Raw genomic sequence first — 288,358 nt, forward strand, 5'->3', positions numbered from 1 at the left:
ATGGCATACATAAGAAGCACAGCCTTCTGCACTTTAGTACAGTAACTCTCATCCAAACTCTTGTCATTTACCAGTTTACAGCAGGTAATACTAACTGAGTGCACTGTTATATTGACAACATGACTAAGCATTTTGACTATCTTGTTTGTGAACAATGACACAAGGACTTTTCATTCTGATGGCACTGATATGTTCATTGACATAAATACTTACTTTTGAGAGATGAACTAAAGATTTTGAGTAATTTACAGGCTTTTGCAGGAAATCCATTGTGTGGTGCTGTTTGTACAAATTGTTTTGAGAAATGCACATACTTCTTTGCAAATAATAAGTACGATTCGAGAAATGCACCAAAGCGACTGAGAAAAACTGTAAATCAATAGGTCAAAAGTAATGTAAAAGTCATCAAAATGTAGTTTGATTATGTTACTTAAAATATGTAATGTCATGGATTACATTACTAACTTCAATTTTTGTCATGTAATTTGGAATCAGTAACAAACTACCATTTTGTAAGTAATCTACCCAACACTGCCCATAGTAACACCCTGGCAACCATCCAGAACACTAACAACCACTCAGAATACCTTAGCAACAGCAAAGAAATGCCATGACAACACTTTAGCAAACTGATTTCATGATGACTATAAACTAATGTGATGCTCTTTTCATCTTTTGTCGACTATTCACAAATCCTGAAAGAGATACACATGTCCAGTAGCGGAGTCTCTGCTTGCAACCCATTGTAACTAATGATTGCTTTGTGGTAAACCAATCTCTTTGGAAGCAGCAAGGATCAAATGCCCTCATGTGACTATCTGTGTTCCACAACAGTGTCCCACTTTCTCAAGGGATTCAGTGGCCTCTGAGGGACATTGGCATACATTCATCTGCGAACTGTTGTCCTTAAAAAGACCTTAACCTTTCCATTCTATGAGAACGAATCAGATGGATCTCAGATTAGCAAAGAACAGCACTAACACAGAGATTGATGAGCTCAGCGTTGAAGTCTGGATCAAACTTAACGTAATGACGTACAGTACTATTTGCGTGACAAATAGGAATGTTAACTCAAACATTCTGCTTTGCTGAAAAGAGGCGTGTTATTTGTTTTCAAAAACATCAGAACACCATAGCAACAGCCTAGCAACCACCAGAACACTTTAGCAACCATAGCAATTCCTTAAGAACCACCTAGAACAGCAAAGCATATACATTGCAACACCCAAGCAACCACCTAGAACCCCACAGCAACTATTTACATTAGCAAAGCCCTGGTACCTCAACAGAATCCAACAGACCCACAGTTGCAACAGCCTAGCAACCACCCAGAACACCATAGTAACCAAATAGAACACTATAGCAACCGCAGAGCAAAGCCCTGGACCCACAATAACAATCACAGAAACAAATTGTAGAACTACAATAGCAACACCCTAGCAACCATGCAGGACACCATAACAACCACATAGCAAAGCCCTTTAACTATGATAGTAACCACCCACAACAACATAGCAACCCTAGCAACACCCTACCAAGTTATCAACCAACCAGAAGACCATAACAACCACACAGCAACACTATAGCAAGTTAACGACCACCCTAAAACCCCATAGCAACCACATAGCAACACCCCACCAAATCAGCAAACAACCAGAACACAACAGCAACCACGTTGAAACACCCTACCAAGTTAGCAACCAATCAGAACACCATAGCAACCACACAGCAACACCCTACCAAGTAAGCAACCAATCAGAACACCATAGCAACCACACAAAAACACCTTTACTAGTTAGCAATCCATCAGAACACCATAGCAACCACACAGAGACACCCTACCAAGTTAGCAACCAGTCAGAACACCATAGCAACCACATAGCAAAACCCTACTAAGTTAGTAACCAACCAGAACACCATAACAACCACACAGAAACACCCTAACTAGTTATCAACCAATCAGAACAACATAGCAACCACATTGCAACACCCTACCAAGTTAGCAACAAAGCAACACACTAACATCTCAGAACACATTTTAATTATTTGATGAGTTTTACATGTCATGATTTAAAAGTTGTAACAATTTTGATTAATATATTTTCATATTTGAATTAAATACTGATTTAATGTTTGATAATAGTTTGTGTAAAAGTAAAAAGTTTGTTTGACCCATATTCCACCACCTGTTTTGTTTATTGCTGGTTTATATTTTATTATTTTCTTCCTCCTGAAAACTCAGGCAGCAAAAAGATCTCAACCCCATAACATGGATTATGAACCAGCCTGGCCTAAATGGAACAGCACATTTAAGAAACAGGGATAAATAGGACCAAAACTCACAATCATTGCCAATAAGAGAGGTAAGCAGGACCAAGCAAAAAGAGGTTATCTACAGTTGCCCTGTGATGATTTAACGGGTTATGACAGACACGTCTTCCTGTTATATCAAAGATGTCATCATTTGCCCAGTGCAGTTCTAGCACAGAGAGAATTATGACACTTCAGCACAGAAAGAGACCTCAATGGATTAGACAATCAGTATGTCACAGAATAAACAGCGTGCTATGAAAAAAAATCATGTGTTCCTGCATTTATCACGTCAAAGGTACAGCTTAAAAACATTTTATTGACTATGTTTTTCTCACACAGACATAAATGTTTTATCCATTCATTATAAATACACTGAGAATAGGCAGCTGCTGTAAAGCCACAAAAACCACAATCAATAACTCTGGATAATGGCTTCAGGTCTCTGTTAGAGTTGTATGTCAGCCACCTGAATATCTTTGGATTTGTCACAGCATTATGTTCTGATTTTATGAATATACAGGACATTCTCTCTGTCAGACTTTCAGACTATTGCTGCAGACTGAGCAAAAGAACATGGAACGCCACAGGCACTATACGACTCTGCTATAATCTATAAAATATTAGCTGACCCCATGCTGTTTCAAGACGAGGGAGAATTAAATACAGGTCATGGGGAGCACTGATTCTCTGAGTTATTTGTTTCAAGTTCATTTTTAATAAATTCCTCAACAGCCCTAAGCAAAAAACCACTACTACTGAAACTATATTGAGAATTGAACAAATGGATAACTGGGTTGGGTTAAAGATGAAGAAAATTGAAACGCTTCTGAGCCCAGACTAATCTGATGGCAAGACCCAGGCAATTTCATTTTTCTTGTAAAGGCTGAGGAAAAGGAGACCTGATAATTATATTTATAATTGTGGTAAAAGTTCATTGGGAGAGAGAATAAAAATAAAGGTCACCAACCTCATTTTCACACTTGGTTATTTACCATGTTGAAGTATTGAAATATTTAAGCACACTCTTAAAATAAATATTTTTTTTACTGGCATTGATGGTTCCATGAAGGATATTTAAGATCCACAGAACCTTTCCAGTCGACAAAAGTTTCTTTATAGTGGAAGAACATTTAAAAGTTGGTTTAAATAAAGTGGACCTTTTAAGAGCTGGTCACTAGAAGATTCTTTTGAAGAAACAAAACTGGTTGTTCTATTGCTATTTTTAGGTGTGTAGTGAATTTTAATGCATTTCTCCAAACAAGCGTACAACACGTATAATATTTGTCCATGCAAAAGCAGGAATCTTTTTTCTCTTGTGACAAAACAATTGCCCATCCGCAATGGCCTGGTTTACTCTGGTTTACACTGGTTGGATAACAAACACTGTGGACAGATCATGAAGAATGGAACAGAGCATGCATGAGGCAATGTCTGGGGATTGAAGCTGTATGAAGAAAGGCAAAGTGTGAGACTGCCAGGCAGCCACCCACCAATCTGTGAAAATCTGCCTTTCCTTTAATTGCTTGCTTTAGAATGAACATACAATTACATGATCTGAAAGGCTTTTTAAGAATTAACAGCTATACAGCCTCATCTACACATAGCAAATAACAAAAAGAAATAGCCTGACCAACGCTTCCAACACGAGTAAATACAACACAGACAGAAGCAATTACATAAGCATTCTGATAGGCAGTCAACGAGCAAGACCGCTCCAAGTAACAGACCGCCTACACAGCTTCAATAAATTCAAGAATGCCCTATTTATTTTACACACACAATATAGCTGTTTTGTAAATGAAAGCAAGGGATTCTAGCATTAGAAAGCTATAATTATCTGTCATATTCATCATATCCTAAAAGCGCCTTTCTTTAACCAGACATTTTCCAATTACAGCTAAGCCGACCACACAAGCTCAAAAAAAGTTTTAAAAGGAAAGCTCTCATGTCATTCCAAACCCATACATTTTTGTTTTATATTTTTTTTTAAAATGTGTTTTGAAATAATGTGTGTGTGTGTGTGTGTGTGTATATATATATATATATATATATATATATATATACTGTATATATATATTAGTGCTGGGCAACGAATAATCTTGATTAATCGCATCCAAAATAAAAGTTTTTGTGTACATAATATATGTTTGTGTACTGTGTATATTTATTATGTATATATAAATACACACACACACATGCATGTATATATTTAAGAAATATATGTTATGTTTATATATTAAATATATTATTTATATATAATATAAATTATATGAATATAAATATGTATAAATATTTTCAAAATATAAACTGTAAGTGTGTGTCTTTATGTCACGGTTGCCTTCTGTGACAAGACGAAGAACACAGAGACATGGGCTGAACTCAAAACGATAGACTTTAATAAACAATCCAACGGGGTAACACAAGGCAGGGGAGACTCACAAGAAACATATCAACGTTAATACTGGGCGCTAGACACAGGAAAACACAGAGCTTAAATACTCAAACTAAACGAGATAATTAATAGAACACAGGAGGAACAGAATTAACTAAATGGGGACAGGTACAGGAAAAGAAGCAAATATGGGCATACAAGAGGGAAAACTAGGTCAAGGGGAGCATGCAGAGACAGAAAACACACACAGACAATCCTTGGGCGTGACATTACCTCTCCCTCCTGGAAGGTGTGTCCATGCGCCACATAACATCCATTATGGCTGGGTTCTCTAGAGGCCCTTCAGGACAGGTTTACACGGGGATGGCTGGGCTCCAGAGCGGGACCCGTTCCAGGAGGCCTTGGCGGAGCATGCAGTCCAGGAAGCCAATGTGGAGCAGGGAGATCGAGGAGCCATGGCGGGATAGACAGTCTCGGCCTGTTGTGGCGGATCGGCCTCCGTGGCCTTGGCTAACGGCCTGGCCCTTACGGCTGGAGCTCTTATACCCCCTTTCCACCAGCAGGAACCAGGTGCTAGTTCAGAGCCAGTGCTATTGCCGGTTCTTAGTTGGTTCGACTGACGAGCCCTTTAAGAACCGGTTGCTTTTCCACAGGCTAGAGAGCCAATACAGAGCCAGGTCTTACGTCACTGAATACGTTTCATGTTTCGTTTCACAAGCACGGCAGTGGCAGTGCCAAACACAACAGACTTGTTCGAGGTGTATCGGCGCCACGCAGACTGATCGATCGATCGGCACACAACACACTAAAGCACCGCGAGAGTGATCCTAAAGCATAAAGAGCCGTCTGCTTTCCAGTGGCTCCTGCAGCACCCGATGCCACGCACCAAACGGTCCGCGCAGCGCCGATCCATCCCGAACTAGCCTAAACAAACTATCAACAATGGCGGACGTTGCGTTGCTATTGGTGTTCATGGCTTTGCGAACCTACATCGTCATCCAAACACGGCAAATCCAACATGTTCGGGTTTAGCTGCTATTTCAAATATGGTGGTCCAAAGTTTCTGTCGTCTTGTTGGTCACGGTAACCCCGCCCACAGCCCTGACGCAAGCGGTTCTTCCTTCTAGCCCAGTAATGCTTTTCCTGGTTCGGAGCTGGTGCTTTGGGTGTCGAAAGACAAAGAACCGGTTTGAAATTAGGCTCTGGCTCCGAACCAGCACTGGAACTGCTTTGGTGGAAAAGGGGTAATATAGCCCTTGCCCAAAAATTACTTGGGGAGAATCTCGGATCTAGAGGCCCTCCCTGGGCTGGATCCGGGGACTGGAGCTCTCTTTGGGCTGGATTCGGGGACAGGAGCCCTCACTGGGCTGGATACGGGGACTGGAGCCCTCTTTGGGCTGGATTCGGGGACTGGACTTCACTTGGGGGCAGGGGCCCTCTCTGAGCTAAACTCAGGAACAGGAGCCCTCCATGGGCTAGGCTCAGGAACAGGAGCCTTCTGTGAGCTAGGCTCAGGAACAGGAGCCCTCCATGGGCTAAACTCAAGAACAGGAGCCCTCCATGGGCTAGGCTCAGGAACAGGAGCCCTCCTTTGGCTAAACTCAGGAACAGGAGCCCTCCGTGGGCTTAACTCAGGAACAGGAGCCCTCTCTAGGCTATCCACAGGAATAGGAGCCCTCTCTGGACTAGGCTCGGAATCTGAGGCTCTCTCTGGGCCAGACATGAGACCAACTCCTTGGGCTGAACTCAGGAACCGCTTCCATCGAGGCAACAAGAGAAGCAAGCGGCTTGGGAATGGCCTCCGTGGCCATGACAGGAGAAGCAGCCTGCTTCTGAAGAACCCCAACAGACAAGACAAGACCGACAAGACCGACTAGAATTGTTCCTGTGGACAATACGTCAGGGGACATGACTTGATTCTGGTCAGGGGCTGAAGCCTGCACTGGACTCTTGGTCAGGGGCTGAGCCTGCACTGGACTCTTGGTCAGGGGCTGAGCCTGCACTGGACTCTTGGTCAGGGGCTGAGCCTGCACTGGACTCGCGGTGATCTCGCCGAATTCCCACGCTTACTCTCTGTGGGCTAGGGCGGAATAGCGAGAGGTGACTTCCATGCCACGGGGGAAAAAACGAGAAAACAAAAGACTTTCAAAACGACAAAACGAGGAGAATGGGCACCTCTTACATTGTTTAGGTCCGGTATTCTGTCACGGTTGCCTTCTGTGACAAGACGAAGAACACGGAGACATGGGCTGAACTCAAAACGACAGACTTTAATACACAATACAACGGGGTAACACAAGGCAGGGAGAGACTCACAAGAAACACAACATTGACGTTAACACCGGACGCTAGACACAGGAAAACACAGGGCTTAAATACTCAAACTAAACGAGATAATTAATAAAACACAGGAGGAACAGAATTAACTAAATGGGGACAGGAACAGGAAAAGAACCAAATATGGGCATACAAGAGGGAAAACTAGGTCAAGGGGAGCATGTAGAGGCAGAAAACACACACAGACAGTCCTTGGGCATGACACTTTATATATATATATATATATATATATATATATATATATACACACACTATAAAAATACACAGTACACACACATATATAAACAATTTTTTATTTTGGATCACAATTAAATTGTTGCCCCATACTAATGTGTATATATATGTATATATATATATATATATATATATATATATATATATATATATATATATATATATACACTGCTCAAAAGTTTGGGATCAGTAAGATTTTTAATGTTTTTAAAGAAGTTTCTTCTGCTCATCAAGGCAAATCTATTTGATCAAAAATACAGACCTGTGATATTTTTTTAGGATTCTCTTATTAATAAAAAAGTTAAAAAAAGAACAGCATTTATTTAAAAAAGACATTTTGTATTACAATATACAGTGCTATTCAAAAGTTTGGGGTCAGTACATTTTTCTTTTCTTTTTTTCTTTTTTACTTTTAATTAATTAATGAATACTTTTATTCAGGAGGGATGTGTTAAATGAATTAAAAAGTCACAGTAAAGACTTATATTGTTAAAAAAGATTTCTATTTTGAACAAATGCTGCTTTTTAACTTTGTATCCATCAAAGAATCAAAGAAAAAAGTATCACATGTTCCAAAAAACAATATGAAGCAGCACAACAGTTTCAACACTCATAATAAATCAGAATATATATATGCACATGCACATGTTGAAAATCTACAAATGATTTTAACAGATGTTATACAAGCTTTTGTAAATGTACAACACTTTTGCTGCTATTGGTGTGTGATACAGGTAAGGTTAGGGACAGGTTTGGTGGTATGGGTAGGTTTAAGGGTTAGTTAAGGGGTCAACAACACAAATTAATCTGTTTATATGTATTACATTCTTTTGATAAAAGATAAATGAAGTATTTTCTTGAAAAAATTTATTTTCTCCTGTTGATAAATTATTCAAGGAATATTCTGTTACACAATAGTATACTAATATAAGTGTTGAGACAATAAAAGCATTTTTGCAGCCAAATTACAATGTGTGTTAATGTCTTTAGCAATCATTTAGATGAACTTAGGCTAACTAACCACCCTTTACACAAACACTGTTACAACAGCTAAAAGTCCAATGCCCAAAAATATACTAAAAAGTTTATAATCATTTACAAATGATGAAGAGTCTCAACTTTAGATTGGGTACTACAAAAACATGAACAAATAAGTAATAAATGATTCGTTAAGATGTGAAAATAGTACAAGTCAAACGAAGACCAAACACGCAACCTTTACAGACTGTGATTATGAGTTAATCACTAATGTTAACATGAAGTGCTTAAAATGACTAATTATGCAAATGTTTTTCACAACATTGGTAAATGGAAAAAAGAAAAGAAAATGAGGTAATATGTGAACTGAAGTTTAATGACATTTGTTAGAATTCAAAAGTACAATAACAAATAAATTGTATAATTTCTGTTAAAATCATTTGTAGATTTGTAAAAAAAAAAAAAAAAAAAGTGCATGATCTTATGAACTGAAAGTTTACTGGCATTTGTAAACATTAACTAATGATCTGTTAAGCATTATATAATGGTTGTTAATTATTTATTAATGATGCTTCTAACCATTGTGATTCATCTTGTCAAAGTCATTTGAAGAATTTTAAAAAGTACATGATCATATGAATTGAAAGTTTAATAACCTTTGTAAGCATTTTAATTTACATTAAATAATGATCTATTAGATCATTAGATAGTGTTTAATAGGTAAGCATATTGTCTCATATTTCTAACTATGTGAATATATATTAAGTAATGATCTGTTAAGCATTATATAATGTTTCCTAATGATTTATTAATGAAAGTTATTATAAAGTGGTACCTAAGAGGGCCTGTGAAGGTTATAGGTGTGACATTATTTCCTCCATCGTGCAGATTCAATTTAGCATCTCTCCATGCCAAAACCAGATGAGCTGATACAAGCTCTACACAAAAAAAGTGACTGAAAGGCAAGCACTTACAGTATACACAAACCCAAGGATCCACAAACTCCAAAAGTCATAGTAGGTGAAAGAGCCTGCAGGCAGCCAGCCAGAGGAAACAGCAAACAAGATGCAGAGGCAGGTGAGGTGTATGAAGTGGATGGAAAATGTTTCCATTTTGTCTTCTTTTTTTTTAGTTTTCTTACACTTTATTTTATTTATTCATTTAAATTTTTTATAAATGCGGTTTAAATAAATGTGGTTTATTAACATAACCACAGAAAGCTAATGTTTCTCTACCACCACTGAAGAATCACTGTCATAGACTAAGCTGCTGAACAGTTATAAACAATATATACTGCCACCTAGTGGTACATTAATAGTGAAATATATTTTATCTAGTTTAACAAAGAACAAAACTGTATAAAAATAAATAAATAACTATATTTTTGAAAGTTGCAAGTAAAACAAAGATTATTGTAATACGTTTATTTTAGTCTTTCTACTTCAAAATTTCACATTTAGGCCTAATTGTGTTAAATGTGCTACTTGCCGATTTATTGTAATTATTTGTGAAATTTACTAGCAAGTTCTCAGCGAAAATTGTTTCTACACCAATTTTTAACAGTTTTAATCCCCCCACAGACTTTTTCAGTTTTTAAAAAAATCAAGTATAAAACCTCACAACAATGCAGCATCGCATATCAATAAAAAATATTAGGCCCAGTTTGTGTTTCTCAGTATGTGTCTTCTGTAATGAGGTGTGTGGGTAAAAAGCTGTCAGCAGAAGAGCACAGGGCTCTAGTTCACCTCAGGTGCCTCGGTTAATTAGTAAAACACAGCCTGCATGCTGTTTCCTGACAAGCTGTCAGTGAAGTCTGAGGGCATGACAGTAAAATAGCTGCAACTGTTCAGTCTCCTGAGACTGAGATTCCCAGTACACAAGCCTGATTTAAAAGAATTAGACAGGAATAAAAGTGGCAGAGGACTGCTATGGTTGAAACTACTACAAATCATTTTGATATTCTTGACGAATACATTTAGTTGTTTCTTAAACTTTTCAGGGCCAAATAAACAGCCTTTTCAGACTCTTGCTAGATATCTGCGCTAACAATGTCCAGAACATACATGAACATACATGAAATGTTCTTTTCTTTTTTGTTCCTCAGATTGCATAAATCTTAAATGCGCACAGTGTTACAAAATATTCCTATTTCCAAAAAAGTGTAATTTTTTTTTTTTTTTAAATGCAATCAATTTCATAAAGTAAACATTGGAAGCTTTAATTCCCTCTTTGCCTGGATTATCATTATCATTATCGTTTTATAAATGAAATAATTGTTTGTAGATGCATTTCCATAGTTTTTAAAAGACTGAAGTCTGTGTCTTGGAAAAGGATAAAACATTATAATCTGTACATATAAATTTGAACGTACACATTTGGAAAGTTGCTCGATCAAGAGAAGCGTTATTTTCCTTTACTTTTATTTTGAATGCCGTGATGACTTTTATTTTTGATGGAGTGTTGGGAACATAACTCAAATAATACATGTTTTGGATGGAATGTACAAAAAGCCTGAGGATATTGGATTGACAAGAATAGATGTAAGTCCAACAGTGGAAATTTCAGTAATACCTCCTTGGTTACTTCCAATACCTATAGTAGACATTCTGATTTTGGAAGAAATTAATAAAAAAAAAAAAAGGTTATGTTTCCAAGAATGAGATTGCACAAATATACATTGATCAAAATTATAGTCAGGAAATTCAAATATTTACAGATGGATCAAAATATCTTGTTTCAGGAAATACAGCAGTTTCTATATACATTCCTCATGTCAAAATTAGAATTGCAAAAAGGACAAATAATCATTTATCAGTTTACTCAGCAGATATTATAGCTATTCTGATGGCTCTTAATTGGGTCGAGGAAATACAGCCATTAAGAAGTTATTTGCTCAGACTCTTATTCTGTCTTAATAAGTTTATTAAGTGGCAAATCTACATCTAGACAAGACTTATTATGATATCCTTCAAAGCATGTTCAAAATTCACCAGTATAGATTAAGTATATCATTTTTATGGGTACCGGCACATGTTGGGATAGAGGGGAAATGAGGAAGCTGATAAAATGGCCAAGAAGGCTCTAAAACAAACCGATATATATATAAACATATCACTAAGTAAAGCAGAAATGAAAGGAATAATTAAAGGGGCTATGATTAGGAAATGGCAAAAGATGTGGGATGGGGAGGTAAAAGGTCGTCATCTATACTACATTCAAAAACAAGTTGGAAATGGAAGGAATATCTTTGAGAGTAGGAAGCAGGACACAATAATATCTAGACTCCATACTGGTCACACAGCTCTTAATCAATCATTATTTATTATTGGTAAACATGAATCAGGTAATTGCAATAAATGTGGTATACCAGAGACTGTGGAACATATCCTATTACATTGTGAAGCGAAATCAAACCACATGTTGTCAATCATGGTATACTCACTAAATTAAGTAGTTTAAACCATTTGTATTATAGTTTTTTTTTTTTTTTTTACAATTCCCTAACAATAAACAGGTCATACCAGTGACGTCAACTAAAATCTTCATATGAAATCATGAGATAAATGAGAAAATTTCTGATAACTGAAAAGAAACAGTGGACTAAACATGGACCTTTTTTCATAGATGTTTAGAAAATAGGAAGGAAATAGTCGAGTGATGTCATCAGTGTGATTTTCTATTCCAAAATAAAAGACTTTTGTTAAGCGTTAACACCAGTGACACAACTCCAGGGGACCACTGTTTTCATTATATATTTTAGAATATTTATTTGGCATTTAGTTTTTTTTTTATGCCATTTACATCATATATTTGATAGTTATGAATAGACTTTTGTATTTCAAATGGTAGAAAATCCTGTTTTTGACCTCAAAATAAAGCACTTTCCCTCTGTACATTGCTGTGGGGACGAGCAGTTTTGTGGTGCTTGGAATTCTATATAATTAATTTAAAAAAAAATGCCACATTGATGGCTCAGGAAGGTGTAATTGTTCAAATAACATATTGTTTCATTTGAAAATATAAAAAAAATTGTAACCCTAATGTGTATTTCAAAAGTGGACGGTATGTTGTCACTAATATCCGTCAAGCTCCACATTCCAGTCCAGTAGGTGGCGGAAATGCACGTTTTAAGTGGGATTGCCAACCGCCATTAAAAAGCAAAGAAGAAGAAGAAGAAGAAGAAGAAGAAGACTTTTATTTTGATACAGGCCGGCAGTGACATCACTTGGTCACTGTCGCTGCCTCCATGCTGGAGTTGATGTAACAGGCGTGTGGATCGATCATTGTGCCGGTGTTTGAGATTCATTGATCGGATAAACGGCGATCAGACGGATCTGTCAGCAGACATGTCGTACTGCAAGCAGGAAGGTATGCCTGAACTAACTCGGACCGTTTAAACCCATTTTATGCTCATCATTCACTGTTGTTTAGCGGTACAGCTAATGCTCATGCCCTTAAAAGTCACTCTCACCAGCCATGGTTGGTAATATCAATGAGTTATTTAAAATATTTATGAGCTGCAAATAGTCTTGTCAAATGCGTCGTGTTATATTATCTTATACTGTATGTGTCTAGTGAGTTTGGTGATGAATTACTGATTTATTGGTTAAACTACAGTTGACAATTCTAATTAATCAAAGTCAGCAATCACTCAATAAAATATCGTTACGTTACTGTAATTCAATACGTTTTCCATGAGTCCTATATCTGATTTGTTTTGATGTAGTTATTCAGCCATCATAGCCATGTTGTGTCACCCTACATGAAGCAGGTGCCTGCAAGGTCATAACCCGGGCAGTTCATAACCTAAAGTCCACCAAATGGTTAATTTATTAATTTTGAACACATTGTGAATTATGTAAACATTATAATATAACATGAACCTAAACACACAACATTACAAATGTTATTTTTATTTAAATATTATTATTATTATTATTATTATAACTTTTCATTCCCTTAGTTCTGTGTAAGTGGTTCATTTATTTCTTGTGTACAGACCAGAGTGTTTTGGATTTGTGGATAGTTTTATAAAGTGTAAAGGTGTTTCATTACACAGAAAATGCAGTCCAGCATCTGTAATATTTCATCTGGTCTGTAAGACATTGAAGGGGCTGTTTGCCCACCAAATTTAGCATAGTACAGTGTTATTATTTTAGTACAATTTTTTTTCACTTGTATTTATTAATATGTTTTATATATATATATATATATATATATATATATATATATATATATATATATATTTATTGATATTCAGTCTTCATTTTAATTTTATTTTAATAATTTTGTGATTTTGTAATTTCTAGTAGTTTTGTTTTTAATATTTCCATTAAGATTTAATAGTTTAATACATTATTATTATTATTATTATTGCTGTTGTGCTTAAACATATTTCAGTTAATTGCCAAAGGCAACATTATTTATATTTAACATATATTTATTCATACTTGAGCCTTAATGCGGTTACCATAAATGTTTTTTTTACTTTATTTGTTTTTTTAACAATAATAACACTGGTCTAGTGGTCAGTTAATATATGATTTTTAGTGGCTGAATGTTTGATACCCCTTAAAACTATTTGATAACATTGTATATAACTTCCTCCTTGTCTCTCACTAGGTAAAGATCGCATCATATTTGTCACAAAGGAGGATCATGAAGCACCCAGTAATGCTGAGCTTATCGAAGATGATCCAAATGATCCATATGAGGATCACGGTAAGTTTTTGAACTAATATACTAATCCTAAATATTAATCCTTGAAAAAAGAATTATCATTTGGCGTAGTTCAGCCAGAAATATGGCTTATCTTGTGTCTTGGATACTCATTTTTACACTCATTTCATTTGATCCTACAGGTCTTATTCTCCCTAATGGTGATATAAACTGGAACTGCCCGTGTTTGGGTGGTATGGCCAGTGGCCCTTGTGGACAGCAGTTCAAGGAAGCCTTTTCTTGTTTCCACTATAGTAAAGAAGAGGTAAAGGGTTCAGATTGTGTGGAAAACTTCCGGAGTATGCAGGAGTGTATGCAGAAGTACCCTGAGCTCTACCCTCAGGAAGATGACAATGACAGCGCCCCCTCTGGTGGGGCGGATACTGCGCCCACAGACTCTGTCCCTACATCCTCTCCTGATTCCACACCAGCAACCACAGAGAACCCAGCAGCTAGCTAATATTATTTTGGCTTCATTCCCTTCACACCTCACAGCAAAGACAGCTTCACTTTTGATTATGAAGAGATGATATCTAACTACGCCACTGGATCGATGCTCTCTACCTGACTGCATGGTGTACAGAGATACAGGAAGCCCTTAAATGTCAGGTTTTGTGAATCACATATTTGAATTACGTTCACATGCACTTAAGGGACCTATAAAAAAATTTAAAAAGAGGATCTGTATGAGTGGCAGGTCAATTTACACTTGGCCTGTGAAACATTAGCTGTCATTTGAACCATCCGGCTTTGTATTTTCTGGTTATTATTTGCTCCACAACCTAAGCTTAGCTTGTTTGACTTGTGTGCTACAACGGATCAAAGGCCAATTGGCATTGGAGATTGAATAAACAAAACAAATAAACATTTCATGTGCTGTTTTGTTGTAGAACACGGTTAAACAATTTTATAATGAAGTAATGTTCTGTTGCTGATGTGTTCGAAAGCATGTAGCCCAAGGTTGCACACAAAGTACAAACATTTGGGGGTGTGAGCAAGTAAACCAGTAGCCTTACCCGTCATCTGATGATAAAAATATATAATTTGTTGGCGTTAAACAATTCTAATGGCAAAACAACACCTTATAAATGAGTAGATCCTCTGTTTAGTAAGAACATGCAAGTATCTGTTGTTCCAAAGACTAATAGGTTTTGTTCAGTTGAAGTATCTTAACACTGAGGTCTGTTTCTAGATCCATTTTCAACATGCTAATAATAAACAGTGTTAAAAAATGTGCTAATATCAGATCCTTTTTATAACTCTTAAATATGTTTAAGCTTATTGATATATTGAATCAATGACATTTCTTCATCCAAGAATGACTGGTTGGGTTTGATTTGCCATTCAAAGCCTTAATGTGATTTTCCTTGTTTTGATTAAATGATCTTTTCAACTGTGATATACCTGTTTCTGAAAAATCCTTTAATAAAATAAAAGATACTGAGTCCAAATCATGCATGAGCACTAGGAGAATTTGAATCAGACCGTACCTTTTTGTTTTTCATTTTTCAATTGTGTGATGTTCAAATGCATTTTTAAAAACACTTGACTGAAATGTAGTAAGAGAAGCAAATAAAATAAGTGTGAATGAATCCCAAAAATGGCCTGTGGATTCACTGGAAGAAACTAATTTTTGAAGATGATAATCTAGAAACTACAGAGAAATGAGTACAGAAACAGTTCATTCAATCTTATGAATGCAATATCCATGTTCTTCCACGTCCTCAATGCAACAGCCACCAAGATGACAAGTTATTTTTTTTAAGAGTCTTGCTCAAGTTGTGCTGTATGACAATTACGGTTATTTAAAGTGGCTATTCAGTGCACGTTGCCATGCGACTTCTCTATGAATCTTGTTTCTGGTAATTACCCACATTCCATTTCAGTTGCATCCGGCGGTCATGGTCCATTTAGGATCCGGCTGCCTGCTTTGGTACAATGGCATCGTTTCAAGTGAGGGCTTTCAAGTTTGGGCAGTGTGCTAGTGTACATTTGGGTGAAGTCTTGCTCATAAGCAGCCCTGATGCAGTGCTTCTGTGACCTGAAAGCCCAGGATGGGGGTCCAGGGCACTACTAGACTCTGCAAGGTGACCAGTAGCCGTCCTGAGTCAACATCCTCGGGACCTGCCAGTAGATAGTTCCCACCTAAAGATGGAGACATAAAAGTCACTGCTCTAATGGCAAACTTGACTGAATCAAAGCTGTGACCCAAATAGTTGTTGGGTGCTGTACCTGGGTTAAGGATGGGACAGGTGCAACCACGGCTGGTCCAGGAGAGCGGATAGAGACTGTGTGTACCCTGGGAGAGAGGCAGTTTTCCAGAACGAAACACCTTCCTCACCTTCACCAGGACAACTGCGTGTGTGCCTTTATCATGAGCTGACAGCACGCTGGCTTTGATCACTATGAATGCCACAAACAGTAAATTCTAACATTAGATTTAAATGTTCAGACAGCAAGTGTCAACCGAATCGATTCATAGCATGAAATTAAATTAAATGATTCAATACATTAAAATGCCTCACCATATGCATGTTTCATCTTGCAAAGATCTGACACACTTTTCAGTTTCTTTTCCTTACAGCTGCACTTCCCTGTAAAGAATTAACAAGAAACATTTCACAAATTTATATATTTAATCTCACAAGACACATCCTGGTCACAAAAATTAAGCATTTTCCACAAATAAAAGGACGGCTAATTTTAGGACCATTACGATCAAATGCAGTCACTTTTTTTTTTTAATGATAATTAGATGTTTTTACCCCAAGTTCTCATTATCGCATGGAGTATGAACATTTGATTTTTAAGTTAAGATCATTTAAATAATAAAATATATAGACAACTATTTACAAAAGAAATGAATACTTTTATTTAGCAAGGTTGTAAATTGATCAAAAGTGACAGTAAAGACATTTATAATGTTACAAAATATTTATTTTTAATAAATGGCATTCTTTTGAACTTCCTATTCAAAGCTGAACTTTCAATGTTTTAACTCTGTTACTTTAAAACCACAACAGTACTTTACAACGCTACTGTTTTTATTGGATTCTTTATCAAATAAATGCAGCCTTGGTGAGCGGTGAGAGTTAGAAATCTATTAAAAAAATAGTGTTCAATCATATACTAATTTTTGCAGTACTGTAATGAGAATATTGCCATGAAAACAATGTCACAATACACAATGGTCCTAGAAGTATTTATATTTTTGTCTTATTTCAAGTTTGGAAGGTTTGTGAAATTTGCCCATTTACACAGCAATACATAATTATCTCAGCCTTACATGTGAAGGAACCACATAAAAAGACACATTTTTGAAAAGCCACAACCTGAAGTCACATTTCGTGCTGTGGTTTCCCACGTTTCACAATAGCTGCTGTTAGTGTGGAATGTTTTGTTCCTGTAGTCAGCTCACCTGTATAGTACAGCGCAGAGACGGCCAGTTCTTTAGGCCACACCCTCTCGTCCTCTTGAGGTTTAAAGTGGGACAGTTCAGGAATTTTCCCACCAATTGGTACATTGTAAAGCTTGATACCGCCTTTGCTGTTAAAGGAAATTGATACGACGACAAAAATCAATTTAAAAATCCCCAACAGGTATGCAATTATAATCGACCTAATTAAGTCCCTAAAACCAGATATTGACATTTGAAATTCTCAGTGTTTTAGTTTCAAATCACAAACAGCAAATTTAGAAAGAAACGAAAATGTAGTCTGACCTGTCTAGGCAATGACCTGTGACGGGATCACAGGTCAAAGGGCACACACAAGATTTGCAGCCCTCCTCTCCAAAGCCCCAGAACCCTGGTAGACAGTGGCTGCAGGTGGTGCTGCCCACACCAGGTTTACAGTGGCACTGTCCACTTCTAGGATGGCACCATGGGTTCCCGCTGCCGGAATGTACTGGCACCGACCCAACTGGGTCACACCAGCATCCTGCCATGAAAAAAAATCTTTGGTCTTTGGTCATCGGTTCATTAGCTCTTCCCACTGCTTTCGTGTCATACTGCCACCAGTAGGAGGCAATAAAAGACTGTAAATGATTGCGAGGTTAACCATTTTGATACAAAAAAAGTGAAGAGGCTGCTAGGCTGCTAAGACATTGATGGGTGGCTTATTTTATGTAAATTTTTCTCATTTTTCATACTGTATCATACTGACCGTCAATATGCTTTAATAAAATAAGTACATTTTGGGATCAGTTGGGAATAATTATTTGAGGGCAGAACCCTTTGAGATCTCACTGTCCTTTTCTATTTGTGCCTTCCTTTCTTTTTAGCTGTCTTACGTGTGCAAGCATGCGGGGAGTTGAGAGGTCTGGCAGGGTGACGGTGGTATCCAGGACGACAGCGCTGGCACCGGCGGCCCACAGTGTTATGCTGGCAGTTGTCACAGATGCCCCCGCTACTGCCCCCTGTGGACAGCCACACTCGCTGGGAGAAGTGGCAGCTCTCTGCGTGGCTGTGACATTCACACTCTTCAGCGACAAAGAAAAAGTTGGGGACAGAAAGAGACATTATGGATCAAAGAATCATCCAAGAACCTGAAAAATAATCCTCGACATTTTTACTACCAAATAAAAGTCCTTGTAACAGCTTTTTGCATTGTAATTTAAGCTAATTACTTTTTATAATATATAAGGGCGTTTCCCTGCAAGGGAGGCAGTGTATCCTATTGGCCAATATTACAAAATATAAAATTAAAAAGTGTATAAATAACTTGTTTTTCTAAAGAAACAATGTTCAACCGCGACACCAGCAGGTAAAGTTACAGCGAGAGTATGCATCTCTCTCGCCTCCCCTGAGCCCACTGAGTTTTAACAGACCCCCGGCCTAAAGCATGCCGCGAGTTTGGTGGGGGGTAATTGAGAATGAACGGGGGAAAGTCATGTGAAAGGAGGCAATAGCTCCAATGCAATATGATTGGATATAACTGGTTATGATTGGCTGTAAATCTCCATGTTTGGAGATTTCCAGAGCTTTGATGACCGATGACCCAAAAAATGTAAAAATATTTACATTAAAAAGAATAGCAGGAATAGCTGAACATAAGTGCATGAATAAAATATATTGTTATTGCTACTGCCTTGAGTTATTATTTTGAATTAAATGTATAATTCTTAAAAACTAACTTGATAAGATTCATACTTTGTTATATAGGAATCATGATATATATATTTTGGTTTTAGATATACATGGGATCCCTCCTGCATTAGAAAGCACCACTAATTATGGCATGATAAAAAGATAGAAAGACCTTTCGTAGTGCAATTTCCATTTTGAAGGAATAAAGGAATTTAAGGCTGAATCAACCCGTACAGTAAATGCACTCACTCTGGCATGGGTTGCTCTCCCCGCTGCTTCCGTTGGCTGCTCTCCAGGGCTGGTCGTTGTAGAGAGGGGCACACCTCTCGCAGTGCTCGCCCACTGTGTGGTGGGTACACACACACTTGCCAGACACCTGCGCTCCAGAGGAATGATTCACTTTCAGTTGCTACCCATTCAAGCCTCACAAAGCCTTATAAAAATACATATAACAGCCCACTTCCTATTCTCCTAAATACTGGGTGAGTTCACATACACCTTCAAATATGCAGAAGAGGAAACAAGTTGCTTCACACATTCACTCTGTCATTTACAGGTAGCTGCGCTGCTGTTCATCCCAAAAATCACTTACGAAATGGACACACTTACCACATTACTAGGTTGCAGGCTGTCTTGTCCTTCATTTTCAGGAAGGCAATGTTCAGCATGGCCATGACACAAACACGTCCCTTTAGCCAGAAGAGAGTACACAGCAAATGGGGTTAAATCCAGAGGATCAGAACTTGGTGTCGGAGCAGTCAGCGGCCTGCTGTGAATTGTGGGTAAAAAGGGTGGGTTTGACTGTTCTGGGACACTTCGCTGGCCCTTTGAGATGGGACACTGTTGAGATTTTAAGAGCTGGATTCGTAAGTTAGTCACTGTCAGACGGGACAGCGCCTCAGGACTGTAGGGATCAACAATCCCACTTCCCAATCCTATGGACCGGAATATGATCTAGAAAACAAATAATTATGAATGACCATATTCACACAGATAATACACCCAAAAATGAAAATCCTGTCATAATTTTCTCCCCCTCGTGACTCTCTTTCTTCCATGGAACACAAAAGAATATATTTTGAAAAATGTTGCAGTCCCATCTACTGTATATTTTGGATAAAACACACCATGGACGTCAACGGGACTCTGTTGAAACTGTTATGTTTTTATGTTACACAGGGGAAAATTCATAAAGGCTTGGAATGACATGTGGGGGAGCAAATGATGACATAATTTTCATCTTTGGGTGAACTGTCCCTTTTAAAAGCATTAGAGAGACATAAAGAATTTAGATTGAAATGTATGTACTCAAATGCGGGAATATTTGGTTTAAACGTTGTTTAAAATGGATCATTATAAGCCATTTTGTATGTTGATCACCACAAAAATGACAGAAATTGCATGCTTCTAGGGGTGGGCAATATGACCAAAACCTTATTTCACGGTATGAGAAATGTTATTTCATTATCTCGATATAGCTATTTTTTATTTTATTTTATTATTATTATTATTATTAAAAATAGGAAATAGAAGCATATTACAAACACAATAGGACAAATAAATATGAAACAAACAAGTTTTTCAGCTACAGTAAGCTATATTTATTTAAGATGCAGTAAGAAATATTAGAAACTGAATAAAGTGTATAAATAAAAAACTGCATAGTCTTCACTGTATAAATCAAACATGAACTGATTCTTATTAAAGATCCAAAAGTGATTCAGTCAAGTGCAGTGAGTGATTAATATTAATAATGACAGACAGCAGCAGGTAAATATACTGCTGTCCCTTTAATACCAATTTCACGGATCCAACATACTGATACACATTCTGTTTTCACCCAACTGTTTATGTTTACGACATAACCGACAGTGTTTACGTGAATACTCCACACAATGGGCATTTTGACATAATTGTGTGCACATTTGACCATTCAAGCACAATAAAATTCTAAAGAGATCTGTTTTCGCGATCGCATGCGATGTCAGTCGACACAAGCACTGCATTGAGTTTTGTTTCACTGCTTATTGCACTTAATAACTCTTATCAAATGTGTCCCATTAACTCTTTATTTTCTCATTCATACATGTTTCTCTATCACCTGAAGGTGTATTTAATGTTTAATTAGTACTATGTTGTGCATATATATTATTTGCATACTGCGGAATACACAATATAGACACTTTATTCCACGGTAACAATATATACTGTCATACCGCCCAGCCCTACATGCTTCACATTTACACTTACTACAATGCTGCAGAATTGGAATTTACAAAAAAAAGATGTTTTGTGGTGCTTATTTCCATCCTTACCTCTCCTCGGCTGCACGGGACTGCATTAGAATATCTGGAAGTGCAGAGAGATCCTGGTTGACTTACATCATCAGGAAGCCCGAACATCTCAGTGCAGTTCCCGGCAAACAGCTTTAGTGTCTCCCAGGTCTGGCCAAAGTCCTGCGAGCGCTCCAACCTCATAGCAGCAGGACGTGGGGAACGGAATAACATCACAACGTGACTCATGCAGAACTGTGTCTCCAAGTCAAGACGGATTTCTTCCTGTTCTCCAGTGGCCGCCGCTGAGCCCCACCAGGTATCTGGATGAATAAACGGGTCATCGGCCATGAGGGCAGGAGGATGGAGCTCTGCTAGACAGCGTGGCTGGGTTGGCAGGCAGGAAGAGCTATTAGTGCAGCAGCTAGTCAGCGTGAAAAGGGTCCTGCCACTGGCCAAGTTACCCATAGGAGGGCTGCAAGCACGGCCAACACATCTGGACTCTGTGGAAAAGAGGAAACATGCACATGCATTCACAAACAAATCCAGAGAAACTTTCATGCTGATGATTTGAAATGCACCATTTTTGTACACTGAACTTCTGTAAACACTACAGTCAGGTTCTGGCATGTCATAGCACAATGTTTGACAACCTGAGCCTTTAATGAACCTCACAGTAGAGCTTTCACAGAACCAAAAAGTGTGTGATTTCTTCTGCAAATGTTGCAGAACTGCAACAGTTGAAAGATATGACAACATAAGTGAAAGGTTTTTCAATAGAAAATGAATTTTTTTTTTTTAAATGCATCAATTGTGCACTAACTTGTTATCCAAATGTGAAATGAATTACACAGCTTAAACTTTAAATAAACATAAAATGAAATAAATAAACGAAAAATACAAACCAGATCTCACGGTTTATGCATTTGATCATTTGATTATTATTACAAGTAGCAGTCTGGGTATTTTAATGACTCTTCCCACAAATGGCAAAAGCAGTATTTGGTAACTGTTTAATATAATTTCTTTAGGCATCTGTTAGAAATCATTTAACAATTAAATGAAATTAGTTTAAAATAATCATATAATGCTTAAAACATAAGTAGTTTGTCTATACATGTGTGAAAATATATGGAAATATATGAATAAAAGTAGACAGATAGACAGATAGATAGACAGATAGATAGATAGATAGATAGATAGATAGATAGATAGATAGATAGATAGATAGATAGATAGATAGATAGATAGATAGATAGATAGATAGATAGATAGATAGTTTTCTATCACTTACCTGTGAAGCCCTGCAGGAATCCAGGAAATAAGATCACTGCGCACTTCAGAATCACAAACTGAGGACTCCAAAGAGGTTTCATGTTTAGCAGTCTGGATGTAAAGGCAGGTTAGTTATCCATAGTTAGAACAGATAAACCATCATGTCCCAGTGCATGTTCAGTTAAGTTTGGAGAGATCTCCTTCACTGTCTGTTTGGAAACAGAGTTTTCTTCACAAGTTGCATGAACTCCAGCTGCTGGTAATCCATTTTCAGAGCGAGTCAGTGAGAAAACTTTTCTGCTGGTGGTGGTGATCTGGGATGCACCTGTCCAAACGGCACGCGGTTCATTCCCTTAACATTGTTGTTTTTGCGCATTCAGATGAAGAGGAAACTATTGTCCTTTATGTATTTAGACATGACAGCCCTTTCTAACTGAAGGTAAAAGAGGGATAAAAACGCGCAGGTTACTTTGGTAATAGAACTGTGTCGCTTCTATAGGTAACGCGCAGCGTTGTTCCTGCTTCCCAAGAGCGCAGATGCGTGACTGTGATCCACTGGCCTGAATCTAAAGCATTGAACAGATCGAAAACGAGCTCTCTTCTGCCCCACAGTGGAATTATACATTAGCACAGTTCCCTGCCGATATTAAACAAGTGATCTTGATTACATTTTTTTCACGGTACCACGGAAGCATCCTGTGAAACCAAAAGATAATAGAAACGGGACACATACATATTAATTCATTATTTTGTCTTTAATATTTTATTTATTTCAGACAAGTTTTAGTTAGTTAATAGTTTAACATAGTCCTCATGACATTCCAAAGACATTTACTCATCTTTCATCCGTGGAAAGCAAAATGAAATATTCATCTTAAGGTCTACACTGCTCTTTTCCATACAGTGAAACAGGAAATAAAAAAAAAATAAAAAATAAAAATATGATTTGACCACATTAATATGTAGTATAATAATACAAGAGTGTATTATTATTTTTATTACTTATTATATACTTTTTGAAAATGAACTTTTACATTAATTTACTGAAACATTATACACTGAAACAATATATGTCTCCTTCACAAAGCACTAATGGTTTTCTGCGTCTTTTATTCTGTGAGTTTGCAGGTGGGTGCATGTGTGAATTAGGTCAGATTCGCTGGGGCTGGAGAACAAAGTTAATGTGATCCAGCCACATGGAGAATTCCAGAAACTGTCTATACATGTATACCAGCACCAAAACCTGCTCTCCTTAATGGGGTGAGAGATGTGACTTGATGTGCCTTTTCCTCCTGGTTTTAAACAGCAGTAGTTCTGTATCATGGGTACTACTGTTCTGTATCTGTATCAAACTTCAAATACATACAAATATATATATATATATGTGTGTGTGGACTTCTAGATGTATATTGTGACATGAGGAAATACAGCACTATGTTACGTTGGAAGAATGTTTCTGGCTGGTGGTTATGGAAATCATAAATTCTCTACATAAAACTATTGCCATTTGCACATTTAAAGGAGGAGGTAGTGTATATTTTTAAAGGTATTAAATGTAGTTAGAGCTGAACTGTCCCAAGGTTTCTGCCTTGAGTAGCGATGCAAAAGCTTTGGAAATGAATTCGACTGAAATTCAGAAAAATCCTCAGCCTACTTTGACATAATCCAACCAAACAGCTGATAAAAATGTCACCATAATCCATACACTAAAAATAATTCACACAACTGTAGTCATTCAATTAACCGATTAATGTTATGTGAACCTTTGGGCTAATATACAAGTCCATAATCCATAATATCGCTTCCTAGTCCATCCACTTTTGTTTAGAACTGTTTTGGACTGTTTTTGCTTGTAAACAGTGTTTTAATTTGTCTTTGCCAACTTGTCTTTCCTGTTATGTGCCCAGTTCACATTCAAACATATGTTGCGCTCATTAACTACACATAAAAACTCTCAAGACAAAGATGAAAACTCATTGATCTTCAATTAACTGATGTGTGTGTTTCCATATCTGTGTTGTGAAATAAAACTGTTGTTCACAAATAAAGATAATGATTTTATTATGCTTTCCTCAACATGTAGGCTACATCAGAAGATAATGGGCATATTAATTCATAAGCTGATAAATAAATAAAGAGTCATGCCAGCAGAAAAGGAATGTATTGTGCTGATGGGAAAAAAAATGTATTTCAAAGCCATGTGTTACACAAAAGGCTTAAATGAAGTCTTTGGTTTTATGGTAAAGCATTATAAAGCAAAATTTTATTGCAGTCACGTAAAAGCTGGTTACAATATGTGCAAATTTCCAGTAACCCCCCTTTTGAACTAAACTAGGTTCTTATAGCTATACACTCAAAAAAATTATTTTACGATACTGTTCACTTTATTTAAACAATTCATTTTAATTTAACACCATTGTATTAGATTTCTCGTTCAAACACAGTTGCATTGTGGTAGACTTGAAACACTTTAGTTTAGATTTTATGCTGGATAAGGAGAGTAAATGTTCAAATAAAATGTTATTTTATGCATCTTTTCTCAAGATGATACAATGGGGATACATATTAATGTTTAATGCTCTTTTATGTTTGTATTTAAGAGGGTTTCTTTTATGTTAGTGTTTTTGGGGGTTACCATTGTGGTGAATAGAGCATGTGCCTGGGTTGAGGACTTGCTAACAAAAATTAATGTTGTTTTAATAAAAAATAAATACATTTTAAAAAAGACTAGTTTGGGCATGCCATGGATGTAACAGCCATCTTCATAACAATAAGAGCTATATTTAGCGTGTTTAGTATGTGTCATAAATAGCAGCTGCATCAAAAATTATTTTACCTCGAAATAAATCAATTCATTTGTGGACAGGTTCCACATAAGGGAAACATATTATCTTTACTCAGATACTTTAGTTAGGATGAACTTACTTCATTGAAGTTATTTGGACATGGTTGTTTAAGTTTACTCAATTCAGTTTAGTTCATCATACATTATGTATTTGAGTAGAGGTAACATGTTTCTGTTATGTGGAACCACTGTCCATAACTGAATTAAGTTAGTTTAAAGTATCTTTTTTTTGAGTGTACATTCATCTGTTGTACTTGAATGACTGTGTGAATGAAAGAACAATCCCACCTAATGCATATAAACACTAAATCTGTTAAAATGTAAATAAAATGCACTATGCATTATGTTCGGTCATTGCAGAAGGGATTAATTTGGAAGGCAAAAATTGTTGGTTCTGTGAAGGTTGGTTCTACGCATGGTGACAGCATTTAATTTAATTTAATTTAATTTAATTTAATTTAATTTAATTTAATTTAATTTAATTTAATTTAATTTAATTTAATTTAATTTAATTTAATTTAATTTAATTTAATTTAATTTAATTTAATTTAATTTAATTTGTAATTTGTAATTTGTAATTTGTAATTTGTAATTTGTAATTTTTAATTATTAATTATTAATTTTTAATTTAATTTAATTTAATTTAATTTAATTTAATTTAATAATTTAATATTTAATAATTTAATTTAATTTAATTTAATTTAATTTAATTTAATTTAATTTAATTTAATTTAATTTAATTTAATTTAATTTAATTTAATTTAATTTAATTTAATTTAATTTAATTTAATTTAATTTGTAATTTTTAATTTTTAATTATTAATTATTAATTTTTAATTTAATTTAATTTAATTTAATTTAATTTAATATTTAATAATTTAATATTTAATAATTTAATTTAATTTAATTTAATTTAATTTAATTTAATTTAATTTAATTTAATTTAATTTAATTTAATTTAATTTAATTTAATTTAATTTAATTTAATTTAATTTAATTTAATTTTTAATTTAATTTAATTTAATTTTAATTTTTAATTTAATTTAATTTAATTTAATTTAATTTAATTTAATTTAATTTAATTTAATTTAATTTAATTTAATTTAATTTAATTTAATTTAATTTAATTTAATTTAATTTAATTTAATTTAATTTAATTTAATTTAATTTAATTTAATTTAATAATTTCATTTAGTTTCATTTAATTTTTACAATTTGTATTTTTAATAATACAAAATAAGTTTGTATGTCTAGTTTATAGTCAAAGCAATGAACTACTAACTAAATACAAAAACAGATGCAAATATGGATTTACAATTTAATTATTTAATCTAATTTAATATTTAATTTAATTTTTAATGAGTTCACATTTTGTGTTTTTAATACATAATGAGTAGGTGTGTCTATAGAGTTTAGACATAGTGTCAGCCACTGTACATTACTTCATACTTTTTTGAGTCCTCTTATCTTTTGCTTGAGTTTAATTTCATGTCTTTGATTTCTATATATCTGCTCTTTATTAATTTTCCTCCCCCATTCTCATATCCTACATCTTCATGCTTTCAGTCTCCTCTCTGACACTCACTACAGCGGCTGGCTGCCCTCCAGGTCATAAAAAAGCTCAGAGAGCAGACCTTCATCTCCAAACCTCACATCATTCTGGCTGCGGGCCTTTCTGCCGCCCTGCAGACTGCATGAGCAATAACTATCTTTATTGGGGATCACGTTAATCCTATTGAAGGTGAATTAGCTGTGAGCTATTAATATTTATTACTTCCAGATGTGTAAAATGGATGAATCTGTCTTTTTAAAAAGGTTTGATTTAGACGCCGTCAACCTTTTTGACATTATATTGTATGTGTGTGCCATATGTGTGTGTTTTTGTTGAACATAGGACAAAATTACAGCCAAAAACATTAAGTTTTTGTCTCTCGTGTTTGTCAGCAGCATATTGATGCGCAATTTATGTTGTGCTGACAAAGAAACCTTATTCTAATATCCTTTTGCTGTTGTCACTGACTTCATACATGGTCAAATATAACCACATGCCATTGCATAATTCAAAAGTTTAACTGTGTGGGGTTCCTCTGGCTGTTCCCATGGTCTCCTCATGGCATTACAAATTAGGGATAATACCGCAACTTTAGTGTCTAGGTTGCATTTTGTGAGCGTGTCGGGGATGTCTGGTCTACTGGATGAGCCTTAGGCTATCAATGTAACACACCTTATATCCACTGACTGAGTGCATGCCAAAAACAGGAAGAGATGGTCTTGCCTGGAATTAGAAACAGCCATTTCCACCTAGAAATAAAACAGATGACACATAGTTGGCATTCCTGATCAGATGCTATGAAAGAAACACTGTCTTTTGTGAAATAGCTGAATAGTTTTTGTAGATAGAAAAAAAAAAGCAAAAAGATTATTAAATTCTATATTATTATATACATTAAAATAAAGAATATATATATATATATATATATATATATATATATATATATATATATATATATATTCTTTCTATCTTTTTTTCCACAGTTTCTGTGAGTGATGCCTGTTTAGTCTGATTTGTAGTTGTAAGTAAAAAAGGAGTTTTTTTCATACTTGGATGCTTGTTTCAGCTAAAAATGCAAAAGTTAATTGACTTGATTGTAACTGTGGTTCATTTAAAATGCTGGGAAAATAATTGGGTTTTAACCAGCCTGCACCCAATAAAGCTTTTCAGCCGCTCATTAAAATATTTGCACAAAACAGTGTGTTGCTGTATTGTTGAACAAGACTTTCTCAAAAGGGAAGGAATGTAAATGGCAAGCAACTCTTCGCACAGTATTCATTTATATCAGCTACATGTGGAAAGAATTGTGTGTTGGCCAGATTTTGCCCACTTTGTAGGCTTTTCACACTTTAAATTGTCAGCCACGTGTCTTTCTAAATCTTGCGCTATCTTTTTTCATGTTTCACACTCTTCAGTTTTTACAGAGTTGAGAATTTATCTGGGTTTCAATTTCAAGACGATCATTCTTATTTGCAAATATGTGAATATTATTGATTAAATGAACAAAGCATGTTTAAATAACAGCTTTTGTAGCTTATTTCAGACTGTAACTGTTTTTGGTCACTATTTGATATTTCATGTGGCAAGCACTGCTCAGTTTATGATTGGTTGTTGTTGCTATCAGTTGGCCATTACATTATAAAATTGAAACGTTTCACTCTGCATACCCATAAAATTCAATACAATAATAAGATTAAGTGAAAAATCTCCACCACGATAAATATCCCCTATACAGGACCGAATAAGTTAAACTTAATGTGTGGAATGTAAACATCAGTATAAAGGTCAAAGGTGAATCGTAGATTGCTGTTTCCCAGAGAGTGTTAATGTAACCATATCAACCCTGCCATCAATGACAGATGTTAACAAACAATCCATATTCATTACAGCTATTTAAATCATCCAACCATCCTTTTTTAAGAATGCTAAGAGGTTTTGGCATCAAAGTATGTTCAAGCACTTTATATGATTGTTTATCCAGCACTGGTACTGTATAATGGAAAACACACATTTCGTAATGAGGGATGTTTGAAATTAGGCACGTCAGAACATCTGTGTGTATCCCACATTTGTATTCATTGAGGTTGAATGAGAAACTTTAATAGACAGAGCTTTGTGTCATTTTGGCTTTTGTAGCCCTCATTTAATTGTGCAAATTACTTGAACGCATGACTTTGACATTGCTAGGCCAAAGTTTTGTTGTTATTTTATTTCACATTCTGTTGTGTTTTGTTTTTTCCTTTGAAAATTAAAAATCTAAAATTGAGAAATAAAAAGTAATTATTCTGACAAAAAAGGCAAAATTCTGACAATCATTTATGATGTAAAAATTTGAAATTGTGACAATTATGGCATTAAAACGTCATAAAAAAGTCAAAGGTAAAAAAATAATTATGACAAAAAAAATCAAAACGATCTCATAAAAACAATTACACTGAAATGATGACGATAATTATGACAAAAATTCCAAATAATCATATAAAAACAATTATGAGTTTAAAAAGTCATAATTATGACACGTCAATAACATTTGTGACAAACAATTATGACGAAAGTTGAAATTATGAAATAAAAAGTCATAATTATGACATAAAAATTCAAAATCATTACATAAAACAATCATGACATTAAAAAGTAGACACAAGTATCACAAGTAGAAATTATGACAAAAACAATTATGAGATGAAAGGTTGAAATTATGACAAACAATTATGAAATATAAAGTCTTGATCATGACATAAAAAGTCAAAATTATCATATAAACACAATTATGAGATTTAAAAAGTCATATGGCACAAGCGGAAACTGTAACAAACAATTCTGAGATAAAAAGTTGAAATTATGAAAAACAATTATAAAATAAAACATCTTGATTATGACATAAAAAGTCAAAATTATCATATAAACACAATTATGAGATTTAAAAAGTCATATGGCACAAGTGGAAATTGTAACAAACAATTCTGAGATAAAAAGTTGAAATTATGAAAAATAATTATAAAATAAAACATCTTGATTATGACATAAAAAGTCTAAATTATCACAAAAACAATTATGTGATTAAAAATCATAATTATGACAAAAACAATAAAAGGTTGAAATTATGAAAAACAATTGTGAGATAAAAATTATGATATAAAGAGTCACGATTATGACATTAAAAAGTCAAAATTTTAGGTTAAAAATTATAATAATGACAAAAAGTTTTAGAAAAAAAATTTAGCCTGTTTACAGCAAATGTGCATGAAGTAAAATTGGAGAAATAAAAATCTTTAAATACATGTATGTTTGTGCAAATGTGGGCTTGTGATGGTCTTTGCATGTCTGTTTGCAAACATTTGTGTGTGTGTTTGTGTGTTTGAGAGAGAGAGGGTCGCAACATGCGAATGTCTTTATACGTGGGTAATAGGTTTAAATTGCAGTGTGCTGCTTTGATCTGTGAGAATGAATGAGTGTGATTAAGTTGTCAGGCTGGGCACTGATAGAGGCCAGATGAATGGCTATGACAGTCCAGAGCCCCTGTGGAACATGTAGGAAGCTTTCCAAAGCAATTGTGTGACTACATGCATGCGTGCGTGTCTCCAGCGTGTTAATGTTTTTCTGTGTGGGTCTATTGTGTATAGATAACCATTCCATGCAGTAGCTCATGTCACTGTTTATACATGCGAATGGCCGATCACGCAACGGTATGTTTGTCTATGACGGGATTCGTTGCACATAAACACTCACACATGTGCCAGCGTTCCAAATCCATTTAATTTCAACATTATTAGTTCTTAAGAAGCAGGAATGAGAGGAATTTTTACGAGGGGTGGTTTTGATTGAAGAGGTTTGTGCCTGATTGGTAGTGCCCTGCTGCACTGACGCAGCTGAAACCACATTTTATTCGAGCGGAGTAAAACTTCCCACACATATGGAGGTCTGTATAAACACGCTCAGGCACACACCCCACATCCTTCATAGGGGTTCAGTAAGTAAATAAGGCAAGTGCTTACTGAGGGATTTAGCAATTTCCAAGTCTCATCGTTGAGGGCTACTACAGCAAGCTACTAGTTTTCTGAATTGCCTCTGCAAGATATTAATGTCAATGAAAGGGATTGTAAATAATGTGAGCTGTATAGCGAAAATGTGCAACAGTAGAGTATAAATTTCCCAGCACCCCATGGGGTGCTTTAAAAAGAAAGGAGGCATGGTGGACTGGAGTGGCATTGATAAATAATGTAAACCCTTTATGCTTTATACCTGTGCATTGCAGCCAGTTATTTTTTTATTACATTTTAACTTGTTAATTATGTAATATAATAAATATTTTACTATAATCTGTCAAAGAATCAGCAAGTTAATTTATATTTTTATGTGATTTATTACATTTTAATTTTTAGAATTTATATTTTCATTATAATTGTGCATTATAATACATATTAACATTAATATTTTATACATTTTTCATTATTATTATTATCTGTCAAAGAATCTGCAAGTTATTTTATATTTAAATGTATTTATTTTTAATTTAAACTATATAATATTAATTATATATTTGTATCATAATAAAATCTGCAGAGTTATTTTGTATTTTTATTTGGTTTATTATATTTTAAATCCTAAATGATTAAATATTTAATATTATAATATTATATTTTATTAATTTTGTTATTGTTGTCTGTCAAACATATATATAGCCTCTAAGTGCTGTCTGAAATTTTCTTCTAGAATGAGCATTTTTATCAGGCTCCTATATTTATATTCAGTTATTTCACTTTAATTGCATAGAAAAGGACCTATACATTGCTATTAGAGTACAGTTACTGAACCTAAACATAGGAGCCTGATAAAAATGCTAATTTTATAAGAAAATTTTAGATGGCACTTATTACTCTTCATATATATATTTTTTTATTATTATTTTTTTTTTTTATGAATTTTATTAAATGATTACATTAGAATTTATTAGTATTGTATTTGAAGTTTTTGTAAATACATTTTTATTGAATATTTCATTTTAATATTCATTGCAATTTATTTCTTTGGCCAGCAGTCAAAAATGGCAGCCTCAAAATCTCTATGATATTCTGGTTTTGGTTCCCCTCTATTTGTCTAGTTTTTTTTTTTTTTCCTTTGTTTAAGTAAGTCTTTGTTTTATAAGGTCAGTACTTTGTTATGGGTTTCTAATAGTAACTGTGATCCCAGAATTGTGACCAGGTGTCTATTAGTAACCAAAAACCTGCCTAATCTCATGACCAACAATTAAAACCTTTCTTTTTTTATGGCCACATGCAGGCCAGGTATCCACCCGTGGTCTCATCTGACCCCTAATGACCATTCAAAGGTCACGCAGGTCACCATTAAAGCCAATAAGTCTGTCTGGTCTGGCAAAAAGCATCATAATTTCAGGCCACAGCTCTTTTTTATTCTCTCATAAAACACACAGGCTTGGAGTACTACAGTGTGACACTCACTGACCTGATGGTGTATACATTTCACCCATTAAATAGAACAGACGACGGTCATGCACCTCTGCAGGGCTGGTGAACTGACTTTTTAAAACCATATTAGACACCATGTTTAACCAATTAGCTAATGGTAAAATGGAACATTAGCTAGATTTTGCGTTGTTATGATAGATGTGTATGTGTTTTACATTACATCAGCTGTTCCACATTCTACTGTGGAACAAATACCAGCTCAAACGCGTTTTGCAAACTTTGATGTGTTTGCTAACTGAGATAAAACAGACTCCAGCGGTTTAAAAACACAGATCAAATCCAAAGATGTATAGAAGCTTCATATTCTTCCATGGCCCTTTAGTGATGTGACATTGGGAAGCTGGGGGCCCACCTCTGCTGCTGTCCAAAACCAACATCTGGGTATCATGAGCAGCTAAAGTTAGAAGCACATGTTGCTTTCATTACTGCAAAATAGGAGTCACACTCAAGCAGGCGTGACACCCACAACCGCCTGTGTATGGAATAAAGGCAAGAAAGGCAGATGAGGGGTGTATAAGGAGAGAATGACTGGAAGAGGAGGACTTTTTGTGTGTGCAAGTTCCACGGATCAATTCAGTGGACGGTTTAAATGGACAGTACAATCAAAAAATCAGCAGATGAAAGTTAGCTCACCTCCTAAAATGTACACATTTGCCAGCTGTTTTTGTCCAGAGAAACTTGCAACATTGCATTTAAGAATCAGGAATTGACTTGGGAATCAAACTCATTGCTGGCTGTTGTTTGGTCTATTTTTTCATATCGTTTTGTGATTTGTTTTTTCTTGATTCACTTGATTCAAAACTATGGAAGACAATTTCTGCTACATAAGGGGGGAAATCATAATAATGAAAATATATGTAAAATATCTATTATAAAATAAAAAAAGTGGTGGAAAATTTCTGGAAACTTCCGGAAACTTTCAAAAAGTTTTTGAAAATTCCTTAAATTTTCCTAAAAATCCCAGACGTTTATGGAAAGTTTCCACCTTTTTGCAACCCTACTCATAATTATGAGATGAAAAGATGAGAGATAAGTGAGATAAGAAGTCATTATAAGCTATAATAGACACAATGTTTAACCAAAATAGAAAATTATGAGATTAAAAGTTGCAATTGTAACAAAATGTAGAAATTATGAGATAAAAAGTCATAATTAATAATTATAATTTACAATTATTTCATAATTGATGACATAAAAAGTCAAAATTTACCGAAGTATATCTTTTTATTATCTGGAGGAAATGGATTTTTTTCAAACAAAACTGACTGAAATAAAATAAATGGCATTCACTAATATATTGATAAATAGTGTCCCATATGGATTTAATACAGAACACATTTTTTCCTCCTTAAATATAGCACTGTTATGTGTCATAGCTAACAATCCTAGTAGGTGTGAATTGAAAGTCGAGCATTATTTCCTGGACCTATACTTTAAAAGTCTGAAGTTTTCTTCTTGATACTGGCGTAGTTTCTGCTATGTTGACATTTGAAAGTCCCAGTTGTGCATCATTTTATCAGAAATGTCTTTCATCTGAAGCTTAACAATGACCTCAGTCACTTGGGGGACCAATCTGCCCTGATTTTGGACCGCAAAATGAGAACTTTTCTGTTCTGAGGACCCAGCTCTAGAGATCTCATCTGAGATCTCATCTGTCTTGTTCAAACAGCCCTGTAATGCTGTAGGCCAAAGCTATTAGTCATTAATTGCTGGCAGGTGTTTGGATCTATTGACAAGATGTGTCTGCTGCATCTGCCTTTGGGATACAGCGAGGGTCGATGTGTTTCATGACGCATACAGTTGTAGAAGCTGGAGGGGAGGACACAGTTTTATAAGAGTAGTATGATTTACAAAAAGGAATTTGAGAGAAATGTGGTTAGAAGTCGTGCAAGCAAGAGACAAATGGAAATCTAACAAGATTTTGGTGACCTTGAAGTCGTGTCCATTCAATCAAAATTAAATAAATAATAAAAGCAAATAAATTAAAAAATACAATGAAAATAAAAGACTAATAAAATAATAATAATATATTTTTAAAATCTTAATATATTTATACATTTTGAAAATAAAATACTATAAAGATTAAATTAAAAGAAAAAATTAAATTATATATATATATATATATATATATATATATGGGCTGCACCCCATGAAGCTTTGCATGAATTATAAGAGTAACTTCTAATCATTGAAAGGTTTGCTCTATGAACACAATATTTCAGACGTGTTAAAAATCACTGTATCATATGTCTTTATTATGTAACATGTTGCCTTAATGGAAAATTTCCATTAAATGTAACACTGGATTATGTGCACCTGTATAGATCACTTAAATCTGTTATGGCATAGAGAGAGCGTCCTTTATTTTTTCCCTCTAATTGGCCACCTGTACATCAAGTGCCTCAGTTCGAGAGTAAACTGAGTGGACTGGTAGCTTGTGGCAAAGTATCACTCTTGTGTTTTTAATTGGCAAGTCTTTCCTCTGCTGCCATTAACTTTTTGACCTGTTGACTTAATGATCTGATGAATCTCCTTAATGATCTGTCAGTCTGTCATGTTCTTTTCAGTCCTTTTACAATGATGGCAGTTATATCCCATGCAAAGTCAGAAGGCATCTCTGGCTCCTCATTTTGAATTTCACACATGCACTTGACCTCTGACCTTGCCCAATCCTGCCTTTGGGTTTGCAAGACGCCTGACACATGATTTCAGGCACATGAAGTAATTCATGCATGCTACAATGAACCTACTCGGGATGATATGCAGGGCCAGCGGGGGCGAAGGTGTGTGTTGCTTATGATCTCCACTGGGAAATGGGGCAGGATTCTGTGATCTCTTGACCCAGGAGTGTGAGGATCCCTGTGGGTCATTCAGGACCATAAGAGTACAATTACACAGGATGAGATGAAAAGAGAACGGATGGGTTGAGATCACTCTGGGACGCCCATTCCAGTGTATTAGGTCATAATTACTGGCATTAACTATGGAAGTACAAAACTATAAATGCCTTGAAATGTTTGAGATTCAGTCTGTCATTGACTATAAAATCTTTGCAGTCATACTTTTTTTCATACTTACATGTATTTTCATAGTGCATCATGTCATATAAGGAAGTACAGAGGACTACATGATGAGCAGTGTCAGAAATTAAAACTAAAACTTTTTTTTTCAAGTAAGTGGCAACAATTGCCTACTAAAGCTGATTTTCAGGGGCATTTTTACCCGAAGATGTATGTTTTCTACAAATATAATTTTTCTGTCAAACCTGTAACTAGATAGAATAGAAATTGAATATAATGTTATGGAATATATACTGTAGGATAAAGGCAAATTAGTTCATGTTTTGTTTTGTTTTTTTCAAGCCCCAGTTATTTATTTTTAACTGTTAAATTTGAATTTACCTATTATTTCAACTACCTCATGTTTACACGTGTCTTTAGTTGATCACTGTCTCATTAAATCCGTTCTCAATAAATATTTCGCAAAACCTTATAACAATGAAACATAAAAATCAAGTGCAAGAATCAATACAGTGAGGAAATTATCCTAATATTGCTCAGATTGAAGAGCATAGCAACTGCTCTTACTATTTTACCACATCTTTTAATGACAGAAATAGTAGCTAAATCCAGATTGATCTGTGCACATTTGAACAGCCTTATATTGGATATTGGAAGCACTTTTCACTCTATCTGTATTTTTTAACACTGACAACTCGAATGACACCAAAAAAAAAGACAAACATACTTTGTAAATTATTTGCATAATCAAATACTTATTTGTTTGGCTTTTTTGTAAGACCTTATACTAAAGCTTAACCTCAAAAATATAACTGATCTCAAATACATATACATATATATTTTCTCTATAAACCTGCAGGCTAATGTTTGTTTTGCTTTCCACAGTAAAGGATTGTAAAGTCTAGTCTAGTGCACCGGAATCTACAACAAACCCCGAGTGCACGGCGTTGGCCTGGCAACCGTTGCAGCGTCTCTACATGACAGTTAAAATACTGCAAAGCAAGTTAAACACGAAATACTCCCGATACGCGTTTGTTTTACCGAGGACTTCGAGATCTTCAAAAAAAAGAAAATTTGCGTGTTTGTTGGTGAGGTAAGTGTTTACGTGTTTATTAGTGAGCCTGCTGTGATTTGAAGTGAGGTATGTAAAAGTGTGCTTTCTGGTTATGTTTAACTCGACCGTAATGTAACATAGTATCATGTTTCTCTCTATTGTATTATTTAATTAAAATACAGTGTTTTATCAGTGCTTGGTTGAAAGGAGACTGCGTGTTGAACAATGGATACTTGCGTTGTTCGTGAAATAAATTTGTTTCTTTTCTGACGGTTTCTGCATAAGCGATTATGGAGAAAAAACAGCCAGAAAAAAATCGTCCTGATTTCGGGATGTTTCGTCCCCACCGTCCAGTCATGCCAAGCGAGGGTCACAGAGACGAACTTCCCCCGTTAAATACCACCTCTTCTCTCACTAGTAGACCAGGCACAAATCGGCAACAGGTGAACCTCTTCTAAATCTCTTCTTCTACTGGCTTGAGAAAGAAAACCTAATGATATTCTATTTAAGCGTATTATTTTTAGCTACTAAAGTTAGGACATTTAATTAATTAATTTATTATTGTAGCATGTTGCACATGAAGTCCAGATCCTCATGCTGTTCAGAAAATTATTTTTTTTTATGTACAAAAAACAGGCAGAAAACCATTTATTTGGATCTGAGAGGATTCATCCTCTTCCTCAGAGTGTGTCAAGAGGACCTCACAGGGACGAACTGCCTGCTTTGAGTGCCATCTTGTCTGTTGGTAGTAGACCAGATATAAGTCAACAAGAACAGGTAAATCACTCTTTCTCTTCTTCTAATAATTGTATCATTTTATTTCCTCAATTAGGGCCTTATGAAATCTTTAAATTTTTCCCAGATTCCATTGTGTTTTTTCCCCCCAAGAAACTTTCTTTTCTGTGTATGTTTTTCTAAATTCTGTCTGATTTTTTAAATTAAATTTGTATCAGCAAATAAATAAATAAAAAGTCAAGTCTAATCAATTGAATTTATTTTATAAATAATTTTATAAAATATTATAGTAAAAGTTTAGAAAAATAGGGCCCTATGAAATTTATTATTATTATTTTTTTTTTCTGTTTTGTATTCTGTGTTTTGTGATACACATTTAACATCACAAATTTGATAAAACTTTAGAAAACAAAACATTAAATTTATTTATTTATGTCAAATAAAGTGTTGCACAAGAAGTTGATATACAGTAAATTCTATTTTTTATGGACAAAAAAAAAACAGAAAGAAAACCATCCATCTGTATCTAAGATGATTCATCCTAGAGGACATCACAGGGACAAACTGACCCCTTTGCCCTGCATATTCTCAAATCTCGTAAGTAAACCAGGCACAAGTCTGCAACAGGTAAACAAATCTTTCTCTTCTTTTACTGATTCTTTCTATCATTTTTATTTCCTCAATTTAGGGCCCTATGAAATCCATTTTATTTTTCTTCCCCAACTTTCGTTGAATTAGTTTGTTGTTGTTGTTTTGAAAATTCTGGGGTTTTTATTTCTGTATTTTTATTTTTATTTTTTTTCCTGTGTATTTTTTTTCTGGATTGCATTTGAATTTTATCATCAAGTGATGATACACATTGTTGCAAATGCAAATGTTACAACAAATTAATTTAATAATTAATTTAAAAGTTTTATTATACAGCAAAATTCCATTTTATGACTGAATTCTGCAATTCATTCAGCATTTTCTGCACTGTGGAAAAGATAGGACCTTACCCATTCGTACATGTAAATGAAAACATAAAAGTATACTCAACTTATTTTGTTAAATATGATCACCAAAACTAATGCTACTGTTTTTAGTCATATACGGAAGACCCAGTGAGCACAAGTTTACTGTTCCGGACAGGAAACGAGTCCAACTCCCGCAAAAGTAAGAAATCAATCTAATTCAGACAATCTAATTATACTAAATAGATACTAATTATACTAATTATTTTTTTCTTTGTTTTTTACTAGAATCTATGTTGAGAATGCTTCCTGTCCCGCCCAGTGCTATGGAGGAGCAATGGCATGAACTCCAGCACGAGACAGACTTCCACTCTGGAAGTTACTGTCCAAAAGTTCAGATGCCTTATGTTTGCCCTCCAGGACATGTGCCCCGTAAGATTGAGACTGAGAGGTGAGCGGTTCAGATAAACATCTTACACAAATGCTTCTCAACTGGTGGGTCACAAACCAAAATTGAGCCTCAGGTCTGTTTTATAAGCTATAAATCAGCCAAGATAAACTATAAATCAGCCAAGATAAATGGTGTATTCTTAACAAAATTAAGTACAAAATATCTGTTTTTATAACATTTGTGAGTGGAACCTCTTAATGCAAACGTAAATATTTTCAATATATAGAAAACACATCAAATCTTCTAACCACTTGAAAGTGGGGGGAGGTTTAGAAGACTTACAGTGCCTTAAAATTCATCAAGAACATTAACATACTTTTTTGAAAATTCATCCAAAACCTCTTGGACACCAAAAATAGCAATTGAAGGCATGGTTCGAGGAAAATATTAAGAATGTTAGAAAAGGATTTTAACAGTGATAATATTCAGAAATGTTTCTGGAGCAGCAAATCATCCTATTAGAATGATTTCTGAAGGATCATGTGACTCTGAAGACTGGAGTAATGATGCTGAAAATTCAGCTTTGCCATTACATTTTAAGTTATATATTCATATATATATTCTCTTTCAAATAAAACTCGATGCTGCATCATGACGTTTACAGTATGGAAACGCTTCTGTGTATGGAAACTGGTCACTGGACTCCTATGTAGGCCAATAGAATTGATGTGTTTGCACACGTGCTTCAGACACCTTTCATACAGAAGTGTTTCCATAGTGTCAGTGCCATGATGCAGTGTTGAGTTCCCTTTCTCAGGAAAACTGGTTACATACGTAACCTGAGATGTTATTTTATTGTATTTAAATTGTAATAATATTTCACAATATTACTGCTTTTACTCTATTTTTAATCAAATAAATGTAACCTTAGTTAGCATAAGAGACTTTTTTCTAAAAGATTAAAAATCCTCCTGACTCCACTTTTCAACAATAATGTATATTAAACTTTTTTAAATATAGTATTATTTTGATATTATAACGTTTAATTTACCACTGGTTGATACTAAACAGTTAGTGTAGATGCTCATCCAAAGTTTTGTGTGTTTAAGTTTTTGTTTTTTACGTAAAGGCATTTTTCTAGACTGAAAATGTAGTATGCATGGATATTGTCTGTTTTAATTTCCAGACGTAGGAGGGAGAATCAGAAGTTGGATATCAATAATCTTTTGGCTGAGCGAGGCATTGATTCCAACCAGCTGATGCTCAAAAACGAGACGAGTCCACCAGTTTCAAACTACCTGTCTCTGGAGGTCATGCGTGTTCTTGTTATATATACTGTTTTAATGAAATATTTATGTAATAATTATATTTTAATGTCCCTGTTTGCTTGTGGCTTTTTCCCTCATTTTGGTGTCCATGTAGATGCTTCAGTTTAAAATCTTGCATCTTTCTGTTTCATTGGTTGCGTAATTGTGTGTTTTGTACAAGTGGCTCATTTTGTGTCTATTAATGTGCTTTGTGTAACACCAGATATTCAACAATGAGGACTTTGACTGCCGTACTCCAGAGGAATGGCTGGCTTTAGGTTACGAGCAAGGCTCGGTCGACCGCAAACCTGTTCCTGCCAAAGCCCTGTTGCCGACAAAAAACAGCATCCCACCTGGTACAGTGCTGTCTCAACCCTCTGGAAATACCTGACATATTGTAGTCGAATGGATCCCATCATTTGTCTTGTAGTTCATTCTGAAAATAAATCCATCTTATAGCCCATCCAGTGGGAGCCATATGGGCACATGTGGGAAAAATTAAATGTCTGTTCTTCATGTGTTTGTCATGTAGTGGATCCAGAGAGCCCAGCTTTGGAGTATTCTTGGCAGTTGGTTGGGGTGCTACAGTACAGCCAGGAGAGGAAGGAGTACTTGGTGCATAAAGCAGACTGTAATGGATGGGTTCGAGATCCTGATGGAAAACCTATTTTGAATGGAGGACAGAAAGAAGGCATGTTCAGTAGCCATTGGTTAACCTTGGTTATTTTAAACACCACATGAAACAGTTTAAAGAGCACTTTTTTTGAATTTGGCGAATTTTCTGTTGAAATAAAAAGTAATGATATTGGCACATATCAAGCTTCTCCCAGAAGAGAAAGAAAGTTAATAAAAATGTTTAGATGTCTACTAAAACCTTTGTATCATATAAATAGCTTACTCCACCCCAAAATGAAAATTTAGTCATTAATCACTTACCCCATGTCGTTCCAAACCCGTAAAAGCTTTGTTCGTCTTCGGAACACAATTTAAGATATTTTGGATGAAAACCAGGAGGCTTGTGACTGTCCCATTGACTGCATAGTAAATACCACTGTCAAGGCCCAGAAAAGTATGAAAGACATCGTCAAAATAGTTCATCTGCCATCGTTGGTTCAACTGTAGCGTTATGAAGCTACAAGAATACTTTTTGTATGCAAAGAAAACAAAAATGACATTTAACTTTATTTAACAATTCAATATTAGCGCCATTTTGGAGAGTATCCACTGGACGCAAACTGCATATGCTCTTCTGTGTCAGCCGCTCCACATGGATACGCTGGTTTCATTCAAATCAAAGCATAAATAAACTAAGAAGACGTATCCGTGTGGCGCAGCTGACAGAGGAGACGAATTGTTGAATAAAGTCGTTATTTTTATTTTCTTTGCATACAAAAAGTATTCTCGTCGCTTCATAAAGTTACGGTTTAACCACTGATGGCAGATGGAGTATTCTGACGATGTCTTTCATACTTTTCTGGGCCTTGACAGTGGTATTTACTATGCAGTCAATGGGACAGTCACAAGCCTCCCGGTTTTCATCCAAAATATCTTAAATCGTGTTACGAAGATGAACAAAGCTTTTATGGGTTTGGAACGACATGAGGTAAGTGATTAATGACAAAATTTTCATTTCGAGGTGGAGTAACTCTTTAACAGACATCAGCTGCAAACGACAAAACATAGGTTTTGAGTGTTTAACTCAGTGATGTATGTAAACTTTCATAAACCATTATGTTTCTATTTCACTATCCACTGTATTCACTATATTTGACTTGTGTTTCTATTTCATTATGTTTCCTTTCTTTCCCAAGGGGTTTTGTCACTGCAAGAAGGGCAATACTGGGTTCCCAGGATCAGGCTGCTGTTTTGTGCAGAGGACCCACATGTCTTTGCCCAGAGAGTTCAGTTTGCCCAGGACTTAAGACAGTACACTGAGGCCATGATCTTATACCATCTTTCCATTGACTGTATGCTAGACTGGAGTGGCACCCCCACCCTTGACCCCACCAGTTTAGAACGTATCAGAAATTATGCAGTCTCCACACCAGGCCTCCATTTTAAACAGTGAGAAGAATTAAGTAATAATAGGATCAAATAATTTTACATTTTGATGTATGCAATTGTCAGAATAGAGAATGTTAAAATTAGATAAAAATTAAAATATGAGGGAAAAAACACCCTGTAATGATATGTTTTATACACTACCTTTAAAACAAATTGGGGTCAGTAAGATTTTATCTTCAACAATGACAGTAAAAACATTTATAACGTTACAAAATATTTCAAATTTCAAATAAATGCTGTTCATTTGAAACATTTATTCATCAGGTGACATTGAAGACTGATGTAATGACTTCAGCTTTGCCATCACAGGAATAAATTATATTTTTTGAAATATTTTAAAACAGAAAACTGTTATTTTAAATTGTAATAAAATTTCAGAATATTACTGTTTTACTGTACTTTTGATCAAATAAACGCATCCTTGGTGAGCATAAGAGAGTGTTTTAAAAACATTACAGAATCTTACCGACCCCAAACTATTGAACAGTAGTGTATTTGTATTGGTTTTTTTCCTGAATATCCAGGGGTTTCACATAAAATATGATTTTCGTGCATCTGCAGACAATGTATTGCCTCTTAAAAATAAGTTAATTTTAGGCACTGGTGTACTGTACTGTAAAAAAAAAAAAAATGGAAACAAATTCCATTGTACCCAAATATAATCATTAAGACATTAAATAAAACGTAAAGAGTTTCCTGTAAAAATCATCTGCACCTTCCATCAACACCAGATGTGCAATTCCAGAAAACACAGCATATAATTATGTAAACAATTACTGATGTCTGCTGCGCAGAATGATCACAGCTAGTATTTGTTTGTTTCTCAATAAACACGTGTGTATACAGTCTACAGGAGTTTGTGAAGGAGCTGGAGGAAGAGCTTCGTTTGGAGTACATTCACACTATGAACCGGATGTGCTTTGATAAGGTGGTACAGGAAAGTCCAGAAGAGTTCCCCCACATCAAAATTCCTCAAAAAGAACCCGAGAAAGTTCCTGAGAAAGGTAGAGAGATGGACATCAAAAGAAAGGAGACTTTCAGACTGTCTGGGGTTTCATGTTGTTGATTTATTTTATGGGCCCACCCACAGCATGCTGTCTCCTTTCCTCCTAGGCCTTGTGTCAGTCCCTGACTATCCTTTTGAGAAGAACCGTGCAGCTTTTGTCTTTAATACTCTGCTCACTAAGCCTGAGGTGATCACTGTGCTGTCCATAGTGAGAGAAGATTGTAGCAGGGTGGCAAAAATGAGCTTGTTCCATGTCAGCTTCACAAAGTCTCTTAGCTTGGAGGAGTTTGAGTCGGCAGAGTCTCAGAAACACGCACAGGTATACAAACTATCACCTATACACATACACAAACAAATGTGTCATCATACGCTCTCTGTCTTCCTTCAGGTTCAATTGTTTCTGCAAGAGTCGTGGCTGGACACTTTATGTTCTGGGATTTCGTCTAGTCTGCATGGAAGTCATGACTGGTACAATCTCTCTGTATCCAACTGGGATGTTTACCATATGTCTAAATTGTGTCGCTTGATGGCACTGATACGCAGCATTCAGCAGGACACACTCAGGTTCCTGGTGCAGGACTCCCTGGCCAGCTTAGCCAAATTATTGCTCGATGCTTGCCAAAATGTCCTACAATGCCCCAAAGATCTGACCTGGGGCCCTGATCTCATAAACAGCCCATACAAGTATGTGAATTCTCATTATCCTGGTTACTGCTTCTTAAATATGTTTATAGGATTATGTTTGATGTTGCTTTCTATTACATTTCTTTACATGATACAATCAAAATCAGTGGTTCTGTTGTTGTACAACATTAAATAGTTTTATTTTTTTACATTTTATTAAGAAGAACATATCAGCTTAGAGACTGTAGGAGGGCCTTCAGATAGATAAAGGGTAGCCTTGGAGTCAAAAGAAACAAGATCTAAATAAGATCAATTGAGTGACATTGTTTTATACTGTATGTAACATATCCATGATCCAACATTATTTTATGCAGGCCAAAAAAGAAACCCCTTTTCTCAGTGGATTTGGTACTTGATCAGACTGGTGTTGGTTACAGCACTCCTTTAGAGAGCTTTGAGACCTCCGTTATCAACCTGTTTGATAAAGGAATCCTGTCCACACACAACATACCTCAACTAGACAAGGTTCCCTTATTGCTTGTACATAAATAATTTTTATGAAGAAATTACTTTATTTTTAAATTACTATATTATTTTAAAAAAGCCAGAATTATTTGGTAAAAGTGCTTATTAAATTATTAAATTCTGAAGGCTTTATTCTGTTTTTGTTTTTTCCTGTTCTCTCAGTTTGTAATGAAGAACCTGCTCGTCGTTGGATGTGTGTTAGATACAGTGGCCTTGTGGGAACCTGATGTCAACAATCTGAGGGAGAGCATCAGTTTGGCCCTGAAACAGGCCATCATACCTCTTAGAGCCTACGCCCGTGAATATGAGTGCCACCTTGAGCTCCACAATTCAGATATCAACACTTTTCTAGAGTAAATCTCTATATTTTTTGCTAGTTTTTTTAAAAGTTTTTTTATGAACTGAGAGACCAGTATACTATGCACTGTAATACACTAAAAAGCAAGGATTGTCCTTCTGCTTATATTTTTGTGTCTCGAAGGTTGCACAGTCAGGAGAACCAGACCGTTCAGGAAGTGAAGCAGGAAGTTCTGGAGCACCTGAGGGAGATGGAGCTTTTAAATCAGTCCATCCCTTCTGCCATCATCATCGGTCCCTTCGAGGTCAGCGTGGAGGCCGTTCAGCAAAGCCTGGTGAAGAAACGCAGAGCCCTCGCCAGTGCAGTGCTGGACCGACTAGCTCTGAGGTTACGTCAGCAGATACAGGATGTGAGTCAGTGTTCATTAGGACTAGAAACATTTTTATCAAGTCTGAATGTATAGCTGTTATGTAATGTTGTGTGTGTGTTTCAGGCAAGTACAGAGTGTAAAGCCATCAGCAGAAAGCTGTCAGAGAAACCCAGCAGCATTGAGGAGCTCATAGAGCAGAGAGAATGGATGAAATTACTCCCTGAGCAACTCAAAGCACATGAAGTACAGTCACTGTTTTATTATTTATTATTAACGTTATCCATTGTGTTTTGCCTTTATTGGGAATGGATAGTGGAGTAGTGACTGAAAACAGTGCCACCATGTGGCATATCAGAGCACATGTACTACCCATTGGCCACATCTTCCTAATTTTGATAGTACTTCTCTTGCTTTTTAAATGACTTTTTTGTACTTTGTCGAATGGTTAAATGATCCGTCATGCCATCCTCTTCATTGTTGCTTAGTAGTTTTTGTGTCCTTTGGCTATGGAAGTTAACACTTGATTTCCTGTCACCATTGCCATTCCATCAGCATCTGTTGCTTAAAGTCCCTAGTATTTTAAAAATCCTCATTGCATTGTTGCATTTAATGCCGAATGACTTTTTTCTCTGTCTTCCTCTGCTAATGGCCTCCTGCAGGAGTGTTTGTCCAAAGCTATGTCTGATTATGATCTAATAGATGAATTCTTCTACAGTCTCTCCGATGAGGATGTCAGTGAGAAGTGAGTTCATCATTGCCTCGCCAATGAATTAAATAGTGTTTTAACACAGTTGCTTTTAACTAATCTAAAATCAGCCATTCTACACATCTATATCACATTTCTTCAGTAGCTGAGCTCCTAAATACTAAATGTTGTGTAGGTGGATAGCAGTGGCCTCGCCCTGGATGATCCTGAACCAGATGGAGAGAGTGAAAGCCCAACATGCTGAGGATGAAGAACGCTTCCTTAAGATCCAGCTTGTCGACCAAAACAGCTTCCTGGATCTCTTGAATGTCCTGCAGGTCAGAATCCTAAAGTCAAGAGTTCAATGTTTTGCCTTGAATAGATGGTCACTCTGGGCACTGCAATTAAGTCACCTCTGTCCATTTTCAGATGACGGTGGCTGGATTATCTGGTTACACAAACCTTGGGCGAGCGCATGAGGTGGCAAATGAGGTGCGGAGAGTGAGCAAGCAGCTGAAAGAGTGTCAGGAAATGGCACAGCTTTACAACAACCGTGAACGACTCTTTGGTACACCAGTCTCTAATGTAGGTTAACTTTACATGCAAATGTGTGTGTAGGGATTCATTGTTTTATCATTTTGTGTTGAAAATATATTTTTTAAGAACATTAAAATAAATAACATTTTTAACTGAAAAATCTCTGGGATATGTTTTATGGTTGTGGTGTAGTACACCGAGCTACAGAAGCTGAACAAAGAGTTTCAGCCATTTTATGACCTGTGGAAGACAACATCTGATTGGCTGCGTTGGCATGAAAGCTGGCTCAATGACCCGCTGTCAGCCATCAACCCTGAACAATTGGAGAATAATGTCAATGATGCTTACAAGACTATGCACCAGTGTGTCAAACAGTTTAAAGACATTCCTGGTGAGTAGGAAACAATGTTAGAGGACACAAACAAATAATGTATGTTTTTGTGTTATACCTAACATCAAGAATGAGATATGTTTTCCTGTTTACCAGTGAAGTTTAAACATTTGTTCATAACATGTTTTTATCATTGACTCTATTCAGCCTGTCAAGAAGTAGCATCTGAACTCCGGACTAAGATTGAAGAGTTCCGTCCATTCATTCCTCTGATCCGGGGACTGAGGAATCCTGGCATGCGGAACCGCCACTGGGAACTTCTTTCTGAACGTATTAACATGAATATAAAGTCTACAGCGAACCTCACATTTTCCCTTTGTCTGGAGCTGGGCCTACAAAATCATGCAGAGGAAATCACCCAAGTGGCTCAGGAGGCTGGAAAAGAATATGCTATTGAGCAAGTGAGTGCAATATTTGTCCCATGGAGTTGCTTTTCAGATGTATTTTTTATTTATGGGGCACATAAGAACACTTTGTGTTTGGTAGTATATGAAAATAAGCGGTGTATACTCTTTCTCCATGTTACCTGCACCCAGATATCTCCATTTATTTGTCAGTAAAAGGCCACCAGATGACTCAAAGCTGACATTTTGCATCGCCTAGTGGACTTTTGGCAGCTCCAGGGTTTTGTTAAAGCTACAGCTTGTACTTTTGGCCTTTTTATATTTATTTATGTATTTGTTTTTTGTTTTTTTTGCGTTTCTTCTTCATAGACAGCCAAGTTTTATCACAAGCTCATCTTGTCAGTGGTGAATTACTCCTTTAAATTTAATCAGCAAATATACAATTATTTTTTAATTAGAAATTACAATACATTGTGGGATCATTTGTTAAGGTTTATTGAGCCCTGAGGTAGTGCTACACCACAAGGACCGCTAAGGCCAGAAGTGGGGCAGCACTGCATGACCCACTAAGCCCAGTGGTGGAGCTGCACCATGGGGTTCACTGCATTTCGATGTTAAAGGGGCGTCTGTACAGTTGTGGCTGATATCAGATCGTAATTCAAAATTCAAGACATTGTCTCTAGAGGCGCTAAACTCATATTTTATGAGATATTTTCTAGCCCTTCGATAAATTATACAAATGAACAATATCACAGGAACATTTTTGCTTGTTGATATTTTTTCTGAATTGCATAACAGAACAATTCCACGGACATATTACATGTATGTCATATGGCAGTATTTTTGCTCTCATACTTAGGCTCTGATAAAGATGGAGGAGGAATGGTCAACAGTGATGTTTGAGGTGATGCCTTATAAGGAGACAGGGACTTACATCTTGAAGAGCCCAGACGAAGCTTCTCAGCTCCTGGATGACCACATTGTAATGACCCAGAGCATGACCTTCTCCCCATATAAAAAACCCTTTGAGGAGAGAATCAGCAAATGGGAAAGTAAATTGAAAATGACACAGGTAAGCCAATCATCCTGCAGGTATGATTCTGAAATCCACAAGGTGAGATAGGTACTTTTGGATTGTTTGTTTAGCTTGCATGTAGGCGTCTTTGCCAAAAACAATAACTAAAAGTCTTTGTGTTACTGTGGTATTCTGCTGGTAGGAAGTATTAGAAGAGTGGCTCATCTGTCAGCGGTCGTGGCTGTACATGGAACCTATTTTCAGCTCTGATGACATCAACCGCCAGCTGCCTGTGGAAGGGAAGAGGTATCTGACCATGGAGCGCACCTGGAGGAAGATCATGAAGGCTGCCCATGATAACAATAAGGTGAGCATGGTCAGACTACTTAATCATACTATATTTGATTTGTCAGTGGTTCACCAAAGAATTGAGATGTGATTGTCTTTATGAGTCCAGGTGATTGAGGTGTGTCCTGAACCACGTCTATTGGCCAGTCTCAAAGATTGTAACAATTTACTGGAGCTCGTTCAGAAAGGACTGAGTGAATACCTGGAGACCAAGCGAAGCGCCTTCCCCAGGTAAGAAATGATCAGTTTTTATGGTTTCCTTCAACAGTAGGGAAGGCCCAGGGCAATTCACTAAACAATAATTTTCCATTTAACCTTTCTTTTAATTTCTTAGCACTTTAAAGTTAAATCCAACTCTGCAGCGTCATTATCGTTGTTGAAGCAATTATTTAAGAACTCTCTTGTTGTCTGGTTGTAGATTTTACTTTTTATCAGATGATGAGTTGCTGGAGATTTTATCTCAGACTAAAGATCCAACAGCAGTGCAGCCACATCTCCGCAAATGCTTTGAGAACGTCGCCCGCGTGAGTCCTCTTTTGCATCCAACACATATGATTTGCTGTAGTATGTTTACTATATTATTAGCATGGCAGAAAATATCATTTTGGATATATAATACTATAGTGTTTCAATTAATGTCAGAAATTCTGAAATCTGTTGTACCACATGCAGCTCCAGTTCCAGTCAGATCTGCTGATCACACACATGTACTCTGCTGAGGGAGAGGAAGTCCAGTTGTCCGTCCCTGTGTCTCCTTCTGGGAATGTGGAGCATTGGTTGCGGGAAGTGGAGAACTCCATGAAGGCCAGTATAAGAGACAACATTAGTCGTTCACTGCAAGCCTATGTAGAGGTAAGTGTTGTTTCTTATTTTGTAGATGTCAAGTCAGTGATTTTTAAAAAAGTGCATGGCTAAAACAATGTTTTGTTTGTTTGTTTTATGTAAATGGCCCTTTAATCAGTTTGAATCACCATAAATTTCCAAAGTGCACTGGATTTTTTTGTAACAGCCTAAATACAATGTGTTTTATAATAACAAGTAGTTTATGTTGTCAGTGATGTTGTGATATAAAGTCTCAACCCTGCCTGCAGCATCCTCGTACAGAGTGGGTGTTGTCCTGGCCTGGGCAGGTGGTGATCGCTGGCTGTCAAACATTTTGGACTCAAGAGGTATCAGAGTCTCTGGATAAGGGAGACCTTGCAGATCGGCTTTATCCACAGCTACAAACACAGGTATGGATTGTTTCCAACAGTGCAAACAATTAAACATTTCTGGGGATGTTTTGTGTGTTACAATGTTGTATATTCTGATAAGGAACATAGGATGTAAGTTAAAGTATGTGTTTGTATATGCCCAAACAGTTGGGAGATTTGGTGCAGCTGGTGCGGGGTCGTCTGTCAAGGATGCAGCGGGCGGTACTCTCAGCACTCATTGTGATCGAAGTGCATGCTAAAGATGTGGCAGCAAAGCTGGTTGAGGAGAAAGTGTCCAGTGTCAATGACTTTGAGTGGATCAGCCAACTGAGGTTATACAATATAAAATCAATATATATATATAAATTGTTTGTAACATTATAATAGTAGTATTGTAAAAGTAGTATATGGGTAACACTTTACAACAGGGGTCACCACACTCGGTCCTGGAGGGCCGGTGTCCTGCAGAGTTTAGCTCCAACTTGCCTCAACACACCTGCCTTGAAGTTTCAAGTATACCAAGCAACACCTTGATTAGCTGCTTCAGGTGTGTTTGATTAGGGTTGGAGCTAAACTCTGCAGGACACCGGCCCTCCAGGAACAAGTTTGGTGACCCCTGCTTTACAAGAAGGTTCGTTAGTTAACATGAACTAGAATGAACAATACTTCTACAGCATTTAGTAATCTTAGTTAATGTTAATTCCAGCATTTACTAACGCATTATTAAAATCACAAGTTGTGCTTGTTAACATTAGTTAATGCACTGTGAACTAACATGAACAAACAATGAACAACTGTATTTTTTAGTAACTAACATCAACAGATTTATAAATACTGTGATAAATGTAGGGTTCATTTTTCATTCATGTTAATTAACACATTAACTAATGTTAATGAATGACACCTTATTGTAAAGTGTTACCGTGATGTGTGTGTGTGTGTGTGTGTATATATATATATAAAGAGAGAGAGAGAGAGAGAGAGAGAGAGAGACATCAGTTTACTGTACACGTGTTAGTGTTTGTGTTTTCATAGATATTACTGGCGTGATGACCTGTACATCAGAGCAGTGAATGCTGAGTTCTTGTATGGTTATGAGTACCTTGGTAACTCAGGACGACTTGTTATCACTCCATTGACAGACAGGTGACATTTAGAAAACTGAACTTCATTTATATGTATCTGTACATATGCTTTGCAAAGAAAAGTATTTTACAGGATACTTTCTTTGTGAGAAATTAAAATTAAATACAATGTTTGTCCATCACACAGGTGCTACCTCACCCTGACTGGTGCGCTTCACTTAAAGTTTGGAGGTGCCCCTGCAGGCCCTGCGGGTACAGGAAAGACAGAGACCACTAAAGACCTGGGCAAAGCTCTGGCCATCCAGACTGTAGTTTTTAACTGCTCTGATCAGCTGGACTTCATAGCCATGGGCAAGTTCCTCAAAGGCTTGGCTAGTTCAGGGGCCTGGGCCTGCTTTGATGAATTCAATCGAATTGATGTGGAGGTTTTATCAGTTGTGGCTCAACAGATCACAACCATTCAAAAAGCCCAACAGCAAAGAGTGAGTAAAATCACACACTTGAGGCCTACTATTTTTAAAGACTATAATATGTGCGTGTTAAGGACAGAAGGCATGTTTTTTTGGAACATAACTTGCATACATCATATCTAGTAAATTATTTTTAATTATTATCCTTATTTTTATAGACTAGAAAATCATGAAAATTCATTGGTAAAAATGTGTGGAAAACCCTGATGTCCTGTTTGTTGTGTTCAGGTGAAGAAATTTGTATTCGAAGGCATGGAAATCACTCTTGTTCCATCCTGTGCGGTCTTCATCACTATGAATCCTGGTTATGCTGGTCGCACTGAACTACCAGATAATTTAAAGGTGATTTAAATGTATGGAACTCGCCAATAGCAATGTAAAAGCTCAAAGTAAAAAAGACTGATTGAAAATGTACTGTACGTATTCCTTAGGCCCTCTTCCGTCCTGTGGCTATGATGATCCCTGATTATGCCATGATAGCGGAGATCTCTCTTTACTCATTCGGCTTCAGTGATGCCAAAGTCTTGTCCAAAAAAATTACCAGCACTTTCAAACTGTCCTCAGAACAGCTCAGCTCACAGGTTTGACTTTTATGGCATGAGTGCAGCCATGTTTTGGGGGAATTTCATAGAAACTGTCAGGAAAGAAAAATGAAAAAGAAGAAAAATAGGCTTCATCTGCTTGTTTCACATCTGTTTGTTTTACTTGTTTATTCAGACTTCTTCTATGTGTTTTGTGTGAAATTCACTTTGTTGCATGTTGTCAATTAGGACCACTATGATTTTGGCATGAGAGCTGTAAAAACTGTGATCTCAGCAGCTGGAAACTTGAAGAGGGAAAATCCTGATATGAATGAGGTTTGATGATACATGTTTGCTCTGCAGTATTCTATAAAATTTATTTAACTTTTTTTCTGCAGTTTAATCTCTTCTTTAAGCACCACAGATATAAAACCACCTGCTGCTGAACGAATTGTGTGATTTATGCAGGAGCTGATATGCCTGCGTGCCATCAGAGATGTCAATGTACCAAAGTTCCTTCAGGACGACCTCAAGCTCTTCAATGGCATTGTGTCCGACCTCTTCCCCAAGATCCGTGAAGAGCCAATAGACTATGGTACCCTAGAAGAGTCCATCAGGAATGTCTGTGCAATCAAATGCCTTAAAGATGTGGATGGTGAGTGTGATAACTAAAATATAATAAAATACCTAACTACATAATACTACTATTGTTAGAAATTGCAACAAAATTAAAATAGAAATATAAACTTTTGAACTGCGGGTTTTGTCTGGTCAGAGGAGAACTGGCCCCCCGACTGAGCCTGGTTTCTCCCAAGGTTTTTTTTTCTCCATTCTGTCACAGAGGGAGTTTTGGTTCCTTGCCGCTGTCGCCTCTGGCTTGCTCAGTTGGGGACACTTAATTTCTAGCGATTATCGCCGATTTGATTGCACAGATACTATTTAAACTAAACTGAGCTAGACAATGACATCTCTGAATTCAATAATGAAATGCCTTTAACTGAAAATTGAGTGTTTAATCTTATCATTATACATTACTATTACATTACATATACTGTTAAGTGCTTTGACACAATCTGTATTGTAAAAGCGCTATATAAATAAAGGTGACTTGACTTGACTTGTGCGGTAGAATTATGTGATTTATAAGAAAACTATAGCAAATCATATTTCTTACCAAAATGATTATGTGGAATTATCAACAGCTCTAAATATTTTTGGTTGTCTATTTACTCTAATGCTATAATTTGGAAAAAAAGTCATATGAAATGCTAAATTGGTTAGTCAGGAAATTCCTTTTTAGTGTTTTTCTTGTCTTGCAGGCTTTATAACCAAGTGTATTCAATTATATGAGACCACTGTAGTCAGACACGGTCTAATGTTGGTAGGACCTTCAGGCTCTGGGAAAACTAAGGTAAGATTCATTAATACACAAACCAGTGCACAAATAAAGAAGCTGTAACAAAAATGGCAAATTCTGATTTTGGAATTCGCTTATATGCACATACTTACAGTGTTATGAAGTGCTGGGAGCAGCAATGACAGCCCTGAAAGGCCAACCTTCAGTTAGTGGAGGAGTATATGAGTCTGTACAGACCTACGTGCTCAACCCAAAATCCATCACTATGGGGCAGCTTTATGGAGAATTTGATCAGCTTACTCATGAATGGTGAGTGCACTCTGGATTTATTGTAATAACAGTGCTGTACAGGTTGACGTAGCCTCCTGGGCAGCACTCTGGTTGCACTTTGTTGACCTGAGTTTATACTATCCAATCTTAGTATAATCGGATGCAAAATTCACTTTTACATGGTGTTTGCATATTAGCAGTGTGTGGACACAACCACTCTACAATGATAAAAATCCATTCACTCCTTTTTTTAATCCCCAAAAAACCTAAACAGTCTCAATTATCAAGCCGTTTTCAGTTTCCTCAGGCCCTGCCCACGACCACTGACGGACTGTCCCATATTAACATATATCAGCCCTCAGAGAGTTGTACGCTGTCTGCCATTTTCTCTGCGCTCGAGCAGCTGTAGCGACAACAGTATCTCGTAAGCAATTCAGGTGTTTTGAAGTTGGATATAAAAGTGAACATTTGAGTCTTCATTTTATCCCAACATCAGAGCCACTGAGGACACAGTGGATTAGTTTTATTTTTGTTTTGTTTCTGAATACACAAAAAACAGAAGAGAGGGGTGGGGTGAGCAGTAGCTCATTATCATTTAAAGAGACATGCGCCAAAATGGATCACTGTGAGCAGAGCTGCTTTTGACAAGGAACAAAGGTATTGTTTTAGACGACCATAGAGGAATTTTCACCAAAGTATGTTGCAGACATTTCATGAAGCCCCTGAAGAATCAAACCAACTTACGGAAAATTGGCATCCGATGCCCCCTTAAATAAAGGGAAAAAATTCTTAAAAAGATATCTTGCAAAAAAAAAAAAAAAAAGACTGTGCAGGTTGTTAAAAGTTAAACTGTTAAATTACAGGACAGATGGTATCCTGTCTTGTCTCATTCGGGATGGAGCTGCCTCCATGGACCAGGAGAAGAAGTGGTACATGTTTGATGGACCTGTGGATGCTGTGTGGATCGAGAATATGAACACGGTTCTGGATGACAACAAGAAACTGTGTCTAAGCTCTGGCGAGATCATCAAACTCTCCGAGGTATGTGAATTTCTGCTAATAGCTCTCAGTGTTGTACCGCCTTTGTTTAACTATAATAATAATTTTCTGTTTTTCGGACAAATTTTTGGCCCTCAGGTGATGACTATGATGTTTGAGGTGCAGGATTTGGCAGTGGCATCTCCTGCCACGGTTTCTCGCTGTGGTATGGTATATCTTGAGCCCAGTATTCTCGGTCTGACTCCATTCACAGAATGTTGGCTCCGCATAATCCCTGACCTGTTTCAGCCCTACACAGATCAACTCAACTCTCTCTTCACTAGGTTCTTACAGGTGATTGGTCCTGTAGTGTTTTTTATTTTTAAATTAAATTGAATTAAAAGCACCGTAGTTTACGTAGTCTACAGCCTGATCAAAATCTGTTGATCAAATAAAAGTGAACGTATTGTAAGGTATGCAGTTTATTGTCTATCAAGGTTTTGAGATGTTGTTATGTGCTGCCTCAGGACTCCATCCAATTTGTCAGAAAATCAGTGAAGGAGGTGATCACCTCCATGGACAGCAATCTTACCTGCTCTCTGCTCAAACTGATGGACTGTTTCTTTCAGCCCTTCATCCCACGAGAGGTCAGAGAACTGCTTAGTATTACATACAGTGGTGAAACTAATTTATTCATGGCTAAACCTAATTTTGTGTGTGTGGTCAGGGTAAGAAACCCCCTTCCCAGGAGAAACTGTCTCGGCTGCAGGAGCTGATTGAGCCCTGGTTTATCTTTTCACTCATATGGAGTGTTGGAGCTACAGGAGACGCTGCCGGCTGCCAACGTTTCAGTTCATGGCTCAGGGGCAAGATGGTTGAAGAAAAGGTCAAAAGTAGCATAAATTTATCATGAAGCTCAGAGCTATCAGCAATGATTTACATGCTGTAGATAATTAAACAGAAGTGCCACAGAGTATTCAAATAATTTTTATGACTTTTTTTGTAAGTTTATTCATTCATTTTATTATTCATTTTGAAAACCTAATTTCTTTGTTTTTCAGGTCCAACTGTGTTTCCCTGAGGAGGGACTAGTGTACGATTACCATTTAGATGATGCAGGGATAAGTTGTTTTGATGAGGAGGAGGAGGATGAAAAAGAGAGGAAGGTGAGAATGTTTTCTGGAATGTAGAAATTAATTTACAAAACATTTTTGAGAGATACGTTTGATTAAAAGAATGAAATCATTTTCAAATGATAGAATAAACATGCATTCATTTGATTATTCAAATGCTTCAGGTTCAATGGGTCAATTGGATGAAATATGCCCAGGAAGTGGTCATCACCCCAGAAACTAGCTACTCTGACATCATTGTGCCCACAGTTGACACTGTTCGCATGTCGTTCCTGATAGACATGCTGCTTTCCAATAAGAAGCCTGTGGGTAGTTTTGACTCTCAGTCTACATGCAGTCAACTTAATGTCATATGGTTGTGCTGCTAAGCTGGTTTCCTCCTTTGATTTGTCAGGTCTTGTGCATTGGGCCAACTGGCACAGGAAAGACCCTGACCATATCAGACAAGCTTCTCAAGAACATGCCTGCTGAATACATCACTCACTTCCTGATGTTCTCTGCTCGCACCTCCGCCAATCAGACTCAAGACTATATCGACAGCAAACTTGACAGAAGGTTCTTCCACTATCTCTTCCTCTCATCAGTCTGTTACTATACATTTTTTCTCTGTACATATTACTAGATTTTTAGTATTTACACATATCTTAATTGCAGACGTAAAGGTGTGTTTGGGCCTCCTTTGGGAAAATATTTTATTTTCTTCATTGATGATCTGAACATGCCCATGCTGGAAACATACGGAGCTCAGCCTCCCATTGAACTGCTGCGCCAGTGGATGGATCATGGAGGCTGGTATGACAGGAAACAGATAGGTGTGTTTAAAAAGTTGGGTCAGTCTGTTTTTTTTTTTAAGAAATTAATGCTTTATTCAACAAAGATCCATTAAAGTGACCAACAGAAAGATTTCTATTTCACATAAAGGCTGTTGTTTTGATCATTCTGTTCATCAAAGAATCTATGGTTTCCACAAAAAATATTAAGCAGCATTCCTGAATGATAGCATACAAAAAAACTTTTTACAAACTCTGATTCATCCTCTGTGTTTAACAGGCACATTTAAAAACCTTGTTGACATAAACTTTGCATGTGCCATGGGCCCTCCTGGTGGCGGCAGGAACCCCATCACTCAACGCTTCACACGCCACTTCAACTTCCTGTCCTCCACTGAAATGGAGGACGCCAGCAAGAAGAAGATCTTTTCCACCATCCTGGGGAGCTGGATGGGTGAGTGACAGTCATCATGTGGGCATCTAGATATGAATGTATTTCAATGTGGGTTCTCATCAGGAAACACCAGTCAGAAGCTTTGGTAGCATTTTAAACGATGTTTTTGATGTTCTGATTTGTTTATTTTTTTATTTTGTTTTTTACAGATGGAAATATGAGTAAAAAGGACCCAGGCAGTAAGCTTGATACAGAGAGAGAAACTGAAAGATAGACAGAGAGAACGAAGAGAAAGACTAAACCACTAAAAATTCTTATTGCTATTTACAAATATAAGTTACTAATATATTTCTGAAATGAGAAATATTGAGCTTATATTAACATACTGTATATGTCTTACTTGCAAAATGGATTTTCTCACACAAACTCATGATTGCATCTGTGATTTCTAGAGAAAGTTCCAGAAATTAAACCATTCAATGAGCCACTAGTGGATGCCACCATCAGGGTGTACTCCACTCTTACATCTGCTCTCCTACCCACACCTGCTAAATCCCACTATACGTTCAACCTGAGGGACCTCTCAAAAGTCTTCCAGGGCATCCTGATGGCAGAGGTTGGGAAAATAGAGGTACCACCATTAATAAGTCTCAGTTTTTAGGTAAGATATGTCATGTTTTATCTGTTCAAATCTTCATAAAATCTTTTGTATCATCTCTGTTTACTCAGAATAAAATACAGCTATTGCAGCTTTGGTATCATGAGAGCTGCAGGGTGTTCCAGGATCGACTGGTCAGCGATGAGGACAGGAAGTGGTTTGACCAACTCCTCCACACTCACATACAGGAGTTTGGGTGCAAAATTGAGGAGGTGGTCCCGTACCAGCCAGTCCTATATGGGGACTTCATGTTCCCTGGGGCTGTCAAGGTTTACCGGCTGATTGAAGATAGAGAGAAGGTGCAAGGCTTATATTGTCTTGTATTGATTCGGTTACATGTTAGTGGTGCTTGCTACACATATCAATAATGCCTCAAATTGTGTGGATATTACATTTCTGTGTTATTCAGTGTTATTTTTATTTTGAGTGAATTACTATTAGAGTTCAAGTGATTTTTTTTAACAATAATAACCCTGGATCAGACTTTTGTGTGGGCAGCCACTCGCTGTTAAAATGTAACGTTTTTATCTTTTGGCAGTTTGCTTGCTTTGGCAAGTATTTAGCATAAAATAGTTGTTTTTTGAATCGAAAGGTTTTTTTGAGTCTTGTTCTGTATCCACTAATACAGCTGGCCAGTGTGATGGAGGAGTACATGGATGATTATAACCAGACTAGCACCACTAAGATGAAGCTGGTGCTGTTCATGGACGCCATACAGCATGTGTGCCGTATCAGCCGTATCCTGCGCCAGCCCCTGGGGAACGCTTTGCTGTTAGGAGTTGGTGGCAGTGGACGCCAGTCGCTTACCAGGCTTGCGACACACATGTGAGAGCTAAAGAGTTGTTATGCTGAACCGTTAAAATATAATTAGCATCACTAATGAGTCAGTTGAATAAGGCTTCAGTTTATCAAAACCAGAAGTTACACTGACCCACAGAATTGAAACTGAGTTTAAACCTTAACAATTTTGACATGAATACTTTTGTTAAAATGATCCATGCCTGTAAACATTTTGCTCTGCCACTCATGTAGAACTGAAAATAATTATTATGTCATGCCTGGAACACATATGTGAGCAACGTTCAATATCAGTACCATCTATTTGAACACATCTAATAAACTGTGACATATATAATACAAATACATAATTTGACGATATACACAGTTTTTATACAAAAGGAAAACATTTTGCTAGAATGTGTTTAAGGAGCAACATTTGAAAGTAAACACTAGCCATATCTTAAACTTTAGTTAATAGTTTTGAAAATGTCTTTATACATGGCCACCCACAAAGAAATGATTACAGTGTAACTCCTGCTATTATATCCCAGCATCATTTTGAACATTCAGTCATTCATTCATATGTCAATTTGGAAACCGTCCAAAAGTGATAGACCAAATTAAAGACCTCATCTATGGCTTCACTGTTGAACACAGATTTTCTGATTGTGACTGTCCTTATATTGTCAGAGCTGAATATGAGTGCTTCCAGATTGAACTCTCCAAGAACTATGGCTTCCTAGAGTGGAGAGAGGACATCAAGAGCATCATGCTTAAGGCTGGTCTGCAGAATGTGCAAATCACCTTCCTGTTTGTAGATACACAGGTGAGTTCACAGATTATAAACATTTTCACATTATATACTAGATATACTGTTCGAAAGCTTGGAATCGGTAAGATTTTTTAATGTTTATTAAAGAAGAATCTTGTGCTCACTAAGGCTGTTTTTATTTGGTCAGAAATAGTAAACACAGTAATATATTTTAAAATGTAATTTATTCCTGTGATGGAAAGCTGAATTTACTATAGCCTTCAGTGTCAACATGATCCTTCAGAAATCTTCCTATGTTCCTAAAAGATTTATCTGCGAGAAAATCACCTTGACACTATTGGCAAACACACAACAACTTGCTGTCCAAGTCTTTAACACATTTTACCTACTGGTTTTCAGATTAAGAGTGAATCTTTCCTGGAGGATGTGAATAACATCCTGAACTCAGGCGATGTGCCCAACCTTTATACTTCAGAGGAGCAGGAACGGATCCTGACTGCCATGAAACCTGTGGTTCAGGACATGGGCCAGCAGCCCACAAAAGCTAACCTCATGGCAGCCTACATCAAGAGAGTCCGTAGCAACATCCACACTGTTCTCTGCATGAGGTTTATCTTTATATTAATACTTCTGTTGACACTTAAGTGCTACAAATACACTTTTCAGAACTGTTGCAGTGATCTAGTGTAAAACTATTTTTGTCCCATTTGTTAGAAAGATATCCCATCATATTTCAGCTTGAAACATACAGTAAACAATTGGAAACTGAGTCTCAAGACCTCTGTTCTCTGTCTCCATCTACAGCCCAGTAGGGGAAGTGTTCCGGGCTCGCCTCAGGCAGTTCCCCTCACTAGTCAACTGTTGCACCATTGACTGGTTCAGCGCATGGCCACAGGAGGCACTACAGTCTGTAGCAACATCTTTCCTCAATGAGCTTCCAGAACTGGAGGCCAGCCCTACAGCCATCCAAAGCCTGGTCAGTAAAAGTGTGTGATATGCATGTGTAAGTGTATACAATATCGTAAAACTTTCCTGTTGTCTCTCTTTACAGGCACTGATGTGTGTTGAGATCCATCAAATGGTGTCCAGGAAGTGTGAGCAGTACTTAGCTGAACTTTCCCGCTACAACTACGTCACTCCTAAGAGTTACCTGGAGCTCCTCAGCATCTTCTCATCTCTGATTGGCCAGAAGAAGCAGGAGCTACACAGTGCTCGACAGAGAATGAAAACCGGCCTGGATAAGGTGATTTGGGAAACATCTCATTCTTCCTACACATTCTACATTATCTACAAACAGGTTTTTTGATTGTATGTGTATGTGTGTAGTTGCTGAGTACAGCAGAGGATGTGAGCAAGATGCAGGAAGAGTTGGAGATGATGAGGCCTCAGCTGGAGGAAGCAGCCAAGGACACTGTGATCACCATGGAGCAAATAAAAGTGAATAAAACAGCAAAAATAAAACATTTAGGAATGCAAACATGAATGAATAAGATTCCACATTGATTTTTGTTGCCTGAGATATGTGTGTTTATGTGTGTGTGTGTGTGTGTGTGTGTGTAGGAAGATACAGTGGTAGCTGAGGAGACTCGTGTAGCGGTGCAGGCTGAGGAGACTAAAGCCACTGAAAAGGCTCGTGTGGCACAGGCCATCGCTGATGACGCTCAGAAAGATCTGAATGAAGCGCTTCCTGCTTTGGACGCTGCCCTCGCTAGCCTGAAGTCACTGAAAAAGAATGATGTTGTTGAGGTGCAAACATTATATTTCCTGTTGACATCTGTCCAAAATGCCACAATGTTTAGGTCATGCCAGCTCACAAGGAGGTGTGTGTGTGTGTGTGTTTGATATACTGTAGGTGCGGGCTCTGCAGAGGCCTCCTCAAGGAGTGAAGCTGGTTATAGAAGCTGTCTGTATCCTGAAAGGTATCAAACCCAAGAAAGTTGCAGGAGAGAAGCTCGGAGAGAAGGTTGATGACTACTGGGATGCAGGAAAGGGTCTTCTGCAGGATCCAGGAAAATTTCTGGATGGTCTCTTCAAGTATGACAAGGTGAGATGAGAATTTGTATGTGGGTAATGTAAGCGTGTCCCTTTTTGTTTACGTTGTTACGTTTTGTTTACGTTGTTTTGTTGAATCTTTGCAAATCGCATTTCCTAATAATGTGCTAGTTAGCCAGTTTCACAATGAATGCAACTAAAGTTTACCATCTCTCAGAGAGTGGCTCGGAAGAGAAGGGCGGGGTGAGCAGAGCTCATTTGCATTTAAAGCAACATACAATTAAACGGCTTGCTGTAGACAGAGCTGTTTTTGACAGGGTAAAAACGGTGTTGTTTTACACTACCATTGATAAATTTGAACCAAACTGTGTTACAGACTTTTCAGACCCTAAATCATATCAACTTGTGGAAAATGGGCATCCGATGACCCCTTTAAAGTCTGCTAAATTGAAACACTTGAAATGTACTTTAATTGTGCGAAAGTAGTGCTGAAGTCTAAATTATAAAGTATATTTGATTGTGCTAAATTGGAATTATTGCAAGTATACTTTTGCATTTGCATTTAAAGACCGATATTATTCAAATATATTAATATATACTACTAATATAATATATTAATAATATATTGAAGTAGAAAACAATTGTTTTAAATTGTAATAATATTTCACAATATTACTCCTTTAACTGTATTTTATGTCAAATAAATGCAGTTTTGGTGAGCATAAAAGTCTTTGGTTTATTTGAAAAACACTGAAAATTTTACAGAGCCCAAACATTGTAAGATTTTTATCACAAATTCAAAATGTTCATGGTATTAGAAATATTAATTGAAACATAAAAGCCAGAAGTGTATAATTTCCATTGCTCTGGTCTTTTATCCCACAGGACAACATCCCAGATTCAGTGATTAAACAAGTACAGCCTTATATTGACAACCCAGAGTTCCAGACTGACTCAATCGCAAAGGTGTCCAAAGCCTGTACTTCCATCTGTCAGTGGGTGCGAGCAATGCATGTGTACCATTTTGTGGCCAGAGCTGTAGAGCCCAAACGGGTAGGAGCTTGATTCCTTTCTGCTAAATCCACTGTTTAGCTTAAATCTCCTTGAATATTCATTCCTTTTTGTGTGTGTTTGTTTTTATATCTGTGTGTGTAACTACAACATTTTAAGCACTTTTCTGCCTAAAGCTGTTCAGCATGTTGAAGTTTTTGCAAAACTGAGGCTAATTTTAATAATTATGTTAATTGCTTTCTATGTGTGTGTGAGCAGCAAGCCTTGCAGGAGTCTCAGGAGGATCTGGCTGTAACACAACGTATTCTGGATGATGCTAAGGAGAAACTAGCAGCTGTAGAGGAGGGCATTGCCACACTGCAAGCCAAGTATCATGAATGCCTGACCAAGAGAGATGAGCTAGATGCCAAATGTCAGCTGTGTGAGAACAGACTGATCCGTGCAGATAAGGTAAGTAGAGAAATACCATCTGAACTTTTTCATTTTTTTCACTGACATTGGCTTGTCAAACTTACCACTTTATCATGCCAGCCTGATTTGCATCAGTATGAAATCTATGACTAGTGAATATGTTTAGTAGAAGTTTACTATACTTTGAGTTTATATTGAGCACATGGCGGTTCAGACACAGGATGTTGTTGTGTGTGGCAGCTGATTGGTGGACTGGCTGATGAGAAGGTCCGCTGGAGAGAGACAGTTCTGCAACTGGAGTACATGGTGAATAACGTGGCAGGAGATGTGCTGCTCGCTGCAGGATACGTAGCTTACCTCGGACCCTTCACTGTGAGTGTGTGGGAATACGGCAGAGAAAATGCATATTGGGTGGAATGATGTTTGAATATTTAATTGAGTTAATTATGAGGGTGGTTGTTTACAAAAACTGTTCGAAATCAGGTCATATTTCACCCTAAATTCTAAAGAAATAAATAGAAATATTATTTAAATTATTTTCTTGACAAATAAGCACTTTTTTTTCTCATTGCCATAATGCAGAAAAATCTCATCTTTAACATTTAATTGTGAGATTCACAGAGAGAGTATATGTTAATATGTATGATTTCTGCAGGGAGAATATCGTTCAGCGATGGCTGAGGAGTGGCTCAGGGGTTTTAAAGAACTGGCAGTCCCTCACACAGAACGGCCAAGCCTGATCAGCACACTGGGAGACAAAGTCAAGATCCGCTCCTGGCAGGTTAGAGACCGACACATAAGTACTTCAGTGCATAGACATGATACTGTTTGTTATGTAAATATGCTAGTTATTAACATTTTAAGTGTATTTATTTATTTGCGTGCGTGATTTTGTGTGTAGATTGCAGGCCTGCCCAAGGATAGTCTTTCTGTGGAGAACGGAGTAATTGCTCAATACTCTCAGCGCTGGCCTCTGTTTATCGATCCGCAGGGACAGGCCAACAAGTGGATTAAGAACATGGTAATAATTATACTAAAAAAAATTTTTTTACCTTATATAACGTTTTTTTTTACCTACGACAGGTATACATCATTGTTTTGTGTGAATAAAACATAAAATAATGCAAAAAAATATAACAAAACTAACTAGCTAAATCATGCACTAGTGTCCAAAAGTTTTGGGTCAATCATTTTTTTATGTTTTTGAAAAAAGTCTCTTATGATCACCAGGCTGCATATAATTGATCAATGACAGTAAATGCTGATGGAATGGGACTAAAATCTTAATGACCCTGAACTTTTGAACAGTATTGCGATGATAAGGTTATCTACTGCCCCCTAGTGGGGGAGTGGGAAGTTGAGACAAAAAAGTTGCATGTTATTACAATCGTCTCGCCTGGCTTGTTTTAACACGAAACTCGCACAAATAGCCATCCTAACACAACAAGTATTGTGTGTATTGTATTGAATAATTTACCCCAATGCAATTTCTGCCTTTTCTCATGGTCTTTGCTTTTGTTCTGTTTCCACAGGAGCGTGATAACACATTAGCTGTGATGAAGTTGAGTGACCGAGACTTCCTGCGTAGTTTAGAAAATGCTATCCGCTTTGGTAAGCCTTGCTTGCTGGAGAATGTCGGGGAGGAGTTAGACCCTGCATTAGACCCTGTGCTCCTACGACAGGTATACATCATTGTTTTGTGTGAATAAACCACATGAATACGAACAGTGTTTGACGATTTAAATGAACCTTTTGTTATAGTGTTTCTTAGCTGCCTGTTGTGTAAATCTGACTTTCTTGAGTGTATGCTCTTCAGACGTATACCCATGAAGGCAACGTAGTTCTAAAACTCGGAGACACTGTCATTCACTATCATGACGACTTCAAGATGTATATCACCACTAAGCTGCCCAACCCACATTACTCACCGGAGATCTCTACTAAAGTGACTCTCATTAACTTCACCCTCTCACCCAGGTGCTGCTCTTAAATTTCTTAAGACTAGAACATAATGAGGGCTTTTAGGTTGAGAGGTGGATTCTGGATTTCACGTGTGTTGGGTTTCTGTGCGTATTCATACAGTGGGCTAGAGGATCAGCTACTAGGCTGTCTCGTAGCTGAAGAGAGACCTGATCTGGAAAAGGTGAAGAACCAACTCATTGTGAGCAATGCACAAATGAAACAGGAATTAAAGGAGATAGAAGATCAGATCCTGTTCCGACTGAGCTCTTCAGAGGGAAACCCTGTTGATGACGAGGAATTGATAAGAGTACTTGCGGCCTCCAAAGTCAAAGCCGAAGAAATTCAGGTCTGAAAGAAATGATTGTGCAGAGCTAAATCTGCTTTCTATTTATGCTATAGAAATCTAATATCAAATCAGTGATTTTTGAACATTTTCAAACCATTAGGCTAAAGTGACTGCAGCTGAGGCGACTGAGAGGGACATTGACGCCACACGTCTGGAATACATCCCAGTGGCTGTCAGAGCCCAGATCCTCTTCTTCTGTGTGTCAGATCTGTCAAATGTGGACCCCATGTACCAGTACTCTCTGGAGTGGTTCCTGGGGATTTTTATGAGTGGCATTGCCAACTCAAAGAAAGCAGGTGAAAACGTGCCCTTCTATTATTGACCTTTGGCACTGAAGAACCTGCAAAGGTTTTTTTAGACCAGTGGCTATCAGTGGCCTTGTTGTCTCCAAGGTCATTTTCCACTACCCACAACAATATTCAAAGACCCCATAGCTTTTCCAGTTATTTGTGATTTACTGGATAAGGATAAAAGTTTTTTTTTTAAATACTTTTTTTTTTTTTTTACTTTTAAAAACTTTTTTTTATTATTTCTACCCAATAAAATATTTTAGAGCTTGGTATAACTAGAAAAATTTATATTCATTATAAAAATGCCCATGGAGTTATTTTTCATTGTATTCATTTACATGACTTTTTCAGTACTAGAAGTTTAAATTAATTTATTACTTTTGAAACATAGCTACAGTATAAGATTTATATCCAGGTTTGCCAAGATAGTGGGAACTACTATTATAGACATATTTACAGTAATAGGTAATACAATATAAATTCTTTTATAAATTAACAAACTGATTAACTAACTATCTTGGTTTATTTTCCCACAGATAACGTGAAGGAGCGTATTTTCAACATTAACGAGTTCTTCACCTTCAGCTTGTACAGTAACGTCTGTCGCAGTCTTTTTGAGAAACACAAGCTGATGTTTGCCTTCCTCCTTTGTTCCAGAATCCTGATGAATGACAGCAAGATTGATATGGTTAGCAAGACAAAAAACCAAAAACAAAAAAACAGGATTAAATGTCTCTTGTCTTCATCTCAATCTTTTTCTCTTTTTTTTTTAGCTCAGCCTCTTTCTTTCCAACCAGAAAATATTTACGGCAAATGTTTATCAGAGACCACACAAGGACATTTAAAACAAGTTAATTAAGTGAATTCTGTCTCCATTTTCTTTTGATCTTTATCGCTCAAGCTGCTTTTAATAATGCTAATATTTATTTCACTATAAATCTAGCTTTATTTGATTGTGCTGTGATAAAACAAATGAACAGCCAACACCGTGTTGCCATATCATTTTCTGTGTTTGTAGTGAGGAAGAAATAATAAAGTAAAGAATTATCTTGATTTGTATATGAATGTCTGTGTGTGTGTACAGGCTGAGTGGCAATACTTGTTATCAGGGGGCCGGCCCCAGCATCAGGCTCCAAATCCTGCTCCAAACTGGCTCTCCATGAGAGCCTGGCAGGACATACTGGCACTGAGCACCCTGCCCACCTTCAGTAACCTGCCAGAGAGCTTCTCCAAACATGAGTCTGCATTCAAGAGTATATTCGATAGCAGCCAGCCACACAGGTAGCCACAAACACACTTGTAGGTGGTATTGTTGTTGTGCATGTCTGGTTTAGATTCTCAGTTTATAAGCATATGTGAACAGGGAGCCTCTTCCAGGCGAGTGGGACAGTGGTTTAGACTCATTTCAGAAGCTTCTGTTTCTGCGCTGTCTGAGAGCTGACCGGCTCACTCACGGCCTGCAGGACTTTGTGGCTTCACAGCTGGGTCAGAACTTCATCGAGCCACAGGTACTCACACATATGCCCTATATACACCGTACTCATATCATCATATAATAGCATTAACAATCTAATAGCATTTTGATATTAACGGAACACTGTTTATGTAAGAACTTCTCATTAGAATGTTAAATAAACAGAGGTTACTTTGAATTCACCCTGTAGTAGGTATTTGCATATTTTTGAGTCATACTAATAATGTTTTTTTGTATGACTCACTGTTTTTGGTTTTGATTTGTCATGTCTCTCATTCCACCATGTTTCTCTTGTCTCTCAGACATCAGACCTGTCTGTGGTGTTTAAAGATTCGTCTCCTTCCACCGCTCTCATTTTTGTGCTTTCTCCTGGTACCGACCCCGCTGCTGACCTCTATAAGTTTGCAGAGGTCATGAAGTTTTCAAAGAAGATGACCGCCATCTCCCTTGGCCAAGGACAGGTCAGAACGCCAAAACATCCAGAGATAAACATATGCAGAAACTGATATCATAAATATACAGTCAGATTAAGCTAAAAAAAAAATGTGTTAAGCATATCCTACATGGCATTTTAGTTCAAAGTATCCACCCTCACACCTTTGAGACCCTGAGCTTAAGATACTCTCCATACATCTTATCTTTTCAGTAGACGAACTCTAATAAAAGATCGCTTCTCACCCTAGTGCTAATTATGTTCCTATTTAAAGTTTCTGAAAGCCTGCAATGTTCTGTGCCACCTATTAAAGAACTGTGAAATACCTGACCTACAGGCTCACACCAACATTTACATTAATATTCAACATATGACTAGTGTCATAACAATGTCAATTTGGATATCGTCTTTAGTGCAAGTACTTCCCTTTAGTGCATAGGCTTAATAGAATTTTATTATTTATTAATTTATTATTAATAGAACTATGTCTGTGTATATTTGAGTTTATTGACTATATTGGGATAACAGCATTGGTTGTATGTCAGGGCCCCAGTGCTGAGGCCATGATGCACAGCGCCATGGAGGTAGGACAGTGGGTCTTCTTCCAGAACTGCCACCTCGCTCCCAGCTGGATGCCTTCTCTGGAGAGACTCATTGAGAACATCGATCCTGACAAAGTTTGACACACCTGACTAGCTATTTTAGATTTTATTGACTGCTTGTTGAATATACCTATTAATCTTTGTTACATTCGTTGTTTTTTTCAAAGGAAGAGTTCATTTAAATATACTGAAACACTTGTTTGTATTGTAGGTTAACCAGGACTTCCGTCTTTGGCTCACTAGTCTGCCCAGCAACAAGTTCCCAGTGTCAATTCTGCAGAATGGCTCCAAGATGACCATAGAACCACCACGAGGCATTAAAGCCAATCTCCTGAGGACCTATGGCAGCCTCACTGATGATTTCATCACTTCCTGCACTAAGGTTCCTGTTGAAAAGAAGCATGTTTATGTTGAGAAGAAAATGTGTCATATTAATTAGGATTCTAGCAATATTTTTAATGTTTTTGAAAAAAAAGACTCTTGTAATCACCAAGACTGCATTTATTTGAACAAAATTAAAGAATAAGTTGTGAACTATTATTACAAATAATAATAAAAAAAAATATTTTTTCTTTTAAAATGTAATTTATTCCTGTGATGGCAAATCTGAATTTTCAGCAGTTAAAGAAACTATTATCAATGAAAACACTTTTGCTGCTAAATATTTTTGTAGAAACCATTTTTTTTTTCAATATTCTTTGTTAAATAGGAATTCAAAAGAACAGCATTTATTTGAAATAGAAAGTTTAATGCATCCTTGCTGAATAAAAAATATTTTTTCTAAATCTTATTCTGACCCCAAATTTATGAACGCTAGTGTATATTTAAATGTAAATATGTAATATGATATCTTTATTATTAAATACTGTTCTCTTTTGATCTTTTTCTATATGTCTTTTGGCAGACAGCAGAGCTTAAGGCTCTCCTCCTGTCTCTGTGCCTTTTCCATGGAAATGCTATTGAGCGCAGGAAATTCGGCCCACTAGGATTTAACATTCCGTATGAGTTTATGGATGGGGACCTGCACATCTGCATCAGCCAGCTGAAAATGTTCCTGGATGAATATCAGGACATCCCATATAAGGCAAATCCAGATGTTCTCTTGGCACACACAGTTTCATGTCTCTCTGCAGAGTATTTCCCTTCCTTTGCGCATATCCTTAACTGATTAAACATATTGGGTGACTATAAATATGCCATTTTAAGCACCTGCAGAACATCTAAACATCTATATTTGGTAGTGTTTATGTTTGTATAAAGGAAGCAACACTCACAAATCTTACTGATCTCTCTCTCCCTCACTGTTCAGGTTCTGAAGTATACTGCAGGAGAAATAAACTATGGGGGTCGTGTGACAGATAACTGGGATCGCCGTTGCATCCTAAACATCCTGGAAGATTTCTACTGCCCCGCTGTCCTGGGCCCTGAACACCTTTACTCTCCTTCTGGAGAATACAGACAAATCAGCACTGAGAACAATGTCAAGGTCCAGAACTGATATCTCTTAACCGCAGATATTATGAAAAAACAGTAAAGCTGATCTCAGATCAGTGCAAAAGGAACGTTTCCCTTCACAGGCTTACAATTTAGCTTGTGTTTGTGTTCTGTTATGTTTGGAGTACATCTATTTATTTTTTTTTTTTGCAGGGTTATTTGACATACTTTCGTGGCCTACCAATTAACGACTCGCCGGAGATCTTTGGCCTCCATGACAATGCCAACATAAGCTTTGCACAAAATGAGACATTTGCTCTGCTGGGAACTTTAGTGAAGCTCCAGCCCAGAGCAGCAGCCACCGGAGGCAAGTCCAGAGATGAGGTATGTGTCATATTGATTCTACATACATTTATTTGAATTTAATATACCAATTTAAAAATTGGTGAGAATTTTTTTTTTAAATAAATGATTTTTATAGATCAAGGTTGCATTAAATTGATATAAAAACCAGTGAAGACTTTTAAATTGTTAAAAAAAAATGCTGTTCTTTTGAACTTTCAAAGAATCCTTGAAAAGTTCAACTTTGCCATCAAAGGAATAAATCACATTTTAAAATATATTTAAATAATAAATAGTTACTTTACACAATATTTCTGTTTTTCTGTATTTTTAATCAAATAACTGCAGTCTTGGTGAACACAAGACTTCTTTCAAAAACATAAAAACCAAACTCCAATTTTTGAATGGTAGTGTATATGTATATTGTATGTGTATTCACACTGTTTTGCATGAGACTGTGCTCTTCAATGTGCTCTTAAATGTAGTGAAAAACAAGCCTAAACAGATAATCTACAGTTGTAGAAGACCACATGGTTGTGCAGCATTTTAAACGGCCATGCATGCGGCCAATTTTTGATTGTAGTTGTAACACTGCAATTATGGATTGTGCATAACACCAGTGAAGTAAAATGCATATGCTTTTTAGGTTTAATGCACACTCTCTTTTCTCCTCTACACATTAAGATCATAGAGGAAATAGTGGAGGGGATTGTGGAGAAGATTCCTAGTCTCATTAATGTGCAGGAGGTCATGAATAAATACCCAGTGATGTATGAAGAATCTATGAACACAGTCCTGCTTCAGGAGGTTATAAGGTAAGTTTTCAGTTTCACTTACTATACATCTAAGAATACTGAAACAAGCATCAGTTTTCAAAAATATTACGCAGCACAACTGGTTTTAACATTGATAATAATAATAATAAGTGTTTCTTGAAGACAAAATCAACATGTTAGAATGATGAGTAATGATGCTGAAAATTCAGCTTCACCATCACAGGAATAAATTACATTTTAAAATAAAATATAAAATGGTTATTTTGAATTGCAATGATATTTAACAGTGTTACTATTACTGTTCTTTCAAAAACATTTAAAAAATCTTACTGATAGTGTATATTTAAAAAACATACTCTAAAAATGCACCTCTCTATCACTCTCACAGATATAATAAGTTGCTATCAGTGATTTCCCAGAGTCTCAGTGATCTGGTGAAGGCTTTGAAGGGTTTGGTGGTTATGTCATCTGAACTGGAGCTGATGTCTAACAGTCTGTTCATCAACGCTGTTCCAGAACTATGGAAGGCCAAGGCAAGACTCTCCTAAATATTAACCATGCAAGACATGCACTGAATTTGTGGAATGAGTGTTTTTGTTATGTCTTGACTATGCAAGCGCTCTTGTGCATGTAACTGAAATCAGAATTAGCACTTTGACTACTGAGGGCTTAGACTTATTTGATATATTTGAATGGGTAGCATAATATTCTTCTTTTAATATTTTCCAAGGCATATCCATCTCTTAAGCCGTTGGCTTCCTGGGTGTCAGATCTGGTTCAGCGCATAAGCTTTTTGCAGAACTGGATCTCAGATGGCATTCCTGCTGTATTCTGGATCAGTGGGTTCTTCTTCCCCCAAGCCTTCCTCACAGGAACCCTGCAGAACTTTGCTCGAAGTGCTTCGGTCTCCATTGACACCATTGCTTTTGACTTTAAGGTGCATAATTTGCTTTCAACAGCAAGGCTTTCTTGCATTAAACTCTGTGAAATGCAATTTGAACCCTCAACTATGTTTCCATATTAAGCTCTCAAAGCAAGCTTGATATTTGATAGACCATTAAGAGAAGTATGGCATACCTGAGAAGGTCAAACATTGGAATAGGACGTTATGTTGCATATCTAAACAGCCATGATGTGTATATTTTTTAGGAACATTTCTTTTAACGGTTTTCTTTGATTTCCTCTGTTTGAACCCTCGTTTAGGTGATGAAGGAAGCAGTAGAAGAGCTGACTGTGAGGCCCGACATCGGCTGCTTCATCCACGGTCTGTATCTTGAAGGGGCACGCTGGGATTCAGAAACAGGCCAGCTTACCGAATCCCGTCCCAAAGAGCTCTACACAGAGATGGCTGTTATCTGGATGGTACCCGTTCCCAACCGCAAGCCCCCTCAGTCTGGAATCTACGTGTGTCCTATCTACAAAACTCTTACCCGTGCTGGTGAGCAATTTGAAGAACATTTCTTTGTGAAACTTGCCACACTCTTTTGTTAATGTTTCACTACTGTACATCCTGTGGAGTCATTGTGATTTATGTGACAATTCGGTTTGTGTTTTACCACAGAGATCTGAAAAGTTTTGTTTTTTTCCCACAGGAACTCTCTCAACCACCGGGCACTCAACTAACTATGTAATTGCAGTTGAGCTGCCCACAGATCGTACCCAAGGGCACTGGATCAAACAGGGTGTGGCCTTGATCTGCACGCTTGACTACTAGACTTATACACAAACCCTTATTCACACACAAAAGCTTGAAGCAACATTGGAAAAATACATATTGATGAAAAAAACACTGTTACACTGTAAACACTCTCAGTCAGTGTTTAGAGATGACTACTGAGTTTTTAAATGTAGTAATAAAACAGTTTTATGCAAGGATGCAGTGTTGTACTAAATCTTGGGGCCCTCACGCAAACCACAAAATGAACTCCAACCACAAGCAATGATATCATGCAATATATATGGCATATTTATTAATATTTTAGTATATCACTATGGTAGTATATTGTCTTTTATTTTTATATTTTATTTTAATTTTAACGTTTCAGCAATTTTGTTTTGTACTTGTCATTTTCATAAGGTTTTTTTTTTCCCAAATACAGTTTTAGTTAGTTGAATAGGCAACATTTCTAATTTTCGTTTAAATTTAAGTTTCATCTCATATGTATATTTTGTGTTATTTTAGCTTTTTTATAAAAATGATTTCATGGGATAGTTCACCCAAAAATGAAAATTCTGTCTTTAATTACTCACCTTCATGTCCTTCCAAACCCGTAAGACCTTCATTCATAGAACACAAATTAAGATATTTTGATATTTTCATTTTTGGGTGAACTATCCCTTTAATAGTTTCAGTGTTAGTTAAAACAATCATAACACTGCAGTAAATTAGACAGACATAAATGAAAGTTATTTTACACTATAATTTTTTTTGGTGTTTAGATGATTTAATATTCTGATTACTCCAGACATAGTCTCAGTGTCTCCGTCTAAATTCTAACGGGAACATTGCCTTACTCAAGTCATCGATGCGCGGCTCCTTTAAGAAACTGGCGGTTCAGCAGCTCGCGCTTCCGCAGCAGACACTGACCCCGTGTGAACGCGAGCGCGCGCGCACACACACACAGCGGCAATACAGTCAATGACGGGAACTTCACAGGACAAATCACACTTTCTTTTTCATTTCTGACTCTTTCAGCTGGAACCTTTTCTACTCAACGTGAATATGACTTTTATTATTTGGTAACACTGTTTTCGAATTCATTTTTATAACTTATGGACAAAACCTTAACCTTCAAATAAGGGAATTTTATTTATTTTTTGTTCAACTTTATTTATGATAATCTTCCTGGTGATGTTGAAACTGGCATTTTATTTATATGTATCTGAATATAAGTGGCCTAATGCTGGTAAATGTGCTGTAATTCTGTAACCGTCAGTCATCACAGGAATTCATCAGCAGTGTATTTTCGGAGCAGCGTCACTCAGTGACAGCGCGCGGATAGTTTATCCGTGGATTTTAAAGGACCCTCTTGAGCCACGTTGAGTGTCTAATAGCTTAATTTCACCTGCATTGAAAGATGCTTCAGAATGGAAAGTCTCAAACGGACAACGCGGACGCGTCCGAGCCGGAGCCGGAGCCGGAGCCAAAGCCTGAAACGCAAAGCGAGAAGGCAGAGGCGACCGAGAGCGCCGCGTCTCACCCAGAGAGCGAGTCCACAGACACCGACTCCACTCGGTTCCCCCTGCCCGTCTATCCCAAACTGGAAATCAAGCGTCATGCCTTGACCGAGGACTACAAAGTCTCCAGTCAAGTATTGGGTCTGGGTGTTAACGGCAAAGTGGTGGAGTGCTATAACAAGAAAACCGGACAAAAGTGCGCGCTGAAGGTAAAATTACACACACATGTTGTAATGGGGATATAATGGGAGAGTTGACTCCACTCGTCCAATACATATTTTTCGGCAAATGAAGCCTGTTATCCTAAGCAATATAGTGGGTTTGTATCAGAATCATTCATTACATCTCATAACGTTAATCACATTGTGTAGTTAACAAATATCATGGACATTAGCCTGTTAAAATGATGGAACTTTTCACCATATTTTTCACCATTTTTTAGTAACATTTTAGATTTGTTCAGTTCACTTAAAATGACATTTTTTAAAAGTACAAATATTTCATTCAGTGTCTTAATATAAAATCTAGAAAACTGGGAGTGTGAGAGTCATGGAAAATGCAGAAATATCGGAATTTTAAAATTGTGAATTGTAAAAATCAACTTGAGGGAAAGTCATGAAAAGACATTAAAAATGAGATTTTTAATAGCTCTAAATTTTATTGGCTAGAAAGTGTATTAGTCATGAATGACTGAAAAAATCAGGGAAAATAAAGATAACGCTGCAAATAAAAATTTTGTTAGATGACAAATATACTTTAAATATAATATGTCCATGTCAGTATGACAGCTTTGAAAAAACAGTTTCAAAGCAAGTAAAATTTTCTAATGAACTTGCTGCAGGTGTTGCTTGAGCTACAGGAGTTTTGTTTAATAATCAAGAGAGTAATTCATTATGCATTCACATCTTATGTCACAGAAAACTAATTTGCTTGTCTTCAGTGTCTCTGTGTTTGCATGTGTGTCATGGCACCGTACCTCATGTAAAGGGTGACAGCCAGAGTGACAAACAGTGTTGAGGTTCCTGGAAACTGAAGGGCCACCAGTTGAAGGGTTACCCAATCTAACTTAGCTCTTTAAGGAGATGAGGTGTGACACATAGCATTCAGGCAGTGCAATGGAAACATGTCACCCAAGCGCCATCGTGAACAGGGATTTACTGTTCAGTATAATCCAGCTGGATCAGAGGAATTCTAAACGCACATAAAGAGAAAATTATAATTTTAGTAGTAAAACACAAAAAAATATAATTATAAAATATTATGCTAATATTAAAGCTGAATATATATATATATATATATATATATAATTTTATATTATATTATATATATTATATTAATATATATATATATATATATATATATATATATATATTTATATATTAATTACAATTTAATAAATGAATGCTTATTTAAATATTTCTGGGGAAATTTGCCTTATAGTCTAATTGGACTTACAGGTCCCAATTATTAAAATATGGACCTGTCAGTGTAGGAAGAACTTTGATTGTCAAACTGTACCAAAATGTCAGGTAATGATTCGTCTGCTCATATTTTTGTGTTGTGAAGCAATAAGAATTTATAAACTTCCCTGTCCACTTGTAGTTTTGTCAGGCCATCTGATTTGGCAAGTCTAGATTGCACCTGTTCTCTCTGTTTTACAACTTAGTGGAAGATATATAACTAGGTTCAAACAACAGCTGGCCTGAGATACACATTCAGTGTCTCTTGTAATAGTTAAGGTCAGGATTTGAATATCACACCGAGCCAATGTGACAACAGATCACGGTGGCGAGAGACTCACTTACACTCAATTGACACACAGTAGTACCATCCCAAATGTCTCTTCAGAGTGATAGAGGCATTGCCTATTATTATGAAAATGGCATGGGCAAATGTACAGTATCTCACAGAAGTGAGTACACTCATTGCCAAAAATATTGTCACCCTTGGTAAATATGATCAAAGAAGGCTGTGAAAATTAATCTGTATTGTTGATCCTTTTGATCTTTTATTAAAAAAATTCACAAAAATCTAACCTTTCATTGGATAATAAGAATTTAAAATTGAGGGAAATATCATTATGAAATAAATGTTTTTCTCTGATACACATTGGCCACAATTAACGTCACCCTTTAATTTAATACTTTTTGAATCCTCCATTTGCCAGTTTAACAGCTCAGAATTTTCTCCTATAATGCCTGATGAGGTTAGAGAACACCTGACGAGATCAGAGACCATTCCTTCATCCAGAATCACTCCAGACCCTTTAGATTCACAGCTCCATGTTGGTGCTTCTTCTCTTCAGTTCACCACTCATTTTCTACAGGGTTCAGGTCAGAGGACTGGAATGGCCAGCAGAAGCTTGGTTTTGTGCTCAGTGACCCGTTTTTGTGTTGATCTTGAGGTTTGTGTTTGGATTATTGTACGGTTGGAAGATCCAAACATGGCCCATTATAAGATTTCTAACAGAGTCAGTCACTTATTGATTTTTTATCTGTTGGTATTTGATAGAATCCATGATGCCGTGTGTCTAAACAAGATGTCCAGGACCTCCAGCAGAAATATAGGCCCACAACATCAAAAATACAGCAGTATATTTCATTGTACACATGGGGTACTTTTTATCCCTGTGTTCACCAAACCCATCTTGAGTGTTTGCTGCTAAAAAGCTAATTTTTTAGTTTCATCTGACCATAGAAGCCAGTCCCATTTGAAGTTCCAGTCGTGTCTGATAACTGAATATGCTGGAGTTTGTTTTTGGATGAGCGAGGAGAATTTTTCTTGAAACCCTCCCAAACAACATGTGGTGATATAGGTGCTGTTTGACAATTTTTTAAAAAGGTTTTCTGACCCCGAAACTCAACTATTTTCTGTAATTCTCCAGCTGTTGTCCTTGGAGAGTCTTTAGCCACTCAAACTCTCCTCCTCACCGTGCATTAGGACGATATAGATACACGTCCTCTTCCAGGCAGTTTCATAACATTTTATTTTGATTGGAAATTCTTAATTATTGCCCTGATGGTGGAAATGGGAATTTTCACTGCTCTAGCTCTTTTCTTAAAGCCACTTCACTAATTTGTGAAGCTCAATTATCTTTTGCTGCACATCAGAAATATATTCTTTGTTTTTTCTCATTGTGATGGATGATTAAGCGAATTTTGGCTTTGTTTTCCCTCCTATTTATATTTCTGTGAAACAGGAAGCCATGGTTGGATAATTTCATGTTCATAATCACCCTGGAGTGCTCAAAATTGTGAATATGAATGGGAATATACTAATATATTTTACTCATAAGAATTTCTAGGGGTGACAATAATTGTGTCCAATGTGTATTTGAGAAAAACATTTATTTCATAATGATATTTCCCCCCATTTTAAATTCTTATTATCTAATGAAAGGTTAGATATTTGTGAATTTTTTAAATAAAAGATCAAAAGGATCAACAATACAGATTAATTTTCACAGCCTTCTTTGATCATATTTACCAAGGGTGACGATATTTTTGGCAATGAGTGTACGTACACCCCTCACATTTTTGTAAATATTTTTGTTATATCTTTTCATGTGACAGCACTGAAGAAATGACACTCCAAATTGGGCCCAATTAGCCATTTTCTCTCCCCGGTGTCATGTGACTCGTTAGTGTTATAAGGTCTCAAGTGTGAATGGGGCGCAGGTGTGTTAAATTTGGTGTTATCGCTCTCACTCTCTCATACTGGTCACTGGAAGTTCAACATGGCACCTCAAAGTACAAAGACAAGTGTGTCTTGCCTACAGTCAAGCATGGTGGTGGGAGTGTCATGGTCTGGGGCTGAATGAGTGCTACCGGCACTGGAGAGCTACAGTTCATTGAGGGAACCGTGAATGTCAACATGTACTGTGACATACTGAAGCAGAGCATGATCCCCTCCCTTCTATTCCAACATGATAGCGACCCCAAACACACCTCCAAGATGACCACTGCTTTGCTAAAGAAGCTGAGGGTAATGGTGATGGACTGGCCAAGCATGTCTTCAGACCTAAACCCTATTGAGCTTCTGTGGGGCATCCTCAAACGGAAGGTGGAGGAGCACAAGGTCTCTAACATCCACCAGCTCCGTGATGTCGTCATGGAGGAGTGGAAGAGGACTCCAGTGGCAACCTGTGAAGCTCTGGTGAACTCCATGCCCAAGAGGGTTAAGGCAGTGCTGGAAAATAATGGTGGCTACACAAAATATTGACACTTTGGGCCCAATTTGGACATTTTCACTTAGGGTGTACTCACTTTTGTGGCCAGCGGTTTAGACATTAATGGCTGTGTGTTGAGTTATTTTGAGGGGACAGCAAATTTACACTGTTATACAAGCTGTACACTCACTACGTTACATTGTATCAAAGTGTCATATCTTCAGTGTTGTCACATGAAAAGATATAATAAAATATTTACAAAAATGTGAGGGGTGTACTCACTTCTGTGAGATACTGTAAATAAGGCTTTTTTGATGCTTATTGTGCTATCCTAAATGAATTTCAGTGTGCTGGAGCACAGTGAAAATCCAATTGACCTGAGTCATTTAGGAGTAATTTATTGCTCAATATCCTCTCTGCTTTTTAATCACAGGGTAAACAGGAATAGGGCAGAGCTGTCCATCTTTGCTGCCTTTTAATTAGGTAGCATGCTGATGGCTAAGTGTAATGAATGTGAGTGTATAGGTGCTGTTTAATCCACTCAGTTTAGCTGGATAGAAGCCATCCCTTAAATCTATTTCATTTAATTCACTCTTGATCTGCCATATTGGACTTGAATGGCTGCCAACAAGAAAAAGATATCTTACTGCCTGGTCGAACCCCTGAGATACATTTATTACACTGCCATTGGGTCTCTATCTTACAAAGTCTATACCCTGCATATATAGTCAGTGCAGTGGTGGTTCTTGATCCCTTGATTGAGTTTAGTTGGTAGAGTGTTGGTCTACAACATCTGAAATCACCTGTTCTTGATGTAATTACATAACCTACAGTAAATAATAATTTGCATAACGTATAGACGTATAGTGAATAATAATTGACAACTGATGGATTAATATATATATATATATATATATAAATAATAAATATAATATATAACTATAAAATATGTATAATAAAAATATAAAATATGGTCCAATGTACCATGTTAATGTAAAGGAAATATTCGTATAGATTTTTTTTAAGGTGTTTTAGCTGTATTTTGAATTACGCATTGCACATATACAGTATATGTGACCCTGGACCACAAAACCAGTCATAAGGGTCATTTATTAAAATTTAGATTGATACATCTGAAAGCTGAATAAACAAGCTTTCTATTGATGTATGGTTTGTTATGATCGGACAATATTTGGCTGAGATACAACTATTTGAAAATCTGGAATCTGAGGGTGGAAAAAAATCAAAATATTGACAAAATCGCCTTTAAAATTGTCCAAATGAAGTTCTTAACAATGCATATTACTAAGCAAAAATTAAGTTTTGATATATTTACGGTAGGAAATTTACTAAATATCTTCATGGAACATGATCTTTACTTAATATCCTAATGATTTTTAATCATAAAAGAAAAATTTCTAATTTTGACCCATGCAGTGTATTATTGGCTATTGCTACAAATATACCCCAGCGACTCAAGACTGGTTTTGTGGTCCAGGGTCATGCCCCTGGACTGTTTTGTTGTTTTTGCTCCCCATGTGTTCTGTGACCCAGTTTCTGTCTCCAAGTCTGATTGTTAATTTGATGCCAGTTGTGTCTCCTTAGTTCCCTCGTTATCCTGTCTTTAAAGCCCCTGTCCTTTCAGTTCTTGTTTGTCGGGTCTACTGGTTACTGCGTCCGTCCGTCCGTCCGTCCGTCCGTCCGTCCGTCCGTCCGTCTGTCTGTCTGTCTCCCACCCATTGTGTATTATCTCCTGAGTTCCTTGATTAAAGACTGTTTAAACGTTTCCACGACACCTGCGTGCTTCCTCCACAGCGAACCGTGACGGAAGACCCGACCGACACAGTTACCTCCGTGTGTTCCCTCTGTTTTTGTTTCCGTGTTTTACCCAGTGTTTTTTGTTTCCATTGTGCCCCATGGATCCTCTCGTCCGGCCCGAATTCCTCCTCCTCCTGCTGGAGCAGGGGGATCGATCTCTCGAGGATCATACACGACTGTTCCTGATGTTAGCTAATGCCACCAGCTACCCGGACGATGTGCTCTGCTCATTCTATGATGCCAGCCTGAACACCGCGTGCTGTCGTCCGAAGATGGTCCTTGAGAGGATTTCGCCGCCTTCGTGGAGTGGACTCCACTACAGAGCCACTCCAGACCCAGAGCCCATCCCACCAACTCCCCGCGGTGCGGAGCATCAGCCCGAGCCCACCGATGACGGAGAGCCAATTCCCACCGCGATCTGTGAGCCAGCGCAATACCGAGCGACTGAGCAGAGGATTGCCCCGGAAGTAGAGCCCCATCCGTCAGACAAGGTGCAAGAGCCGGCGACAGTGCACACCACGAGGGAGCATGCCGTGGACGGTGTGAGCTCCGCCCCCTGCATCACGGCTGAGGGTGAGCTGATCGTGCATCTGGGGCTGCCAGACTTGGAGGGGGATCTAATTGATTGGGAGATGGATCTGGAGGCCGACATTCCCCCTCTCCTCTCTCCTTCGTCCTGGCTGGTCCTGTCCAGCCCTCCTTCGTCTCCGCTGGTCCCGTCCAGCTCCGCTCCTCCAGAGCGCCCTCCAGTGGCCGCTCCCGGAAAGCGTCCTCGAGAGCGCCCTCCAGAGCGTCATCCTCTTCCCATGTTCAGCCCAGAGGAGGCTCACAAATGGCAGCCCTCCCACCCGCTCCTGCCTCCTCCACCGCTGTCGCCTGGCAGCCCCTCCACTCGCCCTCAGCCCTCCATCTATGCGGTGCGAGCCCCATGGGACTGCCATCCTCCAGCTTTGCCGGGGCTGGAGTATCCCTCACCTCTGCCTCCAGTCTCATGAGGCCCGGACTCCGCCTTGGCCCGTTGACCCAGCGGCTCCACCTCAGCACCTAGCTCCTTCGCCTCCACCGTTACCCGTCTATCCATCAGCTCCACCGGTCTCCCTCGTCCCTCCGGCTCCGCCTTGGTCAGGCGTCGACGCGCCATCACCTCAGGACTCCGGCTCCTCCGGCTGCACCTCTTCGCTCCGTCCCACCGGCTCCGTTGGGCTCCTTCCTCCCGCCAGCTCCACCTTGGTCCTCAGTCGCTCTGGCTCCGCCGCGGATCTCCAGAGCTCCGCCTCGGTTGCAAGAGCACTCGGCTCCACCCGGGCCCCAAATGATATCTTTTTTAATACATATATAATTAAAATGCAGATTTTCTAGGGCAATTATGTTTTTGTAACATACTTCTGTCTATATAAATATTACATAAATTAATTTTAAAATATATATAATAATTATACTTTTTAGCACAATTATGTTTTCTGTAACAAATTCTGTGAATAAGACAAAATCAGAACCTTGTTTCATGTTTAACAGTATTTATAATTTAATAAAGCAACATGGTGGTAAAATGTCAAAGAAAAGATGTGTGAGCCCTGTTCAATGGCCTTTCACTGTTCCCATTGTGCTGTCAGCTACCGTATGCTCGACTGGTTCATATTACAGCCCTGGCACTGCCACTCTCACTGTTCAGTGTTTGAGTTCATCTTTCTGCAGTGATTCTACGTTCAGAATCCAGCCATTGTTCAGGTTTAAGCCTTTTTCAATCCTGGCATATTTGTGAGTGTGCCGCAAGGTTCATCTGGAAGTCGCTTGATGTTTCCTATGCAAGGGGGATGAAATTTATTTCCCCCTAAGGGAGAAACAGAGAAGGCAGAGTGTGACAAAGCTGTATGACGAATCTGCAAGAGCTGCCAACTTGTCTGTAGAAGTTCATTAGGAGGGTCAGTTTTATGCTGTAGCAGTTTGCAAAATCTAAACTCGAACTTTGTCCCATTAGTATTCATTTATTCTTTTACAACAGACCCAATAAAGAAGAGTATAAGATTACATGAGATAAAAGAATAGTTTTTATAAAGCAGACTGCTGTGTAATACTGTGGTGTCTTTTACAAGAGCCTTATTTTAGACAGATCAGAGTGTCATGTTTCACATGTTATCATAAGACGTTACTTGGACAAACACAGAAAGTAATATAAACACTCGTGTGTCTCTGTTTGACCAAGAACCAAATGTGAGATGGTTATGATTACACTGACCTCCAGTAAATCGAGTTGAGCCGCTTCAAATGACAAAACAGACCAGAATGCAAAACCCCCACATGTTTGTAAATGTTTCTGGGCTGAAACTGAAATATAGTGGTTTCTAGAAAATGTAATTCCCCACTCGGTTTTGTAATGTTTCTTAAGGAAACTGTGGTCACAGAAACCTTCATGGTTATACTCACTACTATTATAAATTATACACACTAACTAACAACAAAAGGCCCTTAACATCTAAATTAATTGATTTTATTTTACTAAAAATATTGAATGCATCGATCTGACTACATTAGGCTACACAAACAAAAGTCATTTCAAAGTATAAATAAGCTAATAAATATAAACATGTCATTAGATGGTATCTGTAAGCAACATCCATCCATCTCATTCAAATTAATGACTCACATAAAAGAATATAACTTGTTATTTACTAAATAGAATCCAGTCAGAAGTCTATAGACTCGTCTAGCAGTTAACTGAGACTGTTAAATTCTGTGGCTGTAGACTCAGGAAATTAAATGCAGTCATAAAGCTTAAACAGTCAATATAGCCATCATGCATTCTGCAATCTATCCCTGCAGATGTGCTAATGAACTGCCTGTTGCATATATTGTCTGTTTATGTTTCTGTGAATTTAGCAAACTGATTGCTTTCATGGCACATACAATTTTGCAACTGTGTACATGTTATTACTGGCCTTAATTGAGACCATTGTAGCTTGTTGTGGAGCTGAAAATCTGGCTCAAAAATAGATGTGACTCATTTGTAAGCACATGGTCACATCTGCTTTCTCTCATAATGCAAACTACTGTATATTTAGAATTTTTTTTTTTTTTTACGAAAACAAGAGTGGTGCTTGTCTGTGCAAAACCTTCTGCCACAATGCTAGGGTTTTCTTTTTATGTGAAAGAAATGAATACTGTTATTTAACATGGATGCATAAAATTGATCAAAAGTGACAGTAAATACTTTTATAATGTCACAAAGGATTTCTGTTTCCAATGAATGCTGCTCTTTTGAACTTTCAGTTTCAAGTTTCCACAAAAATGTTAAGCAGCACAACTGATGTTTTCAACATATTAATAATAAATGTTTCTTGAGAAGAAAATCAGCATATTAGAATGATTTCTGAAGGATCATGTGATGTGACACTGAAGTCTGGAGTAATGATGCTGAAAATTCAACTTTGCATCACATTTATCAAATAGAAAAGAGTAATTTTAATTTGTAATACTATTTTAAAGGTTTTTACTGCATTTTCTGGAGCCTTGGTGATCATAAGAGACTTCAAAAAAAAGATTACAATCTTTCTAATTTCTAGTTTACTCAGCCTTACTAAATACACTTAGCCTTAATAAGTATATGAACAGCAATAATAGTATTTTTCTTAGAAAACACTGCTAATAAGTGTTTTTGTAAGCGAACGTGTTTGTTAGCACCAGACAGCACTCACATTCATAATAGCAGATGCTGTCGCTCCTTAGAAATTAATCCTTTTACAAGATTACCCATAAAGCTTATGAAGCAAAACCAGTACACATGTGATTTATTGTGTGTGTGTGTTATCTGATACTCGCGTGGTTTTCTTTCAACCACAGCTTCTGTTCTGTTATTGTTGTAAAAGGAGTTTCCTGACGCCTGTTTCCCTGTGATTCTACAGTAGGTTTTTTTGTAGGTGGTTCCTGTATCTCTGAATCAGGACAGAACTATAAAGGTTACTCCAGTCAGTCATTTACAACACTGTCCTTGAAACTCCAGCCCACGGGCATCTCTGTTAAATGACTCAAACTGTCTTTTGGCTGCTGTTAGTCAGAAAGCTCACGCAACACGTCTCTTTTTCACCCCCCATATATATATATATATATATACACACATTGTGAACTTTTGGTTATCAGCTGCAGAGACAACGTGGGTGGGGGTCAAATCAAATTGCATGCAGTTCACGCCTCTGCAAGTGGTTCAAACAGCTTTTGGGCTTTAATTGATAGAAATTAAAACCAGAAACCCATTACTGTTTGCTTGCATGTAAACAATTGCAACATGTTTTAGTGTTTAGTGTGTAACTTTTTAGTGTGTAGATGGATATAGCACATTTCTTTGCTAGTAATTGTTTTATGTGGTGACATCTGCCTTAACTGCTTTTATCCGAGTCAAAAATAGTTTTATAATTACATCAATGAGAGTAATAAACTAAAAATGTAATTAATTCATCTAGATTAATTAAAAACATTTTTTTTTTTTTTTTTTTTTGTCCATACAGTGAAAGTCAATGACTGACTTTCATTTAATGGACAAACACTTTAGAATATTCTTCAGAATATCATCTTTCATGTCCCATAGAAGAAAATAAAGTCATACAGATTTGGAACAATGTGAGGGTGAGTAAATGATGACATAATTTTCATTTTTGTGTTCCCCCCAATACTTTTTAAGGAACAGTTCTCCCAAAAATGAAAATGTACTCACCCTCAAGTCATCCAAGATGTAGATGAGTTTGTTTCTTCATCAGAACAGATTTGGAGATTTGAAATGTAGCATTACATCACTTGCTCACCAGTGGATTCTCTGCAGTGAATGGGTGCCATCAGAATGAGAGTCCTAACAGCTGATAAAAGCATCACAATAATCCACAAATAATCCACACCACTCCAGTCCACCAGTTAACATCTTGTGAAGTGAAAAGCTGCATGTTTGTAAGAAATGTGTAAGCAAACCATTATATACCATAAAGCCATTTTTAAATTCTAAACTGTTTTTTCCGACTGCTAAATATAAGTTTTTTATCAATAATATTGCTTTCTCCAGTGAAAAAGTTGTGAAATAGTCCAGACAGTTAAAAAAAAAAAATTACGTGGGATTTTGATGTGGGAGAACAACAGGGCATGGACTTCTTCATTAGACTTAATATGGATTATGGACTCATGTTTTCGCCATGGCAACAGTTTAAAGTTAAAATGCCTTAATGATGAATTTCTTTATTACAAACACACAGTTTTTCACTTCACAAGATGTTTATTGATGGACTGGAGTCAGGTGGATTACTTGAGGATTATTGTGATGTTTTTATAAGATCTCATTCTGACGGCACCCATTCACTGCAGAGGATCCAATAGTGAGCAAGTGATGTCAAATTTCTACAAATCTGTTTTTTGTTTTTTTGTTTTTTTAACACATTGTGTGTGACTATAAGCTAGTCTTGTTTTTGTAAATACAACAGTAAACTATTTTTGAATCTACTACAGTCAGTATCAGTTGATCATAGACATCTTGTTGCCTGAAAAGGACACAAAACACTAAAAAGGCACCATAGAAGTTACACTGGGTGTCACTGCAGTGGCAGCTTTCAGGCCCCAAAAATACACTCTGATGGGATACATGTGCAATGTCAAGGTCTCACACCGTGCCAGTGCATGCCATGTGCTTGACGTCCCACTTACGTGGAGAGAAAGGACGAACACAGAAAGACCAGTTAAGGACTTTCTACTGACTCTGTGTGGTAAATTGCATAATATGAACAGAAATTTTATTTTCTTTTAGATGAAACAAGCTATTGCATAACTGTTCTTCTTTTAATGGGCAGCAAGCGGCTGGAAAGCAGTTGAATTTTATTAAAGGAATGTTCCAGGTTCAAAACAATTGAAGCTTCTTTGACAGCATCTGTGACATGCTGTCAATTGCCGCAGGTGAAAAGGACACAGAAAAATATATATATTTAATACATATTACATTATATTTATTGTAATTAAAATAAATAGAAAATTAAAAATAACAGCATTTATTTGAAAAATCTTTTGTAAAATTACAAATGTCTTTTGATCAGTTTAATGCACCCTTGCTGAAAAAAACTTGATTTCATAAAAAAATTAAATAAAATCTTACTGATCCAAATTTTTGAACAGTTTGAACATTTTTGACAGTCTGCATCTTTTTTCTGTTTTCTTTAGATTCTGTACGAGTGTCCCAAAGCCCAGAGAGAAGTGGAACTGCACTGGCGAGTATCCGGGGGGCCACATATAGTTCGGATCCTCAGCCTCTATGAAAACATGTATCGTGGGAAAAAGTGTCTTCTCATAATTATGGAATGGTGAGTCCTGTCAGTGGTAAAACATAATTTCCCATCATGCCCAGCTGCCAGAAATAGTACAGCTCTTTAGTCAACATCCTTGACTACTGACATTTCTTTTTTTATAAATACACAACAGGAAAAAGAGAACATGTCACTGTGGGGGTTTTTTCCTGTATTTTTGCACCCAGTGATACCATGTGATCTTATGTCACAGTCTTATTCTGAATGAAGGTTTCAGTTCTCTTTTTCACTAGTAGTATCTCAAGGATTTTATTATACTTACTTATACTTATTTTACTACATTGTTATGAGTAAAACAACCACAAGACTTTAAAAACATCATAAAAATGTGCTGTTTTAAAAGTGTGTTGATATTTTTCTTATAGGGTCATATTAAATGGTTTATGCCCTTTGCTAAACAGCCAGTAGACTCAGGGAACGGGACATTCTCATTCTAGAGAACATCTTATTAGACAGAAATTGGTGTAGTCCAACATGAGTCATTCATTTTCCAGAAAAGACTGCCAGCTTTCCTCAAAGCAACCTCAAAGTTAACAGACATGGACTAGAAGCTACAAAACTCTGATTTTGAGTCCATGCTGTTTAATCAAACGGTGGCTTTGAGCGCTGTATTAAGTGTGCTTTATCTGGGATGCTTGAGCAGTCTGAGAGCGTCTCATTCACTCTCACTGTGAGAGCAGCACTCAGAGGAGCAGAGAGGGACTGCCATAGTCAGAGATTCACAGAGACAAACGTTCCATCTCTTAATTAGAGCTCATTTCCTGTTTCCCTCGTGCTTTTGGGCATTTTGGCAATAATATGATTCACATCATTTCTAAAACCATAAAGCCATGTTAATGTCGTTGTTTTCACATACTCAACTGGGAAAGGAACTCAGCTTATTGGAATTGTGTATTTGTGCGTTAAGCTGTGTAATAAGAAAATGTGTGTTTGTGTGTGTGTGTGTGTGTGTTGTGTCAGTATGGAGGGGGGAGAGCTCTTTAGCAGAATTCAGGCCAGAGGAGACCAGGCCTTCACGGAGCGAGGTGGGTTATCTGTCTTTGCTATTTGTAGCACACACACACACACACACACACACACAGGAAATCTGTCATGCAAAAGTTGAAGTATATTGCCACAAACACACACACATACCCACATTTAGGCCAACCTAAGCTCTTCAACTGCCACCTTTTACATGGTGAAAATTAGGTTTAGTAGTTGGTTGAATATTCTGAGGAAGTTAATTTGCCATGCCATGCCATTTTTTTCAGTGGTTGGTTAGTTATTTATGAGTATGGAGAGGAAAATAATTCCCTATGCAATTTAACAACAAAAAAATATAACACAGAGGATAATTTCCAATATATTTCCATTGATTGGTTAGTTTGTTAATTTTCCATGCAATTTCCATTTAGTTGATTAGTTAACGGTTAATATAATGAGGAAGAACATTTACAATATATTTTCCATTGCTTGTTTAGTTAGTTGGTTAGTTAACTATGAGTATGGAGAGGAAGTTAATTTCCTGTGCAATTTCCATTTAGTTGTTTAATTTGTTAGTTAACAGCATAACACAGAGGATCATTTCCAATATATTTCCCATGGTAAGTTAGTTATTTAATTTCCCATGCAATATCTAATAGTTTATTAGTTAGCAATAAATATGATGAGGAGGATAATTCTCCATATACTTTCTGTAAGTTAGTAAGTTTATTAATCAACTATAAATATGGTTATAGTTATGATGAGGTTATATCATTTCCATTGGTTAGTTAGTTAGGTATGAATAGGATTATGGTTATGATTTTTATTATTAGTAAGTAGGTGGTGTAACGGTTCAAGTTTCTCACGGTTCGATATTGTGGTTTTGGACAGAAACAAAAGAAATAGAAACAAGCACATTTTTTACACCCCTAATTATTAGATTGCAGTTAGTTAGGTAGATAGCTAGGTAGGTGGTAACTCATTTTTTGAAGAAGTCACTGAATTGTACACTTGCCTATATTTTGAGGCAGGAACTGAATAGTGTTAAAAAAAGAAAGTTTGCTGTTGTCTTACACTTAAAATCATAAATGACATCAGAGACAGCAATCGCACTGTATTCCCTCTGTTCTGTACCTGCAGAGGCCTCTGGGATCATGAGAGACATCGGCTTAGCCATCCAGTATCTGCACACCATGAACATTGCACACAGAGACATCAAGGTAACAAGTGATCGTTACTAGTACTACCATAAGAATGAGAATAACATTATATTAAAGTCAGATATTCAGGAAACTGGGATACTGCATTTAGAGTCTTTTTTTGTATCATTGTTGACAATATTTTGAGCATCTCTATGCCTTCCTCAGCCGGAGAACCTGCTTTACAACAGTAAAGAAGACACTGGAGTTCTCAAATTAACAGACTTTGGCTTTGCTAAAGAGACTTCACTGCATAACCCATTACAGACGCCTTGCTACACACCGTATTATGTAGGTCAGTAAGATGAATGTCACTCTTATCATGAGAGGAACATTCTTTACCTCTCTTTAAACATAAACAGAGACAGAGACTGAGTTCTGTTTGTATATGTAGTGTAAATATAATAACACTCTGTATATTAATGCAAACTAATGTGCTCTTTTTTTACATGTGTCTCCAGCACCAGAGGTTTTAGGCCCTGAGAAATACGACAAATCATGTGATATGTGGTCTCTGGGTGTGATCATGTACATCCTGTGAGTATAACGATTGTGAGTATAACAGTAAATAAAAGCTGTGGTGTACATCATTTTAAACTAGCTGAAACGGCTTTGTTCCTCTTTATGTTGCATGAAGGTTGTGTGGATTCCCACCGTTCTACTCCAACACAGGACAGGCCATTTCACCGGGAATGAAGCGGCGTATTCGCATGGGCCAGTACGAGTTTCCCAAGCCGGAGTGGGCTGAAGTATCTGAGGAGGGTGAGATGCATTTTATGTTTATTCTGCACCCAGTCAAATGTCATGTTGCCTATTTACCACCAGAGGACAGTGTTGCTTTTGTTTTGATCGCTATATCGCCATGACTACGTGTAATCATTTGGACCTGTTTTATATATGCATGGTTATATATAATTCCAGTTTGCAATATTTCAGTGCAAAGTAAACTTTTGAATATTAATTCATGTGCAAGTATTCTCCTTTGAAAACATTTTGTTCAATCCCTTTTCATGGCCCTTTTTCAGTTATTTTATTGTATTTAATTCATTGAGCATTAGAAATATCATATATATTTAATAATGAGTAATATAACAATGATTATTATTATTGCAAGTAGAATGCAAATATGAAAACTTTAGTTTAGTTTAGCAGATTAATATGAAAATTAAGTTGAATATATGATTAGACATAATTATTAAACAATGCACAATAAAATAAAATTAAATTAAAATCAACACATATATATATATATATATATACAGTATATATATATTACTCTATATTTAATATATATTTCTAATTGCATGAGTGTATGATGTTTCTAATGCTTTTTCTTATTTAGGATTGTTCGCTCTTGCTTTAAGAAGTACACATAGACATAATTAATTAGACAATGTGTGTGTGTGTGTGTGTGTGTGTGTGTATAATGACTAATTAATTATATCTATTTGTACTTGTTACAGCAAGAGCGAACAATCCTAAATTCGATTTTATATGAACGTTTAATTTTTTATGGAACATACAGATTGGTACAGACTGTGTTTGCATGTTGCAAATATCAATAAATGGCTCAGATATTCTGGCTGTTCTGTTCTGTATTTCAGTTCTGTTCACACTGCTATCATGATTCACTATCTAGATCAGTATTTCTCAACATTTTTTGTACCCCACAGCCATGTCTGTAAATGCTCAAAACACTGGTCTCGATTATGGGGACCTAAAACAGTCACATTCCTCTTACAGATATATAATATTCTTCTCTTCCAGCTAAACAGTTGATTAACCAGCTATTGAAGACCGACCCCAATGAAAGAATGACCATTGAACAATTCATGAACCACCCCTGGATCAATGTGAGTATTTCAGCTGATTGAATGTGTTTCTTTAGATATATGTTTTCTGTATATTCAAGGATCCAACACTGAGATGTTTCTTTTAGCAATCCATGGTGGTTCCCCAAACGCCTCTCCACACCACACGAGTGCTGACAGAAGACAGCGAGATGTGGGACGAGGTCAAGGTGAGTACAGGCTGCTCTGCCCAATCAGAGAATTACACTACCTGTTTAGAATAATGGCCAAATACCATTTAGGTGGCTTTTTCGTTGTTTTGTGTTTTTTTTTTTTTTTTATGACAATGAAGAATGGTAACACTATTTTCTGTAATATCACCTCAATCCTCAAGGAGGAGCCACACAGCAGAATAAAAGCAACTTAACTTGGTATACTAATGCAAACTAATATGTTTTTTATTTATTTATGTAATATATATGAATAAAATAATAAAACAGTGTTATTTAGTAGTAATATCATTGATATAATATTACAGGTTTTGTCAATATTTTTAATTCCAAATTATTTTTAGATTTTCTGTTTTTAGTTTCAGTTAAAGTTTCAGTAATTTTGTTATGTTTTTGTCTTTTTTTCATGTCTATATCATTTTTATTTATTAGTTTCAGTTTATTTAGTTTTGGTTATAGTTCAAGTCAAACTACACGAAAGAGAAATGGCAACTAGCTGAAATAAAATAACAGCTTTTTTATAATATTTTATTTCAAGTAATTAAAATGTTTTTATGGTTTTAGTTTTCATTTTAATTATACTATCTATCGATGCAGTTTAAACAAATCATCATCATAATCGTCATTTATTATTATTCATATTGTTAATATTTTAATAATAATAATAATGATTATCATTTTGAAATTGCATACACACATTAATTATAAATAGCATTTGTTATACTATTTAAATATATAGAATATATCTATGCCATTTATATAAACAATCACCATTATTATTATTATTAACAGTAATTACTTTTTAAATTGCATATATAAAAATAATGGTTATATTTTATTATTTGTAATAATACTGATATTGATAATAAAAGTTAAAATATATATATATATATATATATATATATATATATATATATATATATATATATATATATATATATATATAACTTTATACTATTTATACTTTATACTATGTGTTATTCTATGTACATTGTTTTGTCTCTTGGTTTGTAGGAAGAGTTAACCAGTGCATTGGCCACCATGCGCGTAGATTACGAGCAGGTGAAGATTAAGGACTTGGATGCCTCCAGTAACCCCTTGCTGAACAAGAGACGCAAGAAAGCAGCGACAGGGGAGAAGAGTGGAGGAAGTGGATGCAGTAGCCAGTGAAGGAATGGAGATGAAGAACAGACAGATCAATGGCACAAAGGGAAGTGCAAGATCAGATAAAAGGAGTCATTAGCAAGAATGGAAGAATAGGGAAATAGATGGGCTCTCCATAGAAGAACAGAGGACGGATGGATCAAGGGAAAAGGCAAGAAAAGGAGACAATTTTGTTGATAAACAAGAAAAAAATAGCGGAATAATTGGACAGAATGCACATGTATACAGAAGAAGTCCTTGTTTCTATCACCAGCAGTGAAGAAGACTTTAAAAAGCTGCTTTAAATTCCTTCAGCTGTGTGCGTGTGTGCTGTATATGAGTGTTCATTCATGTCTTTTTTGTGTACTGATCTATTACTTGATACGCACTATGTATGTGTTATGTATGTGTATTTGTATACGATGTGTTTCTGTGTGTCTTAGTCTCATTAGTCCTATCATGCAGAGACTTATAAGTATTAGTTCACCCAAAAAATGACAATTTGCTGAAAATGTACTCACCCTCAGGCCATTTCTTCATCAGAACAGATTTGGAGAAATGTAGCATCACTTGCTCACCAAATGGATCCTCTGCGGTGAATGGGTGCCGTCAGAATCAGAGTCCAAACAGCTGATAAAAACATCACAATAATCCACACCACTCCAGTCCACCAGTTAACATTGTGTGAAGTGAAAAGCTGCATGTTTGTAAAAAACAAATCCATCATTTAAAAAACTGATCTACATCTTGGATGGTTTGGGGGTGAGTAAATTGTCAGCCAATTTAAATTTTTTTGATGAACTAATACTTTAATTTGTTGATGTTTGGGCTTTTGTTATTGGCCCTTTTTATTGCAAATAAAAATTGTAAATACATATTCAGAGGAATTGTGTGTCTGTGCTGGAAATATTTCACAATATTCCTTGTATTGCGAGATATGGTGCTTTTTGGTGCTGTGAGTCACTTCCTGAACCTGAACTCATCAACATCTGCATAAGTAACTAAAAAACTGACCTCAGATCATTTCCTACAGGCTTCATTCCTTAATGGACCAATCAGTTCTAGAGAAGTTGACATCTACATACTTGATCTCTCCTTCCACCATCTCAGATATTCAGGTGTTTAATATTTTAGTTGCCAGAATGTGCATTAACCAGAGATAATTACCCATTAGTCTCATTATTATGATGAAATACTAGGATTTCCCACAGGCGCTTACGCATTTTGCTTACTACAAAGCTGAGCAGATTCTGAGAAGGAATGTTTTCTCATTTTAACTTTTTAAAAATGTTTTATTGCGGAAAATGCATCACTTCAAAGCAGCCTATGCTAAATACTCTGCTTTCTTTGTGGCCAGGCACTGCGTGCGGTTTATAAATAGCAATTATCATACAGCGTTCTGGTGCAAAGCCAGCATTAGTCTGGCTGATAGCGGGCCACTTTCAAGTGAACATATTTAGAAGACCACTTAACAGTGACCTTTTCCCTAGTTTCTGCCACCTGATGTTTGAGGAACAAGTGTCTGCGCCGAGTCTGGTTGAAAACTATTAAGTCAAAACAGTTTTGAAATGGTATTTTGAAATTGTTTGGTTTTTTGAATAATCACCACATGCAACTTACCACAATCGCAATCATGAACAATTATTATGAGATGCTTTTTTCTGAAATTGCATACACACTCAAAATGTTAAATGGAAATTCCAAAAAGTTATATTTATTTAAAAAAAAACAACAACAACACAAAATTTAATGAAAACTGATAAATGATACAACAATGCATATGCTGCTCAAAATTAGACAAAATGGGTGGGATTTTCATAAACTGACTTTTCATAAATTGAAATTGATTTTATTTTCATTGATATACTGCTATAGTTTTTGTTATTTTTATATTTTCTTTTTTCACTTTAATTTTAGCTAGAGTTTTAGTAATTTTGTTTTTGTCATTTTTTTTTTTTAAATTGTTTTTATTCATTTTTATTTATTGGTTTTAGTTATTTTAGTACTTCAAGTTTAGCTATTAAAATATTGTTTCCAGTAACAAATAGATATATATACAGTGATATATATAAGAGTTCAGATGTAAAAGCTTTTTAAAATTTTCTCCTGAAATGAGCATATTTCTCAGGCTTCTCTGTTTGTTTGTTTTTTGCCTTAATGGCAATGAAAACAACCTATTTATTGCCATTTAAGTGAAATTACTGAACCTACACATAGGAGCCCGATAAAAATGCTCATTTTAGGAGAAACTTTCAAATGGCACTTAGACGCTTTCACATCTGAACTCTTCATATATATATATATATATATATATATATATATGTGTGTGTGTGTGTATATATATATATATATATATATATATATATATATATATATACACATAGTTGTGCTCATAATTATCCATATTGGTAAATATGATGAAAGAAGGCTGTGAAAATAACTGCATTGTTTATCCATTTGATCTTTCATTAAAAAAACAAAAAAAACTAACCTTTAATTTAAGCAAAACAAAAAAGTAAAAGTGGGGGAAAATCACATTATGAAATGAATATTTTTCTCTAGTAAACAATGGCCACAAATATTGGTACCCCTAAAAAATTCTTATGATTGAAATATCTCTGAAGTATATTTCCATTCATATTTGCATTTTTTTTTTTATCACACCAGGGTGACTAGGAACATGAAATTATCCAGCCATGGTTTCCTGTTTCACAGGAATATAAATAGGAGGGGAATCAAAGGCCAAATTCCATTAATCATCCATCACAAGGAGTAAAATCCTTGCTGTTGTGCAGCAAAAGATTAAGTTTCACAAATTAGAAATTGGCTGTAAGAAAAGAGATAAAGCATTAAAAAAATTCCCATTTCCACCATCAGAACAATAATTAAAAATTTCCAATCGACAGAAAATGTTGCAAATCTGCCTGGAAGAGGCTGTGAGTCTATTTTGTCTTAAAGCAAAGTGAAGAGGATAGTTTGAGTGGCCAAAGACTCTCCAATGATCACAGCTGAAGAATTGCAGAAAATAGTTGAGTCTCGGGGTCAGAAAACCTTTAAAAGAATTGTCAAACAGCCCCTACATCACCACATGTTGTTTGGTAGGGTTTCAAGAAAAATTCTCCTCGCTCATCCAAAAACAAACTCCAGCATATTCAGTTATCAGACACGACTGGAACTTCAAATGGGACTGGCTTCTATGGTCAGATGAAACTAAAAAATGAGCTTTTTAGCAGCAAACACTCAAGATGGGTTTGGTGAACACAGGGATAAAAAGTACCCCATGTGTACAATGAAATATACTGCTGTATTTTTAATGTTGTGGGCCTATATTTCTGCTGGAGGTCCTGGACATCTTGTTTAGACATGGATTCTATCAAATACCAACAGATAAAAATTTTAAACTGACTGTCCATGCAAGAAATCTTACAATGGGCTGTGGTTGGATCCTCCAACAGGACAATGATCCACAAACAAACATCAAAATCAAAACAAAAATGGGTCACGGAGCACAAAACCAAGCTTCTGCTGGCCATTCCAGTCCTCTGACCTGAACCCTGTAGAAAATGAGTGAACTGAAGAGAAGAAGCACCAACACGGAGCTGGGAATCTAAAGGGTCTGGAGTGATTCTGAAGGAATGGTCTCTGATCTCTTAATAGATGTTCTCCAAACTTATCAAGAATTTCAGGTGAAGACTCAGAGCTGTTATCTTGGAAAAAGGAGGTTGCAAAAAGTATTGAATAAAAGGGTGTGATTAATTGTGGTCAATGTGTATTAGAGAAAAACATTTATTTCATAATGAGATTTTTCTCCCATTTTAAATTCTTATTCTCCAATGAAAGGCTACATTTTTTTGTAAATTTTTCAAATAAAAGATCAAAAGGATTAATGATACAGATTTATTTTCACAGCCTTCTTTGATCATATTTACCAAGGGTATGAATAATTTTGAGCACAACTGTATATATGTATGTATACACACACACACACACACACACATATATCATTATATATATATATATACACACACAGTATATCAAGTCATTTAAAAAGCACTTCTTTTTCTCAGTTGCTTTAAGAACTTAAAATTTTGTAGCAACTTTAACAAATCTACAATGCCACAAGTAAAACTTAATCGAAGTGTTATTACACTAAAATTCCTGAATCTCTTTGCATAAAAACACAAATTATCAATGTGATATTCAGATCAGTGTACTGTATATATATACAAAGGACAGATGTTTTTTGACAGTATTTGTTTACAAATCAGTGAGGGTGTTTGACCCGAGCTCGTCTATGTCGTGAGAGCCAGGAATAGGGGTAAGACTTGTGAGGCAGGGTCACTAATCACTATGGCCTTTATGAAGAATGTTCCGAACAGACATGTAAAGGTCAGGACCTGTTGTCTCAAGTTGTGTATTTATTTTCAGCCTCGTCCAACCTGTTCATTTTCATCTATAAGACCTTTTTTTCTCTGTGACACTGTAAATATTTTGTCAGCCCAAATTTTTCGACAATTTGTGCTATGGTTATTGTAAATGTAAAAACAGTGCACTGTCTGATGGAGAGATCACAAGCTTGTGTTGACATGTGCGCGTGTTTGCGTGCATCAGATCACATTTACATCCTGTTCCTAGGGACCCTTCTTAATTTCATTCCCTCATCACAATTTCATGCCCTGCTTTGTACCAGTCTGAGTGTAACCGTGACTAGCGTCACACTTTTTCCTTGTTTACAGCTTACCAGAAAGTCTAGGTGTAGTGACTTAACAAGCAACAACAACACTGACTGACACTGACTGCAAGTCAAGCTCAAATCAGCTTTGTTTAATTATTGACATTTGCCGTATAGTTATTATGAGACCCGTGTGACCTGTGTCCCGATTTGGACTGTGTCCACAGCTCTGTCTGTCTTTACTGATGCTTTACCACGGTACGTGTGGCTACGTGAGCGACATGTTCCACTGAACAGGCTAAATATGTTTTGGAATGCGGAAGCACTGCAACATCCAGCAGGTCAAGATGTTCCTAATGGAGCTGAGAAGTCCTGAGAGACAGTGTGTAATTAAAACACCTCTCCTACGTTAGTCTGCAATGTAGGCCTTATTAAATTAGGTATTAAAAGATTCTCCACATTCAAAAGGTGAAACTGCTTTTAAAAGTATGTGAATTTTATTTTCTTAATGAAATCTTCAAATACCTATAGCTATAACACATGACACTTTGATATAAGGGTATAAGTTTTTTTTTTTTTTTTTTTTTAAAAGGCAAAACTTTCTTATAAAGGTTATACTTTCATATAAAGTACTTTCATATATGTCCTGGAATTAGGATGTATATAAGATATACATACATATATCCTTGTATATATGAAAAAATGAATAAATATAATAAATAATAAATAAAAGATCACCAATTATATACATTAATTATATAATCCATTTTATATATGTTTTAGTTTCAGCAAATATCAATATTAAATATAAAAGATTATTTTAGATTACCTATTTTCTATTAAAATCTTTTCTTTTCCCCAAAATACATTTTTACATACTTTAACATATCGTTTTGCTCCAAAACATACTATTGTAATTACAGATTATATTTTTTAGTTTCAACAAAAATACTACATAATACTTAATAAAATAAATTATTTTATATATTACAAAGTATTATTATATATAGTTTATTCCTAGTATATTATATATACTATGTATACTAGAAAAAGAATATATATATATTCATACAATACTGTCCCGTAAGATTAAATTGTTTTTGGGCGTTCAAAAATCCTATCCCTTTTCTTTAAACCTGCAAACAAAGACTCGCGCGCAATCATTAATTACACTGTAACACATTCCTGTGTAACATATAAAGCATTGCGTAACACTGCGCAACAGTATCAACACAAACTTTCCCCCGATTCCTTCTAATGATAGGTGGGTGTGTCCCCACGCCACTGCCTCGCCGCGATTGGCTGCGCCACCTGTCAATCAGTGGGCGTGTGCGCTCGTGTTTTCACATACTTCTCATTTATACCTCAAGGCTCGAGCATCAAAATAAAGCACTGACACACAAAACGAGGACAATGAGGGGCGCCAGCCGGTCCAAAAACACGCAGAATCTGGATGAGAGGGGTAAGAAGCATGAGGTTATGGCTGTTGTCTGGCGGAAGCAGCTGGTATTGTGAGCGCGAGGAGGAAGAAGTAAACAAGACTCTGTCACGTAGGCGCGTGTGCGTTGGACTCCAGAGTCCACGAGCCATTTATTTGAGCAGTAACATTATATAGGTGGCCTGTTAATAATATACTCGCATAACCTGTGCTTATACGTTGCTGTAAACCATGCGCGTGGTCTAAAAATAAACTAACGTTGAGTTCTGTGTAATGCACTGAATGAATGAAGATAAGCACATAGTGTTTGGGGTGAAGTGCTGCATGCATCGAAATGCATTAGGGTTTTATGTGGTCGATTTTAATTGGGTTGTGAAACGTTTTGTGTCATTTCTCATTAGTGTTTGTGTTGTGCATGTCATTCATGCTGTACAGGAGTGTAGTGGAGTTGAGGTCAAATCATGGCCATGTTTGTTGGATTACTGATATGGAGGTATAGCCTACTGCAGCTTGTCAGGTGCTAAAAATAGGATACTATGACCTAGAGAGAAGACAACAATCGGAGGGATTTTATAATTAAGGTTACCAGCAAATGAGATCTATTATAATGGTCACAGCTGCTGTTGTATTTCTTCAAGATTTGTTTAAATGCCTGGAAAATAAGGAGGTTGGTGTTTAGTAATGGCTAACAATCTGGGCTGGTAATTAAATGGTTGTAGTTTTGTACCCCATAAGTGTCCACTGTGATGAGAATGTCAATTTTATACTATTACTAAAACCAGTATAATTTTATATCAGAGATTTTGAACAATGACAATTTATCAACATGAGACACGATAAGCAGTATTTGTCAGATGTGATTATGATTTGTAGAATGATATCAGCATATTCCACACCCACTTTCCCAGTTTTCTTTGGCCACACCAGATCTGGTTTTCTCTGGATATCTGAATGCTGAGTAATGATTCTGAATTACTAACTGTGATTTGTAGTTTCATAGTAGGTTTGTCTAAATCTAGAATTGGAAGTGAATGTATGATGATTGAGATTTTGTGGTTTACTAGTTCCTCATGAAGAACTGCTCAATCTCACTTGCAAGATTTTATTTTTATTTTTTCATTTAATGAGATTAATCAGAAAGGTTTGGGATTTCAGGAGAAGAAAAAAGGTTGCATCAATGTGTTTTAAGTAGAATACATTTTGCAAATGTGTAATTGCCCTTAATTTAAGATGTGCTTGCTGTAAAAAAAGCAGTCTAACATTGTGTAGCCTCATAACCTAGATTATCTTTTAACCCTACATCAGTGCAGACTGCACACTGATATAAATATACTCTGTTTCTCACAAATCACTGTTATTATGAAGCTCTGCACACAGCTCAAGTCAAATCCTCTACCCACAATCCATAGGGTCCGTAGCCATGAAAATGTCTCTTTCTTGCCATCTAGTGGTTGATGTGTGATATGTGTGTCATGTCTTTGGCTTTATTTTCACTACCAAAATGTACAAAAGAAAAGATTCTGACATTTTTTTAAGCCTAAAAATGTGTATTATTATATCTGGCTGCAATAACATTGTTTTCTTTAAGTGTACTGTTGTAATGTTTAAGTTTAGGTCGGGTCTATGATCTGTTGCACTGCTAATTTTAAAGGTGAACTTTGACCTAATTTGCACTCTTTTGTATTTTGTTACTGTTTTTATTACAAGCATACTCTTTAAATCCAAATGTTATTGTTAAAACAGGTTTTACAAGATAGAACAGTGATTCACAGTAAAATCTGACTATCCAAGTTACAACTTGCCAGCAACCTGCAAATGCCATTGAAAATGTCCAGGATTAGTGTGGCCAGTACTGATTTGTTTGAACCGTTTAATTGTGCATGTAATTTAATTTATAATCTAAGTCTCAAACATGTGTTTAAAATGTATAAAGATTAGAACAGATTCAAAATGAATACTAAAGCGGTCAAATAATACAAAAAGAATAATATAAATGTCCAGTACTACACGGGGACGCTTTAACTCCACAAAACCTTTCTGAAAAACCTGTTGTACACAGGCTTCTACATGTCTTCAGTAGTTCATACTTTTTTAGGAAGTGAAATGCCTTTTATTATACTGTAATTATACAAATAGCCACCTTCACGTTTTGATACACATGTAAAATCTTTAATAGTTTGTATAACAGTATAAAAAGTATTCATACAACCCCTGCTCAGGACAATTTTTTTCGTCTTACTGGAGACATATGTACACTTATAATAGTTTAATAACTTTAATCAAAAACCCTTACAAACAAATGAAAATACACTGGAGATGCAGCAACCTTAAACGACTATGATTAGTTCATCCAGTGATAGCTCTGAGAAAAGTAACCGACACCGTGACAAACAATGACACACACACACACACACACATGCAAAAAAAAAAAAAAAAAAAAATTTTTTTTTTAAAGTTGTCCAAATTAAGTTCTTAGCAATGCATATTACTAATTATATTTACGGTAAGAAATTTACAAAATATTTTCATGGAACATGATCTTTACTTAATATCCTAATGACTTTTGGCATAAAATAAAAATGGATAATTTTGACCCATACAATGTACTTTTGGCTATTGCTACAAATATACCCCAGCGACTTAAAACTGGTTTTGTGGTCCAGGGTCACATATAAGCTTTAAAATTTAGACCAAGTCGCTAAAACACTTATTTTTGGATTATTTTATATGTCCTAATCACCGTATATTTATCTGTGTTGATCAATTACTATGTAAAAATACACCTGGCATTACGGTAAAGTGTAGTAGCTGCGCATTTTCGCCTGCCGTTACGGTAGTGTTGTTCTCTACAGTCTCACGATATTCTCAGCGCTGTCTTTAGTGCGCACTGATGGTTATGGACGCTCGTTCGTAGAGACGATGGAGATAATGAATGTAACAGAGGACAGAACGGAGAAATGCGGTAACAGTTTAACCCGAGAGCTCACACAGAATCCTTTAAAGAAAATATGGGTGCCATCCTCCACTAACGGCTTTCCAGACAGACACATTAGTGAAAGAAAGGGTGAGTATGGATGAAAGGATGAGGATCGGACACTGATGCTGGAGATGCGGGTTAAAGAGGCTTTCTGATGCAATACTTATATATGACCCTGGACCACAAAACAAGCCATAAGAAGCACGGGTATATTTGTAGCAATAGCCAACAATGCATTGTATGGGTCAAAATGATCAATTTTTCTTTTATGTCAAAAATCATTAGGTTATTAGGTAAAATTATGTTCCATGAAGATATTTTGTAAATTTCCTACCGTAAATATATCAACTTAATTTTTGATTAGTAATATGCATTGCTAAGAACTTCATTTGGACAACATTAAAGGCGATTTACTCAATATTTAGATTTTATTTGCACCCTCAGATTCCAGATTTTCAAATAGCTGTGTCTCAGCCAAATATTGTCCTATCCTAACAAACCATACATCAATGGAAAGCTTATTTATTCAATTAATATCAATTCAATTGTATCAATTAAATGCATATTATGACTGGTTTTGTGGTCCAGGGTAACATATGGTGAGACAATTTGACAATGGTTTGAGACTTAAACAATTTTAGAAGCATTTTGTTTGGTTGCATTTAATTGTTTTAATCAAACGTGTCAAACAGACTTTAAGAAAATTTAATAAATTAAATTAATGATTAAAAGTTTTATATATACAGTCATGGCCAAAAATATCGTCTCCCTTGGTAAATATGATCAAAGAAGGTTGTGAAACTTAATCTGCATTGTTAATCCTTTTGATCTTTTATTAAAAGAATTCACAACAATCTAACCTTTCATTGGATAATAAGAATTTAAGAATAAGAATGGGGGGAAATATCATTATGAAATAAATGTTTTTCTCGTTTCTATTAACGGCACCCTTTTATTCAGTACTTTTTGTCTCCATTTGCCAGTTTAACAGCTCTAAATTTTCTCCTATAATGCCTGATGAGGTTAGAGAACACCTGACAAGAGATCAGACACCATTCCTTCATCCAGAATCACTCCAGACCCTTTAGATTCACAGCTCTGTGTTGGTGCTTCTTCCCTTCAGTTCACCACTCATTTTCTATAGGGTTCAGGTCAGAGGACTGGAATGGCCAGCAGAAGCTTGGTTTTGTGCTCAGTGACCCATTTTTGTGTTGATCTTGAGGTTTGTGTTTGAATTATTGTCCGGTTGGAAGATCCAAACATGGCCCATTATAAGATTTCTAACAGAGTCAGTCACTTATTGATTTTTTTATCTGTTGGTATTTGATAGAATCCATGATGCCGTGTGTCTAAACAAGATGTCCAGGACCTCCAGCAGAAATATAGGCCCACAACATCAGAAATACAGCAGTATATTTCATTGTACACATGGGGTACTTTTTATCCCTGTGTTCACCAAACCCATCTTGAGTGTTTGCTGCTAAAAAGCTAATTTTTTAGTTTCATCTGACCATAGAAGCCAGTCCCATTTGAAGTTCCAGTCGTGTCTGATAACTGAATATGCTGGAGTTTGTTTTTGGATGAGCGAGGAGAATTTTTCTTGAAACCCTACCAAACAACATGTGGTGATGTAGGGGCTGTTTGACAATTCTTTTAAAGGTTTTCTGACCCCGAGACTCAACTATTTTCTGCAATTCTTCAGCTGTGATCATTGGAGAGTCTTTGGCCACTCAAACTATCCTCTTCACTTTGCTTTAAGACAAAATAGACTCACAGCCTCTTCCAGGCAGATTTGCAACATTTTCTGTCGATTGGAAATTTTTAATTATTGTTCTGATGGTGGAAATGGGAATTTTCACTGCTCTAGCTCTTTTCTTAAAGCCACTTCACTAATTTGTAAAGTTCAGTTATCTTTTGCTGCACATCAGAAATATATTATTTTTCTCATTGTGATGGATGAATAAGGAAATTTGGGCTTTGTTTTCCCTCCTATTTACAGTATCTCACAGAAGTGAGTACACCCCTCACATTTTTGTAAATATTTTATTATATCTTTTCATGTGACAACACTGAAGAAATGACACTTTGCTACAATGTAAAGTAGTGAGTGTACAGCTTGTATAACAGTGTAAATTTGCTGTCCCCTCAAAATAACTCAACACACAGCCATTAATGTCTAAACCGCTGGCCACAAAAGTGAGTACACCCCTAAGTGAACATGTCCAAATTGGGCCCAATTAGCCATTTTCTCTCCCCGGTGTCATGTGACTCGTTAGTGTTACAAGGTCTCGGGTGTGAATGGGGAGCAGGTGTGTTAAATTTGGTGTTATCGCTCTCACTCTCTCATACTGGTCACTGGAAGTTCAACATGGCACCTCATGGCAAAGAACTCTCTGAGGATCTGAAAAAAAGAATTGTTGCTCTACATAAAGATGGCGTAGGCTATAAGAAGATTGCCAAGACCCTGAAACTGAGCTTCAGCACGGTGGCCAAGACCATACAGCGTTTTCAGGTTCCACTCAGAACAGGCCTCGCCATGGTCGACCAAAGAAGTTGAGTGCACGTGCTCAGCGTCATATCCAGAGGTTGTGTTTGGGAAATAGACGTATGAGTGCTGCCAGCATTGCTGCAGAGGTTGAAGGGGTGGGGGGTCAGCCTGTCAGTGCTCAGACAATACGCCGCACACTGCATCAAATTGGTCTGCATGGCTGCCATCCCAGAAGGAAGCCTCTTCTAAAGACGATGCACAAGAAAGCCCGCAAACAGTTTGCTGAAGACAAGCAGACTAAGGACATGGATTACTGGAACCATGTCCTGTGGTCTGATGAGACCAAGATAAACTTATTTGGTTCAGATGGTGTCAAGCGTGTGTGGCGGCAACCAGGTGAGGAGTACAAAGACAAGTGTGTCTTGCCTACAGTCAAGCATGGTGGTGGGAGTGTCATGGTCTGGGGCTGCATGAGTGCTGCCGGCACTGGGAGCTACAGTTCATTGAGGGAACCATGAATGTCAACATGTACTGTGACATACTGAAGCAGAGCATGATCCCCTCCCTTCTATTCCAACATGATAGCGACCCCAAACACACCTCCAAGACGACCATTGCTTTGCTAAAGAAGCTGAGGATAAAGGTGATGGACTGGCCAAGCATGTCTCCAGACCAAAACCCTATTGAGCATCTGTGGGGCATCCTCAAACGGAAGGTGGAGGAGCACAAGGTCTCTAACATCCACCAGCTCCGTGATGTCGTCATGGAGGAGTGGAAGAGGACTCCAGTGGCAACCTGTGAAGCTCTGGTGAACTCCAAGCCCAAGAGGGTTAAGGCAGTGCTGGAAAATAATGGTGGCCACACAAACAATTGACACTCTGGATTTTTTTGAATTTTTAAAATAAAAGATCAAAAGGGTTAACAATGCACATTAATTTTCACAGTTACCAAGGGTGCCGATATTTTTGGCCATGATTATATATATTTGTATATAACATTCAGTAATAACAATTTAAATTGCGCACTAGTAAATACATATTCAAATAAACTATAAATATAGTATAATATCAATAATGATATTAATAATATAAAAATATATACATTTTTTACAGTGCTATCATTGCATATATATTAAGTGTTCCCACAGTTGTTGAAAACCTGTAAATGTAAAAGAATTTAAAAATTGTTTTCTAGGCCAGTGAAAGTTATGTAAATTAATAAGGTTCATCTCTACATGATCAGTTATGCTGTCATCTAAAATATTTCAACAACTAAATATTGCTTTCGTAAAATTGCTCTGTTCTTGATTTGTTAAAGAAAGGTTTCACCTCTAAAAAGCTAACTAATTTAAATATTTGTGTACTTTTGTAAAAATAGTAAAAATCACTTCCAAGTGTAAAGAGCAGAAACAACATATCATTTTCACCCATTTTAAATTGCAGGACTATGTGGACACTATGATAATATGCAGTTTGATGAGGAGATACCGAAATGACTTATGCTCTACAATGACAACTCCCAGATTTATTAAAGCAATAAAAAGGTCACCTTAACTGCACATAGATTAAAACATTTCCGTTCTTTACACCATATGGTATGACGATCGACAGTTCACCTGCAGTATATTATTGTTACACATCTCTGCTAAGTTTTTTATGAGCTGCTGTTTTATTTTTGTCTTTTAGTATGCATGACCAACTGCCCCACACTTATAGTAACCGTTGGTCTACCAGCCAGAGGAAAGACCTACATCTCCAAGAAACTGACACGCTACCTCAACTGGATTGATGTTCCAACAAAAGGTAAAATGCATATTTGTGACTTGAAATTCTGGCCATGACTTTGTTATTCCAGATGTTTCGCTCATCCAGAAATTGGTTTGTCTTGCTGTTTCACATCCACAGAGTTTAACGTTGGGCAGTACAGACGTGAATGTGTGAAGATCTACAAATCCTTTGAGTTCTTTCGGCCAGACAATGAAGAGGGACTTAAAATCAGGAAGTAAGACACTATTATCAGCAGCAACCATTCAAAATGTGAAATGAAACTGCTGTTTTAAAAAAAATAAAAATAAATGCTAAGAATGCTTAGAAGCTCATGTGATTCCTTGCCTCTTCTAGGCAGTGTGCATTGGCAGCTCTCAATGATGTACGCAGTTCCTCACAGACGAAGGCGGCCAGGTGGCGGTAAGGAAAACATCATTTAAACACAAATTGTATAGAATATAGAATGTCATATAGGTACAAATACTATGCTCAAGTACTTCAGTTGTAATGGAACAGTTCCTTTTTGTATGCATTTTCCCATTTTGCTTTACAATCTTTAGGTTTTTGATGCCACAAACACAACGAGAGAAAGGAGAGAGACGATCATTAGATTTGCAGAGCAGAATGGTTTCAAGGTGCTGGATTTTGGGATCTTTGATCTAAGCTGGTTTTCTCATGTGTTCAGTCTTTTAAAACAACTCTTTTCACACCCCTCAGGTTTTCTTTGTGGAATCTGTGTGTGAAGACCCGGATGTTATTGCCGAGAACATTGTGGTAAGTTTCAGAACTGCAGAACATCTTCAATGTCTTTCTCACTTTGTTTTTGGTCTAAATTTGTGGTCTTGGTGTTCAGCAAGTGAAGTTGGGCAGTCCAGACTACACACACTGTAACACAGAAGAGGCTGTCGCAGACTTTATGAAGAGGATAAAATGTTATGAGAACTCTTATCAGCCCCTGGATGAAGAACTGGACAGGTAAATGGTAAATTTCAGTGCTGCTGGATCCAATCTATGAATCTATGAATTTCACAGTGTTTTTTGTTGTGTTCAGGGACCTTTCGTTTATTAAGATCATTGATGTGGGGCGGCGGTACCTGGTGAACCGGGTCCAGGACCACATACAGAGCCGAATAGTTTACTACCTCATGAATATCCACATCACGCCCCGCTCCATCTACTTGTGCCGGCATGGAGAGAGTGATCTGAACATCAAAGGTCGTATCGGTGGAGATTCAGGGCTCTCGGCTAGGGGAAAGGAGGTAAGCTGTATAGGCATTGACTGATCATTTTTAGTGAAACTAACAAGCACAAAAATGGCTTGAAATATCAGGTAAATAATGAAATTAGGACAGAAAAATATTGTATCGTAATATTTACAACTGAGTCAGTGAGATTTAATTTTTTTTATTGCTTTTCAGCAAGGACTTATTAAATGAATCAAAAATGACAGTAAAAACATTGTTAGAAAAGATTTTTTGTTAAATAAATGCTGTTCTTTTAAACTTTGTCCATCAAAGGATTCTGGAAAAAATATCACAGAAATAAATTCTATTCCAATAGAAAACAGATATTTTAAAATGTAATAATATTTCACAATATTACTGTTTTTAGTATATCTTTATTAAATATATGCAGCATTGGTGAGCATAAGAGAAAAATATATTTTATATATTAGCCTTAATCCTTTTTATAGTAGTGTAGAAAAATGGGCATAATGTAGATATTATAATAATTTAATCTTCTCAAATACCCTTGGTCCAGAAATGAATAATGAATTCTAAATGAATGATTGATTTTAGTTTATATATATTTTTCCCAGTTATTGGCCATAATTGCAAACGATTATCTGCTTATTATTATCGGTACCACCTTAAATTTTAAGTTGTATCATTGAAAAGTGACTTGAGCAAAAAGTCCTGCTTCTCTGGTTTTTAATTAGATCAGGTGTCAAAGAATATATGTTTCTTTTGTGTTAGTTAATAATTTAAACCTCTGTTTTTTTCACTTTCCTTCTCAGTTTGCTAAAGCTTTGGGCCAGTTTATCCAGTCGCAGAATATCCATGATTTGAAGGTGTGGACGAGTCAGATGAAGAGGACCATACAGACGGCAGAAGCTGTGGGTGTGCCATACGAACAGTGGAAAGCTCTCAATGAGATCGATGCCGTAAGTGTCTTATTTCTGAACATTAAACAAGCTTCGTCTTTATTTAAGGGATGTTGTGTTACTTGACTCTTCAATCTGTGTGTGTTTAGGGCGTTTGTGAGGAGCTCATGTATGAGGAGATCCAGCAGAAATATCCACTGGAGTTTGCATTACGAGACCAGGACAAATATCGTTATCGCTATCCCAAAGGAGAGGTCAGTTCAATCAGTTGTATTTCATTTTAATTGCTATCAGAAGGGTTAATGGCCTTACACATGATAGCAAGATGTTTTTCAGCATATTTTTTTCATGTAGTGTTTGTATTGTTCTTTTATGTCCCTTTGGCAACAAACAGCTTTTACATACACTTTAGCACATTAAACAACCATCAAATAAACGTTGCTGGTTGCTAGGCTCTCTGTTAGCCAATATCCTCAGGATTACTCACCAGCTAAATACTCCAAAATGGAGTAAACAAGTCTGTTTTTTAGGCTGCATTGACATTGTTCCAAAAAGGCCTAATTGACGTTATTTCACTTGTTTTTGCGAGCTGTTATTACTCTGACCGAGCACATCACACACCATTACCCTCAGCCCGCACATACACACTTCCATTTGCTCTTCTCATCTGTCAGGTTGTGAGAGTGTCTGTTCTTTAGAGCAAGCAGTTCTCATTTAGATCAATATCTCAAACCTGTTTACTCGGAGAGCATTAAAGGACCATAATGTTCTCACTATATTAGATAAAGACTGAGTGCAAGGTCCTTGCGACCTGTTTGTATGCATGTTTTTTCAGTACTGTACATAAGGGTGTGTGTTTTAGGACTGGGCATCATTCTAATATCTGTTTTGATTCAGTATCAGTTCAGTTAGGAACATTTCAGCTGCTTGTCAGTTTTAGTTATGAGAAAGGTGGTTGCACTTTATTTTACAGCATGTGTACATTCAGTGTACTTGCCTAAGAAAGTACTGGGTAAGACATGGGTTAAGTTTAGGTTTGGGCGTAGGTTAAGGGTTAGTAATTAGTTATTAACCAGTTATTGTAATTACCATAAGTACATAGTATACACGTGGAACAGGACTGTAAAATTAAGTGCTACCAGAAATATGATTTGGACTATTGGGAAAATTTCAACTGTGCTTTATCAAAACAGTGATGTTTAATAGTAGGCCTCAAACCATTAAAAATATAAATAGCTTTTTTATATAATGTTCAATATTTAGTGAAAATCATCTCATGTCCGTTGAAAAAAATGCATAGATTAATAGAAAGATTGATATTTGGATTTTAAGAATCTTGTACCAGATTGTGTAAAATTGTAGGTAACAATATATCCTTATATAACAGATATATAGCAAACACACACACATATTTAATACTTTTATTTTTACATTTTTTCATCTTAATTTTAGTTCAAGATTTTCTATTTATCTTAATTTTAGTAATTTAGTACTTCAGCTTTATTTTGCATTTATTTTATTTCAGTTAGTTGCCAAGGCAACATTTTTTATTTCTGTTTCAATTTTATTCTCTGTGTTTCTATTTTATAATTATATATTATGTGTAATAATTGTATATTTTCACTATTTTAATCATGCATTTCACTTCAAGAGTTCTGTTGTGTGACAAATGAACTTTTAAAAGTACAAATATTCAGTGTAGTATCACCTGACGTTTCATGGCAGCTGCTGATTTTATCCAGCCCCTTTTGTGATCTGATCATTATATAGCAAATGGAACAGTGTTGTAATCCAGTACTCTCCTCACAGTCTTATGAAGACTTGGTCCAGCGGCTGGAACCGGTGATCATGGAGTTAGAGCGGCAGGAGAACGTTCTGGTCATCTGTCATCAAGCCGTCATGAGATGCCTGCTGGCCTACTTTCTGGACAAGACTGCAGGTAATAACCACCAAGACACCACCCATGAAGATCTCGCCTCTTTTTAAATCACAGTTTACTTGCACTGAGGTACACTGATGATTAATGTATTTGAAATCTAATCTAAAGTCTACTTGTTTGGTGTGTTTTTTTTAATTTCCTGCAGAGGAACTGCCTTACCTGAAATGCCCTCTACACGCAGTACTGAAGTTAACACCTGTGGCCTATGGTAAGACACCCTTTCTTAACTAACCTTGACATTATTCTTTAAATAACGCTATTCTGGTCTTGATTGTGAATCATTCTGGGTCTTCAGGTTGTAAGGTGGAGTCAGTCTGTTTGAACGTGGATGCTGTGAATACACACAGAGACAGACCATCGGTAAGACTCACAAACACACAGTCACTGAGCATGTCAGTCAGTTCGGTGGTTAAAAAGCCTCTCCGCCTGTTTTCGCTTAATGGAAAGTGTGCAGTCAGTCTGTAGTTATGCTTGAGAGCTCTTCTGTATAATAAAGTGATTAAGCTTTGTGGTCTCCTGAGCCTCAGCTGTCACATGAAAGATGTGGTGTTGGACTACCTACTAGCATTATTAGGATGTACTGTAGCGTGTCAGTTTACAATTCACGTTTTTGGGGGGGTTCACATCTTTTCGCTATACAGATGCTTTTTAATTTTTCTTACCCCTCTCCAGTGCTGGGTTATTTTATTATTACTGCGATACTATTTAGGTTTTATTAATAGTTTGAAATATATATATTTCAAATTGTTAATAAAACCTAAATAGTATCGCAGTAATAAAAATAAAGGGGAGAAATAAATAAATAAATAAATATACACAGTGGGGCAAAAAAGTATTTAGTCAGCCACCAATTGTGCAAGTTCTCCCACTTAAAAAGATGAGAGAGGCCTGTAATTTTCATCATAGGTATACCTCAACTATGAGAGACAAAATGAGAAAAAAAAATCCAGAAAATCACATTGTAGGATTTTTAAAGAATTAATTGGTAAATTCCTCGATAAAATAAGTATTTGGTCACCTACAAACAAGCAAGATTTCTGGCTCTCACAGACCTGTAACTTCTTCTTTAAGAGGCTCCTCTGTCCTCCACTCGTTACCTGTATTAATGGCATCTGTTTGAACTCGTTATCAGTATAAAAGACACCTGTCCACAACCTCAAACAGTCCAACTCCAAACTCCACCATGGCCAAGACCAAAGAGCTGTCAAAGGACACCAGAAACAAAATTGTAGACCTGCACCAGGCTGGGAAGACTGAATCTGCAATAGGTAAGCAGCTTGGTGTGAAGAAATCAACTGTGGGAGCAATTATTAGAAAATGGAAGACATACAAGACCACTGATAATCTCCCTCGATCTGGGGCTCCACGCAAGATCTCACCCCGTGGGGTCAAAATGATCACAAGACCTGTGAGCAAAAATCCCAGAACCACACGGGGGGACCTAGTGAATGACCTGCAGAGAGCTGGGACCAAAGTAACAAAGGCTACCATCAGTAACACACTGCCGCCAGGGACTCAAATCCTGCAGTGCCAGGCGTGTCCCCTGCTTAAGCCAGTACATGTCCGGCCCGTCTGAAGTTTGCTAGAGAGCATTTGGATGATCCAGAAGAGGATTGGGAGAATGTCATATGGTCAGATGAAACCAAAATAGAACTTTTTGGTAAAAACTCAACTTGTCGTGTTTGGACATACCTACTGTGAAGCATGGGGGTGGAAACATCATGCTTTGGGGCTGTTTTTCTGCAAAGGGAGCAGGACGACTGATCCGTGTAAACGAAAGAATGAATGGGGCCATGTATCGTGAGATTTTGAGTGAAAACCTCCTTCCATCAGCAAGGGCATTGAAGATGAAACGTGGCTGGGTCTTTCAGCATGACAATGATCCCAAACACACCGCCTGGCAACGAAGGAGTGGCTTCGTAAGAAGCATTTCAAGGTCCTGGAGTGGCCCAGCCAGTCTCCAGATCTCAACCCCATCGAAAATCTTTGGAGTCCGTGTTGCCCAGCGACAGCCCCAAAACATTACTGCTCTAGAGGAGATCTGCATGGAGGAATGGGCCAAAATACCAGCAACAGTGTGTGAAGACTTACAGAAAACGTTTGACCTCTGTCATTGCCAACAAAGGGTATATAACAAAGTATTGAGATGAAATGTTGTTATTGACCAAATACTTATTTTCCACCATAATTTGCAAATAAATTTTTAAAAATCCTACAATGTGATTTTCTGGATTTTTTTTCTCATTTTGTCTCTCATAGTTGAGGTATACCTATGATGAAAATTACAGGCCTCTCTCATCTTTTTAAGTGGGAGAACTTGCACAATTGGTGGCTGACTAAATACTTTTTTGCCCCACTGTAAATATATAAAAAGTCTGGATTACAAAATCAGATTAAAAAAATTTATTATAGATTATATTATGTTTCCGTATATGTGTGAATACGTTTCATTATTCACACAATAATAATTCATATTTTTTTATTTCCCCTAAATAATCTTTTTTTAATAAAATGTTTTCTTCTACATTTTTATGATTTAAGAATTATTAGCATTATTATGTTACAAACTCTGCAGTTTCTTCACAAACCACATTTTGGGAAAGCCTGATGTGTTGTATGTTTAAAATGCACTTCATGTTATTGGTAAGGAAAAATTGAATATATTTTCTTTCTTTTTGTATTATTATATCAATCTAGTACAAGATTATCCTATTCAAATTGACATCATAAACAAGTTAGGTCAAAAGTAATCTAAAAGTAGTCTGATTATATTCTGTAAAATGTGTAATGTAATAGTTGATTATGTTTCTAATTCCAATTTTCATCTTGTAATTTTATACTTATACAATCTATGAATAATCTACCCAGCACTGGTCCTGTTTATGATGTGAGTTATAAGCAAAAGCTCATTGGGCAACACTTTATTTTAAGGTGCCCTTGTTATACCTTACATGTACTGACTATTATAATAACAATAAATTCTGCATAATTACATGCAAGTAACCCTAAACCAAACCCTAATCCTAACCCTAACCATATAGTAGGTACTGTACATGTAAGTAATTAATATTACTCAATACTTAAATGTACAAGGACACCTTAAAATAAAGTGTAATTGTTTCGGTCTTGTTGTCATCTTGATACGTGTGTGAACCGATGCAAGTTTTTCACGGTTCTGTTACTTCGTCGTCACTTACTTGCCTCATCTATTAATGTGTGACGTCATTCCCTGTGTTTGCTTCAAACAGAACGTAGATGTGTCACGGCTGCCGGAAGAGGCTTTGTTAACAGTGCCAGATCATCACTGACAGTTCCCCGTTCCTCTCTTTCCCATTCCCCTTTCTTAGAAATGTAGACATTCTTACATTGATAAATGCATCTACTGTGTTTCCTAAAATCAGGGGAAATTTTTTACAGCCCAGTGAATGCATTTTAAATTACAACTCCGAAGTGAAGAACTCTGAATATGTATGGAATTAACTTTTTTTTATAATGAACTAATTCACTATGTGTTCCTGTGTTCATTGACGACGTGCCAATGCTAAATTGCACTTTATTATAAATGCACACTGATGTTTATCAGTTCCTGCTGCACATGAATGTAACTGCTCCTATGAAAACACCAGTCACTCCAGTAGCATGTGATATTTATTTATGGTGCACAAATTAATGCATATTAATTTGCATATATATATATATATGATAGGGTTTTGGCTGGTTAATTTGACATTATTTCTTAAATGTAGTGATTCATCACTTCATAGAATGTGTAGCATGTATATAACGGTGGTGAAATTTTGAAGCAGAACCTTATCTTGGAAAGAAATTTTAGGTAATTTTAGATTTTTTTTATGCACCAATTTATAGTAAACTTTTCAGTTTTTTTTTTTAACACTAAGGAATGTTATGATGTATAACTCTCTTCTTCCGGTAACTGAGGAGGAGGAGAAATCTCTACTGTAATGCCTATTTGCGATGCTAATAAAATGTATTTGAATAGTGAAATCCTGTCTCTCTTTACATTCACCCACAATGCTGTTTGAACAAAGACAGAACAGCTTGTAAAACATAACTGCAAAATTTGCAAACCATAAATGATGTTACATGAATATAACAGAAAAACAAGATGATATTACAGCGAGAAAGGGCAATAATGTGATTTATGTCAATGGACTTTGACCTGAAGTCAAAGGTCAGTATCAGGATAGAGATATTGAGCTAATCATATCAGATTTTTAAAATCATATCACCTCACCTTTGATGCCATGACCTTTGACCTCCATGCTTATTTATTGTTTTACACGTGTGTGTGTGTGTGTGTGTGTGTGTATGCTGTTTGAAACAAGTTTACCAGTACCAGTTCAAAAAATTTTTTTTAAAAAGGAAGCAGAAATTAGGTTATATTTTAAGATCACAGGTTGTTTTTGAAGAAAAACAAAACAAAACACAGCAATATAATAGTTTTCTGTTCATTTTCTGTTCTTTTCCTAGAATGTTAATGTACACCGCACTGCCGAGGACGCCCTACAGACTGTCCCGCCTCACCTCTGACCTACGATCTCTCTTCACTACACCAGTGTCTCTCATCCGAGCCTGGGTTTACCGTTACAAAAGTTCAACCCTGCCTTCAGACAGACCCTCGGTCAAGTTCTGGTCTGTCATGTTAACTGGTTAATTAGTTGCTGTGAGATTTCTACTGGTTGTATATAGTATATGGTTTCTCACTCCGTGTTTTGAAAGAGCCATAATGTGTTTACATGGCATGAGATACACGTAGCCTGGAAGATTTTGTTTGCACTTGCGGGGTTTGGGAAATATGTGTTTTGGATGGATGTTACTATGGCTCTTATATGTGTATGTAATAGATTTTTATCATTTATACCTATGGCATCTGCAGGTATGTTATTTTGCTGCTCCTCCAATAGTGCTCTCGTTTTGTCAATTCTTAAAGGTAATCTCTCTGTTATTTTGAGGGATGGATGACAAAATTTGTGTTTGTGTGAGTGTGTACATACAGATCAGAGAAAACACTCATTGTGTCAAAAACTGTATTTACTTCATCTCCCTCTAATGATAGGAGTGACTTTATTTATCTTTGTTTTTTAAGTTTAGATATAAATATCGACCTGACATTTAAATTCAAACACTGACCATTGATTCAAGTGCTAGTTATTTTAAATCAACACTGACAGATATTCAGGCAGGTATTTTTATATCATGTAAAGTTTAACTGTGCAGCATATTGTGACTTTCCAACAGTGATTTTAACTGCATGTTTCTGAGAAAATGAAGCGCCTGTGAGAGAAACATTAAGCTGTTTGTTACATTAACAAATTTGGGAACAAGATAAAAGTCTCGGTATTTGTATTATGATATCCTCTGCAATCAATTTCCATTTCCATGTAAAGGTTAGAATGGATTATAAGACTCTTCATAAGTTTATATGGGTCTGTCCAATGTTATCTGTGATGTTCAGTAAAACATGACTGAATTGTTGCCTCAAACCATGTCCAAAGAGTGTGTTGTGATATATACTGTGCATTTGAAACAGATCTTGACTATTTAAATGAAATTTTCTGGAGTATGACTAGTAGTATTGTTATGACCATTTTGGTGCCAGTATCACACTAAATAAATAAAGATATGTTTTGATGTAGTAGTGCATCCATAGTAAATAGTCACAGATTTTAATTCATTGAATAGACTGTCTGTGTAACCAAATCATTTTCATACACCATGTTGACATAAAGAGAGAAATATCCTACAGTTACAACTGCATCATTGGTAAATAATATATTTGATGTCAAATTACCTTGATTTTTTGGAACTGTTGAAAATACAATCCGTGTTTGAATTGTATCTCCTCCTTGAATAAACCTTTTGTGGAGATTTTAGCTGTATGTTGTAATATTTGGTGTGGCACTTATACAGTAACAGCACCGTGATTTTAATGAAGGTTTTGAATGATTCGGATTTATTTATTTATTTTTGCTATATATATTCCATCTCAAAAGATATTTTTAGCCTAATCCAATTCACAATTAATAAAAAACAACAACAACATTGCTTTCTTCGAAATTAGCCGAAAATAAACACTGAGCGTTTAATTGTGTATTAAAAGGAAAACCTGGAATGGATCTGAAGAGAAGTAATGGAGCGCTTTGACCGGGGAAGAGGAATCTCTGTCGCTCCGCTCCACTCATATTCAGGCTCGATGCTATGGCTTTTTTTGAAAATGAGAAAACCCATTTAGCCCGAAACAGTGCTGTGATACTGAATATAATAGAGCGTAAGGTCGCGTGTCCACCAAAGCGTTTTTCCCGAGGCTGGCGTATTTTTTTCAGTTTATCCAAATGGGAGCGCCGCGTTTTTTAAAACGTCTTTTTCACGCTGAGCGTTCGGGCGTTTTTTTCTCGAAGCCGAGATGTTCAACTTTGGATAAAACGCTGCGCTCATCACTGTCACTTTTCAGTCAGCTAACCAATCACTGTGGAGGAGGGGCGGGACTACCGACTCTGTACTACGGCTGAACAACAATTAAGTTTTTTTTTTTTTTTAACATTGCTTGTCTCCGAGTATTTATTCCTTTACTAGATCGAACTGCCGGACTACGATAATATTGTTATGAAATTTGGAGAACATTTCATTCGCGATGCGTCTGCCATTACTTCAGCGGATATTCCGTATCATAGCAACCACAGCGTCTCAACGGATAGAAACGCTGCGCTCTCAAGCGCTCACAGCTGAGCGTTTTCAGCTGGCAAAAAACACTTTGGTGGACACGCGGCCTAATGACAAAATCAAAGTTGATATTGCTTAATTGTTTCCATATAGGCTAGTTATAAATATTTAGGCACAATTTTTCCAACAATGTGTTATCCTTTATACTTCTAGTAATTATGGGGAAAATCCTCTCATTCCTCACATACTCACAAAGTCACATTAAAACACCACGGCACCTGAAAGAGGCAAAATGCAGTTCTATTAAATATTTGGGCAGCGTTACTGATAAAGTACCACAAGATGGCGCTGTTGCCTGGGAAAGTCGGTGTGTGTGTGTCTAAAGTGAAAATAGTTATTGTTTTACAAAATGTCTGATTGTTATTTTGCTGTTTTTAAGAAATGCCGTTTCACATTTAAGTCTAAAAATTCATAAATCTACAATATATTTATTCAGAAGAGGTGCTGAAATGGTTTGAAAAACTCAAAACAATCATTTGCATAGATTCTTATTTGACTAAACCAGCAAACTAATGAATTGCTTTGAGAGGATTTACACCCAAGATAAATATATGGGTGTCTTTCTGGTCGAGTTGTTGACTGCTAGCAGGACAAAAACAAGTCATCCTCTTCATGAAGTGCCAAATGGTTTTGGCTCTGTGTTGAGCGGAAATATCCGTCCTCTCGCGGAGTGATGCATTCCTGTCATTTCTCAGTGACTCAGATGCTGGGCTGCACTGCACTTCCTGTAAGCTGCTGTATGACCGCATGTTTTCTTATTAAAACTGGTGTCATAAGACATGTGTCCGCAGTAAATGACTCTTTTGGCCTCATGGTGTGTGTTTGTTTTGGTGTGTTTGAGATTTAGGAAGAGGGCCACAGTGCTAGAGAAAAACAGGGTAAAATTTTTTAAAAGCAAACAAATAATTAAAAAGATTCAAATAAATGAATGGATAAAATGAATAAATAATAAAAATGTATTCAAATAAATAATAAAAAAAAGAAAGAAAGAACAAGGGAGTGCTACGTGATCACTGGAAATATTTAAAATGTACAAATAAATGATAACAATCTGATTAAAATAAATGAACAATAAAAATACTGAATAAAAAAAATACACGAAACTAAAATTGAGGGTGAGTGAAAATGTTTAAAGAGAAAACAGTATAAAATAAATAAATAAGATTCAAGGAAATACATAATAAAAATACAAATAAATAAATGATACATTTAACACTACTATAGTAAGTGTAAAAAAATCCAAAGATTAATATTACAATTACTTTTCAGAGTATAAAAATATGTTAAAATATTATATTTGCGGGTCTGCAGTATCTAAAAAGTGAATAACCCCTGGCTTATGTATTATTATTATTATTATTATCATCATCTTTTAAACATTAATACAGTCTTAATCTTTTAGGCACGGTTAATGAATTTGATCTACTTTGTATTTTTGTCATATAAAGTAGAAATGACATATGCTTTGTTATTAGGATACATTTCAAAGCAGTACCTTTTTCATAATTGTTGTGATATTTCTGTTCGTTGTGTTCTGATGGTGAAACACAGGAAGGAGATGGGCGTTCTTCTTCCTGAAATCAATAAGCATCTCCGCAATTGTTTGTGTTTTTAGCTCCAAGTCGTCGACTGCACACACAAACCTATTTCCTCTCCATGTGGACTGTTAACAGAACGAGAGAGAATGCACATTTCCCATTGGTTAGGAAATCATGTATCTCATAGATGAGGGCTGATGCAAGGATTCAGAACTAAAAGCAACAAATACACTACCATTCAAAAGGTCCCTATAATAAAAGACCAAGACACATAGTTGTCTCTTTATATTAAGTTTGAATAGAAATTATTTTAACAATAAAAATTGATGCACTCCAGCTTTAACTGTTGTGAAAGAAATGACACAACAGTGATCAGGAAGAAAAGCACTTTTATTATAATCAGAGCATCTGTTCATCTCAGCTGATGCCACTGGAATTCCCAGCTTTACTGTACCCTGTTCCAGCTGTCACTTATCCCCGCAGGGCCTCGGCCATGAAAACACAGGACACAAGTTTGTCAGTTGACTTCGCCCTGTACAAGGCATCCCACTCATTTCAGCGTGGCTGCAGTCCCACAAACTTATGGGTGGGGTGAGCAAACAGCAGAGCACTTAAGAATGTCATTATTTGAAGTGAGAAACCATGCTGTGTTCTCCTAAAACAAATCACTGGAGTGAAGGATGGCTTGTAAGAGCTCATTTGAGTCATGACTAGATTTGCATATTAAATGCTAAACTGTACGTATAGTTGTAAAATAAAATAGTAGTTGCCTATAAAAGATTGGATTTGGGTTCTGCATTTCTGCATAAATGAAATGCCACACATCATAGCGCTGTCTTTAAAGTTTTAAAATCTATATGGTTAAAAGGATACAAAAGAAAAATTACATTATGAAATGAATATCTTATGATTGAAATATCTCTGAAGTATATTCCCATTCATATTTGCATTTTTATCACTCCAGGGTATTATTATTATTATATGGAATAAAAAAAAAAAGGAAAAAAATAAATTAAAATAAAATAAATAAATAAATATATATATTAACATAATTCCATATAATAATAATAATAATTATTATTATTATTATTATTATACTATTGGCAAGTTTTTCAATCAAAATAATTCCAAAAAGAATTTTTTATTATTATTACTATATATATAATATAATATAATAAAATTATATATATATATATATATATATATATATATATATTTGTAATATATGATTTAGGTAAGCAACATTAAACGACCAAGATGTTTCCCCGAATATCATCAGGATTGCAATGTGACACTGATTTTATACAATAGTAGATCAATAAACAATTAGTTACAATTAAGTGATTTACATTTTAGACACAATATCGACTGTTTCTGCTCAATTTCGCTGATGAAAATTGTTCCAATCAAAGCCACAGCAGAACTGTTGTGTCTCCGAGCAACACAGCGGTGTTTCAGTGTTTTAGTGAATGAATCCACGTTTTTGAACGAAACAAGTCAATGATTCCCATTCGCAATGTAACCCATTCATATAGAGTCACTTGCCTCATTTCTGAATGAATCAGCCGTTTAAATTAATCAGTTGAATGACTGACTAAATGACTCACTCATTAAAATAGTCTTTTGCCGCCACCTACTGGTGGTTTGGTTTCATTGGCTGTTTAAAAGTATCGTTGCATTTTTGCAACATTTCTTATTTGTATGTTCAAAAATAGTTTAAAACATTATTCTTATAAATGCTTCTGTTTCCACTGTAGTGGAAAGGTGGATTTTGAATTCATTTGAATGGTAACAACTCTACAGTTTCTTATTATTTTAACTGAATTAAATGAAACAATGTAAGAATTTGATGTGAAAGATCACACATTTAAGGTTAGGGAATAAAAATTATAAACATAATGGGAAATGAGAACTGTTCTGTAATATACAGCAATATACAGCAACTCAGTTAATTGTTATTTCCACATCTTTCCAGTCACAGAGCACTTTATTTTGAGAGTTTTTGTCTTTATTTGCTGTCAGTTATAGTTCTTAAAAAGAAAATCAGAATCAGCAAAAATCGTTATCAGCAGGATACACTTACAAGCCAAATTCCGGAAATGTTGGGGCATTTTTTTTTAATAAAATGAAAACTAAAAGACTTTCAAACCACATGAGCTGATATTTTATTCACAACAGAACATAGAGAACATAAATGTTTAAACGGAGAAATTTTACACTTTTATCCACTAAATGAGCTCATTTCAAATTTGATGCCTGCTACAGGTCTCAAAAAAGTTGGCACGGGGGCAACAAAGGGCTGAAAAAGCAAGAAAATTTGAAAATATTCAGCTGGGAGAACATCTAGCAACTAATTAAGTTAATTGACATCAGGTCTGTAACATGATTAGGTATAAAAGGGATGCCTTAGAGAGGTAGAGTCTCTCAGAAGTAAAGATGGGCAGAGGCTCTCCAATCTGTGAAACATCTCTGATGGTATGGGGGTGCATAAGTGCATGCGGTATGGGCAGCTTGCATGTTTTGGAAGGCACTATGAATGCTGAAAGGTATATAAAGGTTTTAGAGCAACATATGCTCCCCTCCAGAAGACGTGTATTTCAGCAGGACAATAAAAAACCACATACTGCAGCTATTAAAACAGCATGGCTTCGTAGTAGAAGAGTCCGGGTGCTGAATTGGCCTGCAGTCCAGATCTTTCACCTATAGAGAACATTTGGCGCATCATTAAACGAAAAATATGTCAAAGACGACCCTGAACTCTTCAGCAGCTGGAAACCTATATCAGGCAAGAATGGGAACAAATTCCAACACCAAAGCTCCAGAAACTCATAACCTCAATGCCCAGACGTCTTCAAACTGTTTTGAAAAGAAGAGGAGATGCTACACCATGGTAAACATGCCCCCGTCCCAACTGTTTTGAGACCTGTAGCAGGCATCAAATTTGAAATGAGCTCATTTTGTGCATGAAATTGTAAAATTTCTCAGTTTAAACATTTGTTATGTTATCAATGTTCTATTGTGATTCAAATACTGGCTCGTGTGATTTGAAATTCTTTTAGTTTTAAAAAACGTCCCAACATTTACGGAATTCGGGTTGTACAAAAAAATTGGAATTATGCCAGGAAAACTCTCAACTCTCGCACATCGAGCAATGAACTACAATTTCCATGAGAAAGAGACGGAATAATTGAAGTACTACTTCTTGTTCCTAGGAGGATATATTACAAACACACACCAAGTATGCTGACAAAGTACTGAAAGTTTTTAAATTAAATTTATTAATACATTATATTGCATTCAAAATTCGAGTTCCAGGACTCTTTACAATAAAGTTAAAATGTTCTTTCATCTGTACTGTACATTCAAGACACTGAACCACTGTTTAATGGGGAAAAAGAAGAGGTCAGATAAATATCACATCATCTGTATTGCACTCAGACCTTTAATGGACATGAAAAGGCAACCATTATATAAGAACATGTCTTCAAAAGGCACTACAGCCAGATTTTATTTTGACGCACCTCAAAATAAAATGCTTCTGCTAATCCTTTAGAAAACATTTGTGAAATACGACTCTCGGTGTAAATTAAAACAGAGGTATTTATTGATGGGAAAAAATCGTGATTGGCTTGAAGGGAACAGACTATTGGGATTCTCCCTTGGGGGAGACCCTAGTGTCCCTGCTGGCATCCTTTGGGAAGGTCTGTTTCCAGATAGGGTCACAACTTCCTGACCGCACAAAACACAAAACAGGATATGGCTTGCCTCTGGTGAATCACTGGGAGCAAATACAATGGCTACCAGTAGAAAACACCACCACAGTTTGTTTTATTTTTTATAGCTGTATAGTGCTCATGTGGGATAATGCAGGTTCTAGTCCGGCCTGCAACATGTTCTGATCCCATTCCCTCTCTCTAACCATTCCTCTTGCCCTTCTGCTGTATTTGTCCACTGCAAGTGGCAAAACCACAAATTATTTCCACCATCAAATCATCAAACTGATGATCAGTAGTGCATTTTATGGAATAATCTGCACTATGAACATGTTAGATTAACATTTAACATGTTTAAAATGCAAAGTCTTCTTTTTAAATTTCTATCAATATATACATAAGAAACATCTCACCACATTTATATAAAAAGAGCTTGACATAAATGGTCAGTATTTGAATACGCAAAACATTACTCGTTACGCCACTTGTAAGTCCCTCCTACTGGAAACATATGCAAAGCAGAACAACATGAAATGTTCAACATCACAGTTGAGTAGGCTTTATACTCAGAGGCACATTTAAGATGACTTCACCGCTCCACTGAGTCCATTAGTCCGTCAAGCACTCCCATAAGTCCCTTGTGATGATTCCCACTGTAAACATTTGATTTAAATGAACACAGATGCCTGTGTAATAATATATAGCATGACTTGACTTATTACAATACTGTCTTTTCCATTTCTTAAGTGCAATTCAGCTCTGCAATGGTCCTTTTCTTGCAGTGCAATCATCCTCTTAATATGTACAAGCAGCAATAATTTCATGCACAAATAATATTAAATCAGAAAGGAATTACAATTTCATACATTTAGTGACAATGGACTGCAACTCTGAAAAGTGGTTTTATAGCTTAAGGAGTTATTGAGAGCAACAAAACAAACAACCAGAGTAAAACTGGGTCACTTCTTCTGTTCATAATATTGTAAATGTCTTTTATAAAATATTTATAGCATTTTAAGTGATAAAATAGGGGAAGGTGATGTTTATGCATAAAATCATGCAGCCATGAACAAACAAATTAAAGCGTCTAAAATTTGAACAGCTCCTATTTGTCCCAATGTAACTGCATAAAGAAACAGTTCACCTAAAAATGAAAATTTGCTGAAAATTTACTCACTCTCAGGACATGTAAGATATAGATGAGTTTGTTTCTTCTTCTGAATAAATTTGGAGAAATGTAGCATTTCATCACTTGCTCCCCAATGGATCCTTTGCAGTGAATGGGTGCCGTCAGAATGAGAGTCCAAACAGCTGATAAAAGCATCACAATAATTCACAAGTAATCCATACGACTCCAGTCCATCAATTAACATTTTGTGAGGTGAAAAGCTGTGCGTTTGTAATAAACAAATCCATTATTAAGATATTTTAAACTTAATTTACAGCTAAAATATGAGGCTCTATCCATAATATTGCATTCTCAAATGAAAAAAGTTGTCTTGTCTGAGAAATATGCACAGATCAAGCACCGTTTACAAGCAAAAACGGAACACATTTCAGATGTAAAATTAGATTTTGATGTGAGAGGGCAACAGGGGATGGATTTTTTTCACTTTAGGAAAAGTTATTTTGGATTATGGACTCATATTTTGGCCAGAGGCGATGGTTTTAAGCTAAAATTCCTTAAACATTCCTTAATTCCTTTATTTCTTACAAGCATGCAGCTTTCACTTTACAAGACCATTAACTGATTTCTTGTGATGTTTTTATCAGCTGTTTGGACTCTCATTCTGACGGCACCCATTCACTACAGAGGATCTGTTAGTGAGCATGTGATGTAATGCTAAATTTCTCCAAATCTCTTCTGATGAAGACACAAATTTATCTACATTTGAGTTAAATTTTAGAAAATTTTCATCTTGGATGAACTATTCCTTCAAAGGTCATGGTTTCCTCAGTAAATATTGAATACAAAACATTAAAATAGGTAAGCGTTTCCCAGATAAGCTTTGGTAGGCCAACGTGTCAGAGGGTTGTGACTGAGGTAGGGGGCATGGGCGGCACGGACCTTAATAAAAATAGCCATGTTTTCCATTTCTCCCTTTAGTGTGGGGAGAGATTCCCTGGGGATAATCCAAGATGAAAATAAACAACAATAACCCAAATAATTTCGCACTGAAGCATGCTGGTTAACAATATCAGATGTACACCCCCAAAATAGACCAAATCTCCCACTACATCTAGTAAACATGTGCAAAGCCAGACGGACGTAGATCTATTGTCATCGCTTTCATAGTACATTCAGCAGGCAAGCCGGAGACCCACGCTGTGGATTCTCCTGGGAATGCAGTCTCTAATCTGATCGGCAGAACGGCGGAGTGCGTTCTGTAGCTCCTGAAGAAACACAGTGAATCTACGGCTCAGAGTGAGTAGGATTGCCACTTCTGCTTGTTTAGGAAACTGATTGCTGCTAGATTTGTCCCTTTTTGAGGCATCAACTTCACGCAAAAACAGCTGAGAAAAAACACTTACACTTATTACCTCTCCAAAGCACGTTAGAGGTCAGGTTAGACATTAGAATTACATCAATTATTAAAAAATGCTAGACATATACATAAATACTGAAGGTATTGTTTTGTATTATACTAAAAGTATAATCCAGAGCAGTATATTCTAATATTTGTGTACTTGCTCATAAGATGATTTAGGAGAAGAATTTAGTACTTCCATGTTAATCATGAATCATAATTATTTGCCAGTTGATCCTAAATCTGTGCTTATGAGCGTTTGAAACTTTCTGTTAAATAATGTCCATGCCACCAATTAATGGTCTGTCTGGCACAAAAAAAAAGTTTTCAGTGTGTGCGAATTTTAGCTCGTAAATTACTTCTAGAATAACAAAATTACAAACGTCATTTTCCATTTTAAAACAAAAGTGGCTACTTCAAGAATTGCAAGATTATTTCATCAGGATCTGGATCTGGGAATCACTCTTTGGCTGCTTCTTAAGTGTATCCCAGATTCTCCATCTCGCTACGGTAGCGTTGCTCGGACACTCTGCTTTTATGCTGCTTGCTCTCCAGGTGCAGGCGAAACTCTGCTTCCTCACTGGCACCCGAATTACACATCGAGCAATAGAACTGCCCGCTGGGTGTGACGCACATCGCAAGGTCACGTGGGATACGCTGCCTCGGCCGTGGGTTATAGTAAGGGCCTGAAACAGCACAGGAAACATGTCAGGTCGTGTGAATGAATGAAACTTCAAATAAATGGCTACATGACTAAGCAGATATTACAAGGTGATGAAATACACGCTGAAATGCAAAGTCACGCTGACTGGGGTTTATGTGCTAATTCTCACAAAAAAATTCATTATTTTTTTTAGAAGAAGTTAATACTTTTATTCAGCAAATATGCATTTATACCAGATTAACACTGCATGATTTTAACCCCGATTTTCATATTCTTCTTTTTTATCTTTTATTTTTTATTGCAAATCGGTGTACAGACATTTTGGATTGCAAGCTTTTTGCAAGAATAAAAAAAACAAAAAACAAAACAAGCATTGTTTCAGTCATACAAAACATGTTTCAATCATACATGCATAATTCAGTACTGAACTGAAAATGCTTTTTAATTTCCAGTTCACTTCCTGAATTTGAATCGAACTGAAGTAAGCAAGATGCAAATTAGAATTTAAATTTAAGTACATTTTAAGAAGTTTATGTAACTCCAAGTACCACCTATAGAAATGTATATTATTTAATTTATATATTTAAGCTCATTTATTTTTTCAACTCTGGCTCACACACTTTGTGGCTCATCATGTGTATATTCTGTTGCGCATTATAAGAGCAGATGACTCTCACCCGAGGGAAACATCAGCCCTCTGCCAGTGCATCTCAGTGTAGAGCGATACACTTGTTTAGCAAATGCACATTTAAGAGTCTAAAAAGCATTTTTACCTAATAGACATATTATTTTGAAAAAGCATTTATTTAGTTATTTTTCCAGTTGATAAAATAATATCACACGCAATGCTAACGGCTTCACTTATAGAATGCAATAGCGTGTGTTTTTGTGCGTATGTGAGGACAGGAGCGCGGGGCAATGGGGGCATGTGTGTGACTGAGATCTGCCATCGTGTGGGTGACGTTCGTGAGCCGGGGCTGACGTGGGGTGGAGTATCGGCTTACATAGACCAAAGCCTTGGCGTCTGGCCTGCATTTAGCGAGACTAGCACATTGAGCTACATTAGCACAGGCTGGCAAACTAACACGCGCAGCTGCCAAGCGCTCTGCTGCCAAAGCACTGATCGCAAATGGAGGTTTTGCACCACTGGGCAGAAAACAGAACCCGAGGGATAGTCTCAGGGCAAGATCGACATGATGACAAAAATCTGTCCCTCCTCAACTATCGGTTGAGAACAATCTGTGTAGACAGAGTACCTGGCATGGCAGTATTGATATGAGCCCTACGGTTCTTCATTAATCGATACTCGTATCCTTCTTTCCGTGGTCGTCTCTGAGTGTTGGACAAGTCTCTGGAAAATACATAAGACAACATGATTTACCACTTAGGATGGCTGAGCATTATTTTTATGAGCATATTTTTCAGTCTTTTGATGATATTATATGCCTTTATATTTATGTAATTGCTATTATGTAATTTCTTATATAAACCATTGTTTCTGAGATGAATCAAAATATTTAAGTGAAATAATCTAAGCCAGAATAATCAAGTATTCACAGTATTATATTAAAATAAAAAGAGTTATTTTAATTTGTAATAATATTTCAGGATATTACAGAATATTATATTAAAGGAACACAAAGAAGAATTAGGAATCATTTTCATGCATATTCATTCAAAACCTACAAAAAATATTTACTAAAATATTTGAATATATGGACAAATTACATGTATATCCACAAATAAATGCCTCATTCATTCAAATATAGCAATGCAATATAACAATATTGCTGCAAACTTTTGTGAACATTTAAATGATGATGCAAATGAACTGTTGAATCATAGTTTTCAGTTGTTTTACAGTTTGAACTGATTTATGGAAATGAATCAAACTTGCTAAGTCTAGGGGAATGTTTGCTACTGAAATTTAAATTCAATATTAAAACACTCTCATGCTGGCAAGTAACAAAGCAAGAACAGATCACAAAAATATTAAATATTGTGACAAATATAAATAATAAATAATAATAAATATATCTAAATTAATGTATATTTTAATTTAATGACACACTGACATAAAAATATTTTTAAACATTTTTAGTGGTCAAATAAAAAGCAAGCTATCTACATCTCTAAGATATTCAAGAATAAATACATCTCCAGCAAAATCACTGTGAATGCCAGAAATGTTCATCCAGCCCTACTGCTTATAGTCTGCAGTACCTAGATCAATGATACTGGTACTTTTTTTTTTATCAATAATTAAGCTTATTTGTTTTGTTTTGAATTACTTAAAGGGAGGGATTCAAACCTAGCTTAACTAGCCATAGTCATGTTTGCTCAGATACAATCAGGCGTTTGGAGTGCAACAGGATGTCTCTTCCTGTGTTTGTTATCAGGACAGCCGAGTCAGTGGCATTAAAATGAGTACCCCACTTATCAATTCAAAAACAGCCTGAAGATAAAGCTAATAGGAAAAACTTCTTCCTCTATGCAAAACTTCCTACTAGTTGATGCAGAATGTGTACGTGGATTTCCTTTTTGTCAAGATTTGAGGCTGAAATTAATATGAGTGTATGAGTTATGCAAACTGCATAACTGATGTCTCATTAAAAATCCTAAAAAAGACACCGCCCACAAACACGGAAGGATTTTCCACGTTTAACGGCTGTTTTATCTGTGAGCGCGTGGGTGTGATAGACTCACAAGGACGTGGCGTTCTGCTGCGCCTCGGCCAGTCGCAGTCTTTTGGCGTGGTTCTTGCCCTGATAGTGTGCCTGGGCCACAGCGGGGGAGCTGAAGGAAGCATCACACAGCTTGCAGTAGTCATTTTCTGTGGCCAGTATGACTCTGCTAGCGCCCTTAGAGAGTGGCTGCAGACGGAACAATGACAGAACAGCTTTTAGAAAGAGTAGAGCGATGAAAGGTGTGCGTCTACAGGGACGTCTCTGATTACTATCACACTATCTCACTATCTCAGTGAATGGATGCTTGCAGAGTGACACCGCATGATCAAACTGCACTTAAAGATATTCTCAGATAGGGCTGGACGATAAAGAAACCAATATCTAAAATATCTTGATCATTTTAAGCTTTTTGATGATATGCAATATAGTATATGTACAGTGTATATAAACAACCATTCAAAAGTTTGGGCTCAGTAAAATTTTTTTTTAAAGAAATTACCAATTTGAACATTGATATTAATAAATGTTTCTTGAGCACCAAATCGGCATTTTAGAATGATTTCTGAAGGATGAGAGTAGTGAAGAGTAATGATGCTGAAAACTCAGCTTTGCATCACAGGAATAAATTACATTTTAAAATATAATTATATTAAATTGTAATAATATTTCAGTTTTAATCAAATACATGCACCCTTGGCTAGTATTAGAGACTTCTTTCTAAAACATTTAAAGGGGTCATATGATGCGATTTCAAGTTTTCCTTTGTCTTTGGAGTGTTACAAGCTGTTTGTGCACAGATAAGATCCCTGAAGTTGCAAAGACTAAAGTCTCAAAACCAAAGAGCTATTCTTTATAAAAGTTACAACTCGACCACGCCCCCCTAAAATGGCAAATTCAAACACGCCCCCACATGTCTACGTCACGGTGTGGGGAGATTCGCAAAACACCGCCAAAACGTATACGAAATGAAAGAGGGAGGGACTTTTATTCTCGCTGTAGTATAGTTGCTGCCGCCGGCGCCTTGTCCTGGAGACGTTGTGTTTCGTTGTGAAAGCGAAACTACATTGTTTGGGCTTCCAAAAGAGGACACAGCTAGAAATCAGTGGTTAAGTTGTATTTACAACACCGTTCCAGAACAGTTCAACCCAAATATTAGAGTGTGTGCAACGGATTTTACGGAGGACTATTTCCTGAACCTGGGAGTAGCCTGCCAGCTGTGCTCAAAGACTGTTTCTATAAAGTGGGGCAAATCCAACAGTCTGGTGCTTCTGACTCACAGCCTGTAAGTATGTTTTCCTATTTAAAGAATTTGCCACTGACTATTCAAACGCGAGCTTTGAGCAGTGTAGAGTAGAGCTTGTTTGTCGTTTCTACGATCACAAATGCAGACATGGTAATGTTTACGCGACGCAATGCAACGCGACGCGTAAAAAGACATTATAAGTCATTATAATCAGTAATTATGTCCCCACTGGATGCAACAAATGCCTCGTTTGTAATGGGTTTTATTGTTTTAGTCTCATCGCACCGGGACACGGTATCACAATATGGTAAGGGGCGTAACATTTCCGTCTCACGCTTGAGGTATTCAGTCAATCACAACGCACTAGATAGCTGGCCAATCAGAGCACGCCTTGCTTCTCAGAACGATGAGCTTTGTAAAAATCGCCGCGTTTCAGAAAGGCAGGGCTTAGAGGAGCAACAATAATGTACAGTATGTGGAAAATAATGTGTTTTTTGAACCTTAAACCGCATAAACACATTGCATTACACCAAATACACAAAATAATGTTCTTTTTAGCAACGTCTAATTATACAGACCTTACATTTTTCTTAGTGATGATGCAAATTAATTGCTGAATTAATTGTTTATTTTAGAGGTGTCACTACAACAAAACAACAAAAACAATGGTTGACTCGGATATACATCATTGCTTACGTTGCACAAGTGCCCACTACTGGTGAAACCCTAGCAATGGGCTGAATGGGAAAAGACCTTAGCCCTTGATCTCTTGGAATCCGCTGTGGAGCTGATTTTGTATTTACATTTTTTCCCTTATTCTATATGTACAGTATATAGGTGTGTTTGGGTTGCTTCAAATATTTAAAAATATATAATATAATAAATATATATCATAGAGTTGTTTGGGGTGGGGGTAAATTAAACGCGATATGCGATGATGTCACAATCGCGTTGCATTGTGGTCTATGGAGCAGCCTGAGGTGTACATATGAAGTAGACTCGCTCCCTTGGTCAAAATCGAGGAGTCAAGTGTCTGTCCATATAAACTTCACTAGTCCACTTCACAAAGCAGAACGCACTTGGCGACTGGGATGCCCCTGAGGGGAAGTACTTAGGGAAGTTTAGGCTAGTTCGATACTCCAATAGTTTGCGATCACAAGTGGAACATAAATAATGCAAGACAAAGAAATATTGCTAAACTAGTCTATTGACATGCATTCAAAATGTTGCTTAATTTTATAGCTAGAAAAATCACTGCAAATAAATTTTAAAGGGGTGGTTTACTGTGATTTCACTTTTGTCATTTTAAATAGTGTGTAATGTTGCTGTTGGTGCATGAACAGTATCTGCAAAGTTGCTGCGCTGAAAGTTCAACGTAAGCGGAGATATCGTCTTTTAAAAATCAGGAAGTTTAATGCCTACAAAAACGACTCATATGGGACTACAATGAGATACTTCCCGGGTTGCATACGTAAAAAAACCATAAATTTGCATCAACCCCTCCCTCCGGAACATGCCAAAGAGGGGGCAAGGCCATGTTCTGCGGCTTTGTCGAAGAGGAAGAGTTATAGTGGAGAGTTGTAGCAATGCCGTCGAAACGGTGTTATTTTCACCCAGCTGTCAGGTCTTCTGTGTTCGGGCTTCCTACGGATGCTGTAGTTCGTCAACAATGGTTAAAATTTATGTTTGATTATGTTCCTGACAATTACAATCCTAATTTAGCTCTCTGTGCTGCGCATTTTACGGAAGACAGCTTCCAGAATCAAGAGAGTTCAGAGTTCAATGCCTGATTCACACAGAAACTATTACTAAAACATGGAGCAGTTACAACTTTAAAACCAGAGGCAGCAGTTGTTGGACCACAACCTGTAAGTAAGATTTCATCATTTTAAATGTATTTGCATGTATCATTTCAGACGTAATGTTTTAGTTTTATCAAGGACGTAAACACAAGCCAACGCTGGCTTTAGTAGCCAGTTAGTTCGATGCTATTTTGTGTGTATAAGACAAACGTGTACAAACTTCAAAAAATGATATGTAATCACAACAGCAAACTTCCATTCAGAAACGTTTTGTAAGAGCCGTGCTTGCGGAAGTTCTGCTTGACTCTCTTCACCGCTTTCTGGGTCTGATTCTGGCTCAAACTGATACGGCAATATTGACACCATTATTTACATTTGACCGCAGCACATGCAACTGTCGCCTGTGAAGGTGATGGGCGTGAAGTTTCCGGACAATGTGCAGTACGCGGTTTAGCCAATCACAACACACCGGCCTAACTAACCAATCTGAGCCCATTGCCTGTTTCTGAGGGAGTGGTGTCAACCGGTCGTTCAAATGACAGAGGAGAAAGCGGCTTACAATAAAGGTGAAATATATGAAAAATAAGGCGTTTTTTAACAATGAAACAGGAAGACATATTATATTACACCCCATAAACACAATCAAGCAAAGAAAAAAAGCAGTAAACCACCCCTTTAAATAATTAAATGTATGTCGTCCAGCCCTATTTGCAGACAGCCTGTAAAAAAACAAACACACACTTGCTCAGACAGAAATGCACCAGATAAGAGTCATAAGTACCTGGTTGGCAGTCACATTTGCAGAATCTGTGGGTGTAGTGGCTGAGGGTTGCTGGGAAACAGGCTCTACTACCTCTGGTATTCTAATTGGAGGTGGCTGCTGGCTACCAGCATAAAAATTGCGCAGCTTCTTACTGTGGTTTTTCCCCTATAGACAAAACAAAGGACTGATTACATGCTTTCTTCTTCATTGCAACAAATATTTAAACCAGTACTCGGGCTCTCAAGAAAAACAACTAACTGAAAGAAACCAAAACTGAAAGTAAAATCTCCTAAACATACAGTATCAATCAAGGCAAACTATTATTTTGGTGTCATCAGGCATTGTGCAGACCAAAACCACTTTATTGACATAAACACAGAATGTGAAATCATTCACTAATCTCTTATCATATTTACATACCTCACGGACCATAACATGAGTTTTAGATTACCTGATAATGTGCTTGAGCCTGCTGTGCAGAGTTGAGAGTGACGTTACAAAGCTTACAGTACAGAGGCTTGCAAAGCTCTTCCAGAGTGGCTTCCTGGTCAGCACCCACTGCCTGACCGTCTTCTTCTGGGGGCTTGGGACTGAGGACCGGGGGCGCTGGGATGGGTGGGTTGGGCGGCAACTGCAGGTGAGGGGTGGCTTTATAGCTAGAGGAGTGCAGTGTGGGAACCGCAAGGGGTCCGGTGACATCATCACCGGCGGAGGACTGAGGTTCTGGGTCGGGGTCATGGCTTGGAAGGGCTGAGGTGGCTGCTGACATATCAAACTAAGAGGTGGTTTTAGAACGGGGTCTGGACCTGGAAAGCCAAATAACAGAATTTAGGTGTCAGAGTGAGTAAATACACTTTTAAGGGCCTTACACACAAAATGTGTTGTAGCATTTTTTGTTCCAAAGCCCTGCGTCTTATGTTTTTAAATACCAAAACACATATTATAGGTGACATATCGTCTGACTTTTTCCGTGTTTAAGTGCTATAATTGGGTCCCTGGTGCATCTACCAACCCAGAAAACATGAAAAAGAACAACCCAGTAATTTTTTTGATAAACCTTTCTCTGCAAGCATGTGAAAAAAGGAGCCCATCAGATTTCGCTCCCACTGTGATGTAGAAAGGGATCTTATTATAATATTAGCGCCTAAAGTTTTCACCCATGGTGCCGCCATTGTGTTTTCGCAAGCGACAACGGAGTACCAGTTTTAACGCCATGGTGAAAGTTCGAGCAAAACATGCTAACTGTTCTGTCTTTGGCTGCTATGATTAGCACAGAACACTATTTAGAGTCCCAGCCTCAGAGGAGACAAGAGAGCAGTGATTTATTGATTTATTTACTGTATATTACGCTGCTGCCACTCAGATCTGATATAAACATGCAATTTCTTTCCCAGCTGTTTAACTTCACAGACATAACCAACTGTTTTTGTACCTCATGTGTGTTTTTAACATAAACTTGTGTGCATTTGACAGTTTAAGCGCAATAAGACATGAAAGAGAACTTAGTTTAGTACTCACAGAGATAGATGCATGAAAACAGTGTGTTTCTGCTACCACTCAAAATAGCCATGTTCAAAATGTTATAATAAATTATCTGTGGGTTATTTAGAGCTGAAATGTTAGACACATTCTGGGGACACCTGAGACTTATTTTACATATTGTAAAAAAGGGCATAAAAGGTCTCCTTTAAAAATATAGGTTGCAAAAGGGAACTGTGCCATAGAAGAACAATTTTTGATTCTTTCTGTGCAGTGAAAAGTTTCCATGGATGTAAAAGTTTCTTTATGGAGCCATAGAGGCCAATAGAGAAACGTTTTTGTGAAGAATGAAGGATGAGATCTAGCTAATATCTCAATTTGTTCTCAAAGCAGTCAGATTAAATGTAGAGAAAACAAAAGGCTTTTGTCTCCTGCTTCTTAGGTGATTCGTCCGAGAAAAAGACTCCAGTACTCTCACATGTCTCTTCTAGTGTTTCAGATGAGATCTCAATGTTTTCAAGATACCAAAGTCTGAAATCAAAAGTCAGAAATATCAATGAACTCAAACAATTTCCAACACATTCCTTCAAAACCAAATGTTCAGAGCAGTCCACATTGTTTTTTTTCCCATCTATATTCCTAAATATTTAAGTGAAACATAACAGACCTCCTTTGCTACATAAACAAAGATGTAAAAGCCACATATTAGTACTGCAAATGATCCATTTTAATAATAGAGCATATACAGTGCCTTGCGAAAGTATTCACACCCCTTCATTTTTTTTTTTCCACATTTTGTTATGTTGCTGCCTTATGTTAAACTGTTTTAAATTACTTTTTTCCCCACATCAATCAACACTCCATACACCATACTGACAAAGCAAAAACAGAATTGTCACAACTACCTAACACATTTAAATGAAATAAGTACATGAACTAAACATTTAGCTGAAGCACCTTTACAGTCTCAAGTCTTTTTTGTTTGATGCGACAAGCTTTGCACATCATCATTTGGCAATTACCTGCCATTCTTCACCTCACTTCACCTCTCAAGCTCTGTCAGGTTGGATGGGGGCAGACGCACATTTTCAGGTTTATCCAGAAATATTTGATTGGGGTCAAGCCCAGGCTGTGGCCGGGCCACTCAAGGACATTCACAGAGTTGTCTATAAGCCACTCTTTCTGTGCTTAGGGTCATTGTCCTGTTGGAAGGTGAACCTTCTGCCCAGTCTGAGGTTCTGAATGCTCTGGACTGGGTTTTCATTAAGGCTATCTCAATATTTTGGTGCACTGAGCTTTTCTTCCACTCTGATGAGTCCCTCAGTCCCTGCCGCTGAAAAACAACCCCACAGCATGAGGCTGCTGCCAGCACACTTTACTTTTGGGATGGTACTCTGCAGGTTATGAGCAGAGCTGGTTTCCTTCAAACATGATGCTTAGAATTGAGGTTCATCAGACCAGATAATCTTGTTTCTCAGAGTCTGAGGGTCCTTTAGTTCTCACATCTGCATATATGATCATGGAGCTCAACTAGAGTGACCATCAGGTTCTTGGTCACCACTCTAACCAAAGCCCTTCTCCATCAGTTACTCAGTTTGGCCAGGAGTCCAGCTCTAGGAAGAGTCCTGGTTGTTTCAAACTTCTTCCATTAAGGGTAACAGAGACTGCATGCTTCTGTGAAACTTCAATGGAGCAGAATTTTTTCTGAACTTTTCCTCAGATCTGTGGCTTGACGCAAACCTGTTTCTGAGTTCTACAGGCAGTTCTTTGGACTTCAGGGCTTGTTTTTGCTCTGATATGCATTATCAGCTGTTAGACATTTTATTAAGACGTGTGTGCCTTTCCAAATCATACCCATTCAATTCAATTTGCCACAGGTTAACTTCACTTGAAGTGTAGTAACATATACAACTGTCCCAGATAAGGGTATGAATACTTATGCAATGGAATCATTTTAGTTTTTAATTGTTAATAAATTTGCAAAGATGTTAAAAACCTGTTTTTTTTTTTGCTTTACTATTATAGTGTATGGAGTGTAGATTGATGTGGAAAAAAAGTAATTTAAAGCAGTTTAACATAAGGCAGAAAGATAACAAAATGTGAAAAAAATGGAGGGGTATGAATACTTTTGCAAGGCACTGTATATGAGTGAAAGAGTGAATCTTTGCCGTATAGCCTCCTGCAGATGTGATTAGGGCTGACTCCTGCCTCCTGAATTCAGCGCATGTTTGGTGCTTCGGCACATCCGAGGCTGAGCGAGTGGGGGGTTGGAGAGTCAGCTGTTTTGTGGCTGTGTGATATTTCCAGTGTATCAGTTCTGACGGGATCATGACAACAACGATTCAGCCGACTAAATTAGACATATGAATGCGCCAAATGGTTCTGTTTCCGGTTGCTTGGATGGTGTCAGCATTGGAAGGCCCTTCTTGGAATTCTTAAATACCCCAATGTCTATATCCATAAATGGAGCTGTTAATTTATTTCCATTTTAAATTTTTATTTTCAATGAAAATAGGTTCTATCAGGTCTCAAATGCTCTCCTTATCCCCAGTTGTTTGGTCAAGGTCAAGCTAGTCCTATCCCCAAATTGTCAACAATTGTTGGTTTAGTCAAAGTCTGAACGTTTAAACAAACAGAAGAACTGTGCATTTATTTGAATTATTGTTTTCAGGTGTTCTAAAGTGCTATGAGGTATTTTACTCACTCTCTGGCCATGGCCACTCAAGATGTAGATGATGCATATTTGTTTCTTCAAGGTAACAGTTTTGGAAAAATTTTACATTACATCACTTGCTCACCAAATTATCCTCTGCAGTGAATGGGTGCCATCAGAATCAGAGTCCAAACAGCTGATAAATGCATCACAATAATTCACACCACTCCAGTACATCAATAAAAGTCTTGTGAAGTGAAAAGCTGCATGTTTGTAAAAAACAAATTCATCAGTAAAATGTTTTAACCTTAAAAATTTCAAGCTTCTGGCCAAAATTCCAGTCCTAATCCATAATGATGCTCCAATGAAAAAGTCCCTTTCACATGATAATCCAGCCACATATTTGTTTAGAACTGTTTTGGGTTATAAACAGTGCTTGATCTGTGCATATTTCTCTTCTGATTTATACAATATGACTCCCTATTCGCTGCAGCGGATCCATTGGTGAGCAAGTGATATAATACTAAATTTCTCCAAACGTGTTCTGATGAAAAAACAAACTCATCTTTATCTTTGATGGTCTGAAAGTAAGTTAATTTAGAGAACATTTTCATTTTTGGGTGAACTATTCCATTAGAAAACTGGACTGTGGTTGCTTTTCATTGGTCAGCATTGGTCTGGCTATGAAAAAATAACCTATGAACTTGTAGCCTTGCTTGTAGTTGTCTCTGCACATTCACTTACACTATTAAAAAAGATTCAGTGGCCTACCATTTTATATTCCTCTTATTTTGACCTGAAAACAAACCTGATATCTCTTGGTCATCAGAGAATTCAGGCCCAGAAATAGGTCTAAGTAAAACCTACAGTCCCAACTCAAGGTCAGGGACACATACCTGCTTTATCCATTCGGATTAAATCCACTGTTTTTTGGAAGCAATGCAAAGTTTAGTTGGAGCATGACAACAGATATCTGCTCTTTCATCAGGACTAAGAACAAAGATTTTTAGATTTAGGCAGGTTGTTCTCGTTGGGCATCTATAATGCAAGGTATGCAGGGCACATGAGAAGGTAAAGCAGTACTATCACTTGATGCTCCAGGTTGTTTTACACCACTCACTGCTGCAAAACACTTCTAAGCTGTTCGTGCATTGTACAGTTCTTCTTTGACAGCATCAATTATTGAGAGCAGAATAAATGCATTACATGCACGGTTGCTCTCTGTGTTTAAGAAACATTTGCAATGTTTATAACGATTATCATCCATTTCATCCTCCTGTTTTGGCCGATGCATTTCAGTACTTTTATCAGAGCTGTACAGTGTCTCACTGTCTACTTCATCCATGATTTGCATAAACAGTGCTATCATGTAAAATAAATAAAAATTGAGCATTTTTATGTCCCGTATGGCCTTTTTAATTTGATGTCACATGAATCAACTGCCAAGGAGTCCTCTTAAATAAAACCCACAGTAGTAACCTTGTGTTTTCTGAAAACATGGAAAGCAAATTACGACGTTATGGACTCTTACTGGGACGTTTAGCCAAAAATCATCAATTATATTAAATGTCACTTTATATATTTATTGGTTTCATATGCAATCTAGACTAAAGTGTGACAATGAACATGGGCAGAACCTACCAGATACCTCACTCAACTTGCCTCATACTCTATTCTGCATAATTGTCCATTTAATAATAATAAAAAACAACTTATTATTAGTTCACTCTCTGTGAAAAAGCATATAGTGAAAAAGCTTGTATGCATTATATTTTACTTGATCTAATGCAAACACACAGCATCCATGCAGTGCTTGAGCAACATATAATCATATAATAGAAACAGAGTGGCATAAATATGTACCTGAAGAATTTCAGTGAGATTTGAAATATGTTAGTCATGTACATAGTGTTCCATTAACATTTGATGTGCCATGGTCCTTTGGCAATGCAGATAGGGATTTTCATTCTCAATCTGTCAGTTCTTAGTCTGACATCAAGGCCCTTCTTCTCATAAATCTTTCCATTATTTAAAAATAAAGATCGGTCCCTAATAAACCCCTACTTCAAACCATTGCAGTGCAAAGCAAATGTGATGCAGAGCATCAGTTATAACGCAATGCACTGAAAATCATTTCGAAAACATTGTCTTATCTTACCTGTGATCCGAGGGAAATAATGGCTGCAGCCTCCATAGTTTACAGGCTGAGAGGTGTAGATATCGCAATAGTCAGCACTTGGATAAAAAGCATCCCTGTTCTTTACATTCATCGCCATCTTCCCTGCATCCTTCCAAGCTCTCTCTCTCTGCTCAACTTCTTCCACCTAGACGTGCGCCGCATGCTTCAAACGTCCAGCAGGGGGGTGTTTTCAATCGCATATGGTTTCAAAAACACTCGAAATACGAGGGAAATGTTGTATAATTGAGACAGAGGGAGATTTGAATTATTATAATGCATGCATTGGAAAACCGTATTCGTAAACATAATTCCAGTGGTCGGAAATATAGTGCAATTTGCATTTAGGTCTCCCTCAGCCTAGTTGGTACAGTCCATCTCCTATCGAAGTGAGAATCTGATTGACGATTCAGCAGCACGCGCAAAGAGAGGATGCGCGAGCCTGTGACTTGACAAACGGTGTGTGAAGTAGTCTACATGAGGTAGTGTACTTCATTACTAATATCTGTATAGTTTAAATACATTTGTACTTTCCGCGAGTAGTACTACTACTGAATATGAATACTTGTGTTTTACTCAGCTTAAATTCCAAGGCTACTTTATGCTCCTTAAAATCCATTTAGACGTTCAAACTACGAAGTAAATATTTATTGAAATAATCAACAATAAATTGAGATGACATATTTTACATTTAATTGGGAAAACTTATTCAAGTATGTGACAATTTTATTCAAGTATGTTTTAGCAAGGTCCTTGACCATGACTTTTAACTGAGTAAAAGTTTGTCAGTCATTCATAATAATAATTAAAAAAAATAATAAAAAAATAAAAAAATACAGAGTAGCCTATAATTTCTCTGTATTTTTACACTTATGGAAAGAAATAAAAGTATAGTACTGTCAATAAACAAACTATCCATTGTAATTATAAATCTATTATTAAATATGCAACTATCCATTCCAGATCTAAATTAGTACGGATTAAATAAAAACAAACAAACAAACAGTATGTCTGTAAATTTGCTTATGCAGTCTAATTTATTAATAATTTAATATTTTAAACATTTTTTTAAATATTCACTCCCATTCTTAATTCTTTTATGCAATTGCGATTCTTGTGTGCCTGTAGCATCAAGCAGTCTGTTTAAAGGCACATTTTCGTGTATATATGCAGCTTCACAAGCATGTTTGCAGTCTGAAGATGGCATAAAAGATCGGATTTACGATTTCTATGGGTTCCTGACAAGATTCACACTTTATTTCGCTTGTTTAGCACGTGTTTGTTGAATATATGGCTATCCTATACCACAGTGAGATGATCGATTGGAAAAAAAGGAGTTCACTGGGTTTGTCATCCTCGCTCTCTGTCCCTCTCCCTCTTTAGAAGCCAGTCACCCTCCCTCTTACCTATCCGGCCACTTTGGTGCTTATTTATTCACAGGATCCTCCCTTATTCCATCGTGACAGCGTTCCTGACGATTTTTATCCAATCCATCGGATGTTGGACAGCATGTATTTCGTCTTTCACCCTCAGTGATGAATGATTTGTGTGAAAACACTGCTCGCGATCCGCCGCCGCTGCTGCTGTGATGATGGAGAGGCGGTGTGTGTCAGAGCGGGGCGGCTAGAGGCCCAGCAAAGCCCCGCCCTGGATTTACAGTCCTGACCGAGCGACTGAACACCAACAGCGGATTACCTCACAACAACTCTTCGGTACATACCCATATTAGCTATACACATAAACGTGAGATATGTGTTTATTCATTTATTGCTTGAATAACAACGCTGGCGGTCTTTTAAAATTGTATTTGTCGTTTCAGGGTAAAATCTAATGAAGCGTCATTGGCGGGATATTACAGCATATTTTATTTGAAAGTTATCGGGTTAGCTGTAGCGGATTAGCCTAGCGGCTAGGTGGCTAAAGGAATCAATATCTTGTTGTTTAAAGAAATAATCCGTCTTTAATGATTTAGTTACACGCCAACTGAGATTTCTTTTTATTTTGGAGTTTTTAAAAACTCTGACAAATATAAATGGCAGTGTTCTTTTCATTAGTATGTTTTGTCTGGGATTGCTAGCTGGCTAATTAGATCATGTATATGAGCTTTCCAAATGTGTTTCTGCTTTAATAAGATATATTACGTTTATAACATGTTTTAATGGTTTAAAATACTTCAATACATTCTTATAATAAATATCAGTTTGTTTGTTTATGAAAACAAACGGTGTAACTTAGTATTAAGCCGGTGTGTAATAGTCCTATTATATTAGTGCATGTTTCTGCTCGGTCATGATTCAGGTTTCTTTGTTTTGACTAGTGGTTTAAACTAATAAACTTGAACATAACATTAAGTTATTGTAATAAACTTGACTTATGTATCTATAAATAGTTAATTTTAGCAAGTGGTTCTCTGTCATTGTGGCTTATTCTATTCATATGCAAGAATGATAAACCTCTTAATCTTATTATCTTCCCATCTCTGTCACTCTAAACACTGCTGTGGAGGTTTGTTGTGGTTGGTAGTGTTGGCATGGGTATCCAATGGGTGGATACCCATTGGCATGGGTTGAGTTGTTTTAGCTAAACTGAGCGAGCTGGTACACTTTCCACTAGACACTGAATGTCTGTCCTTCTTGCTGTTGTCACAGTATAATTCAGTGGATCTGAAGAGAAGTTATAAAGCAAGCAGATCAGATGAGATCTGAACTATGATGGACATTTACTTTTACAAGTGGCCCTAACATCACACCAAGGTAAGCAAAAATACCAAATCTTATGAAACTATTGATTCTTCTGTTTTTTTTTTTTCTCCTTTTTTTTTTTTTTTTTTTTTTTTTTTTTAGTTTTTATTACTGTGAAGAGATAAAAAATAAGCAATAAAAAGTGTGAAAACAAGAAGTGGTTACAACCGTGGCTGTACCAAGATTCACAAAGCTCTGTAATAAACATTTGCATGGTGTTTTACATGAATAAACTGGAAGAACTGCATGGGAGCATAGTCAGAACAAAAGATCTGACGTGTTCATCTCACATGGCCTAGTTTTAAAATCCAATAATTTCAGATCACACATTAACATGGTGAAAGATGCTGTTTGTCAGACGAGTGAATCGCTTTCAGCAGCATTACACCCAGGAGATGCATAAGGGTGTCTTTTTGTTGGCACATGTTTGCAAGGAAAAACAAGTCATCCACTTCAGAATGAAGTGCCAAATGTTTTTGGCTCTATGTTGTGTGGAAATATCGCTCCTCTCTCACAGAGTGATACATTTCTGTCATTGCTCAGTGATGTTGGGTTCTACTGAACTTCCTGTAAGCATGTTTTTCTATTAAGACTGATGTAAGTGATGTGACTCATTAAATGACTCGCTTGTCTTCATGGTTTAGTACTAGTGTGTGTGTGTATTTTAGGTACCATTCAAAAGTTTGGGGTTGGTAAGATATTTTAAAATGTTTTTTGAAAGAAGCCTCGTATGCTCACCAAAGCTGCTTTTACATAAAAATACATACTGTTTTAAACAACTGTTTTGTTTTTTGAAATATATTTTGAAATGTAATTTATTTGTGTGATACAAAGCTGATTTTTCAGCATCACTACTTCAGTCTTCAGTTTCATATGATCCTTCAGAAATCATTCTAATATGCCGATTTACTGCTTAATTTTATTTTCAATGTTGAAAACAGTTGTGCTGCTTAATATGTTTGTGGAAACCTCTTACAGACCCCAAACTGGTAGAGTATATATAACACAGGTTAATGAGTAGCATCACCATTTTTACATCCAAGTTTATTATGCTTGTTTGCGATCTATGTTCCTGTTTGTTACTGACTTTGTTTCTCAAGACCTAATTTGTTTGTTGGACATGCTGACTTGTTTATCTGAGGTGTAGTTTGCAGTGCTGAACATTTTGTCTTATCTGTTGAGTTTATTAAAAACAGTGCATGATGTCAGACGTGTTGCCAAAACATGCTTTATTTGTCCTGTTCCCCTTCAGGAGAAACGGAGGTTGGAGATTTTTTCTTTTTTCTTTTGAAGATTGTGAGGACTTCACATCATGCCTCCAAGACCCTCCTCGGGAGAACTATGGGGCATCCATTTGATGCCCCCCAGGATTCTGGTGGACTGTCTGCTGCCCAATGGCATGATCCTGACACTAGAATGCCTCAGGGAGGCCACTCTCATCACAATCAAACATGAACTGTTTAAAGAGGCTAGGAAGTACCCCCTCCACCACCTGCTGCAGGAGGAGACCTCCTATATTTTCGTCAGTGTAACGCAAGAGGCAGAACGTGAGGAGTTCTACGATGAGACGAGAAGACTTTGTGACCTTCGGCTATTCCAGCCCTTCCTAAAGGTCATAGAACCTGTAGGGAACAGAGAGGAAAAAATCCTCAACAGAGAAATCGGTAAGACCACACACGGGCTGTTTTTTCTTTTATTTACTATATGCATATATGCAGCACTTGAAACAACTTCAAAGCATTTCACATGAATTTAAAATCAGTTATGACAAATTTGACAAATTTCCCCAAATCCCTATTTCTGAAAAATGTGTGCTACCATTCGAAAGCTTAGAATCAGCAAAATTTGTATTACATTGATAAAATTGACAGTAAAGACAATTATAATATTGCACATTTAAAATGAATGCTGTTCTTTTGAACTGCCCTTTCATTAAACAATACAAAAAATATCATGGTTTCCGCAAAAATATTAAGCAGCACAGCTGTTTGCAAAATTGACAGTAAGAAGAAATGTTTTTTGAGCAGCAAATCAGCATATTAGAATGATTTCTGAAGGATCATGTGACACTGAAGACTGGCGTAATGATGCGGAATATTCAGCTCTGCCATCAAAGTAATAAATTACTTGTTCAAATTTTTTTAAATGTATAGAAAACAGTTATTTGTTTTAAATTGTAATGTTATTCACAATATTACTGTTTTACTGATTTTTGTTATACTGTATTTTTACTGACCCTAAACTTTGAATAATATCGTATTTGATTTGGAAGCTTTTTCTGTCTTCTCTTCTGACCATGTTCTAAGATGGTGTTTTTTGTGTGTGTGTTTCAGGTTTTGCCATCGGCATGCCGGTGTGCGAGTTTGATCTAGTGAAGGATCCTGAGGTGCAGGATTTTAGGAGAAATATTCTTAATGTCTGCAAAGACTCAGTAGAGCTACGAGATGCCAGTGGGCCACACAGTCGAGCACTATACGTTTATCCTCCTAACGTGGAGTCTTCACCAGAGCTTCCAAAGCATATATATGGCAAATTAGACAAAGGTAGGCTTGTACATCTATAAGAATGTTTTGGGATATTTCAAGTTGTGGCATGTTGTCAGTTCCAGAATATTGAATGAGGCTTGACCATGTAAATTCACATTTTCTTCAAGAGATAAAAAAAGTCTTTCTTGAGCTATGACGTTCTTAGTTCTTTCGAAGTGAGACAACTTTTTTAGGCACTTCTGCTTATGCATTACCAGTGTGGTTTCTTTGGGCAGAGATTGCAGAACTCAACTGCAGAACAGTGCATTATGATTCTAGGTCCCATTCCTGTTATTATATTCATATACAATACGAAGTGTATACATCAGTCAGCGTTTTGCTATTTTTTATTTTTTTTTAGTGCCTAGTTTGTTTGTTTTTAGACCGGTATTGTGTCGTGTTTGTGTCATGACTTGTGAGCATCAAAAATCTGAGATATTTTAATATATTGCCTAATGTAAACTTCACTTATTTTGAACCAATATATATATATATAAAAAATAAATATATCGATTTAACAATTTGCTTTGCATCATTCCTCAGAAATATTCCTAATTCCCATGCTTTAAAATGTCTGAGTAAATAATTTTTATCTTTATTTTACAGTGAATTAAAATGTATTAATATAAAATAATTAAATATCATTTTTAAAAATAAAGGAAATTTTTAGGAAAATATAGATTAATTAAAATATTTCAAATATAATCAATGATTTTATGATTTACCATGCTAGTCTTATGCTAGCACATTATTGAAGAGGTACTTTCAAAACAGTTTTTGCATGTTGCATGTACATTCTTTTAATTGTGCTGCCTAACTGCCTGCTGGCTTTGATTGTGTTTTTGTTAATACACACTGACGGACCAGTCGACACTATTGGCTGTGGTAAAAGACAGCATGCCACAAATGCAGCACATTGATTCTGAGGTTGAAAACGACATGGAATGCTTCTTTATGGGTTGTAACCAGTAGTAATCTTTAAAGCGTCGAGTCTTTGCTGGAAGTTTTATATTGCAGCAATTCTGCTTTCTTTCTTATGTGAATGGGACTGTGTTGTAGTAGTAGTAGTAGTCATGAAGCATGTGATGCTTGTTTTTGCTTTTGCACTCAATTTCCTCTTAGCCTGGAGGAATGTATGCACAACAACTCCATTACATTAATTCCCTGACAACTTCATTGGGAAGTATTCGACATTCAGACTTTCTTTTTAATGCACTCAGTTGCCATGTGGGATTAATTGTTTGTTCTCACATGCTCGATGCCTGAAGGAATCAATTCAATAATGCTGTTCCTGTTAACGCTCCAATCTTCTTATTTGTGCACTAGGTCAAATCATTGTGGTTATCTGGGTGATCGTCTCACCCAACAACGACAAGCAAAAGTACACACTTAAGATCAATCACGACTGCGTACCTGAGCAGGTGATCGCCGAAGCCATCAGGAAGAAGACAAGGAGCATGCTGCTGTCGGCCGAGCAGCTAAAGATGTGCGTGCAAGAATATCAGGGCAAATACATCCTGAAAGTCTGCGGCTGTGACGAGTATCTGTTGGAAAAGTACCCCATCAGTCAGTACAAGGTATTTAGGTGATTTTTAGCCTCACTAAAGTACCTCAAACGCGCACAATTGCATATATGTTCTTGAATAACCATCTGTTATTCAGTGTTCCTTTTTTTTTTAGTTCTCACGCTGCTTTTATCCAGTACATATTTATGGTTTGGGCACTGATTAATTAGCCATCTGAAATGTCTAGTCGTCTCAGATTTTTCAGGGTTCTGGCACGGGTCATGTGTTTGTTTCAGGCTTTCATTATCTCAAAATCTGCCAGTACACAGAATGCAAATGAGGAGTCTCAGTATCCGGCTCCATTTGAAGTTTTGTATCGTCCCAACAAAAAGTACTGCCAGAATTAGTGTTTAGAACAGTAAAAATAGCTCTGGACATTTTGGATGACTTTACGGTCCATGAGATGTGCTGATTATGTGGCTTTATGTAAGAAATATCTCTCTGTTTGTCTCTTTCTCATTGTGTCAGTATGTACGGAGTTGCATTATGCTGGGTCGGTTGCCAAACCTCATGCTTATGTCCAAGGACAGCCTTTACTCTCAGCTGCCTATGGACAACTTCACCATGCCCTCCTACGCCCGCCGGATCTCCACCGCCACGCCTTACATGAACGGAGAGGCCTCCACCAAATCCCTCTGGACCATTAACAGTACTCTAAGGATACGGGTCCTCTGTGCCACATACGTTAATGTGAATATTCGGGACATTGACAAGGTGCGTAACTTATGTATTTTTGTATTCTGAAAGTCTTTTATTATACAAAGCTCATGGGAAGTGTTTGGTGAGATAGCAGAAGTTTCACATTGTGAAAGAACAGGAAGCTGTTGGTGTGTTTCTTTTAATTATTGCGTGAGCTTTCTGCATTAGCGTTTTCTTGAGGCTGTTTGCTCATAGGTTTTTACCTTTTGTTTCAGATTTATGTGCGGACAGGGATCTACCATGGTGGAGAACAGTTGTGTGATAATGTCAACACACAGCGTGTGCCGTGTTCAAACCCAAGGTACCATGTGATCACTTGTCATATCTGATACTACAGTTGATTCATAGAGAGAAAGTGTCTGTTTGCACCATGGAATTTTTAAAAAACCTTTTATCACACAATTCTTTCTCACAATTATGAATGAGTTTTTTTTTTTTTTTCTTCTTCTTTTTTTTAAACAGAATTCTGATTTGATATCTTTTTTAACAGGAGCCTAAATACATGGATGAAAGGGTCTGTCTGTATTACAAAATGCATATTTTGTTCAAAAATGTTTTTTGGTACACTCCATTTCGTATTTATGCTAATGCACAGAATCACATATTAAGTTCATGAAGTGCAGTTATGAGATATAAACTCCTAATTCTGTGGAAAAAGTCTAAAGTGCAAGATGTTATCTCATAATTGCGAGATGAAATGTAAAATAAGAAAATTGCAATTATCTTAATTTTTTTTATTCTATAGCAGAAACAGACTTCCATATTTCTTTGTAATGTAGTAAAAACCCAAAGTGAACCGAAGTATGCAAATGTGCTATGCTGGTTTTAAATGTCAAACGAGTGTATGAGTCTGCAGTCTTTCTGAGATGAAGTGTCATTTTTCTTGGTAATCACTGTGACACAAACACCCCACCTCATCTCATTTCAACATATCCCCCTCATTTATGCTAAATTCACTGCAGAGTGTGTGAGTGGCATTGTACCACTCATTGAAACCAATAGGTCCATGCTGTCAGTGGGTAAATAGATTTACTTCGGTCTAGTAGGCACTGGCCATATGATAATTAGTCATTAATTTCTCCCGTATGCCAGTAATTAGAGGTCGACTGATAGTGGATTTTACCGATACTGATAGCTAGGTTGGACCACACTAGTTTTCAAAATGGATACTGAAAGAAAGCTAGTGATTTACTATTTAAAAAAAAAAAAAAAAAAAGCAGTAACAGTACTGACCCATACTTTGTAAATGAATAAAAATATTAATATTATTTACTATATTGATCATTAAAGTTATTTCGTAGTTTGCTAATGTTAAAAGAAGAAACTTAAAAATTTTAAAATGTAGCCTATTAGTAGCTAATTGTGAATGTTGAAATGAACACACTCTAACAAGGAACAATACTTCTACAGTTTTCATTAATGCTGCGGATGGACTTTTATTGTTAAGTGTTACCATTTAATTTCAACAGTCATACTTAAAGATGGCCATGTTTAAATATCTACACAAGGCCATAGCATTAAAATTACATACATATGAATATTGTATGTGTACTCACACACATTATTTGCTTCTATTTTTTAACACTTGATAATTATCTAATCAAAAAAAAAAAAAAAGTTAGTCACACACCGGGCAAAAGCGCAGCACTGCATCTAGGAGAACTCAGAGGTATCACACACACACACACCAGACGCTTTGCGTTCAAATCAAGTGGTGGTCTAAAACAATTTATTTAATCAACCAAACAAACATAAGTTTGCTTCAAAAATGAACAATGTGGCATAAATGAGTTTGAAGTTCGGTGTTTAAAAAAACAGAGCAAGTGGAAAGAGAAATTGCGATCTATTACAGCTCTCTATATGAAGCATACAGACTTAAAGGGGTGGTTTATTGCAATTTCACTTTTTTAATGTTAGTTAGTGTGTAATGTTGCTGTTTGAGCATAAACAACATCTACAAAGTTGCAGCGCTGAAAGTTCAATGCAAACAGAGATGTCTTAAAATTCTGGAAGTTTAATGCCTACAAAAACGGCTGGTAAGGGACTACAACGAACTACTTACCGGGTCTGATACGTCACTGACCCAGATAAACCCCGCCCTCGGGAACATGTAAGAAGGGGGCGAGGCCATGCTGTGCTGCTTTAGAGAAGAGGAAGAGTAAACTAGGGGTGCACGTAAAAATCTATTCATATATGAATCGCGATTCTGTCTTCTATCGATTCTAATGGATTCACAAGTTTCAAAATCAATGTTCTAAAACAGCCGTTCTTAATACTGTTCCTCGCGTCGCCCTGCTCTGCATCTCTCTCTCTCTCTCTCTCTCTCTCATTCAGATCGTCAGATCAGCTCCAACAAACTGTTCCAATTATACATTTTCACATAGCAATGAGAAGCGTTATACATGGACGCGTGTGCGGTTGCGGTACTGTATTAAAACTTTAATCAGAATAAAAACATATATTAAAAGCTAACATAAGCAGTAGCATAATAACAGCGTATCTAAACGTATGAGACAACAAACAAACAAACATACCATTAAGAGCCCTGCTTGCACAGGTTCTGCGCGATCCTCTTCACTAATATCCTCTGCGTCTCAATCGGGCTCAAATTGATAAGCAATATAGACGTTTCTATATTGTTATAACTCATTGTTTATAATACAACCGGAGAACATGCTGCTGAGCTGAGGGCACACTGAGCCAGCTAACCAATCAGAGCCCATCATGTATTTCTGAGGGAGGGGCTTCATAAAAACAAAGTAATTGAGGCTTTTGTCAGAGAAGGGACAGAACGGTGTGGAATAAAGGTAAATTATATGAAAAATAATGCGTTTGTAAAAAAATGAAGCATGAACACGTTAGACTGCACCCCATAAACACAATCAAGCCTAGAAAAAAAACAGTAAACCACCCCTTTAATTAGAGCCACAGAAAGACGCATGTTTTGCTGAAAAATGTACAATACATAATTTATAGCCTAGGGTGAAGTCATTATGTACATTCACAACGATTTGGGACAAATATAATGTAATTTAATAGAAAACTATGTGAATGGCGCTCTGTTCCGCAGCAGGCTTTTCTGTCGGCTGTATTTAAATGCGAGTCTGGAGTTTCCTGCTCTGTGCAGCGCACAGTGTCACGTGTCAAAATAAACAACACGTGCTGTCAGTGATTTCCGCCTCTAGAGGCCGCTCTCGTACTGTATAATGCCAGCGGACCCTTCTCAGCCACTCGGATTTTTGCCGATAACCGATAGTTGCGGCAATCAACTATCGGTGCCGATTAATCGGCAAAACCGATGAATCGGTCAACCTCTACCAGTAATGTGCCCTCTGTGTGCCAGTGGTGGCTGGAGGTTGCCACACCCCTGATGTCATGCACTATATTATGACTTCTAAAAGTGTTAGACATTTGACATGCAAAATGATACATTTTAAAAACTGATAGAATGCTGACATTATCTCTCTCTGTTTCCAGGTGGAACGAGTGGCTGACCTATGACATGTACATTCCCGACATCCCCCGGGCGGCTCGCCTCTGTCTCTCCATCTGCTCTGTGAAAGGAAGGAAGGGGGCAAAAGAGGTAATGACTTGCTTTTCTGTAGTGTTGTTATTGTAGAGTAAAACTATTTAAAAAAGTTTTTTTTATTTAAATAAAGCTTAAAATATAAATATTCAATGAAAACATTTAAACGAAAAACTACCTAATGTTGACTTGAATTGAAATAAGTTTAAAGGGATAGTTCACTCAAATTAAAATTCTGTCATTAATTACTCACCCTCATGTCACCCTCATCTCTGGAAAACAAATTAAGATAATTTTGCTGAAATCTGAGAGCTTTTTCACCCTCTATAGACAGCAACGCAACTGACACGTTCAAGGCCCAGAAAGATAGTAAGGGCATTGTTAAAATAGTCCATGTGACATTCAACCTTATAGGGATATTCCACCCCAAAATGAAAATTTTGTCGTTAATCACTTACCCCCATGTCGTTGCAAACCCGTAAAGCTTCGTTCGTCCTCGGAACACAATTTAAGATATTTTGGATGAAAACCGGGAGGCTTGTGACTGTCTCATTGACTGCCAAGTAAATTACACTGTTAAGGCCCAGAAAAGTATAAAAAACATCACCAAAATAGTCCATCTACCATCAAAGTGCATACGCAAAGTGCGTACGCTATTCTCTGTCATCAGTAATGCATGGATACGCTGTTTTCGTTCAAATCAAAGCGTAAATAAACTTACAATACGTATCCATGCGTTACTGATGACGGAGAATAGCGTACGCACTTTGTGTCCATCGGATGCTCTCCAAAATGGCGCTACGCTGACACAGAGAGACAGAGAGGAGACGAATTGTTGAATAAATGTTGTTGTTTTTATTTTCTTTGCGTACAAAACGTATTCTCGTCGCTTCATAAAATTCACAATGAACCACTGATGGCAGATGGACTATTTTGGTGATGTTTTTTATACTTTTCTGAGCTTTTATGGGTTTGGAACGACATGGGGGTAAGTGATTTAATGACAAAATTTTCATTTTGGGGAGGAGTATCACTTTAATGTTATGAAGCTAAGAGAATACTTTTTGTGTGCAAAGAAAACAAAAATAACAGCTGTATTCAACAATTTCTTCTCTGCCGTGTCAATCTTTGACGCGTGATCAAGAGTATCACGACACATGCGTGTTGTGCTGTTGACGCAGGAGCCGGCGTTCTGACGTAGAACCCGGATGCACTGCGGCTTGTTTGCAAGTAGACAAATGCACACGCATTGAATGGGCGTCGAAGACGGACATGGAGGAGGAGAAATTGTTGAATACTAAAATGACTACAATTAAAACTAAAAAGTGTGTATGTATGTGTGTATATATATATATATATATATATATATGACAAAAAGCCTATAATAAATTACACTAAAATAACAATGTATTTAAGACTACTCTACTCTTACCTCACCCTTGTGAGAATACAGTTCAGAATGGTTATTTACAGTGTTTTAATGGTGCTTGCTTCAGAAATGAATATTTAAATGATCTTCTACAGGAGCACTGTCCACTGGCCTGGGGAAATGTCAACCTGTTTGACTATACACACACTCTGGTCTCAGGAAAGATGGCACTGAACCTGTGGCCAGTACCACACGGCCTAGAAGACCTCCTCAACCCCATTGGGGTCACGGGCTCCAACCCTAATAAGGTTTCCTCTCTTGCATAACCTCTTTGAGCACTAAACCACTTTAATAAGCTCTAATACGATTCCTCTGTGTTGTCTAATCTGAGGTGACATGGATAATCAAGAGCGTCTGGTCTAAATCTGTTTATTCAGTGTTGTGTTTATAATTTTATTTAGTTATTTTTTTATTTATGAGAAAAATCTTAGTCTTATGGCCTTACCTACAAAATACAGAATTAATACTGAATTAAGGAGTGTAACGGCATAGATACTAAAACTGTATTAGTTCTTAAAGTGTTGTTTAGTTACGAGCGTTAGGCTGTATTTTTCATTTATGTATTTATATATTTTTGCACTAGGAAACCCCATGTCTAGAGCTGGAGTTTGACCACTTCAGCTCACCCGTTAAGTTCCCTGACATGGCCACGATTGAGGATCACGCTAACTGGATAATATCCAGGGAGATGGGATACAATTACTGCCAGTCTGGACAGGTGAGCTTACAGACACACATCCTAATTAATTAATTATAGTGACACACTTCCTGCTGCTATTAATACCCTTTACAAGCCAGTGGAGCATGAGAAACATCTCTGTCATTCTCTACGGTCACCTCATGAGTCATTATTTCAATTATTAATTATCATGTTCATTTATTTAATTTTGTAATAAAGCTCAGCAGTGACCATCCACTTTTCGATTTTCGATTTGACTTATCAATTTTTCCAGAAGTGCGCCCGCGTGCACAGACTACATTTGTAGGCCTAATCATTCGCGAACATGTAATTTGTGTGGAAGTATTTCAAAATCTGTGCGCAGGACGTGAAGTTTGCAATCTGCAATGTCTGCAGACAATCGCGGACAAATAAGAGCCGCTTTCCTGCGCTCGCTGAAGTTGCGCGAGCATACCTGTCCGTGCCCTGCACAAGCTTAGACAGTGAACATTTGTTCAGCTCAGCTTCTCACGTGTTGAATGAGAAACGAAACAGACTTACTTGTGACAAAGCTGAAATGCTTGTTTTTGTAAAGAAGAACTCGTATGCACTTTTGAAAAACCAGAAGTAAACATCAGTTCTGTAAGATATAGGATGATTAGGCCTATTTTTTATTTTACCTTAAAATTACATTGACTTAATTTGATTTAAAAAGCACCTGCTGCAGCATCTTTGTTTTACTCGTTGCACTAAACATTATTTGATTTAACATTTTGGAATAATATATTCATATAGCCAACTTTGGTTTTATTTAGTTTCACTGGTAAAGACCTTTTTTTCTTTATACCAAATTTAAAAATGAAAACAAATGCTGAATGCTGATTAAGTAACATCTTTGTTTGAAGTGTTGAATGTGTTTTGATTGTGCTGTTTGGATTGTGGAACTATGCAGTTGTTGCCTTCAAAATTACATGGTTACAGTTAATGTTTTCATTTAAGGCCAGTTTATAGATTCAAGCCAATTTAAAAACAAAAGCTAAATGCTTTTGTCAGTACCAATGTTTGTATTTAATGTAGCCTACTTACTGTGCAGTTATTTTCAATAGCCAAAACCCAGTTTGGCCTGTTAAATACCAAATAAACATCTTGTTTATGTATACTTTCATTCTTTCTTGTTTGTTGCTTTGATTAAAAAAAATCGGTTTGCTTGTAAAAAATCGGAATCGGCCATGAAAAATCATGATCGTGCATCACTAATTTTGAACTACTGCTTTCTTGTTAAAAATCACTGATGCATCACTTCCACAGAACCAGACAGTGTTGTTTAATGATAACAGAGGTCATATTAGGTCTGTCTTGCATTTATTTGATCAAAATACAGTCAAAATAATATTAGTACAATGTAAAATGACTGTCAGCTGAATTTTCAGTCTTCAGTGTCACATGATCCTTAAGAAATCATTCAGATATGTTGATTTGCTGCTCAAGAAACATTTATTATTATTATTATTATTATTATTATCAATGCTGTTTCCCTACTTAATATTTTTGTGGAATAATGAAGTGTCGTTTCTAAAGAATAGTATTACTTTCTTAAAGTCTTCCTGACCTCAAACATTTGAATGGTAATGCGTATATAAAATGGAAAAAAAAAGTCAAACATTTATAAATATTGCAATATTTTAAATATTAATTAGTAATTAAGCATTAATGAAATATGAGTGTAGGTTCCTTTCCAAGGGCAGTTTTCTTTGTGAAATTGCTCTGTTTATTAATTGAATTTCTCATCTGACTAACAGAGCAGCAGACTGGCTCGAGACCATGCCATGACGGAGACAGATATAGAGCAACTTCGTCAGCTGAGCAACAGGGACCCGCTTTCTGAGATCACTGAGCAGGAAAAAGACTTCTTATGGAGACACAGGTAGTCCAACGCAGCAATAAGCTCTCCTCATTTTGGTGTCCATTGGCACAAAAGTTAATTTATTTATATTTTGAATTTATTTTTTGAAGTTATTTAAAACGGTAATTGTGTTTTCTACTTTAGGCAGTATTGTGTAAATATTCCAGAAATCCTGCCAAAGATTCTCCTGGCAGTGAAATGGAATTCCAGGGATGAAGTTGCACAGATGTATTGTCTTCTTAAAGACTGGCCCGCAATAAAGCCTGAACAAGCCATGGAGTTGCTTGACTGCAACTATCCTGATCCAATGATCCGAGACTTTGCAGTTCGGTGCCTTGAGAAGTATCTGACTGATGACAAACTCTCACAGTACCTCATTCAGCTGGTTCAGGTAAGACTGATATATTCAGTTATTGATTATAAATGGCCTTATTGTGTTTACTTGTTGATTTTTCAATGTTTCGATTTTCATTTGTTTAAGGTTTTGAAGTATGAGCAGTATCTTGATAACCCACTGGTGCGATTTCTGCTGAAAAAAGCTCTAACCAACCAGAGGATTGGGCACTTCTTCTTTTGGCATTTGAAGTAAGCATTTTCCTCTCTTTGTTCTCTTTTCTGTCAGGCTTTTACGTACAGTGATGTAAATGTCCTGATGTCAAGTGTGGGGGTCCTGATGTAAATGTCCTGAAGCTCCAAATGAAGTTAAATTGTAACCTATCTTGTTGGGTTGCAGGTCAGAAATGCACAATAAAACCGTGAGTCAGCGGTTTGGTCTGCTGCTGGAGTCGTACTGTCGGGCATGTGGCATGTACCTGAAGCACCTGAGCAGACAGGTGGAAGCCATGGAGAAGCTCATCAACCTCACAGACATTCTCAAACAGGAAAAGAAGGATGAAACTCAGAAGGTAAACTCAGACTTTGACCTTCTCGCCTCACCTATTAGTAGGTAGGTGCATGGGCACGTGAGGTTATATTAGGAGAGTATTTACGTACACTGCAAATGAAACCGTAGCTGTTAGATTACATTTACAGAGGATACAACATCCACTCTGTGAGGCGATCCTTAAAAAGCACTCAGGCATTACCTTAAACATTCCACTCAATGTTGTTAACGTAATGAACTTGAGATTGAATCAATTACGTTGTTTTGCGTTTGCTGAGGAAAAACTTGGATCAGGTTTAATGAGGCCGATGGCTTTTCTGTGCATCAGTGTGAGAAGCTCCTCATTATGGGGGCTCAAATGTGATGCTCATTATTTGATAATTGAAAAATCATTTTAGGAATCAGTAAATCACTTTGGAAATTTATAAACAAATTTAAAAAATCAATCGATTGAAATTAATTAAAAAATCAAATAAGCAGCTGTTAGCATGTGGATAAATGGATTAAAGAATCTGCAATTTGATAAAAAAATAAACTCATTTACAGAGATAAATAACTTTTTTTCAACACTTTTAATATATGATAAAATGATGGATAAATGCATTTTTATTTTTCATTTAATTTTATTGCACCTGTCTCCTGGTGTATTAGGAAATCAATAATAGGGCAGTAGATAATAGAGTAATAATAAAAAATTGAATTAAATGAAAATCTTGAGATCATTCATTTCCCTGATGTTGAACTTAGAAAAATATTTTTAAATATTGACTGATTCGGTTTTTCAGGTGCAAATGAAGTTCCTGGTGGAGCAGATGAGGCGACCGGACTACATGGATGCACTCCAAAATTTCACCTCTCCACTCAACCCTGCCCACCAGCTGGGTAACCTACGGTGAGTACCAACTTGCGCAGCATTTACAGCTGAGAGAATGTATTTTCACTTAGCAGGGATAGCACATGTCGGTTTTACTACAACATTGATTAACCGTGGTAGTAAAGACATTTATAATGTTACAAAATCTTCCATTTCAAATAAGTGCTGTTTTTTTTAAATTTCCTGTTCATCAAAGAAGAAAAAAATCATAGTTTCCAACAAAAATATTAAGCAGAACCACTGTTTTCAACATTGATAATAAGAAATGTTTCATGAGCAGCAAATCAGCATATTAGAATGATTTCTGAAGGATCGTGCGACACTGAAGGCTGGAGTAATGATGCTGAAAATTCAGCTTTGCATCACAGGAATAAATTATATTTTTGAAATGTTATTAGTATTTCACGATATTAGTCTTTTTGATCAGATTAATGCAGCCTTGGTGAGCATAAAAGAAAAAAAAATCGTACTTACCCGACTCTTTCGAATGGTAGTCTGTTTAATTTCTAACATTGTTTTTCTGTTTGCATTGTAGACTTGAAGACTGCAGAATCATGTCCTCTGCCAAGAGACCGCTCTGGCTGAACTGGGAAAATCCTGACATCATGTCTGAACTTCTCTTCCAAAACAATGAGATCATCTTCAAAAACGGGGATGGTAAGATAATTATTTAAAAATTATTTAGTATGAATTGTCTCTATTTTGTATGGTAAAAAACAAAACCTTTTACTTTCCTTAGACCTGCGGCAAGACATGCTGACACTTCAGATCATCAGAATAATGGAGAACATTTGGCAAAATCAGGGGCTGGACCTGAGGTATGTGGGTGTAGTGGTAAAACATTTTGCCTAGTAACCAAAACCTTGTTCAGTCAAACAAATATTAGTTAACCACATATTAATGTTAAGTTGTTCTTAGTTTCCTGCAGCCAAGATGTCGAATTTTGTATTAACTCTCAAATTTTTGGTATCCCAGAATGCTCCCCTATGGCTGCTTGTCTATTGGAGACTGCGTGGGTCTCATCGAGGTAGTGAGAAGTTCCCACACCATCATGCAGATTCAGTGTAAAGGAGGTCTAAAAGGGGCACTGCAGTTTAACAGTTCAACACTGCATCAGTGGCTAAAGGACAAGAACAAGGGCGAGATGTGAGTGGTGATTATTATTATATTATTTTTATTTTAAATAATTACTTTCACCATTTAAATTCAAAATGAATGTACAATGCACAATTCAAATATACAATAACAAAATCATCTGTGTTAATAGGTATGACATGGCCATCGACTTGTTTACACGATCCTGCGCTGGCTATTGTGTGGCCACTTTCATTCTGGGCATAGGTGACAGACACAACAGTAACATCATGGTGAAGGATGATGGGCAGGTATAGACCTGATTTCTAGATGCCTTAATGCCATTGAAACATTCAGTCATTATCAGTATTCTAATACTGACCTTTTGCTTATGTCCCTGCAGCTGTTTCATATAGATTTTGGTCACTTTTTGGACCACAAGAAGAAGAAGTTTGGCTACAAGCGAGAGCGAGTGCCGTTCGTCTTAACTCAAGACTTCTTAATTGTGATCAGCAAAGGAGGAACCCAAGAGTGCACTAAAACCAGAGAGTTTGAGAGGTGCGTATGTGTATGGTGGAAGCATTGCCAATTGTTTTCCAGTGTGAGCTTAACAGAAACAAATCCTTTGTCTTTCAACATTAACATAGTAATTGGCAGGCAGCTAACTATCTGAGACAATTAGAGATTGAGTTGAACAATAGAGGCTTTCAAATGGGCCTCTCGGGCCTCCGTCCCAGTAGCCTTTCCTCCTCCAACAATGCTCTGACAGCCAGCCGGCTGCCAAGTTTCCTGCCTCTTCTCCAGACTTCCGCTTTCTAACAAATCTCTGCTTTAGTCGGGACTCAAAGGATGCTTCAAAAAAGCAGGATTTGTTCTCTATCACTGTGTTTCAGAGGAGTAGACGTCCATGTCTCCACTTGCAAAAACTAAACCAATGATAAAATGGTCTCTGGTGGAAGGACAGGATTTGAGTATTAAGTTATGTTTTAATGTTTTTAGAATTTTGCCATCTTAAATTTAGTAGATTTATCTTTAGAGCACTGCAGGAGTGACAATTTTGTAGGCCAACATGGAAGTTAGCATCACTCCCCCTACAAAAACGCAATAGGATTTTTTTTTTTTTTTTTTTATCGCGAAAAATCGCTCTGTGACCAACAAAAGTTTGATTCTTACATGTTTGGTTAATCAAGATAATATTTACAAATGAACACTTTTCTGAATTTTGATGCCTTATTACAATCATCACAAATTATTTATATTATATTACAATTATATTTTGAGCTATTGAGTGTTGAGCTTGTGTTAACCACAGACCTTATTTCATGCATTTAACCAAAAACCTATGCAGCAGGGAAGCTGAACGTCTCGCTGTCTCCCCCTACAGGTTCCAGGAGATGTGCTACAAGGCTTACTTGGCTATCAGACAGCATGCCAACCTTTTCATAAATCTCTTCTCCATGATGCTGGGCTCAGGCATGCCAGAGCTGCAGTCCTTTGATGACATCGCTTACATCCGAAAGACCCTGGCACTGGACAAAACAGAGCAGGAGGCCCTAGACTATTTCATGAAGCAAATGAATGACGCTCACCATGGTGGATGGACCACAAAGATGGACTGGATCTTTCACACCATCCGACACCATGCCCAAAACTGAGCCGACACAGATCCCAGCCCACTGGTGGAATTTGGGGCCGGATAACAGGCAGAAACAAGACCCTTTTTGTAGGACGCACTGCCTGATTTATGCCATGGAGAACCATAGCACCAAAACCTCATGTACAAATGACCTTCAGAGCACTAAAACAACCTGGAAGGACATCTTTGTTTGTCCTCTTGTTTATTTTTCTTTTCCCCATGTGAGGCATCTCTTGCCCATCATCGTCCGGAGTGGTTGTATGTTATAGCTGTAGTTTTGTCCCAGTTTTTTTTCTCTCCACATTGTGCTGCTCTTTTCCTGGAGAGTCAATTCTTATTATTATTATTATTATTATTATTATTAATATATATTTTTTTCTTCGGAAAACAAACCATTGAAGACAAAAAAAAAAAAAAGTTCTGCACTCTTCAGGAGCTTTTGTGGGGATGTTCATGTCTTCCTGTTTAAAACTACAAATGCCTTCTAACATGCACGGAACCTCTGAGAACTCTAGAAAAACAGGGTATGAAACTTTCTGGTCTGCTACCTGGCCTTTCCTCTCAAAACCAACACTAACCCCGCGAAAGGCAGCCCGAGGCGTAGCAGTATGAATCTGATGGTGCTGATTTTCGATTTGCCCTCCTGTCCTTTGAGTTCAGTTGGTTTATAATAGACGAATGATAAGGTTTCGTTCTCTTTTCTTCCTTATATGCACAGTGAGCTAAAATGATAGCCTGAATACCTTATTATGCACTGGACGTGAATATTTTTATTTCCTTTTTATTACGAACTCACACTTTGGCCTCACAGTAGCACTACATGAGTCTCATACTCCTTATACAGACTTTTCAGAGACATCGGTAACGACATGGTTTGTGTTCTCAATATGCACATAACGCACTACACAATAACAGCGCAGGTTTCATGGTAGAAAGAAATATTCATTTTTAGGACTATGGATATGAATTTTTTGATGGCCAGTACTGATGGTGAGAAGTAAGCAAATGAGTGCTGATTTCCCTTATTTTACACAATATTTACCCAGAATATTTTTTATTTTTTACAAGGTTGTCAGTCAGTGGGTTAAAAATGAATGGCCTGGCTGATATATATCAGTTTATATCACTAATCAGGACATATATTTTCATTTTTATTCCTTACAGATCAATGATGTTTTTCCTGTTCCAGTGTGCAAAACATCACAGGAATCCAGGTTATCGGCTCTCTGTGTTTTCTTGGTTGTCCGGTGCGATTGAGCAGCGCAGAGTAATGATTGTCCTACCAGATGCCCTGGCAGTGTGCAGATATGAAGCCTTAATACACTCGCATAGTATGAATTGATATTCTTCTCCATGTGCCCTTGCATGCCACAGGAAAGCAAACACTTGTCGGTGCTTTGACACTGAGCATTTACGAAACAACAAAATAGCTTTTTCTCCCCTTCAGTTGAGTCGATGTACCTCTGGGTACTTTATTTTACTACGCTAAAGCTGGCAAGACCTTTCCTATTAGCCTGACATTTTTTTTTTTTTACAACTCGTAGTTTGTGTGTGAAGCATTAAAGGGATAGTCCACTCAAAAATGACAGCTCTTTCGTTATTTATTGTAAACGTTGATTACTAAACCTTTTCGGTTTCTATTGATTTTCATAGAATGGGCAAAAAATACAACGAAAGTCAATGGAAACTGAAACTGACTGATTATCAGCATTGTGCAAAATATCTTCTTTTGTGTGAAGAAAGTCAGTCGTACAGGTTTTCAACGACTTGGGTCATTTTGGGGTGGACTGTTTCTTTAAGAAAGATGGTGCTATGTAGTTGAACCTATTGAAAGATTATATAGACGAAACGGATGTTTTAGATGGTGAAATGGCTTTTGGATGCTTCAAATGGATTACACTGGTAAAGTATCATTTACCGAGGACACTACAGTACAGTGCATTAAAATAACTACAGATACATATATATATATATATATATATATACATATATGCATATATATACACACACACCTATATATATATATATATATATATATATGTGTGTATATATACGCATTCTGTTTCCCCTCATTGTCTCTTTTTTTCATTAGAGCAGACAATGTATAGTGAATGTTTCATGGTGCGGGATGTCTCGAATGTGGCGTTACAGGGCTGAGCAAGCTAGAGAAAAAGAAAATAAAGGTAGTTATCTTTTAATTTGACATTTTCAAATGAACTAAGTAATGAGTGCCCTTTTGAGTCAGGTTAAGTGCCTTGCTTAGGGCTGTAATGGCAGTGTTATGTTCGAGCTGCTCCCTTCGCCTGTTGGTTTACCAGCTTTCTGGATCACTTTAGCAGGTCGAATCCAAACAAATAATCCCACATTTAAAGGGATAGTTCACCCAAAAAACATTTACTCACCCTGATGTGGTTCCAAACCTGTCTTTCTTTTTTCTGACACTAAAGAAGATATTTTGAAGAGCCCAATTGACTTGTATTGAAATACAGAGACATTTTTCAAAACATATTTCATGTTTGGAGCAACATGAATGGTGACAATTTTCTTTTTAGGGTGAACTCTCTCATTGGGCACAGATCCAGATTTTCTCTTTCTATTCCTCCTCGGCTCTTGTCGGTTAATCCAAGCCCCTGTCGTGTTTCTGCATTACTTTAAAGCTGTGAAAATGTACATTTACTAATGAGGTGCAATTGTGCTATTTAAATGGATATATGGCTACTGGCAGGAAACCCATGAGTACTATTTTTCTCACCGTTTTTTGTACGTTGCCTTTTCCTCAAAAGGAAAGTCAGTGATCATACTTGCATAACCACCTGAGATATTAACGATCAGATGAAAATCTGATTGATCTATGTAGGAAAAACTGAAGGAAACAACACATGCTCATTTCCATGTTACAGTCTGACGAGGTCTTTGCTGAGCTTAAATTCAGCTTAAATACTGGGCAACATCTAACAATGCAAATCATAATGAACGACAGTTTGTTTTTCTACTGTTATTAAGTTTAAAATGGTGTCCTGAATTCTTACTATTGTAGTATTCCACATTTATGCATATTTTTTTTGCAAACATTGTAACTCTTATATGCAGTAAACAAATGAACAGATATACACTTGGTGTCAGACTGATGTATGCAGGTGGTTCTTGCACTTTGTATTCCTCCGTACTTTGTTCTTTCTCTCTTTGCCTTCGGTCCTGAGGGACGCTTTAGTCTCCTGCATGTGTTTTTAACCCTACGTGCTCATTTACTGCCTGAAACTGAGATCAGCTATGTTAGAGCTTAGTCATGGCAAGCAGCCTTATGTTAGCTCTCTTAAAGCCATTTAATGCATGGTTGTGTTCACTACGTGTTTTCCTCTGTACAGGTTACAGATCTACTTGGGCTGGACCCGCTAAAAAGCCCATTCATAAACGTCTAATGTAATCCGTAGCTTTCTAATTTACTTTTTAATAATTTTAATGACTTGCAAACAAACTATTGAGATGCAGAAATTCTGGAGTCTTTTGTATGACACAGGAAAATGAGAAAAAAAGGAGTTAAACGAAACAATGTTTAATAAGTTTCAGTTGTTGTACTTGAAAATCATCGCTCGGAACCGTCTTTGTGTGTCGACTACAAAGCCGTCAATGTTACATAGCACTGAAGGTTTACTTGCATAGGCAATTTCATACCGATTGTGAATGTTTCAATGGTTTGGTCTGGAGTCTCTTACAGTTAGAAACTCTACTACACCAATAAAAAAGAGAGAAAAATTACCAATTAAATTCAACGAGAAATAAAGTATAAATTTGTTTGCCATTATGTGAAGTCTAAAATTCTATTTAATGGAAGGTCAAAGCATTTTTTGTTTTGTTTTGTTTTTAAAATGCTTTGAGTGGTTACATTTTCTCTCTCTGTATTGCTGTTGCATTTTACTCATTTATGTGTTGTTATGATGTCATAAAGATATAATTTTCTTTACTTTCACTATTATAAAATTATATATAGCGGGCCAAATACTTTCTTTACCTCTTTACTTCCTTGCATGAGATTTAAAAAAAAAAGGGGAAAAAAAAAAAAAATGGAAAAAAGAGAAAAGTTAAAGGTTTTTTTTTTTTTTTTTTGGGTAGATGTAAGGGATTTTTTGGCCTATGACTGCACTCATCAGAAACCATCTATGAACTGCCATCAGTTACAAAACCTCGTCTTCATTTCTATTCAATTTCATTGTGCACCTGAGTTTAAAAGTAGCTTTGTATCAAGTCTGTCTTCAATATTTTGAGTGTTATGTGACTATGTACAAATAAACATATTTCAAGAAAATTTTCATGAATCTGACTAATTCTGTTCATGTTCATGTATGTGAATGACTTGACATCAACTGTTTACACTCATGTAGTAACTAGACTAGGACAGTTTGAGACAAGCTTGATGACCAGACCTTGACTACAAGTAAAAAAGCTGATGGTGACAGTGAAACAACAGGCCAGACAAAGATTTTGCTTGATCTGTTACACATTTAACTTATAAGTAACTGATTAGTTGCATAGAAATATGTATTAAGAATCTTTTATATATAGGGATATGTTATATATTTAAAAATAAATTGAGATAAATTTATTTAAATTAGTTTGTAAATCCTTGATGATACAGTCTATATAACTAATCTCTCTGTCTCTCTCTCTCTTTCTCTGTCTATGTGTGTGTGTGTGTGTGTGTGATTTGTTAAATGATTTTGTTAAATTATATGAAAAATAATCTATGTGAGTGTGTATATGTATTTTACTTTTTCATCAAAATGTCATCCATAATGAAATGGAAATAAATCCCCCAAAAATAAATCTCATACATTTAAATTTGATGAGCAAATCAACATAAAAATAAACACTTGTATATTCTCAGTTTGAAAAAAAGTTTCCTTTCTTACTTTATCTATGGCGCACTTTAAAACAGAAATAAAAATGTTTGATGTACCACGTGATTGCGAGTCTTTTATTATGAACTATTGAACTTCCGGTGATGTAAGAGGGGCAAGTGTTCAGAATAGATGTCTCGTGCCTGCACATGTCCTCTCTCTTTGCGAATTCATTTCTCCCTCTTTGTTCTTTCGTGATTCGCTGCTATAGTTTGCTGTCCGCAGAAGTGAAGGTGTCTGATGTTGTCGCGCGATGCTGAGTGTGTCATGTGACGGCGGTAAGTACATCATGTGCAGTAACATGCCATCCTGCTGCAAGATTAATATGCATGTATGTATGGATATGCATACTTAAATATTCTCTGCTGCTGACATGTATTAGAGCTGACACCTTTGAAGGTTTATTGTTTGAAGTTATCATTTGACCTGAATGATTTTTAAAGGTGCGGTTCACCAAAAATAATGTCGTTCTTTCGGACTGACGAAAACACACCATGAAATTGCTCTATATAACACATTGCTATTAGTGCTGTCAAACGATTAATCGCATCCAAAATAAGTTTTTCTTAACATAATATATGAGTGTGTACAGTGTATATTTATTATGTATAAATACAAACACATGCTTGTGTATATATTTTAGAAAAATTTTATGTTTATATATTAAATATATTTATATATAATATAAAAAAATAATAATATAAAGTTATATACATGTAAATAAATATATAATAATATTATATACATAAATAAACAGTACACACATTATGTAAACAAAAACTTTTATTTTGGAAGCGATTAATCGCGATTAATCGTTCGACAGCACTAATTGCTATATATATATATAAGTCATACGAAAGATTTGTGTAATAAACAGTCCTTATTGTCTAATATAATGAGAAATATAATGCCGTTAGGTTGATCTTTGTAAAATGTCAGTGATTCCTGTTTTTTTTGCCCTCAGGGTGTGATTGGAGATTAAGAAGTGTCAACAAGACAGAAGAAAGGGCATTCTGCCCTATTTTGTGCATGTAGAAGAGGATCCATGGGTGTCCTGCGGGTGTTGTCGGTCACCATGGGAAGGATCAGCACTTTTAGGTCCTATCAGATCATGCTGCTCTTTGCTGCAGCTCTGGCCGTGGTGGCCTTCTACTACTTTGGCTCTGAAAAGCAGAACTTCTCCAGCACCACAAAACGGATCAAGGAAACACAGGCGAGCCACAACACCAATCGTGATGATGCAGATCTCTCCATAGACATCCGGTCTGGACATCCAGAAAGCAGAACGGGAGCTGGAGATGAGCCGGAGGGAAAGCCATCACGCTTTCATGCTCTCATGATGTTCACCAAAGTTGACAAGAGCTTGAACTTGCTGCACAAGTTTCAGGTGGCCATGCGCTCCGTGGCCAAACATGGACGGTTCCTGGAGGAGGAGGTGCTGGTTCTTCATTACGTCTCTGATGCTGGAAGTCGAGAGCTGGGGGAAAAGATGCTTCCTGAACTTCTGCTGGATGCAACCTTCCGGTACGAGGTATGTTCGGCAAACCTTCATGTTTTGCAGTGTGTGCTGATGTTGGATGATGCAGCATTGGCTTTGTTTTTGTTTATATCATGTTTTGATGTCTTTACAATAGATTTTGATGATGATAAAAATATTTTCTTGTTATTTGGAGTAGTTGTAGTAGTACTTACAGTACAATAATCACCTTCTGATACATTTGTTATTATAATATATAAAACATTATGTAAATTATGAAATAAAATATAGCAAAAAAAAATGAATAGAAAACAAACAAAAATAATTATGCAATTAAAGAATGAAAATTATCCCATGATTTACTCACCCTCAAGGCATCCTAAGTGTATATGATTTTCTTCTTTTAGACGAATACAATGGCTGTTATTTTCATTAGTTTAAAAGAAGTCCAATAAAGCGCAATTATTTAATTTATATAAAATATCTAAAATCTATATAAAAATGTTATATTTAAATAAATATTTAATGATTCAAATTTAAATAAATTTAAATTACATGAATAGACATTACTATTATTGTTATTATTTGTAGAACTTTCCACTAGGTGTAACTGTTGTTATATATATATATAACAAGTGATGGATGTTTTATTATGTGCTGGGGTATAATCTTACTAGGTTACAGGTTTGTTTTATTATTATTCCTGGTCCCCACACTGTACAGTGAGGAAAATAAGTATTTGAACACCCTGCTATTTTGCAAGTTCTCCCACTTAGAAATCATGGAGGGGTCTGAAATTGTCATCGTAGGTGCATGTCCACTGTGAGAGACATAATCTAAAAAAAAAAATCCAGAAATCACAATGTATGATTTTTTAACTATTTATTTGTATGATACAGCTGCAAATAAGTATTTGAACACCTGAGAAAATCAATGTTAATATTTGGTACAGTAGCCTTTGTTTGCAATTACAGAGGTCAAATGTTTCCTGTAGTTTTTCACCAGGTTTGCACACACTGCAGGAGGGATTTTGGCCCACCTCCACACAGATCTTCTCTAGATCAGTCAGGTTTCTGGCCTGTCGCTGAGAAACACGGAGTTTGAGCTCCTCCAAAGATTCTCTATTGGGTTTAGGTCTGAGACTGGCTAGGCCACGCCAGAACCTTGATATGCTTCTTACAGAGCCACTCCTTGGTTATCCTGGCTGTGTGCTTCGGTCATTGTCATGTTGGAAGACCCAGCCTCGACCCATCTTCAATGCTCTAACTGAGGGAAGGAGGTTGTTCCCCAAAATCTCGCAATACATGGCCCCGGTCATCCTCTCCTTAATACAGTGCAGTCGCCCTGTCCCATGTGCAGAAAAACACCCCAAAGATGATGCTACCACCCCATGCTTCACAGTAGGGATGGTGTTCTTGGGATGGTACTCATCATTCTTCTTCCTCCAAACACGTTTAGTGGAATTATGACCAAAAGTTCTATTTTGGTCTCATCTGACCACATGACTTTCTCCCATGACTCCTCTGGATCATCCAAATGGTCATTGGCAAACTTAAGTCAGGCCTGGTTTAAGCAGGGGAACCTTCCGTGCCATGCATGATTTCAAACCATGACGTCTTAGTGTATTACCAACAGTAACCTTGGAAGCGGTGGTCCCAGCTCTTTTCAGGTCATTGACCAGCTCCTCCCGTGTAGTTCTGGGCTGATTTCTCACCTTTCTTAGGATCATTGAGACCCCACGGTGAGATCTTGCATGGAGCCCCAGTCCGAGGAGATTGACAGTCATGTTTAGCTTCTTCCATTTTCTAATGATTGCTCCAACAGTGGACCTTTTTCACCAAGCTGCTTGGCAATTTCCCGTAGCCCTTTCCAGCCTTGTGGAGGTGTACAATTTTGTCTCTAGTGTCTTTGGACAGCTCTTTGGTCTTGGCCATGTTAGTAGTTGGATTCTTACTGATTGTATGGGGTGGACAGGTGTCTTTATGCAGCTAACGACCTCAAACAGGTGCATCTAATTAAATAATTTAACAACACTGCGTCGTTAGCGTTGGTATTGTATCAGACACCTGCACTTAACATTATATGAAAATCAAGCTCAAATGGAGTTAATAATGTTTTTGACCAGAGAATGACGGAGATGGAGTGTTTTGTCTGTCGTTAGAACGGCTGTAACTGTTATGCAGTGCATAAGTGCATTAAGTGCATTATGCTTTCATCAACTTTACAGGTTATATAACTTTGATTGTAGCTATATGGGCGCTTAGTTTTTCTTGTTGTTTAATACACTTGGCCAAAATCTCAAATTAAGCGCTTATGCACATAATGCACAGGATATTTAAAACGATATAGACAGCAAATAACTAATTCTTCTCCACTCTTCAAACACACAAAAACATTATCCTTTACTGACATAGTGTTTGAGTAAAGAAAACGCTGTACTATTCAAACACCAATTATTTATTCACCCTTGCATTGCGAAAAGCAGAGATCTCATCTTCTCCAGGCTGTGCGCGCGTCAATCTGAACGGAGGCGGGGTGAAGTTGAGGTCTCGCTGAGAGCTCGATGATCCAATGGCGTTACAGTTTTACTGACAAGTTATTTTAATGCTTATCATTGGTTTACTATTTTTAAAACTCTCTGATTTAAAATAATAAAAACGAATTATAAGCGACTCAAGTTTGGATAATTTTTCACAGCACCTGACTGGGCTAGGGTATGGCAACTGCCATACTCTGCCATACATAACGCCGCCCTGCTCCCACACCTTGGATGACTTGGGTCGCACGGATTTCTCTGCCTCCGCCATGTATCTTTCCTCTACCTCCGCTCGTTTTTTTTTTTTTTTTTTTTTTTTTTTTTTTATTTATGAGGCGCCAAACTCTGCTAGCATACGTGCGAGAGTGTGTTCACTCCGCTCAACTAAAGTTTTTTTTTTTTTTAATAATCAAACGTCTCGCGTCGCGCGACACAACGAATCGATTATGAAATTCGTTGCCAACGCTTTTAGTAATCGATTTTTATCGATTTAATCGATTCGTTGTTGCAGCCCTAATCTTGTTGCTTAGCTTAAGTTGCCAGTAAGATTTTTGGTTTGTGACATTTAATTGGAATTTTTTGAGGGTTTTCTTGTTTAATGCATAAAAGCATGTTCTGCTTTTTGAAAGCGCAGCAGGTGGCAGTGCAGGAAAGCTGAAATCAGACAGTTGCTTTGCACACATCATCTACGGGACTAGAGGTCACGCAGCAGACGTTTCCTTTACATCAGCTCACAGAATAACAACATGCAGAACTCCCTCAGGACTGCTCAAACACTGTATACCAGATTTTTTTTAGTTCATCAAAACAACTAGGGCCGTTCTGTGAACACACAAAAATTATAACATCAAGATCATGTCTTTATTTGAGTGGATAGAAACTTGAGATAAGCATAATTTGCCGTTTAAAAGTCATTGTAAATGTTATTTATGCTCTAAAAGAAGAACTTTGTTTACTCTTCACAAACTTAGGGAACATTTAAATAGAGTTAACACAAAAATGAAAATTCTGTGATCGTTTACTGACCCGAATGATAAAATATGAAGTATTTACATTGAAGGCTGTCATTGGCCGTGTGCCGGTCACATGGGGGCAGTGTTGCTCTGTCACAATAGGTTTTTGTGATTTCTCTTTGAGCTTCAGGATCTTTGGCCCGATCCCGCTGTAGAGGATTTGTCTTTAGTACCATTAAGTAAACTTGGCCTAGTTCAGACAGACAGGTGGTCGGGTCGTCACCTGACTTTTGAGTTTCAGATTTTTTTTATGCGTCTCATTTGATTGATCATGTAAATGCAGCGCAATGTCTCTGTATTGAGCAGACGGCAGTGTTTCCTGCCTAGCAACAGCATTAGTGGAGGCTGATCCTCTGTCCTGGACTGACGGATGGATAGAGGCTCAGTTTAGCAGGGATGCTGTGAGACTCAGGTTCAGATTACCTTGCTTTAATCCTGACTCTTCCACACACACACACACGCACAATAAGATAATGAGTAGAGTATTTGGCTTAATGCAACATCCGATAATCATCATCTCTGCCCACCCCTGCTTTTTTGATTAAAGCAGTTACACACACACACACACACACACACACACAACAGCAGCCTGCTTCAGGTGAATAATAAATTATGATGAGAATGATTTGTTATTTTGGACTCATTTTATTACTTGTAGAAAACATATGTGGTACTTTGTTACATAAACACATGGAATTTGTAAATGGTAAATATCTAATATATATTTAACAGCAATAACTGTAGTAGTAATAATAGTTTTTATTAATGATTAAAAGGTGATGATGTTTTTAAAAATCATTGATGTTTTGAAAATTATTTATTGTAATTTGGATGGGGAGTAGTACAAGTTATGTATTATATTATACTATATTATTATATTGTAATATATTATAATTCTATATTATAATCATAGTAGTAGTAGTATTGTTATCGTGTGCTTGGTTTGGCGTGTGGTTATTAGGGCGGACTGTCTTTGTGGGCTACAGACTGAACTATAGTCTAGATAGTCTCACTCTCCTAACTGAAGCACACAGATGTAGAGCGTGTGGAAAGTTCCACTATACTCCCACACAGTCTCATGACATAAGATGAAACCAGTGTGAACTCATCAGACGTGTTCTCAGGGAAAGGATGATGGCTCCTGCTGCTGGGGGTCATTATGTGTCATTCTTTGAGGAACTGAATGAAGCATGTGAAAGGTTGATGATTTGAGCGTTTTAGTCTTAGACATCTGTGTGTTGCAGTTTGACTGCACTGGTAGATAAAGGCAGATGATGGTCACGTATCACATGACGTGGCCACACTAAACTACTTTGAAATGGCAATGTTTTTTGGACATGTAGTATCATAGTATTCTCTGAAGTGTATTGAAGTACCATGAATATACTGATCATTTAGTACAATGGTGTGTATATATAAAATTCAATTACCCTATTAAGATACCTTGACTGTAACATGGTACTTTTTAGTCTAAGTAAGGCGATCATATTCTCAATGACTATATTCAGATATATTCAGATTGTCAGTAATACTAGGAAAGCATCCAGACTCATATAATGAAGTACACTCTCACTTTATTATACACCTTCACACCTCCAGAACTATTTGGAAAGTCAGAAGCGCATAAAATGACCAGCAGGCTGTCCATGGGCATTAACACTGTCAGAATCCTTTAATTTAATATTGCACAGCACTTCATGTGCTCATAATAGAGATTAAACTGAGCTCTGTATGCGGTTACGCTCTGAAACTCGTGTGAATTCCTGGAAGAGTTATCCGGTCCCTGCAGTTACTCCATCTATAAAATGAAGCTACTGCTTACTGGTGTAGTTTTTGTTCCTATTTATTAGTTCTTTTGAAGTGAAATGACAGTTTCATTGGAGCTCAAATGAGTGTTCTGTTCTCTTTGTTCTTATGAAGTTCTTATGAGCAAAATGGAGTTTTGTTTCCTCTGTTATTTCTAACTGCTTCTGCATTATTTACTAGTGGCTTGAAAGCACTTTGCTTATAAAAAATTCAGGGCGATATCACAAATAAACTGTGTTGAAATGGGCTATTCAATGGACTGCTCCCAAACTTCATATTTTTGCAGCAGATTTTTTTATTTTGATGCTTGACTATTTTTGATGAGGTACATTCCAATTCATGGGGTTTCTATGCAGTGGGAACACATTGAGCGAGGAATGTATTGACATATACATTTTGCCATCATTTTTTTTTACTCACATAGGCTGTATTTATTTGGTTAAAAATACAGTAAATAAACAGTGGTGTTGTGAAATATTATTTTAATTTAAAATAACTGTTTTGTACTTAAATATTTTTTTTAATGTAATTTATTTTTGTGATGGTATTGGCAAAGCTGGATTTTCAGCGTCTTTACTCCTGTCTCGTGATTCTTCAAAAATGATCAATGTTAAAAACTTAACTTAATGTTTTGTGGACACTGATGCAGTTTTTCCAGGATTCTGTGATTAATATAGTTCAAAGGAACATCATTTATTTGAAACAGAAATATTTTGTAATATTTGTATATGTTTTTACTGTTGTTTTTGATCAATTTCACATCTTTGCTGAGTAACAGTATTTATTTCTGAATTCTTTTTCTTGTTAATAATTCATGCATTCCCTGGGAATCAAACCCATGAGTTTGACATTGCAAAGTTCACTTCGCTTGGCAATTCCTTCATTTAGATTGATTACATTTTCAGTCAACTTCCAATTAAATGAAATATTGATATTTTCCGATTCTTTACTTTTATGTGGAATTTTTGAGTTTTCAGGACAGTAAAAATAAATTATATTTTATTACATTTGATCATACCTTTTTAAGGTGAAAAGAGAAGCACATTCTGTATGTCACTTAAAGTTTCAATTGTACTTTTTATGAATTTTCTGAGCCCAAAGATAAAGGATAAAGAAACTCTTGTGTTTTGAAGGAAATCTGCTTCATGCAACAAATACTTGTCTAACTGTACTTTTGCACTCCACAAAAATAAGACAAAACTTTTTTTTTTCTTTTTTTTTTACAATATCAACCGTGTTCTTTGAGCTTGTGCTGAATGAGTGCTTTTGTTTCACCAGACTGAAGGTGGAATTCTAATCCTATGGCAGAAACGTATATTACCCCTGGAATCAAAACCTTAATGGGAAATCTGTGATGAATGAACCCCCCACATCAATCCTCTTTGTGCAACCTAGCGAGAGATACACATTATCTGATTGCATGAGTCGAGTCAACGCCAAAGCCTTGCATTGCAGAGCAGGATTAGGGGGCCGATTGCACTGCGGACAAACACAGGTATTATGTGTTTTCAATGGAAGGAACAGTCAAAGACGACTGTCAAGGTTCAGTGAGCCAAACAGTGAACACCTGAGGATAAAATCACGGTGCCAAAACCCAAGCGAAGGGTAGAAATACAGCTCACTCCTGTCCACCCATGCACAAATCTGAAAATATGTGGTGTCAGTGTCACTAGGGTCACAAAAATGCCCTTGTTTAACACAGATATTGTCTGTTGTCTTTTCCAGGTGGTGTTTCACGATGTAGGCACCCTTACGGAGAAATTATTCCCCATTGTAGAGGCTATGCAGAAACACTTCAGTGCAGGTTCCGGTGCATACTATAGCGACGCCATCTTCTTCCTGTCGGTGGCCATGCATCGCATCATGCCTAAAGGTGAGCTGTGACTCGACGTGGATGTTGTTGATTGGCGTAAAAAAAGCAATTGCAACTTTTGGTTTGGTGTTTTATTTTTTTATTTTTTTTAATGCAATGTTGTGTTTGTGTATGGTGAAGTCGTGACAAATTTTCACTTTGTGGACAATAAAACTAAAGTAAACTTAAAGTTTCAAAAGATTCAAAATACTAGCATTTCCAAACAAGGATAATGACTGGTTCCAAACATGGAACTGCATAAAGGCCATGATTTTTGTGTTGTCCATTTAAAAAAAAAAAAATCCTTGAGAAAACAATTTATTAAATAAAATGATTATAACAAAAATCTAACTAAAACTTAAAAAGTAATAAAACCTTAAAATGTTTATTAAATAAAAATAAAAAAATTTATTGATGCATTATTATTGTTATTGCTATTGTTATTATTGATAATAATAGTAATTATTGTTGTTGTATGTGTTTTAAAACCTTGAGAAAACAGGCTAAAAAATCTAAACAAAAAATAGAAAAATCAAAAATATATTAAAATATTAAATATTTAATAGTAACATGTAATAAAACAATTATAATAATTGTTGTTGTTGTTACTATTATTATTATTATTATTATTATTATTGAAAATAATAGTAGTTGTTGTTGTTGTTGTTATTATTGTGTTGTCTATTTTTAAAGGTGTCATAGAATGCATTGATACAATATTTTAAATTGTTCTCTGATATCTACATAGAAGATATGTGGCTTAGGTAAGGGCAAAAAATCTCCAGAAACGGTTTTACATGTGCATTTACAACCCTAGGATTTCTCCCTAGAATGAAATGGTCTGTTATTGCCTTATTTGGAATAATGTTGAGCTCTGCTCTGATTGGCTGTTTCACAGTGCAGCTCATTTCAGTAGCTCACAGGAAGGAAACACAGGGAAAATATATATTTCAATGCTTTCTCTCGCAGTTATATCGTCGGGTTGCTATTAATATGCGGGGCATTGAAACTGTTTTCGAATGCACCATCGCTTTTTAGTTTCACTTTCACTTTTGAGATTTGCAGTCGCACGTGCTCTGTGTAAACTATAGTGGCATTACTTGCCACACATTTTACAAGATCAGATGCTTGTCAGTGGTGCTCAGGATCTGTAAATCATTCGCCATCATCCTCAGTCATCTCTCCTTACTCTGTTTATGTGGTAAGTGAAATCTTATGTACTGTAGTGTAACAGGCTACTGTTATCAAGGAGCTAACCATGTCCCTTAGTGGCTCGCGTTATTTTATTAGAACGTGTTATTTGCTTTCCGTGCCTTTCTGAATACAGACACCAACTCATCCCTGCACTTCACATCCCCTGCACAGCCTGGAACGTAACATTTATTTTTATGATCTGCCATTTTCGCTGTTGTCCTCGCTTGTTTCTTCACAATACCTGCACAACTTCTGATGGTTTGGCTGGCGGCTGGCCTAGAGAATGGGCGGGTATATGCAAATGTTGGGGGCGTAACTATTAATGATCCCGACTGTTATGTCACAGTCGGTGTTATGTTCTGATTCGCCTATTTTTCAGTGCTGTTTTTTATTCACAAGATTTACATAAGGAGGAGGAAACAATGGTGTTCTGTTCCATGTACAGAACTCTTATTATCCAACTATGCCAAGGTAAATAGTTTTCTATTCTATGGCACCTTTAAAACCTTGAGAAAACAGGTTAAATAAGAAATCTACAAAACAAAATAATAGAAAAAAGCAAAAATTCAAATATTATTTAATAATAACATTTATTATTATTTTTATATTGGTATGATTAGTAAGTATATAGTATGTAACTCTTGTACAGTTCTAAGTGCTTTTTCAAATTGTGTATTTTAATCTATTATAAATATTTTAAGTGAATGAAGGACTACTGTGGCCTCTGTTGGCTTCTAAAACGGTTTTGTTGCAATTTTGTTATGTGAAGCTTGTGTCACGTAAAATACATCGCATTAAGCACTTTTGATTTATGTTTATATGTCTGTTTTGGAAGTCATAATTATTATCCTGATTAGATTAGGACTAACCCACTTTTTATTAACCATACTGTGACCCAACTTTTCCATCTCAAAAGTGGCAGCTGCAGAACATTCGGTGTTCATGTAAACTTCCCCTTCACACTTCCTGCTGCACATTCTAACTGTGTTCTCTAAAGGTCAGTACATTCGGCCATCCTGAAAGCGGCCCTCAATCAGTCCGGCAGTGAATGGATTTGGACACGAGGCCGCTGATGGTGTCAGATGTGCCGACTCGCTCACAGGTGCTGAATTGGCACATGGCACAGTGTTGGGAGGGGGCGGGGCGGGACGGGACGGGACGGGGCGGTCGATTGTCCTCAGTGACACTGCTGCTTCTCACACACAGAGCCATCGGCCACTCATTCACTCTCACATTTAAACAAATGGTTGTCCAGGCATCGTTTGCTGTGCCAGCTGAATGCCCAGATGGGTTTACTGCTAAACTAAATGCAACTCCCTGGACTCTGTCAGCTGAACAAATCGATGATATCGTGAGAGGGAAAAGACCTATGAGTGTTTGATAAAGCTTTTAGGCTTGTGGCTGTGACACCGAATGCTGACATTACATTGCTTTCTTGGAACTTCACACAGTATATCATATTAGGAAACGCTAATAATCTGTAGGAACAACATTAGCAGACATTAGCTCTTTTCGTTATTGATAGTAAAATATTTCATGATCAGATCAGTATTTAATGTGAAATTAGGTCAAAGGTCTGAGACCCACAAAATGCCTCTTTTGCATTTAATACTTTTATTTTCATTGGTATGACTTGAGAATTAAATTAAATTTAAATGCTTAATGTCACTAATTTGTTTATTTGATTAGTAATTTAATTTAAATTTAATTTAAAATAACATTATTTGGTTTCAAGGTTAAAATTAGATTTTGAATCCACATTTATATAATTCTTAACTTAATTGAAATTCTTAATGTACATTAACAATGTTATTGAAGTTTCATTTAATATATTTTAATATAAATCCATATTGAGTGTACATTAACTGGTGATCATTGTTGAGCATTTATACATTGAAAAAGATATTTAAAACAATCCGTTCATTTGGATTACATTGTTTTAACATTAATTTAACTAATAAACTTAATGTGATGCATATTTTACAGTCAAGAATGAGATTTATGTAATAAACTGAATTGTGTTTTCAAAGATGCAGTAACTTTTAATATGCAATAATTATATATTAAACCTGGTTTATATATTTATATATTATTTAGGTATCAATAAATTCAGTTTTTTTTCAATCTCATACATTCTAACTAAATTAATTTGAATTGTTCCACAGCTGGCCATATTTGTGCCATATTCAGTTTCGTTTTTACAATTAACAGGTTTATGCTGATTGTAAGCAATTTAAATACATTCAAATTCATATATGGGTATCCTTGTCAGTGGGAAAATATTTTCATTATTATTATTATTATTGGGAAAAGGAGGAGGGGGAGGGGAGGAGGAAGGAAGGAAGGAGAAAATAATTCCCAAAGAAATGATGACTCAACATCCACAATACTCAACACTCCCAACCTATATATAAATGTGCGTTCTTTTTGCTGTTTTTGTACTTGGCTTATTTTATGTTGTGTGTTGTTTTATGTTAGTCTGTATGTGTATTTTGTTTACTCTTTGTATGTATATTAATAAAAAAAAGAAAAGAAAAATAAATAAATTCATATTGAAAAATATTGTGTAAATGTTAATATTTGCAAATAAATGTTTATTAATAAAATGTTTTTTGTTACTTGTATACAGCATTCTTGATTCTGATTAATTAACAGACATTACAAGATGTTAAAATTAATGCACACCCAAAACAAATGCAAAGTGCGTTTCATCTTGTGCAAACATTATTTTTATTAATTTATTTTGTTTATTTAGCATTTTTATTTATTTAAAAGCTATAGTTTTGTACAATCAAAAGCATTTTAAGTGTAATAAATATTATTTGTAACATTATATATCCTACAGTCTCTCCCCTATTGCTCACCTTGTTGCTCAGGAATTGTTTTCTTTGGCCAGTGACCTTTAAAGACACTGCGCATGAGTTCACTTACCTCAGTCAACACTGCACCAGAATGCCCTAAAGATGGCAGATGGCACTTCTGGAAAACAAAAAGTCTGAAGTAGCAACAACAACTCTGAGAACCTATGGACCCTGGGAAATGAAAATTTTAGAATGAATGCGCATTCTACGAACTGCGATTCTCTGAAAAGTGCTGCCTGCACATCAGTAAGGCCTGCAGGGATGTTTGGGTCGATTTGTTTGCAAATTTCTCTCTGCCGATTTAGTCAATTCTTACGGAGGAGACATAATTCATATCTGAAATGAAATGCTTTGGAAGCTGAAGATTCAGAAATGCTGAATGTAGTGTCTGAGTTTAATATGTGCACCTTATTCGGTCAGAAACTCCCTCCTGAGTTGTTCACTTTCTAGCTTGATTCACTGGGTCGTGTAGAGCCTGTGATTTCACAATTTCAGCATTTATATCTGCAGGGCTGCCAAAGCACGCTGTCGAAGTGACTTGTGTGGAAGGCTAAGAAAGGGAGTTGAGAGCGTGGCCTGTGGGGAGAATGGCCCTGTCCCAAATGGTACCCTAAACCCTCACAATCTTCCTCAGAGTCCGCACTTTCGTGATGTAATGCTGCTTTGACTGCTGGGTAGAGGTCGGCTGCATAGCTCACAGGCTTGCGGGTTCAGCAGAAGTGTGTACCGAGGCCGCATAGCGGTCGCAAGGGGGGTGCTTGTGAGCCCCCTTCTGAACACTAAAATGACTAATGGGACACCCTATGGTCTCGTGGACTTAACGGACACGTGCACGCAGGGCCATTTTAAGTCCTCAAGACCGAAAGTGCACATGAAGTGTGCCATTTGGGACAGGGTCAATGAGTCTTGTACTTTTTTACAATTCAGATAGCTTGTTGCTCAATAGTGGGTTTTTGTAATATTGTTCCTTTGAAAGTCTGTATGCTTTTATTGCTGAATGTGTAGCTTGTAGTGTCTGAGTTTAATATGTGCACCTTATTCGGTCAGGAACTCCCTCCTGAGTTCACTTTCTAGCTTGATTCACTGGGTCGTGTAGAGCCTGTGATTTCACAATTGGGCCATTTATATCTGCAGGAGTGCCAAAGCACACTGTCGAAGTGACTTGTGTGGAAGGCTAAGAAAGGGAGTTGAGAGCGTGGCCTGTGGGGAGAATGAGTCTTTTTTTAAAGTTGAGTTGTTACTTGTACATTTTGAATTTCTGCATGAGACAAACAATTTGCAAGTTGACAGGAAGCAGGTCAGCATACTTTGTTCTCCTGCTGGTCATTGAAATAGAAATGATCCAGGTGTTAGAGGTGTAATGGTTTGGTACATACCACGGTTTTGATGTCACCGTTCGGTATGGTTTCGGGAGGAGGAAAAAAAATACTTGCACATATAAAATATGCACACACACACGTGTTTACTTAGCTATCTAAATGGGGACATTCCATAGGCGTAATGGTTTTTATACTGTACTTACTGTATGTGCTATTGTCCTACAGCAACCCTACACCTAAACCTACCCCTTACAGGAGACTGTCTGCATTTTTACAATTTCAAAAAACCTTTGTTTACTTTATTTTTAAACTGGTTTTTACAAATGAGGACGTCCTCAAAGGGAGGTTTTGGAGATTTTGTCAGGTTTAGCTCACTTTTGGGTACAAATTTGTCCCCAAAATATGGTTAAGTAGGTACACACACACACACACACACACGTGTGTATATATATATATATATACACACACACACACACACACACACACGTGTGTGTATATATATATATATATATATATATATATATATATATATATATATATATATATATATATATATATATATATATATATATATATATATATATATATATATATATATATATATATATATATATATATATATAGTGAGGAAAATAAGTATTTGAACACCCTGCTATTTTGCAAGTTCTCCCACTTAGAAATCATGGAGGGGTCTGAAATTGTCATCGAGGTGCATGTCCACCGTGAGAGACATAATCTAAAAAAAAAATCCAGAAATCACAATGTATGATTTTTTAACTATTTATTTGTATGATACAGCTGCAAATAAGTATTTGAACACCTGTCTATCAGCTAGAATTCTGACCCTCAAAGACCTGTTAGTCTGCCTTTAAAATGTCCACCTCCACTCCATTTATTATCCTAAATTAGATGCACCTGTTTGAGGTCGTTAGCTGCATAAAGACACCTGTCCACCCCATACAATCAGTAAGAATCCAACTACTAACATGGCCAAGACCAAAGAGTCAAGTCAAGTCACCTTTATTTATATAGCGCTTTTACAATACAGATTGTGTCAAAGCACTTAACGGTATCAAATTGGAGGATAGAGTGTCAGTAATGTATAATGATAAGATTAAACACTCAATTTTCAGTTAAAGGCATTTCATTATTGAATTCAGAGATGTCATTGTCTAGCTCAGTTTAGTTTAAATAGTATCTGTGCAATCAAATCGGCGATAATCGCTAGAAATTAAGTGTCCCCAACTGAGCAAGCCAGAGGCGACAGCAGCAAGGAACCAAAACTCCCTCTGTGACAGAATGGAGAAAAACCTTGGGAGAAACCAGGCTCAGTCGGGGCCAGTTCTCCTCTGACCAGGCAAAACCCGCAGTTCAAAAGTTTATATTTCTATTTTAATTTTGTTGCAATTTCTAACAATAGTAGTATTATGTAGTTAGGTATTTTATTATATTTTAGTTATTTTGTTATTTTTGGTTGATATATCTGGGGATATATCTCTGGGGGTCATCTGGGTGTCCTGGTCTCCGCTGACGATCAGGGCTGTAGACATCATCTCTTGGTGCTGATCCACCATCTGATCGGAGCTGACCAACGACACTAGAGACAAAATTGTACACCTCCACAAGGCTGGAAAGGGCTACGGGGAAACTGCCAAGCAGCTTGGTGAAAAAAGGTCCACTGTTGGAGCAATCATTAGAAAATGGAAGAAGCTAAACATGACTGTCAATCTCCCTTGGACTGGGGCTCCATGCAAGATCTCACCTCGTGGGGTCTCAATGATCCTAAGAAAGGTGAGAAATCAGCCCAGAACTACACGGGAGGAGCTGGTCAATGACCTGAAAAGAGCTGGAACCACCGTTTCCAAGGTTACTGTTGGTAATGCACTAAGACGTCATGGTTTGAACTCATGCATGGCACGGAAGGTTCCCCTGCTTAAACCAGCACATGTCCAGGCCCGACTTAAGTCTGCCAATGACCATTTGGATGATCCAGAGGAGTCATGGGAGAAAGTCATGTGGTCAGATGAGACCAAAATAGAACTTTTTGGTCATAATTCCACTAAATGTGTTTGGAGGAAGAAGAATGATGAGTACCATCCCAAGAACACCATCCCTACTGTGAAGCATGGGGTGGTAGCATCATGCTTTGGGGTGTTTTTCTGCACATGGGACAGGGCGACTGCACTGTATTAAGGAGAGGATGACCGGGGCCATGTATTGCGAGATTTTGGGGAACAACCTCCTTCCCTCAGTTAGAGCATTGAAGATGGGTCGAGGCTGGGTCTTCCAACATGACAATGACCCGAAGCACACAGCCAGGATAAACAAGGAGTGGCTCTGTAAGAAGCATATCAAGGTTCTGGCGTGGCCTAGCCAGTCTCAGACCTAAACCCAATAGAGAATCTTTGGAGGAGCTCAAACTCCGTGTTTCTCAGCGACAGGCCAGAAACCTGACTGATCTAGAGAAGATCTGTGTGGAGGTGGGCCAAAATCCCTCCTGCAGTGTGTGCAAACCTGGTGAAAAACTACAGGAAAGCGTTTGACCTCTGTAATTGCAAACAAAGGCTACTGTACCAAATATTAACATTGATTTTCTCAGGTGTTCAAATACTTATTTGCAGCTGTATCATACAAATAAATAGTTAAAAATCATACATTGTGATTTCTGGATTTTTTTTTTAGATTATGTCTCTCACAGTGGACATGCACCTACGATGACAATTTCAGACCCTCCATGATTTCTAAGTGGGAGAACTTGCAAAATAGCAGGGTGTTCAAATACTTATTTTCCTCACTGTATGTATATATGTGTGTGTATATACATATATATATATATATATATATTTAAGAAAAATGTTTTATATTAAATATATTTATATATAATGTAAAATATAAGAATATAAATATATAAATGTTAATATTTTCAAAATATATACTATATATGTATGTATTTATATATACATAATAAATATACACAGTACACATACATGTATTATGTAAACAAAAACTTTTATTTTGGATGTGATTTAATCATTTGACAACATTTATTTTAATTAAACAATGTTTTACTGAACAAATTGCTCTTTCTTTAAATAAATTCAATTATAATTAAAATTTTCTTTAAGTCTACCTCATAAAATAAATAAATAAACATCTACCTTAGCTTTTGCTCTATATATGGAGCCCTTTTACATTACCATAAGGTTACAATTAACAACAGAGCCCAAACTTAAATTTAATTACTATTTATATTTAACTGTAATAATCAACACTCAAATTAAAAACTTGTATGCAAACATGTAAATTGCAATTAATGCAGTTTTTACATTAACTTCTATATTATAAACTACAATTCCTATTTGTTGTTGAAATATAAGCATTTACACAGTGCCTGTCATAACTTGCTTCATAAAAGATTTATTTAAATATACATTACAAGATTAAGACATCACTAGCAGGTGAAGCAAAATATAATGGTTATATAGCCTATAGTCTAATACAAGTGCTCTTCTCAGACTTCATTTCTCTGGTGAACTAACGAGCTGTAGCACTGAGGACTTGCCTGAGGTAAATGAAATGCTGACATTTTGTTTACAAGCCGTTTTAATCGCATCTGTCCGCTAGTGAAACACTTGTGCGATTACATGAGGCATGAGATGTCATGTTTATTTCGCGTTAAAAATAGAAGTAATGAGGAAGGGATGATCACGCTCTGCCTGAAGCTGTCGCATCATGTCAAACAGCGCCAAAATGGCATTTATTGTCTGAATTTTCTGAAAAATTGATTTGTTTGGTACACGTGCGTTGTGAACCCGAAAGACCCATACCAACAATTTTCAGAATTCGTGTACCGTTACACCCCTACCAGGTGTGTATGAATAGGTGAATCTCTATATGGAGTCATATTGACTCTATACTGACTATAACTGAAACCATTTCTTTTTTGTGACCTGTATAAGCAATAATTCAGAAAGTTTAGACACTTAATGTGCAGTTTGTCAGCGTTGTCTCTTTTTATTATTCTCTTGTTTCTGTGACTCAATAAGACATAAATGCTTTGTTTCAGTCAGGCAAATTTACATCTAGCATCTTGCAAACATTTATCAAGAAAACTTCACTGGTAACACTTTACTCTTTACAAAACACTTTTTAGAATGTTTGTGGTCAGTAAGATTTTTAAATTTTTCTAATTAAGTCTCGTCAAGGCTGCATTTATTTGATCAAAAATACAGTAAAGATTGTGAAATAATGTATTGAAACTAATTTTCTATTTTAATATATTTTAAAATATAATTTATTATTTTGGCATAAAGCTGAATTTTCAGCAGCCGTTGCTCCGATCTGTAGTGTCACATGATCCTTCATTCTAATATGCTGATTTGCTGCATAAGAACTTCTTCTTCTTCTTCTTCTTCTTCTTCTTCAAAACAGTTGTGCTGCTTAATATTTTTGTGGAAACCATGATTTTTCGGCACTGTTCGACTAAATTTGAAAAGAACATTTATTTGAATTAGAAATCTTTTGTGACATTATAAATGTCTTTACTGTCACTTTTAAATAAAAGTGAATAAAGCCATGTATTTAAAAAAAATCTTACTGACACCAAACTTTTGAATGGTACTATATGATAACATTAGCTACTGCAATAGCAGAAATAACAATGAACAGTACTCTTTTACTCTTGAATAATCTTTTTTTTAATTTATTTTTTTTATTCTTTTATTATTCAGACAGGATAGTGGAGAGATGACAGGAAACTATTGGATAGAGAGAGGGACCTCGGGACCTCGGAACCTCGAGATGGGAATCGAACTCGGGTCGCCATGAGCGCAGTTGCGCTGTATATGTCGGTGTACTAACCGCGAGGCTATCGTCGCCGACACTCCTGAATAATCTAAATTCCTACTAAAATGAACTTAACTTTTAACATTTAAACATGTTCAACACTGAACATAAACAATGAACAATATGATTTTTATGTATTAACACTAGACTACATTAATAAATGCTGTAAAAATAGTATATTGTTAGTTACCAAAGGCATTAAAGGGATAGTTCACCCAAAAATGAAGATATAAAGATATTTTTGATGAAATTCGAGAGATTTCTTACATAGACAGCAAGGCAACTACCACGTTCAAGGCCCGTTAGACCTTGTTAAAATAGTCCATATGACATCAGTGATTCAACCTTAATTTTATGAAACTACGATAATACTTTTTGTTCACAATGAAAACAAAAATAACGACTTTATTCCACAATTTCTCTCTTCTGCGTTACTGTTCGCCATTCACGAGTGTAGCACGACGCATAAGAGTTGAATAAAGATGTTATTTTTGTTTCTTTTGTAAGGCTCTTCACTTTCCATACAGTGGTAGTTCATAATGACCACATCTGTTCTGCTTGTGTGTTCCACAGACAAAATAACTTCATATTTGGAACAAAATGAGGGTGAATTTTCATTTTTGGGCAAACTGTTCCTTTAACAGTGGTCTTTAATTCCCTTTTGACCCACTGACTGGCTACTCAAACCCACCTCAAGGAATTCCGTCCTGATTTCTCTGTATGTCAGGAGGAGGTCTATCTGCTTGCATGACTCTCCCTGTCTCTCCCGCAAGGCTTATTCCGGTCATCGACTCTTTACCAACAGGGGCGGTCAATACCAGCCCGCTGAGAGGCTGAATAACTGAGCCCTGAGGAAGAGACTGACACCATCCGTCTCACTTTAGAGTGTGATCCCTGGAAGACCACTGGCCCACTGAGCTAAAATGGGGGTTCTAAAAGAGCAAGATCAGGTGCTGAGTCCATAACGATGGATTTTTGTTCTTTTGAAAAATGAGAGGGGACAAAAGAATCATATGCCCAGTCATTTTTAAAAATACTTGCTCTAGTTTTATGTTCTGTCATATTGCTGTGAGGGATTTGGCTGTTCATTAAAGGAACACTGAACCTGGAGGTGGGCTGCTATATTAACTGCTTAGCCCAAGTGACAATAGGAGCTGTGAAAATAATTGGCCCTTGTTTCAAGTGGCTATGAATCTTCACTTATTGTGAAGCAGTGCCATGTGTTCGCCAGCTCGTGAGGGAGCAGAAAGCGACTCTTTGGCTGCCTCAAGAGCAATGTGTTTGTGAACGAAGTCTGCTACTTTGAGTTTCTGTAGCAGTTGTTTTTATTGTGTCTGCTGGATAACAGCCCTGCTTAAAAAAAAACAATAGAAGCCCAATAGAAACAATCACAGAAATTCCAATGTTTTCCATTGAAATACCATTATAAACCATTAGATTTTTCCAGTAAAACCATTACAAAATTCCTTTTTGTAGTGTGTTTTGGGCATTTTTCCAATAGGATTTAACATCCCACCAATAGAATCCATCACATACCAGTAGACACCATTATAGTTTCCATTAAAACCAATACAATTCCCATTAAAACCATTACATTATCTATTGTGTTTTGGGCATGGTTCTATTGTTTTTTTCAGCAGGGAGATGAACAAGAACATCTGAAGGTACTTATTTAAATTAGGTATGTGCAACAGCGATCGAGTACTCGAGTACTTGGCTGTGACAGCGATGTTCGATCATGAAAACGATGATCGTGGAAAAAAAAAACAGATTTCTGATTGGTTATAACAGCACTTTGGGCGGCACCTTGAGCTCTGATTGTTTAGCTTGCAACAGCATGCAGTTCAAAGTAGCTATAGACGTGAGAAGAGAGAGAAGCTTGGCTTTGAAGTCACGTAGCAGTGATGTCTGGGTTAGCTACATACATATCTGATTAATCCAATATAGGATATGTTGGGATATTAACATTTATTAGCATGCTGAATGCGCTGCATATTACCAGTGTTTAGTTTCATGCTCAAATGCAATGCCCGATATTGACTGAGTTATTTGAGACGGTATAAAATACTGATCCTATAATAATACGGCAGTGATTTTTTTTTTCCGTCATATTTGTTCAACAGTAGGCATACCTCAATTAAAATTGTTTTAGTGCTTCATATGGCTTCGAAAACACGCAGGCAATTTTAGGAATCACTTGATAATCTAGGTGAAAATATAGCACAAATCTGCCATAAACATTAATGACATAAGCATTATAATGAGAACTTTATAGGATGTGAAATCTATAGTAAATCCTGTCCTTGCCCGCTGTTGAAAGCACATCACGGCGGGAGCTCTCTCTCTCTCTTGCTATAGCACGTAACTTGGTTCACTGGCATATGCATCCTTTTGTGCTGATACAAGTTGCAATTTTACGTCTGTGTTATGTATCGGAGTTATCTGATTAATATCATAGGAAGTGTCATAGAACGGGTTTCAGTTTATTGGCATAAAATCAGCTTCACCTCAGACAGCTACAGGTGCTGGTCATATAATTAGAATATCATCAAAAAGTTGATTTATTTCACTAATTCCATTCAAAAAGTGAAACTTGTATATTATATTCATTCATTACACACAGACTGATATATTTCAAATGTTTAGTTCTTTTAATTTTGACGATTATAACTGACAACTAAGGAAACTCCCAAATTCAGTATCTCAGAAAATTAGAATATTACTTAAGACCAATACAAAGAAAGGATTTTTAGAAATCTTGGCCAACTGAAAAGTATGAACATGTACAGCACTCAATACTTAGTTGGGGCTCCTTTTGCCTGAATTACTGCAGCAATGCGGCGTGGCATGGAGTCGATCAGTCTGTGGCACTGCTCAGGTGTTATGAGAGCCCAGGTTGCTCTGATAGTGGCCTTTAGCTCATCTGCATTGTTGTCGTTTTTAGATGCTTCTTTTTTAATAACATTGCTGCATGGTAATCATTATCTAACAGTGTTCCAATCATGTGTTCATGCTTTCATAGACATGTTTTAATGTCACAAACCCCCCGAGTACTCGATTAATCGTTTTTGAAACCTATCGATGATCAAAATAAGAAATTGCCAAACATGCCCATCTCTAATTTAAAGAGTTATTCCCAGTAATATCTTTGATTTCATTAAACTTATCGGAGGTTTCAACACAACTTGCTATTCAGGTTTACACTGTGTGCTATCCGACAAGAAATGACAAGAATAGCAGTCAGTCAGGAAACAGATCTACCAATCAGAACTGTTCTGCCTGTTTGTGAACTAAAGCAAACATTGCCAGTACTGCAGCTGAAGAGCATAAAATTAAAAACACATAAATTGAATTATATGACTTTTTTCTTGATTGCTCAACCATAAAATTTTGATGACTGATTTAATATACATAAGACAAGGTCCACTGGCATTTTAGTGTTGACAGGGCTGTCTGGCATGACACCACAAAGATGAAATCTTTTGGTATTATTTTTAAAATAAGATTTTGTATTATTTGAGTGCTATTATTAGTATTTATTAATATTTTTAATCCATTTTTATATTTTTAGTTTTCATTTTAATTTTAGGTTAAGTTTTTATTTTTATTAGTTTTGAATATTTCTGTTTTGCTTTAATTTTTATTTATTTCACCTTTACTTTTAGTAATTGTTTTTAAAAAAAAAGAATTTTAGTTAACAATAACAACACTGCATAACATAATTTGTCGCTTTATCTTGTGGTGTTTGGTTGGGGCAGTGTTAGATTATATGGAGTTGCAGACAAAAGTCTCAATACTCAAAAGATAATATTTGCTACATTTTTTGTCTGTGTGTTTAATGGAAAATAAGGGAGAGGCTAAAAATATCAAAACAAACCATATATAGGTGATTTGTAAAACCACATCAGATATTGTTTTATCAACATGCAAACTCAAAAGGTGAATTGTATTATATGCTTTGAAGAACAAAGTTGACCTTTTGATATACTTAAAAAGAAACATCTGTGATATCTTAGGCAGTCTGACAGTTTTGTTTTACTCATTTGCCATATGACTTTTCTAGAATTGAGTCAATATGGTAAAGGAGTTACTGTCAGAACATAAACACATGCATCTGGAAATTTCATCATTTTGAAACTTTGTCATTTATATTTGACTCATTGACGACTGTTTAAAAAAAAGTTACTTTTGTAAGTTTTAAAATGACACAAACCCAACGTTTTTTTTCAATAATGTGACTCCATATGTCTGCACGTAAAGATCAGACCCTATAAAAATGGAAACCTTTTTCTTGGAAGAACATTTTCATGATGATGTGAAAATGTTCTTCCAAGAAAGAGGTTTCCATTTGTATAGGGTGTGAGCTTTCATAGTAGATTTGAACCCACCCCATTGCATTTAACCATTTACCACTTGAGATATGCTTCTTGCTGATAAAGAATGGCCAGATAAGACCAGGTTTTAATCTCGTAATGAAGTTCAGTTATATCAGCCTGTATCACTTGCTGTTGTTTTCACTGAGGAAGGCAACAAAGCCATAATCCACAGAGAACAGATGGAATTCCATCTGCTCCATACTTTTAGTGATAAAGTAGATTACTTGGATTACTTTGTATTGTTATTCTCCTTCATAGGGTTTCAAATTGTGAATACATTAAACATTTGCAGGAGGATTACTGTATACCTCAAAAGAAGGGAAAACCTAAGAGTCAGATATTGCTCTTAAAAGATGATGCTGTTAAAATCAATTGCAACTCTTACATCTGTAAAACACCGCCAATCTCTTAAAAGTATGTCAAGCTTCAGCGCCCCTATCGTTTTAGATGACCAGACTATTTTTGAGCACGTTCAACTGTGTGTTCCTTTGGCTGTAAACGCGCTGGGTTTCCTAGATGTGTATGTACTCAGCTAAAACTAGAAGTTTTGTTTATAAAGCTACATAGGGATGTCTCCAGCACCTTGGGCCATGATGGAGCTGGTGAGCTTCATGTGGTCCTCTTTCTTGAAAGTCTTTATCGCTTCAGGCTGCAGAGGCCCAATAAAATGAATTAGTGCAGTGGTTAATGCTTCAAAGGCACATTTTAACATGCCCTCAGGTGCACACCAAGCCTCTGTGGCTCATCCTGCCCAAAGCGATTGTTCCTCTTTTGATCTGGTGTACTGTGACGCATGGGTTTTATTTTTGGAGGTTTGAAGCGACTCTGTTTTGGAGGGTAAAAATGGTCCTTATTCAAACTGGGTAGTCAAGGTTGGTTTCAGAGCTTTTTCATCTTCAGAAGTTTCAGGACCAATAGTGGAACCAAACTCAATCATAAAAGACTATAAAAATGTTGCCGATCGCTGTAGCAGATAATTATTTTTGTAATGGCAAATAAGCAATATCATGGTCGATATTATAAATAAACACTGCCTGTTTTTGTTGTTGGTTTTAATAGTGCTCTGCTAAATAATCACATCAGAATGAAATGGTGTACTGTAGAAAAGGTAACATTTCTTATTTGTTAATATGAATTCATTAAAAATACAGAACTAACTTTTAACAGCATTTATTATTCAATGTTAGTTAGTGTTACAACAACTTAACTTGCTCATTAAGGCTGCATTTATTTGAACAAAATACAGTAAAAGAGCAATATTTAAAAATAAGAGTTTTCTATTTTAATATATTGTAAAATGTAGTTTATTGCCGTGCTGGCAAAGCTTTTTAGCAGCCATTACTCCAGACTTCAGTGTCACATTATCCTTCAGAAATCATTCTAATATGCTGATTTGCTGCTCTATATATATATATATATATATATATATATAATTTTTTTTTTTTTTTAAGTCAGTGTTGAAAACAGATGTGCTGCTTTATATTTTTGTGGAAACTGTGATGCACTGTTTATCAAGACTCTTTGATGAATAGAAAGTTCAAAAGAACAGCACTTATTTCAAGTATTTTGTAACATTATAAATGTCTATACTGTCACTTTTGATCAATTAGATGCTGAATAAAAGTATTAATAAATATTAATTAAATACTACTTAAAAGAATTTTTGTTCTAGTGTAGAGTGTGCTATTATCTACTTCCAGCTGGTTATTACAGCTTATTGAACTGAGAGAGGATAAATTATTTAAAAACAAATTACATCTCTAGGTTTTGTTTTTGATCTCCATACACTGTAGATGTGCTTCCTGTTTCATACAAATTCAGCACTTGTCCTCCTTTTATCATTGCTCATGAAGTGTTTTGTAGTCAGACTGTGTGTTTGGAGGGGAGCACTGAGATCGTTGATATTGATTTGTCCAGTTTCCGGTGCTTGTTTGGAGAGACGTCGGTGTGAAATGTCTGACCAACTAAACAGCTCCGGCTGGCCGCTCTCTTTTCATTGTTCTAATTACAACAAGCATAGTTTGGGCCCCCTATGTTTTGCTTTCCGAATGTGTGTCATTGTGTTCGTGGCCTCTGCTCCACAATGGTGTGTCCAGAATGTTGTCTTGAGGGCTTTGTTGTCCAGTGGGCTCACACGAAAACTGTGAGGCCATTCGATGTGAGAGAACCCCTTCGGATGATGATGTTCCATCATTTGTTTATTTAACTAAGTAATGGGTTTTCTGCATTATAGAGAATGTGAAGAAACAATGTGGTATCTCTGATTTATTGCATGTAACACTGCTCCCAACCCATAGGATGTGTTTGTTAATTTCATGCAGACTTGTTTTACTTTCTCTTTCTTTTGCCCCCTAGAACTGAAGCGCATTGTTCAGTTGGACCTGGACCTCAAATTCAGAGGAAACATCAGAGACCTCTTCCAAGAATTTAACCATTTCCCTGCTGAGGCTGTCATTGGAATTGCACGTGAAATGCAGCCGGTTTACAGGTATCTGACTCAGCTCTGTGTACAGTAAAGTAATTGTGTTCACTGTTCTCACATTTATATGCTCCTTGTCGATAAATCTGGTGCACTCATACCAAAAAGTATGAAAAGAAGTGCTACACGATATATCGGTACCATATCGGTTGATGCTGAGACTTTTTTGTTTGTTTGTTTAATTGGTCGGTATTGGTCAGAATTGGATATTTAATTGTATATTTCCCCAATTTATACATTTTAGATGACCTTTGCCATCATCTAACATTAGCTTAAAGTAAATCTTTAAAAATGTTAGGATTTTTATAGTTGTTATGTAAATAAAATCTCTAAATGAATATCGTTTTTTGATACTCTATAATGAAATGTTAATTTTAGTGTTTATTATTTTATAAGATAGAATTTTAAGAAAATAGAATTTGAATACCTGCAATTTATTGGTTATCAGCTATAACTTGAAAATATTTAAATATACGATGCATATTTTAGTATTATTTATATACTATTATTATTTATAAATATTTGTAATTTTAATTCAGGTTTTAGTAATTTTGGTGCCAATAGCCTTACGGTTAGTGCGCCGACATACAGCACAATTGTGCTCACGGCGACCCGAGTTCGAAACCCGGCTCGTGGTCCTTTGCCCCTCCCGCTCCCCTCTCTCTTCAAAAAAATACTTTCCTGTCTACTCTACACTGTCCTTTCCAAATAATAATTACAAATTTAGTAATTTTGTGCTTTTTCATTTTTATTAGCTTTTATTTTTATTTCTTTTTAACTTAACTTTACTTAGTACTTCAACTTAAACATTAAGCTTAAAAGTTAGTTGCCAAGACAACATTCCTATTTTTTTTTTTTTTTTTTTTTACTTTTCATTTAATATTTGTTTTATTTCAGCCTTATTTCACTTACCAAAAACAATTTTAATAGTTTCAGTTAGCAATAACAAGAATGGTACTTTTCGAATAAAAAGTACTGTAATACCAGCTTGTTTTGTGTTTTACATTGTAATACCATGGTCACCATGGTAGTACAATGGTATTCTTTGAAGGTCCATGTAAATATTATGGTACATGATCATTTAGCACCATGGTATATTTCTAAATGTTCTAACATTACCATCTGATACACTACCATTTTATTATGACAGTACTGTTTTGTGTCTTTTAGGCAAGTACTATAGTATTCTATACTCCATACTATAGTATATGTACTGTATATATATCAAACCTGTAAAAGAAATAGAGGTGCACATTTATTTGCTTCTAAGTTTAGAAAAAGGCTGACAAAATAGCAAAGTCCTACTGTACAAATTGATCAAAACAGCTTTTCCAAAGTCTGAAAGAGACTCTGGACAACAGAATGTGGAAATGGTCAATGCCGTCAGTCTTGTGGCCTGGCAAAGGCAAGCTGGGCCTGAAACTAGGACGCATTTGGAACCGAATAGAGGTGGAAGCCTTTTCACAATGTTCTCCAAGAGCCATCATGTGACTAGAGCTTTCAGGAAACCGTTTCTAATAGCTCCAGTGTTTAGCCTCCGAAACATGAGGAGGAAGCTCAGATTGGTGATAGGAATTCACAAAGGAGGCTGTTTTTTCTTTTGCTTTCTGTGAGTGTGTTTGTGTGATTTCTCTGTGTGTCTATGCATGAGAGAGGGAAAGACTGTAGGGGCTTGTGGACTTCAAAAACCCCACAAACCCTACATTGATGTTGTGCCTCTATTGAAGCAAGGCGGCTTTTTTTAAACAGACTTTCCTATAGTTGATACATCATTCAGCTTACTTAAACAGACACAAATGTGCTAAAACAGCTTTGATTACCAGGATCTTTAACCAAAAAGGGTCAAAACTGACATGATTGAGTATACAAGCATGGTTTATCAGATTAATGTTGTTGTTGATTAATGAGCAATTACCATAGTACTTTAAGGGTCAACACTAGATGGCACTGTAGTCACCGCTATTCTGTTGTTGAATGTTGCTTTCCTATATTCCCATCAGACCTGCCTCACCTCAGTCCGGGCAAGCAAGTCAAGTCCTTGTATAAGAAACTAGCAAATCATAGCAAGTACATCTCTATGTTAAAAGAATACTTTACCCAAAACTTTGCCATATTTTACTCTCATTTGTGGTTTCAGCACGTGTTTTTTCTTCTTTCTTGAAAACATACTAATATAATTGTATAGTAATCCAAAAAAGAGAAAAATGCCCGTTAAGTTTCTTGAAGCAGTACGGCAGCGTTGCAAAGCTTTCATGTAATTTTTGAACTGTTTCTTTTAAGTAATTAAAAAAGTTCTCTACAGTTAGCTGGTCATTAAATAAACTGACAGCATGGTCAGGAAACAAATGTGAAGCTTGTTACATTGTGATTTAGTTAAGATATCTCTTATGTAAGAAGAAAGGGAATGTGTGAAAGATATGAAAGAAACTAGCTACACTGTCATTTAAAAGTTTGGGTTCAGTAAGATTTTATTTATTTTTTTCATTTGCAAGGATGCATTCAAAAGTGATAGTTAAGGCATTTATAATGTTGCAAAAAACTTCTATTTCAATAAAATAATGCTGTTCTTTTCTTTAATACAACTTTCTATTCATCAAAGAATCCTAAAAAAAAAAAAGTTTCATGGTTTCCACAAAATATTAAAGTAGCGCAACTGTTTTCAACATATAAATAACAGGAAATATTTCTTGAGCATATTAAAATGATTTCTGAAGGATCATGTGACACTGAGGACTGGAATAGTGATGCTGAAAATTCAGCTTTGATCACAGCAATAAATTGCATTTTAAAATGTATATTAATAATACAGTTATTTAAAATTCTAAAAAAAAAAAAAAAAACTTAATATTACTGCTTTTACGGTATTATTTATTAAATAAATGCAGCCTGATTGAGCATAAGACGCTTCTTTATAAATAAATTTAAAAAAAAGAAGACAAACATCAAACTTGGTAAGAACTGAGTTTGATGAGCACTGTAGTCGGTTGCGTCAAATGATTATACAGTGGTGTGAAAAAGTGTTGGCCCCCTTCCTGATTTTTTATTTTTTTGCATGTTTGTCCCACTTTAATGTTTCAGATCATCAAACAAATTTAAATATTAAACAAAGATAACACAAGTAAAAACGCCATGCAGTTTTTAAATGAAGTTTTTTTATTATGAAGGGAAAACAAAATCCAAACCCACATGGCCCTGTGTGAAAAAGTGCTTGCCCCCTAAACCTAATAACTGGTTGTGCCACCCTTTGCAGCAACAACTGCAATCAAGCGTTTGCGATAACTGGCAGTGAGTCTTTCACATCACTGTGGAGGAATTTTGGCCCACTCTTCTTTACAGAATTGTTTTAATTCAGCCACATTGAAGGGTTTTCGGGCATGAATGGACTGTTTAAGGTCATGCCACAGCATTTCAATTGGATTTAAGTCTGGAGTTTGATTTGGTCACTACAAAACCTTAATTTTGTTTTTCTTGAGACATTCAGAGGTGGACTTGCTGCTGTGTTTGGAATCATTGTCCTGCTGCATAACCCAAGTGCGCTTGAGCTTGAGGTCACAAACAGATGGCTGGATATTCTCCTTCAGGATTTTCTGACAGAGAGCAGAATTCATGGTTCCATCAATTATGGCAAGTCATCCAGGTTCTGAAGCTGCAAAGCCTCGGACCATCACACTACCACCACCATGTTTGACTGTTGGAATGATGTTTTTTTTAATGAAATGCTGTGTTGGTTTTACGCCAGATGTAACGGGACACACACCTTCCAAAAAGTTCAACTTTTGTCGCATCAGTCCACAGAATATTTGCCCAAAAGTCTTGGGGATAATCAAGATATTTTTTGGCAAATGTGAGACGAGCCTTTTTGTTCTTTTTGGTCAGCAATGGCTTTTGCCATGGAACTCTCCCATGGATGCTGTTTTTGCCCAGTCTCTTTCTTATTGTTGAATCATGAACACTGACCTTAATTGAGGCAAGTGAGGCCTGCAGTTCTTTAGATGTTGTTCTGGGTTCTTTTATGACCTCCTGGACGAGTCGTCTTTGTGCTCTTGGAGTAATTTTGGTTGGCCAGCCACTCCTGGGAAGGTTCACCACTGTTCCAATTTTTCTCCATTTGTGGATAATGGCTCTGACCATGGTTTGCTGGAGTCCCAAAGCCTTAGAAATGGCTTTATAACCCTTTCCAGACTGATACATGTAAACTATTTTGTTTCTCATCTGTTTATGAATTTCTTAAGATTGCGGAATGATGTGTTGCTCTTTAAACATGCTTCACTTTGTCAGACAGGTTCTATTTAAGTGATTTCTTGATTCAACAGGTCTGGCAGTAATCAGGCCTGGGTTTGGCTAGTGAAATTTAACTCCGCTTTCTAAAATAATGTGGCTAATCACAGTTCTTTCATGATTTAATAGGAGGGGAAAAGCACTTTTTCACACAGGGCTATGTGGGTTTGGATTTTGTTTTCCCTTCATAATAAAAAAACTTCAATTAAAAACTGCATTTTGTATTTACTTGCATTATCTTTGTGTAATATTAAAATTAGTTTGATGATCTGAATCTTTTAAGTGTGACATATGCAAAAAAATGTAAAAATCAGGAAGGGGGCCAACACTTTTTCACACCACTGTATATAGTTTAGTGTCATTATAGTCAATTTTAATTCAGAATTTTGCAATCAGCCAGTCATAATCAAGTATTTCAGAGAGCAGTGTCAATTGTAGAATGTCAGTTTAATTGATTTGACCTTTGCTTACCTAGTGTCAGAAGTTCTTTATTGTCTTCATTCACCCATGCAAGCATTTTGAAAACAAATGTTTTTCCAGTACATTTTTCAACTGTCTGTTCACCGTTTTGAAGTTTGAAGAGTGTCAGGGAAGTCAGCAGGCGTTCAGCTGTGTGAAGAGCTAGTATAATTTCTGGATAAAAGAAATAAGCTATGCTGATGGAAAAATAGTCCCTGTGAGAGTTTTTTTTCCCCTTCACAACAGAGTGCAGGTTTTCCACAACAGTTCTCTGACTACGCTCACACAAAACCACGTAAACAATTGAGAAGGAAATAAAAGCGTAATCTGCAATTGGGGTATCTGTGGTGCAACATCAGCAGCAGCAGCAGCGCTGGGGTTTGTTGATAACATCTAACACCTGTGCCAGCACAATGACCCACTAGACCGCTGTAATTAACTTTGAACTCTTTTCCAAGCCTTCTGCCCGACTGGCACAGGCCTTGCGCTTTGTTTGCGATGCTCCCTAGGCTCCCAAAGACCTCTCTTTTCCACTGATGCAGCATGTTTGGACGCCTCCTGGCTCTGAGGTGCGTAGTTCTTTCAGTGTTGTTGCATTAGTCTCTCTGCAGCTGAGGCAGAAAGAACACACAGCAGGGCTGAAGATAGATACCGCTGTTTCTCTCCTGAACACTTCGTTAGCTGGTGAAAAGCTATTTTATCTAATGAAGTGCGACTTTAGAAACAAATGATAAGCCAGACTTTTAAGCTGTGGTGGGTGTAACTATTTTGAGGTTCCTTTCAGAAAGTCTTGCTCATCGGTTCAATTGTTTTGCTAGTTGTCTTAGATTTTCCACTTGACGTAAGCTGGTTGTCATTTATCCAGAGGAACTTGAAGCAATGTGAAAAAGCAAAAAGCTTTCCAAAACATCAATGATTAGTATTTTTGTCTTGTTTATGGGTAATATATACAGTAGATCGATTACTAACAAATTGTAGTCCGTTACGAACTACATGACAAATTGTAGTCATTAACTTAATCCGTTACATTACCCAATTTAGGAAATATAATCAGACTACTTTTTGGTTACTTTTTTTAAATAGGGTAATCTTGTACCATATTGATATAAAAATACAAAGAATAAGAAAATATATTCCATTCGTTATAATTAACAACATGAAGTGCATTAAACATTACATTACATTAAGGTTTGACATAATGACGTAATCTCACACTTAGAGATACATTTACTTGTAGAATGCATCTGAAATTGTCCTTGTTTATATTATTTTATGCAAAACTACATTTTACTTGCATTATTTTTAGGTATTGTATCATTAAAATTAGTTACTATTTAACAATGTATTATTATTATTGTTGTTACTATATGTATACTTGTTGCTTATAAAAATATAAATAATTTTACTAAATTCATTTACAGATTCTTTTTTTTTTATTTGTATCTTTTATTTGCAGTGTAAAAGCCATTCCTGAATTCATACTTCCAATTGGATTGAACCTACAATCTTTTGCTTACTGTACCAGACCTTTAAAGTCAGCATGAGACAATATTTACTATGCATTTTTCTTGTGTAATTTGGTATACAAGATATTCAGTTAGAGAAATCAGAACTTCCGTGGGCTCATTACCGTAAAATTGAGTCAGGCAATAGTTACTATGCCACGCCACCCTAGAGTCTGCTGAAACTTAATGCTACTTTTTGGGGAGATTTATCATATTTAACTCATATTTTGGTTGCCTGTATGGAATGTATGAAGCAGGGCAGAAAAAGCTGAGTGGAATTTGAAGAGGTGCCAGATTTCAGGCTCACTGGAGCACTCATATCTCGGCATTGAGCCTCTCCCTTCCACCAGCCTCTGTCCGGACCAGGGCACAAAATGGTGCATGGCAGCGTGCCAGCGGTCTGGAATCCTCGCTGAGCGCACGGCTCCAAATGAGTGCAAGCACCAAGCTGGGAATTGTCTAATCGGATTGAGAGCTTCAATACGTCAACAATTACACACACCCTTTACCTCCCTGTGCAATTCAAACATAAATGGTGATTTGTTTATGTGTATTTATTGCTTGGCCTGAAGGATAGTTGTTCTGAGCAGAGAAGTCTTTATAAACAAACCGTGAAGACCTTTGCAGTTTTGAGACTGCCTTGATTTGGTGCAAGTGTGCAACATTGCAAGATCATGTTTTGATGTTGTCGATATGTGGTTTCTTTCGACCAGCAGATGAGGTCTGTAGACATCTGTCTCAATAACCAAAGGTCTTCCTCCAGCTGTGTGTGGTGGTTTTACTGCACATTCTGCACACACAGATTTCACGCTATGGCTGCATATTAAATTGCACCATTTGCTCTTGAAATGAAAATCCCCTAATCTGCTAAGTGTAATATTTGAATATTAAAATCTCGAGAGAGAAACTGAGGTTAAAGTACAGATAAATGGAGTGTAGAGGACTGCAAACAATGCAGATCTGTGTTGACCATTTTAATGTGATTTAAACTAGCAGTGGAAGAAAAGCGGTAATGGCTTTTGCCAGTTACCATTGTGTATGTATTTAGGGGCTGTGTAATTTTGCTATTTTTCATGAAAGTTTTCATAATTTTCATGATTAATTGTTCAGCACAGCCATTATTTTTTTTGGTTCTTGATTAAATGCAGTTAATCATACACTCCATTTCAAGTCATTTTGGCTAGAAGTTTTAGTTAAATAAGTGATTTTTAGATACTGAAATAGTACTAGATGTTCAGGATACTCAAACTGAGTTCTAACATATTGGAGACCTTTATGTCTGACAGAAGGCATTTTTTCTACTCTCATTGTGCGCACATCCTATTCAAAACACAAACACGGTAGGTCAGGACTTAAAGGCTGTTTGTAAGCAAGTGTCTCAGGGGAAGCAGGATGCCTCGTGCTAAACGTGCACAAGAATGTTTGACAACACGTTGTGAGCCCAGAAGAGCCTCATGCAAACAAAGCATAGAACAGCTCTGCTGTGCTGGAATTCATGCATATGTGACAGAGAAAGACCGTTAACCCAGACAGTTGGCTTTGAGCTCTTGATTTTGTTTTTTGCAATTTATAGTCACGGCTAAAGGATTTATGGTAACACTTTAGTATAGGGACAGTTCTCACTACCTACGTCATTTGAAGTGGATCAAAACCTTCATCAAAGATGTCCTAAAACCTAAAATCAAAATGCGTTCTTGTCTTATTGGCTGTTTATTGATACTTATAAAGCACATATTCTGCATGACTATATTCTACATCTATAATCCTACCCAGTACCTAAACTTAACAATTACCTTACCAACTATTAATAAGCAGCAAATTAGGAGTTTAATGAGGCAAAAGTCATAGTTAATGGTTTGTTAATAGCGAGAATTGGACACTAAAATAAAATGTGACCAAATTTCTAATATAGCACCACCTCATATGCCTTTGAATTTTATCACAGTTAGCCTTCTAGATCATAAAAGGAGAAAAATATTCATTAAAATTGTATTTTATTAAGCAAAATACATTATTTTTATTTTTTTTAAATGTTTTTTTTATTTTTTTATAAAGAAGCCTTTTGTTCTCACCAAGGCTGATTTCCAACTTTTCCAACAGTCTTTAAAAATAAAACACATTCATTAAATATGCATTATATAACACATTATATTGATTAATTGTTTTGTTTAAGATGGCCTTTTAACTTTGGCATTCTTACTTGTAAAATTCTTTTTTTAATAAAACAAAGCTAGCATTTTTACACTGTTGCCAGGCACAATTTGTAAGAGAGGTGTCCTCATGTCCTGTCAGAAATGCTTTGGGATGTCCAGTGTGTTCGGTCTTGTCTGGCGGTGTTCTTTTTGAACCGTTTTCACTGTCACAGAAGCTTTTGTGCCAGTATTCGCCGTTCTGATCTTACCACTGCTAATGATGTTGCTGTGTGTGTGCATACTTGTCTGGGAGAAGCCCCTGGTGTTTTGTTGATGAGCACTTGTCCAGCATCTATCGTTTAAGCTGTGTTTTTGTGTTATTTTCTCTGCTGTGAGCTGTGAAGGGCCTGTCTGCATTAATTACAACAGCAGCAGCGTATCCTGTCTTTAGACTACCATTTAAGGTGCTGTCAGTCTGTGTTACTTTACACATGTTCAGTCAAACACAATTAAACCTCTCAACTTCATAGCCTATGTTTACTTCTTCCCAACCACCATGACTAAAGATTGTTTTTCCAGCAAGGAATGGAAGCATCAGACTGAAGAATTTTGCAATGTTTGCTCAAGCACAAAACAAATCTGCTGCAGCTGGACGTGGTTTGTCATTAATCTCAGCATGTGTAGATTTGGCTGTTCAGTCCGACTGTCCGGGATAACTGGAATTCCTGCTCGTCTGATGAAGGTTTCCCATGAAGTGTCTAAAAAAAAGTTTTTTTTATTGTTTTTGTTTTATGGTCACAATCATTACAATAAATTATTACTATTTAAGCTATGAAAATCTAAAGAGAATCTAAAAAATTATTTTGGTATTTTTGTGTGAAGATTAATTATATACACTGTAAAAAAAAAATATTACTGTGATAAACGGTAAAAAAACTGTGAAAATGCTACAGTAAAAACCTGTTAAATGGTTAACGGTAAGTTCCTGTAAAATTTACAGGGGAAAACCGTAAACTGACGTTCACAGAATTCCCTGCGTTGCATTTCAAATTCTGTTTGAATTTGATGTTTTTTCTTTGAAATAACTGTTTCTTCTTAGTTTTTTCTTATCAGTTATGTTTATTAGGGTTGTATGTTACATCTAATATTGTTAAATTAATGTTTATCGCATATTTCAGTTTAATGAGTCTCACCATGATGGTGTTTAGTGCTTGTGTGAATGACACTGTGCACCTTCTATATATGTTATTAGTTAAAACCTAAAATGTTGTTACCGTATTTTCTACGGTATTTTTTTTACAGTGTACATTTTTACTCACATTGTGACTGTCCCACTGTCATTTTCACTACAAAAAACTTCTGTGCCTAAAACTTTTTTTTAATTATTTTATTTTTTTTAAAGTTAGCATGCTTGCTAAGAAGACAATAGTGAGGTGTTCAAAATATTGAACAAATTAATGTCAATATCACTTTGTAACAGGGTAATCATATTGTAAACCATAGAATTTTCCATTAATGAACTGTATGAAAACACATTAAGAATAAAATCACGGATTGATAAATATGACATAGTAATATGACTTATGACTTTTTACTCTGAAGTTCACATAAGTCAAAATTCTGAGAGAGTCATAATTATGATATAAAAAGTCAAATTTATGCCAATTCTGATTTGTCATAATTCCTGTTTATTCATAATTATGAGACAAGAAGTTAAAGTAATGAGATACTAATTCATGATGTGTAATAATTTTGATTCATCTAAATATGAACAAGTCAAAATTACGACAGTCAAAACTATGAGATACTAATTCATATTTGTGAAATGACCTTTTGTCTCAAACTTGAATTAATATGATTTAATATCTCAATTTTGAATTTTCTGATTTCGATATAAATTAGTATCTCAAAAGTCAAAATTATAACAAGACATTGTGAAACTAATTCATGTTTATGATGTACTTTTTGCCAATTTTGACTTATCATAAACATTAATTTTTACCTTTGAATTTTGACCATTTTCATTCCATAAATATCTAATTTTTTGTAATTATTATGACCACCAAATCATGATTTTAGTTTTCTTATGTGGTGGCAATGAGCTTCCTATGAAAGCCGTTTCTGCCACTGAATAAAAAAAAAACATTTTTCTGACATTTCCAACAAACGAGACAGGAGAGTAGATTAATGTTAGTGGACTTGAACATGATGTGTATTGACATCTTTCCACGTTGAAACAGTACTTTCTGATGTTCTTTTTATCTTTATTTTCGTGGTATAACTGGTAAAGAGGAAGAGAATGATCTGTTCACGTGCCAAGATAAAGATCGCAATTCTGACTTTTTTTCTCGCAATTTCGAGTTTATATCTCGCAATTCTGACTCTCTTCTTGCAATTCTGACTTTCTCTTAATTGTTGAATTGCAAGCTATAAAGTCCAAATTCACGATTGCAAGATATAAACTTGCAATTCTGAGAAAAAAAAAGTCAGAATTGAGGGATGTAAACTTGCAATTGCAAGAAAAAAATTCAGAATTGTGAGAAGTCACATTAACTTTTTTATTTTTTTATTCAGTGGTGGAAACGGGCTTCCATAGCTTCCATACTGCTGTTGGACATTGTTATTTGACAAAGTAAACTAGAGAGAATGTTAAAAGTTTAGGAAGGGAATCCGGAGTAATACCTTTTAGCCAAATGAGTGTTAAAAGTCTGTGCGGTTGCATGTACCAAATCAGCTCAAAAGGGAATTGTATATAAATAATTACAATTAATTATGATTAATCACAAGTATTTATATCGGCTGACAGTAATAACTGTAGCAGAATTAAATTGCCATCAACTGATCTGTTTGTCCAGCGAACATTCAGTGTAAGTTCATATCAACTCTAAGAAAGGATATTTTCTTGGCCACAGAAAACACTTTCCTAAGTATTAATGCATTAGAGCATGTAGTAAGGATCAAAAATCGTAAAGGGCATTAATTTGCAAGGCAGAACCAGAAACTCATGTAATTTGTGCACACAACTTTTATTAACTAAACGCTAACGCTAACTCACGCGTATATACAAAAGGGGAGTTAAAGTGGATGAATGAAGCCATTAGAGAAAACCGAGAAAGCAGTTATGGAAAGAGTCAGTTAACCACCTGAGTAAAACCATCAGCACCGTTTATAACGGGGTCTATAACTTATACTAAACCTCTGTTTCATTTAGTTAAATGTACAATACTTGCATTGCCTTGGTTGTTGACCTAGTGTCTGGATGCAGTCTCGGATGAAAGTTCTGATGGTTTGAAGGTTTGGTGGTGTTAGAGTTCCTCAATTTATGACCCTTTGTCCTTTGAAGTTGATATACAAACTATTAAAGATTCTTAGAATACTAATATATGCTGCATAGGTATCAACATAGAATATACACTCTCAATTAGATCATCCGGAGACGGATTGATAGAGACCAAACATGGTATAAGTGAGGTGATATTAACTAGTGATCTATCATAAGCATGCATAAAACAGTATACAATACACAAAACCATATACAAGGAGGTAGTAATCATACATAAAGACATGGGAATATGCAGGAAAGTCATAGAAAAATTTTTCTATGAATTAATGAAAGAAGTCATTTCCTATAGCAGTATGTGTTGGTTTTAGAGAGAATTGAGTAGGGAGGAAGATTCTCTCTACATACTTTTAGGTCGTAAAGTTTATCTGGCCTGGCTGAAATGTTCTGGTTGTCATGGTAACCGTTGGCCTGGAGTCATTCACAGATATACTGGCACCCAGTATGTGTATTGGGTGAGGGGTCTTTGTCTGTTTGTTAATCTAATGACTAATTTGATTTGTTAAATCAAATGAAAAATTGTGTCTGATTGGTCCAAATGCTACATGCATAATTGAAGAAACTGTGCATAGGTAAAGCATCACCCATATATTTTATATGTAGGCTAAATTTGCATGCTAATATGCACTGAGCCGGCCTGTGTGTTATGTTGTTTTTCTGATGTGGTCTTATTCAGATTCCAGGCAGTCTGTCAAACCTACTTCTACATGAAATGTGAAGAGATCAGAAGCTTTATTTTTCTAGTATCAGTGTTGTGATGACGTAAGAACATTCATTGGAGCCATACCAGTCGTTAAAATGTTCCATTTTCCTTCTTCCTCCTCCTCAGGAGTTGTGAGCATATGCCAGGCTTTTTTCTTTCAGGACAGGAAGTGATTGCAGAAGCAGCCAGGCCTTGTTGTAGTGCTGACAGGACTCCAGTCTATACAAACTGATTTCTATCAGGACTCGCATGTAACCAGAGGGCTTTGTCCAGCCTCGGGGTCTGCAAATTAAGACCCGTGTCCAGTCCATAAACAGTCTGGCTCCAGATCTACGTCACTTACTGCATCTGTGCCCATCCTGCTCTCACTTACTGTATTTGGCACCACGTCATTACCGCTGTTTTTTCCCTAGTGATCTTCCTCTCTCTGTTCTTTCTCTGCTTTGAGCTTTAGCATTGTTTGGAAGGTACTCTTGCTCTCCGAACCAGTTATCCTGACAAAAACATCTCAGGACTTTTGATGAATTGTGTCTGGATGTCAGCTGAGATATTGCAGAGACGTTGGTGCCGTACCATCAGGGAACATAGGGCCCCATGAAATGCATTTTATTTCTTCTCACATTCTGTGGTTTCTATTTAATATTCCTGGATTCCATTTGAATGATTTTATATATATTTTTTTAATGATCAAAAAGGATGTAGTCAGTTGAATTCATCAAACATTGTACTGTAGCAATATATTTCTATCATAATTTCTTAAACCTAACCAATTTAAACCATAATTTTGTTTTGTTTTGGTGAGTGGGGAGTAGGAACATGACTTAATTTTTAAATATGTAAATTGTTAAAATATGTATTTTTGTGGTTTATTAGTCACAGAAATATATAGATAGGTAGATACTGTTTTTGCGGTTTAATGTTCACAGAAACTAGTTTATATCAGGATATGATTAAGTTTACAGCCCTAATTTTGATTTATTCATCCAAATTTGGCAAATTTCATGTTATTCAGTACATTCTTTTTATTTTTTTGACTCAATTCTGCAATTCTCACCACTTTTTCCTGCATTAGAGAAATTTTTTGGGGGTACTGCTGTTTAGCTATGAGCCATGTGCATTCAAGGAGTGTTATTATGGAAATACCATCCGACACCTTTAAGAAATCTCTCATTGTTTGTTTCTTGCCTTGATTTAATCAGACTTTTATGCCAGAACTCATGCAGGTTTTCATGAGTATTCATTTCCCCTGTTTTTGCTCCATCAGGCTCGTATCTTTCCTGTCTGTGTCTCCCTCGTTATCTTCCCCTCCAGTCATTCTTTTCCTCTGTCCCACTTAGTTCCTGACATCTAGAGCTGAGTGTTGATGGATAGGGCTTCCCGTGGCCTCGTTCAGCAGTTGCCAACAGTGATGAAATGCTCATCTTTGATGATGCATTAAAATTCTGCTGGCTTCTCAGAGCGCCATTTTTAATATTTCACAAACCCATTGCATAAGATCACTCTTCCTGATTCTGTTCACATATTTGAAGGGAATTCCAGCCGCTCTGATCTTTGCTTACCAGACTGATTTAATAAAAAAATGATCTTTCGTTTTGTTTTGTTTTTTGTTGGTGTTGTTTTGTAGGTACCCTGAGATTAAAAGGATAAGTGCAAGCATTATGTCTTTTAAGCAATAGTACAAAATTGTATTTGAGTGCATAATCATTATCATGACGCTCACAATGACGCTGCTAGAATATCAATTTCTTTTCTCTGTATCATAGATCATAGCAGATCAGATAACAGTATTCAGCTTTGAACTTCAGCCAAGGGCTTTGTCAAGATTAAAAGTTGCATGCTGCATTTCAGCAGTCAGCAGGCAGTCAACTTTTGAACTTTGGTTCCTGTTCCCAGAGGTTATCATCATCATCATCATCATCATCATCAACATTTTGGTACTGTTGTTGGAATATGTATGTTTGCATGGCACAAGAGCAAAATTAATGAAAAATTACAACGAAGGATTGTTCGAATGGTGGATAAAGAACCTCGATTAACTCCCAAACAAATTCAAGCTGATCTGCAGACACAGGGTACAACAGTGTCAGCTCGCACTATCCATCGCCATCTGAATGAAAAGGGACGCTATGGTAGGAGACCCAGGAGGACACCACTCCTGACACAAAAGCATGAAAAAGCAAGACTGGAGTTTGCCAAAACTTATGTGACAAAACCACAATCCTTCTGGGAGAACGTACTGTGGACAGAGTAGAGCTTTTTGGTAAAGGACATCATGGCACTGTTTACAGAAAAAGAAATGAGGCCTTCAAAGAAAAGAACACAGTCCCTACAGTCAAACATGGTGGCGGTTCAAAGATGTTTTGGGGTCGCTTTGCTGCTTCTGGCACTGGATGCCTTGACTGTGTGAACGGTATCATGAAATCTGATGATTACCAAAGAATTTTGGGGTGCAACGTAGTGGCCAGTGTCAGAAAGCTGCATCTCCACCAGAGGTCATGGGTCTTCCAGCAGGACAATGACCCGAAACACACTTCAGAAAGCACTCAGAAATGGTTACAAACAAAGTGCTGGAGAGTTCTGAAATGGGCAGCAATGAGTCCAGATCTGAATCCCATAGAACACCTGTGGAGAGATCTCAAAACAGCAGTTGGGAGAAGGCATCCTTCAAATCTGAATGACCTGGAGCAGTTTGCAAAAGAAGAGTGGTCCATAATTCCAGTAGAGAGGTGTAAGAAACTCATTCATGGTTACAGGAAGCGTTTGATTTCAGTTATTTTTTCCAAAGGGGGTGCTACCAAATATTAAGTTAAGGGTGCCAATAATTTTGTACAGTGCATTTTTTTGGGTTCTGTGTGGAATTGTATCAGATTTGACATTTCTTCTGTTTTTTTTGTGTTGTTCCAATGCAAACAAAAAACCATGCGAGTACCAAAACATTTGCAACTGCAACAGTTTTCTGAGAGAAGGGTTGCATTTTCATTTTTTATCAGGCTCCTATATTTATGTTCAGTTATTTCACTTTAATTGCGTAGAAAAGGACCTATACATTGCTATTAGAGAAAAATTACTGAACCTAAACATAAGCAGCCTAATAAAAATGCTCATTTTAGAAGAAAATTTCAGATGGCATTTAGGGGCTTTTGCATCTGAACTCTTCATATACATGTATATATGTATGTGTGTGTGTGTGTGTGTGTGTGTGTGTGTGTGTGTCACATTGCATAGAGAATCAAAACGGCTTGCCTTGTGAGACTGATTTGATTTAAAGAGGATGAAAAAATGAGGACTGCGTGGATTTTTATCATTGTAGGGTGGTTGTGTATTTATGTCCAAACACCATATAAAAGTGGATTTTGCATAATAGGTGCCCTTTAACAGATCAATGTCTTGGCAGAAAATTGCCTTTTCTGTTTTTCTTCAGACTTTTACTCTACAGTGTTCATAGGCATTATGAGAGGGCATTTGGAGATGACAGCATTGTTTTCGTTTCTGAACTTGTTTTTGGCATACAGACTGTGAATGTAAAACACAAAGAGCTCAGCACAGGTGGTTCTTTCATTTTTTGAGAGCTGCTTTTTGACATATTTCAAATAGGTGCTTGACTTCCTTTGCTTGAGGGCAATAGCAGATCATTTCCCAGTGGCAGGTGAATGCGGAAACTCCAGACTGGTGAGACACAGACATCCTCAAATGATTGAGGACAAATGGTGGAAAAAGATGAAAAGATGAAAGAAAGCTGCCTCAGACATTGCCTTTCAGGCTGCTCTGACTGTAAACCACCCCCTAAAGCTACAGACAATCGGATTGGAATATTTGAAAACATTTTGTTAAAGGGAGACCTATAGAGGGTATGCATTCATGTCAGGTTCCTGCTGGAACAGGCGCCCTCAGCCGGACTGAGGGTGGCAAAACAGCAGGCTCTTTTGCCACAAAAGAGCCTGCAACAAAATGATTTAATAGGAGAAACTGCGAAAACGCTAGTTAAACAAACAATTATCAGTTTAAACTAAAGGTTGTGGGACTCAATATAGTGTTCCTTACAACTTACCAAATATCCAGTGGTCCATGGATATTCACATGCAGCCAGGAATCTGGCATTTATATGTGCCCGATTTCAACGCCGGGGAAATACATAAAGCAAATTAGCCTGTGAACGCATTTTGAAATACAAAATAGGTTGGTCTAAATCCAAGTGATCACTGTTGTCAATGTCGTCATATCGTCCAGCCCAAAAAGTTTTTGCCAGTGTTTATTTAAAAACATTCAGTTATGCAGAATATAAGATGGTAAATATTTAATTGATGAGTTGTCAGCATGTAACAATACAATATATAATGGAGTCCATTTGTTTCTGTGAATTGCAGTGGTTTATTTGCTTCTCTTTTCTGTAGCTTTCGGGAGTCTGTAAAAATATACCTCAGATTTCTTGTCTCATCTATTTGTACAGTCAATCGCAAAGCTCTTTCTTGTTTTAGATGTGTTTTGTGTGTTCTGTCGCAGAATTCATGTTGAAAACCAATGCAGTCAGATGGTGGCGTCGCATGCATACCCTCTATTATGCCCCTTTTTACAATATGTAATATAAGTCTCAGGTGTCCCCAGAATGTGTCTGTGAAGTTTCAATCAAAATACCGCACAAAACAGTTATTATAACATTTTGAAAATGCAGATTTTGAGTGGAAGCAGAAACATGAATGTTTCTTTAAATTCTCTCCTGCCTCCTTTTCCAGAATAGGGCTGTGCCTTTACAGCTAGTTTCTCAGGGTACTCTGCTAAAAAAAACCAACCAAAAAAAAAACATCTGTTTGGTTTTGATTGTCATGTCTATGGTGCTGAAATCATGCGTTTTGAACCATATTAGTTTAAACTTTTGATATAGAGTTTTCTAAGTGCACACATCCGAAGCACGCGCACAGAAAGCAGCTGTCACACGCATGTGAGTACTCTTTTTCTTATTGTGCTTAAACTGTCAAGTACACACAAGTTTATATTTGTTTATGTATGTTTTACACATGAGTTACAACAGTTAGTTGTCTGTGAAGATAAACAGATGGGAAAGAAATCACATGTTTATATTAGATCTGTGTGGCAGCGTAATATACAGTAAATAGATCAATAAATCACTGCTGTCTTTCTCCTCTGAGGCTGGGACTCCAAATAGTGTTCTGTGCTCGTCAGTGCAGCCAAAGACAGTTAGCATGCTTTGCTTGAACTTTCGCCATGCATTAGAGCTGACACACCAGTGTCACTTGCGAAAACACAATGGTGGCGCCGTGGGTGGAAACGTGGAGATTATGGGCCGGTAATATTATAATGCTATACCTTTCTAGTCATGGGGGGAGCGAAATCTGAGCAGCTAATCACAAGCTTGCAGAAAAAGGCTACCCAAAAAAATGTACTGGGTTGTTTTTATTCACGTTTGCTGGGTTGGTAGATGCAACGGCGACCCAATTATAGCACTTAAACACGGAAAAGGTGATATGTCACCTTTAAAACTTTGAGTTAGCAATGTAAAGTAACAGGGTAAGTGCTAAGCAGCAGTCTGTACTTAAAGTGAACTTGTCAAACCAGCAACACTGCATTTATTCTTATAAATTTGCATATTTAATTAAATATTGAAATGTTGTCAGAAATGTGTGTTTGATAGTGGCAGGACATCTTAAACTGTTCTGGTAACTAAAACGGCCTCCTTTCTGTCACAGTGGGTGCCTGTGGTTTTCACACTGGTACTAAAAACCAAATCCATTGGCATTAAATTTGTTTTTAATAAAGGAGAAAGCTTTGAAATACTCAGGCACTGAGCAGCTGATTGCTGTGTGCTGTTGTGTCAGGTGAGTGGCTCTTTTGCACACAAGCCACATGGTGTTTTTTAAAACACAATTTTTTTTATTTCTGGCTTTTGACTTGAAAAATGGATTGTTTATAGCCACATAATGCTGTCATATTCTAAGCTCTTTCCAGATTGAAACAGTTTAAAGGAAATGTTTATTTCATTTGTAAAAGCCCACTGGACCTATTAGCCGCTAAGATGCAGTGGAAAGTATTGCCTTGTTAGTGGTGTTTCCTAAGGGTAGCTTCACTGTTATGCATACTTTCAGTTAGGGATTTGAACAAAATGCTAACTCTAAATATTAAACTTTGATTTGTATCTTGCTGTACAACCACCTAGAACACCCTTGCAAATGCCTAGCATTTTAAAAGTAAAAACCTTGGTTTGGTAAAACGTGAACATTTCCAATACGTTTTGCATTGTGAAATGACAGTGATTTTTGGAATAAAATGGCCATATTTTTTGAGGATAATCACTTGTATGTATGCATCAATGTCATATAATATAATAAAATATAATATAATGTAATGTAATATAATATTTATAAAACGTTATAGTATATTATATTAAAATGTATTTTACTTTTATTATGTTAATAATTATATTATTTTATAATATAGATTTTATTATTTTATATTATAGATCACTGTCATTATATTATATTATATTATATTATAGTATATTATATTATATGTTTAACTGCATGCTGTGGTGGAACCGACTATGATGAAGATTGCATTTTTTAAATTTTTTGGGGGAGGGGGAAACTGTATTATCTGATGCTGTTTTTATAGTTAGCATTTAATGTAATGCATACGATTAAATAATAGGTACTTAAAGCCTTTATGTATAATGCATTATGAAGGGTCATTAAAGGCTATACTGCATCATAATTATTCATAATGTGCTTTGTAATGCATTACATCTTGTCATAAATAATTATAATCGAATTTAAAATGCATGGTGTAACAATGAATTACTAAGTGTTATAATGTATTAACTGTGGTTACAATTATTCATGAGACTGTACAATGCATTTTAAGGTGCATTACTAGGCATTAATTTAAAGCTATTTTTATAATGCATTACACATTAGGCTTAAAGTAAACTGTTAAATAATATTTTCCAAAGATTCTTGAATTGAAAAAATACCATTGTATACTTGTTTGCACAATGCCATTATAAACGCATTTCCTTTCCTGAGTCATTATGTACAGCAAAACACCATCCAGTTGTTAATGGTGACGAATTCTTCTAGATTTGTGCTACAGAGCACGTACATCCTCTCAAACAGACAAATAGGTCTTGCCACTTGTAAAAAAGACGCTAGAACTAGGCATGAAATGTGGAAGTGCCATCTGACATTCCTCTGGAGTTTATGGAGGAGGCCGTTAAACAGCAGGGAAAAGTTGTTTGTGTTAAAGTACCGATGCTGAGCTGAAGAGACGACACAGGAAGCTGCCATTCTGCTATCTCAACCCACACTGTTGATGCGCGTTTGCGTGGTGACACCCGCTGTTTTCTACTCTGACTTCACAGATTCCATTTAAAGACTGAAAAATGCAGCTATAATTGGGATCTTTCTGAAGCTTCGTTCATTAGCGATGGCCCAGGCACGCGCTCCTCCTGACCCAAAGCGCCTCAGCCATGCCCTTACATCTGACTTGCAGCGTTTATCAGAGTGCTGCGTCTCCTCATGAATATTTAATTAGAAGAAGACTCACAGAGGGTGTCCTAAATATTCCGTGTCATGCCACCTCAGATCCGCTGGTGCTGGAATTAAAGGCAAAGAGATGCACAGAACTTTAGAAACTGCTTTAGAAATATGCTTGTTTTTGCAGGTTTTAGGGCTTGGATTGAGGCTGCATTCATCTTTATCTAAGGAATAGGCCACCTCAAAATAATCATGCCTTGAGTTTCTCATGTCTCATGACTAGGGATGTGCATCTCCATAACTGAGGCCGATGCAATACGCATCTCGATGCATAGCCAACGATACGATACATTGAAGATACATATGAAGCAGCGATGCGATACAATTCACCCCTATTACGATGCAGTGCGATTCGATTAGATTCAACACAATGCGATTCGATGCAATGGAAAAAATATGATCGCTTTTATTTCTTTGGTTCAGACAGACGGAAAATCATAAATTAACTATAGTGCAGAGGTGTCAAACTCCGTTCCTGGAGGGCCGAAGTCCTGCAGAGTTTAGTTCCAACCCTGCTCCAACACACAAACCATGTAGTTTTCAAATAAGCCTGAAGGACTTGATTAGCTGAATCAGGTGTGTTTAATTAGGGCTGGAGCTAAACTCTGCAGGGCTCCGGCCCTCCAGGAACTGAGTTTGACACATCTGCTATAGTGTCTTCTGACTTCTAACACCTCGAGGCCTGTGTGGCGAGTGGGGCGGGGCCGAGAGCCGTGGGAACGGAGCGAGGCCGGTGGAGTTAATGATAATGAGCGACACCTGCGCCACTCGCCGGTCTCGAGTCCCACGGAGGAGCTCCGGAAGGATAAAAGGAGGAGTGACGACAGTGGAAGACGAGAGAGGACCAGGCCTGGACTTTTATTTTGTATTTTATGTGCGGCAGTCGTCCGTGAGGGGCTGCCGCTTTACTTTGATGTTTGTTTATTTTATTAAAACTTTGTTTGAATGTTCGCCGGTTCCCGCCTCCTTCTTCCCGATCTACGAACTGTGTTACAGCCTGTTTCATAAAACATGTTAACCAAATAGGCCAGGCCAACACTCTTGTGTTGCTTTTTTGTCTATTTTGAAACTTTTGGACTCTTCAATTTCATATTGTGTGTTCCACATAAGAAAGAAAGTCATACAGGTTTGAAATGACATGAGGTTGAGCAAACATTGACCAAATTTTCAGTGTCCCTTGTCTTTTACACCTTAGTACTGCACATGCAAATTTGCTATCTGCATTTTAAAAATAAAATGCGCAGGACAAGCCTTTATGCAAAAGATTAAGCTAATGATTTTATACCTGAACTTTATGAAAAAGACTTCTTTAGAGGAGCAGGAATTTCTAAAAGCTCTTTGAGCAGCACCATCAAAGCGCTGACAGAGCCCTCTGAGTTAGTGTTTTAGTCATGTTCTTGTTTTCCTGTGCTCCTGTTGTCTTGAGCAAGCATTCTCTCCGAAATGCTCCTATGGACTGGAGTTGCACTAATTTGGAGTCTCTGGGAGAAAGATAAAAGCTTCAAGTTTGTGTCATCCTGTCTGGTTCTCTTCTCCTGCTGTCAAATGAATGGTCCAGGAGCAGCAGCTTCAGAAATCTCTTTGTTGTTTCCAACCCAGCTTGGACTTTTTAAAAGCAAGAGAGCATCTATGAACTTCAGGAGAACCTCTGAGGAATTCCCTGCAGGGGGCATTGACTTGATGGATCAAAGCTACTTTGAATAAGCTTGGTTTCAGCACTCCACAGTTTTCGTTAAGAGCAGTGCGTGGTCTTGGGACTTCACCTGCCCCCAGCATGCTGCATCTCCACTAAATGTCATTTCACTCAAAAAACATGCTAGACATTTTCAGGATTTGCCACAAGCCACATAAGTTAAGTTCACCTCAAGCTTACAGCCATGTTGATGTCTGTTGTAGAACAGCTGAGAAAAAAGAATTTGTTTTTAGGCCTTTATGCTTTTCTTTTTTTAATTTTCTGTGATTTATGCAACAATGATTGTTCTTCTACTGTTTTTTTTTTATGTTTTATTTATTTATTTATTTTTGCTTACTTATTTTTGTTAACTTCTCTATTCTTCAATGAAGTCTCTACTCCCTGAAACCGCATTACTGTCATTCCAGTTATTAATACTTAAGCTAGAAACTGATTTATTGGCAAAAAAGCTTCAGATTGAGAACAAAAACTTGAGTAGAATCATATTTTTGCCCAGAATTGTTGCAAAAATAATGCTATGCAGTTTCATAGGTGTTCTGAGTGGTTGTAAGTGCATTGCTAGATGGTTGCTAGGATGTCAGAAGTCCCTTATGATTCCTATATGTGGCTTGGGTCTTTCCTCCATTGCCTTATTTTATTTTATTTTATTTTATTTTATATATATTTTTGTAATTTGTATTTTAAAAACACATTTTTATAATTTGTATTTTGAATACATAATAATAATTTCATTTTCAATACATATTATTATTATTATTATTATTATTCATTTTATTTTACATTTCATTTTTATGATAAAAGATTGTATTTGTTTTGTCCCAAAAGGTGAACGTTTTTATTTATATTTCTTCTTATTTTGTTTAATTAATTACATTTTTAAATTTACATTTACATTTTTCTTATTTTTATATATATATATATATATATATATATATATATATATATATATATATATATTTCTTTGTATGCTGGAAGGGTAAAATCAATTACAAAATAATAGCACACCTCTCTACAACCATCTGCACAATAATGTTAATGTGTCATGTTTGTAGTAGAGTGTGGGGCAAGTTATGTGGTGAAGTTATGGGTTTGTTCACATCTGTAAATTTAGATATAGTAAAGCTATGATTCTTTGCTTAAATTCTTCTTTGTGTTGTCTTCTCTATGTGTCGTAGGCACACTTTCTGGCAGTACCGCAAAGAGAATCCCAAGTCCCGTGTGGGTGACCCTCCACCAGACGGTCTGCCGGGCTTCAACAGCGGCGTAATGCTTCTGAACCTCGACGCCATGCGTCACTCTACCTTATACAACCAGCTTCTGGAGCCCGAGCGGGTGGCTCGCCTTGCGGAGAAATACCACTTCCGGGGCCACCTGGGTGATCAGGATTTCTTCACGATGATCGGGATGGAGTACAGGGAACTATTTTACCCATTGTCCTGTGGCTGGAACCGACAGCTTTGCACATGGTGGAGGGAACACGGGTATGGTGACGTCTTCCAGCTGTACTATCGCTGCGATGAGCCAGTGCACATCTACCACGGCAATTGCAACACTCCCATACCCGATGATTGAGGTTCAAAGTGCGCCTTTGAATGCCAACTTTTAGATTAAACTCATTTTGTTTGCACATCTTGAACAACTTTAAATCAAGTGGACCAAGGCTGAAGGGGCTCATTGTTAGAGGTGCTAATAGTGCAGCATTCCCATGACTAATCACATTTACGCAATATAGTCCAGCCATTACCACATTAATCATTCATTTAACACCGCTGAGGCTGTTGGTGCCTTTCCAAAGTTACTGAAAAGAAACTCTGGCTTAAATACCAGTTGTTTTTCTTTATTTAAATAATGCAGTGCGCCTTTGACTCTCAGTAGTCTGACTTTCCTCATGCAGGTGTCTCGTCAAATCACTCTTAGACAGCAGGTTGTGAAAGAGCCAATCAGAGAGTCTTTTTCTCCTTCTAATTTCACACTGTATTGTTTACAGGTGCAGTTGCACTCTTGCAGTCACATTAAGGTACCACTTATCTTCACTTTAAAATGTGGAGAGAATTGCTGTTTTAACTTCTCTTATCTTCAATTCTGTGAAATGAATTCCCACTTTAAGCCACATTTCCCACTCATTCGCAAATGTTTTTATGCAGCGATGATGAGAAACGAGGGGGAAAGGGTGTTGACCCATTTTCCTGAGTATTTATGCGCTGATTTGGAAAGCCGTTTCTCTGTGATGTGCAACTGAATCGCCTTAGAATAGCCACGATAACATCTCTGATCGGAGGTCTCATTCTTGCCGAAGTGGTCTGATCCGCCTGAGAAATGTGGAAGTGGGATTTGCTGGAATATTCTAAAGGGAACAGCCTCTGCTCTGAGGGAGATATGCGCTAGATTTGAGGGCAGAGCACTAGCTGTTGTGGTTGGCTGGCATTTATTGAGCGATGTTGCTGTTGGCAAAACTCTGCGGGGTTGTGTGAATTGCTCGTAATAACCTGTGCAATGTCAAATTAACAGGCCAAAGAGAAAGAACTTAGTAATCAGGCCTCACATGTTTTGGCAGGCAGCCATGAGATCCCACTTCAAGCTCTTCTGTGTCCAGCATGGTGAGGTTAAGGACTGCGTGTCTTCGGGATTTTCAGTGAATTTGTCTTTTGTTTTGTTGGGAAGTGCGGTCATGTTTTTTTTTCTCTAGCTGTTTTAGACCCTGCCTGATCAAGTTAAAAGCAAAGTGTTTAACTAATTAACCTTTAATCTGCTAGTCCAATCACATGAAGTATTCATGCTTTTTTCCTGTTTTCTTTGTGTATAAATTTTCATTGGGTCTCATCCTGAAAGATGAGCAGAGCATATTTTCGTGTAAATCTTAATTTGTACTTTATCTTTCAAAAGCTGGGGGTAGGAAAGATTCATGTACTGGTATTCGGTAAAACAATATATCACGATAAAGAACAATATTGTTATCATGGGTACTTCAAAATACTGTGAATAATTATTTATTACAGATTATTCTTTTTTTGGAATGCATTTTAAGAATATGCACAACACAGCTGTATGTTGCGTCAAAGAGGCATACACACTCTGATGTAAACAAGCCCAACACGGATGAGAAGCGCGTGGCGGAACGAGTGAAGTAAATGCACTGAATGAAAGCGCACATTCACTCTGACAGCAGATGGCGCTGATGGAACAGCAGAAATGCAGCCGTTACCCTGGAAACCCTGTAAACAAAGCAGCTGCACTACTCTTGCTGTGTCCCAATTCGCCTACTTATACTATGCCCTAAAAGTAGGGATCCACGATATTATCGGACTGATATTGGAATCGGCCAATAATGGCTTTGAATAATGGCATCCTTAGTTGTCAGTTATAATCATCAAAATTAAAAGAAACAAACATTTGAAATATATGAGTCTGTGTGTAATGAATGAATATAATATACAAGTTTCACTTTTTGAATGGAATTAGTGAAATAAATCAACTTTTTGATGATATTCTAATTATATGACCAGCACCTGTATGTATATTTTTTTAAATGTTTTGATTCTTTATTGTTCGGATATACTTTATATTAAGGCTCCATTAGTTAATTCATTAGTTAAAATAAACTGCCAATGAAAAATTCTTCTAAAGCATTTATTAATCTTAGTTCATTTCAACATTTAATAACACTTTATTAAAATCAAAAGTTGTAAATGTATTATTTAATAGACCTGAGCTAACATGAACAGCCGTATTTTTAACAAAGAATAAATTCTGTAACAAATGTATTGTTCTTTATAATTCTTTTGCACTTTAATCTGTTTGAAACATTTGTTTGATTTATACATTTCTGTGTATTGCTTTATTGTATTTAAATGTTCAGTTCTACGGTATTAAACCTGTTATACTGTATTATGGCAACATTTTTGCAACTTATGTCAAGATTGTGGTAATTCAGCATACTGTGATTACCGCAACATGCCTAGTCTGTTTTTTTTCTCTCTTTTTTTTGAAAATCTTACCAACCCCAAACTTTTGAACAATAGGCTCATAAAGACTTTACTAATAATACCTTGTTTTCCATGAACATTTTTCCCCCCAAAGGAATCTCTCAGGGAAGATTTATGGAACAAAACAAGATCTTAGTATAAGGAAAACTTAATAAGACCTCCACAAACTACACTTCTATGTAGTACAGTTTATTCTTTCTACATAACCATCTGTTTGTCCTTCAATTTTGAGTATTGAATGTAATACACACTTGTTGTCATAGAAATTGAATGTATTAATTAACAAAATTCCAAAAGTGAAGGCGCATCAAATTTGTAATATATGTAATATATCTTTATCTCCATGCAAATGTCTTGGTGGTCCGAATAAAATGTCCTTATATAATCCTACTACATTTCTCTTTCTTTTATGTGTTAGTATTCTACATGTAGCATTAGTCTACATGTGTTTGCATGTTGTAGTATCGCTATATCAGTTTCATTTTGAAGTGGAGCTCTTACAGTTGGTAGATGACTCTGCAGTTGAATATCCAGGATGGGTTTCGCTTATTTGATCAAGCGTCCTAATGTGCTTTGCGGAGGCTTGTGTCCTTTATCCCAGTTTCAACTTGTTCCAATTTTCACAGCATTGTCTGAGCTGGCAGTGTTTTGCAGCATTAGTGTAAAAGAAATCAAAGCGGCGATGTGACCTAAATTCTGTCACCTCACAACACAATCATCATGATTTTCTTCCTATTTGTCAGCTGCTTCTGAGAGTCTTCTTTGGTCCCCCTGCTCTGTCTTATGCCCTCCTCGTGTTCTGTATTTACATGATTTATGTATAAAGCATCTCAGAGTGGCAGTTAATATCAACTTGATGATTAAAATTAACAGCAGAATTGAGGGCTAATCCGGCTCCAACCTCCCCAAAAGATTATTTTCTGATTCATCCCTACTTCATATTAAATTGTTCTCCAATCCTCAACTATATAAGGCTTGTGTCATAATACTGTTGCATTGTCCCTAGTAGTGTCCCTTTCTGAAGACAATACTGAGGTTTGCTTGTCCCTGCTTACTTAGTTGCTGACTGTTGAAATGTGCTTTCCCAATTTTTGCTATTGTGTTCTGAATGGTTTAAATGGTAATATTTCACAATATTATAGTTTTTACTGTGTTTTTAATCAAAGAAATTCAGCCTTGGTAAGCATCTAAGTATGCATATTATATTATTGTAAAGCCTTCACTTTGTATATAGGCTATTTTTTATCAGTGCATTGAAATTTAATAACATTCTTTCACTTTAATGTTGCAAATCCAGTTAGGGGTTCGTTTAAATCCCTAGCAGTAGTCATAGTGATGCTTGCTTTAGTTCACATGATTATATTGCTGGTTATTAGTTGCCATGGAGTCTTTTATTCCTCAGGTATGTGTTTAATTGATCAACACGGATGCATCTTGTTATTAAACTAAGCACTTCTGTCATATAAATAATTTCAGTACAGAGGCATCTGCAGTGTAAACCCTTACCTTGATGGATGAGAGCTCTTTTGGTAAATACATTCACTTTGAGTAAACTGTAGCTGGGACTCTAAATGTAGGTCAGACTTGTGTAGCTGTGAACTGCAGTCGTTATATATCATTTATATCAATATTAATTTCCCATACATCCGAGCTCATATGTTGGCCGAGATGCTGGTCGACTGCTCTGTAACTCAATAAGCTGAATCACGTCACACATGACATTTGTAAAGCCTGTGAGGGGGCATGAACAGACCCGAGCCCTCCTTTTCAGCCGGATGAAATTATGTTTTTTGTCCCCTTCTCCTCAGGCCCTCGGTTGTCAGCAAGATGTCGGTCATTTGGGCTTTGCTCACACTAAGAAAGCTGCAGGTGAGGTGAGCACTGACCTACATTACTGTAGCACACTAACCTATTTTTCCACTCCTAAAATTGTATCCTGATATTTTTGTTTGTTTATTGTCATGGAAGCACCAGGTGCATCCGTTGATGGTTTGTCCTATAAATCTGGAAATGAGTTATATAAAATTTTGTGCAGGTGCATTATTATAAAATGAATGATTCTGAAAGTGTTTGTGTGATACTTTAGAAATAAATGTCCAGCTCAAGACATTCAATTCCAGTTGCTTTCATTACATTTTTTTTTTCTTTTACGTTACTTATTCAACAATGTCCATTGTATGCATGTTTTAATTATGCATATCTTGGTTCAATACATGTCAGTGGGGTTCAATTTAGTTTTAGACCCCACTGGGTATCATCTTTTGCTAAATCTAGTTATATAATTCTATTAGTGCAGGTGAATTATTATAAAATAAAAGAAAGTTTCAGTGTGATTCTTTAGAACTAAATATCCATTATTTTGTTTTTAAAGGGATAGTTCACCCAAAAAATGAAAATTCTGTCATTAATCATTCACCCTCATGTTGTTCCAAACCCGTAAGACCTTTTTTTTTTCCATTACAATGAAACTCAATGGTGTCCTGTGACTTTCATTTATTGAAAAGTCACTTCTTTCTTCTGTGTTCCACAGAAGAAAGCAAGCTGTACAGGTTAGTAATGACAAGATGGTAAATAAATCATGGCCGAATTTGGTCCCACTGTATATTAGGTGGCCTTAACTACTATGTACTTACATCAAAAAATAAGTACAATGTACTTATTGTGTTCATATTCTATTGCAAAACACTTTTTCTGCTGTTGAGGTGGGATATGGGTAAGGTTAGGGACAGGTTTGGTGGTATGGTAGGTTTAAGGGTGGGTTAAGGTATAAGGGATGTGTCAACAGTGTAATTATAAATGTAATTACAGATGCAATTGCATATAGGTATTTTTAAAATATATAAGTACAATGTAAAAACATATACACAATAAGTGCATCGTACCAAATGATTAATTTAAATGTAAGTACATAGTAGTTAAGGCCACCTAATATAAAGTGGGACCCAGAATTTTTATTTTTGGAGGAACTATCCCTTTAAATGATGATTTTCACATAATGTTATTATCCTACAGATGCATTGGCAGAACACAGGACATCCAATTTACTTTTGTTCTATTATTTGATGGAACACATTCAGACTGGTGATGTGACTCACTGTTCTGAACATTGGGAACTTTGAAATTGAAATGCACCCAAATGAACATCATTTCACATCTTTCTTTTTCTTTTTTTCTCCTTTGAGCTTTGTGTGTTGGCAGAAGTGCTGTAGGGTACTAGGATTTCATCAGAAATTATGAAATGATGAAATCTCATTGAATTGCAGCTCTACCTAACATCAAGGGGAGGTAAGAAAAGACAGGATGCATCCCTTTGAGAATTGGTTGACAAGTTTTTAAACTGAAAAGTGAAAGTAAAAGAATGTACAGTTGGATAATATATAATATATGAGATATCAAATTGTGTGCTATTGTTGTTCTTAGTGATCTGATTTAAATTTTTTACATTTTTTTTTTTAATACTTTGGTTAGATTATAAAATAGGCAAAAACATAAAGATTTACATTGAATGTTCAGACAGGGACCAGAACATCATGAAGACAGGTGTGCTCTATTTGAACATATTTAGGGACCATACTATCATAGACAAAATTTCCAAATCTAGTTTATAATGCAATGATACATGTCTCATGCATGTTTTTTTCTGTTTCAGTTTAAGTAACAAAGCTTCTTAGGGTTTCTTCTCGTGGAAAATATTGCCTTCTATATGTATGGTATGTATTTTTAACTGAGGGTGATCTCTCAGTGAATTCAGCAGTCCTTTTATTTTATTTTTTTTTGGAAAGTCAGTTAGTGTCATTTAGTCAGTTAGTGATGGATATCATTGGATTCCTGCCAGATGAAATGAAAGCTGTGCATTGTGCCTAAAATTGAGTTTCAAAAATGATGGTCTGGGATAATAAGGTTAAATTACCCAGGTGCAATATGCTTCCATGAACTTTATGCCCAGCCACTGGTGGAAATCTTTCTGTGCCATCTTTAGACATGGCCCAGTTTTTCTTACTGTTGTCAATCATTAAAATAAGAAAGGTTTTTGGATAGATACTAGTAAAGTCAAGATGAAATGATGTCTGAAACCTTTTTAATGTCATAATGTGACATTTCAAGAAACAAATGTAGGATATTACATAATTTTATCCATCTGGAATTAAATGGATTGTAAAAGTGGACCTTACAGACTTTTTTTTTTCTCTCTCTTTTCCCAAAAAAGAAGAGTTGTAAGATATTTTTAATTAAGAAATTAATACTTCAGAAAAGACCTATTGAAAAAATCAAAATGACCGTAAAGACATTTCTAATGCTTTTTAAATAAATGCTGTTTTTTTTTTTGTTTTTTTCACTTTTTATTCTTTGAAGAATCCTGAAAAAAAAGTTTCATGGTTTCCACAAAGATATAAAACTGTTCAATACAGATAATAATAAGAAATGTTTCTTGAGCATAAAATCAGCATATTAGAATAATTTCTGAAGGATCATGTGACACTGAAGACCGGAGTAATGAAGCCTAAATTTCAGCTTTGCCATCAGAAATAAATTATATTTAAAATATATTCAAATAGATAAGTTATTTAAAATTGTAATAATATTTCATAATATTACTGATTTATTATATTTTAAATCAAATAAATGCCACCTTGATGAGCATAAGGACAACGTCATTAAAAAAATCCTACTGCCCCCAAACTTTTGAACATCAGTGTAAATAGGGTTGACTTTGAGAAGAGATTTGATCTGACGAATGTGTGTGTTATCAATAGCCTGCTGTTCTCACACATGTGCTTTTAGCTCGTTGAGTCACCGCTCACCATAATGACTGAACGCTGACGGTCTGTTGCCATGTCAGTATGTAGGAGGAAATAGGGACATGGTGACAGAAGTATCACATCTATACTCATATACCCTCAGATGGATCTCAGCCTGGACTGTGACCGTTTAGCATTTAAAGGGTGTTTGAATGTCCTTGATTTTCTCATGTCGAAGCCATATTTCAGCTACAGCTATCTCCGTTTCACTGACCTTTAAAGGTCAACAAATTAAGGTGTTTCTGTTATACAGCTCTCATAATCTTTCCATCACAGAGAAACGCTGCCGGAACTGCAGGCCTCATAAGGTAACACAACAAAACTCACTGTGAGGAAAAAAAACAAAAACTGCAGCAATCTTCAAATAATTAACTAATATTGCACTGTAGGCTTGAGTAAAGAGTGATCGCAATATGAGATGAAACATTAATGAAATATTGATGTCTGCAATTGATCTTCTCTGGCAGTTGAAATCTTTTTTCACTCTAACAAAATGCTCTTCAGCACAGTTTTCTCACTGATTTATGAGCTGATTGGTTGGCGATGACAGCAGTGCGATTATCAATTGACTCAGAGTTTTGCTAGTCTTAGTCTCCGTGAACATTATGCCGTTTTAATTGGCAAAGAAGAGAACTGAAAAGCTCACACGTTGATGGACATAAAGCCTTACATTTAAAGTTTTACTTCTGTAATGCATCGTATTTCAGATTGAAACATGTTATCCAACTAAACAATGTCCGCCAGACTTCATTTTGTTTTTGATATTTCAATTTTTTTAATTAATTAGTTAATTCATTTATATATTTTGCTTTCTATACATCAAAGTATCATGAAAAAAAAAACTGAAGTGTAAACTAAACAAAAGTGTGCATGAATATTTTAATATTTTAACATTACAAACTGATAAATTAGACCAGGGATGTGTATTTTATAAGTGAATATTACTAAAATATATTTACTCTGCTTCTGCAACTGCTGCAAGCACAAATGATATAAATGAACTGTATTTTGGCCTTTGGGTTGCTGTGGCTTTTATTCAGATCTGATGGACGAGAGACACGTGCAGGTTGGTAATGGAAATGGGAAATGTTCCCTGAAGCAGATACAGTTATTAGTAAATGGGGCAAAGTCGGTTCTGAGTGCATGATGGGCTCTAAGGACTGGAGATTTTAAAACCATGCTGGTTACAATTGTGGTTGGATAAGTTTCCCAGGTTCTCTCACCAGGTTTTCCATTTAACATCAGTTTGCATGTTGAACTGTATATAATAACATCTTTCTTCTCATTTTCCCCCATTGACCTGTTATAAAATTATACACATTCATACTCCTCTTTTGTTCACGACAATTATCCCTTCACGCACTTTAAAATGAGTCACTGTAACATCTCTCACCCTGTTGTCCTGGCCAGTGTTAATGTGATTGCTTTATTGTGTGGAATTGGCATCGTGGATCAGTACTGATGCTTATTTCAGAGTCTCTGTAGGTTCTCTTTGATGACTCATGGAGTTACAAGAAACTGTTGCATGTGGTTGAACATCAGAAATGTGTCACAAAATGTAGGTCAGTGTGATGGTCTGGGATAAACCACTCTTTCTCCCTTGTGGCTCTTGCAGACATGATAGCTGGGAAATCGGCTGGAGGCAGATATAATGGATATCAGTAGAGAATCCCTGCTGACATAGTCAGACGTCGCAAATAATACACCTTCCATAGACACCGCACCTTTTCTTTAATCTTCTGTCAGATCCATCTCTTTAATCCACCTTTCAGATGGATCATGTAGAGATCCAGATGGATATGTTGAGTCTTCACCCTGATTGGTGTCGGGATCCAAAAATAAACCGGTTTCTGTACTGTAATTTGCTGTGAGTTGTAAAGCACAGTGACACCAAATTCATCATGAAGAAGTTCATTATTAAATGCCTACATTCTGTTTATATAATGTTTACATAATTTATGTTAATAATATAATGTATTCTATTGTATAATAGTGTTGAGATAGCAAACAGCAAGTTGTGAAAAGTTTATATGAATCAAATGAAGACTTTTTCGGTAACTTCAGTATTAGTATTCAGTGGCAAAGTTCTTATTGGCCCTCACTGCTTTTATTTCCCTCACAGCAGGTTTTCTTTCTCTCTTCTGAAACCTCCGACCACTCTCTGAGTTTTTATCATCTGTTAAACCTCTTCAGTGAAACTTTCCAGGCCACAGTCTCAGGAGAAAGTTTTTGGGTATCCGAGCAGAAAAGTGCAAGGACTTGTTCTTTAAAAAGCTGCTCTCTCCCCTCAGACACGATCAAAAGCTGATCTCAAAACTGCTGACAGCTGCATTATGTGTAAAGTCTTTCCATGAATGTTGAAAACGAACAGCTTGAAAAATCTCAGAAAAATGAATGGAATGCTTTATTCTTTGTACTCTGAATTACCGTTTTCTCTGTAATTATTTTATATTTTCTCTCTTACTTTGGTTTCTCTTTCTTTCTGTCTGTTTTTCTACAGTACCTTTCACAAACGCACGTTTAAAAAGTCAGTTGCAGGCATTGTCACAGAATCAATAGATGGCCCAATTTCACGTGAAAGCTTGACTAGCTCCATCTGTGAGTTGAGAGGAGGACACATCTAGAGTTTATTCCCGCAGTGGCCGTGAGCCCATCCCGTCCCAGACACTTTGGCAGAACCACTGCAGAAATCACCACATCAGCTGTCACATTATGAACATTAATCAGACCCTATTGATTGTGCACTGATCATCTATCAGTGTTGCCCTCAAATAAGTGTTTATTTCTTTTGCAGTTAATTTGATTGTATATTTGATGTGAATTTGTACATTAAATGTGTGAAAAAAAAAAAAACACTTTAAATTTCAACAAAAATATGATATACTGTAGGAGAACAAAAACAAGTGAGGGAATACAGAGGAACAATACTATTTGTTTAAAGGGGTCATATGACGTTGCTAAAAAGAACATTATTTTGTGTATTTGGTGTAATGCAATGTGTTAAGGTTCAAAAAACACATTATTTTCCACATACTGTACATTATTGTTGCTCCTCTAAGCCCCGCCTTTCTGAAACGCGCCTATTTTTACAAAGCTCATCGTTCTGAGAAGCAAGGCGTGCTCTGATTGGCCAGCTATCCAGTGCGTTGTGATTGACTGAATACCTCAAGCGTGAGACGGAAATGTTACGCCCCTTACCATATTGTGATACCGTGTCCCGGTGCGATGAGACTAAAACAATAAAACCCTTTACAAACGAGGCATTTGTTGCATCCAGTGGGGACATAATTACTGATTATAATGACTTATAATGTCTTTTTACACGTCGCGTAAACATTACCATGTCTGCATTTGTGATTGTAGAAACGAAAAACAACAAGCTCTACTCTACACTGCTCAAAACTCGCGCTTGAATAGTCAGTGGCAAAGTCTTTAAATATGAAAACAAACTTACAGGCTGTGAGTCAGAAGCACCAGACTGCACTTGCAAAGTTGGATTTGCCCCACTTTATAGAAACAGTCTTTGAGCACAGCTGGCAGGCTACTCCCAGGTTCAGGAAATAGTCCTCCGTAAAAAACGAAGCACACTCTTAATATTTGGGTTGAACTGTTCTGGAACAGTGTTGTAAATACAACTTAACCACTGATTTCTAGCTGTGTCCTCTTTTGGAAGCCCAAACAAAGTAGCTTCACTTTCACAACGAAACACAACGTCTCCAGGACAAGGCGCCGGCGGCAGCAACTATACTACAGAGAGAATAAAAGTCCCTCCCTCTTTCATTGAGTATACCTTTGGGCGGTGTTTTACAAATCTCCTCACACCGTGGCGTAGACATGTGGGGGCGTGTTTGAATGAGCCGTTTTAGGGGGGCGTGGTCGAGTTGTAACTTTTATAAAGAATAGCTCTTTGGTTTTGAGACTTTAGTCTTTGCAACTTCAGGGATCTTATCTGTGCACAAACAGCTTGTAACACTCCAAAGACAAAGGAAAACTTGAAATCGCATCGTGAATGTGTCAGATACCCATCATACAAGTAGTTTATCTAGCTCCTTATTGCCAGAAACAACACAGTGAAAAAAATATTGCACATCTGGAAATATGGATGGTGAAAATTGAAGCCAGAAAAAAAAAGTGAGAGAAAGATTCTTCCACCTCATAGCAAATGAGAAGAGCAAAGTGGTAGTTGTCGCACTTTTTACTTTTTATTTATTTCTTTTATTTCAGTGAATATTTCTCATGGCATTATTGTTTTTAAAACTAAAAGTTTCTGTATTGACACAGTTTAAATTCTTGGCATCAGTTATCACCATAGGAACCTGCTATTAAACAGTATATTGTAGGCTTTTCAGCAAAATTTAAATAGTAAGACATTTATGGGGTAAAAAAATCATGAAACAGGTTTTGTTTTTAATTTTTTCCACAACAGCTATTGAAATTTGAACTGAATTTGAAGGACAGAATTCATAACAACAACAAAATGTCTTGTTTTCAAATGTTTTGAAATCCAGAGGATCCATATAAAACCACTGCTAGGACAAAAACAAGCATTTGCGCAATTTGACTTCTGATTTAAAACCTTCTTGTTACTTAACACTTTCCTGTGTAACGACTAGTCCTGGTCTCCACTATTCAAAAACAAGATTCAGTATTTATTATTGATGTTTAGAATTGTATGTGTTTCATATTGTATATTTTATCACTATGAATGATATCTCATTCCTTGAACTGAGTTGCCTTGTTGTGAAATGGGTTTTGAAAACATAATGTTGATTGATAGGTTGATAGATATGGATAGACAGATAGACAATGATAGTTTTGCATATATTTTTTGTCTGTTAAGTTCTAAGTTCTGCAAAAGTCCTTCAATTCCTGTGTGGCTCCAGCATCATTCAGGTGGAGCTGTCACAATGATTACACTAGAAGCTTCTGTACAATCTCTCAGAACACGCTGTGTACGAAACAGTGTCTTGTTCAGGAATCCGATAGAACAAGACCATCTGCTTCATCATACAGAACGAAAGCCCGTCTCACATTACAACAGTACATGCGGTGTCATTTTTGTCACTGTTATTATGTACCGTAACTAGTTATGATAATTATGTAGCTTTCACAGCAGTTATATTCAGTAATTATTCATAGAAATCATTCATGCTTTGAATGTGTGAAACTTCTCCTGCTGTCTCATCACGTGTGTGACCTGATTATTAATCTTTATTGAGCCAGCACGTGAGTAATGATTCATATCTGACCTTCTGACATCAATCCGCAGATACAAAGAGAGGCATTTTCAGGGGTAGATGGCATATGAAGGGTCTTTTGTTTATTTTTTTATAAATCTCATTTATTGTTTACTGCAGATGGTTTTCCAGTTAGATTGTCAGCAGTGTGATTCATTGAGTTCGTTAGGTTCATTTGGTGAGCTGTGTGGGTTATTGGAAGTTTAGTAGTCTAGGCTGTATTGCTAAAAGCCCAAAATACAGACAACCCCAAAACACACTTGCTATTGTTTGAAAAGCAATGGCACGTGTTAGCATCCTTGTGTAAATCACTCCCACGTTCACCTCTCAATGATAATGATTCTTTTTTTTTTTTTCAGATGTATTCACTAATTCTAATTCACATTCATGTTTAATTTCACATCCGCATGTTACTTGCTATTTCTTTGTAATTGTTTGTAAAATTTACTTGCAATTTCTGAATAAAAATAATTTCAAAGTAGCTTCAAAGATAGATAGATAGATTATTTTATTTCATGTTTAATTCAATATGTTAGGTACTTATTTCTTAATTGTTTGTGAAATTTACAAGCAGTTGCTGAATAAAAATAGTTTTAAAGAAGCTTGATAGTAAAAATAGTTTCATAGAAAATTCTACACCTTTTTTAATTTTTTATTTGAGCTTTCTAAAACACAATGGTGTCTGTTTACTTCCTCAGAATGGCTCTTTGCTTCCTCTGACTGCCATAATGCTGACGATAGTCTCTCTAAATTGATTTTATGACTTAATCTACTCTGACTTTTTGTGACTCCTCGGGAAATTTGCTAGTCTGAACCAGACAACATCACAAACTGCTCTGAGAGTGGGAAGATGTTGCCAATGGACCTAAATAAAAGGCATGACAAGCCTGGGTTGGTGTGTGTTTGCTGTCAGCCTAGATTCCTTGGCGTTATTCTGTTTGTCATCTCTCCTCATTTTGTGACAGTGGTATATTCATCTGTCTTGTGAGCAGAACAATGATTTGTCCATCTGCTTGGCAGCCACGGCTTTACAGACAGCTTGGAAAATGCGAGATTCAGTCTGTCTCACTTGTAAACAAGGTCACTAGAAAGAATGGCCTATATGGACTGTCTGGACTTCACATCCAGGTGGCCACTTTCCGCTGAGGTGCTTTTGGGTTGTAGCGATGCATGTTGTTTCTGGATGACACATATATTTCCCTTAATAAAGCAAAGTTGAGGTGGCTCAGATGTAAGAGCCTGTATGTGGTGTCTGGGGAGCTTTCAAATAACTGGATTTATTCTGTTGAGATTGACCCTGAGCTCTCGTTCACTGAGGTGAGGTAACTGTGATTTTGAATATAGCAGTTGCTTTCTACACAGTCTAAGTTGTTTATTAGTTTGGAAAGGAACTTACCAACTGAACGTTTTTTTTTTCTTTTCTTTTTTTAATTGCTTTTAATTGAGATAAACTTGATTAAAAAATGTGAATTCAAAGAAATTCAAAAAGGTGGATGTATGGAGGGAGGAAGAGATTTTTATATATTTCATATATAAAATTATTAATTAATTCTTATTAATTAATTTTATGGACCATGATGGAAGAACACTTACTTACCTGTGTTTATTTTCGTTGAATTTCTATTCAGTAATAACAGTAATAATTCCTCTTAAGTCATTTCACAGTTCAGCTTTAACTATGGATTTATTGTTTTTATGTCATATTAAAAGGAGAATACATTTGAAAATTCAAGTCGATAAGCATATCTTAACCCTGTCCTTGTTGGTAGATAATAGATGCTAAATAAAGAGACTCCATATCTCTTTCGTCCTCTCTCATTCCTTTCCTCCGCTCTGAAGTCTTCAGGGCTGCTCGCTCACTATCGTCTCGTCCACTGACACATTTCTGAATCGATGACCTACATAAATTCTCATGTTATGTTCTTAGAGGACCCCTTCCTCTGATATTCCGCTTTCCTTTCTCTCTGTCCAAGTGATTCTCATACTTCATTTCAACTCAGATCTGAGAAAATCACGTGCTGGTGAACAGCAAAGGGAATTGTTTAATCATTCTGATTCCCTTGTGATTCCATTAACGAGTCTGTAAATACTTTTGAGAAGGTACCAAATAATTATACTGTATAGCCTAATATTAACAGACACATACCCATGATCTTGCCAGTTCAGCTCTGATTGATGTGGGTGAGTCATGTTATGTTTAATGACCCACTTTTTAGCTAATCAGTAAAATATGAATCATATATTGTGCTTATTTCTTATCCCAGTGGTGAAAATATAGTTTTAAAAATAAGTAAAGTTTGCAAAATGTATGCTGTTCATGTTGTTTGAACATAAATCTACATCGGCAGTGTGTGTACACAACCACCCTATAATGAAAAAAATCTTGCTCCTTTTTTTAATCCCCATAAATCATAAGCAGTGTCTCAGAACAAGCTGTTCGCAGAATCTGTAAAATGTGATGCCACATGTTACAGGCCCACCCACTTACTGTGGATGGACACTTTTATTTTGACAGAGATTTTCTGTTTTTGTTTTATTGTTTGGGTCATATTATCAGCGTAGTCAGCAGTATAGGTACTGTATATTACGCTGCTGTAACTTAACACACAGATCTAATATAACCAAGCAATTTCCTTTCCAGCTGTTTACCTTCACAGACATAACCAACTATGTTTTTATAACTTAAACATAACAGTTTAAGCGCAGTAAGACATGAAAGAGAACTTAGTTTAGTACTCACATTCTGTGTGACAGCCGCTTTCTGTGCGCGTGCTTTGGATGTGTGCGCTCAGAAAACCGTATATCAGAAGTTTAAACTGATATTGCTTTAAAACGCATGATTTCAGAGTGAGAGACATGATAATCAAAACCAAACATATGTTTTTTGGCAGAGTATCTGAGGAACAAGCTGTAAAGGCACCTCTATTCTGGAAAAGGGGCAGGGAGCAGCAGCTCATGTGCATTTAAAGACACATTCACAAAAATAGCCTGTTTCCAAAATAGGGAAAACTCCAAATAGGCATTTTCAAAATAATATAATAAATGATCTGTGGGGTATTTTGAGACACATTCTGGGGACACCTGAGACTTATATTACATCTTATAAAAAGGGGCGTAATTGGTGCCCTTTTCACTTAAAGGTCAAAAATCTGTAGCTGTAAAAATATTTTCCATTTATATCAGCGTATAAACATTTATTGATTTTCTACAGCAAAAACGTGACCAATTTTTTTTTTTTTTATATATGAGTGAACAGTTATTTGTTAGATGTTTTTGTTGTCTAAGGCTCTTCTGATGAGTCAGTTTTCACATGTGCCTGTTTGGCGCATGATTTTTGCCCTAATAATAGCCCGAATAGATGAATAGAAACATCATATTGTGCAGTCGAACAATATTGTGATCTGCACCAAACCACCAAAGATTACCAGTGTGAACCATTCATTGTCCTCTTTGTTGTGTGTCCTGCTTGTTGTCAGGTTGGATAAAGTTTGGAGGGCAAGGAAAGCAACATCTTGTCAGTGATTTAAATATTTTTATCTATTTGGTCTAAATGACATTACACAGAATAGGGATTTTACATATTGCAAGTTACTGATTACCCATAAACATGCATTTATTCTACATTTGCATCATGAAAATGCATTTGATGTCTCTTTATTTGTTAATCATTTAATTTAAATGGCTATTCATTTGTGCAGGATGTGGGTGAACAGAGGTTCACGTCTGGAGAAACTGAATTACACAGCTGAATAATTTAGCTTAGAGATCTGAAGCCTTGGAAACACAATCCTTCAGACTTCTTGAGGTCAGTTTTATCAGGTATACGCTTGGTAGACGCAATGAACTCAGATGCCCCCAACCCACAGACAGAAGAACTATAAAAGTCACCTGTGCTTTTGTTTAAAACGAGCAGTCTGTAATGAAAAAGGGCAAAAAAGGTTTAAAAAAAATACTGACACACTCACTTTGAAGAGCTCATCATACTTTAACAAAGCAAAGACAGGAATAAAACAAGCTTTTCATGTAAAAGTGGGTTAGATGATTCAAACTGAAGTGTAAAGTTGTGGATAAAAGAGCGCTGCAGCAAAGCTTCAGTTTCACTCATTTAATAGTAATAAAAGCAGTCAGCTCTGACATCTAAGCGCAGACATTGATCAGGCATTCAAAGTTGAAAGTTCCACAAGAAAGATGACAGGTGAAAACACAGCTGGGTGTTTATCTTATCTTTTTCTTTTTCTTTTTTTTTTAAATATGTGCCTTGTTTCCACATTGTCACTGGTTTATTAACTTGTTGGCTAGCAATTTCCAGAAAGTGTATATACATGCACTGGAAGGGATATGTAGTATTCATGTTGGAGGAGGAAATCACTGCCTGCCTTGTTTGCTTGTATTTTAGCATTGCTCTCTGTGATTTTAGTTTTAGCATCTCTTTAATGGCTGTTAGCTTTGTGGAGCTCTCTGTGGTAATTTTTTTTATAAAATATTGAAGTAAATATTGAGGTTTGCTGTTACTACTTCTGCAGTAATTCTGTTTGAACACAATCGTTCTCAATGTTGAACAGTCCCTGTCCATTTTTTGCCCACTATTCTTCTTCGCTAATAAGGTCTTGCCATCCTTTGTGTTTGGAGTCATAATCATAAAGACTGTTGCACTTAAAACACCAAATAATTGGACTGTTAAAGTTACAGATGCTTCTGCTAAACGGGCTCATATGATTTACCCTTTTTGGAGGTCTGAAGTCGCCCATTTCACGAAGCGCTTGTACTAAACACAAATTATACTACACTGATATACAAACTAGCTAATATAGACAGTGGAAAGATAAATAAAAGATAAACACGTCTTTTTTTCCACTGCAGCCCAAACAAATTATATTAACCCCTGTATTAATCTCATATACAGTGGGGCAAAAAAGTATTTAGTCAGCCACCAATTGTGCAAGTTCTCCCACTTAAAAAGATGAGAGAGGCCTGTAATTTTCATCATAGGTATACCTCAACTATGAGAGACAAAATGAGAAAAAAAAATCCAGAAAATCACATTGTAGGATTTTTAAAGAATTAATTGGTAAATTCCTCGGTAAAATAAGTATTTGGTCTCCTACAAACAAGCAAGATTTCTGGCTCTCACAGACCTGTAACTTCTTCTTTAAGAGGCTCCTCTGTCCTCCACTCGTTACCTGTATTAATGGCACTGTTTGAACTTGTTATCAGTATAAAAGACACCTGTCCACAACCTCAAACAGTCCAACTCCAAACTCCACCATGGCCAAGACCAAAGAGCTGTCAAAGGACACCAGAAACAAAATTGTAGACCTGCACCAGGCTGGGAAGACTGAATCTGCAATAGGTAAGCAGCTTGGTGTGAAGAAATCAACTGTGGGAGCAATTATTAGAAAATGGAAGACATACAAGACCACTGATAATCTCCTCGATCTGGGGCTCCACGAAGATCTCACCCGTGGGGTCAAAATGATCACAAGAACTGTGAGCAAAAATCCCAGAACCACACGGGGACCTAGTGAATGACCTGCAGAGAGCTGGGACCAAAGTAACAAAGGCTACCATCAGTAACACACTGCGCCGCCAGGGACTCAAATCCTGCAGTGCCAGACGTGTCCCCTGCTTAAGCCAGTACATGTCCGGCCCGGCTGAAGTTTGCTAGAGAGCATTTGGATGATCCAGAAGAGGATTGGGAGAATGTCATATGGTCAGATGAAACCAAAATAGAACTTTTGGTAAAAACTCAAAGAATGCTGAGTTGCATCCAAAGAACACCATACCTACTGTGAAGCATGGGGTGGAAACATCATGCTTTGGGGCTGTTTTTCTGCAAAGGGACCAGGACGACTGATCCGTAAACGAAAGAATGAATGGGGCCATGTATCGTGAGATTTTGAGTGAAAACCTCCTTCCATCAGCAAGGGCATTGAAGATGAAACGTGGCTGGGTCTTTCAGCATGACAATGATCCCAAACACACCGCCTGGCAACGAAGGAGTGGCTTCAGAAGAAGCATTTCAAGGTCCTGGAGTGGCCTAGCCAGTCTCCAGATCTCAACCCCATCGAAAATCTTTGAGGGAGTTGAAAGTCCGTGTTGCCCAGCGACAGCCCCAAAACATTACTGCTCTAGAGGAGATCTGCATGGAGGAATGGGCCAAAATACCAGCAACAGTGTGTGAAAATGTTTGACCTCTGTCATTGCCAACAAAGGGTATATAACAAAGTATTGAGATTAAATTTTGTTATTGACAAAATACTTATTTTCCACCATAATTTGCAAATAAATTCGTTAAAAATCCTACAATGTGATTTTCTGGATTTTTTTTTCCTCATTTTGTCTCTCATAGTTGAGGTATACCTATGATGAAAATTACAGGCCTCTCTCATCTTTTTAAGTGGGAGAACTTGCACAATTGGTGGCTGACTAAATACTTTTTTGCCCCACTGTATGCACCCTTAGTTGAAGAAACGCTTATGGTGCAAAGTAAAAACCATATCTAATGAAGAATGTTTTTGCAATCTGTTTATATATTTGTAATATATAATTTAGCTTTCATTGTATCTTTTTTTTAATTGCCTTGCAAGTGATGTATTTTTTGCAGTTTGTGTGTGTTGAATTAGATCTTACTATATAAAGAGTAGAGATGATGAACTTCTGCTGTCCACATCTTTGAAACGTAGTGCTAATTCATTCTCTTTCTTAACATCGTTTCTATTAGGGCACAGTCTCGACCTCGACCGCCCCTGCGTGGTTGTCCTATATGTTTCTAGGTTAGCTCAAATCACTGAACACACACTGTGTTTGTGAGTAGTTAACTTTATGTGTGTTGCTAATCATTGGAATGCTGGATCAATATTCCCTGCCTTCAGGCGAGGAAACTGGGTCATGGGTTTGGCATCGTTCCATAAAACACATCCTTATTCTCACTGAAACCTGAATTAATTCCATTTGGGTACAATACTGTAGGATTCAATTGCATTGAATATTTACAAATAAATCAATACATTAATTCATTCTTTGAATGCTCTTTTGATTAATCCTTGCTATAAAATTAATTAAATAAATAAAAGCACTGACCTTTGCAATATTTGTTTGTGTGTAAATAAAAAATCAAATCTGCTTTTGAGGTGCTGTATGATGTAGTCTGCTATACCAAGCCTCTGCTCACCATCCCTCTGCTGATGTTAATTAGCACTCAGGCAGACGAGAGCTCTGCAGAATGCCAGCTAATTTGAAGGGTTGGAGGGCCGGGCCAATGCACTTTAGCCCTGTAATTTTCCTCTGTGGCAGCCTTTTCCTAGAACAGCCATTCTGTACTGTACAGAGGAGGAGGATGCAGGGATCTCCACGCTACCCACTCACAGATCACTTCATTCAGGGCCATGGTGACATTTGATGCAGTTCGTTCAAAAGGGATGAACATATAGTACACTTCTTTTTGTTCTGTACAGTACAGTTCTGTATAGGGGGCTGAATCGAAGTGTGACTGGCTGCGTTCATTTATGATTCATTTAAAAAAAAGTCATGCACAACATTATGCATAGTAAACATGAAAAAGAGTACACCATTCTTGATTGAACGACAAAAGCCCTGCGTTATCATGTTTGTTATTATTTATATCATAATTTATGAGCTGTGAAAAACATGCTTTTTTCCCCGTATAATATCCTGTGGTCAAAAAAACCACTGGCTCTATTTTTTTTTTTTTGAAGTTGTTGTCAGCAAACATCAGATATAAAAGCAATGAAGCAACAGTGAATTACCAGCAATTTCAAGCGCCTTATTATAGTACTTTCTTTGAAATCAGTCTTTCCAACCAATCAGTGTCCATTGTGAATGAGTATTTCTCATTTATTTTAAATAGAAAACTTACATTTCTTCTTAGAAGCACTCATGTTTTTGCCTGTTTCATTTTAGTAGATTGAAAAACATTGAATTATGGTTTCGAAGTATTGCTGACATCAGATGCAGCACATTGAAAATAGATGTGAATTTTTGTCACTTTGATGTTGATAAATCAATAATTAGCAATTATTGATTTGCAATAAATTTGCAATTATTGATTTGCTGCAAATCCTGCTTCAGTGCCTCAAAGTGGCGCAGCGGTGACACTGGCTGTCTGATAGCTAGCTGTCTGGTAGCGGGGCTTGTGCCCTGGCAGGTTTAACCATGCTACAAAGGTATCGGACAAATGACCTCTTGAGGTCAAAAGTCAGCTAAACTGAAGAGGTCCCAGGCCTGCCCGCCTAGCCAGCGGGATGGCGTCATATAATGGCTAAAACAGTGCGAAGAAATGGGCCTCAGTACCCTGCGCGTCAATCGGGCCACTCCATGGCGGCGGAGTGCAACCCGAGCGATGAGAGGCTGCTAAGAATCTCATGTTCCAAAGGGCCGCCAAGGAATAGGACTAACCTTGCCATATGCACCTACAACTGCAGGAACGGACTGAACCACCTAATGGAGGAGAAGAAGAAGATCAGGTGCGACGTGCTAGGAGTGTGCGAGACTCGGCAGAAGAAGGAGGAAAGTTTACGGTGGAAGGATGGAAGCGCCGTAAGACTGGGAAAAGCAGATGGTGCCAGATCAGTTGGAGGTGTCGGGTTCATTATAAGCGAGGAATGGGCTTTGAAGATCGTCTCCTGCCAGTTTGTATCATCACGGATTGGGGTGCTGAAGGTGAACCTCTCTGGAAAGGCTACCCTTAAGATCATCCAGACCTACGCTCCCACAAGCGCAAGCGACGACGATGAAGTGGAAGAATTCTACCGCTAGACAAAGTGCTAGCTCTAAAATCCACTCACACCATCGAAATGGGAGACTTCAACGCAAAGGTCGGAAAAGGGCAGCAAGGAGAAGTATTTGTTGATGGAAAGTTCGGATCCGGAGAAAGAAATGAGAGAGGAGAACCTTTAGTCACCATGGCAGAGGCGAGACGGCTTTACATCAGCAACAGCCTGTTCAGGAAGAAGAACAAGAAGAGATGGACCTGGATCGCCCCAAATGCTGAGCACCGCAACGAGATCGACTACATCCTGGTCAACAAACGGCGCATTCTGGAGGTCGTCTCCGTCATAGCGCCATTCAACACAGGCAGCGATCACTGCCTACTGCGGGCGAGGATCGTCATTGACGGGACGAAGGCACTGCACTTGGCGTCAAAGAAGGAGTGCGTGAAGGCATACGACGAGGCGCGGCTGCAGGAGGTCATCAGGCACAAAACCTGGCGGCAATTTGACGGAATAGACGAAGACTATAGTTCACTGATCGAGAAGTTGAAAGAGTGCTTGAGGAAGGCGAAGGATGCGTGTCCGAGGGAGCAGAAGGGAAGAATCTTGGAGGAAACAAAGAAACTGCTTGAGAAGAGGTAGAACATGAAGAGGACAGCAGAAGATCACCTCGAATACACCATTCTCAGCAGAGTGATACGTCAACATCTGAAGAGAGACTTCGAGAAATACAGGATGGAGAAGCTCCTGAAGACCGCAGAGGAAAAGAAAAAACCTCAAGAAATGTGAGAGGGAGATGGCACTTTATAGATCGGAGGTGACGACACTTAAGAACTCAGACGGTGTTCCGGTCAATGATAAGAGTGAGGTGGAAAAGGTTTGCAAGAACTTCTACACCAAGCTCAAGTCGGCCGTGACAACAGAACCGTTGTCGTTACCTCAAAGGAAAGAAAATGTGCCACCCGTTCTTGTCAGTGAAATCGAAAAGGCCGTCAAATTGATGAAACATGGAAAAGCGGCAGGGAAGGATGGCATAACATCCGAGGTGTTGAAGTCAGGCGGAGAGCAGCTGTGGAAAATCCTCGCAAAACGATTCAGCCGCTATCTGGAGGAGGGAAAAATACCCTCGCAATGGAAGGAGTCGAATACCGTCCTGCTATACAAGAAGGGAGATAGAGAAGATCTGAAGAACTATCGACCCATATGCCTCGTCTCATGTATATAAGTTTTTCACGAGGATAATCCTGAACAGGTTATCTCAACATCTGGACGAGCAACAGCCAAGAGAACAAGCAGGCTTCCGGAAGAACTATAGCACGATGGACCACATATTCACTCTGACGCAATTGCTGGAGCGAGCGAAAGAGTACAGGCTGCCTTTGTGCGTCGCGTTCGTGGATTATGAAAAGGCCTTCAACAGCATCGAGATCAATGCAGTGCTGAAGTCGTTGGAGATGCAAGGAGTCAAGGCGCAGTACATTCAACTGCTCCAGGAGGCGAATTCCGGTTGTACCACCGACATCGCTCTGCTGCCGCCACCTGTACGAGTACCGGTTGAGAAAGGCGTCAAACAAGGAGACACCATCTCTCCGAAGCTCTTCACGCCGTGTCTCGAACAGATCATCAGAGACATCGACTGGCAAGGTGGCATGAACATCAATGGCGAGCTATTGTCCCACCTACGTTTTGCTGATGACGTCGTGCTCATTGCTGAAACCATGGATCAGCTGCAGAACATGCTGACAGAGCTGCACATCAGAAGCTCGGTAGTAGGCCTCAAGATGAACCGCATGAAAACCAAGTTCATGCGGTCTGAGTATTCAACAACAGGAGGCCAAATTGTGGTTGGAGGCGATGAAATACAAGAGGTGGAGGAATACGTCTACCTTGGACAAGCAGTGAACATGCGCCGAGACATGGCAAAGGAGATCTTGCGGAGAATTAGATCCGGATGGAAAGCTTTCAACTCCATAAAGGATGTGCTCAAGGGAAAACTGGACAGAACCACCCGCTCCAATCTTTTCAACAGCACAGTTCTGCCTGCAATGTTATATGGCAGCGAAACTTGGGCTACGACAACAAGAGAGGAGCACAGGATGGTGACCGCACAAAGAGCCATGGAAAGATCGATGCTGGGAGTATCGTTGAGAGAGCATATCCGAAGTGAGATGATCCGGCGTGAGGGATGTCATCACCGAGTACAGAAAGAATAAGTTCAGATGGGCTGGACACGTCGCACGGTTCACTGCCAATCGGTGGACTCGTGCAGTTGTCGAGTGGTATCCGCGCGAGCGGAAAAGACCACTCGGAAGGCCTCCAAGATAGTGGAGAGACGAGATGGTCAAAACAATTGGAGCTACATGGATGAGGAAGGCACGATCGAGAGGAATGGACAGCGTACTGTGACCAGCGGTGTTGACTCGACGCCCGACAGACTGGTCGGTCAAGGTGATCAAGGTGAAATCAATAATGTTTCTTATTCTTTATTTCTTTTATTTGCCTCTGTTCTTCCTTCCATTGTCACAGCCTAATGACCTCCAAGAAGGCACAATAAGAATTAGCACTGACATTTTTATTGAGAAAGCATGCAGCCCCTTAAAATCAGTCTCTGTCTAAAAGATGTGTATTGTCTGGTCTTCACGGCAGTATCTGCAGTATTTTATTTGCAAAGCCCCAGAGGTGGATGAGACCTAATAAAGTGGACAAAATGGGAAATGTATTGAAAGTAAAGTGAAGTTGTGTTGTGTCCTAGCAAAAGGTCACTGCAAAGATGCTCAGCCATGCTTGGTGACAGCCACTAGTTACCCAGCTCCCAGAGTGCCTTCTAAGAGTCCCCGAATGACCCCTCTCATGCTTGTATTAAACTGTTATCATTGAATCTCCTGATATCTTTAAGACTGAGAATTGAGTTGGTATAGATAAAATAAATGATTTTAAACTAAAGGATCCAAGTCTTCTGAAGAAATGCTGTACAGTAGTTTTGAATAAGGAACCAAGTCATTGAATAGTTCTAAGAACTTAGCTCTAGGAACTAGCCAATCTTTATTCGCAACATTTACAAACATCAACAGCCGGTGAATGGAGAATGCCATGATTGGAGCTGTTTTTGTTGTGTGTCGTGGGATTCGTGATAATGGAGATGGAATGTAAACGCACAGTTTACAAGATTGAACAAGCATTAAAAAAACTGACTAAATCTCTTATGACAACTTGCAGTGTTACATACGTTACATACATTAACAACGCTGCAGACAGCAGGTAGCTAAATGCCATTATTATCGCTTTTTTCCATGTTTGTGGAGTAAATATTTTACATGGCTTTTTAAAAAATGAAGGATAGCTGGTGTTTCGTTTGGCCAATCATTGTATACACTTAATTATGGCATGGTATGTCTGAATAATCGATTCTGATTGGCTGGCAGGTGTTGATTAAATTTGTTGAACTGCACAGGTAGTTCCAGGTCAGTTTAATCACGTTCTATATTAATGCGCTTCCTATAAACATTGGTAACCATAGTAACATACAGTTACAGTTGAATAGTAATACAGATGAAAATAAGTCATTTTTATCGTTCCGGTCAAATCTTGCAGAGCAAATATTATTAACATCTTTAATATGTGATTATTAACATCTTTAATAATGACCATGGCACAAACTCCGCTGCGCGTCGGGTGGTTCTTCGCCTCCACATCGTGCATTCAAATTGTTTAATGCACAGCTAGCCATTGATTATCCCTTACGTATACACCGAGTTCCTAGAACTACATACATTCAAACAAAAAAGGGTACTTTCGCCAATAGTTCTAGGAAATGTGAAAAAGTCATGAATGAATCAGGGATCAACTGATTCATTGAAAAAATAAAAATGATTCATGCACAAATCTGACATTGCTGCTTCTGCTATGTACATGTCAAGGAGAGCAAGGACTAAAAGATTTTTAGTGAATATAAAAAAAAAAAAAACAATTAAAAAAAAAAACAATTTACTTCTAAGAAGCCTTGGAATACGTGCTTGAATGGTATGGACCACTTTTATGATTCTTTATGGTGCTTCTGGTTCTGAAGCCTTGAGGAGCTAGATTGAGACAGGGGAATTTATGGACAGTTTTGTGAGCTGAATCAAATTATTTATTGAAAATATCTGACTCAAAAGAGTTTTTAGTAAATTATAACTTAAATTTCTGTCATATTGTTTTATGAAGACTTTGAATATAGACAACACAAATGTTCATGGACCACATTTTGAATAGCTTGAAATGCTCATTCATTGAATTGCATGGAAAAAAGAGCACTTTTTGGACCAAGTATTCCTTTACTCATGCAGGGCTCTTTTTGGGATTCAATTTTGGTGAAGCAGGTGCAGATTAAATGACATCACTTCCCAAATTGCTTTCAACAACAGTCAGCCATTTTAACACATTGGGTTTGTCATTCAAGCTTTTCCATCTTCCATTCATCATCTGCGTTGACAAAAGTGTGTCACAGTGCTAGACTGTATGCCTGCCTGTCTCTTGTTTGATTTCTCATGTCATTGATGACGGAATAAGCAATCAGAAGAATGGGAGATGCGGCACGTGTCCCATGGTCCACCTGACGTCTGCGTGGAAATGAGCCACATCCACACGTGCCGTGGTGACAACGGTGGCCTTTCATTCTTTGCCTTCCATTTTCAGTACATCCAAGCCAGGCAGATAGAATTATTTTTTCAACAAAAGATGGAAACTAATATGCTCTGAATAGACAGGAACTGGGCGAGGGAGAAATGGGTCATGAAAAAAGGAAATGGAAAGTTTTGTCGATATAGGATTTTTTAAAAACATTTCAATGCAGTTTTTCCTCATTTAAATGTCTAGTGTTTTAAGTAAGTGAATAAATCAGGTAAGACTTGTGATTTACTTGCGGGATGCACTGGTGGGAGAGTTATTGTCATTCTAGAGAGCATTTGATTGGACATCTCTTTGATATCAATTGGATCAGTCATCAATATTTAGGCACATTTTCGCAGGAAAGAGAAATGCTGTACATTTTAAAAGTACATCTCCATAGTTATTTTTACACTACCAAATAGCAGCCAACACCCATGGACTAAAAGCTAAAACTCCAATTTTGATTTCTTTAAATGGAAAAGTGATGTTCTTCCCCTCCCATTCAAGAGCTGCGTAGACACGTCCGTAAATGTGCTCTGAGCCCCAGAGCAGACACGTGTAGTGGCTGTCGTCACATGTACATCATCACGTGCCACGTGTTTCCAAACAGAACCGTGAACATGGACAATAGATCAGGAGAATTTTAGCTTTACTCTGATCTTTAAATTAACTGTAAATGCAGTGTTTTTCCTTTTTCTCTTAATGGTTCTTTATATAGAAGCTATTGTGTCAGGTAATCAGAGCATTACAAAATCTGTGCAATATGGAAACGTTCGAGACTGTAGAGTCAGGGGACGGCATCAGATGTGCAAAAATAGCACACATCAGCAGATGTCGTCTAATTTTGATACAGACTAAGCAAGAGCTTACACTTCACTTATGTCTATCAAATTGTCATTCACTTGTTTGTTCTATCTAGTGTTCTTTCTAGGTTTGTTCATCTGTCTGTCGGTCTAAATTCAAAATCTTTAACTTATTCTAGCCGGTTATTCATATGACATTTTGTACAAAATTGGTAAATCGTAAAAAAGCAATAAGTAAATATTCCATTTATATTTAGTGTATTGTTGTTTATATGTGCTACTTTTCGAAAATGAAGTCTAGTATGCTCACCAAGGCTGCATTTGTTTGATCAAAAATATAGTAAAAATGGTAATATTGTTATATACAACAGTAGCATTATTAAAATTTAATATATTTTAAAATGTAATTTATTCCTTTGATGGTAAAGCTGAATTTTCAGCATCATTATAGGTTAGTATACCAAGATCTTGGTATTTTTTGTCCTGCATTTCTGTAACATCCATGTATAATATCAGCATGAAGACTATAGCCATTCGCCAGTCAGAGTTGGCATGTTATGTTTGTATCATGTGTAGCATAGATGAGTGTCATCAGGGCGGTAATGTCTCTGCCACAGATGCTCAGCATTAGCCTCAATCTGTTCACATAGGTGACTCAGGCACTGTATGGAGAGTGACAGGGTGAGTGTGTCAAGAGCATCATTCTCATGTCTTAATGCATCCGGTGTGAACTAATTATGACCATAGTGGAATATATAAAGAACGTATCACTTGCCCAGTGGATGTTTTTAGGTTCCTAGTGAATGCAAAAGTAAGATGATGTATGATTAAATTGCCCTGTCCAGCGTTTATTCAACTTATTTAGCCTTAAGAGGGAAGCCATCTGCTGTACAGAACCTCATCTGGAGAGGGATGTAGAGAGACACATTGGCTGGTTTCTACTGGATGGCACCATCACTAATGAAGCTGGCTGGTGTTCTGTTCTCTCTTCACGGAAATTGAGTTTAACGCGTGGTGCCTGTGATTGGCAGCAGTAGTAGTGTCTACACATCCTGTCATAAAACCCGGTGTACTCATGTTTTGTTTTGGTCCATCAAAAGGCAGCAGAACACTTACGTAACCAGTTTTATTCTCATCTTGTGTCTCACCTATTGCCAAATTTTGTCAGTGTTGTGAGCTGATGAGAGCTAATATGTGCACATAGACAAAATTTGCATCAGCTGGTTCATGATTAAATGTAATGCTTCTATTTATCACTTATTCTATCTACCATTGTTTGTTTGTACAGTCTATCTTTCGTTCATTCCATCCGTCCGTCCGTCCGTCCAAAATACATTCTATAAATCTTTCATTCGTTAATTTATTCATTCTATTGTTTTCATTTCATTGTTCTGTTTTTCATTCTCTCTATCGTTCTGTCTGTCCGCCCATTCTATCTATCAATATATCTATCATTCTGTCTATCGGTCTGGCTGTCTGCATAGTTAAAAAGGCAAAAATCAACTTCTGAAATGCCTGCAACAGCAATGTGTGTTCTATTTTTCCATATTTCTTGGTCAAACGGTAAGGAAATCCTGTAATATCATTGTAAGGTGTTCTCTAGTGAAACAAATATACTAAAATGTATTTGAAATACATTTCTGTCATGACAACTCTTGGAGGGATTGGCATGGTAATAATGTACATGACAATGTTAATGTATTTGGTCTTGGCGGAATAGATCTGCTATGCTGCGGCAGTGCAAATACTGAGACTTACTACTGCCAATACATCCACAACATGCTGCTGTGAGCATGTAAGAAATACTGCTGCTGCAAATATAACATGCATGAAATAACCCCCATATAGCATACATGAATCACCTCGTAGCAGATCTATACAGGTGGAGCTGGGGAAGTTGGAGGGTTTCTGAACAGTCCTGCAAACTGCTACAGCAAGCACTAGTCATATATTTGAATGTTGAGCAGCAAGCTCATTGGCTACCGATACAGGAGAGAACCAATCAGCTGGGCCATGTAATGATCGGACTGCGCCAGCTAGAATTTCATGCCAGAACTCTGTATTTATTTTGTGCTAAGTATACTAAAAATACATTTACAAAAGTGCTTAATTAAAATACCCTTCAATTATATTAACTGGTATACTTAGTCAATAGAACATCTAATTTTGTGCTTAATGTACTTTAATTGTGCAGAAGTAGTGCTGAGGTCCAACTAAAAGTATATTTGATTGTGCTACAGTACACTATTGCAAGTATACTTCAAGTACTCTTAAAAAATAAATATCTTGTATTTAAGACTTATATTATTCAGAGATCATACAATCCTTATTAACAGTGATATTAAAACACATTTTAGGCATAATATTAAGAATTGCGCACTGTGCTCCCAAATAAAATGTAATTATGGCATAGGGTTTTTTTTTTTTTAAACCAGGGTTTCCTTTAAGGCAGGGGTCAATATTTCATCATAAGCTCTTCCTGAGTAATAGTACCTGCTGAGAATTAGTGCTCTAACCTCACACCATGATAACACTGCCTGCTCTATCATACAGAATCCCATGCACCATCTACCTGGACAAGAGTGTGGATACAAAAAGGGTTTTTCCACTGAGAATAGTGCTGATGTCTGTCGTGTTCTCATGTGATTTGAAAAGTAAAGGCCTAACTTTTTCATTATAGGGCTTTGGGATTGTATGAAATGTTTAATGAGTTTAAAAACTAATGTAGTGTCATGATTAATCTTGTGGAGGTCATTAGATTTAGCTGTTTGTAACCGGTTCCTACATGCAGCCTTGAGTTTCAAATCCTGTTAAAAATGTCAGTGAAAATTACAGCGTTTATGTCTTTTTGTCTCATACTTTAGACATTTTCATAGATTTCTGTTGACAGTTTTGATGGTATTTCTTAAACTGTGCACTTTCTGTAGTTCATAATGGTCTATTTCTATTCATCCTGGTGGAGCTGGCAACATTAGAACTTATTTAAAATGCATTAGGCCTGATGCCTGCATCGATGTTTCCACAGACAGTTGATTGCTCTGCAGCGGTCAGATCAATACAGTTGCAGGAACAGTCAAAGACTCACTCAACTGTGTGCTTGTATGTGTGTTTTTGTGGCTTCTTTAGAACTGTTCTAGCTGAGTGATTCTGTAAATACATGATGCTCTTATTCATGCTTTATTTAGATGAAACTCTATAGGATGAATAACTGAGCGTGAGACTGAATCATACAGGGATAAGCAGTAACACTTGAATGCATTAGAAGTACTTCTGATATATAATATCCACAATTATTATAATGCATTTTAATGAATATGAATTTATTACTTTAATATTTAAAATGTGAATAAAATTTTCATAATGCGTTGTGTCAGAGACAGACTCAGAATATTCAGCCTTGCATATGCGAAGCACATACACTTTATGTACTCATAGAAGTTTGACTGGGACATTAATACACTAACTTTTCTTGCTCATGATTCATGGTTTTGAATTCCAAAATTGCTGTATGAAGTCAGTTTATGTGAAACATTGATGTGCTAAATTTTGAATTATGTCTTGACAGGGTTTAGAGTCTGTTAATGAGGTGAGTCAGACTTGCTGATGATGAAATCAAACCTACTTATCTGATTTTTCCAATTCTGGTTTCATGTTAATTTGTTGACATTTTACTTTTGACATCTCATAGTCCTTCCACGCACTCCATCTGGATCATTTATTATTTAATACTGAAAAAATGTCTGATGTATGTAAAAATGTGGAATGATGATTTATAAATAAACTATTAATTTATATATCAAAGCAAGATGAAGACTTATTGCATAATTATTAATTAGCTAACATTACAGGATGGTCTAGATATATTGCCTGGCAACATCAGTGCAAGATACTTGAGAAGGCATATACAGTCAGGTCGGTGCTGTTGGTACTGAAGTCTGTGAAGCCTCAATAAGAGGTTTTGTGCAGTAAGCTCCATTACATTCCATAATTCAAGCCAGCCTCTTGAACTCCAGTGAAACAATGGCATTTGTAAGTTATCTGGGTGCAATAACCCCATTATCATCCGGCTGTTCTGTGTGTGCTGAAAGCGTGAGTCTTGAGCCTTTCTGACTCCGGTAGTTTGTTTTGGCCCACTGCCATTGTTGCAATGCATATTTATAGCTTTACATTTATATTTAGTTCATGCTCTAACAGTTGCATTCCTACTAAAGGCATAATACACAAATAAGTTCATGTGTTTTGTTTGTGATGAATTTCGCAGGAAACCTAAATGAAACCACAAAGTTTTAGCATGAGCCAGTGATTCTCAACTATAGGGGAAACACAGTTTGTGTTGATAAAATTGTTAATGTTTATATTATAATATTGTATTACTTATGGGGTTTTTGAATATTGTATTGGAAAGCTAGACTTTCAGAATGGTTTAGAACCACTTGTATGAACTATTTTGATGCAGTTCTATACAATATACAATATAAATAGAGGAAGTGTTAGTCAAATTGGCGAGGAAAATGTCATGAAACATTTAAACACGTTTCAAGATGTTGATAATGTTAGCAGGTAATTATATTTTCAAAACTTTCATTTTGATATTATCATTTTTCAAAGGAAAAATGTGCACTGTAAAAAGTGATAAGTTGACATAACTTTAAAAAATTGAGGAAACCCTTTACCTTAAAATTAAGTACATAATTATTAAAAAAAAAAAAAGTTAAATGAACTTGACAATTCAATTAACTTATTTTTTAAATTATCATTTACTTAAAATTTTTAAGTCAACTTAACACTTTTTACAGTGTGCTTCATTCGTGTTGTTTTTTCTTCTTGATTTGAAATCATAAATGAATGAACATTAAGTGACATTCGATTTGTTTTTATACTAAATTCTGGTCTCTGGTCGTAAGTCATAGGGTCTCCGGTTGTGCTCTGGTCTGTTCATCACAAAAATATGTCTAAAATCACATAAAAATATGACTTCTGGAGACTTTTTTGTTTGACAGCCCCAGTCCTCATAGAAAAAAAAAAGACATTCATGCAGGTTTAAAATGACATGAGAGAGAGTAAATAATGATACATTTTTGTGTGAGTCCAGTTGGCCCAAGAGCTGTCTACCTGAAGTTTTATGGCAACTGAATTTATCAGTATGCAAGCTGTACTTGCTAGAAAAATCATACCAGATATATCCTCACTCATGTGTTTTATTAATTCCCCAATGCTCTGAATTTCTTGCAGCATGCATCTCTGATCAGAGGAGCAGGAAATTGCTGCTCAAACAGATCAGATCCATCAGGCAGATTTACCAAAGCACTGAAACCACAGGATTCCAGAAATCAGTTTGAACAGACTGTTCTACTCCACAGCCTGAAACCCTGATAGGTCTTATTGGACAAAATATTAATATCTTTAAAGTTCAGAAATGGTGTGTCATTCCAATTTAAATGCTGAACAGCATATTATCTGATAACTGGTGTCAGGGGAAATCATTTTTTGTGTGTCTGGGGTAGATCATTTCAGCATGTCCTACAGGAGTCTTATCGAAAAGGAATCTAATTTTCTTGATATTTTGATATTAAAGAGTTGATGTGCTATTAAAAAAAGCATACAGACCTTCTCTTTCTGTCCAAAAAGACCATCTATTGAAATAAGAAACTGAACCTCAGAAACTGACATGAACTAATGACTGAACTTATAGAAAATGGTCACGTAAAAGTAACATATGCTGTTTTGGCTATAAAAAATAAGAAGAATTGACCAAAAATGAAAAATTGCTGAAAATGAATTCACCCTTACGCCATCCATGATGAGTCATAAGAGTCATTTGTCTGTAATCAGCTTTCTGATTTGCACTAAATATTCATTATGTTGCAGAGTCATTAATAAGTATTGCAAGGAGTATTTTAGTATGCCATTCTGTCTGAACATTATTAGCATATACATAATACATAGGGGATTCTCAACTATGACCCCTTTAAGGTCAGATTTTTTTTTTTTTACCTACTAGCCTATATGTCTTAACTAGGGCTGCATGATATTGGAAAAAAAACTCACATTGCAATATTATATATTGCAGTATGAAAAATAAATAAATAAATAAAACACAATGAACGCGACAATATCTCACAATGATTTATATATCTCACAATAGTATTATGAACAATATTACCTTGAATCATCTCATCAGGCTTTCAGAAGGATGCGAGGCCCAGGTGTGTGCACTGTGTAGAAGTGCCATTTTCATCTTACTTGCACTAACTGAAGGTTTTAATGCGTTAAAATCGTCTAGTGTGCGGCCAGCCTAAGGAAAGACCTTTTCCTGGTGAATTGTGGACGTGATGTCATCACGGTCACGTTTGAGATTTCGACATACCTTCATGTTTTCCACATTACATTTTCTCCAAATTTAGTGGATTTAATTTTTTATTACTTTGTAATTATAATGTTGAAAAATCACCAGCTAAGTTATCTAATTTTCATAAGCAGGTCCTTTTCTCCTCATAAATATTTTATCTGGAATAACCGTGATTATTCTGTATAAAAACAAATCTCTTTTTTTTTTTTTTTTTTACCAGCGTTTGAGGCAGATGTCTTACTCGTAAATCAGTTGTTTAATGCAAATGGCCACTTATTAAATTATGAAGAATTTCTTTTATCGTTTTAATATTCCCATTACCCCGAAAGAATTTGCTATTGTTTTTGATGCCATACCATCTGGAGTTATTAGACTCTTTCAAATGACCCCCTATCCTTCTATTTGACCTTTTTAGATCCTACCAGTGGTGGGAAAACAGTGCTTTTCTGCCTCTTCTTCTAATAAATCAATACGTTTGTTATTCTTTAATGATTTTGTATCAATTCCAAATGTTACAGTTTATTGGAATTCTTTTGTCTCTGATATTATCTGGAGGAAAGTTTGACTGATTCCAAATAGATACTTAATTAAGTTTCCTTTCGAATTATCCATCGTACATATCCTGTTAATACTTTCTTAAAGAAATATAAAAAAGATATTGATACAAACTGCTTTTCTTGCAAACAGCACCCAGAGACTATAGTGCATTTATTTTGGCACTGCCATTACCCTAAATTGTTGTGAAAAAAACCTATCCTTATTTGTTATTGAGAATACTGATAAAGATTTTTTCTTTACGTTCTGAAAATGTTTTGTTTGGTTTTGTTAATTCAAAAAAAGTGAATTTACAGAAAAACAAATTGTACTTAATCTCCTTATTTTGTTAACAAAATTTTATATACATAAATGTACATTTTCATGTCAGAAGCCACTGTTTTATGTATTTCTTGCTGAAATACAGCATTACTTTGAGACTATTTCTAACTCTTGTAATAAGAAGGCTTTAAAAACTGTTGAAATTTGTAAGCTGTTTAATCTTTTCCTTTGAATGCAATGTGTTTTGTTTTATTTTATAACCCTGTCTAGTAATTTATTTTTGTTATTCTAACTTTTTATTTATTTAATTTTCTTTTTATTATTATTTTTATTTTGTATGTTTGTACTGTAACGGCTTTTTATTGATTGACAATGTTCAATAAAAATTTTTTTTAAAAGACATACCCTCGTGTTTTTGTGAATGAGCATAACGGAAGACCTTCATGTTGAGTTCAGCCTAGTGGCTCTGTGTCTTCAGACAAACAGCAAGCCTTTATTTCTTACTGAAGATGTGTATGTTTGTCATAAATTTTTATTACAGCCATGGTTTCAACAACAAATTGGAGTTGAAACATAATTCTGTTGATATAAAATTTTGATTGACAGGCGATCTGACTAATCATAACACCGAATCTGCCATTTTGTCCGTCAGATAAACCAGACAGGAGAGTATTGACGTTGATGGACTTGAACTTGAAAAATGGTGTGTATTGTAGTGTACTTTCCGTGGTTGAAACAAGATACCTTCTGATGTTCATTGATGTTTATTTCATGGTATAACTAGTAAAGAGGAAGAGATGATCGGTTCACGAGCCGCTTGAACTGAGGTGGAGATATAGCGATTTGTTTTTTTTTTTATTTGAATGTTGATCAAATTAAAATTTTTGGGTGAACTATCCCTGAAATATTCTACAAAAAATAAAGATAAAAACTAGACAGAAAAGATGTTGAGCAGTTTTAGCAGTAACTGACATTTTCTCAGATGCTGAAAGTTTCTGTGAATATATAAAATGCATGAATATTTAATAATTCATCTCTGATCTTATCAAGGATCCGTCAGTTATTGATTGATGTGCCGCTCTATATTGTGTTATGTTGTATTGTGTTTTGTCTGGCATTATATACTGTTGCTCTAGGCTAATCTGTATCGTGCTGTTCATTATCCATGTGTGCCATTTGTGTGTTCCTCTGGGCTGAGCCGCTGTGAGAGCAGCGTGAGAAGATACCGAAGCTCTCCAGGAGACGTGACGTTCATGCTGATCTGCTCTCCGGTGTGGTGATATATCCCTACCTACCTCCCACACTGACTGCCCTTTCCCAGAGGCCTCTCTCTGCGCTGCCATTTAATATATTTCTGTCTCCCTGAAGCTCTTCAGACGAGGTGGAAATTTATCATGGCCTTGGATATTTTCCGAAGCTGTCAGTTGTTTCTGCCTCTCCTCACCCTCAGACTAAAATCCCAAAGTGGCTTTTATACATTTCTGTATTAGCAGTTACACTGAATGATATGTTAGCATTGCTGCTGTGACACTTCTTGGAAAGAGTTTTGCTTTATTGTAGCTTGAATTAGTTTGCATAGCTGAGCATTGCATTGAGACTTTGAGAACAAAGCACAAGTACGATACATGTGCAGTTAGTCGTAACACTTTACGATGGGAATTTCAATGAGCTTTGGTGCTACTATGACTGACAGTTTATCTATACATGAGGACATCAGGATGTGCCTAATCCCACTTAAATATCTGCTCTGCCTGTTAAAACAGAAACATCAGAGCGTATAAATGCAGAAGAAGCTGGTTTTCTTAAATGTTGATGGTGGATGGAAAATGGTGCGTCTGCTTGAATCAGATGGACTGTAGCATGGCCTGTCAAACACTGTCTCTCACTTCGTCTCACCCTCTTTTGCTCTTTTCTGACAGTGGGATTATGCCCAAGGCTCAGTTCTCACCAATCATACAAAGTGGTCTCATCTCCAAACCAACTGGATTTACCAGATTAACTGGATTAGGAGGCCTAAATTTGATCATTTTGGAAAATAAAAATATCAATGGTAAACAAAAGTTGCATTGTGGCTCTTTTCACACAACATACAAATCTGATTTGCATAGTGACAGTGTAGAAATTTTTCCTTTCCTTATGTCTGTCATGAGAGCGATGAAGGTATTTTACGCATTCATGCACATATTGTGCTGTGTCCAAAACCGCTGACTCACTCAGTCCTTCACTATTCACTACATAGCGAATGTCACATAGTTCACTACATGAGGAAGGAGTAAACGAAATTGTATGAATTGTATTGTATGAGTGAATTTGGACAGAACTCCAGATAATATTTGATATAATATCATAAAAAGATAATTATATAATTGAATGTAATTTAATATTTTTTAGATGACATTGAACTTTGGGGGAAAAAAATATAATTGCATCATGAAATCCAATCTGACCATTCAGACTACAAAAAATTAAATAAATGGATGGATAAATAAATTGATTTTAATTGTAATACACTAAAAATAGGATTTTGCTGCTTGTCTGAGCCTTTGAAAGGTTTAGGAGGGTTGGTCTGCTCAGAAAATATATATCCAAATCATATTTAAATAGGATATTAGAAGATAATGTTTTTTTTTCTTCGCGCTAAAGGAACTATTTAAGGAATTTATGTTTATTACAATAAAAAAATATTTTAAATGGTGTAGTGTGTGTGTCTCACAAGCATCTTTTAAATAACAACATATATAGAAGGTGTCATTCACACAAGCACTAAACACCATCATAGTGAGACTCACTGAAATATGCAATAAACATTAATTTAATAACATTAGATGTAACATACAACCATAATAAACATAACTGATAAGAAAAAACTAAGAAGAAACCTAGTTATTTCAGAGAAAAAACATCAAATTCAAACAAAAGAATTCTGGGAATGTTTTTTTCCCTGTTCATTTTACATTCTTTTTTTTTACTTCCAAAAGCGGTATTTCACCGTAAAATTGTCTGAAATGTCTATTACAGTTTTTCGCCATATATATTAGGGGAACTTACCGTTAACCATTTAACAGGTTTTTACCGTAGCTTTTTCACAGGTTTTTACCGTTAAAATCACTGTCATTTTTTACAGTAATGTGAATTTAATAAGGATAATCAATAGGAATAATTTAAATTATTTTTTTTAAAACTCCAAAGTAAAACATGTTAAATCACAGCAATAAACTGATGCCACAATGCAATAAATAAATAAATAAAAATAAATAAATAAATAAAATAATAAAAATAAGCTTGAAGTAGGCTTTATTTTCTTCATACCAATTTTTATTGTGAAATGTGAATTTGGAATGTTGTCTTTATCTTTCTCTGGATGAAGCTGTAGACCTCCCAGTGTGCTTCACAGAGAATGTGTCTTGTGTGTGGTCAGGTGAGAGTGACCGCAGCTCTGCATAGAAATGTCATTGGAGCGATTTACTGTCCCTCACTGTGGCGCTGTAGCTCCTCTGCTGTACTTCTATAAATAGGGTGATGGAGATGCTTTTCCCTGTGACCTTATAAACTCAGAGCTTAGAGCTGATAAATCCAACTTGTTGGGAAGAAAATGCAATGGTTTGAAGCTGATCTCTGGGATGGGATAAATTTACAGATGCACCATTCTGTTCACCACATTATACTGTGTAGATTACACGTTATATGGCATGTACAGACAGTCATAACACTGACAGTTATACTGAAACAGGTGAATCGAGGGTGTGTTGGTTGTTTTTCCTCAGTTTGCCCTGTTGTGAACTTTTGTCCTTCATATACACTCTCACAAAGCATTTATTAACTTACCTCCCCCTTCCGTTTAAGCCTCTGAGATCACATTAACTCTCATAAGGAGTGCAGAAGACACACTGTGTAAACAATACTGTCATTGGCCAAAAGACATGAAGATCACAGCCATAAACTATCCAGAAGAGTGGCTTTCTGTTGACGTCAGTTCAGTTTACAAAAACACCTACCTGCCATCTTCACAGCTCACAGTCACAGCTAGTTGCCTTACTGGCCTACATAGATAGCTACAAGTAGTTACGGTAGTTTGGTATCAATAATGATCTGTCATAGAACCAATGAGGTTCTACATTATGGTGACAATTTCATTTTAACCTTTTTTTATTAAGGATTATAAATGTCTAAAATGTATATTTCATTGCAGATTATGTATGCTGCCTGTATGCATGATCTCAAACAGGGTGACAGCATCTAAGTAGAGCAGAATAATGTTATATTTCATTATAATAATAGTAAATTAATTTATTTCATAAGTTTGGGGTCATTAACATATAAGTAGTCTCTTATAAATTGCTCGCCAAGGCTGCATTTGTTTGATCAAAAATACCATAAAAACCGTAATGTGCAATATTACAATTTGAAAGAACAGTTTTCTATTTAAATATATTTTAAAATGTCATTTATTCACAGAAAAGCTGAATTAAAAATCCTTGATTCTGATTGGTTGAGCCGCGTTCGAAGCTGTTGTAAATTACACTACAAACATACACCTTTGTTTACTTCTGTGTGTTGCTTGGCAACCACTTTGTTGGAACCACAACCATTTCTGAGGAACTACATTGTTTGGTGGAAGAATACCGTTTTTATTTATATCATGACACTTTATTTGCTCTGTTTTATTCTGTGAAACCTTACTACGTATATGGAATAACCGTTTTATAAAAGCAATAAGCCCCGCGAAGCCATGGTTTACAGTGAATTTATAACAGCTAAGGGGGTTTTAGGCACTCCGCTTCGCATCTAACAACGCCCCTTAGCTGATATATATTCACTGTAAACCACGGCTTCGCGGGGCTTATTGCTTTATTTTAAGCAGCCATTACTTCAGTTTTCAGTGTCACATGATCACTGAATTGAAGCTCAAAAAACATTTCTTATTGAAAACGGTTTGCTGCTTAATCAATCATTTTGTGAAACAATATGGGATTATTTGATGAAAAGAAATTATTTTAAAAATAATTTATTTTAAATAAAATCCTACATAAAACATGTTTGTTATCAATTATAGTAGTTTTACTGTAACATGCAATTGATATTAAAAAATAACAGGTTAGGCAGCATGCATGGGTTTGTAAGAACACTTTTTTTTTTTTTCAGTGTATTTGTTTTTGAAAAAGCATATTGTTGATGTTTGTCACACATGTAAAACAGGCCTACTGGTGTGAACACACATTGTCACAAGAGACTTTTTTGTCTGTTCCAAACCAACAATTGCTAAAGAAAAAGAATGAGGTGAAAAAACGCACAAAGACCTGCTACACAAGAGTTTACTATAGCATAAAGAAGACATTTCCCCTCACTGTCTCACCTCTAAATAGAAATCCTTTCATTCTCAGGCAGAATGGATTGTGTCATTACTTTTGATAAGAGGCAATCAAGAGCACAGTGAGAATGGCAGACAAACAAGAGGAACCATTTGAAAAAGGCTTTCAGTGAATACAGCCTGCTGCTGTTACAGTGGCGCATTTCAAGTTGCTAAAACAAAAAAATAAAACAGCTTTGGAAGCTGGAGGCATGCTGTTTCTCACACTCTGAGAGCAGCAGCAAGCATTACTCTGACTGAATTATACAAAGAGAGCGTTGAGTCATGCATCATGTGAATTCGGCTTTTTTCTTCTGAAAGCTGAGTAATCTCCCCATTGCTCAGTGACGAACACTTCTAAACTTTTTTGGAATTTTAATTTAACAATTTTAAGCAATTCAGAACCAGAACATTTCATCATCCAAAAGCCTGAAGGCCATTCTGGTCACCCCCCCCCCCCCCCCCCACACGAGTATGCATTCATGAATATTTTGAATTCCTTAGAAAGATGAGTTTGACTATCCATTTTCCACCTTAATGATCAACACATCCTGTTGTAGATTGAAGGTGCACGTTTGACACTGAAAACGATTGGAATTATGACAAGGTTTTATTATGTGGCTAATTATGCATTGGGCTTCAGAGGAAGAACAGTTTATGATTATTTATTATTAATGAATATTTGCCTGCATATTGTAAGCCAACATACCTTTATGTCAACGTATTAGCAATGTATATATGTCTGTGCAAATATGTACCCGCCATGATATTTATTTTATCTTTCTATGGTCTCTTAATGTGTTTTATTTGTATTTTATGTATTGTATGAGTTTTATTTTTCTGTACAGCACTTTGGTCCACTTCGGTGTTTTTAAGGGCTTCATAAATAAAGTTTGATTGATTGATTGATTCACGAAGCCCAGACTGGTGTAGTGTACTATGTACTCATCAAATATTTACGAGGAAATGTCTTATGAATAGAAAGAAGGTGTGAGCATTCTCTCCAAAGGAGCATTCTTCACAGTCTGTTCTGTTCTTATTGACAAATAGGTCACAGTGTGAGACAGATTCAAGTAACATTTAACTTAAAATCAATGTATAACAGATTAATAATCAGAATTTATGAATAATATCAGAAGTTTAAAACCACATTGCACCTGATCAGCTATAGCAAAACAAGCACTTTCAGTTTTCACAGCTAGGTGTCGCTGTTTTAGTTGTAGGCAAAGCCAGTGGTCTCTGAGATATGTATCATTCACTTTTTTACTACCAGTGCTAAATGTTAACAGTTTATTTTGAGTGTATTTAAATGTTCACTAATATGGGGTTATATATGTGCCAGAATTAAACAAACAAATCCAGCCTTTTGCAAATAAACATTATGATGATGATCAGATTTGCCAAGTATCTTTTGATTCACATGTTTTGTCAGTGATGTTGTGTGTCCTGTAATATTTGCAATAAAAAATGATCTAAGCATGTATTAATAGCATCTAAAAACAGATGGGAGAGATCCATGGAATTGCATGAAACTGAATTCCTTTTCTGAGTATCATTTTTTTAATCTGCAAAGCCTCTTTGGCCTGGGAAAAGTCTCCATTAACATACTTCCACATAACTGATGCTGTTTGGAATAGGATATAAAATGTATTCCAACTGTTTGTGTTGATCTTTTGATGTTCACTAGCTGAGTTCAGTAAAACAATTGAAATGATAAAATTTGAGGTAAACAATCTTGAATTTTAAAATAAATTTTTATTTATATTAAATATGTGTATTTATGTTTATATGAAATCTAGATATGTTTATGTTAAAATAAATTTCAATATAGTAATTTGGTTGCTCTACTACAACTGAGTAGCTTGAAACAGACATTTATCCTTTTGAATCTTCTTAAAGTGAAAAAGAATATACTCCTTTCTTATTTGTTTTTTATTGCCACTGTGTCTTGCCATGAGGCCAAGGGGAATTACAATTTATCTAAAGATTCAATTTTGCATTTGAGTCACCCTAAATGATGGAAAGATACAAAAGGATAAGGGGTCTAACATGAGCAATCCCAGTGGTACTGGAAATAAAGATATAAACAGAAAAAAATTCAAATAAATAATTGGTTGATCTCTGTAGCAATAGACAAAGATATGCTGTGATAGGCTGAATTTTATAGCTATAGGCAGAGCTCTGCTGTGATAGGCTGATCTCTATAGCGATAGACAGAGCTCTGCTGTGATAGGCTGTTCCCTATAGCGATAGACAGAGCTCTGCTGTGATAGGCTGATCTCTATAGTGATAGACAGAGCTCTGCTGTGATAGGCTGATCTCTATAGTGATAGGCAGAGCTCTGCTGTGATAGGTTGGTGTCTTTGGCATTAATCCAACTTCAGCAGTAACAGGCTGAGCTCTGATTATTGAATTGTACAGTTGGGGAGATTGCTTTTGGTTTGCCCTGACAATGTATTGCACACCTCTTGTGCAACTTTTGCTGTATTGTACATCTAATTCATATTTTGATGCCCCATTACAATGTGTCTGTAGCTAGCTTACAGTATTATTCCAAAAACAATTGTTCAACATGATTACACCTTCACCATCAGAATTAAAATTAAAATTCTACCATAAATTAGTCGTTTTTATCTCATGTTGTTCCAAACCTATCTGACTTTCTTTTTTCATACAATGGAAGTCAAAGAATACAGGAATCCATACAGGTTTGAAATTGACATGAAACTTAATTTCTGAGTGAAGTATCTCTTTATTGCTTGTCGTTCATCAGACCAGTTGCTTGAAGGTAGTGGCAGACCAGCAAGCAGTTCTCGTGAGCAGACTGTGGCTGTATTGAGTAAGAACAGCGACCCCAGACGACACCACTCCAATCATGCATCATAACTGCACCGTGCCATTTTTAGTAGACCCCCTAATGTTCATAAACAAAGCACCTCATATTAGCCAGTGCTCCAGAATTAACAAAGAAACTTTCTGAGGGGTCTTACTGAGGTCAGGCGTCGGGCTGTGCAAAGAGGAAACCCTTGTGCTTGCTTTTATTCAGGATAACAGAGAAAGGTCAGAGGTGATCTACTAATTAAGATACTTTGCTTCAGTGGAATTGGAGGAATTCCTCTCAGACCCTTGAAAAATGAAAGAATCAGATAACTATGTTCCTTTTGCACACTTTGCCATTGTGGTGAGTTATGCAGCTCAATTCTACTCAAACATGTAAACAAAAAGGGCATACATATCTTTTGAATCGAGCCTACAGTGACAAATAACTTACAGAATTGGTCATCTGAGTTAGCTTAGGTTTTACAAACACACAAAGACACTTATATTCGCAGCAATGCATTGAGTAATCTTCTTATATTCTCTTAGTTCACACAATGAGATTTAACACTATAGGGCCTTGAGCCCCTTTACCCTTTGACCTCCTGGTTGTCTAGCCTTCATCTCAGCCTGTTTCCTCCAGATGGCTCTCTATACTCTCTCCACTTTATTTCTTGACGGTAGAACATCTTATAAGCCCTGTCTGGTGAGGACTTTTTATTGTATGAGTCAAAATGAGACATGTTGAGAACCATTTTGCTGGTTCTGTTTATTCTTACCGTTTATATGTCTGCGCTATATTTAAAGGAATAGTTCACGCTAAAATTTTACATTTGGTCATCATCAGTTAACAACCTGACTTAATCTTTCATTCTTAAAGAATGTTTCAACTGTTTTGACAAAATATACACACTAATTAATACTTTTATTCAGCAAGGATGTAATTGTTCAGATGTGACAGGAAAGTCTGAACTTTTTTATATAATGGTTTCAAAATATAACTGTTTTCAGCTGTGATAAAAATTAAAGTTTATTGAGCAGCAAATCAGCATATTAGCATGATTTCTGAGGTATCACAATTATATAATAATTCATAATATCATTTTACAATATTCTATATTAAAATACTGTTTTTACTGTATTTTAGATCAAATAAATGCAGCCTTGGTGAGCATAACAGACTTCTTTTTTGTCAAATAAGGTTTTATTCAAATAACCTTGCAATATTCACAAATAACAGACTTCTTACCAACCCCAAATGTTTGAATGGTACTGTATGCACTGTATTTTATTTATTTATTTATTTGAGTAAACAATGACATTTTTGTCTGAACTGTCACTTTAAGTCTATTTGCCTTTGCAATTACTGTTGAATCTTTTAAAGGTAAATTTCCTCTGTTGGCAGACAAAAATTAACCTTTAAAAATACAGTACATGATGTGTGTTGAATAGAAAGATCATGTACAAACCATTGTGATAACATGACACCTCTTTTTGTTCATAAATTAGTAGCATTCACTGGATGGAGCCTTTTCAAGGATTTTCCACACAAACCAGGGACCCCATTGTCTTCCTTCTAAAAACACTCATTGGTCATCTAAAAAAAAAAACTAATACGCCTTAGCAAGCAAGGTCTGCTATTTATATCACGTCTATCTTGTCTATCTCTCTCTCACTCTCTCTCTCTCCTAAGTTCTGTAAGTCTGACTTCCTTGGCAACCTACTCTTTGTTTTCAGTGGCACTTGTTCAAGTTGAGAGTGTGAGGAGCTTACATCCTGAAGATTATCAGACATAGAGAGGGCTGTAGCCCAACAAAGAAAATCCCCAGTTTGGAGTTAACAGTGCTGTCAAGAGCATTTGAGCAAGGCGTCTTTGGTGTCTTGGTATTGCTGTATCATCACAGCCAGGTAACAGTCATCTTCTTTTTTTTGGAGCTTAAGACTTACACCATGTCCTAGCCAATGAGCTTTGATTCTTCTGACAGAAAAGCAAGCATTAAAAATGCAAGCTTACCATTCCCTTTCATGTCAATGCTATTTGCAGAACTGGCAAGAGCCAATCACCTGTGCCATAAAAGCCATGTGACTAATCACTCTGGTGAAAGGAAATTAAATCATGAATGGATAATTTCCAGATGACACCATTAGAATATGCACAATCAAAAAAAAAAGAAAAAAAGAGACTTAGCAAAACATAAAATAGAATATGAAATTATTTATATTTACTAGCGAGAAACATTGTTTTTTTTTTTGTTTTTGTTTTTTCAATTTTGAGGTTAGAATATGAAAATTAAGACGTTTTTCTAATACTGAAAATATCATTTATATTGAAATGAATTCTGTTTAATTAGAATTAGAAAAGTGCAAAAGCATTTTCACTAGTGCACTCCTACTGTATTGAGAGTATTAGATTGCGAGATTCTACTTTATACTCTTTTGGTAAGATCACTTTATTTCATATGTGACAACACATCCTTCTGTTTTCCGAACTGAACAGTCAACATTATCCATGTAGAGGCAGTGTGTGTATCTGTCTTTAAGCCACTCTAGTGTTGGCCATTAGTGCAATGCAATGTGTTCCCAGTGCTTTCTTATGTTTGTGTGGCAAGACCTTAGCGTCTGACATTAGAAGATCATCCTGCTCTTTTTGTCACCGGTCTAACACACCAACAGGAGACACATACTGACAACAACATAACCAAGCTAGAGCCGGCTTAGCTAACCTTAACAGGTCAGGGCTAGCTACACTATTTCATAAGACTGGAATAAATATAAAAGACACAGAGGCATGGCATAACATGATTTAACCAGTCTTTGTTATTCCTTATTTCAACCAAGATTTGTTCAAAAACTCTACTGAAATAGCAAAGCGAGTAACAGACCTTTGTGATAAAACATGACTGGCTAAATGTGTGTAATCCAATCACTGATCTTTAATCATCTAGAGACCGTTTTAAGGTTTAAATTAAGTTAAAGGTGATTATTTTCCATGTTTAAATGTTTTCTTTTATCCCGGATTAATATGCAAACTATAGTAACTAAGCAAAAGTTGCTCTTTTTGGGTTGTACCCAAGTGCTAGTGGTTGTTTGCCATCATATCATACTATACTGTATATTTTAGCATGGTTGGAACGTTGTTTTGACCATTTGGAAATGGGTTTACAATCCATGTTAAATACATTTGGATGTTTGAAGGTTTAAGAACATTGCACAAAAGTGTAGTGCGTCAGCTAGTATTTGAAAACTGTGCATAAGTGTTACTCTTGACTGATTCTCATGCAATGAATAATTTTCACCCTACTTGCCCAAACTTGCTTCAACTAGTGTGAAAACACCCTCAGTTGCCTTCTATCAGGAAACTTCTATCTATTTTCTTTTTTTTTTTAGATTCAAATAGAAAAACCAAGCAGCAGAACTGCATAAAAATGTGAATGCCTAATGGAATTTGTCCTGAATTGGTCCGGTTTTATGAGTAAGGAACACATAAAAGCTTTGTGGTAGCTGTTTTCATGCATCAAACATTTGAAATGGCCTCTTTTCACAAATCCATTAAGCATCCATCCATTTTCTTTTTGTAATACACTTTAATGTTGTTTTTACCAGGAGCGATTGTTGTTTAAAAAAAAACAAGAGACCCGCACATTGCATTACTGGCTGATAGCGGCATTGACCCTGAGTTCCTGAGAGGACTCTTCCTGTTACAGTTAGTTAGATCTTCCTCTGCTGTCTATAAATAAACCCTTCAGTCTCACCCAGTAACTGTGGCCGGAGTTCAGCTTTATTTAAAGGTCCTTTAATACTCCTGTGTTCTTTTTAGAAGTACTCATTTGTAACTGCTCAAAGGACAAGGTGTCCCATTGCATTTTAGTTGTACTGACACCATGTGCGGTACTTTGTAAACTTAGTACAGGGGAGTTGTTATTAATGCATTAATGCCAAGTTGTTTACAGCTACTATACTAAAAGTTGTGAAAAGGAAAGGCTATTAATGTCCTAGCATGAAAAGAAACCCAGCGGAATCTGTTTAATCCAAGACAATCTTACAGCTCTTATAATTGAAAACCACATGACAGCTAAACTTTGTTTGGATTAGATTTTGTCTGATATCAATTATAATAATTAATTTGTGATGTCTGTCCTTTAATTCGCTGATCAGACAGATTCTGGAGTTCTGTTTCTACTAGAAATATATAAATTATAGAAATATATAAATAAAAAGTCTGTAAGTATATACTCATCCTTGTGTCAAGATAAAAAAAAAAAAAAATATATATATATATATATATATATATATAAAATAAAAATGGAAAAATTAATGGAAATCAGTTATTTCAAAACTGTAATAATATATCTCAATATTAATTGTTACTATATACTAGGCCTATATATATACATGTGAATATATATATATATATATATACATACAATATAGTTTTTATATGTAATATATATAATATTTTTATATAATAGTTTATCTATCTTTTTAACATATTCATAGCACAATCTATCTATAATCTATGAAAGATTAACAATTTTCAAAGCCTCTTATCTTAGCTCAGTAAGACTGTAAGACACTGAAGTTCAGTTCTGTCGGCTCTTATTTTGAGGCAGACTAAATGACACTTAGTGCGTTAATGACACACTCAACCTTGAGAAACTCCCCTGGCAGTACCGTGAGTCTGACACCAGTGAAGATGTGCTGTTCACTACACCTGTATGCTGTCAGGGTTATTCATATGTCAAAACCTATCACTTGTCTATAACGGCGCACCAGTTCAACAGTTTCTTTTTTTTTTTTAGAGTAAGACTGGTGCTGAGTCTGATGCAAGTCTAGTGCAAGAGACACTCTTTGCATTCTCATTATGCCAGCAGGCTCTCTCTATTGGCTAGAGGTTTTGTTTGTCTTCTCGGTTGCTAAGCAGAGGTATTGTAGTCTTTGTGATTACTGTATATGAGATCATTTTTTTTGTTTTGTTATTTTATAATATTAAATATAATATTATATTGTGTATATGCTGTATACTGTATACAGTGTTGGGAAGGTAACTTTGGAAATGTAATATTTTACAGATTACAAGTTACGCTATTTAAAATGCAGTAAATAGTGTAACTATTTCAATTATTTTATTAAAGTAATGTAACTGATTACATTTGATTACTTTTTGATTACTTTTCTAAATTAGTTACAATTAGTAACTAGTTAGTCCCCAACACTTTTATATATATATATATATATATATATATATATAGATAGATAGATAGATAGATAGATAGATAGATACAACTACAACCATCCCTTACCTCAGTAATATAATAATTTGATTACATTGATACAGCCCTAGTCAGAGGTTTTGTTGCAACCTGATGCTGGTGTGTGTGTGAATAAACTTGCTCTTTGTTCTCTGTTGTGTTCACATGACTTTATCAAAAGCATTTTGAAGAAAGCACTAATAGCTTCCCACGCTGCACTGCTCTCAGAGAGCACATGAGCCCGCCGGCATTCTGCTGACAGTGGATCTGAAAGAGAGAACGAGGATAGTGATATATGCCTTTATTACAGGCCATCCATCTTTTTAATCTGAAGGATAGCGATTTGTTAAATGAGTTAAATCAATCTGGACTTATTAAAGCTTAATTCCGTTTTACATGTTAATGACAAATTTAAATCAAAGGCCACTCAAAAAGGACCTGAATTTTGAATGGTGCTGTGCAATTGGCATTATTTTATTTCTGTGTGCTTGTGCTGTTATCTGATTTGCATAATTTCTAGTAAAACGATTGTTGAAACAATGCTTAAAACGGTCCTCATTTTCTTCTGGACAGAATATAGCAGGTAAAATCAAGCCTGAGGGTTATATTTGTGGTTAGTTTTGTCTTAGTTGACACAAAAGTCACATTTTACTTTGGTCTTGTAGGCAAATTTCCCAATTTTAAGCCGAGGTTGTCCTTGTCCTGGAGAGAAGTCACAATTAATCAAGATTACAGATGGAAATGCATCCCAACAGCAGGAGGTGCTTCATTCCATCGCACACCGGCCAAACCAGCTCACCTCATTCATTCATCATGCCTGAGCACTGACCCAATGTCTTGTGGTAAAAAAAATGATCTGTACTTTGTGAAAGCTAATACTTGAAATCCAGTTATGATTCTCAGAACCTGTCTTCCTTTTATAAGTGACATTTAAAATAAGTGACAGTCACAATAGCTTTGTTCTTCATGCATTCATGTTTGACATAGTCATCCGTTTTGTGATTTGCTTAGTCTTACAATGAAACATATAAAAGATTAAAGACTCAAATCCCTCTTTTGATTTCATGAAATGTGACCTTTAACCTTGCTGGTGCTTAAAATGGACATTTAATGCACTGATATGAAGTGTTTACAAGGTTAACTTGTAACTGTTGAGTCATTTTCTAAGAAAGTGTTAGAGGTTTCTCAGGTTGCTGTTGCTATGACCGGCCAATCACTGAGCGGTGTTGAATCTAGTGAGATGGAGAGACATGCCTGACTAGAGCTACTTAGAAACTGGGACGTCAGAGTTAATGTTTACTTCAAAATTTCTTTTGCAAGCTACATGTGTAGTAAGCACCCAAAAAAAGAAATTTTGATCAAAGTTGATTCACCCTCAGGCCATCCAAGATGTAGATGAGTTTGTTTCTTCTTTTGTAACAAATTTAGCAATACATGACTTGATCACCAATGTATCCTGAATGGGTGCCGTCAGAATGAGAGTACAAACAGTTGATAAAAACAACACAATAATTCACAAGTAATACACATGACTCCAGTCCATCAATTAATATCTTGTGAAGCAAAAGCTGCGTGTTTGTAATAAATAATAATAAGCTTTTCAATGTTTTTATCAGCTGTCCGACTCTCATTCTGACGGCACCCATTCACTGCAGAGAATCCATTGATGAGCATCTGATGTAATGCTAAATTTCTCTAAATCTGTTCGGATGAAGAAACAAAGTCATCTAAATCTTTAATTGCCTGAGGGTGAGTACATTTTCAGCTAATTTTCGTTCAACAACATTTCCTTTAACAACGTATCAAAAACGTTTTTGATATTCAGAATTGCTCTAGATTTTTTTAACCTTTAAGAATGAACGTGCTTTAAATTGCCCAGATCTAAGCACACAGATAAGTGGAAGTCACATTCAACCTGTCTGTGGTAAGAGATTAGACTGCTTTGAGAAGCTATGATCTGATTCATAGTTCTAAGTTTAGACTCTGTTCCACGGCACAGGGAGACTTTTGGAAGCCACAGTGAAATTTAAAAGCTGATCTTAACTTAAAAGTGATCTTCAAAGGGTTCATTTTCACCTCTCAGCACGGAAAGTGAGTATCAAAGTGCTATATGAGAATACTCAAATGACGACACAAATAAAATAAGGCCTGTTTCACACTGCATGAGTAGCACAAATGCTTGGTGCAGCATAACCGCTTTTACACTGACAGCATTTCTGCTAAGAAAACTGCAGCTCCATGCAAAAATGGGTTGGAGTATTTCTGTTTATTTTGATCAATTGCACAAAATAAAAATATGTGCAGCTTATGTGTACAATGTGAAACAGGTTTTACAGTGTAAAAAAATATATTGTATGTGATAAAAATGTAAATAATATGAATGAATCAACCTGACTATATTAGATTACACAAAGTAATAAATATTTTCTACCACCTTAAGCCTTTTTTGTGCTTCAAAGCATTTATCACATGTGCTCTGGTTTTTTTTTCCTCACATGACCAACAAATGTTGATCATTAAGCCTCTCAAACAGCAACACAAGCATTTGTTTTACTCCCTGCATTTAAAAATGTAATAATTTCAGAGTACTCCACATACTGCCTGCAATTCACAGTTATTGTCTGTGGGCCTTTATTCAGCACACATACCTGTATAGATGTTCCTTAATAAAGTCTGGTGTGATGCACTAGATAGCAGTTATCATCTGGTGTGATGATAATTCTGCTGTCAGAAGTTTAAAGCCGATTTATTTCATCCATCAAAAACTTTCTTCCAACTAATAAAGTCTGCACAGTGATCCTTAAGCCGCACTGACTGCAGTTGATATATCAGAAGTTAACTTAAGCTATGGGCATTAGAGTTCTGCAAGTGAACTTTCATGACCTACTTGTACTTATATATATATATATATATATATATTAGTGCTGTCAATCGATTAAAAAATTTAATCGCGTTAATCACAGTCATGGACTGTGATTAATCATGATTAATCGCAAATTTAAAATACTAAGATTTACCTGTAAATGTGTTGAAATGCATGAAACTAGTTTAAGGACTAGTTTAAGGAAACAGAACCTTTCACACTTCCGCCAGCTATGAGACATAATCCTTATTATTCTTTTATCATTATTCTTTTGTGTTTATTCAGCCATTATCAGCCTTTAAACTGGCAATAAAACGTTTACCAAGCCACATCGCTTCAATCCCAGTATACATTTACCCAACTATTATCAAATTATATTTCTAAATAAATACAACAAAACATTTCTTGCTACCTTACGTGAAGTATTATGACAAAATGCATTATAAGGAAGAATTGGACCTGTTCTGCAGGTGCATTAGAGCTAACATTAGCATCATGCTTCATAAGACAATTTATGATATTAATAGTACACTTTTACTCAGAACTCACTTCAAACCACCATCGAGTGTTTGTAATAACTTCCTTTTACGATCACATGTGGAATTTGGTCGTTTACTGTTGTTAAAATATGCTATTTATAGCCTTTTATATCGCTGCACAAATTAGCATTTCAGATGTACACATTCAACTCCATTTGTCTATGTTCAACTTTTTATTTGTCTATATACACTGTGGGCGGCCGCGGTACATTATAAAAGTAGCCCAAAAAAACCGCAACCCACGGCTCTGTAATTTTTTTCCCGCGACTGTATTTTCAAAATAGCCCACTTGTGCTGTTACCCTGGCAACACTGGTGCTGTACCCTCATCACACAATGATAGATAACCTTCCGCGCTGCGATGATGGGAAGAGGTTGGGCTAAAACTAGGGGTGGGCGATATGGAAAAAATTTAATATCACGATATTTTTAAGAAAAATCACGATTCACGATTTTATCACGATTCTTTGTCATGTTGGTTTTACTATTTTGCAAGTTGTCTGAGCATTACAGCCAAACTAATTTCCCTATTATAAAGACAAAACCTTTCAAGGTAACAAAAATATTAAAAAAGAATGGCGGATATTTAGGCCAAAGTGGGCGAAGATAAAAATGTGTCATTATTTTATCTTTGTTATTAAAAAATGAGAACAAAGATATACATTACAAATACACGTACTATACAAATAAAACAGTGTTTTATTTTCAGGTACAATAGGTGTATTTAGCAGGAGCATTCGAGAAATTGAATCAACAAATATAAAAATAAAACACTATATAGATTGATTCCTATTAAATCAACTGTATTAACGTTTTTCAGTCAAGAGTAGTGAGTGATTTTTCTCTGTGTTTTGGTGTTTTATTAACATTGAAGGAATAAAGTTTTATATTTATACCATCATTTACTCACTCAAAACTTTCTTTAAACCTGAATGAGTTTCTTCTGCTAAACATAAATGCTATTTTGAGGAACATGGAAAACCAAACAGTTGCTGGTCCCCAGTGACTTATTCCATAGTATTTTTTTTTTCCTTCTATCAAAAGTCAATGTGGACCAGATACTATTTGGTTACCCACATTCTTCAAAATATCTTCTTTTGTGTTCAGCACAAGAAAAAAATTAATACAGGTTTGTATTTTAAGGTGAACTATCCCTTTAATGACAGTCGGCAGCATGTTCAGTACTGCCCCTTTAAGACCTGCAAGCATCCGTTTTCTCTCAGCTGTTTACTTACTCATTTTAGACATAAGCAACGGAGTCTATACATAAACCTTGTGTGTTTTGACAGTATTAGTGCACAAGATAACTTAGTTCAGTAATCAGGCGCTTTTTGACGGGCTTTAGCTCGCGCGCTTCGGGTGTCGGGCTCAGAAAAAGCGCACGTCAGACCAACGCGTGAATAAAACATTTAACCGGCAAGGCTTTAAAGCAGATCCGAATAATGTACAGTATATTGAGACGGAGGAATAAGAACTGCAGCTGATAGAATGTGCGCTGTAGCACGATACTACGATATTCTTCAAAAGCAGATCGTGGAGACATTTTTATCGTCCACGATCAAAAATCGTCATATCGCACACCCCTAGCTCAAACCTTATCAAACGATTAATTTGCGTTAAAAAAATATTAACGTGTTAAATTTTTTTGATTAATCGCATGCGTTAACGCGTTAACGTTAACACCCCTAATATCTTCTCACACACACACACACACACACACATTTAGTCATTTAGCAGACGTTTTTATCCAAAGCAACTTACAAATGAGTACAATAGAAGCAATCAAAATCAACAAAAGAGCAATGATACGCAAGTGCTATAACAAGTCTCAGTTAGCTTAACCTAGTACACATAGCAAGTTTTTTTAAATAATAAAATAGAAAAAGAATAGAGCAAGCTAGTGTTAGAGGCCTTTTTGCTTTTGTTAATTGTATAATAAATAAAAAGAAAAGAAATAGATAGAATACAAAAAAGAATAGAGAAGATAGTGTTATTTTTTTATTATTATTATTATTTTTTTACTAACAAGCAGTTAGTAAATGAACAGAGTGCAAGTGTTTTTTTTTTAAAGTATAGAATTAGAATAGAGAGTGCTAGAGTAGGGCTTGACATTAAGCATTCTCTTGTAGTTGTCCTTTGGACAAGTAAATTTGTCATTTGTCCGAGTATAAAAGTTACTTGCCCGGAGAGAAAAAATTAAGTTAAATTGAGTTATAAATATAATTATTTATTGTAGTTATACAAAACACATTTAGTTTATTTAGATTTTTCTTTTTAAATGAAATAATGAACAAAATAATAAAGTGTGATAATACTATTATATTTTAAAATAAAAGTTAAATACAAATACAATTATTTCATAGTAAACTTAAAAATAAAATGCTAATATTTACTTATATATATATATATATATATATATATATAATTTTCATCATTTTCAAACTTAAATTTAAAAAGTTTTAATTAGTTAAATTTAATCAGTCAATTAGTATAATAAGACATTTGGGCTGTTACCAAACAAATGAAATCAGTATTGACAAAATTCATCTTTGCAATGCAGAAGAAACAGAAGCTGCATCTGAAGTGGGATATATTTACCCACTGTTTAATGCAGCTCTGAGGGACATGGAATGCTTTAACCTGCAGTTACAAATGAATACATAATGTTTTGATACATAAAACGTTGAATACTGATATTTGAAATTAATTTTTTTTATTAATTTTTTAAATACTGTAAATGTGAAATTAAAACCACCATTGTACCAACCATGCATTGTAATTGTAATACTGAATCATGCAGTGAAAGAATGCACGTGAGCTAGTCTAACCTAGACGACTTTACGTAATTATGCGTGCACTCTTTCCCTGCGTCCCAATGTGCCTACTTGTACTACATCCTAAAAGTATGTACTTTTTTCGCGAAGAAAAAGTAGATACTTTTGAGCGTGTAGCAGAAAAGTATGGACGTTTTTGGAAAACACTACTACGTCATAAAATTGCGTCTGGTGACATAATTGCGTTCATTTTACATCTGCTGTCAATTATTCAGATAGAAAACATTCTTACATGACATTTTTGCCATTGCATAAAAAATACACATCGACATTTCTTTTCCATTACTCGCAAGTTTATTTATCCTTACCGTTCCCTACGCTGCTCATTATTTGTTCTACAAATGCTTACCAGTTTATTCGCGAGACAAGAAAGAGCGCGTCGGCGCAGATCTGCCGTTCACAAGCATAATGTCCGGAGAGCGGTGCTGATGTTTTCCCACAATGCTGTATGTATGCAATACATCACAAACAGCTGCATTACGCTTATCCATTTTCATATTAAAATGTTACATTGAACATGCTTAAAATTAATTTATATATTATATTAAATATTTTCTAAATAATTTGTAATAATATTTAAGGAAGTATTATTGTTTGCTGTTAATATCCATGAAAGAACTGAAAACAAAAACAAACAAACAAACAATATTCAACCAAATGAAATAATCAAATCGAAGTCATAAAAACATTAATTTCACAAGCCGTTTTTTTTTTTCAACAGGATCAAAGAAAAGAAGATTGAAATAATATTGAGCTAGACTCCATAATGCCTGCTCACTTTTGCCCAGGCCCGACGAAAAATAAAATTCTGTAGGCCTATATAGGCTATACATTTTTGCCTCGCGCTACTGGCGGGCGCTGCAAGTATAATTCAGGATTCCGTGAACTGCACGCGGAAATATTTATTCCGTAAATAAACACAGCTGGCTTGCTCTGAAGGGGCATATTTATTTAACGTAATCGCAACCTTCGCAATTTGACTCGCATTAAGCAATATCGATTTTCCACATAATTATTTATTTTAAATAAAATAATGGCTATTTTATTTTGACAAAATATTTTAGTTTGTCTTGTATATTTTTTTCATAAGATCAGATAACATTTTAGGGTGTCATATGGTCATGTTACAACGTGCCCCTCAGCTGTTACAATGTACCCCACCTATGGAGCATGTTGTCACATTTCACTTCCAATTTTTGAGGGTAAATAAAGAAAAACGTATACACTGTATTTATGAAACAAAGCGACATATTTGTACTAGACAAGTGTGAAATTACTGTGGATAAAAAAAATTATACTCTGAACATGAAGTGGATTTACACAATTTGAGAAAGTCAAAAAGTGTTACTTTGTGCCCCGCTCTCCCCTATCCTGCAGCCTTATAGATCCACATAAGGAAACAATCAATCGTACTCATTCAAATCCTTTCAGCGTTTCTCTTGCCCGTGAATACGGCTTCATTGGCAGCTCGCCAAGTAATTAGCTTTTCAGTGTGTTCATCTGACCCTGCAAAATAAGAATTTTAACTACTAGGTCTACAGTTAATACACAAAAAAGAAAAATTCAAAATAAATGCTTTGCTTTATAATGTATAAACTTTTCACATTTAAATGCTGATGATGACACAGTGATATCCGTCATGTTTGTTTAGCGAATTCACTTTACTGATCTTAACTCCTCCTCCCACGTGCAAAGAATTATGTGAAACTCAAGCCATTAGAGTGTGCACGGATCCACACTTCAAAAATCGACCTGAAATAGTAGACCATCCAGGGACTTTTGACATACTCTTTTCAACATACTATGCTTTGGGACACACTTATTCTAATCTCACATACTATTTAGGATGGATAGTATGAACATTGGGACGCACTGATTCAAAAATCTATCCGAAATAGTAGACCATCCGGGGACTTTTGACATACTCTTTTCAGCATACTATGCTTTGGGACACACTTATTCTATTCTCACATACTATTTAGGATAGATAGTATGAACATTGGGACGCAGGCTTTGTTTGATTCTTGCAATATTGAGCTTGGGAACTACGTCACGCCGCGTCGGATTCCGCCATGTTTTAGGTCACGCTCAGGAGCACACAGCATAAACAAATGCAAATCACCACAGAAAAAGCCGACCGTTTTACATTCATATTTTTTGAAAAACATCTTACATACGCTTAGAATAAAACGGACTAATATGTAAATCTCTTTAAGTAAAAAAAAAAAATCGCTCTGTTGTTTGTCTGAGAGGCTGCAAATATTCATTACCAAACTTAATTCGTACAAAAAGTGGCCGGGTATTAACGAGCTGCCGCAAATAACATTACCATATATGATTTCCTTCTATTAGTGGTGTGATGGCTTACAGTTTAATGCAAATCACTGTATCTATAATATATTAAATCTACAGAGAATTATAAAGCCACATTTTATTTTAGATATTTACCATACGAGTTTAATTTTCATCTGAGTTCCGTAGTAAATGTAGACATATTTAATGTTTATGATTCAAATTAGATCGCGTTGGAAGGATCAATTGCCATAGCCTTTATCATCAATATCTGCAGGTAAAACCTCTTTTTCGGCATTATAACGCGCAGAAAGCACGTTTTTTACACCGGCCGTGCAAAGGGTTATGACAATTGATGATACAGTAATGCCGAGTTCACACTGCACGATTTTCAAACTCGTCGGATCGCTGTTGTTTTCACGCGTGACTATCTGGGGTAGCATTCAGTCTTGTGTTCACATTGCATGGATCGGCGACAGGGGCTTTCACATTGCACGATTTCACAATAGGAAGAATCGCCGACAACTCTGTCTGATCCGCAAACTACGTTTCACAACAAAACACACGCGAGAAGTGATAAGGAAATAACGAGAGAACCTGCATGCGTCAGCCCGTTGTTCTCGAGCGAGACTGGAAGTATTAAAAAATATAGCCCGCAAATGGTCTGTGCACTGATTTCCAGCTACAAAAACAAAAACAAATTATGCAGGAGGGAGATGCAGGGAACAGGGATTGTGTTCTGCAAAGAGTGGTGAATAATAATTTGCGGTAACTGTTATGCTGATGTTGCGGCTGGTCAAGCGTTTGTGCTCGTTTCTGTATGATATAATATTAAAATACTGATATGGTCTATAACTCCTCACTGAACTTCCCTCTGCCCTGTATCTTTGTCTCTCATTGGCTGAAAGTCATCGTGATGTAGTTTTCAGTCAGAAATCATTGCACACAGCGTGATTGTGAATCGCCGACAGCTCCAGATATTTAGCATGCCAAATATTTCGCGGGCGTCGGCGATTCTCTCAGATCGCATCTTTGATAATTCACACTGCGGCGATTTATCAAAACCTGTCGGCGAGTGAAAAATCGGGCTAAAATCGTGCAGTGTGAACTCGGCATAAGCCTACTGCAACGCGATCTTAAGTAGAATAATATAAACATTAAATCATATAAAAAGTCTACATTCAGTACCACTCAGTCTCCGGTCTAGCTCCCGCGACCTAAATTCCCAGAATGCACTGCCGCTGTGACGACACATTCCCAGACTCTTATAGAACAACAATTACGAAATTATCGCAAACGATATATAATCGCACAAACCTATAACAAAGGCTATATCACAAATAAAGGCAGTTAATATTGTTTTTGGTATTGACTTTTTCAAGTTACTTGTCCGATTGGGCAAGTAAATTTCTCTTTCACTTGCCCCTCCAAAACATTCATTTGTCCCGGACAAGCGGACAAGCGTTAATGTCGAGCCCTGGGGGGTCAAATAAAGATGGAAGAGATGTGTTTTTAGCCGATTCTTGAATATGCTTGGATTGAGTTGGGCAGGTCATTCCACCAGGAAGGAACAGTTAATGTAAAAGTCTGTGAAAGTGATTTTGTGCCTCTTTGGGATGAACAATAAAGCGACGTTCACTTGCAGAATGCAAGCTTCTAGAGGGCACATAAGTCTTTAGGTAATGAATTTAGGTAAAGGGGTGCAGAGCCAGTGGTGGTTTTGTAGGCAAACATCAATGCCTTGAATTTATGCGAGCAGCTATTGGTAGCAGTGCAAACTGATAAACAGAGGTGTGACGTGCATTCTTATCGGCTCATTAAAAATTAATCTTGCTGCCACGTTCTGGATTTATTGTAAAGGTTTGATAGAACTGACTGGAAGACCTGCCAAGAAAGCATTGCAATAGTCCATCCTGGACAGAACAAGAGCTTGAACAAGGAGTTGTGAAGCATGTCCCGAAAGAAAGGGCCTGATCTTCTTGATGTTGAATAAAGCAAATCTGCAGGACCGGGCAGTTTTAGCAATGTGGTCTGAGAAATTCATCTGATCATCAATCACAACAAGGTTTCTGGCTGTTTTTGAAGGACTGATGGTTGATGTGTCTAACTGGATGGTGAAATTGTGATGAAATCATGGGTTTGCTGGAACCACAAGCAGTTCTGTCTTGGCAAGGTTGAGTTGAAGATGATGGTCCTTCATCCAGCAAGAAATGTCTGTTAGACAAGCTGAGATCATCGCAGCTATCGTCGGATCATCAGGATGGAACTAGAAATTTAAGCGACAACTTCGTGGCCACGTGGCCCTCCCCTTAAGGCAGGGCCCTAGGCGACAGCCTGTACCGCCTCTTGGACGGGCCGGCACTGCATACATACATACATATACAGTGAGGAAAATAAGTATTTGAACACCCTGCTATTTTGCAAGTTCTCCCACTTAGAAATCATGGAGGGGTCTGAAATTGTCATCGTAGGTGCATGTCCACTGTGAGAGACATAATCTAAAAAAAAAAATCCAGAAATCACAATGTATGATTTTTTTAACTATTTATTTGTATGATACAGCTGCAAATAAGTATTTGAACACCTGAGAAAATCAATGTTAATATTTGGTACAGTAGCCTTTGTTTGCAATTACAGAGGTCAAACGTTTCCTGTAGTTTTTCACCAGGTTTGCACACACTGCAGGAGGAATTTTGGCCCACTCCTCCACACAGATCTTCTCTAGATCAGTCAGGTTTCTGGCCTGTCGCTGAGAAACACGGAGTTTGAGCTCCCTCCAAAGATTCTCTATTGGGTTTAGGTCTGGAGACTGGCTAGGCCACGCCAGAACCTTGATATGCTTCTTACAGAGCCACTCCTTGGTTATCCTGGCTGTGTGCTTCGTGTCATTGTCATGTTGGAAGACCCAGCCTCGACCCATCTTCAATGCTCTAACTGAGGGAAGGAGGTTGTTCCCCAAAATCTCGCAATACATGGCCCCGGTCATCCTCTCCTTAATACAGTGCAGTCGCCCTGTCCCATGTGCAGAAAAACACCCCCAAAGCATGATGCTGCCACCCCCATGCTTCACAGTAGGGATGGTGTTCTTGGGATGGTACTCATCATTCTTCTTCCTCCAAACACGTTTAGTGGAATTATGACCAAAAAGTTATATTTTGGTCTCATCTGACCACGTGACTTTCTCCCATGATTCCTCTGGATCATCCAAATGGTCATTGGCAAACTTAAGTCGGGCCTGGACATGTGCTGGTTTAAGCAGGGGAACCTTCCGTGCCATGCATGATTTCAAACCATGACGTCTTAGTGTATTACCAACAGTAACCTTGGAAACGTTGGTCCCAGCTCTTTTCAGGTCATTGACCAGCTCCTCCCGTGTAGTTCTGGGCTGATTTCTCACCTTTCTTAGGATCATTGAGACCCCACGAGGTGAGATCTTGCATGGAGCCCCAGTCCGAGGGAGATTGACAGTCATGTTTAGCTTCTTCTATTTTCTAATGATTGCTCCAACAGTGGACCTTTTTCACCAAGCTGCTTGGCAATTTCCCGTAGCCCTTTCCAGCCTTGTGGAGGTGTACAATTTTGTCTCTAGTGTCTTTGGACAGCTCTTTGGTCTTGGCCATGTTAGTAGTTGGATTCTTACTGATTGTATGGGGTGGACAGGTGTCTTTATGCAGCTAACGACCTCAAACAGGTGCATCTAATTTAGGATAATAAATGGAGTGGAGGTGGACATTTTAAAGGCAGACTAACAGGTCTTTGAGGGTCAGAATTCTAGCTGATAGACAGGTGTTCAAATACTTATTTGCAGCTGTATCATACAAATAAATAGTTAAAAATCATACATTGTGATTTCTGGATTTTTTTTAGATTATGTCTCTCACAGTGGACATGCACCTACGATGACAATTTCAGACCCTCCATGATTTCTAAGTGGGAGAACTTGCAAAATAGCAGGGTGTTCAAATACTTATTTTCCTCACTGTATATATGTATGTTTATGTATATATACACAGTATATATATATATATATATATGTATATGTATGTGTGTATGTATTTATATATGTATATGTATTATGTGTGTGTGTGTGTGAGTGTAAAATGAATCCTCAAAACCTCAAGGACAAGTAGGTCATGAAAGTTCATTTCAGAACTCTAATATAATGAATCCTCTAAACCTCAAACCCCATATGCTGTATGGTTCTGCTTCAGAACCCTTGGACTGAATATATTATAGAAAATCTGTATGCTGCCATATTTAATCATTGTAAAGATCTGACAATCAATTGGAACTTGGAACTAAATTGTATTTTGCAATGCTTTTCCAGATATAATAACACTTTAGTTTTTGTCACACATCCTTTTTGAACTTTATGACACTGATAACAATGTCCAAGATAAGCGAGGAACTCTATGTGTTATTATGGGTGTATGTTGAAAAATGTTTCACGGGTGAGTCAGACTAGTTAACATTAAAGTTAAATCGTTTCAGTGAGGTTTTCATTAAAGGTGAAGTGTTTCATTTCTGCACCAAAAATAATGAATCTTTCCTGAACACCCCATCAATAGTCCCGTACCAGACTCATGCCATTGGTTCACAGTATTTGCCACAAAGCCACATTTTTTGGGGGAAATCTGCCAGTTTCTGTATAATGAAAAAAGTATGATAAAATTAACAAATTCATTTTTAAATGAAAGTTACACGCTTCACCTGTAAATAGTTGAAAACCCCAAAAATGAAAGTTCTGTCATCATTTCCAAACCTGTATTACTTTCTTCTGTGAACACAAAGATATTTTGATTAAATGCTTTAGTGTTTTTTTTTTTTCTTATTCTATAGGCTACAGTCAAAATACCTTTTTATCTTATTGTTTTTTCTGCAGAAAGAAAGTCACAGGGGTTAAAACGGTGTGAGGATGAATGTCAAAATAATTTTCATTTTTGTGAGAACTATCCCTTTAAGGCAAAAAAATGGTCAAGCTTACAGACAGAAAGAGAAAGACAATGAAGACGGGAGAGACAAAGATGGCAAAGTAGATTATGAAAAACAAACAGCGGGGTCATGCAGGGTTTTCCTGCAGACAGGGACATTAATTCATCTGAAACTGCACTGAGCTCCGATGATGAGCTAAATTTGCTTTGGGAGACACACAAATGCCACATTGCTGATGACATTTATCAATTGATAGCTGTGAATTATCATACACCGAGATCAAATGAAGACACTGGGGGAAGACAGCAATTTATACTCCCTCAGAAGCCAGTTCATTTCTTTGTGTTCTCCCATTTAAGGTGACGTAGCTTTTGATAAGGTGTACGGGCCTGAGCAACTGTAATTACGATGCTAAAGGTCGGTGTGTTGCAGTATCTTTGAACAAATGTGGGCTATCATTGGTCTAAAAGTGATAGCAGGTTATAAACTGTGAGCGTGTCAGTGTAAATGGGTGAGTTACCCAGCTGTCTCTGAGCAATTGTAGATGTGGACAGAAAAAGGCTTATTGTGGTCATTAAATAGCTAAAGGTGCTATTAGAGGAACAGATAAATGTGCTTGTGAATCTCATAACTGCCTTTCACCTCAGTTGACCTGTTTCTTCCAGAAGATGTTCTTGTTTTCATAACCATTCACTTGATTTTTCTGTCTTATTGATGCTAGTAAAGGAATTTGACACAGTGTTCTGTGACGCTTACTTTATGGCGTTGCAACACTGCTTCCTAATTCACAGTGCAGAACGTACAGTGGGTTTAGTCTGATTACACAATTAATCACTTTTATGAATCAGTTTGTTGCGGTGAATCAAAACAAGAAAGACAACTAGTCCAGTTCTATCAAATTATTCTTATGTTATTGAACCGAACTGAATTGAATCAATACCGACTTGACTTGAATTGAATTGACTAAATAATGGCACTATTGTCCATTGTAGAGCTACTTTGTAGTTAATTTGAATTTGTTTTGTAACTGATGAATTTAAAACATTGACACTGCTATTGACCTACACTGTAAAAAATTTCCACCTATTTCAACTTAAAAACTTAAGTTTTGTGGCTGCCTTAAATTTTTAAGTATAAACAAATTACAAATAGCAGTGTCAATGTTTTAAATTCATCAGTTACAAAACAAATTCAAATTAGCTACAAAGTAGCTCTACAATGGACAATAGTGCCATTATTTAGTCAATTCAATTCAAGTCAAGTCGGTATTGATTCAATTCAGTTCGGTTCAATAACATAAGAATAATTTGATAGAACTGGACTAGTTGTCTTTCTTGTTTTTGATTCACCGCAACAAACTGATTCATAAAAGTGATTAATTAAAACTTTTTGTGGACAAACTGTTTAGAAAGTCCTTTCTATTAACTGAGTGTCACAGAACCAGTGGCTCTTAGAAGCACTCTTACTATAATCAATACAACATCCATTTAATCAGAGATTAGACACACAATGAGATCAGTTCGCTAACAGATGATTGTCATTATAAACAGATAACAACCAACTACTCATCATTTTCTCTGGGCTTTTGAGTTGTAACAAATATGTTTGAGGAACACATGGTTACAACAGCCAGAGAAAAAGAGGAAGGAAAAAAAACTAAAACAGAAGTCAAGGGTCAAGAGCCCAACTAAAGCATACACTGATCTCTAACATGGTTACTTCAAATGAAACAATAAATCAACATCTAAACCTTAGTAAATTCTCAATAAGATCTTCTGTAGAGGTCTGACAGAAATAAAGTCAGTCTGGTTATTAATAAGTGGAGCTGGTGATGCTGTTTGTGGGGTTGTTTACTCAGATCTTGAGAGATTTAATGTGTTTTATTTCAGTTGATTTCATCTAAGGCTGTGACTAAAGTTAGTTGTTCTTGTGTTTCTTTTTCTTCAGTGATTATGTTTGTTAACAGCAAGTGTTCATCACTAATGCTCAATTATTACTCAATCACTTAATTGCAATGCATATCTTATTTTAGTGAACTCAACTGAAATAAGTTCAGAGCACTCATAATTGTTAGTTTTAAAAACTTAAATGGTTTAAGGCAATAAGTTTACTCAAACAGTTTGAGTTAACCTAACTTGTCGGGTGTTACAGTGCACAAAAATAAGTCGAGCTAACTTTTAAGTTGGCTCAACTTTTTTTTTTTTTACAGTGTGCCAGTAAGTTAGAACTTAAAATGTTAAGTTCACTGAATTAAATTGGTCTCCTTGAATTTCAATAACATTAAACTGACTTAAAAAATCAAGTTGAATCTAGCATAACTTACAAAAAAAAGTTGAAATTGCTTAAATTATTTTTAGTTGTCATGACTTTTTCATCATATCATTGTTTACAGTGTACATTGAATCAGCGTTGAACTAAACTGAACTGAATAATGACTTAGAGCTGCTTTACAGCTGAATTTTAATTTGTTTCATAATTGCTGAATTTGTTGTGTTGATTTTGAAGCTGCTTTGAAACAATCTGCATTATATTTAGCACTATAAATATAAACGTGACTTGATTCGAATTGCAATGTGATTTATGAACCATTACTTTTTTTGTGAATCAAGCATATACAGTATACAACCAATGTAGTCTGATTTCTGAACAATTGACTCTTAAGAGTCAGAACTTTAGTAAACTGTCTCATCATTCATCAATTCAATTCAATTCAATTTTCCTTAAAGGGTCTAAAATAAATGTAAAATAAATGTTAGTGGAACCCTTGAGGAACAGAAACAATAGTAGGAATTACCGACCATCCTTTTCTTTTAATACCAGCTATACAAACATTGAGCATATTGTTTTATTAAGTCTTACCTTCTCAGTTAATGCCACATGTTTACTGGACAATGTTACAGTAATCATTTGACACATTTGTCATTAGCAAAAGGTCTGGGGAGGAAATTGAATTTAAACAGCTTATTGGAGCCAAGCACAATAAGATTGAATTAGTCACTGTTGTGCCGTCAGATACAGTATATGACAACAACCTGCAGGGAGCATTTAAAGCTCTCAGGAGACGAGACAAAAGGGACATTAAGCAGGAAAAACAACCGTTAAGGTTTCACACTATTGATGGTGAGTGAACAGAAGCTGCCCGTCCCTGACCCCCACCTTAAACATGTGCCCGTTCCTCTCCAGACATCTCTGTCTGAATTTATTACACCCCGTCAGAAAATAATCAGTCGCCTCCAGTCTTGCTCAGAATAGATTTTCAAATTGTCTTGTTACGTTTGTGTTTTATTTTAAACACATTGTTGCCACCAGCTCTTATTTGCGCCTGTGATTTGATCCCTGGAAACGTTCAACATATGAGCAAAGTAAAGACATGCTTATGTGGCGCACTCAGTCTCAGTTTTTAAACACAATCTAGAATGCAAAAATGTGTTGTTCTGTATTGCTTTTGTACACACAACCCTCCTGTATCCGGCGGCTCAGCAAAGGAGGGTTGAAAACATATTTCTCTTTGAAGTCTATTTCTTTCAGGTTCTCAGGAGAGCTTTTCATACAGACATTGTAGTCTTGAGGCAACAACTATATTGTGACATTGTCATGTGTATTTTTGAATTATTTAATTGGGTGAAATTTCCTGCACATGAAATAAAATCCCAAATGAAAATAATTTGTTAATGATTTTGAATTGTTTTAATTTTTACCATATATATATATATATATATATATATATATATATATATTTTTTTTTTTTGCACAGTATGTTGATATATGAAAATATGTTGAATTGTGATGAAGATCATGTCAAAAAATATTTGATTTTGAGATTAAATATGACCTGGGCATCTTCTCGAGGGGTTTTGTGAGATTAAAATTACAATTGTATTATTATTATTATTAGTAGTAGTAGTAGTGTTTTTTATATACATTTAAATTGGCTAAAAGATCAAATTGGCCAAAGAGGTTTTTTTTTTTTACTGAGATAGATTTATTCATTAATTCATTCAAGAGAAAATATTTTGAATTAAATATAAAAATTTTGCATTCATTTGATTTTGAGATTTTAAATCTGATTTGAGCAGGTTCTGTGAGATTATTCACCCAATTCACCCAGTCTATTTTTTCCAATTATTCATCCAGTGAGGCATATTCTACATTAAAAATAAATCACTGAATTTAAACTTAATTATTATTCTGACCATTGTAATTAGTCACAATAAGGCTTGTAAGCTTTTTTTGGTAATCCCAAAGCCGACAGACGGATGGGCGGAGCCAACAATGACAGTAAGGTGTTTCATGCCGAGCTAATGAGGATGGATGCCCTCAGTGGTGCAGTAAGTGTAACTTAAATTAGTCTCTCATTTTGGTGTGTTGCCAAATGGGGTAAAATCCCCAGCTGTGTTGTGACTACATCACACGTGTTCGCTCCTTTAATGGAAGCCGGGATGATGTACAACCTGTGTAAAAATAGTGTGCAGCATCAGGGACTGATGTTATGAAAACCAGGGGATTTTTAATACACTAAAACTCAAATCTGACTCAGATATTTTGCTTTTGTGCTACAGTAGAAGTAGGTTGTATTTATCAGTGTGTATGTCTTTGTCACGAAGCGCAGTGACATATTACCATTAAATTCACAGGTTTGGATTGTGAAAAGAAAAGAAAAGAAAATTGAATCTTCTCTCTCGCTCTCTAGAGTATTTTTGGATGCTCTCTATAATGATTTCCCAAATTTGAAAGTGCGCTCTATTATCAGCTCTGTGTGTTTATATAACCCCTCTCTCCAATGAGAGCGTACCATACAAAAATAGAGGTCATGGGCATCCATTCAAGCTTTTATAGGCGTTAATTAAACTATGTCCTGTGCCATGGCTTTAAAGCCATTGAGAATGTGGTCATTAGCTGCTAAACAACTTGATGAGCACTGATGAAATTAGGATGTGAGCTCGGATCAAGTGAATGTGTTGTAATTGTGTCACAGTGATTGTGTGAGTGGGGGTCTGTGGGGTACCAGGTCATGTTAATGTATCTTCTGTTTATTGTTGGTTATGTAACTGCGGTAGAATATAGCTTTAGGCAACATGCTCGGCTGAAGAATCTTGATAAAATAACTAAAATACAATAGCCAGGCCCAGTTACCTACAAAACATATCAGAAGCACTCGTTATTGAATGAATCTGTCATCAGGAGAGGGCAGTGAGCTGTCCTGTGTTGTTAAGGGTGGGTATGAAAGCGTTCATGCGGTAGGGTGCACAACCAGGATCTGGGACATGGGGTTGTTTTTAGCTGCAGATTTTAGGCTTTATTGCTGCCTAATTTCTTTACCCAGCTGCCTACTTAGAGGGGTAAAGAACAAATACACAGATAGCACCACCCTCTTTTCTCTCTCGCAAACTGTTTCCCGAAAAAAATCAAAACAGGGTTTCTTGGTGTGACAGCAAAAAATTACATTGCCAATGCCCTGTTCCAGTTTTGAGGTGGGAGACCAGCTGGATGACCAGATAAACACCAGGAGAAACCAAATTAAAGCAGCTAGGACCAGTCAACAATTTTTTATTATTTTTTATATCAATTAAATTGGTATAAGAGCTTCTTGATATCTAAAAATTTTAGTGTTGTCAAATGATTAATTGCGATAAAGGTTTTTGTTTACATAACATATATGTGTGCGCTGTGTGTATTTATTATGTACTGTATATATAAATACACACGTACAGTATATGTTTTGAAAATATTGACATGTATATATTAATATTCATATAATTTATATTATATATAAATATTTAATATAACATAATTTTCTTAAATATATACATGCATGTGTATTTACATAAACATTATAAATATACACAGTACACACATTATGTAAACAAAAACTTTTACAATGATTTCCTATGATACAGTCCACTGATCAGGGAACACAAGTGATCTTGAATTGATAGTGATTTTAACCTTTAAATATTCTCTAAAAGCTCTGAGTAACATACCACTTGTGTTGCAGAATGATGGACGGATGGAGGATTACTTTTGCATCCTCATTTTCGTTTTCTAGTTTTTCCATTTCGTGTGCTTTTGTTACATGTTATATAAATTCTACAATTGTCCAGTTATGCACACTAGAACTCAAGCAATGTTTGTGCTCACAGTGGGGCGTTTTAAAGGCTTTATCATTGCCACTGGCTTTGTCATAAAGGAATCACCTCAAAATTGCCTTTATTTGTTTTTATGGGTATTGTGTTTAATTCATTATTGGTTTGTTGGCCAGCGGTATATTACCCCATAGATTTCACATTTTAACAGGTTAATGTTGCATGGGTTAAAGAATAAACATTTAGATTTACCTTATAGTTCAAAGTGGTAAAACGAGTTGGTTGGGAATGTGAGGTTGAATGTGAATGCTGATCATCAGGTAAAAATGTTCTCCTAATGCTCTCCTCGTGTGATTCTCATTCATGTCTGTAACAAAAATGCTGCAGGATAAGTTACGTGAAATATGCAGTTTCACATTTGGTTTGGGGTTTGAGCAAAGGTATGAGCAAAAATAATAGTGATTGCCTTTTAGAAAGCCTAATAATTACCTAGTGCATTTCTCTAAAATCTCTAGAAAATCTCTAGCCTTGTGTATGACAGCAGACAAGAAAGCATTCAAAGCCTATTGAGAGAAATGCTTTTGTTTGTTTTTGCTGTGTGTGTGTGTGTGTGTGTGTGCGCGCGCGCGCAAGGACCTTTTCTGTTTGTTTTGTTTTTGTCGGTCATTCAGTTCAAATTCTGAGAGGCTGCATCTTGTATAATTGTGCAGCCTTGTAATTCCTCGAAATTAAGCAATGATTTCTAAAGTCAGACACTGCAGCTTTCCATAAAATCCTTGAACGTAGAGGTGTGCTATTCTCATGTGCAAGCACTTACTAGAAAATGTCATGGTCCTTTGGGACATTGTATCATAGCATTTCCATGTTTATTGGGCACATTTCATATTACTTTATGAGCTTGTGAACTCTCTGTAATGAAACTTTTGTTTTTGTAATATTCTACTGTTAAGTCTGTAATTACTCCATTGCTTGTGCATAAGGTGTTGACAAAGGAGCTCTAGTGATATTAGCATTACCGGCCTGTTTCATAATTGTAGTGAATAAAGTAGGCGCTTTCCAGAAGTAAACAGTGCTCGGGGATGATGTATTTATTTAGACATGGGCTTAAGAGCAAGAACCTTGTACACAAACACTGCAAGATGAGAAGCAGCTTTGTGTCAGACAGACGTGAAATATTTTGTAGCAGTTTTCCACTTCTAATGGGTTACATCATCCAGTTATGTGTTTATAAGGGTGGCTGTGGCTGAGAACATGATCTATTCTCTTCATATCCAAATAAAAGAGGTTAAATGTGATTAGGACACGTATCGAAGAGGTTTTGTGCTGGCAGGCTGATTGTTAAAAAATAATAACCCTATAAAGTGGGTAAAACACGATTTGTTTAGGCTTTTTCAGGCTGGGAATAGATACCTCAAGGGTTTTCACTGAAGGCCAGTTTCAGGATTGGCCCAGTTTTGGTGGCTTTATGAAACTAAGCTTTTTTTGTTTCATGTTTATGAGTGCCACCAGGTTGATACGAATGTAATTTCATTTAATAATGCATAAGTTAATCAATATAATAGGATAAAAAATATCCTAGTGTCACTGTACTGAAGCCAAAGCAAATCATTAAAACAGGTAACAGTATATCGTTTTTATACCCACTTTTAATGTTAAATATATTAATATAGTAAATATGAATAAATATTATATTAGATTAATATATACGTACGTTAATATAAATCAACTTTAATTTCATTATGACTTAGATGCTACAAAACTGCCTTGACTCGTTCTCTTTCTTTCAATTTGTGTTGTACTCAAGGTCAGATGAAATTTGCAGCTCTGAAAAACATCAATACACAGGAAATTCGTAATGTACAAAGGCTGTGAAAATCCCTGTAGGTGAAGCACATTTTCTTCTGATGTTCGCTGAGTCAGCTTTACTATTACTGACCCTCACGATCTTGGCTTTGCTGAAGAAGACGCCAGTTTTACAGTTTGTTCCCCACAGAGATCTCGACCTCGTGTTGTTCTGCATGTGGTTGTGTGAGTGAATCAAAATGCAGCCAAGTTGCTCTGAAGCACTGTGGTAAAGTTACAGATGGTCGCTCAGTGAGGAGTCCTGGCATGCAGCGTTATGAAACTCCGACAGATCTCATCTGAGTCTTACTCTTAGGTTTTATTCTCGCTCCTAGTTGTACTGTTTTACAACTGTATAAGCTTTTTAAACCACTTTTAAAACCAAGTACACTCTGAGAAGAAAATGTACAAGCACTCTATTAAAATGACTAATATGTACACTTCAGGTAGAAATATGTACTTTTAAAGTACTACTCTGTGCCTTTAAGGTACTAATATATACCATTTCGGGGTCAATAAGGTACATCAATGTGCCTTTTTGCTTTTGTATAGCTCAGGGTAGCGCCTCAGTTACAGTTTTGTATCTTTCTCATCTCTTAAAGAAATAGTTCACCCAAAAATGAAAATCCTTAGCTTAATGTCTTTTTGTGTTTCATGGACAAAATGATGGTGAGTAAATAATTGTAGGATTTTTGGGCGAACTGTTCCTTTAAAAACTGGAATTCCAAATAGAAGTGTTACATAATTAAACTCTTGGATTTGGGAATTGGGACTAAACTCAATTCAAAACCACAAATACAAGTCTTGCAGCCTTTCTCAGGGTCGAACCTATAGCAGAATATTGTTTGTGAGATCATTTGAGGAATTGATCACTTGTAGCAGGTGTCGAGGAATTTCTTTTCAGCGTGCAGCTGTCGCTGTGTGTTTCAGTTACTGTAAACGTCCATATTCTGGGGGTTTTAACTGTAGTTCTGCAAAGACTGAAAGTGTGTGTGACACATTCACACTATAGTAAAACTCTCATGTCTATTTTAGTGACATCATCAGCACTCTTTTTTTTTGGCTGTAATGTGAAACACAGGTTTGTGTTCACACGACAAGTCTGGACTTGCACCAGTAGTGACTGCCAGGGACAGTTGAACCCAATTTGTTACAGTGGCTTCTCGTATTTAGTGGAGGCGTAACTCTATATCGCTCCGATGGGGGACTGTCATGCATTCCCGAAATCAACTGCTACACATCTTAACTAATATTACGCAAATTACATATTTAGTGTTTGGAGAAAGACTGGCTTTTGTTTGTGTGGAAACCAGCAGGACATTTTGAAGGCTACAGTCAGTCAGATTTAGTTCTTATTGTTTTGAAATGTTGGCAGATCGAGGGCATTTCCCACTTTGGCTTCCTCTGGCCATAAGGCCGTTATATTCATCCCATAACAATAACTCATTTTACCCTCTGTGAGTATTCTCTTACAGGAATTGTTTGTGTTTTTTGCTTCAGGAGTTGCAGCTGGCATAAAGGTAAAAACGTATTTCCATTAGCATTTTCACCTTGTGCTTTGAAGGTTTTTGGAAGTTTATTGTACATCAGATTTAAATGGATAGTTCACAAATAAAATGAAAATTTGCTGTTAATTCACTTTAATTTGCTATTATTTGCCCTCAGGCCATCCAAGATTTTTAGATGAAACTGTGGTCCGTGGTGATAAAATGTGAGTCAGCGGCCATTTTTGAGAATAAAAAAAGCATATCAAGAAACACAAAATTAATATCCATGGCTCCTGACGATATATTGAGGTCTTATGAAGCGAAACAATCAGTCTGTGCAAGAAACTGAACATTATTTACAACATTATTACCTGATGCAAACGGTCCAGAGTGATGTCCGTTCTTTTGAAACGGTTATTTTTGGTGAACTAGTTGAATCAGTTCATCAAATCGGATTGAACCGCCTGAAACAGTTACTCAGTTACTCAGTCAAAACTCACTTTCAGACATGCCTGACAGTCAGTCCGACTCGAAATGTGCTAAAATACCAGCGTATATGATCCTATGATAGTATGTTTTGATAGCTCATTCAAGTTCAAGTTGAGCTTTAGTTCAAATTCAGCGCTCTTCTTTACTATTCTACTCAAGATAAAAAGTCACCTATACATCTTGGATGGACTGAGAGTGAGAAAACAGCAAATTTTCATTTTTGGGTGCACTATACCTTTAAGTAGTAGAAACTTTGCTCTCTCTAATCTGACTGGAGAAATGAGAGGTGTTTTTGCAGAGGGAAGTCATGTGTACTGTGGGATGGGTGTGAAAATGGCAGTTCCCTGAGAGCAGAGACAGTCTGAACCTGTGGCACTGGTAAAAAGCAAACTTATTTGCAACATTACGGGTGTGACTTCAAAATAAGAGCATGTATGTGAACAACACAAAATAATAGAAGTGAGTCACACCTAACAATATGTAAAAGGTGCGCTCAAGCCCTGCGGTGTGGTTTGTCTTCTGAATTGGCAGCATGTAAATACAAAATACAGACATGAAGCTTGATAACATAAAGCAGTGAAAACATAAGGAACGTGCACCATCTGTGCTGCAGACATTAATGAGGCATCAAATTGTGTGGTTTGTTTTGAACCTGTGACACACACTGAAGCAAACACCACTGTATCTAATATAATAATCTAGTTAACACTGATGTTGTACACAAAAACTGAAATGACCTGCCAAAGGAAAATCACAGAAAAATCCCTTTGTTTCAGTGCTAAATCACCTTTTAAAGCTATTGTTTCACAGACATTCCTCCAATGCTCAAGTCATTCGTCAGATGGACTGAAGTTGTTTTTTGACTAGCTGCTAGCTGTCCGCTAATTTCCCCTCTGCTGTTGCCGGTCTTGATCTCCGCTCACCCTCCAGTCGTCCCCAGAGACCTCAGACCGCCAACATCCACTTCCTGTTTACACTCTGTGCAGTGGCCTGAGTGTTTCAGACTGCTGGAGGTACAAAACTGGGGCTTGTAAGAAAAAGAGGAAGGATTACAGACCGTTAATAAAGTTGCTGAAAGCTTGTACAGCTTCTAAAGAGAAATGTTGCAAGCCACGTGTTGGTGTAATTTTAAGGTCTTAAGGTTTCCTTTGATACTTTTATAGAGAAGTGAAAAACTTTTAATATCTTAACAATTATTGGCTGATTTGTATTTGCTTGAATGTGTAATCTTGAATTGTTTTAACTGAATAATGACTTTGATTCATAAACATTAAAGTTTGCACAACTGAGTTAAGTAAACTAAAATGTACAGATTATTATTATTTCACAGCTAGCTACCAAAGTATACGTTTGTATAAATGGTTATATAAAAAATATATTACTTACAATAATATAAGTAAGATTAAATAATACTTTAATTCAGCAAAGAAGCATTTAACTGAAATTGACAAAAATACTTTTTACATTGTTACAAAAAACATTTTAAACTTTCTATTCATCAAAGAGTCCTGAAAATTATAAAAAATATTAAAAATAAATATTTTTACACAACCTACAAAGGGGCACAACCGTTTTAAATATTATTATTATTATTATTCATAGTAAATTCCATTTTAAAATATATTAAAATAGAAAATTGTTATTGTTGAATATTTTACCATTTTAGTGTTTTTACTGTGTTTTATTTATTTAATCAAATGCAGCCTTGGTGAGCAGAAGAGACATCTTTAAAATACATTAAAAACTCTTTCTGACCCCAAACCTTTTAATTATAGTGTTCTTACCAAATAAATAAACCATATAACATTTAACTGCACTGTGTTACAGTTTTTATGATCATGAGATTATACAGAAGATTACAGAATGTGGGACAGGAGAGCTGGAATAGCCTCATGCCTTGGCGCCTACGCTGTCCTCTATCACACCTGTTTATCTCCTTCATTTCCTGTGCTTGTTCTGTGGTTCCTGTTTTGCATCAGTCCCTCTCCCAAAGCTTCCATACTCCCTTCAACTCCTCCTCCCTTTGTGTCTTCCTCCATCCCTTATTCCCTAACTCTCATTTTGGCTATAAATCAGAACATTGTGCATCTGTCATAGCAGGCCTGCGAGCCACGTTCGAGCCAATGACCTGCGTGGATACTAATGAGTCTCAGTCAGCATGTTGAATCCAGCTCGGGGAGCGACTCGTCCCTTTTCCTCCGTTCTCTATTAGAGAGCAAGAAACAAAGCTGGAGAAAGCGACGCCAGCTGTTCTCCCCTGTCCCAAAACGTTTTTCCTTGAAGTCAGCGCCCACTGCTGAAAGCCTCGGCTCTATTTTTAGCCCGTGTTCTCTTGTTTACCGAATGCGTGTTTTGGTTTAGCACGTTTGCATTGAGGGTGTGCAGGGGAGTGGGTGCTGTTGCTGTGTCCTATTTCAAGCGACTCGCAGTAGGCTAAAACTGTTAGACGGGCTTCTTTAAGTGAATGGACAGTCTTTGTAATGGATCTTTCCATGCTGACAGTCCAATACTTTGCTTGCTTTCAGAGCTTCCCAGGAGGCTGCACACTGTGTCCCCATTAGACTAGGGACAGAATGTGGCTAATTGTTTTCGTTTTTCAGTTTTTTACTTTTATAAGCTTAACACAAATGGCAAAACTCTTAGTAAATCAAACTGTCCAGCTGTACTATCACTTGGGGCTGCAGTAAATAAATAAATAAGAATCCAGACATATTTCCATTCTAGGAACTTGTGAGAGCAACATAAAAGGGCTTGAACAACTTATATTTTAAATGTCAAACAGGATTTTTAAAATGTTTTTGAAAGACGTCTCCTATGGTCAACAAGGCTGCATTTATTTAATCAAAAATAAAGTAAAAACAATAATATAGTTAAATATTATTTACATTTAAAAAAATCTTCTTTTTTAAAAAATTACATTTTAAAATACAGTTTCTACATTCAAAGTACATTTCTATTTTTAGGACTCTTTGATTAATGTTGTGACATATTATTAAAATAATAATAATAATAAATAACATTTTATTTTAATAATCTATCATATTATAATATAAAATAATATAAATGATCATGTTTTTATTTTTCAGTATTCTGTTAATTGTACTGTACTGTAATTTAGTGTATTGTTTTTAAAATCCAAAGAAAAGCTTTTCTATTTTAATATATTTAAAACGTTTTGTAATTTATTTAAATTTATTATTATATTATATTAGAATAGAATACAATAGCATTTATTTGAAATAGAAATCTTTTTCTATAAATTATTTATTTCAAATAAATAAATAAATAAACAAACAAATAAATGAATCTTACTAACCCTCAGCTTTGAAAAACAAAATAATATTTTTAAGTATATTAAAACACAAAACCATTATTTTTACTTGTAATAATGTTTCACAGTTTTACTGTTTTTTTTTCTTCTGTATTTTTGATCAAATAAATGCATTATGCAAATGCAAAAAACCATTAGAAATCTTACTGATTCCAAACTTTTGAACAGCAGTGTATGTTTTCTGTGCATTAGGAGATATATTATTGCTTCACATCCTCTGACACAATAGCTACGTTTCAAAATCTAGTGAGCTGCTTATATAGAGCTATACTTAAAAAAAGCAGTTTACTAATTGAATCTGAATCTTCATTAGAATTTGGCCACAAAGATGTGTCATCATAATCATCTATGCTTTTGAACAGAACTAATGACTTCCCTTGGTTGAGAAATGAAATACTGTTGTGTGTTCATTCAGCATCTTTCTTTAGTGTTCATCGTCCCTGGCATCAGACCTGCAGGATAAAATGCTTATTGTGTGTCTGGATTATATCAACCAGTTGCAAGTATATGATGTAACGTTCTCAGGATGATAATCAGAGAGAATCACGCATGCCACAAAATCATTACGCAACAGGTGATCACTGTATCCTCAGGGAAATTCAAAAATATTGCTGAAAAGTTCAAAGGAGTACAAGAGAAAATCAACCTCAATTTAAAATAACTGTTTTTAATAAAATAAAGTTTTGATGAGCATATATATATATAGCATAAATACAACTAGACTGCATTCCATGGAAGATAAAAAGTGACTCTGGTTTTGTTCAAACTGGTATTTTCTGTATGATGAAAATCTTCTTGAACTTCACTGGAATGTGAAGCTTAACAAGTATGATGTGAATTCTTCTGGTGCTGCATGAGACTTCACAAGCACATGTCAGACGAAGAGTTCAGCCTACAATCTCTGACATATCACTACCTTTCTCCAGGCCTGATTAAGACACTTCTTTAAATTCAAAGTCCACTATGATATGTAATGATCTGCCCATTTACTGTACAGTAAAAGCACATATGTTGTTGTTGTGCACGATTGAACTTCTGGCACAAGAGCTGCAGTCTAGTCACAAGTCTTACCTGAAATACTACATAACAGTAATAGCACACTGTGTTCTGGCTGTACTTCAAGGCTGTGTTTCCATGCAGCAGAGATCACAGGCATGCTGGCATTATATAAGGGGACAAACCGGTTGCAAACTGACTTGAGGCAGTTTAGCAAAACAGCCGAGGATCAAAACTGTCATGCAGAATGAATTAGAGTTTGTTTATGTCAAGTTTGAAACATCAGATAAGTGACAGTGAGGCTGGCGGCTTTGCCTGCTCTATATTCTTGCTAAATGTCTTGTGTTTTTTTAATTTTGTAAACATACAGTGTCATGAAAAGGTTTTTGCCCCCTTCCTGTTTTTTTTTTTTTTTTTACATTTTTTGCATATTTGTCACACTTAAAAGATTCAGTTCATCAAACAAATTTTAATATTACACAAAGATAATGCAAGTTAATACAAAATGCAGTTTTTAAATGATGATTTCATTTATTAAGGGAAAAATGTAAAAAATGAATTGCCCCCTCCTGTTAAATCATGAAAGAACTGTGATTAACCACATTATTTTAGAAAGCTGAGTTAATTTTCACTAGCCAAACCCAAGTGTTGAATCAAGAAATCACTTAAATAGAACCTGTCTGACAAAGTAAAGCATGCTTAAAGAGCAACACATCATGCCGAGATCTAAAGAAATTCAAGAACAAATGAGAAACAAAATAGTTTACATGTATCAGTCTGGAAAGGGTTATAAAGCCATTTCTAAGGCTTTGGGACTCCAGCAAACCATGGTCAGAGCCATTATCCACAAATGGAGAAAACTTGGAAGAGTGGTGAACCTTCCCAGGAGTGGCTGGCCAACCAAAATTACTCCAAGAGCGCAGTGACGACTCATCCAGGAGGTCATAAAAGAACCCAGAACAACATCTAAAGAACTGCAGGCCTCACTTACCTCAATTAAGGTCAGTGTTCATGATTCAACAATAAGAAAGAGACTGGGCAAAAAGAGTTCCAAGGCAAAAGCCATTGCAGACCAAAAAGAACACAAAGGCTTGTCTCACATTTTGCAAAAAATAAGGTGTAAGGTGTGTGTCCCATTACATCTGGCGTAAAACCAACACAGCATTTCATAAAAAGAACATCATACCAACAGTCAAACATGGTGGTGGTAGTGTGATGATCCGAGGCTTTGTCATAATTGATGGAACCATGGAACCATGAATTCTGCTCTCTGTCAGAAAATCCTGAAGGAGAATGTCCGGCCATCAGTTTGTGACCTCAGGCTCAAGCGCACTTGGGTTCTGCAGCAGGACAATGACCCAAACACAGCAGCAAGTCCACCTCTGAATGGCTCATTGAGATGTTATGGCATGACCTTAAACAGTTCTATTTCATGCTTGAAAACCCTTCAATGTGGCTGAATTAAAACAATTCTGCAAAGAAGAGTGGGCCAAAATTTCTCCACAGCGATGTGAAAGACTCATTGCCAGTTATTGCAAACGCTTGATTGCAGTTGTTGCAAAGGGTGGCACAACCAGTTATTAGATTTAGGGGGGCAATTACTTTTTCACGTAGGACCAGGCAGGTTTGGACAGCTTTTTTCCCTTAATAAATGAATCATTATTTCAAAACTACATTTTGTATTTACTCTGGTTTTTACCCTTTGTGTCATATTAAAATTTGTTTGATGATCTGAATCATTCAAGTATGACATATGCAAAAAAAATTAAAAACAGGAAGGGGGCAAAAATCATTTCACGGCACTGTATGTTTACAAAAAAATGACGTGTTTGTGTGGTGTTCACAGATTACGCAGGTGACAAGGACTACATTCCAAAGAGAACCATGTGAAGTCAAGGATTTGATTTAAGAAGTAAGATTCTAACCTGTATATTTATACAGAACTGGGTAGATTACTTAGAAATTGTAGTCTGTTACATGGCAAATATTGTAGTTAGTTACGTAATCCATTAAATTACACATTTTTGGTGATGTAATCAGACTAATTTTTGATTACTTTTAGATTACGTTTAACCTGAGTCGTTTATCACATTGATTTAAATATGATAATCTTGAACCATGTTAATATAAAAATACAAAGAATAAGAAAATATATTCAATTCGTTGTAAATTAACAACATTACATTACATTATCAAGGTTTCCCAAACTAGGGTTTGTAAAGGAACTGCAGGGGGTTTGTGAGTTTAATAACAGCTAATAATTAATTAAATCATAAAAATGTAAAATTAAAATAAATCATTTGAAAATAGCATCAATCAAAATAAAACACTTGAAAGATGTTGAGCAAGGGTGAAAGATGCAGATGACCAAAAAGTTTATGAATACATTACATGTAAATAAGAAATAATGTGAATTTGTGCATTTTAGCACTGGTTTAAATATATATTATAAACAAACATTATACATGTTATATTTTGGGTACAGTAAGATTTTTACTGTTATTCAGATACTGCAAAGATGCTTTAAATTGATAAAAAAAATGAGACTAAAGAAATACGCAATGTTACAAAAGATTCTTATTCCAAATAAATGGTGTTCTTTTAAAATTTTCTTATTCATCAAAGAAAAATCCACAAAATGTACTGAGCAGCACAATTGTTTTTAACATTAATAATAATAAAAAATGTTTCTTGAGCAGCAAATCTGCATATCTGTCACGAATCTGTGGGACCGCCACAAGAGGTCGCCCGCCATCGTATCGACTCTCACACCACACAGACCGTTACATGTCACTCCAGACTACAGTTCCCATCAGCCATTGCACTGATCACACACTGAATGCACTGATTACACACACACAGCTGAATCCAATCAGACACGCTTTATAAGCCTTGGACTTCCTCTTTCAGTTCGCTGAGTATTGTCTAGCTTTTATTGCTCTCCCAGTGATAGCTACTTTACGGAGCCCATCCGTGTTTTTTGAGTCTGAGTTTATCCAGTTTATTGCCTGAGTCATTCGTATCTAGATCCTTGCCTGTGTATTTCGGATTGCCCTATCGTCTTGTCGTTTGGACTCTGTTTGTGCTGTTTGTCTTTACGGATTACCCCTTTGTCAAGCCCTCTGGATTCTGTTCGCCGATCGAAGACCCACGCTTGCCCTGGGATTACTCTTTGTCTTGCCTGTTTTGAACCTGTTTACCATTATCTGAACCTTGACTGTTTCATGACCACGTCTCTAATAAAAGCCTAGCAAATGGATCCACACGTCTCACGTCTCGTTCGCCCCGCGACAATATTAGAATCATTTCTAAAGGATCATGTGACACTGAAGATTGGAGTAATGATGCTAAAAATTCAGCTTTGCCATCACAGGAATGAATTACATTCTAAAATATATTAAAATACAAATAAAATTTCACAAATTTTTTAAAACCAATAAATGCAACCTTGGTGAGCATAAGTGACTTCAGTAGATATCCTCCACTCAGTATGTAGGAAGCGGTGAACACTGTTTTGGGACCCTGTGAATCAAATCATGACGTATTTGTCTAAGTTCACAGGAAATCTGAATGAAAGGAAACAGGAAGGAAGTGATGGCGATTTACTTTAAAACAGTCCCCTTCTGTCTCTCTACAGTGATGGAAAATTTTCTGAACAATGCAGCAGGAGGATTTAGTAGAGATGTTGCTTTCTTTGTCACCAGCCATATATATTATTGAAATTTCTGAATGTGTTTACAGTGCATCCCAACTTTTCCGGTTGTATACCATCAGTAAAAGTTCACCCGACATTCTTTCTATTCCAGCTCTATATTATTTTCCAGGGGGTAAAACCTATAAAAAATAATTGTGGTTAAAGTCATTTTTCAGTTCAGTAAGGAAAATGATATAGAGCTGGAACACTAGAAAGTGTTTTAATGTCAAGTGAACTTCTACAGATAAGGCTCCAAGTTGGTACCCCCTAACTTTTCAAGTGTAAAAAGACAATGAATCAAAATAAAAATGTTAAAAATACTAATTAAAAACCCCAGGATTGCTGGTATTTTGATAACTTACTGTATATTTCACTTCATTCCCTGCATATCTGCATACATTCTTGTGAAACTGGACAAGGGAGTCAGTACAAAAGAATTTAAGGGGTGTACGTTACTTCCCACTCAATTTCGCAAAGAGTTACTCTCGATGACAGTGAGCTCTTTTTTATTTTATTTTAATTTATTTTATTTTATTTGACTTTTTTATTTTTATTTGACTTTTTTACTTTATGTTGCTGTATT

General features: G+C 36.5%; 8 protein-coding genes across 14 annotated transcripts; 6 read left to right on the forward strand and 2 right to left on the reverse strand.

Moving 5' to 3' along the window:
• The first annotated feature begins 12,433 nt into the window (after nt 1-12,433).
• On the forward strand, nt 12,434-14,958 carry chchd4a (coiled-coil-helix-coiled-coil-helix domain containing 4a). The gene is made up of 3 exons (XM_058791882.1): nt 12,434-12,622; nt 13,877-13,975; nt 14,116-14,958. The coding sequence occupies exons 1-3, from the start codon at nt 12,601-12,603 to the stop codon at nt 14,430-14,432; spliced, it is 438 nt and encodes a 145-aa protein (XP_058647865.1). The 5' UTR covers nt 12,434-12,600; the 3' UTR covers nt 14,433-14,958.
• Nucleotides 14,959-15,106: 148 nt separating this feature from the next.
• On the reverse strand, nt 15,107-23,154 carry si:dkey-202e22.2 (netrin-4). Of its 2 annotated transcripts, none has more exons than XM_058791865.1 (10): nt 22,626-23,154; nt 21,440-21,834; nt 19,668-20,012; nt 19,308-19,434; nt 18,263-18,451; nt 17,694-17,910; nt 17,391-17,518; nt 16,498-16,566; nt 16,205-16,375; nt 15,107-16,117 (listed from the first exon to the last, which is right to left on the reverse strand). In XM_058791865.1, exons 1-10 carry the CDS (start codon nt 22,705-22,707, stop codon nt 15,981-15,983), a joined length of 1,860 nt encoding a protein of 619 aa, XP_058647848.1. In that variant the 5' UTR covers nt 22,708-23,154; the 3' UTR covers nt 15,107-15,980. The 2 variants fall into 2 exon arrangements, with proteins under 2 accessions (XP_058647848.1, XP_058647847.1); XM_058791864.1 differs by having other exon boundaries at nt 21,374-21,834.
• A 13,316-nt stretch (nt 23,155-36,470) lies between these two features.
• On the forward strand, nt 36,471-71,515 carry dnah1 (dynein, axonemal, heavy chain 1). Of its 3 annotated transcripts, XM_058791848.1 has the most exons (80): nt 36,471-36,602; nt 36,849-37,006; nt 37,200-37,340; nt 37,803-37,895; nt 38,384-38,453; nt 38,540-38,702; nt 39,829-39,952; nt 40,173-40,305; nt 40,482-40,640; nt 41,761-42,013; nt 42,860-43,017; nt 43,127-43,338; nt 43,408-43,703; nt 44,018-44,168; nt 44,331-44,521; nt 44,650-44,875; nt 44,960-45,079; nt 45,496-45,578; nt 45,718-45,859; nt 45,951-46,106; nt 46,251-46,449; nt 46,597-46,850; nt 47,653-47,865; nt 48,011-48,175; nt 48,266-48,387; nt 48,575-48,680; nt 48,829-49,008; nt 49,248-49,388; nt 49,518-49,681; nt 50,385-50,495; nt 50,622-50,916; nt 51,133-51,246; nt 51,336-51,485; nt 51,675-51,761; nt 51,894-52,080; nt 52,745-52,836; nt 52,937-53,091; nt 53,916-54,093; nt 54,190-54,384; nt 54,558-54,677; nt 54,758-54,916; nt 55,092-55,196; nt 55,328-55,468; nt 55,558-55,718; nt 55,818-55,975; nt 56,214-56,387; nt 56,537-56,566; nt 56,780-56,958; nt 57,057-57,284; nt 57,614-57,810; nt 58,456-58,591; nt 58,937-59,145; nt 59,342-59,513; nt 59,589-59,780; nt 59,864-59,974; nt 60,098-60,283; nt 60,390-60,581; nt 61,415-61,582; nt 61,799-61,990; nt 62,192-62,323; nt 62,607-62,732; nt 62,853-62,972; nt 63,484-63,633; nt 63,768-63,928; nt 64,034-64,259; nt 64,360-64,555; nt 65,086-65,237; nt 65,634-65,830; nt 65,913-66,057; nt 66,326-66,484; nt 67,002-67,133; nt 67,270-67,440; nt 67,963-68,142; nt 68,368-68,544; nt 68,706-68,876; nt 69,519-69,649; nt 69,999-70,143; nt 70,341-70,547; nt 70,814-71,048; nt 71,203-71,515. In XM_058791848.1, the coding sequence occupies exons 2-80, from the start codon at nt 36,854-36,856 to the stop codon at nt 71,322-71,324; spliced, it is 12,777 nt and encodes a 4,258-aa protein (XP_058647831.1). In that variant the 5' UTR covers nt 36,471-36,602; nt 36,849-36,853; the 3' UTR covers nt 71,325-71,515. The 3 variants fall into 3 exon arrangements, with proteins under 3 accessions (XP_058647831.1, XP_058647832.1, XP_058647833.1); XM_058791849.1 differs by lacking the exon at nt 56,537-56,566; XM_058791850.1 differs by lacking the exons at nt 36,471-36,602; nt 36,849-37,006; nt 37,200-37,340; ... (8 more) ...; nt 43,127-43,338; nt 44,018-44,168 and having other exon boundaries at nt 43,666-43,703.
• A 679-nt stretch (nt 71,516-72,194) lies between these two features.
• Nucleotides 72,195-91,302, forward strand: mapkapk3 (MAPK activated protein kinase 3). The gene is made up of 10 exons (XM_058791875.1): nt 72,195-72,996; nt 84,957-85,096; nt 86,060-86,124; nt 87,206-87,285; nt 87,433-87,559; nt 87,726-87,801; nt 87,902-88,026; nt 89,032-89,117; nt 89,204-89,284; nt 90,299-91,302. Exons 1-10 carry the CDS (start codon nt 72,688-72,690, stop codon nt 90,452-90,454), a joined length of 1,245 nt encoding a protein of 414 aa, XP_058647858.1. The 5' UTR covers nt 72,195-72,687; the 3' UTR covers nt 90,455-91,302.
• Nucleotides 91,303-99,000: 7,698 nt separating this feature from the next.
• On the forward strand, nt 99,001-113,705 carry pfkfb4a (6-phosphofructo-2-kinase/fructose-2,6-biphosphatase 4a). Its single transcript, XM_058791871.1, is given in 15 exon segments — nt 99,001-99,601; nt 103,688-103,804; nt 103,907-104,003; nt 104,123-104,154; nt 104,157-104,188; nt 104,329-104,403; nt 104,486-104,542; nt 104,622-104,743; nt 104,820-105,027; nt 105,786-105,932; nt 106,022-106,126; nt 107,682-107,811; nt 107,957-108,019; nt 108,107-108,171; nt 112,303-113,705. Coding segments are annotated over 15 exon segments (1,455 nt in total). The 5' UTR covers nt 99,001-99,456; the 3' UTR covers nt 112,363-113,705.
• Nucleotides 113,706-121,655: 7,950 nt separating this feature from the next.
• Nucleotides 121,656-135,935, reverse strand: zmat3 (zinc finger, matrin-type 3). Its single transcript, XM_058791879.1, is given in 7 exon segments — nt 121,656-123,017; nt 124,252-124,346; nt 125,702-125,868; nt 129,509-129,655; nt 129,942-130,135; nt 130,138-130,296; nt 135,781-135,935. Coding segments are annotated over 7 exon segments (1,089 nt in total). The 5' UTR covers nt 135,899-135,935; the 3' UTR covers nt 121,656-122,808.
• Nucleotides 135,936-137,151: 1,216 nt separating this feature from the next.
• Nucleotides 137,152-159,455, forward strand: pik3ca (phosphatidylinositol-4,5-bisphosphate 3-kinase, catalytic subunit alpha). 2 transcript variants are annotated; one of them, XM_058791859.1, is made up of 21 exons: nt 137,152-137,541; nt 138,447-138,551; nt 139,792-140,203; nt 140,873-141,082; nt 142,391-142,641; nt 143,098-143,343; nt 143,544-143,629; nt 146,806-146,911; nt 148,379-148,531; nt 148,867-149,001; nt 150,741-150,865; nt 150,989-151,235; nt 151,326-151,429; nt 151,578-151,749; nt 152,513-152,619; nt 153,137-153,258; nt 153,341-153,419; nt 153,577-153,747; nt 153,869-153,986; nt 154,079-154,233; nt 155,060-159,455. In XM_058791859.1, exons 3-21 carry the CDS (start codon nt 139,852-139,854, stop codon nt 155,328-155,330), a joined length of 3,210 nt encoding a protein of 1,069 aa, XP_058647842.1. In that variant the 5' UTR covers nt 137,152-137,541; nt 138,447-138,551; nt 139,792-139,851; the 3' UTR covers nt 155,331-159,455. The 2 variants fall into 2 exon arrangements, with proteins under 2 accessions (XP_058647842.1, XP_058647841.1); XM_058791858.1 differs by having other exon boundaries at nt 137,152-137,510.
• Nucleotides 159,456-160,311: 856 nt separating this feature from the next.
• xxylt1 (xyloside xylosyltransferase 1) lies at nt 160,312-241,304 on the forward strand. Of its 3 annotated transcripts, XM_058791877.1 has the most exons (6): nt 160,312-160,484; nt 161,171-161,737; nt 168,764-168,911; nt 185,841-185,973; nt 213,410-213,470; nt 241,049-241,304. In XM_058791877.1, the coding sequence occupies exons 2-6, from the start codon at nt 161,252-161,254 to the stop codon at nt 241,187-241,189; spliced, it is 969 nt and encodes a 322-aa protein (XP_058647860.1). In that variant the 5' UTR covers nt 160,312-160,484; nt 161,171-161,251; the 3' UTR covers nt 241,190-241,304. The 3 variants fall into 3 exon arrangements, with proteins under 3 accessions (XP_058647860.1, XP_058647859.1, XP_058647861.1); XM_058791876.1 differs by lacking the exons at nt 213,410-213,470; nt 241,049-241,304 and adding an exon at nt 208,794-211,991; XM_058791878.1 differs by lacking the exons at nt 160,312-160,484; nt 213,410-213,470; nt 241,049-241,304 and adding exons at nt 168,317-168,533; nt 208,794-211,991 and having other exon boundaries at nt 161,619-161,737.
• The last annotated feature ends 47,054 nt before the right edge of the window (nt 241,305-288,358 follow it).

Source organism: Onychostoma macrolepis, chromosome 11, assembly GCF_012432095.1.
Source record: "Onychostoma macrolepis isolate SWU-2019 chromosome 11, ASM1243209v1, whole genome shotgun sequence".
Lineage (NCBI taxonomy): Eukaryota > Metazoa > Chordata > Actinopteri > Cypriniformes > Cyprinidae > Onychostoma > Onychostoma macrolepis.

Bases quoted from the DNA above. Each gene is read 5' to 3' on its own strand.
- chchd4a (XM_058791882.1), top strand. From the start codon at position 12,601: ATGTCGTACTGCAAGCAGGAAG. The intron at 12,623-13,876 runs GTATGCCTGAAC...GTCTCTCACTAG, and splicing joins GTCGTACTGCAAGCAGGAAG to GTAAAGATCGCATCATATTT. The intron at 13,976-14,115 runs GTAAGTTTTTGA...TTGATCCTACAG, and splicing joins TGATCCATATGAGGATCACG to GTCTTATTCTCCCTAATGGT.
- si:dkey-202e22.2 (XM_058791864.1), bottom strand. From the start codon at position 22,707: ATGAAACCTCTTTGGAGTCCTCAGTTTGTGATTCTGAAGTGCGCAGTG. The intron at 18,452-19,307 runs GTGAGTGCATTT...TTGTCGCTGAAG, and splicing joins GGAGAGCAACCCATGCCAGA to AGTGTGAATGTCACAGCCAC. The intron at 16,118-16,204 runs GTACAGCACCCA...CTCCATCTTTAG, and splicing joins CTGTCCCATCCTTAACCCAG to GTGGGAACTATCTACTGGCA.
- dnah1 (XM_058791848.1), top strand. From the start codon at position 36,854: ATGGAGAAAAAACAGCCAGAAAAAAATCGTCCTGATTTCGGGATGTTT. The intron at 58,592-58,936 runs GTGAGTTCACAG...ACTGGTTTTCAG, and splicing joins TCCTGTTTGTAGATACACAG to ATTAAGAGTGAATCTTTCCT. The intron at 59,781-59,863 runs GTGATTTGGGAA...GTATGTGTGTAG, and splicing joins TGAAAACCGGCCTGGATAAG to TTGCTGAGTACAGCAGAGGA.
- mapkapk3 (XM_058791875.1), top strand. From the start codon at position 72,688: ATGCTTCAGAATGGAAAGTCTCAAACGGACAACGCGGACGCGTCCGAG. The intron at 72,997-84,956 runs GTAAAATTACAC...TGTTTTCTTTAG, and splicing joins GACAAAAGTGCGCGCTGAAG to ATTCTGTACGAGTGTCCCAA. The intron at 88,027-89,031 runs GTGAGATGCATT...CTTCTCTTCCAG, and splicing joins GGCTGAAGTATCTGAGGAGG to CTAAACAGTTGATTAACCAG.
- pik3ca (XM_058791859.1), top strand. From the start codon at position 139,852: ATGCCTCCAAGACCCTCCTCGGGAGAACTATGGGGCATCCATTTGATG. The intron at 143,344-143,543 runs GTGCGTAACTTA...CTTTTGTTTCAG, and splicing joins ATATTCGGGACATTGACAAG to ATTTATGTGCGGACAGGGAT. The intron at 152,620-153,136 runs GTGAGTACCAAC...TTTGCATTGTAG, and splicing joins CACCAGCTGGGTAACCTACG to ACTTGAAGACTGCAGAATCA.
- xxylt1 (XM_058791876.1), top strand. From the start codon at position 161,252: ATGGGTGTCCTGCGGGTGTTGTCGGTCACCATGGGAAGGATCAGCACT. The intron at 168,912-185,840 runs GTGAGCTGTGAC...TTTGCCCCCTAG, and splicing joins GCATCGCATCATGCCTAAAG to AACTGAAGCGCATTGTTCAG. The intron at 185,974-208,793 runs GTATCTGACTCA...TATGTGTCGTAG, and splicing joins GAAATGCAGCCGGTTTACAG to GCACACTTTCTGGCAGTACC.